Below are 260,908 nucleotides of genomic sequence, written 5' to 3' on the forward strand. Positions count from 1 at the left end.
TTGGCCCTTAAACTCTTAAACATTTCAATCTCATTCCCAAATTATAACTTATTTTAAATTGATCCTAAAAATTTTGAACATTCAAAATTCATACCCAAACTATGATTCCCATTATATATTAGTCCTCAAACTTTTGAATGTTTCAATTTCATCTCTAAATTTTTTAATGGTTTTTAAAATGTTATTGAAATGTTCAAAAGTTTTAGGACTAATATAGAATAAGAATCATAATTTAGGGGTGAAATTAGAGTGTTCAAAAGTTTAGGGTCTAATTTAAAATGGTATAATGTAACAATTTATCTCTAATGTTTGACAAAATAATTACTTTGGCTCTTATTCTCTTCTAATGTTTTATTTTGAGATAAAAAAAACCCATGTTTGAACAGAAACCGAAACCATTAGTTAACTAATGATCAATGTTTATCGTTGATATGACAAGTTCTATTAGTCCAAAACGACAACATGACATTACTTTAGACATGTGACAACACCACATCATCACTTTGAACATGTGGAATATGCTACGTCATCTCTTTAGACATGTGTTATTTATCACATTATCACTTTGGTCGCGTGCATATGTCATATTGACATTTTATATACGTGACATATGACGTGTCATCACTTTAGATATATAAGACAAGTGATGTTAACACTTTAGACATGTGACATATGTCACATCATTACTATGGATGTATGATATGTGTCACATCAATATTTTGGACATATATGACTTTGTGAGTCAACAATAAGCGTGGATCGTTCGTCAACTAACTATTTTTATCCAACCAATAAATATTTTATCTTAAAATGAAACGTTGAAGACTAAAGTGTTAAAAAAAAGAATAAATTTCAAAGTAACTATTTAACGAAAAGCTATGAATATTTTTTTGCATTAAAAATTAAAGTTATAATTTAAAGATATATGGTATAATTAACTCAAATTAATGTAAAAGTATATATAACCGAATCAAATTATCATTTACGGTAGATTAAAAAACATATCATTTACGGTTCAAAAAATTTACAGTATGTAAAACGAATATCAATTAAAATAAAATTAGATTAATTGACATTCATTATTCATATTTAAACTTGGAAGCTTCGTTTGCTTTTCCACATTTTTGTCGTGCTCTATAACTTGAAAGCCAAGGCATGTTCGATCAGCTTCATGCATGCATATTACAACCACCCTTTGAATTTGATGAGCAAGGAATAGTATTCCAATTATCTTCAATTTTCAACTTTCTCCGTCATGTCACTGTAATTCATTAAGAACACATGACGGAATATAATACTAGGAATAGAATTACTGGAATTTAAGATTATTTAATAGGATATTTTGTTTGATTTATTAGATTGAAATCATGTACGACTTAAAAATTTATATTAAAAGATAAATTTTTAAAATTTTAGGAGATGTAAACTTATAAAATTTTAGGGGTACGAAAATAAATTATCAATATAAAATATAAAGAAAATGTCTACGACATATGATAATTTAAAAATTTGATGGGACGATTACTCTTAATCACTCTAACTTGATTCATCCCTGATCAAAGTATAAATTATATTAGCAATATGAGGTTGTTTAACTAAATTATTTTTATGAAATATTTTTTAAACATGAATAATCTTTAATATTAAATTAATATATATTAGTGTGAAAGTTTATAATAATATATACAAAGATATATGTTTAGAAATAATTACAATAATATTCTTATGTTTATATTTATTTTTAATTAAGTTCTTATTTTATTAAATAAAAATGAGAATATATATATATATATATATATATATATATATATATATATATATGGGTCGGGTTCGAGCTTTTACCCAAAATATCATATAAGTTTTAAGTTGGACGAAATCTTTTTAAATTTGAGTCGTGTCAGACTGTCAGGTGACAAGTGAGGTTTATAATACTTGAATCATATGAATATTATTTTTTAATTAAAATAAAATAATAGAAAAAAAATTATATTGGTTTTTATAATTAAATTAAACTAAAATATTTTTTTATTTATTTAAATTTTATTCGGATTAGATCATAAAAATTACTTAATTCATTAATAGATTTAATTTGTAAAGATTGAATTTATAAAATAATAAATTTTAAAAATAAAATTATCTAAAATGTTATATTTACTGAAAGAAATAAATATAATGACATTATCACTATATTTTCAAAAATATTTATTATCAATAATCTTCATCAACTAAATAATATGGTGAAGTATTATTTTAAAAATTGATATTAAAAAAAGGTAACATAACATTATTCGAACCAAAAATCGAATGAGTAAATTAAAATTCCTACATGGAAGAAGGAAAAACAGTTGACAATTCCTAATATGCGTGCGTTGACCAATACAATTTGACTTTTCTTCCTTCTCAAGCATCAAACGGTTTGACTCGTACTTTCCGTCGAGACTGCATATATATAATTATTTGGTCAAACTCAGTTTTGGTCCCTCTATAATTATAAAACTTGTAATTTAGCCCCAATACTTTAATTTGACATAATTTGGTCATCCCACATTTATAATGTTACTAAGTTTACAATCCTATTATATTAGTAATGCGATTTTATATATATATAAAAACTTTGTTAAATTGGGAGAGCCAGCAGCACTTTGGCCGAACTTTGAGGAGACAAGGAATACTCTTAACTAAGTCGATAGGTACGAGGAAGGTGATACTTGAAATGGATGCCAAGTGAAAGTGAGTGGTTGATTTCTTAAATGGTGATCGAAATGATGAGCTCAACAACAACGTCCTTATGAATGACTGCATCCAACTTGTTCGAGATGGTTGGATCTGCGAGGTTAGGCATACGTTGAGAGAAAGTAACAAGTGTGTGGATTGCTTGGCGAACAAAGCGTTTGACCAAGAAGAAGATCTCATTACTTTGGCTGATCCCCCGAACTTCTTGTTGACTTTGTTAACGGCTGATGCCAAAGGGGGAGGGTGTCTTAAAGCTGCGATTTTAGCTTATATATATATAAACTTTTCATTGAATTAAGCTTTTCTAGTGAAATGCTTAAAAAACATCGCTAAACATCAGTGAATCCAGATTTTAAAAATAATTTAAGTTAAAATCAGTATGTTTATATGTAACATTCATAATTATCTTTTGAATACATGAATTTATTGGATGTATATTTAGTATGAACTTGAAATTCTTAAGGAAATTATGTTAAATTTAAATATAAGGACTAATATCAAATTTTATAATTATAAAGAGACTAAAACCAGAATTTAACCATATTATTTTCACACAATCAACTTGCTCCATCTCTCCAATAAGTGCTCAACCCCACACTCCCTTTCAAACCCTACACTTTCTGCATCTTTTCCCCTATATATAACCATTCTCGATCCCCTTTAGCCCACATTATAAATTGCCGTGTATTTTCAAGCAAATAATTTAGCTTATCTTATTAAGCCAATTCCTTCCTTTTTCTGTGCTTGTGCTCCTTTTCTTCATCAATGGCGGCCACTGCGACTATCTCTCGTAAAGACGTTAAAGTAGTGCTGATCGATACTCAGTACGTGGAAACCGATCCCAGTAGCTTCAAATCCGTGGTTCAAAGGCTTACAGGCAAGGACTGCTGCGTTTCGTGGATAGAGGAGAGCTCGTTTTCCAGTAGGAAAACGGGAACAAATAATGTCGCCGGAAAGGTTGCGGCTGAAGAGTCATACGGATCTGCCGATGTAGGCGGCGGCTTTGATCATGTTTCCATGTTAACGAAGGGTTTATCTTTCAAGGATTTGGATAGGCTGATCTTGGAGGCGCCTTTGTTGGACGAGTTGAACTGGTTGTGGACTGAGTAATTTTTGTATAACATTCTATTCTCGTAATTTTATATATTGTCATTTTTGCAGAGTTGGTTCTTTTATTTATTATTATTTAATCTTTATTCGATCATTTTAAAAGATTGTTATATTTATATAAACATTAGCTTAAAGATTTAGGTCTGAATTAAGTAGTTAAACTTATAAATGAACATTATATAGCTTGATTTTGGAGTTGAGTAGGTTAAATATGCTGGCGTTGGGTTTATGGAAATGACAAATGAGTGGTGCTTGGAGACTCCTCGACTTCACGGCATGCATAAGCAAACACTAGGTCTAGATGCTTGTTCATCGTTTGAAACAAAACTAGTTAGATTATAATTTACGATATTTGATTCGTTTACTCATCAATTTGATTATTAAATATATATATATATTAATATTAGATCAAATTTTGGATTTGTGATTTTTTACAAATTTACAAATCAAATACAAGTCACAAAATCTAACTTAAATTGGTACCCAAATACCCAGTTACCTATTTTTTTTTTAATATTATTACTTTAACAAAACTCACATATTCTATATTCTCAAATTATTTCATCTAAAACCCTAAAACTTTGAGTTTGAATTATGTTGTTTTTTCAAAATTCGAAACTGATTAGTTTATTAATATATATATATATTGTGTATCCTCTTACTCGAACTTATAGATATCAAGGTTTTACGAGTATCCAAGATTCATAGGCAAACACATATCGACTATTTTGGTAGCTTAAAAATCGGCTACCCAACACTTTGGATACCCGTACATACCCATGGATGGTCGTGAGTAAGGTCGGACTGGATTTTTAATTCATCAGAACAAGACCCAAATATAACACTCCCTCCATCTATCATTGACCCGATTTCTAAGGTAAAAACATGCATTTAACCCGATCTAGTACAATTATACACACATATATATTCTCATTTTTATTAAGTAGATTAGGGCCTAATTAAAAAATATAAATAGAGGGATATTATAGCAATAATTCATAAATATATAAAGTTCATTTATACTCTTATTCTTGAGTTACGTTGATTCATATATTTTTCATCATAAACCTGAATTTCATCCAATCTTATCATTCAATAAAGTTGATTCAAACTCAATTTTTTTAAATTTGGTCATATAAAATTGAGTTAGGTCGGTACCCCACGAGTCAAATAACCATTCGTATGCATACCCAATGATAAACACCTCTATCACAATTTATATAAATTCAACTTTAATTGGTGTTGTATGAATCAAGTTATCTTAGTAGTTTAGAGACTAATTGTTATCTCTGGATGTCTTTGAATAGATAATGTCTTGTATTTATCACATATTTATTATAGAGAGTTTACTTATAATTTTTGAAAATTTAAAAGTTTAAATTAAAATATTTAAAACTTTTGAGATTTTAAAAGAATACAAGTTTAAAAGATAATTTAATTAAACTAGACTTAAATTTTTTGAAGTGGTCAAACTATTGATTTTAAAATATTTAATGAGATAAATGTTTATTTAAATAGTTGTTTACAGTTCAATGATAATTCAATATAAAATAATATTGGATAGTTATTTATTAAGAATCCCATTCTTTATTTAATTTTTATTGATTTAATTATTGTTATTTGATTGTATTAAATCAATAATTCATAGCAACGAAAACTAAATAACTTTTTATGAAAACATTCAATTATTTAGTTAAATTATATGCATATTATAATACGAATAAAATAATAAAATGTTTGTTCTCTAATTATAGTTGGATTAGAATTTTTATTCGTCAAATTATATTTCATAGAAACCTATATATACATATAATTTAACTGCCTACTGGTACCACTCAACTTTCGATTGAATCGGTTGAATTTCAAATCTTCAAAACCCTAGTTTCTGCTAAAATTCTATTAATTTGACCATGGCAACTGCATCAGGTACGTTCTCTTTCCCTTCTCCTTCAATTTCTATGTTTCTTTTCTTTTGATTTCAATCAGAGGGATTATTTATCAATTTTATCTAATAATTATTTGTTTGGGTATTTTCAGGAGCGTTTAAATCAAGAAAGGGTCATCGTAAACAACTCGAACTAGAGGAAGCTCGAAAGGCTGGGTTTGCACCGGCGGAGGTTGACTAGGATGGAAAAGAAATTAACCCTCATATTCCACAGTATATGTCATCGGCGCCTTGGTATCTTAACGCTGAAAGACCTAGTTTGAAGCATCAAAAGAAGTGGAAATCAGATCCTAATTATACCAAATCTTGTTACGATAGAGGTGCGAAGAAATTCCAGGCCAAAAGTATCGGAAAGAAGCCTGCGAAAAGTTAGTTAACCTTCCGTTTCTTCTTCTATTATGTTAATCCATACTTGTTCTCGTTTCTTCAGATGCCTTGTTTTGTGTGTCAATGGGGTTCATTTAGATATTATATTGAAGTATCCATGAAATTTTTTTCTTTGTTGAACTTTTGATCAATTTTAGTCATTTGGGATAGGAAAATGAATTAGGATTTTGATTGATAGAGATGGGTTCTTGGCTAATTGAACATAAAGTTATATGTTCTGATTGATTTGGAAAGCTATGAAATCGATGTTATGTTGTCCTAGTAAATGTATTTTCTCTTGTATGAGTGATGGGTCTATTTATTAATGATCAAGTTTGTTGACATGTTGAGATAGAGTTCGCTTAAGACATTTTTTGTGCTAACCATATAGAGCAAGACTAGTGATAGTGCTTGTTAGTGCCACATCAGACAATAGTTGGGCTGTGTTAGCTATTGATATTCTTGTTTTCTTTTAAACAGAAAGGTGTGAAGTTTATCCATGTTTTATGCTTCAAAATCCATAATATTTCCGTAATTTACAATTTTTTGAATTCCTTTTACTTGTTTGTTGTAGCTGTGGAGCCGTGACACATGATGCAAAATCATGTATGGAGAAGCGCCGTAAAATGGGGGCAAAATGGACGAACATGCACATTGCACCGGATGAAAAGAATGGACGAACATGCACATTGCGCACGATGAAAATATAGATACATTTGAACTGGATTATGATGGCAAGAGGGATAGATGGAGTGGTTATGATGCATCTACATATGCTCGTGTCATTCAAAGGTATGAGGCTAGAAGGAAGTATTTGAAGGAACAACAGCTGAAGAAGAGCGATAGATGGAACGGTTATGATGCATCTACATATGCTCATGTCATTTAAAGGTACGGGGCTAGAAGGAAGTATTTGAAGGAACAACAGCTGAAGAAGTTGGAGGAGAAGAATAGTATAAACGATGGAGAGGGTGGAGAGGTTTGACAAAGAAGATCATGATGATTATGCTCTGAAGGTTGATGAAGCTAATGTTGACGAGAGCAAACAGATGGACTTCGCTAAGGTTCAGAAGCGTGTTCGTACCACCTGTGGAGGGAGCACGGGAACTGTAAGGTACGTCTATTACAACCCATTGTTGTATCTTCTTTTATACATTATTTACATATTTTGGTTTTAAAGATCAATGCTTCTTCCGTGCAGTAAAAAACAAGTATTCTCACTTCATATTTGCCTCTCTTTTAGGAATTTGCGTATTTGAGAAGACACGACAAAGTATCATTTGAATCTCGATGTCAACTCAGCTTATTATGATCCCAAGTCTAGATCGATGCGGGAAGATCCCCTTCCTGGTGCTGATCCTACTGAGAAGTTCTACGGAGTGAGTGCTTTGCAGAAATTTTTTTCCCCATAAATTGTTTTCTTATTTTTATGTAATAAAGTTGATTAATCATGCAATTCTGACTTGTTTACGTGTTACCTTGCAGGGTGATAATGCATACAGACAGAGTGGCCAAGCATTAGAGTTCAAGAAGCTTAATATTCTCGCATGGGAAGCATTTGATAAAGGCCAAGATATTCATATGCAGGCCGCTCCATCCCAAGCTGAACTTCTCTTCAGGAATTATAAGGTCATTAAAGAGAAGTTAAAATCAAAGACTAAGGATGAAATCATGGAGAAGTATGGGAATGCAGCAACTAAAGAAGAGATCCCAATGGAGCTTCTATTGGGACAAAGTGAGTGGTAAGTTGAGTATGATCGTGCTGGAAGGATTATAAAGGGAATGGTATGCATGACTATAAATTTCTGCTATTTCTAGTTAATTTGAGGTGTTATTTTGTTCTTCTTGCTAAAGGTGCCATGATTTCTTCATGCTTTTGGTAATGTTAGGATGCATGCCAGTATATGGAAACTGTACCGAGTGCTATTGACTTTTAAAAACAAGAGACTTCTGGAAAATATTGGAGTACATGTTATCTTGGTCTCTCTTTTTTCCTCTTTATTTTATTATTTAAGTTTTAGTTTTGTTTGCAACTTGTTTGAAATAATCTTCTTAGTTAGCTGCTTCTTGTCCCTGTACTTTGGAGAATTTGCTGCTTTTATACAGTTGTGTACTGAAACGACCTTGTGCTTATGTTTAATGCAATGTTTTATCTGATAGGAGGAGAAAGATGAAAGAAAACGGAAGTAGAACGTTAGATGGAACGATGAGGTTACTGCTGAGGAAATGGAGGCGTACATGATGAAGTGGGTACACCACGGAGACCCAATGAAGGATTTCTTAAATTGAAAGCCAACTTTGATACAAGGGCATATGAACATCTTACTGTAATTACAAATATTTTCACTAATAAAAGTTTAGTCTCCACTTATTTCTGAAAAGAAAAATATATATATATTGATAAACTCCATAGCCAATAACCATTCATGCTTTTCATTTCTTCCAATCAGCTTATCTTATCATGATAACCTTTTGTTTGCAAACCATCATTTAAATGAATTTGACTACACATTTGCATTGCTTTTTCAAAGTAAAAATCTCCTTGGGGAATTGGGGGGTCAGCTATCTCTTTGCGTAAAATATGATTCTCCGGGCAACATGTTCAGGTATATGTATAAGTTTCATGCATTGAACCTTCAATGATTAATCCCCCTTTTCCCTTCTTCCATTAATATTTGCATAATTTCTTTAACACCATAATGTCTTTAACAAAAGCATGTTTCTTTAGAAATCTTCTTTTTATGACATCTCTCTCAGCATTCTCATCGTCTTATGATATTCATACATGCCTGCAAACCATATATATGTATTGTTGATGTCCCAGTCGTATTGAGATTCATCGAAGGGTTCAGTTGAGAACATCGATATTGGTATTATCTCTCGTGGAGATGTAGTCTCCCTAACTCTAATATGGTAGGTTCATAGATTCATGAGCATCAATATCAATATCAATATCAATATCAATATATATATATATATATACATGGCATTGACCAGCTAAAAGGCTTAGAAATACATTTTTTTTAAAAAGGTTATAAATGTTGAAATTTGTAACTCTCTTAAATGGTGGAAACCCAACTTTTAAAAGCAGCCTCAACTTTTATTTCTCCTGTCTATAGACATTTATATATCCTATCAACATGTATATATATAGTGAGAATTGATAAAGCTGACAACTTCTTTTGCAAGATGAATCTTTTCCTTTTCCTTCGATGATCTCTTTGAACAGTCAGATCACATGCAGGGTCGAGGGTTATGCCACTTAGTTTCACAAAAAAGCATGCAGATATATTTAAAAGGGTCTGCCAATGACTCAAAGCTGAGTACGTTTTAAACAGTTCATGGGGCCAATAGTGTGGACTCCCCTTGCTACAATGGGGTACCCTATCACCCTTAACTATAGAAGTTCCCAACCATCTAAATGATCAAGCATTCATAAAAATGGAATTTACTTTTGTATTAATGTTATTTTTTTCATAATATATGATTAGGGTCAGAGTCATCTTTATTTCTTTGAAAATTATACTATTCCGAATCTAATAAATGCATACACTTCATGCCATCTTTAATAGAATAGGCATTGGTTTAACCAAAGTCTGTCATTAAATCAATCCTAAACCCATCTTTTTTATAGAAAAAAATTAATAGTAATGTTAAAAATAATATGCGGATATGTTGATTCATTTGTCGTTAATATGTAGATGTATGAAGTCAAAAGTCATTAATGATTTAATGATTCACTGATTGAAATGAAAGTTTTTCTTAATGACGATGACTCTATTGATTTTTTTTTTAATTTCAATAATCAAAGTGAAATCGTCCTAGAAGTTCTGTGGCCATTAGTAGATTTTACCCATTAAAAATAATCACCTATTATGTAGTAAAAATTTAGTCAACCAACAATCGGATGGTCTATTGTGATGAGACGTTAAATCCCTTAAATAAGATAAAAGGTTTAAATCATGACGTTTGCAAATAGAGTAAATTGAGTTGAAAATATCGTCTTCGCCTCTACAGTACCTGATCCAATTTAATTTATCAATAAATTAGATATCGATGATTAAAAAAAACTTACTAGAAGATGAGGAGAATTGACGGGGCAGTGAAGTAGAGTCTTCTCTTCCATCCTAGAACGGTAGCCAAAGATAGACACTAATTTAGACGAGCAGTAATAGAATTCAAAAGTCTCTTCTTTCGACTGTTAGTAATTTGCTTGCGTGTAAATGAAACAAAACCGAACCTGTTTATTGTTTATATATAGAATAAAGTACACTAGAGATCATCGAATCATACTTAAATAATCATTTTAATAATTTAACTTTTAAAATTATAAAATGATCATTAAATTTATTTAATAATTACAAAACATACTTATTATATTATAGTAAGTGTAAAAGTTTGATAAATTTAATGATAATTTTGAAACAGTTTAATAAAATTTATTGATCATTTTATAACTTTTGTAAGTTTAATGACTAAAAAGAATCGTTTGAGCAAAGCTTTGTGACCTCTGACGTACTTTACCCTTATATATGCGAGTATATGTTATGTTGCCTCTGCCCCTTGGAAAAATCTAACAAGTTTTTAGTTTTAAAATCATGTTTACTTTAAGAAAAAGGATTGAAAGGAACCCTAAGCTAAGATAAGCACACTCATCTTTGTAATAAAATTCAACGTACTACGTATACCATTCCTCATCCATTCACCAAACCTTACTTTTCACTTGAGTAATTGAGTTTCTCTCTAATTTACAAAAACTGACAAGTTAGTCCATGCACTTTAATTTATTAGAATCTGGTCCTTGTACTCTACAAAAACTAAGAAGTTAGTCTGATTGCTAGTATTAGTATACTGTAAACACATGAACTTGAATTGTTGGTATTGACTAATTTGGAACATTTAATACGTTCAACTATTTTTTTTGGCTAATTCTTTATAAACAAATTGTTGAATTTCCTAAGTTTAGTTGTTCAACTTAGGAAACTGTTAAAGCTGCGTGATAAGGCTAGACGTTTGTTATATCCTAATGCTAATTGGGCTCAGATTAACGTAAGGTGGATTTGGGAGAATATTCGTGATAGGAAGGAAAAGGTTAGTTGGCATCGCCTTATCTGGTTTTCGACTCATATTCTTAAGTTTTCCTTAGTTTCTTGGATTGTCATTCTTGATAGACTGCCTACCAACGACATACTTGTTCGGTTTGGTATTGTTGTTGATGATGTATGTGGTTTGTGGGGGCATTGGGATGGAATCTCGAAACCATCTCTTTTCGGATTGTTCCTATGCGAGGGAGGTTTGGGGTGCTGTTTTGCACTCTTGTGGTTTAAGGCAGGAGCTGGTTTGCTGGGAGGATTCTCTTCGTTGGATGATAACAAATCTAAAGGGTAAGTCTGTTTTGGTACATATTCTTAAGTTGGCTTGGACTGTGTAGACACTCATTTTCGTCCCATTTTTTTTATTTTTTTTCTACATATATATATATATACAGTATATAGTTTGAAAACATTTTTAATATATATATAATATATAATTTTGAAAAGCATGTTTGAAAACATTTATATATTATATAGTTCTTAAGTCATTTTTGAAAATTAATATAATATATGGTTTTCAAAACATTTTTGAAAATATATATATTATATAGTTTTTAAAAACATTTTTGAAAATTAATATAATATATAGTTTTTAAAACATTTTTGAAAATACTTGTTATATAGTTTTTAAAACATTTTAAAATATATATATAGTTTAAAAAAACATTTTGAAAACATAAATATATTATATAGTTTTTGAAATCATTTTGAAAACATATAATATATAGTTTTAAAAACATTTTTAAAAACTATATAATTTTGAAAACATTTTAAAATATTTTTAAAAGTATATATTATATAGGTTTTGGGAAAATATTTTTTATATTATTATTATTTTTCCCCTTTGCTCTGTTTTATTATTATTAATTTCATTTTTATTTTCGTTTTTAGGGTCCAAACGGGGTCCAATCTGTCCAGGTCCAGGGTCCAACATTGGGCCTGATCTAGCCCGGTTACGTTTAGGGTTTTCATAACCCTAACATCAGCCTTGTCACAGCGCCACATAGGAGGTTCCAGAAGCATGGAGCCAAGCAGTCAACGCCCAGCGCACATTCCGGCCGCACCAACGAGACTGAACCATCCCGAGGCGGTCGGTACCATGAACTGGAAGATCGAAACAAGCAACAACCCACATCCCGTTATTTTCGGGAGCCAAACAACCAACACTGGGGCTATAAAAAGCCCCCGGTGAGGCATCGAGAGAAAAAAGGACGGAAACCAACGGCAAAATCACGGCCACAAAGAACCAAACATCAACACAAAAACAGAGAACACAGATCTACACCAAACGTCAACCACATACATAACCACAGTACACCGAGAGCCATAACCAAACACAAGTCCAAACGAAACACAACCAGAACGCAAAATAAACCAAAACAACAGCAAAAAACAAAAACAAAAGCAGACAGCCCCGATCTAGGCCACGAAGGGCCATTGGAAGCGGAAAGGTCGCCGGAGACGGGTAGGTGTCGAACGGGTTTTTGTAGATCTACGGTTATTTGGGTGTGTTTTAAAGATTTGGGGCTCAGATTCGGGTGCACGACGTTGGGGGAGTTATTTTGGTAGGTTTGGGTTTCCTACGGCTGCCGGCAGCGGCGGCCGGCACGGCGTTGGCACGACGAGGAGACCACCGGAGCTGTGGCCTGATATCTCCCATTTGAGAGAGTTTGAGAGACGAGAGAGAGCGCAGAGAGAGAGGGAAAAATGACCAAATGAGAGAAATGAAGAAACAAAACCCTATTTTCGACTTTAAATACGAAATTCAAAACGGCGTCGTTTTACGAAGGATTGGTCTGCAAATAGAGGATTTTTAAATCCTCTCCGCAGTCCCTGGTATTTTGGATCGGTTTTCATTTTGGTCACTAATTGTAATTTTGACCCCGAATTTGCAATTCAATTAATTTGGTCTCTGTTTATATTTCTTTTATCTTTGTGAATTGGCTCCTAACTTTTTCAATTTTTTTTGCAGTCCATTTTAATGTCAATTTGGCCCGCTAATTTTATTTTTTTAATTTGGTCCCCCTACATCTTACTGTATTTTATCGCTATCATTATTATTATTATTCCGTCATATTTTTTTGTTACTATTAAACTTTACCTTTTTTTTCTTTTTCCTTTTTTAATTTTATTTTTATCTATCATATTTTTCTTTCCTCTTTGACTTATTTCTGTCTATTTATTTCTTTTTCACTTATTAATTTTTTTTCTTTTGACTTGTTATTATTATTACTATTTTTGTTTGCGATTCATTTAATATTTGTTTATTGTTTTTTATCTAACATTTTTGATTTTTCTTTTAGAAGAATTTCAACCGATCAAAGGTAAGTAATTCGAATCGGATTTCTAAATTTCAATTTAAATTTTCTAATTTTCGTAATTAAAGACAATCGGCAAATTAATTGGTACCGAAAGGGCGGTTCAAGGGTGCTAATCCTTCCTTGACCGTAACCGACTCCCGAACCCGATTCACTTCTGGTAAAACGCAGATCAGGTAAGATGGTGTCCGACCTACCTAAATTCGTTTTAAAATGGTCGGTGGCGACTCTAACCCAATTCATTCAAGTCGAAGCCCAATTTCGGGGCCCCACTCGAAAGACGGTTACGACAGTTTGGCAACTCCACTGGGGACAGGTAAGTGAGTCAGGCCAGAATTAATTTCTGGTTGTCTTTTTATGCGAAAATTGTAAGTTTAAATTTTAATTTATTTATTCGGTTCCGATTATTTACCTTTGATTATTTTTCAAATAAATAGTTGTACTAACATTTTTTCAATGATTTCAGATTTTTGAAAAGTTTCTATCTCAGGCTCTATACCCGAGCTCCGAACCCTTTTAAGTGGGGGTGAAAGCGACGTCTTCGTGTGAATTTATTCACCGTATGGGCCTAGCAAGTAACCTTCGGGATTCATATACCTTATGCCTTCGTGTGAATTTATTCTCCGTATGGGCATAAGGGAATGTTTCCTCTCGAGTTTAACTTAGTCTACATAAGCTTGTAATGGGCTTAGGACTAAGGGTCTGGCAAGCCCAAGGGGGCACCGGCAATGAGAACTCGAGTACCGTTTTTTAGAACCTAAACCGGGAGAGTGCAAGGAATTAAATCCCACCCCAAAACCTCATTCCAAACCTTAGGCTATTTTATTTCCTACTTTATTTTCTGCTCAAAAGCATGCGAACTAGACAAATATGCGGTTAGGATTTGTTTGAAATTAGCATGCGGGATAGAGATCATGTCCGGGTAGGAATTAAAGCATGTGGGGTAGATATCATGTGGGGTAGGATTTTTTCATTTTTATTATTGTTTTGATTTACCTCACTAACTCTTTTATTTTTTGTCTTCTTTTATTATGTTTTTATCATTCGCATCATTTAAAACGGGGTGTTGATCCACCAAAAATATGTTTGTTAAACATGAATAATCAGCATTAATAGACAAAAGGGTTGTAATACAAGAGATGAAAATGCAGAAGACAGTCTACAAGGAGACTATGTGTCACCTTCAATCCAGAGGATGTGGTGCCCGCAATTGAAGGGTATATCATCATACTGCATTATAAAGGACTCAATGAACCGGGTCTACATCAAGCACAATGAAAGTTCATCTTTGAAGAATTGACTGCCAAAGGTTGCAGACCAAAACGAGGAAAAGGTTACAGACCCGGACGCTCCTTTCAAAAAATACAAGAACAAGACGGCGAAACCCTAGCTGAGCTGAATGTCATTGCTGACGAATTCAAGAAGAAAATTTCGATATAGGGCTCCAATGGTGTTGTTGTTAGGGAACAGACTTGACAGAGAGTGGAAGCTGGAGGTGCAGTCCTTCGAGACTCTTTTTGGGGGCAAACAACTCATCATCTGCATAAGTCGGAGCGGTTCGACAGGTTATCCAACCGGTGACAGACGAAGGCAGAAGACTAGTCAACATGTCAGAAGTTGTCAGAATATTCTTGTCTCTTAAAAGATAAAACACTTTTGTCCCCAATAAGGATTATTTTTAATAACAAATACATTTTTTGGATTAATGCCTCGATCATTTCATGCATCATGCATTTAGACATTTTGCATTTTGTTATTTTCTTTGCATTTTGTTATTTTCTTTGCATTCACATTAACTAACATATACATGTCTCATCAAAAGGAGTAAATACTAGATACGCCGTTTCAAGCGTTGGACACACCCCATTCACATAACACTCGTTTGAAGAAGAAGATGATGGAAGCCAGAATTACACAAATCGAGGAGAATATGTTGAAACTACAGAAAGAGCTAGAAGACAAGATAAACCAGAACAGTTGAAATACTCTGGAAACAATCACAAAGAACCAAGAGTCCTTGGTGGATCAGATCGTTGCCAAGTTAGTTGGCCTGCAACAGACCAGTGCGCTCGGGGCAGGTTCATCGGAAGGGGTAACCATGCCACTTACCCCGCAAGTGGTTGTCTCACCCAGAATCTTACCAGGACTTCAAGATAATTCGGATAGTTATCGCATTCCGAAATTTGAAGAAGAGGTCAAAACAAAGAGGGTAGAAATTACCATTAACCCAGGAGGTAGAACGGGTGGAAAGCCTCCCCTGAAGAAGAAGGAAAGAGAGATCATCAACATTTCAAAGTCGTTTCCAGTCGTACCCTTTTGTAGGCAAAAACCGAAGAAGGAAAAAGAGCATTTTGATCCCATTCCCATGACATATAAGGAGCTCTACCAACAACTGTTTGACGCACATGTGGTGTCACCCTATCCCGAGACACCTCTAAAGCCCCCATACCCCAGGTGGTATGACAAAAATGCGCACTGTGAATATCATGGCAGTGTTCCGGGGCATGCTATCGAAAATTGCCTCCCCTTTAAGAGGGTTATCCAAAGGATGCGCAACAGGGGTTGGATTCATTTTAATAATTCAGAATCACTCTACGTTACACAGAACCCCCAACCAAATCATGAAGAGAATAAGGAAAGTGCAGTCACCGAGGAAAAAGGTAAAAAGGCCAAAACCAGAGTTTCCGAAGTGAAGTTACCTCTTGCTTGGGTATGGAGGCAAATGATAAATGAGGGGTTTCTTGCACCACATCTTGGCACATCATATTCCAAAAGTGACAGTTATTGTTGTTATCACAATGAAGATGGACATGATGTACAAGAATGTACAGAATTTAGAGCCTTGGTCCAACTAATGATGGACAAGAAAGAGCTGGAATTTTACGATGAAAGCAATGACACTCCTAAAGCAGAAAGAGTCATGGCAAGTGGGGCATCCTGATGAGGCCTTATTCAATTTTGAGACATGTTGTTTGAATTTGTTTTTATTTTATTTTTTTTCATGTTTGGGACTTGTTTTTGAACTTTCTTTGGATATTTGAATAAATTTATGCTACTTTAAAGATTGTAAGCAATGAATCACATTTGCAAACTCGCAATTCTTTGAATATCATCTGAATTAAGAAACTCTGTAAATGGTTCAAAGTTACAAGATCTTTGACGAAGTAACATGATTTAAAAACAAGGACTTTGACCTTACCCAGAATATACACTCAAACACCATACCCTACTCTTGCAATTAACCAATATAACCTTTTCCTTTCATAAGGCGCGGACAACATGGGGCATCGTTTGCATATGAAGATTACTATACTTTTTATTTAAGACGTTCAGTGATGATAATGATCTTCACAGATGGAATAGTCGAGCAGGTGAATCTAGTTTAGGTCAGTTGCTTGGAAATTGAACTCTAAAAATGAATTTTTTTTGACTTTCAACAAAACACCTAGACTATAACAGGTTCTTCTTTACAATCTTAAGAAATTAAATCCGTAAAACTGAGCTATTCCACTAAGGCAATTGGTTATAGAGGAAACTCGAAAGCCCTGGCTTTACGAATAAATTGCATTCAAACCATGACATTGCTCGGACACTTGGCAATTCGGTGTCTGCTCCACTGCTTTTGTCCGGTCGAAGACTTTGTGATGAGATGAACCCTTCAGTTAACTTGATAAAACTGATTATAATGTTAATTTGTCCCTCTAAAGCAATTGGTTAAACGCCCCGGCTTTATGGATTCAGCTAGCCAGATAACGGCGAATTAAATCAAATTTATCTAAGCAAGAAATTTTCGGTAATGATGGACTAAGGGAGATAAGGAACACCTGTTATAGTCAAATTTCACATGAGCACTCAAGAATTTTATTTTTAGACGATATTTCTGCACTACCTTTGTTAGAAGAGCTTGCAAAACTTGAACAAATGGAAGATTTCAGAGAACCGAAATAAAAGGTCTAGTAATTGATCATGCTAGTTGCGTCATTTTGTCCGCATCCAATTGAAATGCCAAGCCAAAGAAAAGCATGTTACAATAACCGAAAAATGACTCTTTTATGGCCGAAACCTTATGTCAACCTAAAGTCAACTCATCCTTTCGAACATTTGTCAAAGAGCTGTAACTCTGAAAGCATTAAAAGAGCTATTGATTCCTTTGATATTCTTTGAACTCATGTTTATAATTTGATTCAATTGTGGACAATATTTTACAGAATTTTTATCATTTTCCTTCCTAAAACAAGAAAAAGGAGAAACATTTTCAAATAGAACAGTCTCAGATTTGAAAGGTCTATAAAGCCAAAGCCCGATAAGCAAATGGGGCACGATCGATTCCATGAACCTAATTGGCAGGCAAAATACGGGACTCCAGTCCAAGAGATAAAACATAATTCATTCATGTTGCATGCATCTTAGACATACTTAGGTACATCACATTCATCATTTTAGCATACATTTTTTACAGCCCTTTTAGTCAGGTTTCAATTCTATTTCAAGATATACTCGATTTGCAAGTGCTTTTAAGGAACGATGGTGGTCGCTTAACTCGGCAGTGAGAAGCTACACCTCAACCGACTTGACATATCTACAGATCTCAGAACCAATTTTAGATAGGTTCGAGAACCAATTCAGATCAAATTCAGTTCAACTCAACTCAACTCAACAATGAGCAACATATTTCCAGTTTATGTCTTCAAGCCAGATTTCAATTCCACAACGGAAGACATTCGGCTGTCAGAATTCATCAGTGGGATTTCCCGTAAAAGGGGGAGTCATCAAATGATCGTCTTACTTGGTACAGACTCGCTCAGAGGAACCGCCTGAAGAATCATGACCGGCTTCGACCCGTTAAGGGAAGCCATTTTTTTAAACAAACTATTTGCAGCATAGCTTAAGTCGAGAAGGGCTATCTGCCAAAGACCCCCGAGTTCGATTACACTCAGCTTCGATGGCACATCATTTACAGCATAACTCAAGGCTAGAAGGGTTATCTGTGACCAAAAGACCTTTGAGTTCGACTACGCTCAGCTCCAAGGCACATCATTTGCAGTATAGCTTAAGTCGAGAAGAGCTATCTGCCAAAGACCCTTAAGTTCGATTACACTCAGCTTCAAGGACATAACATTTACAGTATAACTCAAGGCTAGAAGGGTTATCTGTCAGCAAAGACCTTTGAGTTCGACTACGCTCAGCTCCAAGGCACATCATTTGCAGTATAGCTTAAGTCGAGAAGGGCTATCTGCCAAAGACCCCCGAGTTCGATTACACTCAGCTACGAGGGCACATCATTTGCAGCATAACTTAAGTCGAGAAGGGTTATCTGCCAACCAAAGACCTTTGAGTTCGACTACGCTCAGCTCCAAGGCACATCATTTGCAGCATAGCTTAAGTCGAGAAGGGCTATCTGCTAAAGACCCCCAAGTTCGATTACACTCAACTTCGAGGGCACATCATTTACAGCATAACTCAAGGCTAGAAGGGTTATCTATGACCAAAAGACCTTCGAGTTCGACTACGCTCAGCTCCAAGGCACATCATTTGCAGTATAGCTTAAGTCGAGAAGAGCTATCTGCCAAAGACCCTTAAGTTCGATTACACTCAGCTTCAAGGGCATAACATTTACATCATAACTCAAAGCTAGAAGGGTTATCTGTCAGCAAAGACCTTTGAGTTCGACTACGCTCAGCTCCAAGGCATATCATTTGCAGTATAGCTTAAGTCGAGAAGGGCTATCTGCTAAAGACCTTCGAGTTCAATTATATTCAACTTAGAGGCAAATCAAGTTTACAGCATAGCTCAAGGCAAGAAGGGCTATATGTCAATAAAATTGTCGAGTTCGACTCTATTCAGCTCGTTGACACATCAATTAGACCACTTTCCGATGGCAGTCAAGGTTTTCAAGTCAATGAGAAGACCGGGGTTAATTGCGCCTTGGTGACAAAAAAACTGCTTTCCGGCAGCATAGCTTAAGTCGAGAGAAACTATCTATCAGCGAAGACCTTGTGAGTTTGGTTTCATTCAGCTCGAGGGCCTATCAACTACATGGTGGAGTAAAAGAATTATTTTCCCAGTCGAATTTTTGAACCAAGGTCTTTAAATCAAGAAGAAGATCGAAGTTGACTACAATTGGGCAACAAGAAGCCGCATCCCGATTCAAATCTCGAACTACGACTTCAATTCCGTATCATTTCAAGGTGGACTCGACTTCATGACGGAGGAGCCATCTGCAACTCAATTCGACAGGGAGTTATTCTTCAACTCCACCGAACGAAAATTTGTGTCTTTTTATCTTTATCCTATTTTTCGTTCTACGAAAAAGGACAAAGAGGGGCAGCTGTAGACACTCATTTTCGTCCCATTTTTTTATTTTTTTTTCTACATATATATATATACAGTATATAGTTTGAAAACATTTTTAATATATATATAATTTTGAAAAGCATGTTTGAAAACATTTATATATTATATAGTTCTTAAGTCATTTTTGAAAATTAATATAATATATGGTTTTCAAAACATTTTTGAAAATATATATATTATATAGTTTTTAAAAACATTTTTGAAAATTAATATAATATATAGTTTTTAAAACATTTTTGAAAATACTTGTTATATAGTTTTTAAAACATTTTAAAAATATATATAGTTTAAAAAAACATTTTGAAAACATAAATATATTATATAGTTTTTGAAATCATTTTGAAAACATATAATATATAGTTTTAAAAACATTTTTAAAAACTATATAATTTTGAAAACATTTTAAAATATTTTTAAAAGTATATATTATATAGGTTTTGGGAAATTATTTTTTATATTATTATTATTTTCCCCCTTTGCTCTGTTTTATTATTATTAATTTCATTTTTATTTTCGTTTTTAGGGTCCAATCTGTCCAGGTCCAGGGTCAGGGTCTAACATTGGGCCTGATCCAGCCCAGTTACGTTTAGGGTTTTCATAACCCTAACATCAGCCTTGTCACAGCGCCACATAGGAGGTTCCAGAAGCATGGAGCCAAGCAATCAACGCCCAGCGCACATTCCGGCCGCACCAACGGGATTGAACCATCCCGAGGCGGCCGGTACCATGAACTGGAAGATCGAAACAAGCAACAACCCACATCCCGTTATTTTCGAGAGCCAAACAACCAACACCGGGGCTATAAAAAGCCCCCGGTGAGGCATCGAGAGAAAAAATGACGGAAACCAACGGCAGAATCACGGCCACAAAGAACCAAACATCAACACAAAATAGAGAACACATATCTACACCAAACGTTAACCAAATACATAACCACAGTACACCGAGAGCCATAACCAAACACAAGTCCAAACGAAACACAACCAGAACGCAAAATAAACCAAAACAACAGCAAAAAACAAAAACAAAAGCAGACAGCCCCGATCTAGGCCACGAAGGGCCATTGGAAGCGGAAAGGTCGCCGGAGACGGGTAGGTGTCGAACGGTTTTTTGTAGATCTACGGTTATTTGGGTGTGTTTTAAAGATTTGGGGCTCAGATTCGGGTGCACGACGTTGGGGGAGTTATTTTGGTAGGTTTGGGTTTCCTACGGCGGCCGGCACGGCGTTGGCACGACGGGGAGACCACCGGAGCTGTGGCCTGATATCTCCCATTTGAGAGAGTTTGAGAGACGAGAGAGAGCGCAGAGAAAGAGGGGAAAATGACCAAATGAGAGAAATGAAGAAACAGAACCCTATTTTCAGCTTTAAATATGAAATTCAAAACGGCGTCGTTTTACGAAGGATTGGTCTGCAAATAGAGGATTTTTAAATCCTCTCCGCAGTCCCTGGTATTTTGGATCGGTTTTCATTTTGGTCACTATTTGTAATTTTGACCCCGAATTTGCAATTCAATTAATTTGGTCCCGGTTTATATTTCTTTTATCTTTGTGAATTGGCTCCTAACTTTTTCAAATTTTTTTTGCAGTCCATTTTAATGTCAATTTGGCCCGCTAATTTTATTTTTTTAATTTGGTCCCCCTACATCTTACTGTATTTTATCGCTATCATTATTATTATTATTCCGTCATATTTTTTTGTTACTATTAAACTTTACCTTTTTTTTCTTTTTTCTTTTTTAATTTTATTTTTATCTATCATATTTTTCTTTCCTCTTTGACTTATTTCTGTCTATTTATTTCTTTTTCACTTATTATTTTTTTTTCTTTTGACTTGTTATTATTATTACTATTTTTGTTTGCGATTCATTTAATATTTGTTTATTGTTTTTTATCTAACATTTTCGATTTTTCTTTTAGAAGAATTTCAACCGATCAAAGGTAAGTAATTCGAATCGGATTTCTAAATTTCAATTTAAATTTTCTAATTTTCGTAATTAAAGACAAACGGCAATTTAATTGGTACCGAAAGGGCGGTTCAAGGGTGCTAATCCTTCCTTGACCGTAACCGACTCCCGAACCCGATTCACTTCTGGTAAAACTCAGATCAGGTAAGATGGTGTCCGACCTACCTAAATTCGTTTTAAAATGGTCGGTGGCGACTCTAACCCAATTCATTCAAGTCGAAGCCCAATTCCGGGGCTCCACTCGAAAGACGGTTACGACAGACTGGTTTTGTGTATTTCATTTGGGAAGAGAGTAATCATAGGCAATTTAGAGAATTGATTCGTTCGGCTGATACGATTGTCAATAGGATAAAGGAGGCTGATAGAATTAAGTTGCATAGATGTTGCATTAACAGGTTGGATGGTGTAAATAGGCAATTGTGCGTTGAATGGGGGTTGATCTAGCTGTTTGTAATGTTTAGTGTAGGAGCTTATTTGCTCTCTTTTTTGGATGAATATAATTTTACTTATCCGGAAAAAAAATTGTTGAATTGCTTTTGTCAAAAAAAATGTTGAATTGCTAATTTCCAAATAATTCGCTTAACAATGTGTAGTAATTTCTTAATTTTCGTATAGTGTGGAAATTAAATTCTGACAAAGAAGGAGGACTGATTTCTTGATTTTGATAAGACCAAAAATAAGGCCAAACCATTGTTACCCACACCTTGCTCGACAACTTTCTCCAAAAGCAGTGTCCCAGTACTTTATTCAACTTGACCATACTGCCTCTTATATTTTTCCCACTTTTTTTTCCTTTCTTACAAATTTAATTTGACTAAAAAATGTTTTTTAAAAAATTATTTGAATCGAATTATTCAAGTGAATTTGAACTTTAAGGTGTTGTTTCTTTTTATCTTTGAAGAAGAAGCACAACTCAATTAACTTTGTCAGACTCAAGGTGCACTACTGAATTTTAACGCTCTAACAAATTATCCAATGTAAATATTATATACAATATAATAAGAATACAAATGCATTGGTCAACTAATGGAAAGATTAGGCTATGACTTTAATTTCAGAATGGATTATATCCAAAGTATAAAACTTTTTGATTGATAAACACAAAAAATAGTTCATTGGATAGACTAAAGTAGAATTTGTTTTTCTTCTGAGGATACTGGCTGGATTAAACTAGAATATGCTTGGCATCATAACGTTTAATTGATAATTATTAGTTTTCAAATCAACTTGAATTTTGGTCTTTGTACTTTTAAAATATATATAAAAAAACCCCTCATACATTAGAAAAATGAGTGAAATAATTGTTTTTTATAATAGTTGGAAGAAAAAATGTTAATTTTATGAGCTGAATTTAACATTAATATGTCGAGAGACGTTTAACTGAATCTTTACATTTAATCTTACCATATTTCATACCTATTCACATGTTAAATGCAAGAATCAAATTTCTATGATACAGTGGGTTGTATGAACATGCCACGTCATACTTAAGCTATTGTTACTTCATTTGATTAAGGCTACCTCATAAAACTAACACTTTTAAATTTGTTATAAAAGTAAGCATTTTACTCTCTTTTTTTAAATTTCGTGACATATATATATAGTCACATTATGCTTATTTTAAAAATTATAAGGACTAAATTTGACTTTGCAGTATAGTACATGGACCTAAACACCAATTTTACCATTAGCATTTAGGTAATCCAATTCCTCAACATATGCAACTATTTGAGTCTCATACTAAAAGAAAATTGTAGAAAAATAATGTATATTTAATTAACCATAAGTGGGATTTTAGCTTTCCTTTTGTGTGAAGCAAGTGGATGGGGGCAATTATGTAATAAGGATGAAACCCCCATGAGAAATTGTAAGAAGTTGGCGTGCGTTGGAAAGAGACAAGCTAGTCCAAAACCCAAATAAAAAGACATGGCAAAAGAACCCAGCATAACTCCATGATGTTCCATGTTTTCCTTCTTCGTTTTCCTCCTTCATTGACCCTTTAACTTTCTCTTTCTTTCGTTGCAACGTTTTCAACAACAATTCCCATGATGTTCCTTGTTTTCCTTCTCCTTGCTCTATGGTTTTCAGGTACCCTTTTTTGTTATTACACCAGTGATTAGTTGACAAATGTCATTAATGATGACTTTGTTATTTTACACATCTTGCATAAGTATTTGTTCAATTATAATACTTTTAAAGAGAATACTATTTTCTTTTACTATTGAGTCTACTCGATAATTTCGATGTCTTGGTTGTCTCTAATGTGCGGTTTAGTCTTTGTTTTTGCAGATTATGGTATGTTACGAGTTGCTTCATTAGGGATCAACTATGGTCAAGTTGGCAGCAATTTGCCACCACCCGATAAGGTTCTTGATCTGTTAAGTTCCCTTATGATCACAAAAGTGAAAATCTACGACACAAATCCTCAAATTCTGACAACATTCGCCAACTCCGGCGTTGAGCTCATTGTCACGGTTGAAAACCAGATGCTATCCGTGGTAATGGACCCTCAACAAGCACTTCAATGGGTTAGCACCCACGTCAAGCCTTATTTCCCGGCCACGAAGATCACCGAGATCGCGGTCGGGAATGAAGTGTTCACCGACGACGACACGTCTCTTATCGGATATCTCGTCCCGGCCATGGTCAGCATCCATGGTGCGTTAGTTCAATTAGGGCTAGACAAGTACATTCTGGTTTCGACACCCAATTCATTGGCTGTTCTTGAAGAATCGTTCCCTCCGTCGGCCGGGAGTTTCAAAGGCGAAGTGTCGGCGATCATGTCAGAGTACCTTCGGTTTCTCGCGAGCACCGGTTCCCCGTTTTGGATCAATGCGTACCCTTATTTCGCTTACAAAGGTGCCCCGGAAAACGTTTCATTGGACTATGTTCTTTTCAACAAAAATCCTGGCATGGTCGATCCTTACACCAAGCTGCACTATGACAACATGTTGTACGCACAGGTAGATGCTGTCGTTTACGCCATGTTCAGGTTGGGTTATAGTGGGATCGAGGTGAGGGTGTCGGAGACCGGTTGGCCGTCAAAAGGCGATCCGGATGAAGTTGGAGCGACACCAGCGAATGCGGCCGTTTACAACAGGAATTTGCTGAGGAGGCAAATGAGGAATGAGGGGACACCTTTGAGACCAAACACGAGGCTTGAAGTGTACTTGTTTGCTTTGTTCAATGAGGATATGAAGCCCGGACCGACCTCGGAGAGAAACTACGGACTTTTTGAACCTGATGGAACCATTGCTTACAATGTGGGACTCTCTGCCTTATCCACAACTTCATCGACATCGACATCGACATCAACATCGTCGTCGTCTTTTTCGTTTTTCCTTACATCATCTGCAGATAAGGTAAAACCATAGCTTCTGTCTTGCTGTTTTATGTTCTTACTTCTTACACCATTTACATTAAACAAAATTTATCAATTGAAAAAAAAGGGAAATTGAGAACTTGTATACAAGAGGATAGGATAGGAGGGGAAACAATACGATATGTACATAGAGTTAACGTCATAATTAATGTCAAAATTTAGTAATTTTGACACTATTGTATATCATTTTTAAAAATTAGAATTTTTTTATCTTCTATTACTTATTTAATTTTATTTGATCAAATGATAAATTATAATAGATAGATAAGGTGCATAAAAGATAATATTAATATGTATTCACAATACTGATGTAATGTAATCCAAAATATATATAAAATCTGTGATAACATGATATAAACAAATAATTTATTAAATAATATAGTTATTTCATCCATGTGTCATATTAGAATGGTCAACTATTTTTTATTGTAATAAGAGATGGACTCGTGATTTTATATAAGAAGAACGGATCTATAAAATTTTAAGTGTAAAAATAAACTATTAATAAAAAAATATAAAAAAAAATACTTAAATTATATGAAAATTTAAAATTTGTAGAGACAATCACCTTACCAGCCTACTTGGGGATGTAGCGTAAATTTCTTGGCTTAATTTTTTTTTTGCTCGACTTTAAATGCTATTTGTTGTGTGAAACAGGCAACAAATATGGGGTACGAAAGATGGGTGTATTGCATGTTTTTGTATTTGCTGGCTTGCCAAGTTTTTCCAAGACGACATTAACAAGTAAAAATGGTGAGTGCCTGTAAATATTACCTTTGGGAATTGGGTCATTTTATCAAGATGAAAGATACCGCCAAGTTAACCTACACCACACTGAGAACTGATGATTGTTTCATGATGAGCATCTTCTTCAACATAATTACCCAACTTCAACAATGGATCAAATTCACCATTATGATAAAAATGGGTATAATTTCAAAACATACCCTTTTCGTGAATTGCGTTGGTTTTATTGTTGAAGATGATGTATAGCTTATTATTATATCCTAGACCAAGCAAACAAATCCCATTGTATTTCTTTTCCATTTTAGCTATTGTAGAAGAATTATTTCAACAATTTCAATCAGAATTCATCATTTACAAATATTGAATCGAACGATTAACTCACTGATTCGAATACGGATAACACGGTTTACCAATTGGTTACAAGAGAAATAAAAGCTTTCTTTTGTTACACTTTTGGACGTGGAATCCATGGCTGTTAACTTTCTCTTTGCTTTATCTTTTCTCTCCCGAAACAACTATAAGAATCTATAGATATAATAAGAAAAGTTGAGACTTTATTTTTGAATCCTTGAGGCTGAGAGTCGCTTTACTCCCTTTGGCCAAATGACCGTCAGCATTATGCCATCCTTTTCTCACAAAGGACACTTTTTCCTTTGGGATCTCTTTCTTTTTCGTTGTCATTTATCTGTTAAGAGGTGTATGGGTGAGACAATGTAAGCTAAGACCTTGTTAATGTTGACGGGATCGATGTACTTCTTGTTCCTACATCACCCAACGTGCTGCACAATCACCCACTACTAAAACTTTAAATCTATATGAGTTGGTATTTAATGCACCCATTGTGTATAACTCTATATAATTTTAGTAAATAAGATCCTAATATATATATAAATAGAAGATAAATTCACTTACTCAATGTAAACCAGTCGAATTTCTTCGTAATTGAGTGAGAAAGCATGACGGATATTGAGTTTTGTGAGAGTAAAGTTCATGTAATTTTGACGTGAATGGAATCGAATGGAAAAGTTTGTTATTAAAGTTGTGTGATCCAAATCTTTTTGATGGCTCAAGATAGTTAAGAAGAAATTCATTCAAAATAAAGATTAAAATAGAGATTTATGGTGACAGGCAAGAGAAACTTACTCAATGGTTTCTGTGTAAATAAGTAATGTATCCCCTACAAATAGACATTAAATATTAGAGTTTATAAATAAGTTCATTAAACTCTAAAATACATTTAATGTTTTTGTTTATACTCTTTTTCGATGTAATAAACTTTTTCTCCTACTACTAATAATTTTTTGAAAATGATTTTTTGTGTTAAATTTTAGTATTCTTTTATTTTATGGTTACTTTATATTTGTTAATACCGTGTCCTCATTATTTCCATTGTTAAGGACTGCTATTGAGCTAAGTGCTCCAAGCCTCCAACCTCTTTGGTTGTTTATGCCTGCAAAAAAAGAAAATTTTTCCTTCTGCTTTATGCTAATTTCCTTAAGGGTACTACTAAACCTACCGAAAAAATAATAAAAATTTTAGTCATGTTGAAAACAACAATTAGTGGACTAACCCTTTTTCAGTTTTATTTTCCCAGGCCCTACTAGACTACACGTGGCGTTTTGTTGCTGACTTTGTTTATCATGTTACTATCATTTCACTATCATTTTACTAAAAAATATAATAATAAAAAACAAATATTCATTGATTTAATTTAATTACCAGATTAAAACTAGATTGATGTTTGATTCAAATCATATTTGGACAAATTTAATTCAAACTATCGGGTCGGGCTTTTTTAAAAAAAATTGGGTTTAGATCGTGTCAGATTTTTTTAAGGACAAAGTTTAGGTTTGGTTGGACCACCCTATCTGACCCATGTCCATCCCTACCGCTGATATCAACCACTCGACAAATCGTAGCCGACAAAGAAGTCTGCTTACGACCTACCAAGGGAGTTGTGGGCAATTACGTAAATAATTTGCAATATAAATATAAAACTATTCAAACATCGAAACTTTTAAAATAATTTGATATTTATCAATGAATGTTTTAATATTTATTTTTTTATACATGTATGTATAATTATATAATAGCGTAAATATTACACGTATAATTTATTATTTACTTAATAAGAACATTTTAGTTAATAATATATTTTAATATGTCGCTTTAATAATATATAGTGGTATACAACATACGTTGTAGACTTATCCTAATTTAAATTATCAATGTTATAAATAATATTGATTTCTTTAATTGGAATTAAAGATTGAAATCCGATATAATGAATAAAAAATAGAGCTAAAAATTATCTGTAATAATGTTTTATAATATTTAATTTATGAAAATATATATTGTGCAAGATCCGGTTGGAATGAATGGGAGGCGGTTGGGTACGTTGAGTTCAGCGCACGTGAAACATAGAAAAAGGTGAGTTGCTGTCCAAATGCTGACAAAGCATTTCTTTTTTATTATTTTATTAAAAGAATTGGTATGTTTAGTAAAACACTTGGTACATTTAGATTATCCCTTTCCTTAAATCCTATAATCCTTTGTTGATAATTCGTCCATCTCTGGTCCAATGCGAAATCAATGGGGGGAATATTCAAGCTGTGTTTGGTTCTTTCGAGCCTTTACAGAAAGGTTTTTGATCCCATTCTTTTCTTTTTTATTTCTCCTGGTTTGTTTATTTTAACTTTACATTAACATATCAATTTCTAAATGATTAAAAATCCCTTTAGTATATTTGTCTTTTAACACGTAAAGATTAAGCCTAATAATGTCCATTTTCGAAAGTATTAAATTAAAATATATATATATTATTTTTTTTTTCTCAATTTCTGATTAAACTTTAAGACGTTGACAGGTGAATAATTAGGGTACCATAAGTTTAATTACAAACACTAAGCCGACTTAAAAAAGGGAGCAAAATAAAAAAGAAAGAAAAACCCTTTGTTCTTTATTTTATATGCATGTTTATATGTAGGGATGAGTATCAGGGCCTGGGATCCATATATGATCGGTTTTAATCCGATTTTATAGTCATTTAAGAAAAAAATCAGATCGGATTTATTTTAAGTTTAACATAAAAAATGATAAACTCGGACATTATAGTATAGTTATCACTTATATGTTTAGGGATGATTATAATGATACTTGTCTATCTATATTTTTCAATTATGTCTCAATTTTAGTTAATAAAAATGAGAACTATATATTTGTAGAGTGAATGTGAATGATTTTATTTTAAAATCAGGACGAATTTAGGATTTAATATAACCTCCTTAAACCTGAATAGAGACGAATTATGGATGGAGGAATATAATACTTAGGTCATATTCGAGTCGGTAAAAAATACGACTCAATCTAACCCGATCTATACTTATCCATATTTATATGTCGTCACAATGAGGTAAGTTGGGCCAAAAAATTATAAAGAAAAGTAAATAAAGGAATCAATTAATAGCTACCTCCTTCCTTTTGTATTTTATCCTAAACTTTTGACGTGGGATTAATCATAGTTTTACACATTAATTAATTTTTATTTTGCTTATAGCAAAAGGGAAGAATTCGATCATGACCAAGATGAATTTTTCATCAATGTTAGGTTTGAATTTTTATTTTTTTTATAAGCAAATCAAAGGTTACACTATCATTGCGCCCATTTTTGTAAGATAGAGGTTAGTGGGAGAGAGAATGACTAATTCATTGCGCCCGTCTAACTCAGTTGGTAGAGCGTAAGGCTCTTAACCTTGTGGTCGTGGGATCGAGTCCCATGGTGGATAATTCATAATTGGAGGTCTCTCACGGAAGCTGCTCTCAACCTGGCGTTGGGGGCAGCCTACTATCTCACTTCCCCTTATCCCATTACATATGGAAATAGGGTCAGCTAAAAAAGAGATTAGTGGGAGAGAGAATGACTAATTCATTTTCCATCTCGAACACTTAATAGATAGATGGTAAGAATCTAAAATGTGTTTTTAGTTGATTGAACATTTAATTATTTTATTATTCAATAATGATTAATTTAAATTTAAATATGGTAAAAATTATTAATTTTAAATATGGTAAAAATTATTATACAGCGATTCTCTTAATTCAATTTATTTCATTTAAAATATCAATATTTAAATTTAGACATTAAAAAAACATAACGTCCTATCCTGTTAGATCAATTAATAATTGATATAATAAAATATTATTTACAAGACCGAATTTAATCATGATTATGATGATGAAGACGACAAATTCAATCAATTGAAACCATAAAGATCATATTTGAATTGGATTAGTAAATTAAATTGATTGAACCAGTTAGATAAAATTAACCATAATGTGAAACATTGTGAATGATTAAAAAATAGAAAATAAATTAATAATTGATCGGTCTAATGAGATGAGACATTAAGTTTATTAAGTAAGGTTAGGAGTTTGAATTCTGACGTTGTGAATGGAAAAAAAATAGATTATGAGGATCACGTCCATGATGGGTCTTCATAGTATTCAATTTAGATTAGTCAATCAATAGATTAGAAATCGATGATCATACAAAAAAATCAGATACTTAAGTAATAAATGACTATATCCTCATTTAGTTTTATTTAATTTCTCTAAAATTTTCAAATAATTATTACTAAATCAATAGTTTGAACCTATTGAGTGATCTTAATGGTAAAAAAAGTGTTATTTTCTTAGAGAATTCATGTTCGAACAGTTGTATCTGTAGAGTGTGTGTATATTTTTAATTATTAAAAAAATTCTAGACAAATACTATATTATAACCACCTTCTTAATATTATTAAAAAAATCCACAGTTAGACTCACCCAACAATAAACTGAAAATCTGACACCAACTTTACTTTTACGACATTGAAATCAACCCCAACCACATGCAAATCCATGTCCTCTTTTCCTTATTCACGAAGATCAATCTGACCAACAACCGCATCATAAAACCACAGCTGCAATTTCAAAGGACATCGTCAGTTGCATGAGGTGGAGTTCCACGTGATGTTTCTTTTATAGTACTAAATTCTAATAATGGAATTGATGTTAAAGTTGAAGATTTTTATAAAACAATGGCAAAAGCTTGAATTTCACCCACTCTTTCATGTCTAAAAATGAGTCATTGTTTTTTATGCTTTTCTTAAAGATGAACTTTATGGGTTTTAGCGCAATATGAGGAAGATGCTGTTATTGATAAAGTAAGATTCGATCCTTCCTACATGGATTGGTACCATGGAAATGGGAGTTCTTTCTACCTTTAGGGTAGTTTTTCTTCCTCGTGCTCGAGATCTAATGTTACACTAACTACTAGGTTCAATTTTTTGCCTCGGTGGTAAAACAAAATGTTATTCTTCTAGAGGTTTTGAATTCGAACAGTTGCGTCCTAGATTCGATTCTTTTGTTTATAATTATTTCAATGTTTCAAAGTTAAATCATTCTTTTATTTAAACTCAATATTAATTATCGTTTATGCAACTTTATATTATTATATAATACAGGTCTATATTTATATGAAAGTTAACAATTTTATAACGATTTTATTAATGAGTGACATAGTTAGCATATATTGATAATTTAGGATGTGATTAGAACATTTAAAAGTTTAAGAATCAATTTAAAATGATTTTAGTTTGACGATGAAATTGAAGGTATGCCTTGCAATTCTCTTTTAATTTCTTTTTTTTGTTGTTGCATACATTAGGTTGAATTGGAAATAATGACTTTATGTATTTCTGGCCATCTATAGCATTTATCAATTTTTAGTACCCAAATAAAAATATAATTTTAAGGCTTGAACATATAATTTTTGGCAGTTTGAACCTGGTTCAAATGTTAGCTGGAGCACGAAATGAATTCTAAAAATGAGGGCTGATGCAGTGCCATTTATTTCTAACTCTTTTCTGATTAAGGATATTTGGAAGGAAATTAGACCTAAAGGACAGAAAGCTCCATGGCATAAGCTCATTTGATTTCCCATGCATATACCGAAACATTCCTTAATTGTGTGGATGGCTTTACAAGACAGATTACCAACTAGAGACCGCCTGCAACGAATGGGTATTAGCACTTATTTAACTTGCATAATCTATAACAGTTTTCAAGAGACAAGAAATAACATTTTTTCTGAGTGTTCTCTAGCAGCCAGTTTATGGAATTCTATTTTGAACTTGAATGGAATGAATCCTACGAACTTGGATTGGGAGGAAACGGTTGCTACAACAATCAATTCATAGAAAGGGAAGTCTCTTCTCACCTTCATTTTGAAAATTGCTTGGTCTGCTTTCATTTACACAGTTTGGCATGAAAGGAATCACCGTATCTTCCGGGATCGGTCAAGACCTGTTGAAAATCTGCTTAATGAAATCATTGATGTTGTTCGGTGTAGTCTTAGGGGGAAAAACTTCAATAGACTTGATAGTACTAATCTTAACCTATGTAATGCTTGGGGCTTATAGTTCTACCAATCATTGATTTTGTTTAGTTGTACATAGTTTCTTTTTGTTTTGATTGGTTGATTGATTGTAGCAAAACTTTGCTATTTTGGATAATAAAAATTCTTACTTATCCAAAAAAACATATATTTTCTCTCTGATAATAATTATTCAAATTATATTTCGTTAATGTATATAATATTTGTTTTGAACAGTTTTTACTTAGGGGAAGGAAAAGATAAAGTTTACTCCTAATGGATATTGGAGTTACAATTCAAGGGAGAAGAGAGATATCAATTGAGAACTTTTAATTATCTATTTTAGAGATTGTTGACAATGTATCTAATATTTTTAATCTGAATATGTATTGATTTTTAGTTCAATCATGTGTTGTAGTATTAATTATAATAACAATTATTCGAAATGTTTTATAATCATACCACTTTAGAAACAATTAGTATATGATCATCGTTATAGTTCAAAAAATTATTTAAAATCAACAATCAGATGGTCTAATGGGATAAGACACTAAATTCTTTACAGTACCTGACCCAAATTAATCGATTAATAAATCAGATATGTCGATGGTTACACCAAAAAAATTATTTAAAAATTTTAAGGATAATAAACACAAATGAATCCCCAACTGTTTGAACGTTTATAATTTTCTTTATAAATATTCTTGTAATTGGATCATTTGAATTTTAGGGTAAAATAAATTTAATAATCGCGGTTAGACAAAGTTCTCAATTTCAATTACCACCATTAAATATAATTATAAAAATAATTTAGCAGTTTTTGGTTAAAAAAAATATCTTATCAATTTATGTATAATAAAATGGGCCGAATATGAAAATCTATGAAACTAGATTACCATCAGGCCGGACTCATAAAGTTCTGAAAGCGACACCAAATGTGTCCACTATATAAACTAACAAATTCAAAATCCACAGTTGAGAAGATAGAACACTACAACTTTCGTTGGAGGCGATGGCGCTTTCCTCTGCATTTCGAGAAAGACTTGAACAAATGGAACATTCTAGAAATGAACGTCTAATTCTCCTCCAGGTCAAATCTAAACTTCATTTTTTTCTGTTTGGTTCCCGGTAAAATAAAGGGTAGAGAGTCGTAATTGTTGTCTCCTTCTCATGTTCGTTCATAGGCAGAGAAAGAGCTTCAAGCAAACAAATACCAGGTTTTGGATTCGAAGCTGGCTCGTATTCGTTCCATGGAAAGAAGTTGCTTGTTGCTTGATCAAAAAATTGCATCGCAAAACTTTAGGATCTTTGCTCTCAGAGCTGAAATCGAAAATCTCGACGCCAAATATGATTCTAGTTCTCGACAATTGAAGTAGGATTTTCATTTGCTTTTAGTAATTTAGATTTAGAGTTTTAATTCTGAACTGAGATGCATTCCGTTGAATATTTAGGGATCTGAAAAGTGAGATTGAGGAGCTTGAAGAGGTGGAGAAGGAGAGAGATAAGTTTTACGAATTGAAAATTTCAGAAATCAATGAGTTTAGACAAAATGTGGAGAGGTATTCCATGGAAACTCGAAATCGAGTGCAAGAATTGAGGAATTGTGTAAAAGAGGTCAATCGAAAAGTTTGAATTTGAGAATTTCAAATTAAGAAGTTTGTCTAAGATATAATCTCATTTTTAATTGGTTACGTTGTGCAGTGCATCTATTAGATGAAAATGGTTTCATGGAATGTGTCAAATTTAACTGATGTTTCTTGCAGCTGATGTCAACTTTTATGGAACTTCAAGGGCACAATGGTTATATGAGTGATGCAGAGATAGCTGAGGCAGAGATGAAAAGAGCTGAACTGTTGGCTTTGAAAGAGAGCTTAACGAGAACTTTAGCTTCAAATCGGCAAAGAAAAACAGAGTTGCAAAAGCAGGTTGAGAATATGTTGGTTGCCCAAAGTCAAGAGAGATGCAAACCATTTCAGTTTGGCAAAAGCAATGGTGTTCGATGGTAAGATAGCAGGTCCATGAGGTGAAACAATGTTGCCGGATGTAATCGTTACCATGATTGATCAGTTTTGTTGCTTCTCATGCAATAGGATTGAGTTCATTGTTTTTTGTAGCAATGAACAGTAATTTGGAACTTAAACAATCTATCTTGTGGACGTTCATTTCTATGCAGAATTTTACACCTTGAATATGATACTTCTTTTTCAGAATTTGCCGACTTGGTTTACGTGTCTACTAGTATGATTGTTTGATTCAACATAATTTTTTAGGTTTCCTTTTTATGCCCATTCTGTTTACAAGCCTGAGGTACTGAGATTTTACAAGTTTATTCGAGAAACATATATACAACACCAATAGAGCTGAAAAGTTCACTAATTTATTAGGAAACAGTATCAATTTAAGAAACAGTCAGCACTACTGAGAATTACTAGATCCTCTGAGAACCTTAAACACTAATGAGCATGGATGAACCGGGCTGGTACTTGGGCGGTAACATACCCTATAAATTCCAAATTCCTATATAATTTAGGTATGTCCTTCGTATTTTCTTTTGATGATTTAATTTTACACCCTTAAAATTTTGTAATTCAGCATCCCTAACTTTTTAATATTATTTTTAATAGTCAACACCCATAACATAAAATCATATGTTTGTCCCTGCTTATGTAGGCGATAGCACATGCCTGCGATATTCTCCTAGAGCCCATAATGGGAATATATTTCTGTATGTAGCATAATGTATCATACAAGTCCTCAAGCAAACCCCAGAAAGTTCCTGTGAAAATCAATATTGTAGTTTAGAGAAAAACACCATTAACGAGAGTTCCATTTAGATATGGATCATTTAGGCCTATCTACGAAAAGTTGAACTATAAAAAGCTGTAAACTTATAAAAAAGGATGCATTACTTTGCTAGGAAGGATCTCCTTAAGTCTGACATACCTGTTGAGGAAATTCACCGCTTTTCATTTGTGAGTTGATCAATAGTCTTGCTGCTTTATGCAGAGGTTGTGGATCAACCTCAACCTAATTAGAAATAAACATAGAGAGCATGAATTGAGGTTTGTGTTAAATTTGTGATGTTATTAAAAAGGGTTGATGTCATATTTATAACCATAATATCAGCATAATTTGTTTTCTATGATATGACCCAACCTGTCCTGCATGAATCAGACCCATCATTGCCCATGAAGTTTGCACTAGATGTGAGCAGTTTTCATCAGCTAGATCTCTATATTCCTGTTCATATTGTGAGAAAATTTTTAGAAATACTGTATCGGTTTTGCTTTCAAAAGAACCACAGTAACAACGATTACAGCAATACATGTTTTTTCGCTTGACTTCACATAATTCATGCTCCCTAGATCAGAGATAGATTTAAGTATGCAACATAGGATAGGTGATAGTTACCAAATTGGGGCATGTTAAGTAGCTTTCTCCCCATCCACCAGAATCTTGCTGTTTTGAAAGCAAAAATTGACAAGCTTTACGGACAATTTGGCTGTTGCGACAAGTCTTACCGAAGGCCGCTAGCCCTGCTAAAGCAAAACATGTGCCATATGTATAGCAAATCCCCCAGTTGCCATACCTGCATACATAGTAGCTATAATCTTAGCTTGAACATCAATTTTAACTTTCTTTTCCTATTATCCATTCATGATCTGCAAGAAAGGAACTGAAAATCACCAAGAACCGTCTTCCATTTGAGAACCTTCAACATATTGTACTGCCTTAGCCACGGAAGTTTCGATTTCTTTCTTTCTGTATTGAGGATATAACTGAGAGAACAACACAAGAGCTTGGATGGCTGATGAAGTACATTCAACATACCTAAGATCACCATATGGTTAATATTATAGAAAATTTCTGATATGATACATAAATGATAACATAAAAATGCAATTATTGACGATACATACTCACGCTCAATTGCTGCTGCAGCAAAGAGTTCTGTTGGATTTATCCTCTGTAAAATGAAAAGAATCCCACAATTTATGAAAATAAAAAAGGGATGACTCCGCTTTAGTATTTGTTACTCGGATTTTAGGTATGAGTGTCAAATACAAGTATGTTCAATTCTTGTAAAGTGTTTCAATGTATTTGGAGGGTCTATGGAGAATATAATATGTGTTGAACACAGATGCCGGACAAGGATACTTGAAAAAAATGAAGAGTCGGAGCAACATAACTTAGGATAACAGAAATAAGCAGCAGAGTATGACTTGAGCAAGAACTGGAACAAGAATACATGTATTGGTAAGTTTTACCTGCAGCCATTGAGGTCCTCTTACCGGCTCCCAAGCAGTAAAACCACCATTTTCGCTCTGATGAAAAGAAAAGAAAATGGAAAATCAAAGCCAAGGGTACATAAATATGCAGAAAGAAAATCTTTATTGGAAGCAAATGAAGATAAAAGATGTTCTTAATACCTGTAATGACAAGAGGACATTTACTGCGTCATATAATCGCTCTACTTCAATCGTTTCACCTACAATTTCTGGTGGCATCCGAGACATTAAGAGTATTGTCTGCAAAGAAAAGAGCCATTTAGCACATGTGAAATTTATTTAATGGTGAAGAACCATTCTCGGATTCGGGTGTGTCAAACACAGGTATATGTCCTACATTGTTATGTTCAAGACTTTATTCAAGATTTCATGCATTTTGAATCTTTGGAGGATTATGTCTGTCAAGACCCGTTGATTGATAATGTACTCTCATTTCCCTGGGCCACAGTGCAGTGGCATCATGCCCATAAGCCAGTATTATCCTCTTTGGATCCCCGTTTAGACCAATTGGTTCTACAGTTGCAAAATGGACCCTAAATGGTACCACGGTAACATCAGCACAACACAGCCCAGGGAAGTGAGAGTACCTTGCCAGTTCAACAGGCCATAATAATACCCACATTTTCATACAAGGATATGTATCGGATATTATCGGACACAGCCACACGAGTTTATCAGATCATAATCGAGGAGCTAATTTACCTTGAGAGCTTCAGCAATGCCATCTGAGGTTTGCCACCCATCATCTGGAATGGAGAATGGCCAAGCTCCCTTACTCATATGTCGATGCATATTTTCGAAATCTCCTGATGGATTTTCTAGAATCTTTTTCATGCAAAAAAAAAAACACAAAGTGAGATGATTGGTACAAATAGATTCAACCCAGACTAGTTCATTAAGAAATAAAACAAATGCAGGATCAAATAGGATGAAACCTGTGACATTTTTATGAACTCATGTGCTTTTCTTAGAGTTGAACCATATTCATCTGTTAGATTACTTGAGATAATCGCTTGAGTAGCTAAAATAGCATCCCACAACTGGCTGCCACCGTTTAACTTCTCGAATGCAAGGATTTAGCAAATTTAATCAGGATGTGCAATGGTAAGAAGAAAAATATTATCAAATTTTATGACCAAACCTGCATTTTCATTCCATCTTCAGCTAACCATAAGAAATCTGGAACTCTTGCCAGGTGAAATTGTAGTAAATTTGTGGTTGGATTTGGATCCTCTGCCCAGCAGGCCATCATATGCAACACCTACATTTTGTAGCATTTTGGTATATCAATATTTGGAACAAGTGATCAACAAGCTGATCCCATGACCTGAACCGAAATGATCGATATATATATTATGGGGTACGGTACTTAATCCGATTAATCTTAATTTAAACTTGATTCAACTCAATTTGATCATAAGAAGTCAACAGCTTGAATCCAAAATAAACCAATCCTATATGACCCGAACCGAAATGATCAAGATGACCTACATCCATAATGACCTGAACAAGGAGCTTGAAATGACCTGAGCCAAGTGTCAAACCCAAATGACACAAAACCGAAATCATCAAACTCAAAATGATCTTACCTGAAAAACCCAATCCAAAATGGCCTAAACCTATAACCGATCCGAACATGAAACGACCCATACGTGAAATTATTTGAAATTTTCAAAATTTAAAATGACGTGATACAAAATAAAACCATACGAAAAAATCAAAATGACCGTAACAAATGTATAGGGATACCTTTTGTGTACTTCCTTGGGTTATATATCGAGTATTCTCATCCTCGTAGTGGACCACCTTCATTGCTATCTGTAGAGCTTTCTCTCTTAACTTGTTGAAGGGCCAACAATTTAGAATCGGCTCAGCAATGTAATAAAGAGTATCCCAGAGCAGAATTTGCACCGTGGGATATGGCAAATACATGTCTTCCTGCACATATAATTTTGAAAGAAAAACTGATAAGCCAGGTAGGCATTTTGGAAAGTTTCAAAACATTGAATATTACAAATAAATGACTAACCTTTGAACACAAGTGGCGAGCTTTATTCCAATCTATCTTACCATATGGTTGAGTGTAAATTTCATCCCTCAATGATACAATTAGCTTGTTGAGTGGACCCACGAATTTCTTGCCATACAAGTAAGATAAAGGTGCAAAAAAATTGCGCATGAAAGACCATAGCCTCGCTGAATGCATATCAATGGGAAGATATATAATCAATTGTCAGCTTATGAGAATATATATATATAGGGGTAGGATCCACTTACACTACATGAAACTCATTTGTTTTGGATAAAAATATAATCATTTAATGAATTTAAATGGATAGCTGAGGTTAAAATTTTATTATTCCATCGTTACATCTAAATTGAAAAAAGAGAAATATAATGTTAATGTACAAGATTTTTAAATCCCAGGCATCTATTTAGAGTTATATATATAATGCTAATGCACAAGATTTTAATCTCAACCATCTATTTAGAGTCATCCAATGATTACATTTTTGAGTAAAACTAATGAATTTTATAATGTTATATATATAAAGTGTAGCTTTGCGTTCTACTGTAAAAGAAATTCAAGATTTACCTGGTCCCAAAGGAAGATATGATGGGAGAAGCCATAGCTCTGGGGGCATTGGATTGCACCCTGACCATTCATATACTCCTAGCACCTTTATTTATTACATCAAAATTTTCATTAATCAATATATATAGTCCTCAAATTACGGTTAGATTGATATTTAAATTTCAAACGTTCTAAATGAGTCTTTAAAGTATCAATATCGTATGAATATAAAAAGAAAAAGTATCCATATTTTATCAATCAATCCTAACATTAGCCTAGTCATTAGCTTGAATGCTAAAAATCAAATATGACACGATGTATTGTTTAGGTCAAGAGCATGATTTGACTTTATAGACTTAACAGTTAAAAGTTTAGGTTAGGACCAAAATCTCAAAATTTGAAAAATACATGAACTAAAAGACCAGATTAGCATACAAGGATAAGTTCCATATATTATGCATAGTATAGAGACTAATTGAAAAGTTTGATCTAAAAAATTTCATACAGAAAGATAAGCTTTGCCCCAAGAAGGTATCATCGTTGCGCCTCCGTGTTCGAGGATCCAATTCCTCGCCTTCTCGACAGCTCCGTCTGGGCCACCTTCTGTTCCTTCTCCGAGCAAACGGAGGGCAATGTAATTCAGCGTCGTGTTCATCATGGTGCTATGTCCTTCTATATGGAGACCCCATCCTCCATCTATGTTCTGTCCAGGGGACAAAAGAAACACATAGTATACTAATAAACAAATGAGGATTTCCGTGCACTGAATGTTTCGAATTGTTGAGAGAATTCAATACTTGATGATTGTAAATATAACGAAGAATCTCCCTTTTGTGTTCTAAAGATAGAACGGTATCAGTTGTTCCAGTAATGTACAACACCATAACCTGAAAGTCGAAAAAGCCAGCATTCACGTATGAGAGGTTTAATTATGCTTTTAGTCTCTGTACTCTTCACACATTTAAAATTTATTCCTTTTACTTATAATTTCAGTAATTTAATCCCTCTATTTTCTGTTTAATTACTGAAATCCAATTGATAATCTATTAAATTGGATTATGTAACATTTTTCTTTTTAAAAAATTGTTTGAACGGTCAATTTAATGTTGCGTGGAAGGCATATAAATAATAATAATAATAATAATAATAATAATAATAATAATAATCAAATTTCTATATGTTTCTCTGAGACAATGCTGAAGTGGTCACTAAACTATGCTAAAATGAACTTTTTGATTATTGAAGTTTCGAAAGTTATCAAACTATTACAAAATAGACATTTTTTTGGATAATTACAAAATAGACATTTCATGGTATAAAAAAATGATAAACTTTGATAAGTTAAAGATCATTTTGTAACAGTTTGTAAGTCTGACGACTATATTGTAATATTTTGACAAATTTAATGATCATTTTGTAACTATTTGGGAAGTTTAATAACCATTTTGTAATTTCAGAAACTTCAGTGATCAAAAAATCATTTCAATATAGTTTAGTGACCATTTGTGTACTTTATCATTAAAAATAAAAGGACTAAATTATATACATGCAAAAGAGTACAGGGACTAAAAGTAAAATTAGACATAGATGGAAAGAACCCAGAATTGGCCATTTTTCGAAGGGAACAGAAAAATAAAAATCATACCAGAGGAGGTAAGCAAAACAAAGGGCCTGAATTTTCCGAGGGCCAATGTCCATCACAAGCTTGTGTAGCTGAAAGGAACCGAACAGCTTTCTTCAAAGCAATCTCGATTTTTTCATCGGTTACCTCTTCGTCTTCCTTCAATCTCACTGGTTCAATGCTTAGATCTACATTGTTTTCTTCAATCAGCTGTATTTCAATTCAACAGCGTAAAAGAAATCTATAAACTCGTCAACTAAACTAAACTGAAAGACTGGAAAAAAGAAGAACAAGAACAAGAAGAGAGAAACTTGCCTGAAAATTCTTGAGCGCGTCGCTGCTGGGTTTAACACGATGCCGATGTACGGAGAAATTTTGCCGGAGCTTTTCGATTCCGGCTTGTTTTTCATCTGATTTCGGCGAAGATTGGTTGTCGAATCTCCAAATCTGTCTGCCGTTGAAATTGTTGGTGCTAAACAGCCATGGACCATTGCCTTCTGCTATCTCCAGCTTCCACATATTGGCTTCCTGCTTTTTCCACTTCTATCAATCACGGAAGTGTTCATTGAATTTCCTTCGGTCACTATATTATTCCCTGTATCAACTTCTGGATAAAAAAATAAAGGGTAAATTATACAGATTGTCACTTATATTTTCAGTTGACTGATTCTGGTCACCGATTAAAAAAAGTGATTTTGATCCTTACATTATTGATTCATTCGGTTTTAACTGAATTGTTAACTTTATTAACGCTTAACTAAAATGTTACGTGACAATCAAATAATAATAATAATAATAACACGCATCTTCCTCTGCTTCATATCTTCTTCTTCTTCCATGACGAGAGAGAATAGTGCGCACAAAACGAACTAATAAGCCCAAAGTATTTTGAATTACAATTTTGGAATCAATTTACAAAATGCTTAATTATCTCTCTATTATGAACAAAAATTCCTTTGTAATGTGTCTTTCAGATAGTTTTGCAACGCATGAATAAATTACCAGACGTTAATTCAGCTAAACTCAGAAAATGAAAACTCAAGGCGCCATTCGATCCTCGAATGGTGGTTGGATGTTTGAATTTTCTAAAGTGATCGGAGTTTGTTCCATAGTTGAAGCGGGGTTATGGGGTATCCATGAAGGTCTCTCTCATGCTTAGAACCTAGGAGAAAGGCAAATCATAGTGGAAGCAGATAATTTGAAGGTTGTCCGAATACTAAAGGTAAACTCTAAGAGAGGCTCGATTTTTACACTTCTTAACCGCGTTTTGAGTTGATTAACCGAGATTGGAATATTATTTTGAGGCATATAAGCCGGACTACAAATAAGGTGACAGATCGACTAGCTAAGATTGCCATAACAAGCGGAGAGGTTCATAAAGTATTCTTCGTTCCACTGTGGGAAGTGATTGAATTAATTCAACAGGAAACTGTCGACTGTATTTTAACAACAGAAGCTTAATCTAATGCAATTTATTTCTTTTGTTCACAAAAAAAAAAAAATGAAAACTCAAAAGCTGACTTGAAACGGCTATAATTAGCAAATCAAATTCCACAACTCCTTACTTTTCCTATGTGGTTGTTTAATTTATTTCAACCACCGATTTTTTGGAACATAGTCGAAACGGACGAATAGTGTTTACAGGTGATTCGATGGGAAGAAACCAATGGGAATCCCTGCTTTGCGTATTATCTCAAGTAGTTTCAAACAAAACGGAAACCTCATAACTAAACTCGAAGGCTTTCTTTCAATCGAGTTCCAAAACTATAACCTCTCCGTCGAATCCTTTTTTTATTGTTATTATTAATTTAGGTTGCTTACAATTAGTAATACATGTTTTAAATATTCTCAAACATTTATTAATAAATGCTTAAATATATTGTACAGTCTCTAGTGCTCGAAATGTTACCTCTATGAATAATAATCATTCTTTCAACCACTGAAGTGATTTGATTTGTGCCCATCAAACACTATAGAACACCTTTTATAGCGTTCATCGCTCGCCATCCGATAACAAATGTTGAATGGCAGCTTTAATGGAAGAAGAAGAAGAAAGATTACACGCAAACACGTGGAATTTTTTTTTATCTTTTTATTTGTCACGTAGTATTTCCGTTAAGGGGTTAACGAGAATTAACAATTGAGAAACTAAAATCGAATAGATCAATAACATAAAGGACCAAAACCTTTATAATTTTGAACTAGAAACTATAATCAATCAGATCAAAAATATAAGGATTGTCCGTATAATTTATCCAAAAGAAAAGAAAAATCTAGTTCCAACAGTACATAGCTATGAATTTAGATCTTGAAGGACGCATTTACTGTATTTGATTTAAGTTGTCAAGATTCAACCATATATTTTTAATATGAGAGATGCGCTTTGCAATTTGCATCTCCAGATTCACGCGCCTCATTCATCTTTTGAATTGGAATTTATTAAAAAAAAAATCCTCAATAATCGAGCATGTACGTAGGCTTAATTTAGAGGCATTTTTACAATAATATCACCCTTTACAAAAATTAAATATTAAAATAACATTTGTAATAATTATTTATTTAAATCATATCTTTTGGTTAGACGTATTTTTATGTATGTATCGTTTACTCTCATGGAATAATTAAACATCCTTTAACGTATATGACACTATATTGAAAAAGACTATTAACGAAATGCATTTTTCATAAATTTACATAGTCAGTTATTAAAATGGAAAACAAAAAAGAAAGGAATTATGTAAAATAATATGTGTTAAAATAAAATGAATTAATGTGTATGATAATAACAACATGTATTAAAAATTTTGTTTTCAAACATTTAATAAAAGTATTTAAAAATCTATATGATGATGGTAATATAGGTATGCCACAAATTAATTAGAATTGAAGGATAACCTTTAATGAAAGCGAGGCTGCAGGTAATGGCAGACTAGTTTATTTGTAGGGTGTGTACGTGTTTATCTAAAAATTTATTTTTTATTAATTATTTATTTTATTAATTGTATATATCTTATATAATTTTTTATAATATTTTTAATTACTTTCCGATTTTTTAGGGTTTTTTTTGACTAAAATGAATCGACTCGTGTTGTACACATAGCTTTGGTGAGTGGGTCTCTCAAATATACACAAAGCTTTAGACTTGAGACCTGTTTAAACAATATCAAATTGCTTACCACCTAAATCAATCCCATTGATAAATTTTTAATATTATTAATATATTGTTCGTTCTAATTTTTTTTTTTTTGAAATTTCACTTTATATGGAAGGTGGTGGTTTAAATGGTTTCATTTATTATGGTTTTTATTTAAAAAATATAAATAAATTTATAATTCATAATATTTAAAGGGATTCGTGAATTCCAGTAAATATATAATTTAACTCTTTTAGTTCTTTCTCAAACTTCAATCAAAATTTTTATTTGTCAAATGAAACTTAAATTAAATAAATTAATGTATAAATACACCAAAAAAATCAAACCACTTCTTATAAAATAATAGTTTTATATATTATATGAGATTGATAGAAGAAGTATTGAGATAGTTATACATAGGGATGGGCATGGGCCCGAACTCGACAGGTTTCGACCCGATCGAGTCAGGTTTTTTTTAAATTTAGGTTCGGGTTTAGGGTGAAAAATATTTGACTTGACTCGACTGGGAAAAAATATAATTTTACCTTATATATTTAGAAATAATTGTAATAATACCCCTCTATATATTATTTTTTCAATTAAGTCATTGTTTTATTGAATAAAAATAATATTTTTATTTCGGGTCGGATTTTTAAGTTATATATCGGGTCGGGTGAAATCTTGTTTCATACGGGTCGGATCTCGGGTGGAAGACTTATTGTTCTTGAGTCGGATGGACCAAAAACTCGACTTATGCCCATCCCTAATTGTATCTCTAATTTTTTTTAAATTTCCATAGTTTTTAATCATTTTCTGTTAATGGTCAAATTCTATATTCCTAAAAATTTATAATTATATAATCTTAAAATTTTCATATCTATTTTTAGAATTTTTGTACTCTTAATATAAAGTACTTTGTTAGTCCCTAATTACACAATCGTGCACTTAATAAAAGACAAAAAAATATGAGAGTTGGTTGAATTTATTGAGTGGCATTCATTGTTAAAAAGAGTATTGTTATCCATTGTGATTCTGAATTCGAACAGTCGTGTATACATATATATATTATAATTAATAAAAATATTATGAAAAAATATTACATTATAATTACACTAGTTTATTTAAAAAATAACGAGAGCTGGTTCATTTTCAAATTGTTGGCATAAAAGTTGTTTTTGAAAACCCTAATTTCACAATCTTTTGGACCATAAATCACGGGACTGAGCCCAAATTATAAACCTCACCATGGCCTCCAGGGTTCGTTTGGTTCACGGAATGTAAGATTATCAGTGGGAATAAAAGATTACCAGAGAATAGGATTACTGTGAATGTTGTATTTTGTGTTTGGTTGGTTTAGCAGGAATGTAAGATTACCGTATTTAGTTAAAGGATTAAAAGATTATTGGAATGTATATTTGACCAAATTGTCCTTATTATATATTTGTATAATATTACAAATTGTAAAATATTTATATATTTTATTTAAAAAATTAAATTCATAATATTTATATAATTTTTTTACAAAATTTAAAAATAAAAAAGTTTTAATGAAAGGGTAAATTTTTTTAACCACTGAACTTCATATAAAATTTTAATCATAGACTTTTTTTGTAAATCTAAAATAAATTAAGGATAAATTTGTAATTTAACCTTCGTAAAATTTTTATTATTCAATGACAGAAGAAAGATATTTTTGAAAAAAATAAAAATTTAAGGGCATTTTAGTCCAAAACGCTTGTAATGTTACAGTACCTAAAGGAAGGGAGGTAATGACATTCCCGGTAATATACCCCAAAAAATCTACTATTGGTAATAAAACATTATCGGGAATGAGATTCCCGGCTAACCAAACATGGGAATGTGGGATTCCCATCCCATGGGAATCCCACAATCCTTGAACCAAACACCCGCTAGAACTTTCTTCATTTTCCCTAACCCTTGTTATAAACAACCCAATATACATTGGTTGATCTATAGTTTTAGTCCCTTATTCATTCTAATTTAAAATTTAATTCTCAACTATAATTTAATTGTTTTGATTTTATGACGTGACGAGTAAATTCTAATAGATAACATCATCAGTTATTATGGTTAAATATTAGTGTATATTATTTTATGAAAGATTGTAAAATAATTAATTAAGGGATATTTTGTATTGAAATATTGTGAAATAATTAATTACTGACATTGTAAAAATAGAAAAATAAAGTTTCATAATATTAAAGTTAAAAACTAAATCTTAAAGGACATAAACCAAAATTTGACCTATTTTAAAATAAAAAGAGTTAATTGCACCACGCATTCTTAAATTATGATTTTCATTCTAATTGGATCCATAAAATTTTTAATATTATAATTCCATTCCTAAACTATTATTGTTATTCTAAATTGATTCCAAACTTTTTAACATTCTAAATCCATCATCCTCAAACTATGGATCTCATTCTAAATTGGTGCCAATCTTTTGAAGATTCCAATAATTTCACACAAAAAATCATTAAAGTTTGGGGATAAAATTGAAATGTTCATAAGTTTAAAGACTGATATAGAATGACGATTATATTCTAGGGATGAATTTAAAATATTCGAAAATTTAAAGACTAAATTAAAATAAAAAAACAATTTAGAGACCTATAATATAATAACTAACTCTAATAATTGGTGAAAAAACATATTCCTGAAAATCCTAACTTGCAAAGTGGAAGGTTCTAGTATCTTGTAGTATTACATTTCACATAAACATCATCGCAGTCTTGTTTATCCTAAATCCATCCTATAATAAAACCTAAAACCCAAGAACAAGTGAATTTGAGAAAAGATGGCGGAGGAATTGGCGCTGGATTTGGAAGAGCTTAAGCAACTTCAAAGTATCTCAAAGAGGCAACGTATTTTATCTCTTATTACCTCTGAGATTCGCAACCTGGAAAAGGTTTTGCTTCCTGGATGATGAACTTTTGATTCTTTAAATGAAACGGGGGTGTCGTTGTTTGGATTCCATTCTTCATATCGGAGCTGATTTAGAAACTCTGATTAACATTTGTTTTACTATCGTTTCTGGGTTTGCTTTTGCAGTGTATAATATTTCATATTTTCTTACTGTTCCAGCTTTGAAATTCGACAGTGTTTGGTATTTTCCTTAGTTTTAAGCAGATTTTTTAAGGAGTTATTCGGTTGCAGACTTTGAAAGAGAATGAAAATGGAGCTTCTCCTGCTGCTGCTGCTGTTCCGCAAATTCCAACTCCCATTGCAACCTCAGCTAAGGTTCCAGTTAACTCAGCTCTGAGTTATATTACACTCGCCTCGTTCAGCTGGGATCAAGATAATGACAAAGTCAAGGTAAAAAAATTGATGTTCTTAGTGATTTAGGAGCTTTTTATTAGTCATTTCAAGTATGAAATTATCAGAATCCCCAACATTACAACCTGAAAAGAAGAAAAAATCCATTGACTCATTGAACCCAAAATCTTGGTCTAATCATGAATTTCATGTTCTATTTTACTAAAATTGAGAAGTTAATCTCTTTGATTTAATTTGTTGGAATTTGGTTATGAAAACTGAGAACTTAATCTAAAGATTAGTAGTTGAGTAATTTATATGCACGCATTAGTATAAATCAATAGTTGAGTTTATGTGTTTACCAAGAAATGGATGGATGAAAGTAGAGAGACTAACTTATTAATTTTTGGTAAAGTAGTGAGATGAAATTTATAACTCAACCTCAAAATCTGTAAATTCGGGTTATCGATATAATTTGGCATCATAAATTATGTTCTCTAGGTCAGGGTTAGCAATGAGGGATGTGATACATCCTAACCGACACCAATTATTATCTCAAATCGAATTTGAACTTTAAAACTGAAACTAGATAGAGCTGCAAGTCTTGAATTTTGACTCAAGCTTCGCCTGATAGCACCCCTAGTTTGTAACTTCCTAGATTTGTCTTCAAATATGTGAGCTGTACCTTTTGTTTTGCATTATCGAAACTCTTTTTGGTTGATGGTGTGTTTATCCGACAGATATATGTGTCTTTGGAAGGAGTCGAACAGGAGAAAATCCTGGCAGATTTCAAGCCGATGTCATTCAATGCTAAATTCCATGACATTCAAGGCAAAAACTATAGATGTGCTATTCCAAAACTGAACAAGGAAATCGAACCAGAGAAGTGCAAGGTGATAGTTAAGCCTACAAGAGTCATCATCACGTTGTTCAAAGCTTCTAAAGGCTACTGGTCCGATCTGCACCACAAGGAGGACAAGGTAATTGCCTAGATTACCATAAGTAAGCTTACCTTTCATGTTTTTCCCCCCATTAAACCACACTAATAATATCTTTTTCTTATCATGCAGCTGAAGCCGAATTTGGATAAAGAGCGAGATCCGATGGCCGGAATCATGGACTTAATGAAGGTAAAGTTTATTCCATGGATTGTTCGTGGCATGTTTTTTGCAACGGCTAAATTACTGCTGGTTTCTGTAATTTGCAGAATATGTATGAAGAAGGGGATGAAGAAATGAAAAGAACAATTGCCAAAGCATGGACTGATGCAAGATCTGGCAAAACAGCTGATTCTTTGAAAGGTTATCGTTGAATGAACAAAAACATAGAATTTTGTTTTTTCTAATTCAGAACTATATGCGTAATGCATTTCGGTAATGTAGTTCGATGTTCTCTATGTTTACTTCAAGCTACTTTTCCTTGACATATTTGTGAAGGAGTAATCATAATTATTACAAATATTCTAGTTTCCACAAATAAAACTCACTCTAACTAGGCATTAAAAAGAACCTATGAAACCTGATGATTAGAAAATCTGGAAATTTACAACTAAGAGCAATCTCTACGGTGGCTAGGGTGCAGTGTGCCACCATCATTCTAGTATTTGACTGCTGTAGTAGGCATTGAACTTCTCATAGCAATGAGTATGTAAATAAGCCAATGGCCTCGTGTTCTTCAAAGCAGTTTCTATATCGTTAGGTGTAATTGGCCCAACCTTTGGAGCTCTGCAAATTAAAAACTAGCTTTTAAGTCCGTTATTAATTAGATATATCAACTTTTACTAGAAGTTGCAGACAAAACGCAGGCACAAGACCTGTTTTGTTTCTTTGATTTATCTTGTTATATAAGGAATACATACCATGCACGGGCACTTCTTCCAGGCTATTCTCAAGGACTCTCATTAAACGTCTCAGAGGTAGCATGGCTGCATCTTTGCAGACTAATCGAACATCTGAATCGAATAACTGTATGATCTTTCCACCAATGTATCAAAAGGAAGTCTCATCTGGTTTTCCAGGCAGAAGTTGTTCTAACATTGCTCTTCCGCTTAAGTTTCTGGGAGGGATTTGCGTAGAAGATGGTATCAACTGCGAGAGTAACACTAACATGTACTTAGGCTAAACAGTTTAGGGATAGATTCATAACTATAAAATGATTTACACCACAATGTGATCATGTTGGTTCGTATGAGCATTTTTGTGTCAAAGGATACTGGCCTCTCGCCAAAGGCAAGTTTGTTGCTGCCAAGACAAACACGAGCTCATCTGACCTCGTCAAACCACCAATGTGTGTTTTAATACTACGGATCAATTTTTAGAGAAAGAATGGTTGAAATAGAACATGCTCGTAGCTTAGCTTATCTCGATGGTTTAGTAAAGTGACCAGTGACAATGTTCGTAAGGTCATTATTTTGTTCCGGTTATTATCCTCTTTCCCAAAAAAAAAAAGTTTGATTAGCTGTATAATGCTACTGCTTATAAATTTCAGGTTTTTCTCTTTTCAGTATAAAATTAATATCTCCATCTTTTTAAGGTGTACCATTCACTCTCATCCAATCTTGTGATGTCATACTCATGGTTGTCCATCCTACCTATCTCACCTGATATGAAATCGGATAATTAAAAGTTTACTTAGATTTTTTAAATTAGATGTTGAATGGTTTTTTGTAGCCAATGGCCAAGACATTGTTAATTACTTTGAACCATTTGCTTTCTTGGGGTTTCGGTTGAAATCGGATATCATTCAAGTTCACAATATTTAATGTGGGGATGGGTTTTTTGTTTATTTTTTATTTGGATAACTCAAATGATTAGTATAAGATGATTTTATTGTTCAATGCATGGGATTTTTTTGATGGATTGCGTTTTATATAATTGATGAGATTTTATATTTATAAACAATATATATTAAACACTTTAAAAAAGAACAAAATATCTGAAATGGAGCATCAAAACTTGTGATATCGAAATGTATTGGTACTAATGGAAAAATGATATATGCATTGGTATGATACCTGATTTTCTGATAATTATATTGATTCTTACTAGAGATGGGTATACGGGCCCCGTTTAGTCTGCGGGTTTTGACGGTACGGGTTTAAACGAAGCAGTTTAAAAAGCCCGCAATCATAAATGATCTTGAATTCTAAGGCCCGATGCCCGTCCATTTAATCCGTGGGCTAAATGGGGTTACCCGTTTACTGTTTATTGTTTATGTGAAAAAAGAGAAAAGTTAGGGAGATAGAGAAAAACGGCGGAGAAGGTAAATAAAAAAATGAGGCTACGGTTCCTACAATTTTATAACGGCGTATCTGTAATATAAGTCACCAAAATAATGTATTTTAGGGATTTAGGGCAACCATGACAAGTTTTAATGTGTTAATCGTGTAAGGGCTCCACCCACTTTTGAATTAATGCAATATAATCCTCAAATATAGTTTATTATTTTAATTTTGCACTCCAATTTCATGTATGTTTTTGTATCACTGCCTCATGTTTTATATATCATTTGCATAACATGTTACTTTATCTTTTTAATTTAATTATTATATTTATACATGGTTTAATACTTTGATTTATTTTTTTCTGTTTTTTTAACGTATATGTTTATAGTTTTTCTTATGATTAATTATTGGAGTATAATAAACGTTTTATGGATTATTTATATATATATTGATGGTATTAATTATAAATGGTAAATATGTATATTAAAAGATGGAAACCTTTTTACTTATGTTATCTATTACGTTATCATAGGTATAATTAATACGTTCGAACTTCAAAATTGGATATCATCAAGTTAAAACGTGAATTGGGCTTTATATTTCAGTGCACATAAAACGTGAATTGGGCTATGGCTAAAATGCACATAAAACGTGAATTGGGTTAAACATGAATTGTCTTCCGTAAAACATAAAATAAATTGAAAAAATAATAATTAAATTAAGCAGGTTACACGCGGGTATACCCATTAAACCCACGGGTTTAACGGTACGGGCTAAAAAGCCCGTAATTTAAACGAGTTTTATTTTTAAGGCCCAAAGCCTGCACGGGCCGCGGGTTATACGGGTAGCCCGCGAGCCTTAGCCCATATACCTAGCTCTAATTCTTACTTCTTTCTTTCGAGAATTGAAGAGTGTATTAGACATTTATTAGGTATCTTGAATTTAACGAATAATTTATAAGAATAATACTCAAAACAACATTTATTTATTCAAATAATATTATTTATAATAATGATAATTTTTTTAAATTAAAACATGTTCCATAGAATGTATCTTTGTTGACAGGATAGGTTCTTAGAACGGTACGTTAACGACATTCAAGACTAATATAAAAGAAATAAAAATAATAGATAGGATTATATGAATTTTATTTAAAAAGAAATAAAAATATAAGGTACATGTAAGATTTAAGAATTTTATGATAAAAATCAATTGATTTTGAGTTGCCAAATACAATTTTAAATTTGATTTCATTCATATTTGTGTGATAGCTAAAGATAATTTGGATATTGAGATAAATTGTCCTTCACTATCATATAAATACGAGTCTGATCAAATTTAAGAATTATATTTGACAGTTTAAATTAACAAGTTTTTGTTTTGATATTTTCAAAGCTCATATTATTTATATATGAGTTTTTAAATTGTTTAAAAATAGTTATATAAACATATTGAGTGATAGAAGATAAAGTTTATACACATGCATAATTGTTGTCGTTCAATCGGTTATCATGCATGTTATTTCTTTTTCGAATAAAATGTGTACACTTTTTGACTTACTATTCTTATTTCTTTCATTTTGGTCATGGATGGCGTTAGTGTAGGAAAGATAAGCTGAAAAATCTATCATGTTAACAAAGAATGTTATTTTGATCAATAATGTTATTTTAAGTATCATTCTTATGATATTGTTTAAATTTAATAAGACATATAAGTTACAATTACAATTTCCAAAGGCACCCTAAATAATCCATGGCTTAGCATATTTGTAAATTGTTATTAAAACTTTAGAAGCCTTCCATTGAGAAAAAAATAAAATTACTATGAAATCATTTGATTCACGAATTCAAAATTATTAGAGATAACCCTAGAAACGTGCCATAAGTCAAAATCAAAAACCGTCCCCGCCAAAAGCAAAAAAGAAAACTAGAGATAACCCTTGAAACGTGCCACAAGAACAGAAATCGAACTAATCTATTATAAATATAAAATATAAAATTTTCATAATAATATTATATTTTATGAATATTTCGACTTTTAATTTATTTTTTATTAATCTAGGATAAATATAAGACAATATTTGTTTAAAGATAACTTTTAATCATTTGTCATTAAACATTTATACCCTTAACATTCATGGTGTTCAAACTCGAAAATCATATCGAAATTATTTGATTCATAGTATAACTTTTAATTTTTTTTATGGGACAGACAAAGGATGTTTATATGAAGTGACAATTTGCAAGTATTGTTTCTTTTAAAAGTAACTCCCATGGTAGTTCTAACGTAAGATAATTTTAATATACGACTAAAGAAAAGCGCTACTTGAAATGTTATTATTTTTTAATATTTTTGGTAAAAAATTACCTAAAATATTATTATTATTTTTACCTAAAACATTAATTTTTTTAATATTTTTGGAAAAGTTCCTAATATTAACAATTTTGGTAGAAAAAAATAATACTTTAGGTACGTTTTACCGGATATGTTAAACATTTTTTTATAAAAGCCCAATAATAACATTTACTGTAAAAAAAATAATATTTTAGATAATTTTTTACCATAAATGTTAAAAAATGATAACATTTCTTGTAGCGTATTTCTTTAACAGTATATTAGACATATACTAAATTTAGTCGATAGTTATAGAAAGTAAGAATATTTTCTTCTTGGGTGTCACCTCATAATAAAGAAATGTATAATAATATTGGAAAACTTTTAATAATTGTGAAAATAAAATCATATAGCAGATTTTTCAATAATTGTGAATATAAAAGGGCATTGGTATTTAATAAGACTTGTATATAATTGAGGGAATGAAAAGGCATCGATAAGACTTGTATTTTCTTCATCAGAGAATATTTGAAATTTTATTAAAATTTATATATAAAAAGTACAAGACGAAACAGTCTAAAACACAACCAAAACCAATAAAAAAAACCCGAACAACATTTCCTTTTACAAAATATTTTTCTATAACGCATACACATTTATAAACTCGAGATCTTTAAAAAAAACATGAAAATTGTTTCATAAGTTTTTCATCCTAATAATATTTTTTAATAGATTTTAAATTTAATCATAATCCTATCTAGAAGAGAGTGGACTGGAAGACTCTATGGAGAGGAAAAAGAGTGCTCCTAGCAATGGCGGATCTACATGTATCTTAGGGCGAACATATGCCCACCCTCGAATCCGAACTTACTTTGGTTATTGTTTATTCTATTGATGATATCCATTTTGAAATTTTACTTGTACCTACTCTTTTAAAATTTTTTGTGTTATCGACTTATATGTGCTCACCCTCTAAAATATTTCTAGATCTGTCACTAGCTCTTGATATATTTAAAACTCATAATTTAAGAGATTTTGAATGAATAAAGATGAACATTTGGATCAACCTATAAAACATGCTTACTCTCTGCCCAATAATATTTAATATTTCATTTTAAGTACATTTACTATAAAATAAAGTATGTGCACGTGATGGCATAATGAAAAGCTTGCATGGATAGTAAAGAGTGGAATTATTGTACATTTAAAGTTCAAGTACAAAGGGAAAAAGTCAAGAAAAAAAGAGAGCAACTGATGTCACTTCCACCTATGACAAGTATAGTCAACACAAATAGGCACCTATTTTGACTTAAAATCTTTGGCAAAGACCCTAAATATTTGAGCTAAAGCAAGGAAGGAATTTTGATAGTAAATTGGCCACAACAAAGCTAGAATCATACGCCTGCAGCAGCACTTGCAGTTCTTTTCTCAAACAGGCCAAGCCTATAATCAGCCAACCTTGATCTGTATGTAGATGTCTTGTATTCCCACCATGTGAACTCCTTGTATAAGCTCTCTTCCCCTTTTGCCATTAGTGAGGGTAAAGGCACTATCTTTTCACTCAAAGGTGGCCCTCCAAAATAGATCATTGACAGCCTTGCGTTCATGGAGTCTGCCAATACCATGTGCCGCACACTTTTAAGCCTCCCATTTGTCATTACCTGCCCCATCCACACAAAATACAGCACACCCAAATTAGTATTGATTTTTTTAATAGTTTGATGTGATTAATTAAGATAGTGTCTATATGAAGAAGAAAAAAAAGTTGTTCACTCAAACTTTATTTTATTTTTGTGTGCATTTTCCTTCCCATGTTGTTTTTGCTTCCCCATGGATATAAGCATTCTCGCTTAGAGTTTCAAAGCTTGTTTAGGTGTCCAAACCAATCCAAAAATGTCTAAGGTCACGCAGATCAATTGGTCGAAACTCCAGCCTCGTAACAAGTGATATCAGAATTTGTTTAGAAGGGAAATGCACACAAGAACAAGTGAGAAGTTTGAGTGAACGATGTCATTTACTCACTTGTATTCACAAATATGAATGAATGAAATGAGGTAAGGACACCGAACTGTTCATTATCGAATTTTCTAAGAAAAATAATATTTATTTTTACTATTCACACCGCTTAATGATTACGAATTAATAAGTTTTAAATAAATAAATAAAAGGAAGAATGTTGACATTTTGTGGTAGTGTGTGTATATATACCTGCAAGGCATCACCAACATTGATGAAAAAGGAGGTCTGATCAGGTGGGACTGAAACCCAAGTCTTATCGTTCAGACAGATCTGCAGACCTGATGTGTTGTTGGATCTCAGGACAGATATTATCTGAGGGTCTGTATGCTCCCCGAAACCTATCAAATTCCTACCACTCAATGCTTGAAGCTCCGTACATGGCGGATAGTGGTTTAGCCTGAAACACGAGTCACTCTTATCATCTCTCAATGGCTTACTCAACGCATCCCTCGGCTCTATTTTCAGACCATCCGCCATCAGTTCCACCACTTCGAATGTCATTCTCTTCACCGCCTGGATATATTCATTCACGGCCGAGCTGCTTCATCAAATAAAATGCCAAAATTTTTAGTCTGAGTGCAAACTGGACAGTCTTAAAAGTGGTGAAATTGAGTTTTGGATTACCGGAAAATTTCGGGATTTTCTGGGAAAAAAGTGTGGGTTTTGTGGGAAGTGATTTGAGGGTTGGTGTTGAGGAGGAGATATTCGACCCATCCCACATCGCCATTGGAGCCGATCATTTTGCATCCATAGCCAAAAGGGTCTGGAGGGCCGGCTTTGTCTTTGTCGGACTGGGGGAGATTAAAGAACTTTAGAGCTTCGGTTTCCAATCTGATGATGAATTCCATTGGAACTCCATGGTTAACCAGCTTGAAGACACCGTATTCCTCGCAAGCTTTGACAATGAGGGTCTTTGCTTTGGGGTTTCTCAAATTTACCACTGGGATTCCATTGAAAACGCTGGCGGTTGGCTTGCATGTTTTGATCAGAGAGCAATGGTTTAATGCTGCGGATTGTGAGTGGACGACCATGGTGTTTGTTTGGTGTGAAAACAGAGGAAAATATGGAAAATAAAGGGGAGAGAATGAGAATGGAGGGATTGTAGGAGGAAATTGAAGGTTTTTAAATGCGAAAAATGGGAGAGGCATTACTGACTATAGAATAGAGAGACGTGGCTTTGTGTGCTATATTTGGTGATTTATGCTTTCGAGGAAAATAAATGAGAATGATTTTTTTATAATTTTTTATTAAGTTAAAAGTGATTATAGAATAATATTTATTTTTAAATAATTTTAATTATTTAACAATTAATATTTAAATATTTCTGTAGTTACTGGTGCTAAAACACGTAACCTTAAATAATAACAACGATTTCTTTAACCACTAAGATAAGTTGATTCGTGTTCCTTTTTATAATCTCTATATTTTTTCTAAAGAAATGGGAAATCAAACAACGGTTTTTCCTTTTAAAACTTGGATGTAATCAATATTATACAAATAATATATATTTTAAAATAAATTATAAATTAATATAAGAAATAAATAAAAAAGTAATTATTTTTTGGTCACGCAAGATAAATAATTATATTCAATGTCATTATGTGTTAATGAGACAGATTGATTCATTTATACGTATGAATTGTATGATAATAAAAAATAATTTATAAAATATAATAATTGCATAGACGTTCGATCAATAATTTTATCGTTAAATAAAATCAACGAAAATATGAGAAATAATATAGACGAATAAAATGTCGGACATTAAAATTATTAAAAGAAAAGAAAAGTCCCATTCAATATCAATAAATTTACTAATTCAAGCATTTTAATTAATTTGATTAAATCATTAAAATTAAAAATCAGATTGATCTGATTTTCGATTTAATTTTTGTTATATTATTAATCAACATCACATTAATAATTTGATTAATGTTAAAGTGAAACATATTAAGTATCTATTTTTATAACAAACCTGTTATTTTTTATAGAGTTTAAATTATTAAACACTAATCTTGTAAATACCCTAAAGTACAATGACTAATTTTAGCAATTTTTCCGTACAAAAAATCAACAAGAATGTGCTGCCACCGAATTCCACTAAATTCACGCACATTGGAGCTGCCAAATTTGAAAAACAAATTTGCAGCAAAGTATGACTTTTTTTTTCAACAATCTCCCACTTGAAGATTTGATTTGAACAATCATATCTTCACATCATTCTTTCTACCTTGTACCTTCATGTTGCTTATGTCTCTAACAGGCCACAAGAGGATCGACACCAAGTAAATTTATCAGCGTTGATCGCCTTTGTCATGAAATCTGCTATGTTGTCTTTGGTATGGATATTCTGCATATCTACCGTTCCTTCTTCCACCTTTTCACGAATGAAATGGTACTGAACTCATATGTGCTTAGTCCTTGAATGAAATGCTGGATTCCTTGCTAGATGCAATACGCTTTAACTGTCACAAAACAGAGAGACATACTTTTGATTGTGCCCAAGCTCCTCCAATAGCATCTTCAACCAAATTGCTTATTTACTGGCTTGTGTAGCTGCTACATATTCTGCCTCTGTTGTGGACGTAGCCACAACTGACTGCAATTTTGAAACCCAGCTTACAGCTTCACCAGCAACATTGAACACATATCTTGTAGTAGATTTTCTTTTATCCAAATCCCTTGCATAATCAGAATCTACATACCCATTGATTAGTAAGTTTGATCCTCCGTAACATAATGCAATATTTGAGGTCCATTTGATGTATCTTAGGATCCTCTTTACAATATTCCAATGCTCTTGGCCTGGATTCGCCATGTACTGACTAACCACTCCCACTGCTTGTGCAATGACTGGTCTTGTGCATATCATAGTGAACATTAAACTTCCCACTGATGATGCATACGGTACTTGAGACATCTCCATCCTCTCTTCTTCACTGCTAGGACTCATACTCGGTGAATTTGCATCCCTAGAATCTTGTTTGCTGATCCCAAGTCCTTCATTTCAAATTCTCTAGCCAGTTGTGCCTTCAATTCTTCAATATGATCTTTGTTGGGTCATGCAACCAATATGTCATCCACATACAACAACAATATAACAAAATCGTTATCACCAGACCTCTTGAAATAAGCACAAGGGTATGCATTAAGTCTGTTGTATCCAAGGCACATAATGAAATAATCAAATCTCTTGTACCAACACCTCGGCGCCTGCTTTAGACCGTAAAGAGATTTGTTCAACCTGCAAACCAAGTTCTTCTTTTCTTTTTCTTCAAAACCTTCAGGCTGGAGCATATAAATTTCTTCTTCAAGATTTTCATGAAGAAAAGCTGTTTTAACATCTAGCTACTCTAGATGTAAGTCCAATGTAGCACATATTGCCTAAACTACTCGAATTGTTGTTAGTCGAACCACATGAGAAAATATTTCATTGAAATCAATACATTCTTTTTGAGCATATCCTTTTACCACCAGTCATGCACGATACCTCTCAACTTGATCATCACCATTTCGCTTGATTTTGAAGACCCATTTGTTACCAATTGACTTCCTTCCTTGTGGTAGTGGCACAAGGTCCCATATATTATTTTTATGAAGGGCTTCAATTTCTTCTTGCATCGCCATCATCCACAGTGAAGCATCTGAGTTGTTTATTGCCTCCTAGTATGTTGATGACTCACCGTCCTCTGTTAAAAGGCAGTATGCAATATTACCTTCTATAACATAATCTGAGTGCCAATTGGGACGTCTTCTCACACGATCTGATTGACGAGTTGTTGGAGCTTCAAAACTCTCTGGTTCTTGTTCATCATGTGCTGGTTCTGCTTCAAAAGAATCTCATTCTTCAACCTCCTTTTCCACATGTATCTGTGTAGTCTCTGACTTTTTAGCACTATCATCGTCTTCTTTTCTTTGTAGTTTATCCTCTACAAAGATAACATCCCTGCTGATGATCACTTTATGGGCAGTGAGATCCCACAAGCGATACCCCTTTACACCATCAGCATACCCCTAAAATTTGTATTTCCTGGATTTTGGATCCAGCTTTGAAATTTCTTGGGCGTTGTACATCACGTACACAATACTTCCAAATACATGGAGGTTTGAATAATCAGCTGGTTTACCAGTCCACATCTCCATTGGTGTCTTCAGCTCTATTGCAGTTGATGGAGCTCGATTCACCAAATAACAGGCGATATTGACTGCTTCTGTCCAAAATGATTTTTCTAGGCCTGCATCCCTCAACATTGCTCTTGTTATTTCTAACAAGGTTTTGTTCATCCGCTCTGCTACTCCATTTTGTTGAGGAGTGTTCGCCACTGTGAACTGTCTTTTGATGCATTCTTTCCTGCAAAAGTCATCAAATTCTTCGCTTGTGTATTCTCCTCCATTATCTGTTCTGAAACACTTGATCTTATTTCCAGAATCAAGTTCCACCCGCGCTTTGAAGTTTTTGAAAGTTGAAAACACTTCTGACTTCTTCTTAATAGGGTGCACCCAACATCTCTTGGAGTAGTCATCAATAAATGAGACAAAGTATTTTGCTCCACCTAGGGACGTTACTGGTGCTTGCCATACGTCAGAGTGAACCAATTCTAGAACACTTTTGCCTATAGAATTTGATGTGTTGAATTTCAACCGGTGATGCTTACTTGTTATGCAATGCTCACACAAAGTAAGTGATACATTTGTTAAGCCTGGAAGTAGCTTTTGCTCCACAAGGACTTTCATTCCTTGTTCTGACATGTGTCCAAGTTTCTTATGCCATAGCATTGCAGAATCTGAACTACATGAGGCAACAGAGGCTTCTGCTTCTAACAATGTCTTTCCCTTCAGCATGTACAAGTTTGCAGCTATCTTTTCACCTTTCAGCACCACAAGCTCTCCACGGAACACCTTCATGATTCCTTTCCGTGTCTCAATCTTGCTTGCATTATTATCCAACAATCCGTAGGATAATAAATTTTTCTTCAGGCCTTTCACGTGCCGTACATCTCGAACAACTTTAATTGTTCCATCATACATCTTCAATTTGATGGTTTCCACGCCAATGATCTCTAAGGCATGATCATTGCAACTATACACAGATACTCCTGAGACAGGTTCATAATGATGGAACTATTATCTTCTTGAGGTCATGCGATATGTTGCTCCCGAATCAATGAGCCATATATTTGCAAATCATTTTCTTCCTTCCACGGTGGTTGACACTTCACAGCATAGAGCATCTCCATCATCTGAAGTGTTTGCGGTATTGCCTTGTGGATTGGAGTTTTTATTTAGACTCCAACAATCCTTCTTCAAATGAACTTTCTTTCCACAGTTGTAACACTTTAAATTCTTCTTGCTCCTCGACTTCGATCTACCATGTTTGTGACTGCTGCTTTGGCCACATTCTGTTGATCTCACTCTCATCGTTGTCATCGTTGTCAACGCTTCTGCTTGTTGCAGATTTACTTATCTGTCTTCCTTGTTCTTGCGCCGATTTTCTTCTTGTAGAACAGCAGCTGCAACATCATCAAAGACTAGACTAGTGACATTATTGTTTTTCAAGTTGATGATGAGTTGATCATACGAATCCGGTAGACTTTGAAGTAGAAGTTCAGCACGTTATTGTTCTCATATTTTACAGCTTAAGGATGTAAGCTGAGAAAATAAGGTGTTCAGTGTATTTAAGTGCTCCGTCACTGAAGTAGATTCTGGCATACAGAGAGTGTACAATTTCCTCTTAAGGAAAATTTTATTGTGCAGCGATGTGGCCTCGTACAATTTGGTCAGATGATCCCATATCTCCTTAGTTGTCTTCTTATCCTCGATGCTTGAAAATACTTCATCTGCTAATGCTAGATGAAAGTTTGCCATAACATTCCCGTCCATCTCGTTCCATTTGATGTCATATGCTAAATCCACCGGCCTTTCATTGATAGTCGCTAGACACCCGTCTTTCCTTATGATGGCCTTCATCTTCAATTTCCACAATGAGAAATTTCTCCCATTGAATTTTTCAATATCAAATTTCATTGTCATAGCTTCTTTTACGGATGGCTCCCACTATTTCACTATCGTGAATAGTTCTCTGGAACCTTCAAAGAATATGTAATAACTTCTTATTTTCTTATGTTGGAGGATCCACCTTTTGGTGGCAACCACAAAGACAATAAGCAGATATTACACACTCTAATCTAGCTCTGATACCAATTGTTGCAGAAGACGGCTATCGGATAGAGCGAAATCGCAACTGATAATTTGAGAAAATAAAAATGAAGATAAAATAGACACAAATTTTTACGTGGAAAACCCCTAAATAATATAGGGTAAAAACCACGGGCAACAGTAGAATAATTTCACTATGAGAAAATAGGAATTACAACATCTCTCGATCTACCAAGGAGAAAACAATGATAATTCTCTCTAGATAAAAAGGAGAAAACAACTCTCAAGAAACTCTCTAAAATCTCTCTAGTATTAGAAAAAAGCTAGAATGCTTTGGGAATGGTTTTGAAGCTAAATGAGCTAGGGTATTTATAGTAGAAACTTTAAGGACTAATCTTATAAATACCCTAAAGTACAATGACTAATTTTAGCAATTTTACCCTACAAAAAATCAACAAGAATGTGGTGCCACCGAATTCCACTGAATTCACGCACATTGAAGCTGCCAAATTTGAAAAACAAATTTGCAGCAAAGTATGACTCTTTTTTTTTCAACAGAATTTCCATTTCCTTTTCAGTTTTCTATATAATATTAAGGAAAACATGGAATATTAATGTCTCTCGATTGGGTGTTTTTATAGAAATATTATCCGTACCACCAATAATTATATGTGAGATATCCTCTCCCATAATATTACTAATCTAGAATTATTTATGATACGGTGGTAATAAAGCGTAAATCGTCATTCGCGTTTTTGAGGGGTTCTTTTCGAGCTAGCGTGGCGTAAGGAAAGACACGGATCGTCAGCCGCGCCTTCGCATGATTCTGTCAGAGCTAAAGCCACATAAGGAAATGCACGGATGGCGATCCATACATTCGTGGGGTTTCTAACACGTATGGAAAGCGTGGATCGTTTCCTTCAATATCCCAACCGTCCGACTCCCACATTTATGGGAGTTCGTCTCCCCCTCCACTCTTCCTATAAATATCACACCCAAATATAACCTCCAATTCACACTCAAATATCAAATTCTCTCATTATTCCGAGTATCAATCTTTCTATTAATAAGGTAAAATATTTTATTTTATTATAATTAATCAATAATTTATTATTTTATTAAATTGTATTATACTATTTTTTATTACTTTTTGCAATTATAAAATGAAAATTGATTTGCTACGTTTAGATAAAAATCATATATGGAGGCATTTTGCCGATATGGTAACAATTTTAAATTCTGTTGTAATCTTAATTATTGTGAATTTTTTAGTATTAGTTTATATTTTAATTTGTATAATATTAATTAAATTAGGAAAAATACCGTATATTAAATACATTCATTCGTAACCTTAAGTTAGAGATACCTACTTGTGTGTGGTCGTATTTAATCGAAGCTGAATTCGGTTACGTGGCGAAATATGAAGGGTACTGTAACCTTGAATCCAACCTTATTTCTGCATTGGTTGAGAGGTGGAGACTTGAGACACACACATTCCTTCTTCATTGCGGATAATGCATAATTACGCTGGAGGATGTTTCTATACATTTAGGGCTTCCGGTAGATGGAGATGTGATTTATGGGGGTGGCGGATGATGACTGCATTCCATGTGCGAGGAGTATCTTGGAGGTGTCCCTCCTAATTTCAATGACGGTCGAACACCATTAAATTGGTTGTATGCAACTTTTAAACATTTGAGTCGCGACGCCTCCGAGGAACAAGTTAAAATATATGCACGAACTTGCAAATTACAGCTCATAGGAGGGATCTTGATGCTCGACAAATCGCACAACCAATTTCATTGTATGTAGTTGCATCGCCTCGCAGATTTTCATCATGTTGGCACACTCAATTGGGGCTCCGCGATTTTGGCATTTCTACATAGAGAAATGTGTCGAGCTACTGACTATCGAAAAAATACTATCGGAAGATGTTTCCTACTTCTTCAGTCTTAGGTGTGGTATCACATGCCTTTTTTATGTACGTACCACGAACAACCCATGGTGGGAGCATAATGATATACCACGAACAACACTCAATTCAACAAATGTCGCATACATATGTGTATCGGCATCTGAATATTGATTCTAAGAATCAATCATCATAGCAACATTATCATCGTAAGAGAGTTCGAATGTTGTATAAGTTAACGGAAATACTGTGGTTGGAAATTTGTATTGAAGTGAAGACAATCATCTAGTACTACCAACATGAACCTTCCTTGAAATTTTAGTTATCAACTCCTCAAAAGTGATGTTTCTCTTGAAGGATATTCTGACATAATGATTTAATGCGAAGACGATGTCGATTTCATCTTCCCGAATTTCTCAATCATAGTAAACAATAGCTGAAATACGCGTCATTTTGAGAGTTTTAAAGACTGAGAGTCTTATACCTGAAAAAGCAATAGCTGAAATTCGCTTAATTAAATAAATAATATATGAATTAAAATATAATCTAATCCAAAAAAAAATTAAAAATTTTCACAATAATTTAAATAACATAATTTCATATTGTTACCGTATCGGCAAAATCTCTCGAGTTATTATCCCGCTTTCCAATTTTACAACCGTAAAAATTATACAAATTAATTATTACAATAAAATTTGTTGAAATAATTAAATATAAAATAAATATAATATAATAAAAATTACTTTATAAAAATAATAACAAAATCTACTTAGTCCGATGCAAAGAATTAATAGAAACGAGAATAAGCAAATAATTTTGGTTTGGTGATGTTTGCATTCAAAGAGGTTTTTGTTTATAGGGGAAAGTGAGGTTTAAAAGCCGAGCTTTCAGGCTCGGGTAACTATGGAGTATCAATAATTCAACGTGCATAATAGAAGGAGCGGATCATGATTTGTACCTTCCGTACGTGTCAGAAACCCCGCGAAAGTGCAGATGGCGATCTGCGCTTTATTACTACCGTATCAGAAAGGATATTAGATCGGTAATATTAGGGGTGAGGGTGCCTGACAAGTAATTATTGATGGAACGAGTGATATTTCGGTGAAAACGCCTTCAATTTGGCCAGCCTGCATGCATGCCAATGGCTTTGGTGCCTCTTTCTTAATATATTCCATTTCCAGGTCCCTATCTTTAAAGGGTCATCAAGTAGGCCGTTAAAAGTTTCTTCTTTCGAAAAAGCCCACGTGCCATTATATCGAGGCCGAAGTTCCCTAGTTGCTTGTACACTAGATATGTGGACGGACAGGAGAGACTCTATGTTATGAAATTAAATTTGTTTAAGAGCAGGATTATTTATTTAAATTTAAAACATGAAACAAATCTAGATTTTAACATTCAAGCCTCAAGTTTAACCACTCATTTTTAAACTTTCTAGGATTAAAATTTTAATAAAAAATTTATTATTAAATATTAAATTAAAAATAATGTAAATATTTAATTAATAATAAAAGAACAAAGATAATGAGTTTGAGATAATTATTTATAACTACAAATATATTTAAATAAAATTTAAAGTTTATACTTTGAATCAGGCAGGGTATCAACAAAATATGAATTTTACATTTAGTACATAAGTAATAATACAAGGAAAAAGGTTATCATGAATTTCAAAATAATTCAGCATAAGATAAAAGAAGAAATACTTTAAAGCTTATATTGTAATTAAACAGATGTGTACAGAATTAAGTAAAAATAACACTTATTTTTAAATAAATAATATAAAATTCATCAAATGATGTTAGTAATAAAAGGAAATGTTGTTTTTCCTAGAAGTTTAGGGTTTAGGGTAAATATAGTTCAATATATTAAGGAAAGAGAAAAAAAATAAAAAATTGCATACCCGTTTTGTTGAAATAAAAGAGTATTAAAATTTAAAGATCCCACTTTAAAATTTTTAGATCTACCATTGATTCGAATAGTTGTGTATGTAAGGTGTACGCGATAATTTAATCTTGGGTCATGCATATACGCACAGCTTTCTCCGTTGCTGGCTGGCCAAATCTGCCGGTTCACCTTTGCTAATGGCTTCCAGGTTGGCCAAGAATGTACTACTCCTAGAGTATTACTTGTCTTTTTTAACGACGATAAGATGTTTTCCCTTCCTGTCTTCGTCGCTAATAATTTTGATTCCGTGAACGAACGAAAGAACTAATAAATTGACTTGTTTCCTTCTTCTTCTTTTTCATGAAATCTCGTTGAGGTTGTTGTCAAGCTTCACAAAGTGGTGACATCGAGACACTCATGTATGGACCGACCCACACGTGATTTTCTTCTTACGAGGAGCCGACGCGTGGGTTAACAGGGAATGTTTGTGCACGGCGCTTTGAATAAAGGGGGATGGCAGCCAGGAGAAAGGTAAGGTATTGACTATTGAGAGAGGGAGCAAGGGAAAAGGCCTCACTCATGTGATTTACACTAGTATGAAACAAGAAAATGTCCCCATAATCGGAACATAAATCTTTGCCAAAGCACCCAAACATATCTTCATCTCCATCTATCATCTTATTAATAGTTTTTCGTACTAAACGAAAATTCTACCATTAGATTTATCAAAAAAATTATTAAATAAAACATATAAAAAATACGATATAATATGATTCAATTTTGTCTATCTATATAGACGATAAGAATAATAATCTACTGTAATTATATAAATCATAAAGGTATAAATGCGAAGTAGTTTTTAACCACTCGATTTAAATCAAAATATAACTTAATTATTGATTATAAGTTTAGTTAAAATATAACATTTTAGTTGATGTATAGATATTAATTAAATATTATGTATCTATAAGTTTGTTTATTACATTTTTCTTTACATTATTGTCGGTAAAAATAAATTAAACCAAAATAAAATAAAATTTTGAACTTAAAGTGTTTACTATACAATATATTTAAGGATATTTCACGAAATATAACCCTCTAAAAATTCAATAAGAACTAAGACGAGGAACAAAAGGAGGAATGAACTTAAAAACACTAAACTTCATGAACCCCAATCATTCACATGGCTAATAATTCACCCAAGAACCGGCAGAGAATGAATGTTGGTCCATCACAATAGTTTTGGGCTTGGCTCATTTACTATTTCAGTATTTTATTTTAACCCATAATTAGGGAAGTGTATTTCGAGATGGTAAGAGAGATTAAAAAAATATAAAACATATCAAATACTATTAAAATTTCTGAGTTTATATCAATTTTATATTATCAAATTTTGGTTTTGGCTTTAATTATAAAATTGAACATTAATTAATTAACAACTTGATAAATATGACAGTTGGATACTAACATAGTCCTAACTTGTATTGATGTGAAAGTTAAAAAATATATTTTAATTAAACTCGTCATCATTTTCATCAAAATTAAGATTATTTTCATTTATTTTTAGCTGTCATAACAAAACTATCATCCACTAATATATTTATTTTTATTTAAACTTTCTCAAAAACTCTTAAAAGTTCTAAAAAAACTCATCATTTTTAGGTGTTTGTGAGCTTTATCAGATATACAATATTTAAGGTGTATTTAAAAATTAAAATGGCAAGAAGTATTCTTTTGAGAAGATGAATAACATATATTGGAGCTAGTCTTATCAAATAAATGATTTGGGAGATCATAGCATTAGAATGATGAACTTTTGAATGATTTTCTTTTGTTGATTTTGAGTAAATTTCACGAAAAATCAATTTAAAGAGAATAAAGAGGAGTGAAATGTGAAAGTTGTTATATTGATATTTTTACGAATAACGATGAGTGACGACATTAATTGGCTACCAACAGTAACCGAAAGTTCATTGCATAATAGATGTGTTTTAAAAATTAGTAAAAGAAAACCGATACATATATTAAAGGGTTTATATCAAAACAACTTCATATTAAACATCAACAACCATATAAAACGAATTTATTTTGACCCGCTATCACATTAACGAAAAAATTCACCCGCATCATCACATTTTTTTTTTATCAATTTCATAAATTTTATAATAATTTTGAGATTTATCTCAATCCTAATTAACTATATACAATTTCTTGGATGTTGTAAACGGTTTTGCATTTTAAAAAAATGTAATCTTATCTTCTTATGATCTCTACATTAAAAAGGCACATTAACGATTGGATTGCATTTCGGAACTTTTAAATATTGATAACAAAATTTAGGTAATTTGTTATATTCTTTTATGAAAAGTGGGTTAATTTGTTAAAAATTGAAATTTGGATAGAATTTATAAAAACGATAAAATATAAATTTCTTGTGGTTAATTCATCGGACATATTCACATTATCATTTAGATTTTAAATTGATTATAAGTTTTAAAATATTATAATTGAACCCTAAAGTATTAATAATGTACAAATCAAAAGTTATACGATCAACTTAGATTTACTCAAGCATGATTAGCACATTTAAAATACGTGTACCTATCGCGTAAGAGGGCGTTGGTCAATTGGTTAAAAGGGCAAATTTTACTTTTATGAATTATTCAATTTAAATTGTTTAAGCCCTTAAACTAAATGGAAACTTTTCATTTTTGGTCCCTTCAAAAATTATTTATTTAATCTATGCCTTTTTAAAAATAAAATGTCTAGCTTTGACCACTCCAAGAAATTTATAATTTTATCTCAATCCCTACATAAAATTTCTACCTTTGGTTGGTTCGGATTTCATGTACTGAAAAAAACGAAGAAGAATCACTTTTCATCCTAACTTCTATTAATATCCTTTTTTTAAACACGTCAAATCAAATTATTCTTGCGAATATATACACAAATAGTTACAATTTGATCCAGAAGTTAATATAATATGTTGAATACCCAATTAGATTGTTTCAAAATTTAGAGAACAATATGGAAAATGAATGATGATTTGTGAGACATTTATTGGGATTAATCCATTCCCCCTTATTTTACAATGACAACATAATACAAGTTTCTTATGTGCTAACATTCACAAGTTCATTTACTAAAAAGGAAAAAATAATTTCATGTCATCGATGTCGGTAAGTTTTTATTGGCAGGGTACCAAATGAAACATAAACTAAGTCTTATGCATGATTTTGAGAAACAAATAAAACTTAGATACTAAAATGGAATAAGAGTGATAGTTTAGATACTAAATATATAATTTACCCAAAATAATATTTTAAAAAGCCAAAAGGAAAATGTGATAAATGAAGAATTGAAGATGATGAGAACATCAACATGGGAAAACGTTATACAAGGAAGGTCAGAGAACTAATGGAAAAATAGTAAAAACCGCTCTTTATGGGGAACGCAACGGGCACCACCAAAACTCCTCCATTCTGCCAATCAAAACTTCTCTGTCTCTCTCTTTTGTACCTCTTTACCACTCTCTTCCTTGCATTTTACAACAATGTCTCCCCCAACAATTGCCTCTTTAGATCCTCACCGTTCGATCCGATTCAATCCCCACTCTTCCGTTACCCTCCTTCCTATGGAGAACACAAATATGCCATCACCACCCACCGCAATTCTTGTTCCTCCCCCGTTTCGTTCTCTGGCACGGTGCCTTTTTTCAGCTCTTTTTTTAATGTATTTTTTTGGCTTCATTTTCGATTGATTGTAATTTTAGTGATTTTGGGAGTAAATGGTGTTTGGTTTTGTGATCAGGTTATGGAAAAGTGGCGGAGGAGATCCATAGTTTTTGTAAGAATTCTTCTGCATTTTTGCCGGATTTGAGGTATTTACAGGGGAAACGTGACACTTTTGGAGGAAATTTCAGTTTCAAGGAGAGGATTTCTTATTTTAATGATACCGATAATGATATCAACGTCCCTTGTGGATTTTTAAAGGAGTTTCCAGTTGGTGATTCTGGTTAGTTTCTTCATCTGAATTCTCTGAGAAATTGCAATTTAGTCTCGTCTTCTTCCATTTCTTCGTGGTCGATATCCATTGGGTGATATAACGGTTTGGTTCAGGTCGATTTCGGTGAAGATTTCCGGTTACCCCATTTTAAAACCGGAATCGAATTTTAATGTAAAATTGAATCGAACGAAAGTCCATCCTTTTGAACCGGTTTAGTTCATCCATTTTTTTAAATAACTTTTTTAACGTTATTTTCAATAATTATCGAAATCAATGTTATGGTTGCTTTATTCTATTAACTTATTTGATTTTGCTGTAATTCAGATCGAATTGCCATGGAGAGCTGCAGTGGAGTAGTTGTAGCATCCGCAATCTTCAATGATCATGACAAAATCCGGCAACCGATAGGTCTCGGGACGAAAACCCTAGAGATTACTTGTTTCTTCATGTTTATAGATGATATAACCCTTCAAGGACTTTATTATCACAAACTAATCCCACAAAACTCGCCTGATTATAAAGTCGGAGTTTGGAGAATCGTCAAAGTGTTTTCTGAGAAACTCTACGAAAACCCGGCAATGAACGGGGTGATACCGAAATATTTGGTCCATAGACTTTTCCCGAACTCGAAATTCAGCATTTGGATCGATGCGAAGCTTCAACTAACGGCTGATCCATTGTTATTGATACATTCCCTTGTTGTATCGAAGGAAGCGGATATGGCAATATCGAAGCATCCGTACTATGTCCATACAATGGAAGAGGCGATGACGACAGCAAGGTGGAGGAAATGGTCCGATATCGACGGCTTGACGAGGCAAATGGAGACTTACTGTCAAAATGGATTGCAGCCATGGACTCCTCATAAGCACCCTTATACCACAGGTAATTTTTAAAAAAAATTATGAATACTTTTTGCTTGCATTGCATGAAGACACAAAATTTTAGCCTACTTTGAGTACACAAGCTGTGCTGTATGAATATTATATAATATTGAGTTAGGTTTAGTTTTAGTTTTAGTACCCTACAAAAATTCATTATTTAAATTTGGACCAACATCATAAATTCCATGAATTAATATACAATTCCCATTGTTTGAATGTGTCAGGTCTAAGATCATAATTAGAAATGAAAATTAATTATACTATAAGTTTCATTTTGATTGGTTTGTACCCACTGTATCATGTGCTTCGAGAAGCATATCATGGCTACTTTGCGTGGCTGTGAAGTTCCTTGAAAGCAAATACATAATCTTATTGGGATTATTATTATTTTTTTTTCTACTTACATTATTTTTAACCTAACGTGACGGCTACAGCATCAAGTCCTTGTTGAAGGATGTATAGGGATTTGATAGAAAACCCAATGTGATCACCAAAAAAATGTGCAAAAGAGACGTCTTATTCAAATATTAATTAATGGGGTCCTAATAAATAGGATATATATATTAAGGGTGTGTGAATAGTAATTTTTGTCTTTATTAACCTAATTATTTATCGAATTAATTATTTTTTAAATAAAAGTAAACATTTATTATTTTTATAATTTGACGATTTAATCACTTTTGTCTTCTAATCCTTACTCATCTCTACTCATAAATATTGAACATGCTATGCTTTCCTATCAAATAACATTTTAGAATGGTAGCTTTTTTATTGAGTAGAGAGGTGTTTATATTTCAAAGTTAAATGTTAGAGTTTGAATCTACACAAGCTGAGACAACAAGAACATCTTTGATCACTCGACTAATTAATGGATCTATTTGTAAGTTAATTAATTGATATTTAGAAAAATAAATTATATACCTTAGATTAGGTTAATTTAGATTAGATATTATGTAATTATTTTATATTATAAATATATTTAAAATAAAATAAATTATTATTATTATTTTATAGGTGACGATAGGAAAAAAAACATAAGTATACATATTTTATTTGGGTATTATATAACACAAATAAAGACCCTAAATTTTAATTCTTAGCCCATAAATTCTAAATTATAAGTCTTATAACCCTAAACAAAACACATAACAATATTAGAACCTTGTTTGTAGAATTTTTTTCAAAGTAACATGAAACAATTTTCTTCAATTAAACAGATAAATTTAATTATAAATTTCATCAACAAAAAATTGATCGAATTTAACTATTTTAACCAAACCCTAAATTGATTTAGTCGAGTGTTGCTTTCTCCAACACGTGGCTTTTTACACAATTAAAATCCCATTTTTTTATGAATATCTGCATCATATTATATAATATTTAGAACTCAACCCTGATTCTCAAACATGATTGGTTTGGGTTGCAGATGTACCAGATAGTGCATTGATCTTGAGAAAACATGGAGTGACAAGCAACCTCTTCTCGTGCCTTTTGTTCAACGAGTTGGAAGCTTTTAACCCAAGGGACCAACTGGGTTTTGCATTCGTGAGGGACAAGATGAACCCTAAGCTGAAACTCAACATGTTTGAAGTGGAAGTGTTCGAGAAGATTGTTGTGGAATATAGGCACAACCTTAAAAAAATTGGAGGCATTATTGCTGGTTCGGGAGGCGTCGGACAAAAAAGGACCAAAAGGGCTAGCCATGGACACTTCTCTTTTAATGAAAGCAGGTGTCAGAACTATCTTTTGACAATGTGGGGTGAATCCCACAGTTGATTTTTATTTTTATTTTGTCTTTAGTTTAAGTGTCATACCAAATTGGAAGAGAATGCAGTTCAAAAGGGGTCTAATCAATAATTATTCAAGTGATATATAGAGAAAAATATATAAATAATTCATTTTGTTTTAAATCCAGATTGTTTGGGTTAATTGCATCAAGTTCTCTAACTATTGTTCAAATTTTAATTTTTTTTAAAATTTTTAAACATTCTAATTTAACTCTTAAAATTTTAGCATTATCTCAATTATTTTTATGTGAAGTTAAAAGATTTTCCAATATTTTAAAATAGAAATGAAAAAAAATCAATTTGACATTATAAAATTTCAATCGATTTAAGTTGAATTATAAAATAACCATTTCCCTCTATCCATCTATGTATGCAATTAGTGTGAACAAAATAAGATAAAAGGGAAAGAATCTAACCAACCTAACGACATGTCACAGGGAAAAGCTGACAGAAAGAACAGGTTGGCATGGTATCATTTATGAAATTTCGGCTGGGGCAGTTGCATTATTCTTTTTGAAGGTTTCCATTAATTCACCGAAGCCATTAAAATAAAGAGCAAATAATGCATGCTACTTTAGAAGTGGTTGTTTTTGGCGTTACAGATTGTATTATTGTTTTTTTAAAGGTTATAATATTAATATGCTCTTGAGTTTTATTTTTATTTTTATAAAATATTATTTTTATTCGAGAATATTATCCTCACTTGAAATTGATTTTTTCAATTTAGAACTGGGCCTGCAATGTTTTAAGTTGGACATCTGACTCAGTTAAAGCTAGTTACTTCCATTCCCATATGAGCTTTTGGACGAACCCAATAATAATAATAATAATAATAATAATAATAATAATAATATAATGTTTTAAGGAAGAATATAATATTTTTCTATTTTTTCGTGTGGTTGTCTTCTTTTTCTTTTTTAATTGACAGTGATATTAATTTTGGTGTTGATCATCGACCATTAATATTTTTTATTTTTATATTGTATCTTTACTTTTTATTTTTTATTTTTTTAGTTTTAACAACTCTGTATGTATGACACATTTTTTTTCTGTCTCTTAGCACATTTTCAGTCTTCTTTATCAGTCGCTTGACCTTTGTATTCGTCTATTTTTTTTATAGGGTTTTGTGTTGTCTTGACCAATAAAGATGATGTTTATTTGTTATTAATATAATATTTCATATATTAGATCATCATATTAAATTTAGATATGCGGTTTGAATTCAGAGATTTTTTTTCTATGCTCGACTATGGTTTACGATTGTCGGTAATATTTCAATAATTTGATCTCATATTGTGGTTTGTCTATCGATACCGTCAGATTTGTTTGTATATATATTTTATTTAAGTTTTTTTTTTCAAGTTTTTTATTTTTTATATGGTCCTTATATGATTCAGAGTGAATAGTTTATTGAGTCAATAGTAATAGAAAATATCCTAATTATGTGTTTAATTTATGTGTACGGTTGTAAACTTTAATTTTAATTTTAATTTTTTTAATAAAACTAGCAATTACTTAAAAATATAATTTTTAAGTTAATTCAGTTAAAACAATAATAATACAATGTTATTAAATTGTTTTATATTTTTTATAAATATAATAATATTCATGTTACATTTTTAAATTGTTTATTTGAAATATCACCAATTTTTTATAATTATTTTTCAAATTCATACAATTTTAATAGTAAAATAATTATATATCCAACCAAAATAATCATAAATACGAATATTGTGGTTTGTCTATCGATACCGTCAGATTTGTTTGTATATATATTTTATTTAAGTTTTTTTCAAGTTTTTTAATTTTTTATATTGTCCTTATATGATTCAGAGTGAATAGTTTATTGAGTCAATAGTAATAGAAAATGTCCTAATTATGTATTTAATTTACGTGTACTATTGTAAACTTTAATTGTAATTTTAAAATTTTAATAAAATTAGCAATTACTTAAAAATATAATTTTTAAGTTAATTCAGTTAAAACAATAATAATACAATGTTATTAAATTGTTTTATATTTTTTATAAATATAATAATATTCATGTTACATTTTTAAATTGTTTATTTGAAATATCACCAATTTTTTATAATTATTTTTCAAATTCATACAATTTAATAGTAAAAATTATATATCCAACCAAAATAATCATAAATATGAATATTTTAATATGATTCATTCAAAATTTTAATATTTTAAAATTCTCCAAGAATTTAAAATTATTCATCTAAACGTATTCCTAATTTTAATATAATACTATGGTTTTTAAAACTCAAACACATATCGAATTGAACTAAATTTTATCAATTTTGATCGGTTTAATTTATTAATTTATGATATTTTTAAAATATAATTTTGATAAAAAAATATTTTATGTTACTTTCACTAATTTAAAATTGATTTGTAATTATAAAAATTTAAAATTAATTTTAAACTAAATAAGAATATAATTCGTTTTAATTTGAATAAAAAGCCCACTGCCGCTTATCTCTGACTCTCTGGTAACGCGAACTGTTTCTCCCGCCCAAAAGTAAATTTCCCCTCGCTTTCTTGCATTTCCCCCCCCCTATCAAACTATGGGAAATCCCTGCCCGAACTGGTAAATTTTGAGAAGAGATAAATAGATCAGTGATGTCGAGCATGTCGAAATCGTTTCCGTATTCGATTAAAGATGTTCACTACGATATCGCTAAGTTCTCCCCACTGATTTTTCTTCTAGGTATTATACGTCTCCCTCCTTTTCCCCCTATATTTGTTTTGCCTGATTTGTCGTTCTTTTTGGAGATGTATTGGAATTTGTTTATTTCAAGTTAAAATTGCTCGGAATTTTTTCCTTTGGAGTTGAAACTGCATTAGAGGATTTGAGGATCTTTAGCTTGATGTAAATTTGACGTGAAGGCGAAAGCGATCAGTGTGAAAGTTAAGAAATAAAAAAGCACTGGTAAGGAGATTAGGGCACACAAAAAATCATAGAAATGCCAAATCGTTTGAAGAAATCCTTAAGAGTCTGGTTTAAGTCCTATTAAGCTTGATGCTAAATATTAACTTGGCGAGCTTTATGGTAAAGCCTTTTAGTTAGAGTAATAACTAATAATATGTTCTGAACTTCAGTGTATGGACCATGAAGCTGGCGGCACATGTTCTAAAATATTATTTTTTCACATCATAATTGATCTTAGCCAAAAGGCTGAGATCTGTTTGGAGCATCTCCCCCCCCCCCCACATCATTGGTTAATTGCTTGGTGTATGAAATCTTCTGAATTTTATTTGGTGCTTGGAGCATAACAAGTTACACTTTGTAGGTATTGACCACTGAGAATCTATCTACTCTATCACTTAGGTGTTTGTGGTGGTACTCTTTGTAGGCATTGACCACTGAGAATCTGTCTGCTGCATCACTTAGGTGTTTGTTGTGGAAAAATGGCTGAAATAATTAGTCTGCATGAATTAGAGTACCATGTTCCAGTCCAGGTGATCACACCTTAGTAGTACCATGAGGAGTGTATGTACAAGTTTATAGAGGGTCTTTGGCTTAGCACTTCTAATGTTGGCTCACACAAATAGACCTCAATATTAGGACTAATGAAGAATATAAGTTATTGGTGTTGCATTAGATATAAAAGATATTGAGAAATGCAGTTTCCTCCCTGATTATAGCCAGATGAAAAGTTGGGGTAATATGGAAAGTGAGAGAAGAATGAAGGTGGCTTTCACCCATGCCTACTTACTAGTACTCGATTTTACCGTATTTTATTTTGTTATGAAGGCAGTCCCTGCTACTTGCCTAGGACCCAGTTTAACCGGGCGATGGCTTAGCTTTACACGTGTTCAACTCATAGATGAGTTGGTCTACATTTGGTAAACCACAAAGAAAAGTTATGTTGGAATTTACCTGGGCAACCTTATCATGACAGGATTGAAACATGTATTTGTTCTGATAGACAATTTTTGAGGTTATGTGTGGATGGGGTTTTGCAAACCAAAATGAGTGAAATTGACCAGATGTAAATGACTTCCTGATTTTACAGCATGATTGCAATTGTGTCACAAACCAGCTGATCCTATTATGATTTTTTTTATTTCGGTATCATTGGCACTGCCACAAGGTTACAGACTGTGCATATATTAACTAGTGGCCATTTATTATCATCAGGTCACACTGAACCTACATTTTCGCCTTCATCTTGAAGGAGAAACATATGATCACCATCCTGAATTACATCTATATCATCTATTTCAGCATTATCAGCACTAACAACCTTCTTAAATGTGTAGCATCCAAACTTTTCACCTGCAGTTTCACAAGGTTATGGGATGAGAAATGTATAAAGCAAAAGAAGGCAAACCAAGGTGGTTTTGAGTTTCCTATTCATTGTTTAAAAAGTCCCCTTTAATTCTTTTTTTAACCTATTTGGATTCTAGTCACATATGAAGTTGATCTATAATTATTTTTCCCATTTCAGGTTATTTCAAGTGCTCTTTTCTGCTAGACTTACCCGCCACTCTGAGCAGTTCATGTATTGAATCAGGTAGGAGTATCAACTTTCCAAGTTGTCTACTTGACGTACTGCTGCTCTGGAACTGCATGTGAATAGTAACTCTTTTCTTGGTTGGTATTATTACCTCTCTATAATTGTGTGAGTTGAAGAAATTTGAGCCCCACTTCCATGTTTGTTTTGACTATTCTTGGGGTCATTTGCTGTTTCTGGACCTATTATCTCTATCATATGCCCATCTTTCTTTCTTTTGCTTTCATAACTCAGTAAGAGATCATATATGCTCTTGTTTCCCTGCTGCTCTGCCAACGCTTTTGGTGTCCTTCCTCTTGCATCTGGTTTATTTACATTTGCTCCTCCTTCAAGCAAAATCCTAACCATTTCAATGTGCCCTTCGCGTACAGCCTCATGGAGAGCTGTTTGGCCATCTTTGCTTCTGAAATTCCATTATCCGAGGATCTACTTATTTGAGTCTTCTCTAGAGCATTGATCCCAAGAAATTTATGTCTATTGCTTCTTTCTTTGATGTATATCTCAGTGGTTGATCTTCAAATCCAGTGTCCAAACAACTTCCTCTTACTGCTCCTATGTCGAACTGGTCAAAGCTGCTGCTCTCTAGACCATTCAATTTCTGCGAGAACAAATCATAACCTCCTACTGTTTAACAATAATAATGTTTCATTACTCCAGAAGTTATCCAAGTAATATTTACACGTAAAGATTATGCATAATAGCACGTCCATCTTCCATGTTTACTTGTATGCTGTTCATCAGTGAAGTTCTGTTCAGTCGTAGTATCTGACAAAGCTCTGTGGTCCTAACTGTGTATGGCTGTGGCCTATAACATAGAACTCCAACCTCTCCAAACATATCCCCTGCTGCTAACTTTCCGATAACCTGTAAATTACATTTGGACATGGTAAACTTTTCGTAGTGTTGTCGATTTACCATAAAGAAGTATTATACACGTTAAAGTAATATCTCACTTGATCTTGCCCATCAGCATGGGAGATTAAGTTCTGCAATCAGGAATCAACCAGTCACCAATTTAATGTAAGAAATTGGTATTGCTTAGTTTATGTTGCTGCACAGATCAGAATAAGGCTACTTACAACAGCTCCTGAGACAAGTATATAGAGATCTGTTGGGGCTTCATACTGCAGAATGACATCTTCTTTGGGTGGGAAATACTCGGCATCCATTTCTGTCACCTTTGATAGAGTTGTAAATTGCATTAGCATCTTGTGAAAATGAAATTCAAGGTCAAATTGATGTATACGTATCACTAACTCAAAATACACCAAAATCTACAGACCTTTCCATTGTTCCGCCTTTCTTTTAATATACTATTTTATCCTAAAAGGAGAATGATATGGAGAAATATAGTTAGCATGAGAACTATTACCAATTGAAACAGGAAGTCATGAGAAACTCCTTCGAAGAGGTAGACTTTCTGCACAATGTGGAAGAAGAGATGCTGTGCAATGCTAGAGCGAATGGCTTTTGGCAAACTATTCAAGGTCTCTTGTTGTTTCAATCCTTCTGTTTTGAATCTTAAGCATATGTGTGATAACATTTGATCTTGTATGTGGCGGGGCAACTGATTGCGTGTTGCAAATTCTGAAGCAGCTCTAATTGTATCCCTCTGCAACACCACAAAAGGTAAGTGTTTCTTGTCATTAGCACTCCCAGGCTAGAGATGACACCCTTTTCAAAAGGAAAACACTGTTGAACCTGAAGAAGGGAATGGAAGTTTGTAATGCTCAAATTAGCTAAAAGATACAGAGCATTCCTTCTTGATTTCTGATGTCATTCAACGTTAAGGAATCTTTGCATTAGCTTTAACCAAGTTTCTTACCTTGAATTTTTTTCATATAAAAATGTCAAATTGTGGGGTAGATGCAATGTCTTACAAAAACTAACTTTTTCCCCATACAACAATTAGTGTGGTTTGTGCGAGTACTGTTGATTGTGACTGTAAACTTAATATGTTCAGTTCTCATGGCAGGCCAGCAGGGTAATAATTATTTCAAATAGTTTGAAAGGTGTAACGGAACTTACAAAATTACGGGTCCGGCTTGTCCAGTGAACTACGAGGTTTGTCATGTTCCCGATGAGGTAAGCTGTTAATCCCAAATTAAACAGCATGTAAAAGATATCAAATAGCATCTCTCTTGGATTCTCAGCATGCAAATCCCCATAACCAGTTGTGGTAAGCGTTGTGATGGACCAATAAATTGAAGTTATGTATCTGTCCCAGAGGCTCTGTTCTTTGAAATTCGGGTATACTGCACCAATCCAGGTTCTCGAAGGATCAGGGTATCTTTCTGCAATCAAATAGTTAAAGCATCCGGCACAATGCACTGTAAACAGGGTCACCTGAAATAAACCCGAAAGGAAAATAACCCGTATTTCAGATGATTGAGGCAATATTTCTGATGGAGGTGAGTGAAGAGGAAGTTTTAGTGGCTTACAGAAATGAGCTTGGTGCACCGAGTCCAGAAGTAGTTGAAGCGGATGTCTTTCTCAAGTCTGTAGAAAAGCAAACCAGTAAGAAAATATAGTATTTTTCCCATTGTAACAGTTTAAGAATTTTGAAGAAAAGAATAGGCATGGACTGAATTTGGTTATAACCTTGCAAACAGCGAACTGACTCGTCGCAAACGCCAGAGTCTGAGCATGTTGAGTAGCCTGAGCCAGATTTCACTACCATGATTTGTGAACATAAGGCTGAGAGACTGAAATGGGGCGGTGGAACATACATCAAAGGCAAACCAGGTAGATATGTACCTAAATGTTGTATGGATTACATAAGCTCGTAATTTGCTCGAGGAGTATATAAACTATGATTGGCTATTGTGATCAATGCTGCAAAATCTCATTTACCTGATAGCAATCTTCTTGGGATCATCAACAAGGATGTAAGATTGTCCATCGAGGTATGCAACAAAGAAGGTAAGAACGATGTCAACAGCAAAGAAGCCATTGACAATGTTGTCAAAAATGAAAAGTGCATCTTTCTTATAAGTTAGGAATGCAAACTCGAATGGACAGATCCAGACAGAGTAGATCACTAGAACAACCAGCCACATCTCCCAGGCCCTGTAATAATGAATAAGACATAAGGAACAACTTTGATATATTGGAAGAAATATTCTTGTAAACCATGGCTATGATCATCACCTATAGTAAGGATTGAAAGGGGAAATGATGTATTGACGTAGCTTCGTTGTCTGGTTAATTCTGGCCCCAAGTGATGGAAGGAGATCACTTGAGAAGAAACTGCCACGAATATCATCGTCCGTTTGAAATTCATCATTACAGAACCGCTGGAAGAAATTTTTGGTACAGGTAAATGACATTTAGTTGTTTGAATCCTCAAGGCTACGCTTACAATAGGAGGCTATTAAACTTCTGGCAGGGTTAAGTCTCAAAGGAATGGTTTATATATGACAAACATGTGAAGAGGGACACGGGTTTAGTCTTCCTTTCTAACACCTTTAGATCAATTTGCTCCTGATATTTATAAAAGGCATGCAAGCTTGAATAGCTAAAACGTCACTAAAAGAAGAAGTGAAAGTTGGGCAAGGGTGAGGCAAGTTTTCCATCTTGTCTGTACAAAAACGATGAACAAGAAGCAAGAAAAACATGACAAGAGGAAGGAGAAACACCGCGTAAATGGAAAGAAATGAAAGTGGCAGACATGGGTGTGCAGCAATGAAATCTCTGAGAGAAAGAAAAGGATGGGAGGGAAAGAGACAAAAGGGTAGAGAGAAGGAGAAGAAATAGAGAGAGGTTTGAATATTGAATGAAGGTAATGGCAACGGTAATGGTGCTTAGGGTGGTGAAATGGTGCAGCTGGTGGTTGTGATGAGAGCTCCATCATCAAAACATGTGAAGGTGTGTATGATATATAGACAAGCCCTTCTTACCTGGACAGATTGTAGTGACAAATATTGTTTCGGTGTTTTCATTTCAGAATCCAGCGGTGGACCAGACAGTCGTAGTAGAATGGGGGGAGGATGTTTCTGATTGTATGGATGCCACGTGGTCCAATAAAGTCGTCGGTTACAGGTACATGACATCTTTCTTTTTGCTAAATATTCTTATTCAATACAATCTCCCTTTCCCTCTTCTCCCTCCCAGTAAGAGCTTAAGTTGATTGTTTTTGCCACGCAATTAGGAACCATAGGTGTGAAAATGCATTACCGCCATATGATCCATTTGCCCCACCCTCCCCCACCACCAGCACCACCACCAACTGCCATCTCCCACGCCCCTCCCCTTCTCTCTCCTATATGCTTTGACCCTTTTTTCTGCATGTTCAACCGACGCATTTATTTATCATTATCATCTTCGCTTTGCCGATCTATTGGTTTTGTTTCTGGTGGGTATGTATCTGATGAATTGATGATAGCTTGCATCTTGCTTATTCCATCTAAATTCTGATATGGATCGTCCTTAATGATTGCGTTAAACGGCGATTAATTGTCATAATTTAATTAGCTTTATAAAAAAACAAAGCCGAAAGATGGGAAAGAAAGACCAGTATAAGACATTCGTTAAGACCGTAACTGTAAGCAACCTCCCAAATATAAATAAATTAATAAAATATTAGTCAATGTATGTGGATAGTAGATAAATTTTATACTATAAAGCCTGAAAAAAGTTAAAATTTATTTTACATTGAGATGTTAAGGAAGTTTTGGACCCACAAAGGTCCCCCATTTGTGTATATCCCTGGAAGATTCTGTGTATTACTAGTGAATTCAAATTATAGCCCACTTGTAGAGAGGAACCGACCCGACCCGGCCTCAGTTGCACTTGCACCTTCCTCTTCTTTCGGTTTCCATGTAGAGGTTAGTGGTACTGACCTTCCTCTTGCATGTGTTACCATTAGTCAGATTCTATAGAAGTTCATATATTATGTGTTTTTGGTGAATTCAGCATTTCTACTATAATATTTTTTTAATAAAATCACATAAAACTATTTAAATAAGCGAACATAAAACATTTGAAAAATGAAAAATTTAAACTAATTAAATTATAATAAAAATTAGATTCATAATAGAAATTTTGATTTTTTAATATATCTAGGTTATTAATATATTAAATTTTTTTTCTCTAGGATCATTAAAATTGTTCTTTTAGGAACATCTTTTACTAAAATACTAAAGCACAACTCTTTTTAGGGTAGTACTGTTCAAAACAGCACTTTCACAGACGAACCATTCATAAAACGAGGTTCCTACTTTTTTTAGCTTTTTTTTTTTTAAGTTTTTCCGGAACAGATTCAAATTTAATTAACTCTAATAATTGTCAGCAAACATTTTAATGCAAAAAATATACCAATTCAATTAGCAGTAAAAGGATTCAACTAATTTAAAGGATTTAATCTAATTATACATTAAAAATATAAAATAATTCAATCTAATTATTTCATTAACAAATATTAAAAAGAAAAAATATATGACTCAATTTATTCAATAATTTTAATTTAGTTATTTTGATTTTAAGTTTCAGATCAGCTTAACTTAAAAACCAAAAGAACCGAAGACCTCAATCATCACTTCCATTTGCTCTGCCGTCTCTTAATAATATCTTATTCCACTCGTTTACGAAGCTTTCTTTTAACTGAGAAGCCCTAATAAAGATAATATTTGATTATAGTTTAACTTAAGCCATGGGTGACATGACACATGGCAGATAAGTTCTTATTTTAATAATAATAATCAGTAATATTAAAAGTAATGGGATAAAGTCGAATATAGACCAAGTAGATTTTGCTTTTGGCACGTGAGTTTGAGGTAGTTGGGTGTTTAATCAAAGCAATGGGATATTTGTTGTTAGTTGAACTGCTTCTTTCTCTTTTTTTGTTGTTTTTAGAGCTCAGCCTTTGCTTGTGGTTTTGGCCATTTGCTACTAAAAGTTTATTTGGTAGGTCAACCCCATGAGCCTCGTGAGAAAATCCCACATTCTAGGAGCCTTTGATAACTAGCATGATTAAACACCCAATTTTTTTAATTTGCACGAGATTTCAAGAGTTAAGGCTACTTTAGTATTATTTTCTAAAAGTATTTTTTAAAAGTTTAATTTAATATTTAAGTATTTAACATTCTATTATTATATATTTTAAGAAGTTAAATGATAATTTTAGATGTGATTTTATGAGTTAAAAATAAGCATATAAACGATATTTAAATTAGTACGAATCAAATGGTCTCAGTGGTTAAAAAATTGTTGTTATTTCTTGAGGTCTCGTGTTTAAGCATCATGTATGTAGGGATATGAACGTTCAATGTCTAATAATTGAGTATTTGAATATATACTATTTTATATTCATCTCAAATTAATAAAAAAATATTTGAAATTATAATATGTAGAACATATCAACTTAAATAATGATTTATAAAAATAAATTTATAATGTTTAAATGTGATTTTTAAACATATTTTTTCTAAAAATTATTTATTTAATGTTGTTTATGACTAGAGATTCTTTTGGTCCCAAAAGTACTTGTAAAACATACTATTAAATAGAGCCTTAATAGAGAGATTTACCGAAAAATTGTAGCTAAATTCATATTAATCTAGTTTTTACGAATAAAAGGAAAAGAAATGAAAAATTATAGGACAAAACATGACAAGAAATTCGAAAAAACAAAGATATCTTACTCGTATAACTCGATCATTAAAACACAAAGTAAAATTTCCCATCAACTATACATAACCAAGATTTGAGATTTGTGGTGGAGGTTAGGGTGTCAATCAAAGAATTATAAGCATCTAATATTACACGTTCGTACCATACAATTTGCAACTTTTAATGAAGACATGAAGACTTGATCTTTTATATGGGCACTTATGTGAAATATAATAATATGTGGACTACTTTGTTCCACTAACAATGACCAAAATAATTATCCTATATAATCATGGGTTAGAATTAAGAAAAGAAGAGAGTTATAGGCGTAGAAAGTAAATTATAAGGAACAAGAAAAAGATGATAGCATACAACGGCGTTTATATCCTTTTTCTAAAGTGGTTTACCATTAATGGGAAATTATACGTTCTAGGGTGAAAAATCTTATTGTAAGGTAAAAAAAATTAAAAATGTCATGAAAAGATACAAAATACCATAATATCATTTAATTTATATAAATTATAATTTATGCATATTTGGTAATATTATATATATATTTTTATTTTCAGTAAATTTACCATTTTTTTCATAAAATTTCTCAAACTAATTAATCTAATGTTTAATTTTCTTTCGAAAAATTCATGTAAAAGTGAGACAATAAAATGGGAAAAAAATAATGGGCAAAATTATTATTCTATCGGGACAGGTACCCTTAGCAAATATGGCTCAAGATGTAGACATGGGTGTACTCTATGTGAATGATTCTCCGTAGGGAATCACATCTTTACTACAAGCGGATGCTTGTGGGGTAGGTATTAATAGAAGATACTTCCACATGACTTTGCTTTTTTATCTTTGTATCAAAAAAAGTAAGAAAAAGATAATATAAATACAATACAAACTCAAGAACATGATTATATATAAAACAAATTATTAATGTATTAAAATTTATATAAATATAAACTATTTAAAAATTATTATAACATATAAAAATACACAAAAATCATGCTAGCATACAAATGATCAAATCTAATTAAAATATCAATTTCAGCCCTTTGTCATGATCTTTTATAGACATACATGGATCGACCTAGAGAGAGTGTGGGTGGGGCGATCATCCTCTTAAAAAATTTAAATTCTTATATATTTTAGATATTTTTTTATATTTATATTGATAATATATTTTTGTCTCCTCTAAATTTTATAAGTTCTTCCCTATGTAAAATTTATAAATTTACTTCTCCTAAAATAAAATCTTACGTCTGTCTTTGTAGACATAATTATATATCACACATGAGTGCGAGTATATATATATTATAGTGTTAAATGCTAATCAATCCAACTCTGAAAAACAATTTAAAAGTGAGAAAAAGAGAGCCAAAGAAAGGAAATTCTCGTGATCAAAGGAAGGCCACGGGAAAGAAGACTAAAAGCTCAAATATAAAGTTAAATGGTCCTATAAAATAAAATGAAATTAACAACTCTAGCTTAAAGAAATTCTAAATTTATTTATAATAAAGTCTTCATTCAATAGGTTCGAAGCTCCCTCAAACTCCTAATATCATCCACTAACATTGGAAGGAAGAACATAAGTTAGATTCTAGCCTTGAAATAAAGGTTAATTGGAATTGTGGAATATATGAAATTGACCCATCAAAGAATAAAAAAATTTCCTTTGGTAAATCAAATTCATTTGTGCTTCTATGAGAATATAATTCCACTAAAGCACAACTATAATCTAAAAATATGCTATTAAATAAAGATGGTGTTAATTAGGGATGGATGTAATATTTTATGCTGAAGGTGAATTTTTAAAAATTTATGAAGAGACAAACATATAAAATTCTAGAAGAGCGAAAAATTTTTTTTAATAAAAAATATATAAAAAATTTAAAATATATGATAATTTTAAATTTTGAAAGGTGATTCCTCTTTTCCCTTAATCCAACCATGATGCTCAAGATTTTGATGGAACAACATCCTGGACGGTGTTGATGTAAATTAGAAGCTTTTAATTAGATTTGTTTCAACCTCGGTTTAAGTTAGTCGATTTGAATTCCTTTTTTAGAGGTACCAACTAGTGCTACCAACCATTCAGAATCTAGATTAATTTAATTGGTCAATATAAATTTTCTTTAAATAAATAGCTTTAGCACAAGGACAGAATTAAGAATTTATTAAGGTGGAGGTAAAGTTTTTTTTTTCAAAAAAAATAAAAATAAAGTGGAGGTAAAGTAATTTCTATTTTTCGTAAATACATTTTTTTTAATTGAAGGGACTTGACAAAAAAATTATTTACTTTTCGAAAATATATATTTTCTCAATATTAATTAATACTTAAGAAAAAAATTGGTGAGGCAGAAAGCTTCCCTTGGCCCCATGATATTCTGCCCATGATCTAGCATTATTTTATTTGAATTTAAATCAATTGCAATCATTTTCTCACCTTTAAACTATGAGCTTCTTTGTACAGAAAAGGAATCAATCTTAAAATTATATATATTCAATTTGTTGTAATTGTATATATAAAATTTTTGAGTTAATTATACTGCATGTCCTTAAATTATGATTCTCTTTTGAATTAATCTTTAAACTTTTAAAAATTACAATTTCATCTCTAAATTATAAATCACAGCCCCATAACTTAAATGAATGAATAAATTTAACCTAACAAAATCAATCATATCTCTCACCACTATCATGAAGAAGAAGAAAAACAGAATGTGATACATATGTCACATTGCTATTGCCATTGTCATTGCCATTACAAAGAGACCATGGCTCTGCTGGCTTAGTTGCATGTCTGTATGTGCCATTTTAGTCTCTCTTTTTTCAGTCATCTCATGTGATGAGAAGCATTTTCCATGGTCCACTCTCATTAGTGGTAGGCATTTGCATGTATCTCGTCTATACTAAGTGACCAAACTTGCCCTTATTTATTGTGCCGACTTAACCGTCTAAACGACCATACATGTAACATGTCATTCCAAGTTGCCGCTTAAATTATTGGCTTTTATCTTCAACACCCCCTTCACATTAATGCAGCTATAATTAATTAATTGGTAGGAGAAATGGCATATTGGAATCAATCATGAAATGACAAATATATATAAATAGATGGGTAAACTATCCTATTAGTTACTGAAATTTAGTTTGTGTATCAATTTAATTATTAAACTTTAAAATACTTTAATTTTAATAATATACTTTCTACGTTAGCTCTTTTGGTGCACTAATTGTCGCAAGGATTTTGAGATTGCTTACCCTAAATATACTTTAATTTGATCACTAAATGTTAATTGTTTTAATGACAAAATCGATACACAAATTAAATCTTATTAGCTAATAAGATAACTTATCCTAAAATATATTTATATTTGATACACTCATAGTTGCAATGGTTTTGAGATTGCTAGACTTATTGACAAAATAAAATATAGGTTTAAAAATGGGAGTTATCATCAATCTTTTTTAGGTCTAATTGAACCATCGTATAAAAATATTCTCATTCAACAAAAATGAGAGTCTTGAATAAATAAGAATGTTATTTAATTTACGAGACTCAAAACTAAGTTTGAGGACACAATTATATGTAGGAAGGGTTTGCAAACCCTCTACGATAGTAAATTTACACTTAAGAATAATTTTCTCTTAATACAAATATGTAATTAGTATATTTTAGATTAATATGAATTTCTTATTTTTTTTAGAATAATATCAAATTCTCTAACTTCTAACATATTCAACCGAAAATTTGAGAATTCACATGTCAATTTATTAGAAATCGTGATTTTTTTGTGTGAAAAATAATTTAAACATTTTAAACATATAAAAAAATATTAAGAATTGATCTTCACTTGAGAGATATTTAACTTCTAAAATGTAAAAAGGTATAACCATATGATATGCTTTAAACAATAATATAAATACTATTTTATAATCATTTCAGATTATTTAGAAAAAAAAACAATAACATAAATGAAACAGACTAAAAGTATTTAACTATGTTACAAGAAAACTCTATTAATCACAAGAATAGGGAATCTTAACATCTAAATAATCACGATTCACAAACAAACAAAAGTAAATAATGCAATTAACCCATATTTTCTAATTTCCTTTCTATTATGATTTATCTTTCCTATTATTGACAAACAAAGTATATATGTGCCAAAATCCATTTTCCAATGAAAACGCCAAACTCATTGCTCCGACTTGTCCATTTACTCTGACTAATCATGCCTTATAATTTCATCCAAAACCAAACACACATTGTACACAATAATTTCAGGGCAGAAGCAATTTAATTATTGCTTTCTTCCATATATTCATATTAATCATGCTTTAGAATTGGATCCAAAAACATGAAAACACACATTGTATAAATATAGCGTATTACTATTATTGTACACAATAATTTCAGAGCTGAAACTGTTTAAATTATTGTTTTCTTCAGGTGCCAACTAGTGACTGCAGTAGTATATTGTTACAGGACTTCCCATTAATCTCCACTTTCAGTTCTTATTTCTCAAATTAATTAGTTATATCATCTTTTAAGATGATTCGGGTATAACTGTTTTTAGCCGGAGAATCATGGATCACAGACATGCACACACGAAGCTGTAGTGATTATATTGGTACCGACAGGAACGGATGCAAAATATTATGTTAGAGGGTAAACTTCTAAAATTCTAGAAAGGAGCAGACTTATAAAATTATAAGAGACAAAAACAAATTATAAATCATAAGTATAAAAAAAATCTGAAATAAATAATATAAATTTTCAAGAGCGATTTTCCCTAACTGCACCCTCCATACATCCCTGGGTATCTAACATTAGGTAATGAAAGCAATAATTATTAAAGGTAGGCTTTGTGAAATGTTGTTTTGGTAGGGAATATTTGAAAACAAGATCAACGTGGAAATTAGGTCTATGTAACTGAGGCTATAATAATTTGTTAATATCATGTGAAATGGGATATATATATGGATTAGGATCTATTTATACAATTTAATTATTTTAGTTTTACATAGATTTAGGAGGTTGAGTGAGTTAAAATAGATGGTTGAGATAACTCTTGTACTTTTTTTGTTCAGTGAATATCTTCTCATTTTCTACTTGAGATCTATTTTCACTCATCTAACGATCTTAAATAAATATGAGACGTGATTTATACTATAAAACAATAAATCTATTTTCTCTATGCGATTTACTTTTTACCAATTATCATTAATATTTATGTTTTACACGAGTACTATTTTCAATATCAATCACTTCCCCGTTCTTAGAAATGTCAAGAATACTATGCAAGTCTTATATTAATGGACATATCTCTTTTACATCGTCACAAATTTAAGATTCGTTATAATTATATGCCTTTAACACATACATCATACTATAAATTTCATGATAACTAAAAACTATCAATAATGACACTGATAACGTTAATATTTCAAGTTAACAACTACTTAATTGAAAAATGATTATTCTCAAACGATATATAGATTCAAATATAAATAAACATATATGTGATATGTTATTATTACATTCTGTCTCTATTTTTAATTAATAAAATTGGTTAGTTTTATTGGAAAAATAAAGGTAAAATACAATAAAATTGTTGTGGGAAAGGGGCCATTGCCGAAGTGTGTATGGAATTAAGGAGCTGCGTGTGTTTTTAAGAAATTGTTAACCAAACAATAGAACGTAAATGAAGTTTATTATTAAAAGAATGAACTTGGGTTATTTAAAAGTATTCAAGCCTATTACATTGATGGGTATATATAACCCATATCCTACCTAATTAAAAATGGCCTACAAATTGTGACCTAATCAATTGACAGCCTAATAACAAACTAATAGTTGATTAACTACTAGTTACATCTTATTTCTAAGGATCTTAATCTCAAACAAGGAAAAAATACAAAAATTTAATTAGACTAATCACATTAACTAGATATTTTTTTCTTAAAAAAACATAATCTGATAATTAAATAATAAAAATAAGATTATACATGAAAAATGTTAAAAAATTAACTAAATAACTTTAAAAAATACAAATATACTCCACTATCGACGATGATGGAGGAGCATTATCAACATTAACATAAAAATAGATATAATTATCACAACTTATCCAGAATGATTATGAGTACTAGATTTTTTTCTTCTTTATCTTGTTTTAGTAAAGGGAAATTGAGAAACGTAGGACAAAAACTCATCCCGGGCTTGATTCATGTAGTCCCAAATCTTGAAGAGATGAATCAAGCCGCTTCCTGTTAAAAATAAAAAAACAGCATATAAAACGCTTTGCCCAATCAAGTTAAAAATTGTAACAGAAGTGGCGCATTTGATTATAACTTTGTAAAGATGGGAGCAACTAACATCATTACAATATGGGAAGTTTACACATGACATGGGTTCGATTCGGCTTGCCTTTTTTTGGAGTTTGCTGAGATCGTTGTCTTTGTTCTCGAGGTCTCTCTGTAGTTCACGAAGATCTGTGGAATAGGAACTTGTAGTTTTTAATGATTTGTTGTTGCTGCTGCTTTGTTCTTCTAGCCTCTATGATCGAGAGATGCTGGTCAAAATTCCTGAAACACTTGTTTTCTTTTGGGCCGGACCATAGACTGAGCTGAAAGCATGAGGATATTTGGGCCTTTAAAACTTAAACATGGGCTCTATGTATTTATCCTATTATATATATGTAAAGTGTAGAGAATATACGTATTTCACAAAATTATGGATATATAGCTCAGCTGCTTTTCATTGTTAAATCTGCTATTGTTTACTTCTTAGCATCTGATTGGTATCTCAATAATCAGCTTTTTAATGAAAGCGATTGTCAGGTGGCTGTCCATTTGATTAAGGATCCTTCTAAGGCGACACTGTTGTATTCCCCTTTGGTAAATAGGTTGTATGAAAAGTTTCCAAAAGAGCGTTAGGTTATTCGACATATCTATTGAGTGAAAGGCAGACTCCTTGGCTAAAGAGGATACTGGAAGGGCTGAGTATTTCGTTTGCATTCATAAGTAACTCTGGTCCTTTGTCGTTTTAAAGTATTCCATAGGAACATGGAAATTTGATGTGTTGTTGCCCTCTAATGTTTGTGCACAGTGGCGGATGTAAATGAGTTTTAGGGCGGACACGTGTTTGTTATAAAATTTGAATTTTTTTATATTAGTTGACCATTTTATTGTTGGTGTTCATCCCATACGAATTTTTATTATTATTAATATATATGCACTCATTCTAAAAAATATTTCTGGGTCAGTCACATATTTCTTAGGTGGCTTGTTATTTAATTCTAAACTCGGGGGAATCTGGATATTATTTGGATGGTTTTTCTATGTATTTGGTCTATCTTAATAAAATTACTGTGCACTCTTTTCTTATTTCCATTGTTTGAAATTGTACCTTGGCGCATTATCGGATGTGAGAGAGGTTTTTAATGAAGCTTTATTAATATTTTTCAGAAAACTATATAAAAATAAATTATATGATACACTGAATTAAGCTAGGCTTTCTTTTTAGGTGTTGCTTAACCTATACCTATTTTGGTATATGATTTTTTAAGTTTGATTTTGAATACTGTTAATACAAGAATTAGGAGACAATGGTTCTAAGCGATTCATTTAGTGGGTTAATAGTCATATATAGGGAGATAAATTAGATTAGATTGAATCGGATCAAATTTTTTATTTATTTAAATTTGATTAGAGTATTATATGATATATATCATTAGCATGTCATCTGCCTGGCCTGACCAAATTTAAGAAGGTATCACCAACCTAATTTTTATGATGAAAACTCACATCCAACACGATATATTAATAAAATAGAGTCTTAATTAAAATTTTAAGAGATGTGTATTATTGCAACTATATTTAAATGTGTGAAAAATTATTGTATTATTATTTTAGTTTGAGTCAAATATTTTTTATCATAAATTTGATATAATCTGATCCGAACTAAAATTAATAAATAATTCTATAAAATCGAATCAGATTAAGATTTGTCAGATTCGAGTCATATGTTCCTTTGCAAAAGTGCTCCAACGGAGTTCTGAAAAAGAAAAATGACAGAAATGGTGCATTAGATAAATTGCTTTTTAAAATGGGGTGAAATGAACAGTGGAGGGGAAGTCAGCCGAAACACCTGGCGTCTTTAAGCTTTTGATCTCTATTTTGACCAAACACGGCATGAGCTTTTATGAAAGAATCAGTGTGGGTCTGATTTAATACACCATCGTAACTCTCATGTAAAGTCAGAAGAGGCGGAGAGAAAGATTTTGGCCAGCCATGAGCTGTGACAGTAGCTTCCCAGATTTAATGAATTATTGTAGTTTCCATGGAAATGGAAGCTTGAAGAGGAAGAGAGGGATGTTTTGGCTAGCTATGACATTAGTTTTCATGAAAAGTTTGAAGATATTATGGTGGTGTTTGTTTTCAGTGTACAATCTCTTCAAATCAATTATGTCTGCGTCGTGTAGACTACGAGCAGACATTAGGCTTTGGAGACTGTTTTTTTTAGAAGATAGAAACTCTTCAAATGTCTGCGCGAACTCTTCTTGGTGCAGACTTGATTTTATGTCTTCAAAGGTCTTCAAACCTCTTCAAGAACAATTATAAAATATAGTTATTTATTAAAATAATTTTAAATAATTTAATAAGGTTATTTATTTTAAAATAATTTATTTTAAAATAAATTATTATAAAATATGAATTGATTTATTTTAAATAATTTATTAGTATGGATTGATTTATTTTAAAATATTGATTGATTTATTTTAAATAATTTATTATTGTAGTTGTATGGATTATTTAAATTTCAGTATTGTAAAACTAAAATTATTTAAATCTCAGTATTGCAAAACTCTTTTAAGTTTAAAAAATCAGTTTATTTTATATTTCAGTTCATTTTAACAGTCTACAGACGTTAAAAAATAAATAGACTTCTTCTTGCAGACTGCAGACTTTTGGCCCACATCTTCTGCTGCAGATGCATGCAGATGTGGTCCACAGACTGCAGACCTTTTATCTTTGCAAAAACAAACATCACATAGGTGTTTCAATCGTCTTCTAAAAGACATCATGTATTCCGGCCGACTTTTGATGTTCACTATAGTATTAGTCCCACTTTAAAAAATAACTTATTCAATACATCATTGCAACCATTTTTTTTTCTTCAAAACTCCACCTTAGCACTTTTGCCGTTCATCCATAGTCACCAGTAGGCCGGGGATAGTTAAACTTGTGTGGGAAGTAAGAATGAGAAAGAAAAAGAAAAGAGTTGCGAGTTAAAGGTTGCATTTCGAAAGTTACTATATAATTGGATTTGAATATAATTGAGTGTGATTATATACTTGTGGTGTGTTTGAAAATCATAATAATTTGCTGGTCTCATTGTATAGGTGTAGCTAGAGACCCTTAATTACACTATTAAATTCTTAAGGGGATGGGTAAGAATTATTGTATGTACGTTTATACCTTCCATTTTGTAATTAATATTATTTAATTTTTTTAAAATAGTATGGATTGATTATAAAATAATATTTATTCAAATATTTTTTAAGTTCATTAATAACATACATGATCTACATACGTAATTACTTGAACCTAGAATTTATAGGATAAACAACACTCTCCATTACTACTAAGATCACTCAATATTATTTAAAATTTAAATGTAATTACAATTTGTACTACTAAACATTACACAAAGAATTACAATATAATTATACTGCATCGATAAAATATATATATAAAATCATTTTTATAATTATATTTATGTAATTACAAAGGTAACAGTTACATTTTTATACAACTATATTATAGTGTTTAAATGTGTCCTAAATATATTTTACATTCTTGTCTAGTGTTTAAATGTGTAAATAAACAACATTGATAATACAATGGAACCAAGTCCGAAAGTTTTGCTAGTTGAACCCTAAGGGAAAAGAGCGATTGGTTTGGACACTGTCAACAGCAGTGGACTGCCCCGCCGAAAGACCACGCTTATCAAAACTCCAATATTAATTATGGTGGCAAAGTGGGAATACAATTTTATTTTTTGAACAGAAAACACTAGATTTTTTTCACCTTTTCTTCCTCAAATAAAAAATATCTGTGAAAAAATGAAATAAAATATTAACAGTTTTCACCAAGTACTCAAGTTTTCGCATAAAAAGGAACCCACTGCCCTAGCTTCTCATCATCAAAATAGAGCAAACATTAAAGAGAGATAGAGAAAAGCAAGCAACGGCAGAATGGCTGAGAGCTGGTCCATAAGCGAATGGGTTTTCGTTTTTATGCTCATATTTGCTCATTTACTTCTTCATCACTTGCTGAAGATGGTATGTACTATCACTTTCCTCCATTTTTTTTAAGCTCTAATTTGCATTGTTTATGGATTATAATTTCTGGGTTTCTTGCTTTTGTTTGAGATCTGTTAATTTATTTAGCTACAGTAGCTTGATGAATCGGGATTTTTTTAGCTGATATAATAAGTTCTTCCATCGGGGAGGTCATTTATTCAAGGAGTAATTAATAAACTCACGGTTTTAAAACTTAGCGGCCCACGTTTTAATGTCCATTTATTTCGGTGACGATGCTTTTTTTATTGAGTTCCCTGCAAATGCCTTCTTCTTCCTTTGCTTTTTGTCTGTAAACTCGATGATTCCTTTTTTTGTCTGATAAATCCAGTAAATCGCCCCGTTTAACTGGAATTTGTTTAAGAGTGAGCTTTGTTCCTTGTCCAAGCTATAAACGTTTGTATTAAAATCAAGGGTAAAAATACATATTTAGTATCACAACTATCATTTGCGATCACTAAATTATTATTATTTTTTAAAATCATTCTTCTCCTCTAGTTTTGATTTCATTTTGATCAATCGGTTAAAAAATTATCAACTGTCACTATAATATAATATTATTTCATTTTTAATAATATAAAAAATTCATTTTGATCAATGGGTTAAAAAATTATCGACTGTGACTATAATATAATATTATTTCATTTTTAATAATATAAAAAAATATCACATTAATAATATTGTGAGTTTTTTTAATGACAAGTAATCAAAATTAAATTAAAACATAATATTAAATATAATTTAAAAAATAATTAAATGATCAAAATGAAATAAAAATTGATAAGGCATTAAAATATAATTAGTTCACTATGATTGTTTTTGAAAAGTACGGTGAGAAAAATGCTTTTAGATTATTTAGTTGGTTTGGTTATGATTTAAGAGTACAAGTGTTTGTCCCACCATAATTGAGTGTTTGTTGAAGATCAATTCTCACATTTAGTATGCAAATGAAAGCATGTTATTGCTCTAAATGCTTATTAATTAGTTAGCATTATTTTTGTTACCAGATTCAATTATTAATTTATTTTTCAAACCTAGAAAGCTTTGAATAGAAATTCTAACTGCTCCATCACAATATTTCCGTGCAAGTTTTCTTTTTTCATTTTTAAAGAATAATTCTGTGCGAGTTGAATTCGTTTCCATGTCACTGTTTGTGATCTGTCGGATTAGATATTTTGATTGGTAAAATAAATTCGAGTCCAGTTTATGATAATACTTTTCGATCCGTCCTAATTCAAAAAAAAATATAAGCATTCTTTATATATTTAGAGATAGTGTAATCATATATATATATATATATATATATATATTTTACGTAATAAAAATTATATATTCAGTCGGATTGATTGTAATTTTTAATCAAAAAAACTGATCAAATTGAATAAAAACTTTAAATTCAGTTTAAATGATAAAATATTTGAGTCAATTTTAAATCGATAAAAAAGTATGATCCATGTCCACCCATATGATTGTCGCGTACATTATTAATCACCCTCGTTGGATAAGAGAATTTTGCTTTATCAATTGGCCGAAAGCTATAACATTAACATTTGTGAATGATGTTTATTGGGTTGAGTGATTAAAAAATTAATATTTTTTTAAGTAAAATCTTTAACTTTAAAACCCAAGAGAATTTAATTTATCGTTTAATGATTTGATCTAACTCAACTTTGAGTTTAGTCAGGATCCCATGTAAGCATTAATTGTTGGAAGATATTAATTACTCAAAGGAATATATTTGAAAAGTTGAATATTTTTTCATTTCACAAAAATTGAATTTTATATGATAAAATATCAATACTATTATGAACTTATAAGAATTATTAGAGAAAAAGGTGCACACATTTCTTCTCCATTTTTTATCTTATTACCTTTAGTCAAAGTAGGGATAGCCCTGTAGTGTAGAAAAGCAAATATGGGCTGAAGCGGTGGGTAGGACCCACACGGTGAACAATGTTGCCTATTGCTAAACTTAGGTGGGACCGGTCTGACATCCTTTTATTGTGCTATCGAATCAAAATCTTGAAACTTTTTTGTCCTTATTTGGGTATTGGATTGATGTCCCTGTCTGTCACCGGCTTAATGTTTATGCAAGTGGCCGTTTTAGGGTTTATCTTCTTCCTTCATTCTTTTGGCTCTAAATAAGTAAATATAGATCGATCGAGGAGTGTTGAATCAGCCGTTGTATCCATAAATTTTTTATATAATTTAATTTCCATCAAACAATATTTTTAAATAATTTAATTTGATTTTTTATTTTGTAAATTTTATATTTTCACATTATTAAATTTCTTTAAAAATACATATCTTCTTTCATAAAATCTTAAATGCATAAATTCCTTGAATTGAAGTTTCCTTAATTAATTTGATTATGATATGAGACTCTTCTAGACATTAAGGCTAGTAAATTCGATATCGTTATCCAAAGCTATTGTTATCAATTCATTTATTGAATTTATTATCTGTCTGATAGTGGGATGGACCAGTGAATCAACCGATGACGATGAAAGATATCTGCGCATGTGCTTTACTTAATATCGTCAAATTATCTTGCCGTCATCCGTATGCGCACGTGTACGGATAAGCAAGCTTGTCTTTCTGATAATTCATGGAAGCCGAAAATAAATGGTAAATTATGTTGTAGGGCTGGTGGCCAACGGTGATTTCGAAACGCGACCATCGAACGGCTTCCCAAGCGATTCAATATCCGTCGGCCCTACCGAGATCCCCAGCTGGAGAACGAAGGGCACGGTTGAGCTTGTCTCGGCCGGCGAGAAAGTGAGCGGCGGGATGTTACTAATCGTGCCCCGCGGCACGCACGCAGTTCGATTGGGCAACGACGCTGAGATCAGCAAGGAAGTGCCGGTGGAGAAAGGATCGACGTACGCGATTACGTTCAGCGCGGCACGCACCTGCGCGCAGTTGGAGTCGCTGAACGTGTCCGTGCCGCCCGCATCGCAGACAGTGGACCTGCAGACGTTGTACAACGTGCAAGGGTGGGACCCGTACTCGATTTCTTTCGAGGCGGATGAGGACAAAGCGCGGTTGGTTTTTAGGAATCCGGGCATGGAAGATGACCCGGAATGCGGGCCCATCATCGATGATATCGCCATCAAGAAACTCGTCACCCCCGATACGCCCAAGGGTAAGAGAAACAACAAATCCCTTTCTTTTTTCTTCTTGCTTTTGCTTTTTTTCTCAGCCACTTTATCTCCTTTATGCATGCGTGATTTCGGTGTGTGGGGTTCCACATAAGGTGTTAAAGCTCGTTTAGTCGCACTACCAGTGCTGTACTACGGGGAAACACATAAGATCCTGCGATTACTGCAGGAAGAATTACATTTATGGGTTAGGTGGATTATTAACTTTTGGGAGGGCAATAGTGTAATTTCACCATTGCACCAAATTAGAATTTCATAATTTTTGAAAGGACTTAACAGAAATTATAAAATTATTCGGAGAACAAGTCCCCTGGATGAGTCACCACCTAGTCCTTTACACACCACCAAATCTTCAATTATTAGCTACCCATTTCGAGTTCATACAAACTCATATATAAAGGGCTGGTATCTATGTAAAAAGGAGGGTCAAATGACGGTTTGGATCCCTTAATTATTCTAAAAGTCTGTATTTTAACTTGACATAATTTGATCCTTTATTTTTATATTATTAGTTAGTCGAAATATATTGTTATCTATTTTGGTTAAAATACCCATGCAGACTTTTTGAAATGCTGTTTTCAACACAAAAATTATTTTAAGCATGACAAGTGAAAAGGGACATTTAAAGAAATTTATGTTAGTATTTTAATCTGAATAGTTAATTGTTTGAACTAATTAATGATATTGTAGAAGTAAAGATCAATTATAAAGACTAACTTCTGAATTTGATCATATTAGATGATCAAAACCGTAATTTGACAAAAGATGGTTAATCCCGTCAAAAATTTATTTTAGTGGGGTTTGTTTGCTATTTTTTTTTCGCTCACGATGTTGATCGAGTTTACTTTGCTGCTTTGTTTTCTTCAGACAATGCAGTTGTTAACGGGGACTTTGAGTTCGGTCCTTGGATGTTTCAAAATGTATCTCTTGGTGTCCTGCTCCCGACCAACCTCGACGAAGAGACATCCCCATTACCTGGATGGATGATCGAATCAAACAGAGCGGTTCGATACATCGACTCCAATCACTATGCAGTACCAGAGGGAAAACGTGCCATCGAGTTAGTCTCGGGCAAGGAAGGCATAATTTCTCAAATGGTCGAAACCACACCGAACAAGCTATACAGCTTGACCTTTTCTTTGGGTCATGCTAGGGACAAATGCAAGGAACCACTAGCAGTCATGGCCTTCGCAGGAGATCAGGCACAAAATTTTCACTACACCCCGGATTCCAACTCCACCTTCCAAGTTGCCAGTGTCAATTTCACGGCCAAGGCCGATAGGACCCGGATCGCATTCTACAGTGTGTATTACAATACCCGAACCGACGACATGAGCTCACTATGCGGTCCGGTGGTGGACGATGTTCATGTTTGGTTTTCGGGATCCGATGGAACTGAGGTTCGGATATTGTTAGGGCTTGGACTTGCCTTTTGGGCTTACCTTTTGGTTTTGGTTTGAAGTTTAGATAAGTTTCGGTAAAAGGGTAAAGTTATGCTTTTGCAATTTATAAGGTTTTAGCTTTTAAGGCATTGTAATTGCCGGCAAAGGCAAATATATCCAAGTTTCATTGTATGTTACCTTGTTTTGGAGCTTATCTTTGAGTAAATGAAAATAGCTTAAGTTGCATTTTCCATATTTTTCTTATTTTTTAATTATAATTTTCGATTCATGCGCAACATGAAAAGACATGTCGATACCCAACTCTACAAATGCCCGCTGAATAAATAAGCATCTTTGAACAATATGTTTCATGGATTCTGGTTCCTCTCTACACACAGGGTTAAGTGTTTTTAGATTTATTATTATATTATTATTTAAGTCTTTTTATAGACAAGGCTTGTCTAGAGTTATTCTAAGTTAGGTTTGAATAGATCGATTATTAACATGTCTATTAATACATTTTAATTATTGATTTTTGTTTTTTTTGTTACAAATTATTGATTTTAGTTATAATTACATGATTGCACTAATTATACGGGTAAATTAAATATGTGATCATTTAACTTAATTTAATAATATATCTTTCAATTTATCAATTTTATCACTTAAATATTTAAATGATACCAATCAAATCACCTGCTATTAACTTTGACTGTAGAGCTCACAATTAACAAAATTAATATAATTACATATTTGATCCTCATTACTTAGACACTCTAACAATATTGTTATAGTTAATGAATTTAACCATCTAATCATATAATAACACATGCAATTTAAAATTATTAAATTAAATTAAAATTAAGACCAAATTGATGTAATATGTAAGTAATGGTAACCAATTGTGTAATTATAATAGTTTTGTTAAATGTCATATAGGTTCCTTCATTAATGATAGGTGACTAAATTGACATTATTTAAATAGTCAAGTGATTTGCTTTATAAAATTAAAAAGAATCGAGGACTATATTAGAATCTCCCCATAATTAAATGATTATGGGTACATTATACCCTTATATCTATAATATCATTTGTATATTATATTGAATAATTTTTTTATTATAACCATTTATAATTTATTACTGTAATATATTCGTAACCTAAAAATTAACGTTCCATTTGAATTAAAAATATATTAAATTTATAAACCCAAATTTTATTTGAATACCAAATATAAAAATGAATTTTAAAAAATTCAAAATTAAATTTAAATTTTTAAAAATACCTAACCAACGATCTATTTTAATTTTTAATGGAAATATACAAATTTTAAAAAAAAATTAAAAATTCAAATATCAATATTGTCGCTCAATATGACAAAAACACCCTTGTTGGATCAAATTGAAAGTTTTACCGTTTCACTATAACAGGGTCCCGCAGAAAGCATTACGTTTTCCCAGAGAGAGCAGGCGAAGGAAAAATAAAGAGGAAGGGCGGGCGGTTTTTGATTTTTTTTGCCTCCTTTTAATAATTAACTTTTTCCTTGACTCCCTACTCTCTCTCCGAGATGGGCGGCAACGTAGAGCCAACGACCGTCACCGCCGGCCCTACGCCGCTCTCTCCGCCGCATGATTCTCATGATCTCGTTCCCGTCGGATCCGCTGAGACGGAGGAGGAAATCGAGATTCTATCTCCGCTGTCCGATGAGGATCACGACCACGCTCACGGTCAAGATCGGGATCAAAACCAGAAATCACGAGAACTCGTCGGCGAATGCTGTCCTCACCGATGATCTAAAAAACAAGATCATTAAGCAGGCAAGGGCTCAAAATCATCCTCCACTGCGTTCCTGAATTCTTGATCCTTCGAGTTTGTTCTGCCCTTTGTTAGATGAAGTTTATTGATCTTTGATTCTCAATTCATGTTTATTTGTATTTTGTAGGTGGAATATTATTTTAGCGATGAAAATTTGCCGACGGATAAGTATATGATGAGTCTGATTAAGAAGAACAAAGAAGGTTTTGGTGAGTAACTACAATTCTTTTCATAGAATTAAGAATTTAGCGTGCTTAATGCTTTTACCATCTGCACAATGTATTGAAGGATAATTTCACGTTTGAATATATTGTATTGCCTTTTGACTGGTAGCCTCGATTAGTTTTGCTTTGTGGAAATGACCAGACCTGTTCGATCACCACGAAGTTAATGTGCCAATATCATAAAAAGACTATCAAAGGAGATTCCGCAGTATCACTTGCATTTCAATTTTTGATTGCTTTCACTAAATGGAAGATTGAAGAATGTGGACTTGAATTTGGTTTTGAAGTAACTTGTGGATAGACATGGATGATGTATTAAAATTTGTATACGACGGATCGTTTTTCTCAGGCTTAACCTTATAAGTACGTATTGCAAATTCATGAATTACATTGAAGTTTCTAATTTTGTGGGTGGTTTTGACTGAAACTCTGAGAAAATCATCTTTTGAGTTTTCCTCGAACAAAGAAAAGTGTGTTTGATCATAGTACTTCCCTATAAGTGAGATGAGAAGGGCTCGGTAATGGTGTTTGTACTTCTTTTTCTCATGCAATGAATGGGCTACATACTGCTTTCTGATTCATTGTGTGTTCGTAATTCATATATACATGTCCTGAATTGATGTTGCCAAAATTGATCGCATAAACTTACTACTAGTGCTGCATATTGTTATTATTATAATTACTATTATTATTATTATAAGGTTAATGCTTCACATTTCAGATATTAATAGCTGTTCCTATTATCACAGTATCTTATTATCTTATTTTTTATTTTTCTTTTCCTTGCAGTTTCTATATCAATGATTGCTTCTTTTAGGAGAATGAAAAGACTCACCAGAAGCTATCCATCAATAGTTGCCTCGCTTAAAGAGTCGTCCATGCTTGTATGCTTCTTTTACGAATGCCTTTATGACCCTGACTTGCCTGATGTTATAGGGGTTCAAAGGCTACAATTTAAATTCAAAGAGATATAGATTTTTTTTTTATTCCTCTGCTATGTAATTTCCTATTCTCTTTTTGAAATGTCTCAGGTTCTTAGTTCTGATGGGAAGAAGGTGAAGTGCCGCAATCCTCTTCCACCCATTAAGGTCAGGGACCCTAAGGTACTTCTCTTATGGAACTTAATGACTTCCCTCGCATTTGTCTCTTTAATTGACATCTAATTTGTGGACCCTAGTTATTCACTGTTTTGGTAGAAAACCTTCCAGCAGATCATTCAGTGGAGAACATTAGGAGGATATTTGGTGAAGTAGGACAGTATGTTTTTCCCCTTACAAAGCGCAGCACACTCATTCCTTAATGATGTTATTTTTGGGGTTTGTGCTTCCTCGTTTGAATGATTGTAGATTTCTTTCTGAATTTTCAGCATAAAGAATATATTCCTCCGCGATCCACATGCTCTGGAAGAGGCAAAGAAAAATGCTAGGGCAGATATCTTGGTCAGCAGCAAGGTTTGGAACTGGTTTCTATCCAGTCAGAAACTTTTTGATTAACTAATTGATTTTTTCCTTCTCCCTTAATCCCCCTCCCCCGTGCCGGGTCCTTTTTCTAATAATATAACCAGTTCTTGGATATCATGCAAAGCATTGACTAGATAACTGCTCAAATGCATTTTTTGTGTTATTTGTGGTTGATTTTGTATAACAATGTTGGCAGATTAGCATGGTTTTTATGATGTTTAACTTCTGTGACCATCTTTGAGTTTGGCATAGATTGTAAGCATGGCTTTCTTTATAAGAGCTATCTGCAACAGATTTCTTCCTGTATTGTAATTTTCTGTTAAATCCCCTTGGTTTTGTAACATTCAGTGTTTTTAATGCTTATATGAAACTTTCTGAAATGGGTTAGAGAAGAAATAATTCTCGATTCTAATTACAAGTCATTCTGAAATGATTTAGAGTTTTTTTTTGCTGTTTTACACCTCTAAACTTTTAGGTTTGCTAATTTACTTGATTACTGCTTGTAACAATATTTTTGTTTATAGCATTGCTTATGATCTGCTTAATTTCCTTGTTTTTGGATCTAGTTACATGCTCTAGTTGAGTATGAGACTGTGGAGGCTGCTGAAAAAGCTGTAAGTGTCAGCGAAGTCGTTTATCAACTGCAATTTTCTTTCTATGATATTATAGTGTACTTAACTGAAATCAGACTCAGTTTCTTAATTGATTTTGAACTCTTCTTTGAATATGGGATCAGGTGACTACTTTTAATGATGAACGCGACTGGAGAAATGGCGTGCATGTTAAGCTTCTTAAGCGAACGGTAATATTCCTGTTTTTTTCACTTTTCAAACTTGGTAACGATCTGGTATTAATTCCCCCCCCCCCCTTGTCACAGAGCAAGTATGCTCCTCGAAGGCAACCTTGGAGGGGACCTGAACCTGAAAAGAACAGCAATGCTCGAGCATCTGATCAAATAGGAAATTATGAGAATCATACCCCGAGTCAGCATCATGAAGGTTTACCGGATGTTGAGGTGGGCTATATTTTCAGTTTATATGTTCCTGAAAGTTTCATGAATTTGGCATAACGGAATTTTACATTCTAGGACGGTGAGCATTTGTCCAAGGAGAAAAACGGGCAGCGACCTAGAAACAAAGGACGTGCAAGGAAACCGAAAACTCATGGTACCAATGGACTTGGTATCAGAACAACCTGCAACACTAATCATTTTTTGTACTTTCTTTTTTTCCCATATAATAAATAATTTGCTTCAATATGTTATGTTATACAGGCCACGGAACGACATCCTCATCTCATGCCATTGAACCAGCAAAACCACCTCTGGGACCTAGAATGCCGGACGGAACTAGGGGATTCACAATGGGACGTGGACGACCTCTCGTCTCTAAGTAGTCCTTATCGAGCACGTGCCCTGGTATAATCTCTCTGCATTATGTGTTGGTTGTTGTGATTGTGAAACTGTACAGACGTGGGAAGCTGGAAGAAGGGGGTTTTCTTATAAATGTGGTTTCAAAGCCTTTGAAACCCAGTCTATGGTTTATTTAGTGATGCTGTTAGCTTTATTTATCTTTTGCAAACTGCCATCGATGGTGAAAAATAGCGCCTACATGGCTCTTGTTTTCGAATTATGTTCATATAAATTAAATTTGTAGCGAAAATAATTTGGTTATGATTAATTGGATGTGATATAATTGATTGTTCGTTTTGATGTAATTAACTGATTATACACTCTTTCCAGTTTCCACTGCCTTAAAAAGCTGTTTAGATTAATGATTAGAATTAAATTGAATTTGGTTATTGTGTATTATAAATACTAAGAAGTTGGTTATTCGGGCAACATTGTGCATCTTAGTCCAATTAAACTTTGTTGAACTTTGCTTTTACATTTTGTAAATATGAATGACAATTTTTATAATTTATATAAGTTTTTATGTATTAATATTGTGCTTCTTAGTCCAATTAAACTAATTTCTTTTTATAGATTTAACATAATACTAATTAACATTTTTAAAATAAAAAATATCAATTTTGTAAAAATAATTTTATTTAATTCTTTTTATTAGTACAAAATGTAAAGTAATCATTAATAGTTAAACAATATTTCAGCCAAATACTAATATAGTGATAATTATTTATTATAATATTACAGCTGACTATTAATATAGAATTTATAACTTTTCAAAAAATAATTAACAAATACTATTTAAATAACACTCATATAAAATTTCATTATCCCACCAATAATCATTTATTAAAATATTTGTATTAATATATATTTTTACGTGGAGTAATTTTACCCACCGATATATAGTCTGTGATTATGTTTATTGTTATAATTAAAAAGTGACATATCAGGATTAATTATTATTGTATTTATACTTCATTTCTCTTTATATAAGAAAATGATAAAATTAAAGAAATTAGAGAGATTAATTAAGAAAATAGATCATTTTAAATAATAATTATCAAAGTCGTTTTGAACATTGATAATTTTAATAAAATATCCGTTGTTTGATAAATATTTTTTTGACATCTCAAAATTCTTAGCACTCAAATTGTTAATGATTTTGACGAAACTCATCAACAATTATCGAAGTCATTTGATTTCATTTTTCTTACCCAACATGAACAATTTTGTCAACGATTAGATATAACAATAACGATTACGGTTCAAAATACCTATTTTTCTTATCATTTTCCTATATAAGCCCATCATTTCGGCCTGAAATAATATAATTCAATATTCATATTGAGCTTTTAAACAAGATCTTAATTTATAACAATTTGGGCTGACATTTAGAAATTTACCAAACCCATTTAAAAACCATAAAACTAAGCTTAATACAGAATCCAACCCGATTTAACGATTCCAGTACACTATAAACCTTTCGATCTGACAAAACCCTAATTGAGAGAGAGGACCTTGACTTATTCAGATATTATCGTCCCTCAAAAAATGGTTACTTTCAGGGTAAGTGCTCATCGCCTCCTCTCTCATCAGCTCATCCTCGCTTCTCGCTTTTTTCTTAAGATTTGATGGCGGCTTTGTTATGTCATGCTTGGTTTCGATCCATTCGAGATTTGGTTTGGAAATTTTTAGTTGTCATTATTATTAGAAAAAGTAAGTATTTGATTTTGTTTTGTTTTGTGGTTGTAGTTTCACCAGTACCAAGTTGTTGGAAGGGCTCACCCAACGGAGAGCGATGAGCATCCCAAGATTTACAGGATGAAGCTTTGGGCCACCAATGAGGTCCGGGCCAAATCCAAGTTCTGGTTAGTGATTATTTTCATTGTCATCTTTGTTTTCCTGGTTAACTTTAATTTACATCTGATTGAAATTGTTAATTGGCTCTGTTTTTTTTTTGTGTTCTTGAATATATTCATTAGGTACTTCTTGAGGAAGCTGAAGAAGGTTAAGAAGAGCAATGGTCAAGTCCTTGCCATCAATGAGGTATATATGCTTAGTATTATCCATTTGATAATGTACCCTCTATCAAGTGATTTATTGTGGGATGATGTGTTGAAATTTCAATAGGAAAAGTACCCTTTTCATTGTATTCTTTTAAATTTTTTTAGTGTCATTTGATTACTGTTTGAAACTATTTTGATCAAATTTTCGGTATTTAGCTCATGTCTGTGCCGATTACACTGAATTAGAATAGCAGTTCTTGGAATCAAAATTGGTTTGAAACTTTTTATAATTTGATGCTTGCAACAAGTTATAAATTTACTTTGTTGTGATCCTGTTGTTTGTTTCTTTACTTGTTAACCTGCAGATTTTTGAAAAGAATCCTACCAAGATCAAGAACTATGGTATCTGGCTTCGCTATCAAAGCCGTACTGGTTATCACAACATGTATAAGGAATATCGTGATACTACTTTGAATGGAGCTGTTGAACAGATGTACACTGAGATGGCTTCTCGTCACAGAGTCAGGTTCCCTTGCATCCAGATTATCAAGACTGCAACTATCCCGGCTAAGTTATGCAAGAGGGACAACACCAAGCAGTTCCACAACTCGAAAATCAAGTTCCCATTGGTGGTCAAGAAGGTGAGGCCACCTACCAGGAAGCTGAAGACAACCTACAAGGCATCGAGGCCCAACTTGTTCATGTAATTTCTCTCATTTGATGAATGAGAGGGAGTTAAGGTAATTGTAGTTCTACAATTTTTGGTATCGAACGTATATCGGTTTGTTGATCGGATATTGTTTTTGTTTGAGAAGCCTAGGCCATCAGACAGGTTGAACATTTTGATCTCTTGGATTTTATTATCTCATTTTGTTTACTATGTGATCTTAGTTTGTCTTTCACATTAATGTATTGTTTAATGTTTGAACTCTTTCTCGATTTGATTTCTCGCATCTTCCTGCTAATTTCCAGACCTCAACTATAAAAAACAAGGGATGGATATTTGACCTGTATCTAACGGATTCTAATATGAGGGTTGATTTTTTTTTTGAAAATTCAGGTTTGGGTTGAGTTGGAATTTTTGAAGGACAAGATTGGGTCTAGGTTTAGGGTCGAAAGTACAAGATTGAATTGGGGATGGATATTTGACCTGGATCTAACGGATTTTAATCTGAATAATCATGACTTTATAGGATTGAACCTTTTTTTTTTTTGAAAATTCAGTGGGTTGAGTTGGAAGTTTTGAAGGAGAAGATAGGGTCTAGGTTTAGGGTGGAAAATACAAGATTGAATTGGGGAATAATGGTATAATTGGCCTTCATATAGTTAAAGGATATTTATATAGCAGGTTCGGGTTGAGTTGGAATTTTTGAAGGAGAAGATAGGGTCTAGGTTTAGGGTGGAAAATTCAAGATTGAATTGGGGAATAATGGTATAACTGACCTTCATATAGTTAAAGGATATTTATATAGTTAGAGATAATTGTTATAATACCCTTCTTTATATATATATTTATGTTGCCGGATATTTATATAGTTAGGGATCTAACGGATTTTATTTAATAAAGTGAGATATATATATTTGCCGGGTGTTGGCTTTCAGGTTGAGTTGAACTTTTCTAAACCCGTGTCGGTACTTAGATTGGGTTTAGACGAGTCAGGAATTCGGCTTGACTTACTAATGGCCATCGTGTACATGAGGTTGACCAATGATCATCCGATTCATGAGCTTAACAATGTTATCCAATTGGACTAATTTCTGACAAATCTTTTCTCAATCTATGTAAACTTGGATTCATAATTAGACCATCAAATTACTTCATTTCAACAACAATTAGATTAAATTTGAGAATTGAGATTGAACAATATTCTCTTGTAAATTAACAAGAACGATTTATCTGTAAACTTTCTCTGCGAGACATTATCATGAACCTGAAGAACTCGGTCGATAGCAGTGAATTGCCAATGGTGGGACAAGTATCACATAAGTTTTCCAATCACTAACTTTGATTTTAGCCAATACTAGCACATGCATGTATGTCGATTGTAAATCCCACCTGTTTTCCCACTCGTCTTCTTTTCTAAAAACCTTTATAATTCAATGGAAGTTGTTCATGCTAGTCTCAGCTTCTCTATTTTTCATTGAAGCTTTAATAATATAAGTTGGATTGAATTTGTAATGACCGTTTAGAAAAGTCCTTTTCTTAAACTCCAATGACCTAAATCGTAAATTACTCAAATTTAAAATGACTCGAACATAAAGTTAATTTTAAATTTTAAGAACTTGAATTAATCTAATTTAAAATCAATTTGACTCGAATTTTTTTCTAGGATTTTCCTTTAAAGAATTTCAGCAAAGCAATAATTTTGTTGTATTTAATGTTCAAAGATCAATTATTATTTTTCAAATTGAAAGCAAGTGTTTGTCTACAAAAAAGTGGCACTCGCAACCGTTAGCTATAATTCTGGACATACATATTTCAGTATTATTAAGAACATTACTTCTTAATCCATTAATTAGATGGCCACCGTATCTAACGAACAAACATATTATTGAGTAATGAATATAGAATTAAGATAATGTTTTGTTATTAACTCTCTGATCTACCCACACCGCCCAAATCTTCACCATCATGTGCTTTTGTCATCTTCTGCGGCCACAATGTGCAGGCAAAATCAACCCCACAAAGTAAAAGTTCTTTACGTGATCAAGTTTAAGATCATAAAAAAAATTATTTCATCAAATATTTAATGTTGATGTATTCTTAAGTTTTCGAATTTAAAACTTCTGTTAAATTAGAACAACCGATAGTGGTAGATTTATAGCTTCATGAGGATGAGTACGAGTTCACCTTAAAATTCAAAATTTCTTCGATTAATTATTTATTTTACTGATAGTGTTCATCTTAAAATTTTATTTGTGCTCACTTCAATCAAAATTTTGTGTTGTTAACATTCTTCAAAATCTTTTATGAATTTGTCGCTGACTAATCAATACTAAGCGGTATATCCAATTGTTTAATATATATAAAATAACTTTGTTCTTACAACCACCATGAATATTACCCCATGCTTCTACACATCCTTGAGCCCATACTGAATGAATGGTAGGTGGCACCACCTTTTTGTTTTGTAGTTCATCTCATGTAATCATAGCACATTAGGTTCTTTACACAAAAAGAAGTTATATCTTGTGCAGTTTCTTTGAAGAACCGACACATTCACACTTGTTTTTATCTTTCACTTCCTCTCTCAATTGTCCACTTAAATGCAAACCTTTTGAGACTCCAAAAAGAAAAAGAGGGTTGTCTTTTAATTAGGGTTTTTTGCACTGCAAGATTTGATATTGGTGATAAAGATGCAGCAAGTTTCTCATTCTCTAAGGCCATTCATCACCATTCTTTTCTTGTACTTTGTTCTTCTTTCACCACTTGTTTCTTGTTTATCTCATGGGGAGATCACTGCTTCCAGCACTCACAAGAACATCAAAGAAAATGCACATAAGGTATATGCCAAATTCCTATGTAGCAGCTGTAGCTATACCCATATATATTATGATTTGAGTTTTTCTTTAACCATATGCTTTTCTTTGATTAACAATGATATTTGCAGCTTAGTTCTGAAATGGTGTCTTATATTTCTGTTCATGGACTTCTGCTTTGGGCTTCCATGGGATTATTGATGCCCGTTGGGATACTTACTATTAGATTGGCTGATAAAGAGGAAGCTGGAAAAAGGGTTAAATTTTTATTCTATCTCCATGCTATATTCCAGGTATTATCTTCTTCTTTCCTTCTCTTTAGCTGACTATTTTTTTTTATCTTTGATGTCCATGTTTCCTGCTTGTAAAAAATCTTTTGAAGATAACTACTTATTAGTAATTAAGTTAAATTTTATTATAATTTTAATGGTCAAACATTGTTTGATAATAGAATTTAGTTAATACTTAAGTGCTTATTTTAGATAAAAAAAAGCCTTATGAAATTAAGTTTCTTGGCACTCAAGTATTTATCTTTATAAATATGAAGTAAACTTTAACTTTTAGAATTATAAAAAGATAATTATTTTAGAAAAATTTAATAATTTTTAATCTCTTGAGTTTATATTGTATAGATGAATTTTGTATAATATTATCAGAATGATTTAGAATATCCTAAGTTTTTGTATAGATATTGATTTTTAGGATACATGATATATCATATATTTACATCACTCGTAATCTGTATGTTTATAGTGATTATTATTCTTATTCGTAAAAAAAATAAGGTTGAACCAAATCAATTCTAGTTTCTTCTACATATTTTATTGTATGTTTAAATTATGGTTATTTTCTCGCTGTTAAATTTAACCTAAGGTGCAAAAATGAGATGAGAAAGAGGTGGTTTATATTTTTTTCATCAAATATTATAAACCCACTTTCACTTTAATGATGATGTCCACAGTTTTGAATCTCTTGAAACATCCCATTAATTAACTGATCTAAACCAACTTAATCATATTCATCATGAAGACTTAAATATGAAGAAAAGAGAGATGAGATGATTATTATCACCATGTTCTGCAGATACTGGCGGTTCTTCTTGCAACAGTTGGAGCTGTCATGTCCATAAGAAACTTTGAGAATTCATTCAGTAACCATCACCAAAGACTAGGTTTAGCTCTTTATGTTGCCATTTCGATTCAAGCCATCATTGGCTTTTTCAGACCTCGCAGGTACGTAAAACTTCCTTAATGGTCTATTTCTTAATTCCATCTCCTTACTTGGCAAAAATCGTGAGAAAATGCATTCAAAAAAATAAATTCGTCAGATAATGTTAGTCCCTACTTTGTAAATCGTGACATTATCTCACGATCTTTACTTTGTAAAAATCGAAATGTTAGTCCCTACTTAAGAGTGAAGCTACAAGTCTATCTTAGAAGGGCTAGAATTGAAATTTTAAATTTTGGGAGGTTATAGTACTATTTTACCATTATTTTGACGAGATCAAACAAAACATTTTCCATTTGGGGTGGGGAGCAAGGTTATTGCATGCTAGGAGTGTTCACGTACTGTTAATCGTAACCGTCCCATTTAACCGCTATTTTTATCGTATCATTTTAGCCGAATTTTCAGACACCGATTACCTACCGTTTAATCCGTTTTTTTATATATATATACGATATATCGGTTCGAATTTCTATGAACAACCCTATTGCATGCTCCCTTGGTGCTACCTCTATCTCCATCTTTACCATTACTTTTTTATTCTTTTTTTACAGAGGAAATAGAAGAATCGCATGGTATTTAACACATTGGATTGTTGGAACAATAATATCTGTGATGGGGATTTTTAACATCTACACTGGTTTAAAAGCATACCATAAGAAAACATCAAGAAGCACTGCTCTTTGGACCATGCTTTTCACTATTGAGATCTCTTTCATTGCTTGTTTTTACCTCTTCCAAGACAAATGGGAATATATACAGAAGCAAGGGCTGGTACTAGGCAATAATAACAATACTAGTCCCCAGAATCCTACTCCACCTTCAAATCAAGACCAAGAGAATACAATTACTCAAAAGGGATAAACCAAAGTTGGTGTTGCCTCAACCATGTGCCAAGCGTAATGCTCTTGGGAATTTGTTTGACTAACTTTGGATTCTTTTATTGTTTTATTTTTGAGTGAAAAAAAAAGATTCATACTCTATTTTTTGATGCCTTTCAATGCTTACAGAAAAAGCACAAACTACTTGAATTTTTACTATTGATGGAGTATTTGTCATGCATCAAAAAGTGGAGTACGATCTTTTGATAACTTATCCTCTTTTCTTTTTCATTTCTTTTTGTTGGATGAAAATTTGGGTTTTTAGGTGATTGATTGGAAGGATATTATGAGAAACAGATTGAGATATTGACATGTAAAGTGTGTGATTATGTTTGAGAAATGTAAGACTTATCATTCGTAAATTCGTTGTTTGAAGTACGATCAAGTTTAGTCAAATTGAGTGGAAAAGTTTTGAGTTAAATGATTTGATAAATATTATTTTATCATTCAAATTTTGTTTGAAAAATTTTTAAGTCGAATTTGTAAAATTCAAGTCGAGTCAAATTAAATATATATATTTTTTTAGCTTCTCTTCAAATTTAGTTATAATTTTCACGAATAAGATTAACTTATTCAAATATATCCAAATCTATGCTTATTTTCAACCCCGTAAAATATTTTATCACTTACTACGCCATTCGTATTAAAGTATCCACCGAAAACATTTCCTTATTTGAATCTTCCCCTTAATTTTATTTTAAGACTATTTTATTTTAAGGTGTTGTTGAATGGAAATGAAACGATGTTATTAATATTCATAAATGACAAATCATAGATCGAATTGTTGAATCAAAAAATTATGTATTGTCATATAGCTATGTTCCAGTTCAATTGAAGAGTTGAAGATAAACGGACTCAAATCATTAACATGTATCATAAATAAACTATTGTATCTCATGCCCTTAATGAATTCTATAGTAGAGACCGACGATAAATGATAATTCTTCTATAACAGAAACACATATAATCTGAGATGAACGTAAAATCTTATATTAAGGGGAATAAACTTTAAAATTTTCAAGAATAGACAAATTTTTAAAACATTGAAGAAACAAATATAGATCATTAATAAAAATTACAAAAAAATATCTAAAATACATGATAATTTTAATTTTTTTTTAAACAGACTGCCTTCACCTATTCTTTTGTATTTATCTTACATGTGACAATAATCATAATTATTTCTAAGTTAAACTAAAAGATGCTCCAAATCACATGTGACAAGTGTCACGGGCTAGAGTTACTCACTGTTCGTGACACAAGGGCATTATTGTGAATTAATCACCATCATAATCTCTCTCATCTAGTCACTCAATAGTGAATTCCCTCACTCCTCACTCCTCACTCCTCACTCAATTCCCTCTGAACGCACGCCCTCAAAAGCAAACCCCTTTTTCAGACAGTAGTCAACATGGCTTCCAGCGATCATCATGACCATGACCATCATCATGACCATGACCATACCCATGCCCATGATGAGTAAGTATATCTATATTTCCATACAAGTTTTGGCAGTTCTTTTAATGGAGTTTTAACTTTTTGAATGTCTGGGTTTTGACTATATATGTTTGGTTGTGCAACAGCAAATCGACAACATCATGGGTGGGAGCTGATGGGAAGGTTTACCATAGCCATGATGGACTGGCGCCGCACTCACATGAACCCATTTACTCGCCTGGATACTTCACCAGAAGAGCTCCGCCGCTTATCAACAGGGATTTCAATGAGAGAGCTTTCACTGTTGGTATTGGTGGCCCTGTTGGTACTGGGTATTTCCTATTTTCCCTTGAATTGGTTTCACTTATTCTGCAATTTTTTTATGATGCCATCTGTTATTTATTAGAATTTTCAACAAAGATGATGCTTTAGAGTACCTCAATTTGTAGAGATTTCGATTTGATTTCACTTGTTCTTTATCTTGTATCTGTTCTTTCTTTGGCTATTAAGCTGCTTTATGAGAATTTTCAGCAAAGATTATGCTTTATTGTACCTGAATTAGTGGAGACTTCGACTTGTTATTTGCTGGTTAAGAGTGTAGAATCCACTGACTAATTCACACAGATATATAGTAGTTTACTCCCTAAAAGAGGCAAAGTTTCCTTTCTAAATGCGATCCGCTAGTCCAACAGTTTGGTGGATGCCTTTACTGAAGCTGGCATTGTGGTAAACTGAATGCCTTTAGCAAAGTTGTTTTGTTTTTGACTCTGCTCTCATTGTTGTATTCTGTTTTGTATGGTGTTGTAATATGGACCTTTCCTCATCATTGTTTACCAGTGATTCTCTATTTCTTAATAAAATCTTACACAGGTTGAGCAAAAGGTAGTTTACTATCAAAACCCCCTATTTTCCCTTCCTTTACAAGGTTTTTTGGTCTTTGTTTATTGAGCTAGTTTTCCGAGCCCCTGAAATATCTTTGTTTATGTCGAGCTCTCTCTTTTGTTCTTTTCCTAGTCATGGTCTATCGTTGTTTTCCTCTACTTTATTCGTATGCTTATTATACAATTCTTGGTGATATCCTAAAGCATCCTAAGAAATGGAATCTGATGAAATATTTTAATGTGCCATGCAGGAAAACGGCTTTAATGCTGGCACTGTGCACATTCTTGCGAGACAAGTACAGTCTTGCTGCTGTAAGTACGGTGCATCTTGTACTTTGAGCTTCCAGTCTACCGTTTGATGATAAGTGTTTACTTTATGTTAAATTAGACTCATTATTAGCTCTTTGCTATCAATATATATTCGGAGGTCAAAGTTTTCTGAATGTTATCTAGACTGTGAGCATAGTTGATTCAAACAAGTTACGGTTTGAGCAGCTAACCCTAAGTTCCAAACTTGAAACGATGCATTGAGAAGCATTTCGTAAACTTCAGGTGACAAATGACATATTCACAAAAGAGGATGGTGAGTTCTTGGTGAAACATGGGGCACTTCCCGAGGAAAGGATACGTGCTGTAGAAACAGGAGGTTGCCCGCATGCTGCTATCCGTGAAGACATCAGCATCAATCTCGGTCCTCTTGAGGAGCTTTCTAACTTGTACAAAACAGATTTACTTCTTTGTGAATCCGGAGGAGGTAGGTACAATTTTTCTATTAAAGTGATTTAGCATGAAATTTCAAGGACATGCCACATTTTGAAAGTACCCAACAAGGTGTTTTTGTGCTAATTGGAAAATGAAAATTAACTTACTGATTTAGATATTCGAACTTCTACGGATGCAGATAATTTAGCTGCCAACTTCAGCAGAGAACTAGCTGACTATATTATCTATATAATAGATGTATCCGGTGGTGATAAGATCCCTCGGAAGGGTGGCCCTGGCATAACCCAAGCTGATCTCCTGGTATTTGATTTTATTTATTGTGCTGTTCCATTGCTTTGAATGCACTTATTGGGAGTTCGAACATGAATTTATAACATTTTCTTGATAGGTGATAAACAAGACTGACCTCGCACCTGCAGTCGGAGCAGATTTGGGAGTCATGGAACGCGATGCGCTTCGCATGCGAGATGGAGGACCCTTCGTATTTGCTCAGGTTTGTTGAGTAGTTGACTATATCCTTCACCATATACCGAAATAAAATCATTGGTATTATTCTCATTAGTTGCATCAATTACTCAATGGTTATGATATTAATATCATAAGAACCATTGATTTACACACAAATCAACAAAATTGTTATGATATTTATATTGTCAAACTTGTATCATCCTGGGAACTACATAAACAATACTTTTTATTTGTTAATGATTTGTGTAAATTATACATTCGCAGGTGAAGCACGGGCATGGTGTGGAGGAAATAGTAAACCACGTATTACAAGCTTGGGAAGCAGCGACCGGAAAGAATCGCAAATGAACTTCCGTTTGAAGAACCTGTCAAGTTCATACATTGTATTTCTAGTTATGTCATGAATTTACTATCAATAAGCTTTGCCTTTCATCAGTGAAAAGAGGTCAGTACACGTAAATGAAAACTTTGAAGGAGGATTAGTTTTAGTTTCTTGTTAAAAGATATGGTTGTTGAAGTTGCACCATCTTTATATTATGCCAGTCTGATGTAGTATGGCAAAGAATATGTTGAGGTAATATGAAGTCTCACAGCTTTTGCACGGGTTCAGAACATGTGTTCTGCAATGAAAAAAAGTGCAAAACAAAAAGGCCGGGCCTCGACTCCGCTGGGGATCGAACCCAGCGCCTTATCCATTGGGCCTCGGAGTCAATTTGCTGGTGATAGTTGTGCAATTTTCTAATGAAGTTGGATGGCCGCTTGGGTGCCCAGAAAACTTTAAAATCAACATATATCGTATGCTTACCCTTGACGATCAGCTCTGTGTTTTATCACTTTTCTTTGTTCTTGTTCACGCTTATCCATCTCTATCAATTCTTTGTGATAAATAGCAATATTTTAGGACTTTCGGAGTAGCTTCAACATCAATTGTGTACCTGCCATGATAAACCGCCATGCAATAGAGCTATGAAAACCCAAACGCATGTGAAAGGAAATATAATGATGCAGCTACAAGCAATTCAAATAAATATAAACATGAAATCACTGTAATAATTTGTCACGGGTAAATCCTGAAGAACAAGATAGAATTTAAACAGTGGAGCATTTTTTTAACAAAATGGAAAATAAGCAGTGTCAACAATCCCAGCTACTATCACATTATAGAGAATTGCTTCTTTCCTTTTAAGAATTGTTTACCTTTCTGCTTTAGCTTCAATTTTGTATAGCAGTTGACAGATGAATTATGGTGTCTAAGGTTCTAGCTGTGATCGGAAGGGTTCATAACTGTAGTACCTCCTCAGGTTTATTCTGGAAGCCAAACTCAAATGTCATTCCCTTTCTTATCAAGTGTCGAGGTCTTTAGAGCCTGTCGAAACCTTCTAAGGATTCTTCCCGGAGTTCCTCGAAGTCTCTGGAAAGCCATGTCTTTCGGACAATTAAAAATTCTTTGGTGTGACTCTGGCTGAACCACATAATCTACCAAAGCAGAATCTGTTATCTCACAACCATATCTATTTAGACTATCAACCTGTAAATAAATATCATTGTCCTAGTTCTGACACCAGTACTAAGGGATGGTATTTATGTCACCATGAGTGGCTCAAAAGGAATTTCTTACAACCTTGCTTGTGGGTGAACGTGCATCTTAGCAACCAATTACACTTGCAGTTCCGTATATGCGATTGGGAGCAGCCACTACACTGCATCATGCGTTCAATGATGCACGGATGCCAGCTTTGGCAATAGTTACAGTTTGCTGCTCCATGAATTGAAACACGATCTTGATCATTCATCTTGTCGAACTCATCGATGCAGACGACACCTCTATCACCAAGGACCATTGCACCTGCTTCCAGTCTTCTTTCTCCTTTAATTTCATAAATAAATAAAAACACCAAAAACATATCGTTGCTGAAATGACATAATCAGTTGAAGTGCTTTACCTCGACCAGTCGTTGAAATGGCCAACGGATCGATGTTCTTGATTGCACTTGAAACTGAGATTGCTACAGATGGATCTCCAACCATCATCATGTTGATGTCCCTAAAAGATATCAAGATTTTAGCTTATGTCAAGAGTAAAACTGTACGAAATATCAGGATGGCTGCATATAAAACAAATACAATAGTAAAACTAGAACTAACCCTAGGAAACGAGTGTCGTTATTCAAATCCTTTTCCATGCCACAAGCATCAGTAAAACCACAACTTTCTTTATGCATGAATGACCAATATATAGAAGGTGCAAGGGAGTCACCGAGCAGGTAAAATGTGCCATCTCTCTTGTTTTCCCTGAATACACCATTAACACTACCCTTGGTTTTCCCTGGAAGAGCCCCTACAATAGCCACTCCATCTCCAGGCTTGCATGAATCAACCAAGTCATCCTCCTCGACTATGACATCCACAGTTTGAGGAAGCTGACTATGTGTAGCATTCTTAGAAACTTGTTGAATTGATAATTTCCGGTGATCTTTGTACTGGCACAATCGATATTCAGTCACCAATAAGTTGCCATTTTCATCCAGAAACAAACATTCACTTTTGAGACAATGCTTGATCCAGTAGCCATAATGAAACTAGATCTAAACAATGGAAATTACCCTTGTAGGATACACTGACCCAGTTGGAAAGCCATTATTGGAAGTGATGAATCGATATTCCCAAAGGCCCAAGGTGAAGTTTCAGTGGCAGGACAAAAATGAACACTTTTAACAACCTTTGGTCTTAGCAGAAGAACCTAAATTGAGGATACGTTCATGTTATATGGGTAAAGAAAAGAGTAGAGCACTACACAGAAAAGCCAGTGATGAGGAAAATGCCAAACTATATTACTATAATTGCAAACATTTTCTACAGTATGTACAAGTGCCTAAAAGAAAAAGGGATTTGCAAAGATCAAAGCATGTGCCAACTATTTACAAAAAGGAAAAATAAAACAGAATCATCGAGGCGATACGACACACTGCTGGGGATCGAACCCAGAATCTCTGGTTCCGTACACCAGCGCCTTATCCATTGGGCTACAGAGTCATTTATTGAGAAAAATTGTGCGATTATTTTATTTATCACTGAAAGATTTACTAGAGTAAGCAATTCGACTGGACATGAAAAATCAAAATTTTTAACCAGGCTCGACTAAAGAGAAAAATACTGAAGATTTCCTCCTCTATTACAACACATAAGAAAATGCAACAGTGGAGATTCTATGTTCTACTACTGTACTGTACAAAGATAAAAATGTAACAACGGAAATTCTCTGCCTCCACTACAGTATAAAAGGACGAAAAAACATCAAAATCTTTAAATTATTGTTCAACTTTTATCATTTTAGATTATTATAAATTATTTAGCTTTTTTGCAATTTTAAATTTCGAATTATTGTAAATTATTTTATCATATCAATCAGCTGACAAATGCTGTAAAAAGAGAACAAAAATATCTATAAAAAGATTTAAATTTTATGTTTAAAAGCACGACCTGATTTTCTCATTCAAAAAAATTATGATGACTTGGTGATATGCTAGTACAATTTAATGGTCAAATATTTTTATTTGGTTATGGGAGCCAAGCAATTTTAGTAACTATGTTTAGTCTCGTGTTGGCTGGGCCGTTGTCATAGGTGACATTAGTTTGTCAATTTTTTTTTTTTTTTGACATTTTAAATTTAATTTAGTCTCATCTAAAGGGGAAGAAAAAGGGAGACTTTGAGGGGGGGGGGGGAAGAGTGCTCCTAATACGTCAAAGCATACTTATGTTCTCTTTAAATACGAGATGCACATTCATTATCTGGTTGCATATTTGCATAAGGATGACTATTTTACTTAATTTTGCTAACTGATTTTACTAAACTTTACTAAATATGCTTATGTTTAAAGCATACTTATGTTCTCTTTAAATACTTATGTTTGAGATCAAAATACTAAAAAAAAAAAGTTAAAATAACTATTTTACTAAACTTTGCGAGCTAATTTTAACGTTATGGATTAAGTTTTCTACTGAAAATCATCTCCCAAAGATTGGGTTTAATAGAGAACAGCAGCAAATAGATAAGACAGTTACTTTATCTAGCTAAAAGTTTTCGTTGTTGCAGGAAATTGGAGAAGATGAAGAAACCGAAGATGATTCCGAGAATGATGAATAAATTGAAGCCTTAGCGTTCTTGTACCGGGAAATGCATATATGTAGTGGTTTATGACTTATTAGTTGCACGTATTCAAGGACTTGCTTTCAAGTCTTTTGTTCAAAATTCAATATTGGTGTGTTAGGAACAGCAGGCCTGAGGGAGATGAGTGCTTTCTTAATCCTCTGAAAAGCAGCTTGTAAAGTGGTGAGTGATGCTGCATAGGATACCCGAATGCAGCCCCGGGGACTAGTGCAACCTGAGCCTTGTCCAGGATGTATCGACAAAGCGACTCCGAATTCTCGATTTTACCAAAACCATCAGCTTCTATTCCATAGAACTGAAATCGATGAATAGATAGAAAGCTCCCTGCGGTTCCGGTACCGTAATGTCTTCCAGTTCCCTGAAACTTTTAACCAATAAATCTCGCCGTTCCCGGAATGCTTTCACCATGACGGAAACCACTTCCCCACCGGCAAAGCCGAAGCCTAGTGCAGCAACCCCTGCTTCTTGTGCTATACTGCTAGCTCCTGAACTGATGTGAGTCTGGAGTTTATTAATTGCTCCAACGAAATGCTTAGGTCCGGCAATGTATCCGAGTCACCAACCGGTCATTGCAAAAGCCTTGGAAAAGCCGTTGACGGTTAGAGTCCGCTCCCACATGCCTGTAAATGATGCAAAGCTAGTAGATTTCATCGGATAGCACCAGCAGCATGGGATGCTTTGCTACGATTTCGGCAATTCTTTCGATCAGTGGTTTAGGATAAACGGCTCCTGTTGAGTTTGATGGATTGCATAGAATCAACAGCCTTTAGTTTTCAGTGATTTTAGAGTTGAGGAGCTTCGGATCCAACAGGAAATTTTCACAACTGAGTGTTGGAAGAATTATAGGCTTGCATCCGCCAGCTTCGCCATTTCTGGGTAACTCCCCCAATATGGAGCAGGAATTAACACCTAAAATAAATTTTGTGCTCAAAATCAGGTTATTAACAAAACTTATTTGAAAAATAAGTTTGTAAACTATACTTTATAAATAAATATTTAGATGTTTTAATTTTTATTTAGTGTAAATATTTAATATTTTATTTCGTTGTATTTTAAGGTTGAGTCATTATTTTTCATTAAAAATGTATTGAATGATAAATTTTAGGTCAGGGTGGCTCTCTCATTCCAGGGTCAAGGTATTGCGTAAGACTCAATTGGAATTTATATAGGAAATTATAGAATGTCCACTAAAAGTGGGTAGGATTCAAACTCGGCATTACAAGCTCAAATTTTTAAATTTTACTACTTGTACTAACACTTGTTGACTCTATCTGGCATTGTTGATTGTCTACGCAACAATGTTCAATCTATGACTCTCTTCTTGTCATAAGAGTTAATTGTTATAATCGAAATCAATATGTATAATTTGAATACTTATTTTTTTAAGTAAATATATTAATAATACAAATATAAGAAAATAATGAATACAATAATAAGAAACATTATTATCTTAAAATATGATATTATTAAAAAATCATAAATTCTCGAACATAAATCATAAAATGAATGTAAAATATATTAAAAATTTTGTCGGAAACAAAATGTCTTTACCTCTACCCCAGGAGAAGTAACTGCACGAAGTGCTTGAAGGACACACTTCTAAGCACCACTACTGACCACAATCTCATCAGGTGTACAACAGATCCCATTGTCCTCTTTCAGCTTATTACAAATCTTTGTACGAAGATCCAAAGTACCTGCATTAACAGTGTACCTCGTGTGACCTTCACCAATCGCATTTATCCCAGCCTTCGCTACAACGGCTGGTGAATCGAAATCGGGCTCTTCGTCAACCAATCGAATAACAGGGACACCAGCTAGTGCAAGAGCAATTGCATGAGCAGCTATAGACATCGTCGTTGAAGGCTTAATAGAGTTGACTCGGGGGCTCAATGAGATATCAACTGGTTTCACTTGGTTGGACATGCTGCCCTCTGCCTTGGAGATTGCAATTGTTCTAGATGATTTGTTGGTCTACAAGTCTCAGTTCGAGATGCGATGTGGGAAAAACCAACGTGAGAGATTTGGGAAGTTTTAAATGCAAGCATAATATATTTTATATTTATTTGCATTTGAAGGACGAATATTCTGTCGGATTTTTAGTTTGACCAAAAACCCCTAAAGTTCAAATCATTGTTTGGGGGCTGTAAAATATCACACTTGTTAAGTTTAAAATTTACAGGGACCCTAAAAAAGTTTATCTAGTTAAAACTGACCTCAATTTATTTTTACTTTTTATAATTTAGTCTAATATTATTCTGTAACAATATTTATTTGTTTTTAATATATTAATTTCATTCAATAAAAATATGATGTGTGTAATCATTTATTGGAGGATAAATATGAAAACAAAAATGCACATATTTCCTTTCAGCCATCTTGAAAGCAATTGGCCTTCCATCTATCTTCTCTTCTTGGCTGGAAACTTGTCTTACCACTCCTAGCTTCTTTATTTCCTTTAATGGAAGTCTGTCAAGCTATTTTAAGGGTGCTAAAGGTCTTAGACAAGGAGACCCTCTATCTCCTTTATTATTTGTACTCTCCATTAATGTACTTTCTAAACTCCTCAATTTTGCAGCTTCTAAAGGAATTTTTGGTTTTCACCCTAAGTGTAAAAGAATCGGTTTGACTCATCTATCTTTTGCTGACAATCTCCTCATCTTTTGCAAAGGAAGTGTGGAATTTGTGCTTGGTGTCACGAGTGTGTTAGAATATTTCTATGAGATGTCTGCACTCAAACTCAACGTTTCAAAAACTGAAGTTTTTACTGCTGGGTTATCCTCTGCTGCAAAAGATAACATAAAACATATTTATGGCTTTAACCTTGGTTCCCTTCCTGTTAGATATCTCAGCATCCCTCTGACTTCTAGAAAAATTTCCGACAAGGACTGTGTGAGCCTTATTGACAACATCAAATCTAGATTGAACCACTGGTCTACTAAACTCCTGAGCTATGCTGACAGACTAGAACTAATCAGAACAATGCTCTCATCTATTTCAAATTTCTGGTGCAAACAACTATTTCTGCCTAACTCTGTGTTGGCCAAGATCGAGCAACTTTGCTCCCGTTTCTTTTGGAAAGGGTCAGACAAAGCAGCCACAGGTGTTAGAGTAAGCTGGCCAAATATCTGTTGTTTGAAATCTGAATGGGGGCTTGGAATTCAAAATATGAAGACTTGGAATAAATCTTGCATGATCATTCTTATTAAGAAAATTCTTGTAGGACAGGGATCTCTTTGGGTTGCATGGCTTAACTCCTACGTTTTTAAGGACAGTAACTTCTGGTCAGTGGAGATTAATTCTAGTACAAGCTGGTGCATGAAGATGTTACTGAAAATGCGGCCAGAGGTTCATCAATTGCTGTCTTCAGGAGTTGCTACTGCCAGTACCATTTGGGATTCTATCAGGGAAAGGAAACCTACGGTTCCTTGGCATAAACTGTTATGGTTCCCCTTGCATATCCCAAAATATAGCCTCATTACCTGGATGGCTTTTCTGGACAAGCTTCCTACTAAGGTAAGATTAAAACGTATGGGAGTGACTAACGATACTATCTGTGTTTTATGTTCTACTGAACCTGAATCTAGAGATCATCTCTTCCTTTCTTGCCCTATTGTTGCTTCCCTTTGGGAGTCTATTTTTTCATTTTATGGTTTGAACTTTGATGCATGCTCCTGGGATGAGTTCTTGACACAGGCAAGCAACAACTGGAAAGGAAAATATTTGTTTTCTTTGGTTATGAAACTGGCCTTGAATACTCTAGTGTATTTCTTATGGGAAGAGAGGAACAAACGTTTGTTCCAAGGACGATCTAGGACAATTGAAGATTTACTTAATGCTATTAAAGATGTTGTTAGTCTTCACTTAAGTGGTAGAACTTTTAATAGATTTCTTGTTGTGAATATTAACCTCCGCAATCACTGGAATATTGCAGACCATTGATTCTTTTTGTATGTTTGATCTGTAATGACTCTAATTGTATTTTATAGCTTCTGCTATTTGGATAATAAAACTGACTTATCCAAAAAAATGCACATATAGGGATTTGAATTTAGATCCCTTTGAAGTATTACTTAACACCTAACAAGATCAAACCTTAAACTTATTATAATATAGAAAAAGTATTACTAAAATTAATTAATATTAATATTCTTAAATTAAAAGGAATGTTATCTAAATTATTTTTCTAAAACAAAATTTAAATTAGCTCAAATTTTTTGAAAAAGACAAATGGCAAATGGATATTAGATAACAAAAAGGGTATTTGGAAGCTTGCCAGCATGGCAACAAAAACATGGGATGTACAATATCCAACTCTTAGCTGGGCTGTTGTTACTCTTGGCCCGTCGGTTTATCACTGGCTACAAACAAGTAACTTCGGTGTTAGATATTAGATAGAATAGTAACATGGTTTGATAGAATAACAATTTTAACCCTTAAAACTTATACAATTTATCAATTTAGTCTGAATCCAAAATAATTTAATAATTTAAACTATTAATGTTTAAAATTTTCATCATTTTAGTATTTTTTTTCTCCTAAATTGATCTGATGGGTTCACTTGATTTGATAGTATCGTAAAAAAAGACCAAATCGATGTATTTTTAAATATGAAGGATTAAATTTATTGAATTATTTCAAATTAGAATAAATTTGATAGAATGTATAAGTTTTGAGAACTAAAAAACATTATTATATAAGACCACATTAGACGTTTATTTCAGTTTTGGATAAAATTAAATGCTTATAATAATATTTTGATTGAATAACTTATTTGTAACTTTTAAATAAAAAATAACTTGTTTATTATCTAACTTATAATTAAGTGACATCGATGTAGTTTATACATATGTATTTTATGTCTAATTTAAATTAAGTTATATTATACTGCAACTTGAAATTTAATTATTTTATTTTGATTTGATAATACTTTTTTATAATGTCATTAGTTTAATTGATGACATTAACATGAATATTCATTTAGCCTTAAATTATAGTGTTTGCATTTTATTTTTATGTAAATCCATATTACACCATCAATTTTTTGGGCCGGTAAGTTAGACAAAGGACTTATCTTTCAAATGGAAGCGTCTTTGTTTACGTGACATTCTTAGGATGATGTTAGCGTTTAGAGAAACAATCCATGTGATTTGCTTCGAGCCTTTCAAAAGGCGATGTAATGTAGGTGTACTTTCGTCCAATAAAATATAAATTAATGTTATTTTCGTAAATAATTTTTTAAGGCGTTACTTCGATAAAAGAAAAATATTAAATTGTATTATTTTAATAATTTAGCCCTACATTTGATTATGGCACACCAACTCAAAGAAGAAAAATCCAAAACAGTTGCACTTTCTTCAACTTCAACACGTTTCCTTTGTTTTCACTGACGATTTTCATCAAACACGTAAACTTCACCTGCCCACATCCCTCGAGGGGAAACTAGCTGTTCGCCTATGATCACCTCAAAACAGGGGAAAAACAAAAAGCAAAGCCAATCACACTGCTAATTGCTAATGGTTCTAATAACATACTTGAAAAGGGTCGAAGCAGCCCAGTATTGGTTGGTGTCTGTCACATTGTAATCAAACCTTGGGTGGTGACAAAGGCCTAAGTAGGGAGGGCAAGGTACAATTTCGTTGATTTCGTACTGCGTCGATCTATTAAATTTTGAACTATTATGAATTTAGGTGTAATTTTAGAGAATAATTTATAAATCCTAATATTATATAAGATATAACTTGTAATTAAACCAAATATTAGGGATAAGTTTATGCATAATTTTTTTTCTTTCAAACCTCTCGTTACTGCGTCGATCTTTCAAACCTCTGGTCTACACTCTCCAGCTTATTCAGGTATGTTTCTTCCTTTTTTACTTGAAATTTAATTTTTGTAAGAGTCATTTCCGTAGTTATTTCGTTTTAAGCTCATGTGCATTTCGTTTGAAGAGTTTAATTTTTATTTGCTCGTACTGATTTTTAATTATTTTTTAGAATCATCTCAATGTTTGTTTTAAGCTTAATTTCTTAATGTTCTGCAAATCAATATCTTGTCACTGAGCACCCACGTTTTAGGCCAACAGAGTCAGATCGTTGTTTCTCAAACCTCCATTTTTAACGCCACTGAATAGAATTAAGTGTTTCACTCGTGCTTTCTATAGTACTCTGTTTGACTATGGGGAAAAAGTTGCAGAGGTTAAATATGCTAACTTTGAAACTGACTTTTAGGAGGTCTTAAATCATCTTAGTTTGCTTCGACAAAACTCAACTGTTCTCAGCTTTTGTTTTGGTTAAATTCGATGATTCTCAGATGATAGGGAAATATAAATATATAATGTCCTTGAATCATATGCGTGTAATTCAATTGTCCTTTCCTATTTTACTAAAAAACATAGTTTTTTTTCTTTTATTTTCTAATCCAATATAAATTTTCTTGTTGGATAACATAGTTATAATTTCTAAAGCAAACCGAAGATACAAGAAGTTTATTGCCTAACATATTTATTCAAGCGAAATTTGGTTTGCAAGCCCCATACTGAGATGTCACAAGTATTATCTTAAATTTTAAAATATTGTGTTAAAGAACAAAAACATTTTTGTTTGTCATTTATGTTTCTAGACTTCAATTATGTCTCTTATTATGGTGTTTTATGTATTTTAAGATCTATATTAATACTTAAATCTTCGGTTTATTTTATTATGTTTCTTAATGGACATGTTTGTTTTATGTTTGCTGCTTTTGCATAACTTAAGTTTGCTGTCAGGCGAGTCTAACCGGGTACATTTCCAGTGAATAGTAGATGTGGGGATGGATTTGAGAATATACCCGCGTGGACGAGTGTAGATTTAAAAATTGCTACCCATCATGTTGGTGGCAGGTGGTAGATTAAAAAATAGAGAAAATCGCCTCAGTGACCAAAAATACCTTATAATATACGATTTTAACCAATTTTTTTTGGATTTGCCAAAATGACCAATAAAATCGCAACGCGATATCAAAATCGCAACGCGATTTAGAAAATCGCAACGTTAAAAAGAAAATCGCAACGGTCAAAAGAAAATCGCAACGCGAGCTTCCAAGTTCGCAACGCGATTTAGAAGAAAATCGCAATGCGATTGATTGAATCGCAATGCGATTGAGAGAGTCGCAACGCGATTTAGAAGAGAATCGCAATGCGACTGAGAGATTCGCAATGCGACTGAGAGAATCGAAATGCGACTGAGAGAATCGCAATGCGATTGAGAGAATCGCAACGCGATTTAGAAAATCGCAACGTTAAAAAGAAAATCGCAACGGTCAAAAGAATAGTTAAAAAAATTTTGTTTCTTAAGAATTTTCTCTAAAAAGATAGTATCCGCGCGGACGTGTCGAAGACACGTATTACCACGACCACGACCACGACACGTATTACCACGACCACGACCACGACCACGACCACGACCACGACCCCGACCCGACCCGAGACGAGACGGCGGCGGCGGCGGCGCGCGAGAGTCCCCCTTGTCCTCTTTCACTCAACAAGGAAGTGCAAAATACAAGCCTTAAATACCATTCCCAATAGTATTTCCAATACTATGTGGGATTGAGCATTACCAACACTTGTTCCAAATATCATTATTCTTCATAAGTTATCATCCATTACAATATGAATTAGTCGTGTTAATGAACCAATATACCTCATTAATATATGGTATTGTTGAACAAAAGAATGATGATGATGATCTTATTAAAGACCATCTAATACGAAAGAATCCAATGCATAACTGATACCTTATTGTGAAACTAATTCACATAGAGGTTGTACGTGAAAAAAAAATCTTTTACTTTTATAGTAAATATCTATCTAAATAATTTTAATATAAAAAATATATTTTTTATTTAATAATAGAATTATTTCATGTATTTATCAAGTTATAATTTTAAATACTTATTAAAATGAATTAATTTATTATCGATAATTCATATTGTAATGGATGATAACTTATGAAGAATAATGATATTGGGAACAAGTGTTGGTAATGCTCAATCCCACATAGTATTGGAAACACTATTGGGAATTATATTTAAGGCTTGTATTTTGCACTTCCTTGTTGAGTGAAAGAGGACAAGGGGGACTCTCGCGCGCCGCCGCCGCCGCCGTCTCGTCTCGGATCGGGTCGGGTCGGGTCGGGTCGGGTCGGGTCGGGTCGTGGTCGTGGTCGTGGTCGTGGTCGTGGTCGTGGTCGTGGTCGTGGTCGTGGTCGTGGTCGTGGTCGTGGTCGTGGTAATACGTGTCTTCGACACGTCCGCGCGGATACTATCTTTTTAGAGAAAATTCTTAAGAAACAAAATTTTTTTAACTATTCTTTTGACCGTTGCGATTTTCTTTTTAACGTTGCGATTTTCTAAATCGCGTTGCGATTCTCTCAATCGCGTTGCGATTCTCTCAATCGCATTGCGATTCTATAAATCGCATTGCGATTCAATCAATCGCATTGCGATTTTCTTCTAAATCGCGTTGCGAACTTGGAAGCTCGCGTTGCGATTTTCTTTTGACCGTTGCGATTTTCTTTTTAACGTTGCGATTTTTTAAATCACGTTGCGATTTTGATATCGCGTTGCGATTTTATTGGTCATTTTGACAAATCCAAAAAAAGTTGATTAAAATCGTATATTATAAGATATTTTTGGTCACTGAGTCGATTTTCTCTACAAAAAATATCATTATGATTTTTTTCTTTCTTGTATTTATATTCTGCAAAGGCACTGCAAATTCGGAAAGTACCCTATGTAGCTATACCAATTCTGCTCCTAGCCTTGCCTTTGCCTTTGTCTTGTTTCTTTTTGATTTTTTATAAGAGGAATTTATTATCAATTAAAACTTTATTTTAACAGTCTTCTATAACTAAATCATCGATTCAGTTGACACATTTCAAATTGGTAATGTCATTGAAATGGTTGTGTTTTTAAAGAGTTATGGATGATCAGTTTTTGATATAAAAATAAAAAGATATTTAGTTTTGATTTTAACACAGTTTAATCTAATTTAATTTTTTTAACTTGATATAATGAAAATATAACTCTATTATGAGTGAAATTACAGTTCCTATAAAAAATTAACGGTGCACTCAAAATTTTATGTTATAAAATAAATTTATAATATTTTAAATGATAAAAATATATTATTAATAAAATATTAAAAAATATTTGAACTATATAAAAATATAAATTTTTAAAAAGTACTCATCGATCCATCCTATACCCAACGAGCCAAACCACGCATTATTATATTGATGGCGACCGAACACTGTTTACTTGTCCGGTTATAATAGTTTCTATTGAAATCTAATTTAATTTTTAAATGTAATAATCAATTTTAATTATTAAGACTGTAATAAATTAATAAGATTATCATAAAATCTAAATAAAAAGTTATAAAATTAAAAGAGAATATGTTGACAGTGATGTAGATTTGATTAAAACTCGGCCTAAAAATTTATAGAAAGCGTGTTCCGTTCCGGCTTTGAACTTATTTTTAAAGGGGAGAAACATATTTATATTAGGTCAAAAACTGGGTAGATTCCAATTATTTAACTAGTGATATTCAGATTTGGAATCTGTTTGGCTGAGATGAATCTTGTATGGATTCCAAATACGAAAATCAAATGCATATAACAAAAATGAAAAGTAACCTTAGTTAATTGAATTAACTTACTAACTTTATACATGGAAGAAACTATTGCATTAAACTTCATATATTTTCCCCAACAAAAGGCTGAAAGTTATAACCCAGTTACCTTTCCCAGTTTCTTCTCTGCATTTTCCAGCAAACCCAACTCGGAAGAAGAAAAGAAGATAAATACATAATCACGGAAACGCAACAGTCAGAAATTACAGCCACAACAGAGATAGAAGAAACAGAGAGTGGATACCAAGAAGATCGCCTCTAAAACGGAGGCGATCTTGAAAATGAAGTCGTCGATGAAAGAGAAGCCGACGTTTAGGCTCAGCCTCTTCCACTTGAAAGCAGAGCCCAGAAACTTCCATTTCCATGACTCTTTCTTCAACAACCTCTTGAATGACACCGATCTCTTCGTTCCCATCACTTGCGCCTTCTGATGTTATGTTCTTAGTGATGTTTTCTTTTTGCTATCTTCTTTGTTTTTTGGGGGTTGGAGGAGAAGAGTTGAGAGAGACAGTTATAAATATTGGAGAGGTTTTTCTTAAACGGATAATGGGAAACGAGGGGAGAGAAGGGATTCTGTTTGTTGGAGGCAATCTCCGCCGTTTATCATCAACTTCCCCGCCTTTCCTATATAAACAAATATGAAAACAACAATACTCAAGTAGGTATGGTTATAGGATTTTTACAGGGAACTAAATTTAAAATTTAAATTAAATATTGAATATGATTTTGAAAAAAAAAATTAAGTATTAAAATATAATAAAAATAATAATTTAAGTATTAAATATATAATTTACCTAAGGTATTATATGATTTTGTCGTAATTCGATTGAAACTTTTAACAATAAACGTTTATACACTTCTGTAAACGTCGTGTTCAAACTTGAGACCTTAAGAGATAATAATCATCTCTTTAACCACAAAAGCCACTTGATTCATGTTAAAAAAATTAATATAATATTAGATTAGGCATGATTTCGTTTTATGGTAAAAATATTTTGATTCGAAATAATAATATAATCTTTTATTATATATTTAGATATAATTACAAATTTATAGTTTTTTAATTAAATTCTTATTTTATCTGATAAAAATGAGAATTATTTATATTTGTATTGGATTGAATATTACTTTTTATCATAAAAATCAAATCAATAGAATCTCTTTAAATCCAAATAGAATGACACATGAAAAGGTAGAATACACGAGCCAATTTGGAAAGGCGAAAACCCAACCTAACATATGCTTAAGTAAATCAAAAAATTAATATTTTTATTATTGTCATACTATTTTAAATTTTAGTTTTAATATTTAAATTTTTTGAAGTTAATTTTTATATTATTTTTCATTTGAATTTTGTAGTCGTCGATATTGTTATATTTTTTTAACAAAATGAGTTAATTATAAAATAATATTTATTTATAATATTTTATATTCATTGGCAATGCACACACATCTTATAAATATAATTGCTCGAACTTAAATTTTTTAAAAAAGAATTGTATTTAATTTAATCACTAAAATTATTTGATGATAGCTAACTGCTAATATGAAGTTATAAAAAAGGCTAAATAAATAATTTAATTTATAATAATACTAATCAAATTCAAATGTTTTTTTATTAAATCAAATTAAAATGTTCAATAGATAAAACAAGAATAACTTGGCGTGCGATGCCACCAAGAAAAGACAAGAGTGCAAGGGGGAATTTAAAGAAATCTAATTCTTTTCTTTTTTTTTCTTTGTGTGTGATGTTGGTTTCCATCACTTCCTACACAATAAAATTTAAAATATCTATAACATTACACTAAATTAGTCATATAATGTCAATTATTGAGACTATAATATATATTTAAAATATTATATTACCTAATAATCAAAAAATGATTAAACTATACATTTAGTATCCCAACTATCATTTTTGTTCTATTTTGATCACCTAACTATTATTTTTTTTAAATCATACTTAATGTTATGTTTTAGTTTCTTTTTAGTCACCCACTATTAAAAATTTAATAGAACCACTAATGTGGCATTTAAAAAAAATCAATGATGATGTTGAAATAAAAATGAAACAAAAAAGTAATGTTATACATGATTTTGAAATAAAAAAATGATTGGGATATCAAAACGGAATAAAAGTGATAGTTGAGATACTAAATGTGTAGTTTACCCTACAAAATTATGTTTCTTAAGTAAGATTTTAGGTTTGATGTTTTTGAATTGAAAAACTAAAATTGAGAAACTTTGTCTTACGATTTGAGATACAACCACCTTGAATTCGAATTCAATCGAGCCCTAATACTATCGAACATCGAGAAGTTCAAAAGAAGAAAGAATGGTGCAAAACTCTGCAATAAGTTGATATGAAACGAACCATTGAACTCGGCGGGACGAAAAATAGAGAGGAAAATTAGCAGAAGATGGAGGGTTGAAAGAAAGAAAGTGGGGGCAACAGGTAAAGACTAAGTGTTCCATTGAGTTAAGTTGAAAATTTTCGGATTATTTAAATTAACTTGTTTTATTTATAACTCAACTTTTATTTGATTTTTTTCAGTCGAATCGAATTATTCGAGTATATGTTTAAATTTAATTATATAACCATATATACATATATATTTCTTCATATATTTTCATATGTAATATATAAATATCGTGCAGAGCTGAAGCACTCGACTCAAAATTAAAAATCAATCTATTAATTACTAAAATTTTTGAGTTATCCGAATACTATTTTATTAACCAATTTTAATTTAAAACTTTTTAGAGTCGAGTCAAACTTTTTTAACATTAAGTCAAATAAAAGAAAATCAACTTTTCGAATCGATCTTACTCATTCCCAACTAACAAGACTTGAAGAGTCACAGATGCTGGAAAGACGAGAATCCCATATCGTTAGGAGATAAGCAAGTGTGCCCCATATGACTTTATAAATAAACGCCCAAAGCTTGTTTTGGCATACGCCTATTTTTGGGGGGTTGTTCCTTCGGGTATCGGCATTGAAGTGCGCAGTTTGAAGTTTTCGGCATGGCCTGTGTATTCTAAGTCAAGGTAGATAATTTGTAAAATGGGAGAATTTTAGTTGACGTCTTGTTCTATGGATTGTTTAGACCTTGGATTTCATCCTAACCAAGTTGATAGTAGAAACTTGGTACCTTGAAGGTATTAGGGGGAGGCTAATGTTGCATTTAAGAGTTAATTAACTTACATATTTACAATTGAGAATAATATTGGGAAGTAATTCAAGGTGTTGGACGTAATTGTTGCCACCAAAGTAGTCAGTGATTGAACATAGTCTTTTTTTTAACCACAGTAATTGATGAGATCACTTATCCCATCGATTATTCTGAAATCGAATTTTGTGGGATTTAAGGGTAATTTTTTTAATTTAATTCGTTCCATCCATAAATCTATTCATAAACGTAAGATTCAGAGTCCTTTATTTAAGAGCAATCACAAACATTAAGATTCGGATCTTTGATCTTAAGAGATCTTAAGAGATATAATGTCTTATTTCACTATATATAAATTAAAGGATCTTAAGAGATATAGTGTCTTATTTAACTATATATAAATTAAAACAAAATATTCTCATTGCGTAATTTGTTTCTAATTGGTAATATGGGTTTGCTTTTCCCTTGAAAGCAACACAAAACTATAAAATGCAACACTTTTCTTGTTATTTATGCTAAGTTTGAATCTGAAAATTGCCCGTTGACATCGTGCTTTGCTGATTTTTATCTTTCTTTATTTTTACGGGGCGGTCGGAATACCAGCCGGATGATTAGTCATTGTCATGTTTTGACATTAAAGGTGCGTTTGGTTCACGAAATATAAGATTATTAGTGGGAATAATAGATTATCAAGTAATAGGATTACTGAGAATGTTATATTTTGCGTTTGATTAGTTTAACATGAATGTAAAATTACCGTGTTTGGTTAAAAGAATAAAATATTATTGGAATGTATATTTAACCTAATTGTCCTTATTATATATTTATATAATATTACAAATTGTAAAAAATTTATATATTTTATTTAAAAAATTAAATTCATAATATTTATATAATTTTTTTTACAAAATTAAAAATATAAAAAAAGTTTAATGAAATGGTAAATTTTTTTAACCCCTGAACTCTATATAAAATTTTAATTATAGACTTTTTTTTGTAAATCTAAAATAATTTAAGAATAAATTTGTAATTTAACCTTCGTAGAATTTTTATTATTCAATGACAGAAGAAAGATATTTTTGAAAAAAAATAAATTTAAAAGTATTTTAGTCCAAAACGACGGTAATGTTACAATACATAAGGGAAGGGAGGTAATAACATTCCTAGTAATATACCAAAAAAATCTACTATTAGTAATAAAATATTACCGGGAATGAGATTCCCGGCCAACCAAATATGAGAATGTGGGATTCCCATCAATCCTTGAACCAAATACCCCTAAGAGAATGTAAATAGCAACGGAAGCTAGATGATTTGTTCCCATGGTTGTCCAATTGTTAAAAAAATAAAAACATTTGATATGCCACTTTAGTCTTCACTCACACTTCTTTTGATATGCTAATAACATGCACCATTTATTCAACTGGAAATAAGCATAAAGTATGTGAAAATGAAATACAGAAGTCAGGCAGAGTAGAAAGTAGATACTACATAACATTCAAAGCAGCCGTAAACTCGGCACTCATGCTACACACTACACTTCATTCAAAAGAACGATAAATGAACTTTGGAGGTTTCAGTAACAATTCATGCATACGACACATATTAATTCTGATACATGTCTTCCTTATTAAGACTGCATATCATCATAAGATAGAGACCAGCCATGGAGATGGATGCAACGCAAGAGGAAACCTAACTCCTAGAAGGTGAGAAAATTGTTACCTTGATCAAGGATTCAATCTTCATTTTTGAAATTCCCAACTCCAAGCTGCTGTACTTCAACCTTAAGAGACTTGAGGTACCTAACAGCTTCATCGAGAAGAGCTACAGTACCCATCTGATCAGCACCTGGAACGATTCCCCTTAATACCTTCACCATTTTCTTCATTTTCATTCGCTTAATTTCAGGGCCACACCTGCCAGGATTACTAGATAAGCTATTCTTTCTTGATTTTGAACCACGAGCAGAGTGAGAATCAGCAGAGTCGATCTCATAATTTCCAAAGGTGCATGCCGTGCTAACCTCTTCATCATCATATTCTACTTGGTCTTCCTCTTCTGAGCTGAGTAGGGCATTGATATCATCAAAATCCTCTTTCAGAGAAAAGGATGTTTCTTTTCCCACATCATTAACATCTTTCCTCTCATACTTGCCATCAGTGTAAGTGGCAAAAACATTTAATCCATTACCATTGAACTTGTTTGTAATAGCGGGATTGAACAAGATCTGATTTCTATTCTCAGTCTGATTGAAAATAACAAAGTTTTTGGGACAAACATCAGAGGGTTGAAACTCAATGCCATGGAGGGGCGGCAATGGTTTGGCACACGGAGGAAAAACCGTACCAAAAGGAGCTGCAACTGGGATATGCATGTAATTATCGCCCACTTGATCAGTAAGCGTAGGCACTGCCTTTTGGGAGTAAAATTGTTGGTCTCTCTGCATCTGTTTTCTACTTAAAAAAAGTTTGCAGTTGTCTTTGAACTTGCAATTATTCAACTTTTAAGTTGGAAGGAGGTTTCAAGCTATAATTATGGTAAGACTAAAGACTAAACTAAAGACAGAGCTGCCTATCCCAAATTTCCCGTCAACAATATCATATATTTCATTTTGTCACGGTCAAGTGTAAAAAGAAACCAAATGGCAGACTCCCCCAGATCCCAATCTCCAAGAGTTCCCAAATAACCAATCTACGTAACAGGTTTTAGCAGCTGACGAAAATACTCGGCCTGTGATTGCAAATAAGAAGTTATTAGAACCATAAAATATGCACGCAGAGAATCTCTATCCAACAATAAAAATACATTTTGTCCACAGATCTGTAAGATATTACATGACTATATAAACAGATTCACAAGAAGCCAATAAAATGGTTAAAAGTTAATAAGTTTACTCTATCACCAGATTAGTAAGTTTACTCAATCCCCAGATTAGCTGTGCTCACAATTAACAAAAACCCACAACAGTCAGCAGCAAAGACAAGTAAAAAACGGCCAATGAAAAATGTCTCTCATTGCTCGAAGTATATAACTTCTTTTTCTTTACTATAATAACTGTATATATACTATGATAAAAAAAACCACATATATACGCATATGTAGTCACAAATGCGCTCGGTCTATGCACATGTTATAGTGCATCAGATAATGTTAACAAGACAGACTTTTCTTATCAGTACATTGACAAACTAAAAATCCAGAGGAATATTCAAACTAAAAACAAATCATGCTACTGCAAAATTAGAAATAAAACCGTAGTTGACAATCTGACATGGTACTCATGGATATATTTAAGACTTTTTGTATGCATTAGCAGCATTGCCAAGGACAACCATCCACTCATATATATATATATATATATATATGTATGTATAAAACAGTAACACACTGCAGCAAAGGAAAACAAATTTACCTGACAAACTTGAACTAATTGATAGTAAGAAACAACACCAACGCTCATTTTAATCTTCCCAACTTCCTTAACTGCACGATATCTCTTTATGGTAACTGCAATGTACATTCTCAAACCTCTCCAACCGAAATTTTATTAAACCCCTCAATGGCACTAACTCGAATGAACTGAATTTCTTTCCAAATTCAATTGAAAATTTCACCTACAAAAACAGAAAAAGATTCCTTAATGAATGTAACCTACAAACACAATGCGCACCGTAACAGAAACAATCGGCATCCCCAATATGAATTATAGCAATGGAACTAAGTTCACAAAACTTACCAAAATTAGAGTATTACGCGAAAGAAAACCCCCAAGCGAACACGATCAACGAAGGACCACTGCATTTTGTTTATATTCACTTCAATCCCCAACGTAATTATTAATTCTAGGCTGCAACCAAAAGGGGAAAAAGAGTTGACACTAACTTAAACAAACGGAAATAGCAGTTAAACCAAGGGATCTGCAATAATAATTAATTAAAGTAAAAGATAACTAACAAAATCGAGCTCAGCGGATCTAAGAATCAGCAGAAAGAAAATATTAAATAAATGTTCTATTCGGTAGCTGATACAAATCATGGAGAAATCAAAAAAGAAAAAACCGCTTTCCGTCAAATGAAAATGACTTTATTTTAGAATTTAACAGGTTTCTCGGTAAAACTATAAACTAAATTGCATAGAAACTTAGATAAAATAACAGAGTAAAGCAAACATGCTACCAAAATACAAATCTGTAAACTAACCCAACATATTATTATAAAAAAACACTAAATAATCTGGCACGTTAAAAACCTGGAATGATAATACTTACAAAATTAAAGGTCAGAGAAAAAGATCTGAATAACTCGAAGGATTAGAGTGGAAGCAGCCAAAAGAACGAAGAAACAATATGAAAAAAGTGATTTTATAAGGAAAGAAATTCCTAGATTTGCGCTGAATGAAGTTAAGTGAACTTTTGGTCAAAATCTTATATCAGTCCCTCTTCTATAAGTGAGTCATTGATTTAATCATTTTATTATAATTTGGTTGTTTTTAATCCTATACTTTTCAATTTTTAAAATTTTAGTCCTAAATCAAATAGTGTTTGTTAGAATTGTTAGTTAATTTTTTATTAGTAAATATATTTTGTATAAATTTTTAGATTTAATTTTTGTTATCCAATTAAAATATAAAAGGGTTAATTACCCCATTTATACACGAAGTATACTAAATTCTCAGTTTCACACATAATATTTAAAAATTCTCGATTTCATAAATTATGTTTTCTACCATTAGCAGATTCATCTATTTCCGTCATGAAAGGTGACGTAGAACCCTATGATCGCTAACAAAATGTCACGTGACACTTTTTTTTAAATAACCTTTCATTGTTGCTACGCCATTCAACCTTCTCCAGCTTATCGTGGTGTGCACCATCACTATCGTCGGTCCGTGATCAAACCCTAACTGTCGCTTACCTCTGTTCGTTCGTCGTTTGTCAGAAATCTATGAGAGAATGTTTGAGTTCATTGTTATCGATCTATGTCGTAATTGGTCGGTGATCGTCACTGCCAGCATCATCAGGAGCGCCTTGTCTCCGCGACGAAAAACAGTCGACAATTTTTTGTAAATCACCGTTGATTTCCGTGGAAGACGCTTCGAAGGTTCGTCAAAAATAAGTTATTCACCGTTGTTTTTTCGTCGTTCCGACCGACCTTGATGTTTGTGAGCCTCACAACCACCACCACTGGAATCCCCAAGTTGTTCCGATCAAAACCCAATTCGTCCCCTCGTCGTCGCTACATTGTTGGGATCTTACACAAATTAGAGGGAAAACTGAAAAATATGATGAAAGTTTTATAAAGTTTTATTTTTAATTTTTAATTAAAAATAGTTTTTAAAATTGCCACGTCACCTTCTGTGATGAAAATGGATAAACCTGTTAACGGAAAAAAATACTATGTATGAAATTAAAATTTTTAAACATTATATATGAAATTGAGAATTTGGTATACTTCATGTGTGAATAGGATAATTAATCCAATATAAAAAGGTAAACCTATATTTTATACACAATACAGGGATAAATGACATAATTTCACCAAACCCTCTTAGTGCGAGCAATTAATCTTTGGGGGTAAACTATGGTCACCACCTATTAAGTATCTATGTTTTGATGACTCAAATCCTTTTTTTAAATCATATCTAACGTTATATTTTATTTTTGTTTTGATCGCTCGTGGTTTGGTTTTACTATTAACTTAATAAAAATGGTTATGCAATATTATATAATATAAGTTATAGTCTAAAAAAATATATTGTGTCAATTTGACTCCAATTTAAAATAATTCAATGAAACCTCAATATTTTAATTTTTATCAATTGACCCCTCATTTTAGTTTGGAATAATTTTATAATTCAACGACAACAATAAGGGTTGTGATGGATGACATTTAGAGAGTTGAATGAGTGACGAAGGGGATAAGTAATTGTGGTGTTGAAAAATGTAATTTTATAATCGTCGTTAGGTTGCATAATCCTCAATCGATAAAAGGGGTTTGTGATGGACGAAGTTTGTGGATTTGAAAACTGATGAGGAGGGGCAAGGCGATCAACTAGGATTTTGGTATAAAGGATAGGATTTCGAAAGATGTTCGGGATTTATAGTTGCATAACCTTCAATCGACAATGGGATTTGTGATGGATGACAGTTGGGTTGTTGGATGACTGACAAGGAGGGACAATCAATTATTAGATTCAAAAAGAAGGGAGTGAGTGAAGAGTAACTAGGATTTTAGAACAAGATACAAGGTTTTAAAAGAAGGTAAAAATAGATTTTTTTCGTTTGAATTGAAATAATTTAACTTTTGACATGTGTCATCATCTTGTTAAAGGTTTAAATTTATTGAATTATTAAATTACTTTAAATAAAATGAGGACTAAATTGAGAAAATTTTTAAATTTTAGATATTTTTTAAAATTGTTTATAGTTATGACCAATTTGATAGATGTGTAAATTTTAAAGATTATAATTATTATTATATCATGTCACATCATTATTTATGTTAAAGTCAACAATAAAACCTAAAGATGAGTAACCAAAATAAAACATAAGATAAGATTAAGTATGATTTTAAAAAAAATAGTTGAGTAATTTAAATAAAAGTTAAAGAATAGGTGAGTGATCAAACATGTAGTTTACCCTCTATATATATATATATATTTGTAGATATGTGAAGCTTGGGGTGAGAAACGGTGAGATACGAACCGTTCGATTAAGGGCGTTTCCGTGTCATGCGGAAGGGAAAGTGACGGTTGGATGCACCATGCACGCGTGATATATAAGAAGCTGTGGGGCTCACCCAGCTTTGACCATTTTTTCGTGGAATCGGCGCTTCTTTTCTTCTTCTTTCTTCTCTCTGCGTGATTTGCTTTTCTGTTTAGCTTTTATTTTATCGTGTTTTTTTTGGCATTAATCAAATCAAAATTATTGTCATTATCAAAATTATTATCCCCTTTATAATAAGAATATTTGTATTTAGATTAGAGCTTAACTCTATCGTACTATAATCATTACAATGATTTAAAAGATATAAATGTAAATATGTTCAAATATTTTTTAAAATTTTATATTTAAGAAGATTATATCAAATTTAAACATTATATAAAAAATATTATTATGTTAAAGATATTATAATTAATTTAGTAGCTTCTAAAAGGATAATGTAGATTCTAGATCATTAAATTTAATTTTAATTTTCACCTACAATGATCCATGCACCCTAAGTGAATCCTTCGTGTAATTTTCTTACCAGTTCAGGAGATTGAAGAAACCACATCGAAGGAACAAACTATGGTTTCAACGAATCAACCAATGACGGCTAAATCCAAAAACTATACTCGGTGGCTTTGGATAGGTTAGTTTAATCTATGCTTTGTGGCCAGTCAGGGGCTACATTGTGGGGAAGACTACTTTGGATAGGTTAGTCTAAGAGTGAACACAACATAAATGTTCATAGCGAAGCTTAAAAGCTTCCTCTGGTAAAAGCATTGTGTTTCAAGGTGTATCAGAAAAAAAATAATGATGCTAGAGCTTAAGTACTGTCACGCAAGATGTACCAAAGAAAACAAATGGTCAATCAATTCACTAATTGCATGAAGCATATGTTTTTATCCGTAAATAAAGAGATTAAGCAACCAGTTTAGAACCTAAAAGAATTTGTAGTTTCTAAAATTAAATTAACCTTCACAGTTAACAACTTTTTATACCTCCCAAAATCTAACTCATCTGCACTGATGGAAGCAAAAACTCAATTTGCCCATCAGTAATGATTCTTAACAATTCAATAAATTAAGAAAACTCACCTCAGTGGCTGAATAGCAAGAAACTGAGGAGCACTTAATCCGGAAACCATAAGTGGTGGATCTCATCTTCATGTAATCATGTTTCATAATATTTGACCAGTCAGCATTCATTCATGGGACAACTATACCACGAAAAAGGTGGGAATAGCATATGGGTAACAACAATTGTGCAAATTGCAGAATTCTCAATTCTCATTCCTTTTAACTACCTCTCACCACCTAAAAGTTGGACTGCAAAGGTGGGAATGGCTTTGATTTATTCTATTGGGCTCTTACACCTTCCACTATCAACAATTCCCTTCATTCACAAAAGTTTCCTCTTTTTATAATCAATTCTCTAGTTCTACTAACTATGTCCTGATATATGATAACTGGTCCAGCACACCAAAGTCTTCAAAAGGAAATATGCATTCATGTACATGTACCATGCACTGCCAGTGTCGGCTTGATGTGCCTTGATGCTTTCACTCACAGAACTCTCATCCAAAAGGCTTCTAAACAAAGAAACACATGCAAATGTTTCTGAAATATTGAACTAGAAACTCACTCCTGAGAAGTTATTTGCCAAAAGAATTTAAGGACTTAATATGCAGGTTGTGAAACGACCTGCTAGTAATTTATTATCTAACATGACTTTGTCAATGTGCAACAGCAATTAATAGTATCAACAATTCAAGACAATCATATCACATTCTATCACTTTTTCCTTTTGGCCAAATATTATGGTCCATGTTAGATCATGTTGCAGTAAACAATCCAACCCAACCAGGAAATACTAAATCCTAATCAAGAGGAAGTGAAGAGAAACTTTAGAATGCAGAATACAATATTTGTCTGAAAAGGAAAAAGAAAAGAGAACCTATACGGTTAAGTACGAGTAATCATCAGCAGCAGACTCAATTCACTACATCAAGCAACCAACATAATGAGCTCGAGGGTATTTTCTATGAAGTTGTGGCCATTGCACAAAGAACTGATCTGCAATCCGTAGCTTATAAAGCAACAGACCACTTAAAGAGAGTCTTTTTACTCTTGCAATGCTCTCAACATAAAATATGGATGACCATCTAATCCCAATCACCTGAAAGAAAAAATTACAAGAAAAATGGCTAACTCCAATTTTTTATATGTAGAAGCATTTGACTTTATCATCTTTTTTTTTCTATGGTAGGAAAATTTTCATTAGTTCTATCAAAAGAGAGAAATGTAATACAAAATAAAATGGCTTCAAAGGCAAACAAACAAACCTTGAAAATGAAGGCAATCACACATAGAGGAAAACAAGTACCAGGGCCATTGCAAAGAACCTGCAATTAAGGTTTATAACAAGAAGTTTCATTTTTAGCATCATTTTTTAGTAAATATAACAAAATTGGAAGGAAAAAATGTTAAACACAAAATAAACAGAAAAATACCACTTGAGGTCTGATTTTAATCATCAGCCACAATGCATGAACCATGGCAACTAAAGTTGTCCAAACAGAGGTTATATATGACTGACCAACTTCCCTGCTTCTATAGATTTGCATAAACTCTGCAGAGATTCCCTTGACTCCACTCTGCTGTTAAAATAAATTTAAGAAGGAAACCTCTTATTTGACTAGAAAAACAGGAAAATGGTTATGAAACATAGTTCTACTTAATAATAAGCACAACTATGCAAGCAGTTCATTGTCCATTGTCGAACTCATTTTTCAACTTTACATTTTAAAAACTAATAATAGTAGAAAAGATTAAAAAAAAAAGTAGCCAACAACATCTGAAATCAGCCAATGAAATTTAAAAAACAAGACAGACAAAAGATTTTGAATAGTACATTAAAAAGATACTTATGCCGGTAAGATATTGTTGGATCTAATTGTTTAGACAGCAGTTAGCCTAGATTGTCCAATATATCATACTTCAGGGTCTGCAATCAGGATCTCATTTAGAACATTGGTTAACTATGCAAATCATTTGTGATGCTAACAGCAATTCCAAAAAAAGAGCTAATTTTTCTGTAAAATATACAAAGAAAATTAACAGCATTTACATATAAGGGGAGAAGTACCAAAAAAGAATATCAAAATCGTTAACTAATAATAATTCAACAGACTTTCACTAAATAAATATATACAAAATGTACTCTCAAGAACAAAAAATCACAGTAAACAAAATGAAATCAAATAAAGAAAAAAGGAATAAACAAAATCTTAATAGCAATCAAGAACATAATGAAAATTTTAAGCATCCAATTTTACCGAATCAGCCCAGGAACTCTCCAACACGCGAGCTTTCTGAATACTCATATTATCAGTAGCAGCCGCGATAAAAAACCTCGGCGTAAATCGATCCTTTTGCAAAACTAACAAGAGATTAATCATCTCCGCCGTGTGCCCTCCTATGCCGAGAAATCATAATCAAACATCGTAAATTTGACAGTCAAATAAGGAAACAAATTTGAAGCTCACCTGAACCTAAAACAATGAGAGTGCTGAGAGCCTGCGGAGATCTTTTACTTAGCGGCTTGCCGGTTCGATAAATTACATAAATAACTCGGACTAAGATGATTGTGATGAAGGCGATGAAGCAAGAGATTCCGAGATTTGAAGACAAATCGGAGAAAGAACAGCTAATGTTTTTCTCCATTTTTTGATCTATGTGGTAAATAAAACAAATCAGAGTGAGAAGATTTGATTTGAAGATTTTGATTATTGAAACAAATAATTAACAAGGAATATTTAGAGAGGAAATTTAAATTGAATATTCCAAAATCCAGGGATCAAAGGAATTTGGAATTAATTTTCTTTAAAATGAAACTGAAAATATTAGCGCGAGTAAGAATAAAATTTGGAGGGAAATTCAACGGCAATAGTTTAAGGTGGCGTTTGTTGGATGAAATCCTTTCAATTGAGGGAATTGAAATTCAGTTTCATTATTATTTTTTTGTTTGTTTTAAGATTTTAAATAGAATTGGAATATCTCGTGACTTCAATTTTTTATGAAATGAGAAAAAATGAATTTAATTTAAGAATAATGAAATTCAATTTATTTGTTGGAGGGAATTGAAATTTGATTATACTATCATCATTAATCTTTTGATAATTTATTCATATATTAAATAAAAATATTTTATTATTATTTCGGGTCGGGTCGGGTCGGTTTTTTTAAGTGTGATATTCGGGTCGGGTCGAGTTCGGGTTTAGAGTGAAAATACCCGACCCGAAAATATATATAATTTTACCTTATATATTTAGGAATAATTATAATAATACCCCTCTATATATATTTTTTCAATTAAGTCATTGTTTTTATTGAATAAAAATAATTTTTTTATTATTTCGGGTCGGGTCGGATTTCTAATTCATATATTTGGCTCGGGTCGGGTGAAACTTTATTTTGTTCGGGTCGGGTCGGGTTTTTAAGTGTGATATTCGGGTCGAGTCGGTCGGTTTTTTTAAGTGTGATATTCGGGTCGGATCTTTTTAAGTTTGATATTTGGGTCGGGTTCGGTTTTATGGTGAAAAAAACTGGACCGACCCGAAAAAATATAATTTTACCTTATATATTTAGGAATAATTACAATAATAACCCTCTATATATAATTTTTTTTCCAATTAAGTCAATGTTTTTATTAAATAAAAATAAATTTTTTATTATTTTGTGTCGGGTCGGGTTTCTAATTCATATACTGAATAAAAATTGTTTTTGGTATATTTTTTGGTAACTAATTAACATACTCCGATTGGAATGTATCGAAATATTGATATATCTTTTGGTAACTTATTAACATATTTTGATTGCGATGATTTTAACTTATGATGTTTATTAGCATGATTTTTATAATTTATTAAAATAAATAATCAATTAATAAAATGAAAATTTAATATTTTTTAATTTTTTATAATATATTACACATGTAAGTTGTAAAACAAACTAAAATAAAGCAAAAAAAATAAGAAGTACAATTCTATCATTTTACATTACTGAAATCAAATTCATCTAACATGTCTGCGAACCAAACAGAATATGAAATTGGATTCCAATTCCTGACAGATTCCAATTCCTTCACATATTCCAATTCCCTCATAAACATTCCAACGAACCAAACGCCGGGTCGGGTGGGTTTTTTTCTGACAATAATTTAATTTGGAAATTAAACTCATTTACTTGTATTTATTCTGATTTGAATTTTAAAAAAATAATCTAAACTGAACTTTTATCTAATTTTTAAGATACAAATTTGTAAATGACCCAACTCATAGATATATATATAATAATAAAATAAAGACATAATTAAAAATATAATATAAGAGTGACATATTTATTCATTCTATATATGATCCAACTCATATATAAGAGTCATATATTATCAATGAAGGAACTCAACATTATTTCTTAGAAGGTCATTTCAGAAAATGTATATATTAGTTAAAATATTTTATGACTTTCAACTCAAATGAAGTTAAAAATTAAATATTTAATAATTTGATTGAAGTCCTCAACTTAAAGAAGATGAACAACAAAAAGATAAAAAAATGTATCTTAAAATCAAAATAAAAGAAAATATATTTTCATTATTTAAAAATAAAATAAGAATACAAGAAAATAAAAGTTAACTATTTTTAATAAATGTTAACTAATTTTGAAGCAGTAGTTTCCAAATTTTAAAGTAGTATACACATTTTATTGGATAACTAAATTTAATAACATACTATATACACTTTTAAAGGGATCAACTCAAGAATTTAATATATATAACTATGTACCAATAATAAGTTGGTCTAATGAGATGAGAGATTAGATCCCTTAGCAAGATCAGAGATTCAAATTATGACGTTTGCGAATAAAGCAAATTGAGTTGGGAGGGTTGCTTTCACTTATACAGTACCCGATCTAGATTAATCGATTAATAAATTAGATATTGGTGATTATACCAAAAATATATTTTAATAAGTTAGAGTGATTAAATTAGGAGTAATTTGAAAGTTAAGTCATTAAATTAAAAAAATTAAACATAGTGACCAAAATAAGAGTGAGAATATAATTGAGTCATGAATGATGAAATTTACCCCATTCACTTGTTAAGTTTTTTGAGGTACTAAACAAAAATTGAATGTTAGGTATATTTTTTAAAAAATTAAAAGGTTAGATACTAAACACATAATTTATCCTAAAATATTAGGGGCTGATGGCCTCCTCTAGTCCTTCAATAGTTATGCCTCTATATTATTGTAATAATATAAAATTCGGGTCTGGTTTAATTTAAAAGTTAAACTCATTTACTTGTATTTGTTTTGATCCAGATTTAAGAGAGTTTCATTTAAATTGATTTTTGATCCAATTTTTGAGATAAAAATTTACACATGGCACGACCCATATATATATAATATAAAGACATAATTAAAAATAATAATATAAAGAGTGATATTATTGTAATTATATATAAATATATTAAGGATAAATATAATATTATCGTGGGTTGAGTCGAGTATTTTCACCTTGAAAATAAATATGATTCGATTTTATCTCAATCTGACCCAAATTTAATTTAAAAAACTATTAGGTTAAGTTAAGTCATATCAAAATCTAACAAGTTTGGATCAAATATACATCCTGATAATAATGTACGAATAATTTTGTTATCATTTAATCAAATGGTATCCTCTTTTTTTTCAGGAACGTGTTACATATAAATAACTCAATTGATATATTAGTGTTCATATTATACCTATTATTTACTTTAGGTGTCTAACATTTATTTCTTTATCATTTAATGTAATTAACTGTTAATGTTCGTTAAAAAATTTGTTATCCCGTCAGTACACGCATGTATGTAAATGGTAATGATTTGAGGATACAAAATATCCCAAGCTCACACGTAGGACTCCTTCGGTGCCCAAACAACCACGACCACCTTTGCAATTCTTCAGTTCTGCAACTACATTCCCACATACATGCTGATTAATATTATTGACATTACTATCATAGAGCTATACCCTAAAAAAACTGATGGCAAATACAGAAGCAAGTGGTGTAGTCCACGTAACATTTTGACAAACAATGAAGTTGCAAACAAGCAACTTCCTTTCCATTTCAGGGAAGGCATTGCGGCCATAATCTCGAACAGTCCAAGCCAGCAAATTCTAAACCAGAAAGATCAAAGAATAGATATATTTAGCCGTCTAAGAATTGAAGCCATTCCTGAACTGGCTAAACCACGAGTCACTCTTAAACACTCATTGCCTCTCATTGCGGTTGTTACTTCCTAAACCACTCTCCGTTTCACTTTCACTTTCCACTCTTATCACATTATAACTTCTGTATGTTTTCAGGAATGTTGTACCAGACTTTGTATTCACGTGGCAGTGTTTCTGTACATGGACCGTCTCCTCCAATGCTTGCGTCGCCCGTTCGAAGAGAGTAATCCGGTCCAATGATACAATGGACTCAAATATTTCCTCACCACTATAGCTGTTTGTTTGAGAACAACTTACCACGTTAACACGAGAATTGGATGGAGAGTGATAGTTGGGATTGTATCGGCCATTGCAGCAATTTTTTGTATGTATTAAGACTTCGTTTATGACTGGGGATCCAGAACCGACACTTCAAAAACCCTTGGTTGAGAAACAAACTCCTTGCTCCTCACAATAATTAATATATATTTTGCAACTGTGGTTAGTTTATAAGAGTATATATTTTTTTCTAGTTTGAGTTCATTCATAATCCTTCTCTGCTAGAATGATAAAAGAGCAGATCATAGTATAGAATTTAACTTCTGAAATCTGAACATCAACATTCGCTGAGCCATTCCCATGGTTGGGAGGAAAAGTCTCAGTCAAGCTTAAAGAATTAAAGAACTGTTGACAGTATAACCGACGAGCAAGTTTTAATGGCTGGTCACACTTTTAATGGCGGAGGAAGAGTAGGAGAGGAGGAGAAGACATGAACACATGATTTTTTTTAATTGTTACGTAACACTTCCATTAAGGGATTAACTGAAGTTAGCTATCGAAGGATTAAAACTGAACAAAACGATAATGTAAGGACCAAAACCACTCTTTTTTTAACTAGCGATCAAAATCAATCAAACGGAAAACATAAGGGACTAGCAATATAATTTATCCTAAAATTTATGACACCTTAAATGATAACATAAATGTTAAACATGTCTTTAACAAAAAATTAAGAAATATAATTTGGAAATTTATTTTTTAATTACACTTATAAAAAACATCTTTCGAAAGATACATTTTATAGAATACATCTTTACTAATTTGATACATCTTTCAAATGAAATATGCAATATTTATATTAAAATCAATTAAAAATGATACAAAATTTAATTTTTAAAATAAAAATAAAATTTAAAAATATTTTCTAAAACTAAACATTTTAATTTTTTGGGTAACTTACAGAATTGATCACTTTCGTTTAAGTTTTGTACATTTTTCTTCATTGAACCAAAAAACATAAGATTTGGTTACATTTTTTTATTTAATTAAGATGTAGTTACTGGGAGTTAACTGTCATTATACCTTTAACGGATGGCCGGCGTGGAACAATGGATTTATAAAATAAAAAGGGTAAACTATATAAATGGCTACTAATGTTTGAGTAAGTTTTTATTTTTTAATTGAAGTTTTAAAAGTAACAAACTGGTCACAATAACATCAAATAGGTCATTAACAATGATTTTATATTTAATTTATTCCAAAAACTTTATAATTTTTCCAATTTTTTGCAATCGAATACTTCGAATGATAAAAAAAATTAGAAAGCTTTTGGGGTAAATTATATATTAAATCATTGTTCAAGGATATATTTGATGTTTTAGTGATCAATTTTTTACTTTTAAAACTTAGTGGAGTAAACAAAAACTTACTCAAATATTAGTGATCATTTGCGTAGTTTATCCCTTTTAATTAAATAAATTTTGTGTACATGTCAGCAATATGTTAAAGTCTAAGATAAGTTAACTCTCAATAATCACATCCTAATTAAATAAAGAAGAAAGTGACCAAATCTTAATTAAATAAAATTAAAAGTGACTAAATATTATATTTTTTGATTTAATAAGAAAAAAATATACAAAATTTAAACAAAAGTGATCAATCTTGTAGTTTACCTAAATATTTTTCAAAGGTTAAGATTTCACACCTTTATAAAAGGAAATGCCCCCAACACGTTTCTATTATAGTTCACTCATGTAAAAGTTGTCCAGTTAAAACATAATGACCAAAGAACAACTTATAATTATACTATAAATATTAGAAAAATAAAAATTAATTGTATTAAAATAAAGGATTAATCATCGTATTATATTAAACAAATGTGATTTTTTTAAAATAATTATATTATCCTACTAAACAATCGAACACTAACACCTGATCAGTAGAATTCTCCTCCCTTGGATTAAGATAAGGTTTCAAACCACAAACAGCACACCGTGACAAAATATTCAATCACTACAGAGAGACCAATTATTATTCTCAACAAAATTAATAAAAATATATTAAAAAATAGATTTATTTTTTGCTCAATAAAATTAATTATCTAATAAGATAGATATTAAATATTTTATTCTCGCAAAATATTAATTATTTGAATTATAAAATTATAAATAAAATAAACTGAACTAAAAAATCCCTCCACATTTAAAGCACCCTATTTCAGAATTTAATAGATTGAATAAGGATAATTATAAAAAAATAAAAATTATATCCCGTAGGATATTTTCAGAATTTAAGATATTTATCTTACTATCAGCATTTTAAATATATTTTTGTATCTATTTTTCATTTTTGTTAAAGCTGAACTTTGGTTTCCGGCAGCAAGCTAGCCCTGCGCCAAAGAAAACGGTTTATTCTTACTCTCCTTTAAACGACTCTTCCACGCATTTCAAATTAAAGAGAGCAATGTCTGCGAAGTTATCGACCTGCTTTTTCAGCCACGGCTTTTGCAATTTGAATAACAATAACATTGATAATAATAATTATAAGAAGAATCTCAATATGAGATTGTTGTTTTTGCCTTCTACTCGCTTTCTCCCAGCTTCTTGCAGAATGCGGCAACGTAATCTCAGGTATTTTCCTAAAAAAGAACGACTGTACTCTCTTTTTTGTTTTAATCTGTTGTTGAGGCCCTGTTTCGATTTGATGTTGAGATTTTTTTTTATTGAAGATGACTTTGTTTGGCTTAAATTTAGCGGAGGCTATTTGTTATTTTGCTAGAAATTTGATTTTTCAGTGAAGATTAATGGCTTGAATTAGTAAATCGATTGGTTGCTGGTTAGTAAATGAGATTGACTAATAATGACTGTGATAATTGGTGTTTTTGAACAGTTCGTTGTGTAACTGTTGATTTACATCATGTTAACATATTAATCAACAACGGGAGTATGCTTTTCTGTTGATGTATGACCCACTTTTTATATTTTATGTTTTATTGATTTTTATGCAGTGCTAACAATAAAAGACAACGAGGGAAGAAACATCCCTCTGAGCAGATTCCGGTAAGTGCAGAGTTGCAGCCGATTGGTGATGAGGAATCTGAACCTGAAAACTCTGTCATAAATGGTGCTGAAATGGAGTATTTTGTAAATCGTGAAACTAATTGTAAAGATGATGTTGACACTGTGATAGATGTAGAGCATATCGATGGACATAATCTGGGAACTCCATCTGTCTCTCCCATTGAGACTAATGGAAGTGTGGAGCATATCAATGAACAGATTGCAAACGGCCTTGTGCTGCCTGCTGTGACAAAAGCTTTGGTACTCTCGTTTACCAATAAGTCTGTTGTGAATCTGGACTCAGATTGTGTTGCTTGGTGCTACTCCTTTTTGTGTGTGTCTATTTTGATGTTTTAATATAATTTGTCAATCTTTTCTTTTTTACTTGGTGAAATGGAAGAATATTTGAACACATTTACCTTTGCTTATTTTTTATGTCCTGCAATTATAGTAGTTATGGGTTCTCATTAATAATTAAGATACATATTTTTTTAATCCCATTCTTCAAGCAGTGATCCGAGTTCTTTGTTGATGCATTATCCGGTAGACTGGTAGAGTTATGGACATATCAAGTCTTGGGAGAAACAATAATTATGGAACTATTAAATACATTTAGTCATATGCCTCTTTATTCTGTTTTCTTCATAGGAACTATGTGAATTGAAGTTTTAAACTCAAAATATTAGTCATTTTCTCTTTCGCAGGCCATAAACATAGATGACGGACAACATCTCTCAGGTGTTCAACGAGAGGATTTGATAGTCATGATAAAAAATGCAGAGAGAAGTAGGATATCTTGCTGTTAAGAAACTGTTGAATTCTATCCATGTATTACACATTTTGGTATGTACCTTTATATAACTTCATTTGTTTCTAAATATTTAGATATACTTCTTCTTGATCAAGCTCGGGTTCATGCACTAGAAGATATTCGTAAAATTCTTGGTGAGAAGGAGACATTGCAAGGAGAAATTAACACTTTGGAAATGAGATTGGCAGAGGCTGATGCACGGATTAAAGTCGCTTCCCACAAAAAGATGCAGGTTGAGCTCCTAGAAGGTCAGTTAGAGAAGTTGCGGAATGAGTTGATCGCCAGGGGTGAACTTGAACTATATGAGAATCAAAACGAATTTTTGAATGAGGAAGCTCATTCAGCACGTGATAGTCATGATCATCATCTTAGCAAGGAGGTTGATATACTGAGGACAGAGAATCTAGCCCTAAAAGATGATATCCAAGCACTTAAGTCTATGATTAGCAATGTCAAGAACACTGATGATCGCATGGCAACACTGGAAAATGAATGCTCTTTACTAGAGTCCTATGTGAAGGATTTGGAGTCTAAATTGTTGGTTTCTCAGCAAGACTCTTCAAAAATTTCTACTCTAAAGGTTGAATACCATGGGCTATGGGAAAAGGTAGAAAATTTGCAACACTCACTGGATAAGGCAACTAAACAGGCCGATCAAGCCATTTTAGTGTTAGAGCAAACCCAGGATCTTCGAAAGAAGGTAGATAAATTGGAGGAATCTCTTGAAGAGGCTAATGTCCATAAGGTGTCATCTGAGAAAATGCAACAATATAATGAAATAATGCAGCAAAAGATAAAACTATTAGAAGAGCGTCTTCAAAAGTCTGATCAAGATATATTCTTATGTCCAATTATATCAAGAATCTCTAGAGGAATTTCAGGACACTCTTAATAGTTTGAAAGAAGAGACCAAGAAAAGGGCAGCAAGTGGACCTGTTGATATGCCTTGGGAATTTTGGAGCTGCTTATTGCTTACTATTGACGGTTGGGTGCTGGAGAAGAAAATATCAAACAGTGATGCAAAGCTTTGAGAGAACTGGTGTGGAAGAAGGATCGACGCATTTGTGATGCATATACAGCATGCAAAGAAAAGAACGAGCATGAAGTTATATCTACATTTCTCCGGTTGACATCATCACAAGCTAGGTACTTACCATTAACTAGTCAATTTTGCTTCATTATTGCTGTTTCTTAACTTATCCATTTTGTTGATGTTTAGTTCAGGGTTGCATGTCGTTCATATCGCTGCTGAGATGGCACCAGTTGCTAAGGTAAAACTTAGCCCCTCTTATTTTTTTGCTTTATTGGGTAATCTTTAATAAACACGCCTTAATTTTTTTATCCTTTTTAGTATATTTCCACCTTCAAAAATCAAAACCTTAACCCATCTACATATCTGATGTTGTACTCTCATTGATTAGCTGACTGCTTAATTGATTAAGTATTGACTATGCTCAAAAGGAAAATAAATGTATTTATAAGATTGGTTAGTTGTTTCTATTTGTTGCTGATATCTTCCTGGTTCCTATGCCTTTCATGTTTTTGCAATTTTTTTTTTGAATAAGATGCTATGAGTTGGAGGAGCATCTTTACATTTTGCAACAGTTCTTTTCCCTTTCTTGTTTGTTTTTTCCATGTTCACTGATGCATTTTCCTATGATTATACTTTTGCTGTAATGATTTTTTATGCATTCCCAGTTTCAATTTTAGTTGTTTCTCATTTAATCATATTGGAAGATACTGCATTGTTTCCTCTAAAGTTCCATGTTTATAAGTTAATGCTAACAGAGTACAGAGTCTACTGTTCTTTCCTATTGGGGCTCAAGTACCAAGTAGTAGAGCAACATCTAGATGAATCTAATACTTTACAACATAGATGCTTGTGGGAAAGGTTAAGAACACGTGAGACCTTCTAAAATGATGTTGACACCTTCATTTTACTTGTTAATCTACATGCTTTTAATGTGAAGCAGAAGTTTATAACTTACTTACAAATGGACAGTCCTTTTAGCAGTTCTCTAAGATCTCATTTCCCTAATATTTACCTTGATTAAACAAGCTTAAAGTTTTCCATTTTACTTTCCATGGTTGGCTGAGAAATTCATCCTCAGCTATTTCAAACATCCCTGCTGTGGCTTTCACTTTTTGCGCTTTGTTACCAAGAAAAAGAAGCTCTTTGCAAAGTCTTCTCTGGAACTGTGCATAAATGTTATACGTGGTTTCGATCTGCTCAAATGTAGTTTATAGTGAAAAATCACCAATTTCTTTGTACCTTTGCACTGCTGAAAGATTGCTACTTCAGTGCTTGTGAGTGCATAATTGTGGTGTTGTGTTTGGACGTGCATGGCTGGATAGCTGGCTGTTTTATGTGATCAATTTTATTTCTGCATTCTCTTTTCTATTTATGTTAGCAGTCCACCCTTTGGATCTTTGAACACTTACTAAAAGCTATCTTTAAATCTCAAGCTCTTTGTTGGATTCTGTATTTTATCTGCATACTGAAATGATCCCTAGATTTCTAATACTGAGAAATGAATTTTCGTTAATTGGTTTCTGATTTTTGTTTCTAGCTTTTACAAATTACAATATTATTCTACTTGCATAGTCTTACATGTTAGATTGTTATTTTTCTTTTCGCTATGTCCTCTTAATTCAATAATTTTCAATCAGGTTGGCGGTTTGGGGGATGTTGTGACGGGTCTTGGTAAAACATTGCAGAAGAAAGGTCACCTTGTAGAGATTGTTCTCCCAAAATATGACTGTATTCAATATGATGGAATTCGTGACTTAAGGGTATGTAGAGAAACGCTTACTAATGTATGTTTGTGATGATTTTATTTTATTAATTTATTTTTGGTACAGGCCTTAGATGTAACAGTAGAGTCATATTTTGATGGCAAACTATTTCAAAATAAAATTTGGGTTGGTACTGTTGAAGGTGAGATTTTTTTTCCTTTCCCTTTCAGTTCCATGTTATCTATTAGCTACGCAATCTAATGCAATTAAATTCATAGGTCTTCCGGTTTATTTTATTGAGCCTCATCATCCCAACAAGTTCTTTTGGAGAGGACAATATTATGGAGAGCATGATGATTTCAAGCGTTTTTCATATTTCAGTCGTGCAGCACTCGAGTTGCTTCTTCAAGCTGGCAAGAAACCAGATATAATTCACTGCCATGATTGGCAGACAGCTTTTGTCGTACGACATTTTGGCCTCCTGTTTCTTTTGGCCCCTGATTTAATATTGTTCTGTTTACTGAAGTGTTTCTTCATTTTCAGGCTCCACTTTACTGGGACTTGTATGCTCCAAAAGGTTTAAATTCAGCTCGAATATGTTTTACTTGCCACAATTTCGAGTACCAAGGGGCTGCATCTGCTTCGGAATTGGCATCATGTGGTCTGGATGCCGAGCAGTTAAATAGACCTGATAGAATGCAGGATAACACATCACATGATAGGGTCAATCCTGTTAAGGTGCTGAAATCACTGGTTTGGCTATAAGCCGATTACAAATATCACTAATTGAAATTACTGCTTATTTGGTATTCTTTTTCTAACTTCCCTTCTTTTTCAGGGTGCAATTGTGTTCTCAAACATAGTGACAACAGTATCACCTACTTATGCACAAGAGGTCCAAACTGCAGAGGTATGAATATTTTGTAGTTTTTCTTTCAACATGGCCGGTCTTCTTTTATGATTTTAAGGTTAAACTGCAGAATAACCCCCCCCCCCTTAACTTTTACAGGGAGGAAAAGGCCTCCATTCAACACTTAATTTTCACTCGAGAAAGTTCGTGGGAATCTTAAATGGGATTGATACTGATGCATGGAATCCTGCCGCCGATAATTTTATCAAAGTGCAGTTTAGTGCTAATGATATGCAAGGGAAAGCAGAAAATAAAGCTGCCATCCAAAGGCAGCTAGGGCTTTCTTCTGCTGATGACCAACGGCCATTGGTAATTTTATTTCTAAATTCTTTATTTGTTATAAAACGATGCAAAATCATCTCTAACACCCTTTGTTTTAACCCTACTTTTCATGGAAATGAAGGCGTCTAGTCTATTTCGTAGCAACGTTATTGCGTATAAATTCATAATACAGGATGTTCTTTGTCTGCTATGCCCTTTTTTTCCTACTGTTTTGCATTTTTGTCGAGTTGATTTGCATCTTTTGCAGCAACTTAAATAAAGTTATAAATCAGACTGTCCGGCTTTTCCTTTAGCAAGCTCAAAATTTAATCAATTTTGAGAATCTGACTTGTTGGAGATGGCCTTCAAATCCTCATCTGATAAGAAGCTATATGATTTAACCAAAACTGAATGTCAAAAATAACTAATCTACCTCATATAGGAGGTTGTTATTATCCCTTAACCGAATGCTGCCTAAATTCTTACTAGAAGTCTTTTACTATCAATAGGTGGGCTGCATAACGAGATTGGTTCCACAAAAAGGTGTGCATCTAATTAAACATGCCATATATCAATCGTTAGAGATGGGCGGTCAGTTTGTACTTCTCGGTTCAAGTCCAGTTCCTCACATTCAGGTGAATCTCTATTGCTTTTCTGTGTAATAGCTGATAGCAAATGGTGGCAAAGAATATCTCACTAGCAAAACAGCTTTTTAAAAGATATGAACCAGTAAGGATAACAAATTTATTTCTGCATACATGAAATAGAGAAATAAGAACTATAAAAACTCCATTCGAGATTCGTTTCATGCATTAAATGATAACTGTCTATGTGCGGAATTACTTGTTTTATGTTAGGTTAATCCTTTTCCCGTTCCATCCTTTCATTGCTTGACACCGTTAGTAGATTGAGATCCTTTCCTAATGTTTTCGTTTTTCTTGTTTGCAGAGGGAATTTGAGGGTATAGCGAACCAATTTCAACATCATGAACATGTCCGACTAATACTAAAATACGACGATTCTCTTTCTCATTCCATTTTTGCAGCATCTGACATGTTCATCATTCCATCTATTTTTGAGCCTTGTGGCCTTACACAGGTATGCTCCAAACTTCAGCATTAACAATCTTGTTGAACATAGAACAACTAGATCGAAACACGTGTTACCCTTGGTCAACCATTTGAATATCTGATCTGTTTAAGGTTCCCTTTTTCTTATTTATGATTGACATGTTCATCCAGATGATAGCAATGAGATATGGTTCGGTACCCATTGCAAGAAAAACCGGCGGCCTAAATGACAGGTGAACAACTTTATCTGATTTAAGCATGTCAATCCACTAACATGAAGTTAATAGACTGAAAAATCATAAGCTTGTTCTTTTGTAATTTTCTTCCGTAGCGTTTTTGATGTCCACGACGAGACTATCCCTCGCAAAATCCGAAATGGTTTTACATTCATAACTCCTGATGAACAGGTAACTCTCCTGGAATATAATTAACCAGCATTCAAACTTCATTTCAGTTAATTTTTATTCTATCACTCTATCCCGATCACCGATTTACTTTCCGATACCATTGGTTTTGCTCTCAAAACTATCAGGGAATAAACAGTGCATTGGAACGTGCATTTGATCTCTACAAGAACAACAAAGAGAGCTGGAAACAACTCGTTCAGAAGGACATGAACATGGATTTCAGCTGGGATTCTTCGGCATCACAGTACGAGGAACTTTACACCAAGTCCCTTTCTCGAGCAAGAGCAGCAGCGAGCAGCGCTTAAGATCATGCTTGGTTGAGCAGAAAAGTAAGAGGAACAATTCAACGATTCACAGGCTTATAAGTGAAGATCGGTAACGTTAAAGCTGCATCGAATTCGGTGGTACTGTCTGCACCTTTCCGCTCCAATTGTTGATAGTTACATTTTAATCACTCTGTTCATATTTATGGTAAAGCTTTATGTACATTGAAGGTTTTTTTTTCCTTGTCCACTCTGAGTAATTTTTTATCTTACATGGTTGCATATAACATTGTCTAGTTCTCAAAACACTTACTATAGATGGCTGGGAAGTGAGAAGTATACTCTGGAATTTATTTGTATCAAATTTTGCAGTTATATTCTTCGCCTCATTGTTTTACAAGCGCTTTCTTTCTGATAAATATAATCGTAAAATAAGTACAGTATCCTTTGAAGTAACACAATACTCTCATATTTGTATACCCAAATAAAAAAAAGTGAAACCCGATTATTATTACTCTCCTTGGGAAAGAAAGAAATCTAGCTGAGAAATTAGGGAAATAAACCGAGCAAGAAGGAAGAAAAGAGGAGAAATAGATTCTATTATGAATCATAAAGTCACGGCTTTAACTTATTTAGAGAGTTTTGAAGGGGGCAAAAAATAATAGGATGTTCGAAATTGTATGTTAACACGAACACAAATCGAACAGAATTATATATGTCAATGGGATTATTACTTACTAGTCTTTAATTGATCATTAATGTGGTTGATGAAATGATATGGTGAAGGGAACAAGTAAAAGCTCGAAAGGTAGGGGGATATGACACATGATGCTCTAATCGATTTGCAACAAATTTACATCACACAGAAAGAAAAACAAGGAAAATACAGATCCATTTCACTCTCTTTCCTCACTTTCCGAGGACAAAGTTGGTGGCATAGGCCCAAACATTGTTGTTAACCGGGTCAGCAAAGTGGTCAGCCAAGTTCTCCAACGGACCCTTGCCGTACGCGATTTTGCCTGTACGAAGAACCCGAACATCGAGAACATAGCCAACCGCCCGTTCTCAATCCCACATAATATTAAAAACATTATTGAAAATGGATATTTAAGTTCTGGATTTTTCACTTTCTTGTTGAGTAAAAGAGAATAAGGGGGACTCTCGTGCACCGCTACCGTCGTCCGTTCGACACGGCACGGCTCGTGGTCGAATGTGTCTTCGACACATCCGCACGGATACTATTTTTAAAAAAAAATTCTTAAGGAATTTCTCTTTTCGAATGATAACAGCTGATTTATCAGTTATCAGAAATTAAACAATTTTTTCTTAAATTAAATAAAAAACGATTGATTTCCAGTTTTATACAGAGGAGACAAGCTGTAATATCAGGAGTCAGGTTCATCAGCTTCTTAATTCACTATCAACATTCAGAATTGACTGTTTTCTAAAGTTCTTTCTGTGTGATTTTCGATCAGAAGTGCAATACCACAAACTGTCCACTCCGGTTTACGGAATTCGAAGCGACCGTGTTAACTTCGGGAGACGATCTGCCTACTACAACGATTACACACATCGAGACGAATTCGTTTCGACAATAATTTTATCATGACACGATTTACGAATATATTCTTTTTAAATTATTGTTTATCTTTTCGGTCGTTATTAAGAACGTGGTTTTGCAGTACATATTTCTAATTACCTTGAGTTCGGAGAATGCTTCCGGGTCATCAGCAAGACTTAAAGGGTCAAAGCTACCACCAGGGTACAACGGGTCGGTCACCTGACCGATAGGTCCACCGGCGATACGGTAACCCTCGACGGCACCCAGTAGAATAACTTGCTAAGCCCAGATGGCCAAAATGCTTTGAGCGTGGATCAAGCTCGGGTTACCCAAGTAATCGAGTCCACCCTCGCTGAAGATTTGTGAACCGGCCTTGAACCAGACCGCTTCGCCGAACTTGACGCCGTTACGCTGGGGGAAAACGCATCCGAGAGCACCCAACATGGTCCATCGGCAGTGGAAAACCTCATTGGTTTAACAAACAACGCTTAAAATTGCTGGGGTTTTTTTTATACGTTCAGGTCCACCTCAAATATCCAACGCTGACACGTGGTGTTGAAAGTGCCACGTAGACATTGGGAATCAAATTTCCATACAAACCAATAGAAATTCATATGTAGATAGCCTTAGATAACACCCTTTCACGATATGCATTAGAAAGTTTTGGGAAATTGATGAAATCAACTGAATAATCTTAATGTTGTGGGTTTAATTCATTGAATATTTCAACAAAAACCAATGTTTAAATTTTATCAATATTCTTATTTAACTCTATTCAATAATAAAATCAATTTCAACTTCAACGAGTTATAATAAAACTCACACAATAATAATTAGTTGACCCTTATTCCGATATGTAATGGAGTAAGGGGAAGGTAGGATAGTAGGTTGCCTCCAACGCCAGGTTGAGAGTAACTTCCGTAGGAGACTTCCGAATTATGAAATACCCTCTATGGGACTCGATCCCACAACCCCAATAATAAGAGCCTTGTGCTCTACCAACTGAGCTTGATAGTCATTTTAAAACTCACACAATAATGATAAACCTTAACAATATAATAACAATATGATAATAATGAGATTATATGTATTCAAACAGATTATATGTATTCAAACTAAGAACATTACACATTTTTTTGGATAAACTATAAGTTTAGTATGTCAACTATCACTCTTGTTCCGTTTTGATCACCTAATTTTTTTTCATAATCATACCTAACGTTATGTTTCGATTTCATTTTGGTCACGCATTGTTAAAAAAATTAATGATGATGTTGATGTGTCTACATAAGGTAGTGCCACATCATCATTGGAAAAAAGTCACACCAATAATTTTGTTAATTTTTTAATGGTAGGTAATCAAAATGAAATCAAAACGTAACTTTAGATATGATTTTGAAAAACAAAATAGTTGAGTGATCAAAATAGAACAAAAGTGATAGTTGGGGTACTAAATGTGTAGTTTACCCTTCTTTCTTGGTGGTCGGTGGTGTCATGCCAACAATAGTTTGTGTCGAACAGCTTGCTTTCTCATGTTCCAATCCAGAAATAGAGATTAAAAAAACAAGTGATTTGGTAGTGTGAATTGCGAAAGCTATGTGGGGTTTTTGCTCTTCTTCTTCTTTATGTTTTCTAGTAATGGTAATGGCGTATCTCACCGTCAATGTCTCAAAATGATTAAACTCCCTTTAATACATTGCTTCTTTTATTCAGTATAGTTCATAAATACATCGATTATATGATCGTAAGTATCGAAATCTGATTATATATTTATATAAAAAAAATATTATTTAATTTTTACCTTCGTGAATATCAATTGAACTAAAAATGATAACGTATTAAAATTTGGATCCTTCATTATAAATCATTACGATGTATTAGGGATTTTGTCATTGCATAATCATCAATCAAGCACTTAATGGAGATGTGACGAAGTGTGTTTGTTTTCAGTACCATTCATTTGTGTAGAGAATTTTGGTTAAACCAAACACCTTTTCCTTAGACCATTAATAGATAAAAAATCAAAAGTCCTGCCTGGCAGATCAAATGTAATGAAACAATAACAGCTTTTTCCCAGAAGGCAAAACTTGAAATCAACCATTACTAAATTGTTGATTTAAGACATCCTAGTACGAGACCACTTGTTAGATGACTGGTAAGAAAATTTAATGTTTTAAATAAAGTTTCAAATTAAAGTTTTATAAATAAGAAAAACATTGTTATTTTTATTTAAAAGTTTAATTTTGATCGATTTAAGATATTATCGGATTTAGAGATGATCAAAATATTTAACCCTAACAAATTTTAACTAGATTTGATAAGGTTTTTTTTTTTTTTGAAATTCATATTTGGTGAAAAAATCTTCAACTCGACCCGACATGATAATTATTATAATACTCATTTTTATATATTTGAGGATAATTATTATAATGTTTCTTTATATTTTTAAATTATCTTTTTATCTTGTCAAATAAAATAGATAAAAAGATAGACTAAGATTGAATAAAACCTACAATTTTGATAAATACGTAAAAAATAAATAAAACCCTGATACATATCATCCCGTGTCTATCTCTAGTTAAATTTAATGTGACTATGAATTATTAAGGCTGTAAAAAAAACTTGTTGACGAAAACCTAATCTATTCTGAATTTCTGCAATAATTTCGACAATTAAACTCATGTTGAGTTTATTCTTTATTTATAAGGTTTGGAGTACGACAGAGAAAATGTTTGAGTCAAACGTCTTTGCTTCGTGTTCCTTTGACCATGTCTTTAACCTGTTCAGCTCTTCAAAGAGGATCATAAATTTAAAATTAATTATGGGTTAAAAGCTAAAACATATTTTCAACAATCATTACTTAAAAAAAAGAGAGCCTTTATGGCAAATTTACAAGAAAAACACCCAATGCTTTTCATGTTTGCCCTTACAAATCCTCGGTTAAAACTGTCCATTTGCGGCATTTTCATCCTATATATATATATATATATATATATATATTTATATATGAACTTTCCTTCATTTCTTATTACCCAAGTATCTTCCTTTTACTTTCAACACAGAACAATGGCTAAATCAACAGTCTCTCTTCCAGTTTTCTGTCTTCTCCTCTTCCTGTTTGTTAGGTCCCTTCAGAATTTGTAAAACTATTGCATAAATGGTAAAACTGTTGTTAGGTCCCTTCAGAATTTGTAAAATCATACGTTGATAGAATGGTAAAATTGCATTTCCATTACTTATCAAAATTTCATTCCCATTTATGCAGGGATCTTTCTGAAGCTGGCCAAAGGGCAGGTTTAAACTTAATGTTTAACTGAGATATTACTATGATTTTCCATTAAGAAAACCCTTTTTTCTCTTTCAAAATCCTCATTTTTTTATTATTAATTAAATAGGGAAAAACATGGTTTGTTGCAAAGCCTTCGACCGATGATGCAGCACTGGCTTCCAACATAAACTCGGCCTGTAATGATCTTGGATCCTTGGGATGGAACTGCAGCCAGATACAGCCGACCGGAGGCTGCTTCGAGCCCGACACTCTCTTCAACCATGCATCCTTTGCCATGAATTCTTACTACCAAGCCTATGGTCGTCAGGAACATACATGTTACTTCACGGGCTCTGCTCTCATCACCATCTCCGACCCAAGTAAGACCTTAATCCTATAAAGAAAAACATGTTTTTTTTTGTTTACCTTGGTTCTGCTGATCATGATTGTTTGTTCTTGCAGGCTATGGAAACTGTCAGTATGCGTGAGGAGTACTGATATGGAAGATATGTTCTGTTTGAAGGTTTCTGGGGGTTGTTTGTAATAAATTTATTTACAATATTCTAGGAGATTGGATTCTATAGCATGTTTTCATGGATGAAACGATTGTTATATTTGGTCTATATGATATTTAAATGATGATTATAAAAGTATCATTTCTATTATATTTTTTATTTTGTAGTGTTTGTGAATTTATTCTTCTTACAACCTGCGTATCATATAATAACCTTTAAACATAATCGAGCTAAGGATAGTACTATACAATGATACAAGGAATTCGAAATTCTTACGTTTTAAATTGAAATATTGAGAATTGAGAAAAATAGCATTATGAAAGTTTTATCCTTATGGTTATCGATAGTTATTAGATTGAATGGTTAGAGTCCAATAAAATTATCGAACATTAGGAGCTTTGCTCCTAACAAAACAATTAATCTGGTCTTTGTATTGACACTAATTCAGCATTTACTCTGAACTTTTAGAAAATTAATTGGAGTTAATTATACAATACATCTTCAAATTATAATTTCATTTTAAATTAATTATTAATGTTACATTTTGATTTCATCCCTAAATTTTGACTCACATTTTGAGTTAATCCTTGTTGTGAGGACAAATTGAATTCGTCGAACATTAACGGTTCACCCCTTTGATTTGAGGAGAGAGTTGTGACCGACGAGAAAATAACTGTCGATCGATGATAACTTTCTATGAGAAGGATGGTGGGAAGATCCTCCTTGTCCTAGAAGAAGGGTAAAAAGGTCATATTTTCTCTATGATTGAGAGGGATTTATAAGTGTGACTATGTAATGATATATGATATAGAGACCATCACGGCTACTTGAAGGTAAGGATGAACATGGGTCAAGTTTTCGATCAATTCGATCCGAGATTAGAATGACTTCATACGACTTGAACTCGACCCGACTTTTTGAGATAAATCTGAATCTGACACGAAACGTACACTCCCTCTGTCCCATAAAAAATGTCCCTTATTGACTTTTCAAAAGTCAAAATTTTTAAATTATGACCATATTTTTTAAATATTTTAAATAATTAAATTTTATAAAATATATATTTAAAAACTACTTTATTGAATTTTTTAAAATATATTTTTATCAATAATTAATTTTAAATAATAATTAGTTAAAGTTTAAAAAAATTGACCCAAAAAGTTAATAATTGACATTTTTTATAGGACAGGAGGAGTTAATTTAAAAAAATACTCTTAATCAATAAAAATATAGATTTGATTGAAAAATAATATATAGAAGTGTATTATTGCAATTGTTCATAAATATATAAGATATAATTATATTATTTTCGAGTAAGGTCGGGTCTGATATTTTTCACCCTAAACTCGAACCCGGACATATTCTTTAAAAAACTCAACCTAATCTAACCCGATTTAAAAAAAAACGGATCCTATAAGCTCGGGTCGAGTCAGAACCTATCACGTTTATGTTTCGATCCCATCCCTACTTATAGGTTGACCGTTGACATGTTAAATATATAGGATTGCCAAATCTTGGATTTTTCCATAGTGGATTGGTTTGATCTGTAAGATATCTTAATATCTTATCTAGAGGTCTCATTCATCTACTGTAGTTGATTTCAAAGTTTATGTTGCAAGGGTATGAGACTGTAGGAAACTCCGATAAGTAAAGATGTCTATTCATGAGTTCTAAAAGGTTGAGAATAAGTAATCTTTGGAGATGACTTCCGGAGGTAAAATAATTCCATACTTTTTAATGTTTCAAAATTATTCTTAAACTATGATACTCGTTTTAAATAAACATTTGAATATTTTAATAGTATCTCTCAAGATCATTCAAAAATTTAGGGATAAAATTAAAATGTTTAAAATTTGAAAGACCAATTTAGAATGATAGTCATGATTTAGGAACTTAGAGTACAATTAGCTCAATTAACTGTTATTTACAACTTATTGTATAAAACCCAAAGCTATAAACGAGGAGGAATCTTTTTTAGTCAATTTCTACACCAATCTCTGCAATTTTGCATCTTTTCTCACCAAGCTCAGGGTGAATTGATTCATTTGGGACATTTTTAAGGTTTGGAATATGGCAGACATGTTTGACTAATGTCTGATTCAGACCTTTCACCATGTCTTAAACTTTTTCAACTCCTTTGGCTTTATGTTTCTGGGTTAAAGAAGATAATTAACCCAAAATTAATTATGTGGATTAAAACGTATTTTCAATAATCATTACTTAAAAGAGACACATTTATGGAAAATTTACAAGTCATTTACAGAAAACACCCAATGTTGTTTCTGTTTTGCCCTTACAACTTCACAGTTAAATTGTCCATTTAAGGCATTTTCAGACGTTGAAACCATTACCAAACTCCACTACAAGATGGTTGCTAGTGCCAGGACTGTTTTGATAGCTCGTTACAAGAAAAATATCGTGGAAGCGGCAATTTATGGTCTGGAATTAGAAGGTTTCTTCAACCCAAAATAGCAGTGGCTAAATCAGTTGTCTCTCTCCCAGTTTTCTTTCATCTTCTCCTCATTGTGTCATTTGACTCTGGTATGTGCCTTTTCCATTGTCTTTCGTTTCTGTGTTTGATATCAAAGCATAAATGGTAAAATTGCAGTCAGATCCAGAAACACTGAACAGAGCCATGTTCTAGGTGGGAGGAGGGGCCATCGTCTCAGCTTTAATGGTTTAACTGCATTTTAGGCCACTGATAGTTTTGAAAATATTGTAATTAAGCCCTGCCCTGCCCTGCCCCTCCCCAAAAGTTCTGATTTAAATTTTTTTAGCATCATTTCAGTTTTAAAATCAAAGAAATTAAGTCTTGACCCACAATTTTATGGTTTAATTATTTTCTAAGACCTTTCAATTTTAAAATATAATTAATCTCAAGATCTCTTAATTTTTATGGGTTAATTTATTTTTATAATGATATTTGTTTCAGAATTAAACAACTTAATCCTCATAATTCAATCCTGACTACGTACCTGGTTAGATACCTTCAGAATTTGTCAGATTATACCTTAATATAATGGTAAAATTGTATTTCCACTCCTAAAAGTTGAAAACTATGAACTACTCATCGAAATTTTATTCCCATTTATGCAGGGATCTTATTGAAGCTGGCCAATGGACAGGTAAAAGAAATCAGCGTTTAACTGAGATAATACCATATTTTTCCATTGAAACTTTTTCCCTTTCAAATTCTCATGTTTTTAATGATAAAGGGGGCAAATGGTATGTTGCAAAGCCATCCACCGATGATGCGGCACTGGCGTCCAACATCAACTATGCCTGTGATTATATTGGATCCAAGGGATTGAACTGCAGCCAGATACAGCAGGAGGGAGCGTGCTTCGTCCCCGACACTCTCATCAACCATGCGTCCTACGCCATGAATGCTTACTACCAAGCCTATGGTCGTCAACCACACCAGTCTTACTTCACCAACTCTGCTCTCATCACAATATCCAATCCCAGTAAACAGTCTCCGTTAAACCCTAATCCTGTTTGAAAATATGTTTTTTGTTTGCTGTTTATGTTCCATTGCTGACATTGTTGTTCATAATGTTCTTTTTTTTCTTACAGGCTTGGAAACTGTCAGTATGCATGAGGGTTGGTTGATCTGGTATGGAAGACGATGGCACTGTTTGAAAGTTTTCTGGGTTTATTGTGGAATAATTGTAGCCAGAATCTTTATATTTATAGTTATTTTTATATCATGATTTATTTACATATATGATGAATGTGTATCCATGGATGCTCTTTCGTAATACTAGTTTGTTCGGAATAATAAATGATGTGAATCTTCGGTTCTTCATTTTTCTATCATCTTTCCTTCGTCATCTTTACATTTTCATTCGTTTTCTCATTCCCCAAACACCATAAATATGGCATGATTAAAGTTTCTAACAAAATATATTGTTGCACCAATGAATGGTTACAAAAAAAAAACATTGCTATTGTTTATCTTAGTACATTTATGATTATTAATGATGACCCGCCTTCTTCATTGATAATTCCGTTAAGGACGATAATGAAACAAAAACATAAAATGCAACTAAACATGATTATTACGAGTCCTCAATCCTCTTAAAACTAGGTTTTTGCTTCAAAAAAGAAAACTACATATACATCCTCAAGTACAAAGAAAAAACCATTCCCACTGATCCCATCTATTCATGTTATAGCCCTTTAATACCAGTAACTGATTAATAATCCTTGGGCTGTTGAGAAGTTAGATGAAACTACAGTAGTCAAATACATACATATATATATATATATTGAAAGAAAGAGATTCATGGTTCATGCTTTAGGAACATGGAAGGAACCATGTCTTGAAGAAGGCCGTTGTCAGACTCGGAAACCTGATGCTGGTAGTGGTGCTGCTGAAAATGGATTTCTGCAAACTTAGAAGATGCTGCGGCTTTGGTCATTCATGTGATGAGGCGCCATCCGCATGAACAATTCGTGCGGGAAGCTCGTCGTCCCCGCCAGCTGCGGCGGAGGAAACATCGAAGGCTGGAGCAGTGCCGCCGCATTCCCTCTCAGTGATGTGGGAAGCTGGTGGTTGTGTTGGCCTTCATACGTCGTGATCACCGTCGACGGATCCTGGTACGACCTCTCCACCCTTTTCTTGACCGTACACTTCTGTGTAGTGCACCGATAGTAGCTTCTACAAAACGAAAAAGCTCTCCAAATCATTCACCATATGAATGAAATAAACAAGCTTGTTCTTGTTTGTTTCCGGGAAAAAGTCTAGTCATAAACAGGGAATTCAACTATACAAAATCCATCAAGCTAGTCAAAGAAAGGGCGAAGAAGATAATGCAACCAGCCAAGCACAGACCAAAGACATGTAATCAGGTTTCAGACAAGGAACCAAACCTTGGGTACGGGCTGTTCTTCACAGCTTTCTGTCCATATTTTCTCCACCGATACCCATCTTCCAGATGATCAACTTCACTTTTCGTCATGAAAGCAAACCGTGGTTCTTTTTGCTTCCTCTCTTCTTTCTTTTTAGCTGCTTTGCTCCTATTACAGACACAATAATCAATTAAAACATTCAAAGGTTTCATCAAATCAAAGAAATGGAGATGAAGGTTAAGCCGATTACCCTTTCTTAGAGCTTTCTTTGCCGCCGTCATCGTCCGACTCTTTCGGCTGCTTGTTCTTATTCTCTGAATCTTCTTCACAATTACCGGCGGCCTCGCTTGAGGAAGAAGAAATGGAGGATTAGGAGCAATGGCCATAACTTCGCCACTATTAACACCAACACGCTCCTTTCTCGTTGGGGAAAACACTTCCGATGACAACCCGAAGGCTTTCTCAAGTGAACCATACTGGTCCATCGAACCGTGTAAACAATCCGTCAAACTCATGTACGAGGAAGGGTATTGTTCAGCCGATGAAACCATAAACATGTCGGCTGCTTCCACATGACAATCGTTGTTCAAGATTGTGCTTGCATGGTAATAAAAGTCTCTAAATTCATGATCCGACATGGAGAGAGATCAAACAAAAGGGTTCAACTTTTTGTAGTTTCAGGGTTTCATGGTATCCCTTACCATGTTGTTTGAGCTATATATATATATATATATATGATGAAGACATGGAAATAGAGTGTTTAGCTTTGAATGGGGCGGGGCGGGGCTTTGGGTTTCGGTTGCCACTTTATAAAGAAGGGTTGACAAAAACAACCTTCAATGGGACGAGCATCAAGTGGCTTCTACCATGGAAACATTTACTATCGAATTTTATATATAATATTTCCATTTTGGCTCTATATAAATTTCTAATATGATTTAGTCACGGTACTGTGATGTACGAATAGAATTTGACACATTATATATAGAATCTATAGGGGTGGTGCAGGGTTAGTGGTTCTTTTATAGTCTAGATTTTGATTTGAAAATTAATTTTTATTTGATTTTTATTTTTTAAAATTTAATATATTTTATTTTTTGAATTTGTTTTAATAGATAAAAACATATCTTTAACCTAATATAAACAAAAAAAAATATTAGTTATTCAATAAAATACGAAGATATTTAAAATATATATAAAGAAATATTATTTCCAGATATATATAGAAAATTGTTATAATAATCATTTGAGTTTGATAGATGATATTTACCTTAAATCTGACTTTGTTTTCATAAAATTCATTTTGAATTTATATTCAAAAAGATCAAATCTACGAAATCAAATCGAAATCTACTAAAATTTAATATTTTAACTATCCTTATATATAGCGGGTAAAGAAAATAACAATAACAATTAAATAAAATTCTACAATAATTATAGAACTAGTTGTAGATATTTGTTTTCTAAATCAAATGTTTGAATATTCTCAAACATAAAATTAATTATAATCAATAATTTAACATCAACAACAAGTATTTTGGATATTTATTTTTAATTATAAGATTGTCTTTCATTCTTAAGGAGGACTCAATAAATATGTTTTATGAAAGATTACATAATCGTGGTAAGAGTGATTCGTATTGTTGTATTAAGAGTTGATGAATATTTAAAATAAATTATTACCTATGAAATATAAAAAAAATAAGAGTTAAAGCTTCCTGTGTCCCGAACTATAACCCTCATTTCAAATTAGTCTTTAAACTTTTGATTACTTTAATTTCATCCCTAAATCATGACTCTCATTCTAAATTAGTCTTTAAACTTTTGAACATTTTAATTTCATCCCTAAACTACGACACTCTTTCTAGATTAGTCCCCAAAATTTTGAATATTTTAATTTCATCCCAAAATTCATCCTAATATGTAATTAGTTTCAACCACAATTTAACCTAATTTTTTTTCAAACATATAATAATATAACTTGGTCTAATGATTTTATTAACAAGGGATGTGCTTATTATATACGTATAGTTTGGGATGATATTGGAATGTTAAAAAAAATTGAGGACTAATTTAGAATAATAGCCATAATTTAGGGATGAGATTAGAACATTTAAAATTATATGGATCAATATAAAATAAAGATCATGTTTTAAGGACATGTGATGCAATAACTCAAAATAAATGAGAAAGGTGACACTTAAGATAAACCATCAATATAAATATTTTAAATTTTATCTTATTATATTTATTAATTTAATTAAAAATTATCTTTAATAAATTTATCTTACATTTATAAATTTTTTTGGTTATATGTACTTATTATGATATTTATGTAAAATATCAATTGGAGAGGCCGGGAAGATGAGACCAAACAAAAAAGGCAGTCAAAACATTCAAACTTGAGGAAGTATTATAATGATCGAATATTAGGCGTACACGTGCCGTTATTTGGTACCGGCTTTGACCGTCGCCGACAACACCACCCGGCACGTGGGAGATCCTTTCGGCTTTCGCTGCTTCTGCTGATGGCTGTCCTACGTCACCCATTCCTTCCCCTTTTTGCCCCCTTTCTTCGAATTTTCTAGGAAAAAAGCATCACCTCTTCGGTGATTCTTTGGTATAATTTTTTATTTTGGTCCCTACATTATACTGAAATTCGAATCTAATCCTAGGGATCAAAGCTCGAACCTTGGAAAAAATGTTAATGTCAATTAATCACTGAGATTTGAATAAAAGATGTTGTAACATTATAGCATGTAAAATTGTACATGACTTGCTGTAATTTGTGGCTATTTTGTCTTCTAATTTACTAATAAGTTGTTTGGTTTTAATTAAACCTCAATTTGAGTCTAATGTTTTTACTTCTTATTTTATCAGTATGATTTTGTCGATCAATATTCGATATTTGATTTATCATTTTTTTAATTTAATATAAATTTTATGAAGATTTATTATAAGACGAGAATTCATTTTGATTACTCAAAAATAATATTATTTCGTTATATAAAAAATAAAGGTAGGAAAATGTCAAACTTGTACCGATGACAATTCTCCATCTACACCACTAGGAAGTTTCAAAGGGATAAAGTTTTTTTTTTTTTTACATTTTAAAACACTACTTTAATTATTAATTATGATTTCAAATTCTAATGTGAAAGCTCTTACCCATTGCTTGATTCTTTCAAGCAGTCATTCCAACTACTTGGGCTAAGTATGAATTTATTTAAAGAATGCACTCTCTTTTTTAATTTTTTTTAATAAAAGGTAACATATATTATTATAATATTGTATTGATATTGTTTGAAAGGGTCATCAATAATATTTAATTTCTTAAGTTGACTTTGGCTATTCTGTGATCCGTACTTCATATATATATGTATAATTATTTTAATTTAAAATTAATCAAATTCATGGTCTCGGTACAGTCAAGATTACTGCTGAACATGATTCCACTCTACTTCACTTACTACAACTAAAAGGTTCATAGCTTGTGATGCATACTTCATCTACGATATAAGATTATATATATATATATATATATACTACTTTCACATGCAAGAAGAAAGTTGGCTTTATAGAAGACATGGAATATATATGTGTGTGTGTCATTTGTTCTACTGAGAGTTTTCTAGAGAAATTTTAAAAAATCAAAAAGTCGACATTAATATATTGTCTTTGAATTAGAATTTATTTTTTCTAATTTTATCAAGAATTCTGATAATTTATAAATAAAGTAACTAAGGGTTTTTTTTATGGAAAATCATAGAATAAAGTATCTTAAAATGTCATGAAAATTAGAAAGTTTATATATGATTAATTTTTTTAATAGTTTGCGGTGATTATAAAAAAATATTTGTTCAAAATTTTCTTAATCATTGACAACGTATACTCCTTATACAACTACTTGAACTTAATACATCTAGAGAGAACAACAATTTTTAACTTTTATTATTGGACGGTTTGTACATATTAAGCTTAAATATATGGCTTCTGACATTCAAGGTCAAATAATATGATACCATTTGAATCTGGAGGTATTTCGTCTAGAAATATAATGATGTGCGCACCTTGGGGAGAAAATAGTGACTTGACTTCAAGAAAAGTTTCTGAACTTTGCCCTGGTAATAGCAATGGTGGGCTACTTTCTGAATTTTTACCAGAGCAAAAAGGCTTAGTTTGTCAATGGTCTTAATCTTATTATGAGCACAAAAGGAAGCTTAACTTTATCCATTTATGACTGTCATATAGCTGCTTGCATTGCTGCCAAAACTCAAAGATACTTGAGAATAGTTACAGCAATTAAAGTCTTTAATCCAATGATAATAGAATGGGCTCACCACTTTTTATAATTAGTATATATTATCAATCATTACGATATGAATAACTCAATTATCAATGCCTCGAACATTTCATGCATTTTTGCATTTTGCATATACATTTCATTTTTTAAGTATTTTCATAAACATGAAATCTCTTCATGGAGAATTCGATGAAGTGGTTTTAACCACATAACACCACATGGAAGCAAGATTGTAACATCATAAAAAAAACTATCACAACGAATGAGCCCAATCAGCTGGTTGTACGACTAAACTGCCAAGATGATCTGAGAAAAAAGTCCACATATCCTAAGGGCTACAATGTTGAAGCTATTTGTAGTTGCCACATAGGATGCTCCAAACATTCCTCTGAGAACTATAAGGCGCTGAAGCACAAGATCCAAAACCTGATGGATTCATGGGCATTGACAGCCGAAGAAGGGGGCATGGCATATACCATTTGCACTTAGAGGATTGTTTTGTTTGAACACGTCACTGATATTTCATGTTTGCTTAATCTTTTAAACGATTGAATTTATGCTACTTTCTAAGGTGGAACAATTGAACAAATTTTAATATTTAGTTCTTCGAATATTAAATGAATTAAGGATTTTTAACTCTTCAAGAATTATAGATTTTTGACATATGACAAGATTAGACCTTTCTTATCATGTCTCAAACCCCAAAATGAAATACCTTGATCATTACCAAAAAGACCAAATTTTGACATAACTTCCCTTTGAAATTCTTGAACATTGTCTTTATCTTTTTGATACACCCATACCTTTCTTTGAGTCAAATAAAGTCACACCATTAGACTCAAAATTGACATTTTAATACCCAAGGCATTGAGTTGTTCATTTGAACATGAGCATTCTTCTAAGACACAATTTGGGGCATCTCGCCGGGAGCCTGAACATTGAGATATGTTGGGAGCAAGGAGCAAAAAAACAATTCATTCGAAATAATTCTATCACGCATTAACTACACTGTTTTCATGTGAATGAAATTAATCCTGAAAATCTATCCCCTGGGGATACCTCTTCTGTGAGGAATTCCATGTATGAAATGATGAACGACTTTCTTTCTTTATCCCTTTACAACAGGAGAAAATATATCCCTTGTGTCCCCTTTTGAGCCTGTAGTATTTTTCTTCTAATTCAACCCTAACCAAGGATCACCCTCCACATTGGGGGGCAAGGTGGAAGAAATCTGCTCACACGAGTGAAGACATCAATCAAAAGGAGACACCAAAAGGTGGACCAAATGGCAAGTGCGAAGATCCAATCAAGAACAAAAGAAAAGAAGCAAAAAAAGCAAAAAAAAAAAAAACAAAGAAGCAAGAGAAACAAGAACAAAAGAAAAAAAGAGAAAAAGAGAAAAAAATCAAAAGAAAAAGGGACAAAAAGCACATGCAAAGATTCCCTAAAGACAAATGGCACATCAAGCTTCAAACTATGAGATTGATCAAGCACAATCATTACCGAATCTCTGAATCACTTCACTCGAAGATCATGGAACATCCAGAGAAAATCCAGAGAAACATATGAGTAGATCCAAATTGAGCAAGACATGATTGAAGGCATCAGAATGAATTGACCCTTGGTTCAACACCTGAAACACTTGTTTGGGCCTATTTATCCTTTTCTTTCATAACCATGAGCCTTGGCCTACATTACGTGCCTTAAAAGTCCCTTCTAATCATACATGGATTTCTAAACAGAAGAGACTATCTTCAGATTTCATCCCGCCCATCAGGATTAATCTTTGTTTGCAAAAAAACAATGTAATTAATGCATGGTAGAAAAAATAACAAAGGGGGGTTCAAGACGTAAATCCTGAATAACGTCTTGAAACCAAAGGAGGGTTCGAGTTGAAAACCTGAAAAGGTGGCTCGAATATAAAAATTGTGCAACTGAGGCGATCACGTAAATTCCTTGATAAGGCATCGCACAATCCGAGTGTGACAACGAAGGTTGGGAGTCAGAGAACACTTCCAGTAGAGAAGCATGCAAGCTACCCCATCAATCCTTTGAGCATCAAATACCAAACCTTTGAGCATCAAATGCTAAACCTTTGACCAAACACATGACCTGAGACTTTTTATCCTTTCCTTACTCGACCATCTCTCAAAGATAGTTTTGATCTTGACACTTGTCAAATAGCATAATTTATTGAAGGATTAACATTGTAATTAATTCTTTGATATCCGTTGAACTCTAGTTTTATGATTCGTCTCAATTGTAAAACCGTGAAAGTGACAATATTTTCAAAACTCTTTTAATTGATATTTTCATAACTTTGAAATAAAAGAGAAAGAAAAACATTTTTTTCAAACAAGACAGTCTCTCTAGAGTGGATCTTGGTAAATGACATGTGACTCTTAGACATAAAGCTCGTGCTCAGAATCAATGATGAAGCAAGAAATGAGGAACATTTGGGCATCTTTGAAGATTCAACATCAATATTGGGGTATTTTTGATATTGGGCATCTTTGGGGATTCAACATCCTAATGCAAATTATCAGACCTTTTTCAGGAGATAAAATATAACTAATTCATGTTACATGCATCTTATGCATACATTTTAGAGCATCATATCTATCATTTCTTTCTACGTACATAATTTTTACATCTTTAGAGTCAAGTTCGACTTCAAGACGAAGGATACTCGATTCAAAAGCACCTTTACAGATTGATGTCGGTGTTTAGCTCAGCAGCAAGAAGCTACACTTCAACCAACTCGACAGATAGAAAGATCGACATTCATTTTCAGATTCGACATTTCCAATATAAATTCTGTCTCGCTTGAGACAGTGTCATTTAATGCAGATGATTATCTCATTTGAGATTGCTTTTTTAAAACAGACTTTGTCTCACTTGGGACTGTTTTACTCGAAAGAAGATTTATTTCACTCATGATTGTTTTTCTTAAAACAAGATTTGTCTCTCTTGAGACAGTTTCTCTTGAAACATAAACATTGAAACATTTCCCTTGAAATAAATTTCGTCTCTCTTGAGATAGTTTCCCTTGGAACTAAGTTTTGTCTCTCTTAAGACAGTTTCTCTTGAAACAATTTTCGTCTATCTTGAGACAGTTTCCCTTGAAACAAAACCTTTGAATTATTTCCCCTAAAACAATTTTTTTCTCCCTTGAGACAGTTACTCTTGAAACACAAAATCTTCAAATTTATTTCCCTTAAAACATAATTTTGTTTCCTTGAGACCGTTTCTCATAAAACAACATATATCTTGAGATCGTTCCCTTGAAACGAATTCTATCTCTTTCAAGACAACTTCTTTTGAATCATCATGAACCGTACACTCAGCTCAGGCACATACTTGAGATGGTCGAAAAGCATTTCTCAAATAAAAAATAGAATGTGCACATCAGATTTGAACATTTGAAGAATCAAGATCATGGATCAAAATTTGAAGATTCAAGAATCAAGATTCCAGACAGGCAACTGGAGATCGAGATTTCTCTCCAGAGCCCCAAGATAACATATGTTGCATATGCATTTTAGGCACACCTAAGAGCATTGCATCCATAGCATCACATATATGCATAACTTTTCAGGTTTAGCTAGAGTCAATTTCAACTTCGCGGCGAAGGATATTGAACTCAAAGCGACACGATTTGCTCGAGAGTGGATTTTAACTTCACGACGAAGGATATCTAGCTCGCCAAACTTCACAATAAAGGGGTCTCCACGGTTTCAACTTCACGGTGAAGGGAATTGTGTCCACCCGCAACATACAATACTTGGATTTCAACTTCACGACGAAGGATATTCAAGTCAAGGCTCAACTTCACAACGAAGGGGCCATCTGCGATTTCAACTCCACGAAGGAGGATATCGTGGCACTCGAGGCAACACAAGTTCAACTTCACAACGAAGGGACAACTGGTTGTCACAACAAAACTTCTCAATTTCAGAGCCAATTTCAACTTCACAACGAAGGATATTGGACTCCAGCAACGCAAGTTCAACTTCACGACGAAGGGACCGCTGCCTGTCAACAACAACTTCTCATTTCAGAGCCAATTTCAACTTCACAATGAAGGATATTGGACTTCAGACAACGCAAGTTCAACTTCACGACGAAGGGACCGCTGCCTGTCAACAACTTCTCAATTTCAGAACCAATTTCAACTTCACAATGAAGGATTGGACTTCAGACAATGCAAGTTCAAATTCACGACGAAGGGACCGCTGCTTGTCAACAAACAACTTCTCAATTTCAGAGCCAATTTCAACTTCACAACGAAGGATATTGGACTTCAGACAACGCAAGTTCAACTTCACGACGAAGGGACCGCTGCTTGTCAACAACAACTTCCCAATCGCAGAGCCAATTTCAACTTCACAACGAGGATATTGGACTCCAGACAATGCAAGTTCAACTTCACGACGAAGGGACCGCTGCTTGTCAACAACAACTTCCCAATCTCAGAGCCAATTTCAACTTCACAACGAAGGATATTGGACTCAGACAACGCAAGTTCAACTTCACGACGAAGGGACCGCTGCTTGTCACAAATTTCATTCAGATTCAATTTCAACTTCACGACGGAGGATATTGGACTCTGAACAATGCTACTTACTTGGATTTCAACTTCGAACGCGAATCGCACAAGCATCATCACTTAGATTGGATTTCAACTTCACGGCGAATATCCAACTCAAAAAGGGAGTATATGTCAACAAAGACCTTCGAGTTCGACTACGCTCAGCTCCAAGGCACATCATTTACAGCATAACTCAATGCTAGAAGGGTTATCTGCCATCAAAATTGTCGAGTTCGATTCCATTCAGCTCGATGACACATCAATCGCACTACTTTCCGGTTGCAGTCGATGTTTTCAAGTCGAGAAGAGGACCTGGGTTAACCGTGCCTTAGTGACAAGCAACCATTTTCAAACAAAAGCTATATGTCAATGAAGATTTCTGAGTTCGATTCCGATCCAAGGTCTTTAAACCGAGAAGAAGACCGAAGGGCAACGAGAAGCCACGTTCTGATTCAAATTCCGAACTACGGCTTCAATTTCATATCATTCCAAGATGAACTCGGCTTCACGACGGAGGAGTCATCCGTAACTCAATTCGACAGGGAGTTATTGAAACATCAGAGTCAATTTTCAACTCCACAGAACGAAAGTGTGTCTTTTAATCTTTGCCCTATCCCCGTTACACGACTATGGGCAAAGAGGGGCAGCTGTCAACACACCTTTTCGTCCTACTAGAATTCAAACTCCTAAAGATAGGTCTAGATATTGATCCACAAGATAATAGCCATTGTAACTCACTATTGTAGACACGATTTACACACAAAACACAGAGGAAAGCACGGAAAATACAAAGGCAAAGTTGTTGTAAACGATTCGAAAAGAAAATAAAAGGTAGCATCTTTTTTACATTGGTTCGTTCATTTCTCGCATGTGCATGTTATTTTTTCTTGAGATTTGTTCGAATAACCCAAAACGTGGGTTGCGCCGATGACTAAAAAAGGGTGGGATTTCGAAATTTCGAACCTAGATCCACCCCCGAGGCGTGTTCATTTTTTTAAAATATTTAATTCTCCCCCTAAATCATTTTTTTTTCCTACTTTATTATTCTTGTTATATACACATATTACTTCTCTTAATTGTATTATTATATATATATGTTTTATTATATATATATATATATATATATATATATATCTATAATATATTATATTTATTTTTTTTTTGATTATTTTACTTATTATATATATGTTTTTACTTTTTTATATATTTTACTCATTTATTATATTTTATATTTATCCTATATTTTATGTTTTTATATTCTTTTACTTGTTTTATTTATTTTTACATTATCATTTTATTTTTTTAGTGTTTGCTGTGCATATATTAGTGTTATTGTTTTTATTTTATATATTCTATTCATTTTTATTTACTTTATTTCTTACTTAATCTCCTTATTTTATTTGTTTTACTTTATTTCATTTATTCATCTCTTCTAACCCTATTTTGACTTTTAAAGGGTATATTTGTAAATCCGTCAAAGGTAAGTAATTTTGGATCATTTTTATCTTTTAATTTAACTTGTTATTTTTCTTAATTAACAACTGGAAACGTGTAAGGGCCTTCCTTGACCGGAGGCCCGACCTAATTTCTGGTAAGACGCATATCAGGTAAGAAATAGGGTATCTGATCAACCCATTTATCTTTAAATAAATGATCGGGTGGCGACTCCAATCCACATTTTCAAGTCGAAGCCCAATTCCGGGGCCCAACCGAAAGACGGTTGCGACACACAAAGAACAGTCACTAATAATGGATTAATACCATGTTTTTTCTTTCTATTTTTGTTGGTCTGTGTTAGCAAAGACAAGGCTTTCTGATTGTAAAATGTTTTGAGAAGCAGAGACAGAGTCCTAGGATGTTTGAACATTGAAATGAAGATGCAGCAAATGTCAAAAAGAGGGTCCTGATTCCTGAAGCAACAAAATTTTCAAGTGGGTGACAACTTTGTTGAAATGCCCCATAACTGGATACGGCTTAAAGACTCTGTATCTGTATTTATCACGTACTATTATGAAGCTAGGAACCAATGGACCAATCCATCAGGGGTCCCAACATGGATTTTGGATAGAACTTGATAGGCACAGCCACAGGGTGTGGTCAAGGCTACCAAAAAGGAAACATCCAACGTAAAGATGATGTTCTGGCTCGTTATAACGTGGATTGAATTATAAACTCGTGTTTACTGATATGGGCAATTTGAATATGAAATATTAAATAATTCGACAATATGGTATTTCAACTCTATATAATAGATTTATATTTGTCACGTTGAGAGTTAAACTGTCTTAAAAAATAAAATAAAATTAATTATTTAATCAAATGATAAGAATGTTTTTTTAACATTGTGTATGTAGAATATATTTAGTGGTTTTAGTGATTAAAGAAGTGATTTTTTTTTCATGTGATCTCGAGTTCAAACAATTACGTCTGCATCGTATGTGTAATTCATGACTAAATAAGATTATGAATACATATTACCTTATATTTACCTCGACATATTGCATGGCTAAATATCATTCTAATGAAAATGATTAAATAGCTATTTTTGACATCCCGAACGAAAATTTTTCAAATTATTCATAGAGATATCCATGGTCCGCTTTTTTACGGATAAAAGGATGATGTACTACTTTATCCCATCTCCTTCAATTTAAAAAAGTTACTATTCAATCAATATACTTTATATGTAGTTGTTCGGGTTAGATACGAGATTATATTTTAAAATTAAATTTCTGATCAATAAAATTTTCTTAAAAATCACCTTAAATCAAATAACGAATGAAAATGTGTTAATACTCAAATCGGGTTCGGTTGGATTAAAAATCTAAGCCGACGGACCTAATGTGACTACATGATATTAGGTGGTTCGAAATAAAAAGAAAATAATCTTGAGTATGAATAATTGCCTGGGGACAAAAATAGAATTGCAGGAACGAAAGAGGCGCTTAAACAAATAATCTCAAAATAGCGGTAAGAATAACAAATTTCATTTCACTAGTTTCTATAATTTACGCCGTAGTCCCGTTGTTTCTCTTCGCTTAGAACTATCAGCTATAGTCAAGAAGTTCCGCCAAACAAGAATCCGATATTTTTTCTGAGAAAATATTGCCAAACGAGAAAAAAATGGTCGGCTTTCTCTTTTAACTTGTCAATCTTTCAAATTTATATTAAACGTACCTTGCGACTTTTTCCCTTTCATTATTTGCGTTTTGGAGATCTGCTTTGTCTATGTTGTTTGGCTATCTCTAACGCAAATCTAAAACTATTCACCTGGCATTTGCATTTAATTTTCTGTTTATTTTCTGTTTTTCTAAGAACTAGACTCAGATCTAATTCGTTTCTTTATAGAGTTGAAAAGATTTGAAGATTTCATGCTTTAATTTAAATTGGAGAGCTAGATCGGAACTAAATTGGCATTATCTTAGTTTTTTAGTTAGCTTGATTAGTTGAATCTGTATGAACTTTGTTTCTGAATTGAAAATTTTATGATCTCTGTTTGTAGGAGTTATGCCCTTCAATAAAAAACATCCTTCTTTTGGATTCCGAAGGAAACCGTGTAGCTGTGAAGTATTACTCAGATGACTGGCCGACGAATTCTGCTAAGGAAGCTTTTGAGAAAACTGTGTATACCAAAACCCAAAAGACTAGTGCCCGTAACGAAGGTCAATTTGATCTGCTAAGGAAGTTTTTACTTGCTTCTCTGCACCTTGTCTTTTCTGTTAATGCTTCCATACATTTCGATTGATCTGAGTGTATAATGCAAATCAAATAGATTTGTTTGGAAGGTATGTTCAATTCTAAGTTAAGCAATTCACTGGATTTGAGGTGGATCGAGGGTTTAATCTAAGGGTACAGTAGTGAGCCTTGCGTTTATGCTGGTGGATGAGGAAAAAATCCTAGCTTGGCATTGGTTTAAGTGTTGGTTCATCATACTATTCTAACATGATGCTGTTATTTTTTTAATTTTATTTTACAGCTGAGATAACGATGTTTGACAACTATGTGGTCGTCTACAAGTTTGTTCAAGACCTTCACTTTTTTGTTACTGGAGGCGAAAATGAAAATGAGATAATCTTGGCCTCAGTACTCCAAGGTTTTTTTGATGCAGTTGGACTTATCCTTAGGTTTTTTCATAAATTTTATACTTTTACGGTTTTTTGATATATCATCATGCCTATTTTTGACTTTTTCCTCCTTCCAGAGGCACCGTGGACAGAGGGAGATGCTGGAGACTTAGATCTCATTTTCTTGTGCCTTGATGAGATTGTTGATGCGGGTATGAATTATCATTCATTGTATTGTTATGTTTGAAGTTCAATACTTTTCCTGATTCTCTGAGTAGACCATCTTCTTTCCTTGTAATTGTATTAGAAGTGTTTCTAGTATAATTGGGCTTGAAATTTACCAAGATTCCTCCCTTCCCGGCTTTTTATATATATATGCTGGTTAAACATTTGGTTGACTCTGTACTAATCATGCATTTTATCTCCTGACGATGCCAGTGAGAAGGTCGGCAGAAGAAAAGAGAAAAAAAGACTAGCATATAGATTTTTTTATTACTTATTACCTTTGGATGCATTGAATTGGAAAGAAAAAGAAAGAAATTATATTGAATTTGGTCAAACAAGAGAAATTATTGAATTTGGTCAAACAAGAGTTAAACGTTTTCTTTTTGCAAAAGTGTCAGAGTTTCAGCTAGATTGAAACTGAAAGAGTGTTAGTAAGCCTTTGATCTTTTTGCTTCTCCTTCTCTGCATAGGACCAACAAGTTTGTTTTCCTTTTATCTTTCAGCTGGTTTTCTGAGTACATTTCCATGGCTCCTTACCATAGGTAATTCTTATCCAAGAAACTAGAAAGAGGGGTTACTTAAATAAGCATAAAATAAGACTAAGGGGCCCCTGAGGGGCCATGGTTTTGCCATATACGTGGGATTAGGATACTTGTATTGACAAATCTTGTTCCTTTCCTGGAACACTTTATAGGTTGAATAATTTGCCAAGAGGGGGTGAATTGGCCTTTTGAGTTTAGTGAGTAAGGAGTATAAAGATGAGACAATTTGCACAAGGATTTATAGGGGTTTGGCTTTATCAACCAAATCTACATCCACTACATTAGCCCTCACTAAGGATTTTCTAACAAATTCACTAATTTGTTCTTTCTTTTTCTAAGATAAAGAGATAACCTTTACAACTCCCTAGCTTTTCAAAGGCTAAGCTAGAATCAATCCCATTTACAAAAGGAATAAGATGTAAACAAAAAAAACCTCTCAAAAGGAAGGTGTTTACAAAGATTAAAACTCACAAAAACAAAACCTAAGGATATACAATTAAGCTCAAAACACAAATATTTACAAGAGAGAAAAATAAATATTGAAAAACTTTTCTCTTGTGTTTTATTGCTTGGATAGGTGTTTGTCTAACCTTCTTCAAGTGTCTTCAACTTGTTTTTATATGTTGGAATGAGTTTGTGGCCGTTTCTAGCCGTTGAGGAGTAATTTTCTACAAAATAAAACTGTCCATGACAGATAGTATCGGTACTCCTTTAATGAGTATCAGTACTATTTTTGTAATATTTAAATAAACTAGCCGTTAAAGACAATTGGGCTTGACCAGTATCGATACTATGCTTCATGGTATCAATACTACTGTGTAAAGTAGTATCAGTACCTCTTGGGTATCGGTACCTATTTTACATTCTGGAATTTAAGCAATTTGGAAAACAACTGGTAATATCGATACTACTTAGAGAGTATCGATACTTCTCTTAATTTGTGCAATTTGGAAAACAACTGGTAATATCGATACTACCTAGAGAATATCGATACTGCTCTTACCTTTGGTATATGAACAGTATCAGTACTGTTCATGTAGTACTGATACTACGTACCCAAAAAAACTGTTTTGTGCTCAAATTCTAGTTTAATGGACTTTGAATTTTTTTTGAAAACTTTGAACAAATTCAATCAAGTCCAAAAACATTTTGTCTTAATTTGTTATATCAAAATATTAAAAAACATCGTTCAACAGTAAGAGTTGCTCTAGAAGCAATCATTTCCTTTGAATGCTTGTCTTATAATCATTTTGACTGTTTTCTATCTATTTGGCAGTATCGTTCTTGAAACCGATGCGAATGTTATCGCCGGGAAGGTTGCTAGTCATAGTATGGATGATGGAGCGCCGTTGTCGGAGCAGGTCCTATGACTTGTCCCTGAAATATGCAACACTTGTTCCTATTTTTCATTCTCCTTTAGATTATATCATCCACCAGAATGCATAATTGAATTCTTTGACAGGTGAAACATATCAATAACTATTGTCACCATATTAACACATTCAATGTTGTACAGACGATAACTCAAGCATTGGCTACTGCACGCGAACGTCTTACAAGATCTCTCCTCATATAAAACGTGTACACCAAGGGGGGAAGCCGGAGGATATAATCTTTTATATTGATGCTATACCTTATGTGCTTAGGATATTCTTTGTGTGCCCTTTTGGCTGCAATAGAAAAGCGGACGATTAGGATGAACATTGATGTTATTGCGACATTGCTTTCTTGATAATAGTGAGTGAGAGTGTTGAGACTCGTTTCGTATGCTATTCGGAGCCTATGCCAATAACAGAATAAACCGCTTGAAGGCGCCCACAGGCATGTTTTCTAGATTTACAGGCTGCCCCCTAGCATGACAGATATCTAGTAAGTTGGTTTTAAGTTGGATGCCTGATTTTGTTTTGGAGATCAGGTTTTGTATTGCTCTTGCATGCAATTCTTGCCTGTTATTCCTTTTCAGTGTGTTATGAGATAGATTTTCAATTCCGTCTACACATGATGGGGTTTGTTAATGTGATGTTTTGTGATATCAATTAAATCTATTAAACATGAATTATCAAGTATTATAGAATATTTTAAAAATTGATATAATACAAAAATAATAGCAATTGCTAAATCTACAGTGCAACATCATTAATTGATTCATGTTGCTTAATTGTCTGCCCAACCCAAATTAAATTGATTCAGAACAATGATTTAATGATAAAGTTGGCCCTAAACAGATACGCTAGTTTACTATTTGTTGGTGTATTAAATTATATAATATTAAACAGATAAACTGGCGTCTTCCTATAATTTTTCTCAAAAGATCTTTTTTTATATATAAAAAAAGTCTATATTTTTTATTATTTTATAATCAATCACTCATTATTTTACGCGTCACTTGTCATATATATATATATATATATATAAATATATTCCAATCAATAGCCAGTCCTATTATATATCATAACGATAGATTTTAATTGCGAAAACCACATTTTAACGACTTAATAAATATCAAATAATGGAAGAATGTGGGGTCTGAGTCGGCGGGCCATGGACTGTTGCCCATTTTTGCACATAATTTCATCTATAGCCGCCTTAAATGGACTGGGGATATTATGATTATGCATGCATGCTTCTTGGAACAAACAATTACAAGAAGAAGACGAAAAAAGGTTTATTGAGCTCAACAGCTACAATTCCACTTCTTAGGTAAGTCTTCAAAGATTACCTTATGACCATGAATCACAGCAAAAAAAGAGGTTTTTTTGAGCTCTTTCTTCTGTCAAGAATCATAAGGTTAATAAACCCTTTGATGGAATTTGCAGGATCAGATCTAAGTAGTGAACCTGTCAGTCAAAGAACTGTCACTCAACCGGCTGAAAACTAAATGATGAAGTGGTTGAGAATAGCACTTGGAATTGTGGCTTCCTTCCTCACAAGGATTTTCTTTGAGCCACCATTTTCAAGCTGTGGGTTTCCCTATTCTTCTTCCTTATTACTTCATTTCGCAATACAAATCCATTACAACTCCCAATACTACAGCATCACTTCATTGTTGGTTTTGGCCTATATGTATCTCGGACTACTTATTGCAAGCAATGCTTATTTGTACTCGGTTGGCTTCGCGTACCTCCCAGTTTCCACTGTGTCACTGATATCGGCTTCTCAGTTGGCTTTCAATGCTTTCTTTTTGTTTTTCTTAAAATCCCAGAAATCCATTCCTTTCCTCATTGATTCACCGGTTTTCCTCACCATCTCCTAATTTTTACTGGTAGCAAACAATGACAACGAGAGGCCTAGTGGAATCTCTGAAGGGAAAAACATACTCGATTTCATACGCACCATTGTCGGTACTGCGACATACGGCTTAGCCATTGCTTCACAACAGCTGGTTTCCCGTAAGGTTCTAAATAGTGACTTGTTGAAAGCTGTGATGGGTCTAGTTTACTACAGGTCGCCCTTCGCATCGGTCACCAGGGTTCCCATCCGGTGATTGGAAACTCTTGAAGAACGCACCGGGTAGTGTTCCCTATGTTCTGATTTTGGGCAGGGTGACATTAGTGTTCCCTATGGTAGCTTTACATGTTAAAACGAATGGCGTGAAAGGTATATCAATAAATTTTTCGTATTAAGAAACTTTATATGGGAGAGGAAATGAAGATGGAAACTTTTGACTATAAGAGAGGAAAACAAGGAAACAATCGAGGAAGAAAAAGTAAGTTCATCATCACAAATTAGCACACTGTTCCTAAGTTAACATACCAAACCATAACTGAACAATAAATTAAAATATGTAGAATACAACATCGTGGCACAGGGCAGTAGCCGGTCAAGGTATCTCCAGACCCATCATCGATGACGTATTCATTACTCGTAAGTATAGTTATTCTCAATTGCGAGAAGGGCCTTTCATTAGTAACGTCTAAACTCATTACAAGACCCTGAAAAACCAGGAGGGGACATGATTAGTAATTATTTGGCCATAGCTGTTGGGTCTGCTTTGATGGTGGCTGGCCTTGAGATCCACTCAGGGACCCATCCCTAGGGTTTTGCTGCTGCTGGTCCAACGATACCCCTGTTTGAGAATGGTAGAAATTAGGGTATCCAAGAGACCCAAAATGCTGTGAAGGTGGTTGTTGCCCTTGTCGAAACCCACCAGCCTGCTGGTTCTGCCCCTGAAAGCCATAATACGTGCTTGCAGGAACAGCAGACATCGTTCGTGAGCCGGGGCCATGAATCCACATGGCTGAATTCTCATTCTAAACACAAACATAAAAACCCCGTTCAGATTCAAAGAAGCGGAAAAAATAGAATCAACTAAATTCATAAATAAAGTAGAATAACAGGAAACCATGGACCTTGGGAGTAAAGGGGGGAAGAGGAAGGACAGACTATTCATCTGACACCAATTGGCATGGTTTATAAATAAAAATTATTCAATTCTAATGAGATCTCTCAATGCTTTGTAGAGAAATTACCTGCTGCTGAAGTGACATCAGATGATTGCTGTCCTTGTACTGAGAACTAAGAACATCATCGTAGCCAATGGTAGTGCCCGCAGGTGCAGCAGGTGGATTGAGAGAGAGTCCTCCAGGGATGTTGGTAGAACTCCCAAACCCATATCCAGGTGGGACTGCAGCAGATTGAGGCAAACTGCTAACAGAAACACTATTCTTGTATTGGGGAAGCATTGCTGCCAGGGACTGAGGGTAGTTGCTATTACCAGGAAATGATTGCTGGAAAGCTGATGGCATATATGTGTAACTCTGAGGCAAGAAGGGATAACCAATCATGTTGGCATAGTGTCCCAATGGAAGTGTTGGTTGGGAAAAAGGGTGCATGGCTAGATGTTGTGGAAGTGCAGGTCCCGTGGCAACATTGGCACCAGGCAAGGACTGTGGAGAGGGCTGCGGTGCAGAAATACTAGCTGCTCTTAGAGCCTGCACATGTACAAGTAGTTAATCGGGAAATAAAAATTGAATCCAACCAATTACAGATTTTTTTAGTTAGGCGTTCAACCGTTCAAATTGGACTCTTTTTCCCTTTTTACCACCCCCCCCCCTCCTTTTTTTCTTTTATTTCTGAAGATCACTCCGAACTCTCGTTTTTCTTTTTTGGGTGTTTTAGCTCCCTTTTCTGACAAGGACACAAGCACATAAGAAAAACAGTGAACTAATCTCTCCATAGATTGTGAAAAGTGAATTCTGCCAATAATAAAAATACAAATCAGGTAGAGACAGATGCATGATTGAGGACAAGGGAAGGCCAAAAGTAGTCAAAGGTCACTGCTATCTATGAAGAAAGAGGTTAGAAAAAAAATGAGAAAGAAAGTTTGAGGACGTTTACATCTCATCCCATAGAACATATGTTTCACAACCAGAAGCTATCTGGTCTAATATAAAAGCATGACTCTACCTACACAATGACACTACTACAAGGTAAAGCTCGAGTAAAAATGACGCTAAATACAGCTCTATTACAAGAAGAGTGTGAAGTTTCCATCTTGCTTCAGAAAATCTTGATTCTTGAAATAAGACTACCATTGAAAAATAACGAAAACTTTAAATTGCAAGCATGTATGACATTTTTTTTATAATTTTATCTTTGTCCTTTCTTGCTCGTCTCTTATTTCTCCTTTTACACAATCCAAAACTAAATGTGCACAATAACTTCTCCCAACTTTTGTCTTCCATTTTCTCTCAATTTAAATGATCATTACACACACACACACACGTGGTAGCAGAGAAATAAGAAAAAGGGAATAATATTTTTTCCTTCTTGGCACTTGAACCCTTAAATACATTCAACAATCAATTAGAACTGGAAAACATGTAAAAGAATCGGGAAATTAATAAAATAAAGAAAATCATACGGTCATACCTCCGGCATAGAAATGGTTGGACCACTAATGGAAGAGGCAGCATTGCTGTATTTTGATGGCATTGACTGAGTCAGGGGGAAGGGTAAATATGGAAGATCCTCCCTTGCAGTCTGAACAGTTGATGTCAACAAAGTGCTTGGCAATGAATTTGTATACCCTTGCTGTAATGAATATTATGTAGAGGAGACATTCAAGATGCTGCTATCTAGCAGAAATTTATATATAAAAGAATTTCTAGTCCAACTGTAAGGCATATGGAATCATCAGTTTGGTATAATAAATAAAATCTTATTTGTAAAGATACTTTACCATTACACTTGAGAAAGGATTGAGATTTTGCATTTGAGCACTTGTCTGCATATGAGTGAAAGCAGGATTCAACTGTTCCGGGTTTTCATAGTTATAACCAGGCGCAGATGGAAGAAATGCATATTGGCTCCCTTGGGCAGTTTCAGAAGCATCCTGATTCAAAACCTCTGGTCGAGAATCTTCAGAAACCTCATAATTACCAGTGCTGATGTTACTTCGATTATTAATTTCCCTCTGAGTACTTCTGAGTTGTTCGTCACCATAATACTCGGGATCTCTGGAAGCAATTTTTTTTACATAATTGTAAGGAACAAGTAAAACAAGGCACTAAAAATTTAAGAAGGGCATACCTATTATCTGACTGCCCAATAGACGAGGCATCTACTGCTTCAGGTACCTCTTCCAAACTATTCTTTGATGCCCTTGATGCAAATGGTACAGAAAATGCAGGTCCAAAACTTCCAAAACTCAAATGCGAACAGTCGGGAGTGTGGACTTGCAGATGATTTGGAATTATTACGGAAGGATTATCTTCTTCAGTTGGAGGCTCCCGATCATCATTATGTAAATTAAGTTGCTGCAAATTCATTGCAACAGACGATGAACCATCTTCAGCTGAGCAGGAAAAAGATGAAGGGAGTTAAGTCCAAAAAAAAATCTTAGCAGATAACATTGAGCAAAGGATACATTAAATGATCGAAAAAGTAACTCCACATTAAGGAATGAACAAAATTCATACAGATTCAAGATGCATCCATACTTTGGAGGGGGAATCAAAAAGGAGGGAGCCAAGAAAGGTGCAACTATTTCATAAACCAACCCTAGCCCCCCAACTATCTCAATTGTTTCCAACCAATCACCCAATTGCTTTTTGAGTTCAGGCTCACAAATCCACAGTATATGAAGGGTGAAAATGATAAAAATCAGAAGCTAGGAACATATGATACTGTCATTGGGAAGGTAGAGGCCACAGAGATAATTCAGCAACCACAAAAGCATGCATATACATACAGCAAGACAATCAGAAATGGGTTGTCAAAAAATTGCGCTCAGTGCATGCCTTTGTCAGTATACAGCAGTATACTACACCATGAAATGCACAAATTGAGTGATTTGAAGCACTAACTAACTTCATCATTCTCAAAGCCATGCCCTTGAGGCTGATAGGAATTCATATCCTTATACAAGTCGTTATCATAAAGTGATGAACCTCTAGAATTATCCTCTTGTACATCTCTACTTGAAATAGAAGGGGTCCTAACATGGTCACTATTGACGATTTCAAGAGGACCATCATCCACTGCCTGAGCTTCCTCCAACTGGGACGTTAGGTGTTGATTACTTCTACCCAAAGGCAAGTTATGTGCATTAACATAGACTCCAGACTCTGCAAGTGCATCTAAGACAGAGGTCACAGTAGCAGCAGATGGTTCTCAATGGGGGGCCATTCACCCTTGGAGAATCGTGCTGGTTTTTTATGACATCAGGCTCATAAGTAACATCCGACTCCTCGGAAACAGATCCTGTAAGTTGGAATGTAATGCTGCCGAAGGAGTACCTCATGATGCCAATTATTAGTGCTTTGTTGAGAAGGGTTTGGCATGGCAGAAGCCTTGTTTTGTGGTCTGCCCATTTCACAATATCAGCCATTGATACTTGACCTGGAACCCCTGCCCAAGCAGATTGGTGTCCAGTAGGCTGTGATGACGAAGAAATCCATCACCTAGACCTACTGTGGTCATTTTATGTTCTGAAACCACAATTTCACTGCAAAACCAGCAAAACTCCAGTTAAGATAGGAAAAGAAATACTAAATTCAGCAAACCAAAATTCTGAAAAGATGTTATTGACAAATGTTTGGGTGCCTTGTTTCCAAACTCCAGTTAAAATGATTTGAGAATCATTTGGAACTATTAGGGTCCGATCTGTCCTTGCTAAACTAGCCATCTCTGATAATGATTCATTGCAAACGCTACCCAGGGAGGATTAGTGGTGGAAGTAAACTAATTTCATTAATAATGGTTTGGTATACAACCATTTTAGGTCATTACTCATTAAACTCAAAACTTATAGCTGCTTTCCAGCTCCTTAGTGGACTAGACATGGAGGAACTATAACTTGAGACTGTAACAAATATTACCTGTTGGATGGAGGTCGACAATTCATGCTATTTCCTTGCATACCGGATGCAGAAGACGAAGAGGCTGCAACTGCATGGGTTCCATTTTCTCTCTTTTGTGCAGGTTTAACATGTGATGGGCCAGACTCTAACCAGAAAAAAACAGTACTAAAATGGTAAAAATTCATGTAAAAGTGTTCCAAATAAGTTCTTTGATGAACTAAAAGTGACAGTTCTCCAAAGTGGCATTAGAGAAAGTTCATAGTTATACCACTTGAACTGTAATGAGACGAGCCACCACGCCCAATATATCGGTCTGAACCACTCCTAGCACCACGACTCCCAGGGTTATTGGCACCACGAGACCTCGAATCGACTGTGTCCTTGCTCTTGAACAAAAGGGGATAAAAAAGTCAACATAAATAACAAGAACCGGTAAATCTGACAGCAATGGTTAGGAAATATTAAAAGCTTCCAAAGGAAAAGCTGGTCCAGTGAAAAGTCAATTAGATTATCACTCAATTTGAAATGCTGAAACCAACTGACAATCTGACATATGCATTATGTATATGATTGACATAATGCCCTATATTGCTCAAATGGTGCAACAGTCGGAATAAGAGGAAACAAATATTGTATGGTTAATTGGTTAATTAGTCAAGCTCAACATTCTTACAGAAACAACTTTGTAGCATAATTTGGACCGGCACAAACCTCTTTTTTCTTGTCTCGTTTGCTCTTCACCTCGTGAAAAGGATCTGCACATTTTGCAAGTATCTTATTAGCAATGAAATATAGTACCAGTACAGAAGTCAAAACTTCAGCGGCCCCATTTTTATGAAACAAAGAAATCTATATTTTTGCATTCAATCGAGAATTACATAAGTGATAGTATCTCCTCGAAATATGCCTTTCTGATTCTACTTTCGAGTTCCAAAGTAGATAACATAATAATCAGTTCATGGAAATGGAACACACAAATAAATTATCAGCAAATGTTTATATATTATAATAATGTTACTGCTTGAAATATACTCTAGCTAAATATACTCCGAGCAAACCAAGAACCCTAGCAATTAAGTATATTTTGTCTTTACACCTAAGTTAAACACCGAACCCAGAAATTCCAGCAGTTACCCTTTTTCACATAACAAATAACTAAATAAAGTTTTCATTAGCCCAAAACCTAGAATATAAGCCCATTGAAGTCGACAAAAAATAGTAACTTTTTCTTTAAAAATAAAAAAAGGTGGAGGGAACCTTGAGAGAGGAGACGGTTGACGGCCTCGTTAGGGTCCATGTTACACTCTTTAAGCATAGCATAGATCTCAGGTTCGGGGCAGTTAACAATCTCTTTCAAGCTCTGGACCATCTTCCGTGACCCAGGCGAAATACCTGAAAATCCAGTATTATTACCCTTCCCCAACCCATCATTTCCTTCTCCGCCACCGCCTCTGCCTCCTTTCCCGCTCATCCTCTCTCCGGGATACACCCTCTACAAATAAACAGAATCGGTTCGCTCTTTCCCGTCAGATCTGAGAAGGGAAACGTTGTCGTTTAACGGTTTTAGGTTTTTTGTGCGCGTGATTCTTCTCTTTTGAGAAACTCAGGGCAGCAGCTAAAGAGGCAGATAACAAAAGAGGAATTATAATTTTTGAAAAATCGCTTTAAAAAGAAACAACGAAAGACTTTCTTTTCTTTCCAGCAAAAAACTAAAACTTCTGCTGATAGTGGCCGCGTGTGTGTCTTCACGTATCACGTTATTATTCATTGTAGATAAGTGTGAAATATTTTATTTTTAACGGGAAATTACACTATTAGTCCCTACACAGTATATTATCTCATTTTGATCACAAAACTTTAAAAACAATAATATTAAACAATTAACTAAATGATGATATTATCGTTATCCAGTTCCTCTCATTAACATTATAATACCTCACGTGTCATTTAACTAGACCAAAGTTTAAAAAATTCAATCTGAATCTAAATACAATTCAAATTTTAATATGAAAATAATTACTGGACTCAACTAACACACACATATATATAGTTTTCTTTTCTATTACATAAAATAGAGATTTAATAAAAAAATATTAAAAAATTATAACAATCATATTTTAAAATATAATAATGAATTATACAATTTTACCCAAGTCAATTGGGACCAAATTTTTTCATCCTAAATTACAGACCAGCTTTATCCTTAAAAAAATCTACTCAAATTCGATTTTTTTAAATAATCTTATTAGATCAAATAAAATTTAAATCAAATAAAATTTAAATCAAATACCCATCTCTAACTGCCATTTATAATACTATCCATACGATATTAAATCATTTTATCCTCTTATTGTTAATTAAAATTATCGTTAAAAATAAATTATGAAAATAAAAAGTACATATACTCAAAAGGGTTATAAACTTTAGATATAAACAATAAAATAGATGCAAATGATATAAATAATAAATAAACCAGAGACAGTGGAGAGAACGCGCTAAGAAAGCGAGTCCAGAAATATTCCGTTGGTAAATAGAAAATGATTAAACCGTCTGTGCTTATCCAACAATATGATATATTAAATACTAAATTCACTGACCCACTACTGGACACGCGTCGTTGCGTGGGCTGCGCCTCTGTTGTATGACCTAACCAACCGACCTCTCTTTCCTTCATACAAACGTCATGGGCTGAACCAATCATTTGTACGGCCCAAGTCTATTTACTTTATCTTTGTTTCTTGGCCCGTCCGACGGGGGACCCAAGAGATTTATTATTTAAATGTTAAATAATACAAATATTTTTAATTTAGTTTAATTATGAAATATATATAAAATATAAATATTAAAATTAAAATTAAACTATTAACACATTCTGTTTTTGATCCTCATCCGTTAAATTATTAATGAAAATAGTGAGTCTTTTTAAATTGGTAAAATAAAATATTTAGTCATCAACACTATTACTGTATTACATTACGGCACTTTGCTCCTAATCTTCAATAATTCAAAAGAATTTACCTTTCATACTTACAAATGCTATCAGTTTGATCTTTAAACACATTTTCAAAATTATATCTTAATTAAAATTCAATAAACAATAAAACTACACTAATAGTTGAGTGACTAACAACCCAAAATTAATACGATTGCAAAGGATACAATGATAAATAACAAAAGTGGCATTGCAGAGTTCATGAAGTTACAGCAGTATAAAATCACTTATAATATAAAATGTACCGTTTCCCTATAAAATTAGCAGTTTTGTGAAAGAAGAAGAAGATGTGTGGATCATTTATTGTCAGGAGCTGTGTTAAGAAAATTCAGAAGAAAAGTTAAAAATAGCAATGGAATTCTGCATACCTATTATTTTGCCTTTTGCATAAAATCTAAGATTAATTCATCATATGACCTGCAGGCCAGACATGCAAAATTATAACGCTTCAAAGGTGATCAAAGGATTAAACAGATGTGATGCATGACAAGCAGTGTAGCTTAACTAACTCTAATAAGCTTGCACCCACCGTCTTTTTCTCTCTTGAATTCTCCATTCTGTACCAAGCAAGACCATCTTCATTCCAAAATCCGAACCACTACAAGGAGGCAGCTCTGATTGAGAAAATCTTGCACCATAAAAACCTGAGATTGTCTCTTTGTTGCCAACTCAGGATCCATTCCTATCTTACACCATTGTATCTAGATTCTTGAACAAAACTTGTTTGGACCTCTCATCTATGGCACAACTTCAAGTGTTGCAAATGAGTAAATCACCTAATTGGATACCATATATCCACTAATCCTACCGAATCTCAAGTATCACAAAATCGAAAATCTTCCCAGGAACAATATAATTTACTCCAAGGATCTAAAGGGCTATATGTCCCATTTTACCTGAAATCGCTCAATCACTTCTTAAATATATGCATACAATGTCACTGGCATAAGCATGAAATCAATGTATTAGAATGATGTATTAAACATCATTATCAGCAATGCATATATATATGAATCAATTGCAACACACCTGTGCAGAAAATGCTTCTATATTTACTATAATGATCCATCTCTTCTGCAATAAAATTATGCTGGTCGGTCAAAACTCAAGTGAGTTTATTATGACTACTAAACTCTTAGGTCCCTTCCCGAAGTGGTTATTAATTATGATTCATTTTCCGCTTCCCTACCATTATGTGAGCAAAAGCCAATCTAAGCACCCATTTGAATCACTTGTGAGGCTTGGAAGACGATACTTAGAAATAGCCAAGGTTAGGAATACTTGATCTAAGCCTGCCTATGAGTTGGCAAAGAGATTCTGATACGGAAAATTGAAATCCTATTTGAAATTCACCAGCTCTCTCACCTGCTTATAGAAGATGCTTTATCCCTCATGTCTCAACTCCAAGAGGAAGGAGTCACTACAAATATCGTCTTTCCACTACTTTATTTCAAGCATAGCAGTCTAGCAGTTTCTAGTTCATAATGTCTTCTTATAGTTCTCTGAGTATATAAAGGTGCCCAAGCAATTGACAAGTGTGATTGATAGAACTTGAGGAAAGGTGATATACCATACACGTTTACTCATCTGAAAAGACGGCCCTTGTGTCCACCACTAGAACAGGAATCACTTCTGTCCATGCACTAGTGTAAACTAAATGACTATTCAAAGCAGATTATTCACCTTTCTGTTCAGAATTCAAGATGTAGGCCTCAAATATTTTTTCCCTTCTTAAAAATACTTGATTTCCTCGGGGTCTTGTGTTAATAAGCTAAACCAGAAGTTTTTCTTTTATTTAGCACAATCAAAGCCACAATCATATGAAATTAAAATACTGTACTCTTCTTCACCTCTTAACCTTTGGCCCTATTGTTTGGTATTCTGTTTGCATGGAATTTCTCTATTCGACTTCACCACTTAGAATAACACCAACTAAAACTAACTAATTTCAACTTGCTATCATCCTTTAAAGCTTCCTCAGTGATGAGTATTAATGCATATAGATAGTAATAATAGGACCTTATTTTTGTTGGTAGAACCTTCTATAGCAAATGAACTCGTTCATGATTGCCTCAAATTCCTATAGGCTTACAGTGTCTCTCACCATAACCATTCACAAGAGGATTGCCTTAAATACCTATATGCTCACAGGGATTATTGACATATTTAGCGTTTTTCATTCAACTGTTCTTCCACAATATAGTCTGCATATGGAAATTAATAAATAACTAGGAAAACATGAGCCTACAGCAATTGGCGAAATAATTATCCAAAGTTCAAGCTATGATCTTACAGGTTTCAGCATCAGCTAATATAGAGAAAACCGAAGAGGCTACTAAGAAGGAAGGATTAAGGTTTCTAGAAGATTTCATTCTACAAATTTATATGAAATGATGGAAAAGAGAGAATATAAACACAAGATAATTAACAAAGCAGCAGAAGAAAGACACCAATCAGGAATCTGCAAGATTATATTTCACAAATAATTCATATACAATGCTTATATGATTGGAAATTTAACTGTACAATAAAACAGAGACATTTTTTAGCATTACCTTTGATAAACAAAAATTAGATAGCAGACTCCACGGGGTCGTCAAATAAGGAGAGAAGGAAAAGGAAACAAGCAACAAAAGGCAGACACAAGAAGAAGACAAATGATAGCTTATTTTGCGGTTAATTCTGAAGAGAAGAAGAGAATTGGGTACTAAATTAGAGGCCAAATTTTAAAAGCAAATAGAAAGTCAAGGAACTATATTGGAAGCTAGTTAGAGAAAGAGAGGTGCTCTTATTCCTTGTTACCAAATTTCTTGGCAATGATAGGGCGGACATCATCAACGTCAGCCAGAGACTCTAAGAAGGGAAGTAATGAAATTAGAGCACAATCGGATTGATCATCAAACCAACTCTTAATAGGAATCCCATTATTCACTTGCAACCTGAAAACCTGAAACGAGCGAAGAAGAAGAATTCTTAAGAGATGATGCATTTTGATCCCTTCCCAAGGTGATATTAAGACACATCCACATAACTTATGAATGTTATATATTTTAGTGGAAAAGATTCTCAAATACTTTATACATCATTTCTAACCGTTAGAAGAAATGTCTCAAAATCTGAATTAGTTTAGTGACAGAACGTGCACTCACCAGTTCAAACCCATGTAACCTTTGCCTCCGTAAAATTAAATCTCGCAAACACATTAAGTTTAAGCTAAAAGAAATAAATGCTTAAAAAACTTTGACTGCCAGGTGACACAAGAAAGATGAAGTTTGTGGAAGTAAACATTTAGGTTAAGTGTTGCATGTAATATACCTGTGGAGAATTATCAATTATAGCAACTTTTGCAAGATCAACACCTAAAACTGTCAAATCTTTAGTGTAGCTTCCATCTGAAAAAATGCAAGATTGACGATAAACTCGCCGAGATATGAGTTTTTGATCTGGGTCCAATATGTTCAGTAGTTGTTCTGCATAAATGCTTTGGCTGGCAGTAAAGATGATAACTTCAAACATCTCTGCAACTTTCTCAAAAAATGTATGGAGGTGAGGCCTCTGCTTTACATACACGGTGTGCTCTTTCATGTTGAAAAAAACTGTAAAGGTGAAGTCGGCATCATCACAAGGTTCAAGTGTAGAGTGGACAAGAGTTTCTGCATGAATCAAAGCAATGGTGATAACATTAGTTTTACATTATTTAAGGCACCAAGTGATAAAGTAGCAAATCTCGAAATCCTATACAGATCCTGAAAAGAGAAAAAAGCTTCTAGATCACCAAATGAACGTATAGCAGAAAACATACAAGTCTTACCATCCAAATCAAGCACAAGAGTTATGTGTTTCCTTCTCCGAGCTTCTATTGCAACTTTAGTAGGCCGGAAGCTTGATACAACATCAGATAGTTCTGGTAAACTTTTTATAAATGATTGTGTGTCAAAGTCATCTGCTTGATCAGAGTCGGAGTTAACATCAGATTCCTCTATGCAAGTTCTCATCTGATCAATTGCTAGATGCAAACCGGTATTTTCTTTAGCCATCGCAGCTTCCTCGTGCAAATTAACATCATTTATATCATTGACTTTGACAGTGTCCTCGAGGAAAGGCAACATCATGTATTGCTCAGACACGTCAAACAACATGCTTGGCTCAGAACACGTGAAATCAGGAAATGAATTGGTTCCAGAGATGTTATCATCAGCAGCATTTCCATCAAAAGGTATGCTCGCAATTATCATGTCCGATATAAAGAAATCTGAAACATTACATGTTTGACTACCAAATGAACTTTTGTTATCATCAATATCATCGGTGCCTAGTTCCGTCACTTCAGGGCCATCACTATGACCTACCACAATTGAGAAAGTGGTAACCATATCAAATAACTACCTTAATAGAACATTGCAACTTTCACAACATGAAAACATAACAGCAACTTGACTATTTGAATTCCACAGAAGTTCTTCATCCAACTAGTGAAAGATTTAAGTAGAGGTAAACTGACAATCATAATAAGCAAACATAAGCAGAACAGTAAGGTGCCAGGCTTTGTTAAGAAGGCAGGTTACTGTTTTATACTTTTTGCAAAGAATTTTATTTTATGCAAAGAACAAAAATATGATTTTTTATCACTTGACATGAAATATCAAATGCATAAAACTCCTAAATACCGGAAGTTCATATAAGCATATAGCCCCATAAACGGGAGAATCGGCAACAAATTCATGCAGTGTAGAGCATTTTATCAGCTGAAACAAAAAATAACCTGTATTATTGTCGATATTTGGTTGATTGTGTATTAAGATCGACTCCAGGAAAGGAGAGAATATAGTCTCTAAGTTTGAGGCACAGCTGTAGGCAGTTTCCTGCAAATGAATAAGCTAACGCAAACTAAGTAAGAAAGCAGTCTACTCCATCATATCTTCAAAACGGAGGCCAAATTAACAACTAAAATCATAAAGTAAGGTCATAAACAAAATAAAAACCGACCTTTCTCCCTACTGTAGCAGAATCAACAATAACTGAAAGCTGTTTTTGAAGCTCTGAATTGTGTTCATTTAAAATTAGTTGTTCAGCACAGGCTCCATCAGTTTCAAAGACTTGAGAGGTCACCTCTACATTTGATGAATCTATAAACAGTCAGCAAGCAAATTAAAAAGCCAAGATAGCAACATAGTATCTTCCCTTTAAAACATTTCAAGAAAAGAACAAGTTAAATCCCTAAAACAAGAAGATTATCATGCACACATGTAAGTAAACAAATGAATATGAGCGAATAACCAGTAGACTCTTTTGCTTGGATGTACCACATAGAGGATGAACCAACAGGTTTCAAGGCAGAGAATACATGCAAAGCCATATGTACAAGAAATGAGATCCTAATTTCCTATAATCTCCAATGATTGATGTGTGCGCTTACTAAACAACATAATATATAGGACACTAAATGATATCGGTAATAGTAGCAATTAACATTAGAGTATTAAACAAGTATCAGTCTTGGTCGATTACTATCATGGGAGTTTTGAATGCGTGAAATGAATTCAGCTTCTTGTTGAGAAACTCTGACATGACAGCAGGGTCTTTTACAAATCATGCTAGACTTCTGCCACACGCGGAGACCATTTTTTTCTCTTAAAGAACCCGTGCTTGATTTGGTCCTCATTCTTAGTGATGGCATCTGATCTGCAAATGTTATGTATTCCACAATCTCGACTATGGAACATCAGTGGGGACACCTCTAAACAATCAAATAAAAACCAAAAGTGTTACATGAATCATCAAGATAAGAAGCAAAGATATTAAAACAAATTGGTATGAGAACTAACACAACAAATAGACTGACATATAAAAGAAAGGATTTTCAAGCAAAATAATGGTGAATTAAGCAGTGAGATATGTTGAGATAATTAAAGTCCATGACATTTTTTTTCCTTCTAGAACTACTAAAAAATGTTAAGATAATCAACTTAAAATAACACTGAATACCACAATTCTGAAACCTAGATCTTGATCTCGGACAAATATGAGGTTCTTCATGTTATGGCTTAAGAGAGGAGTTCTCATACAAGCAAACTTAAAATAGAAAGAGCAAGGTAAGAAAATTACTAGATGAAGAGATAAGAAGGTAAGTGGTCATATCAAACAAAAACAAAATCTTCAAGTAAAACCCACCAAAATTAAAGTCAACCCCAGTCCTCAAGTTCTCATAAAACACAGTAACATCCCATCAAAATACCTTAATTACAACAGGAAAACATCAAAAGATAAAGGTCAAAAACCCTTTTGCACATTAAACCCTAAAAATGACAGTTATACGGTTCCAACTATCATTTGAACAGTCATAAAATTAGAAACCCACAAAAACCCAGAGCTAAAGATCAAAGAAACAGTACAAGAAAACAACAAAAAATCCAGTTGAGAGTAAATTAATTTATAGAACATGAGGTTTTCAAGAGCTGAAAGAAGTACCTGTTTGAAACTAAAAAAGAAGAAAAAATGCTTCCCTTTCCTTTCTCTCTCTCTATCTTTGAAAGACTTATGATTTTGGCACGCAGGATTTGAGCCAGCTCATTCTGACGCGTTGACACGTTCAGTTTCATGGAAAGAGAGGGAAACTTTTGACGGGAAAATTGGTGGATGGAAGGGAGTTTGATGTTTTCCCTATCGCATGTTGTAGCGCGTGCTGTGCACTTCACTTTCAACGCTGTTAATTTTACATCAGTTAGTTAAAAATCGTTACGTTTAAAAATAGGGTAAAGTATAACAATGGTCACTGAACTTTTTTAAATATTTCATTTATTTCTCCTAACTTTTAAAACTTGTAACACAGTCTTTAATTTCATTCTAAACCTCAAATTCTTTTTCGATCTCAAATTTCCTTTTTCGCTTCTATCATCTCATTTTCTAGCGTAACTTTTCAGTCAGGGATGCATGGGAAATTCTAATCTAAATTTGAATTATGTGGAGGTGTTGACTTGAATAAGGGTCCATTGAGAGAAGACTCGACCAATGGATTATCGGGACCATCACGATTCAAGTTGTAATGTTAGATACAGGTCATCTCATGTGAAGCATAGATGTTCGATGAAATGTCTGTGAGAAAAAAATGGGGTTAGAAATGCAGAGTTGACAAATACTACTAAGATGAACTAAGTATCATTGTTGAAAGTCACCAACAAAGCTGAAATTATTTTGTATAAATGGCATATAATAATTTATTCGTTTAATCCTTGTGGTTAAAGATTTTTCAACAAATGATCAAATATAATGAAATCCCAAACAGCGCATTCACCTCTCAATCTCTTTCGCTCACATGCACTCTTGTTTGGTTTTTGTTCTTCAATTTTCCGCCATGTAAAATTGTAAACCCAAGCACTGCTCTGTCTTTCAGTTTTTTATTTACAAAGAAAAAATGGAGAAAGAATTGATGGAATGCAACACCGATTGCGTTTATTTCTTAGCCTCTCCCCTCACTTGCAAGAAGATATTTGTAACCCCCCTAGACCCGGCCTATGCGTTTCGACTAAGTCTAGTGGATCACATTATAATTATTAAAGACATTTTTCGCAACCGTTATTCCATCAATATAAAATCACATTATAAAAACATGAAATTATAAACAATTTATACTATCAAAATCCAACTTGTAAATATAGTACAAATAAATAATAATTTAATTTAAAACATGTCTTCAAATTCAAAATCACAATAAACCGAGCAGTAGTAGCAAAAGTGTTATCATTATAAAATCCGATATTTTTAAAATAAGGTCCATGTCACCAAAATAAAGTAAACTTGCCAGATAAAAACATTACAATCTGATTTACTTCAAGAGATATGTTGATCCTCCAAGTGCTCGAACCAAGGTATCTACCCAACAGTATCTGAAAGGGGAAAACATTTTCAAAAGGTGAGCTAGGCTCAGTGTGTCCCAACATTTCCATAAAATCACAATAGGTACAAATCATATTCCAATAATCTCACAAATTCGTAAAAGAGTTTAACTTTTTGAAAATCATAGTTTAAACCCTTTTCTGGTACACCATCAGTAGTTCCCAAATTATTTCCATATAGCTTAATTTATGCACATAGCAAAAAGAAACCGACTTAAGGATAGGCTCTGAAGCTTGTATCCTTAAGCCCAAGTCAATAAGTCCATATAGCTTACCCTAAGCACACAGCAAAGGAAAGCCGACCTAATGAAACATCTTGGGGCCCTCAAGAGTCACATTAGGCCCAGTTAGCTTGATCAGAGCTATTCCATCGTATTTCAATTCCAAAATTCAATTGCACCGTGACATAAACTCCATAAATCCAAAAACATGGTAATCATATACCATTTCAAAACAAAAATTAGATAGCAGCCATATTCCATAAATTGTCACATTAAATTGGTGCATCCATAAAACAATAGCCAATGAATTCGGTGTACCACGTATTAAAACCAATAAAACAGTTCAATAACAAGTAGGGAACACACCTCGACAATAGATTCAAATAACAAATCTACTGATTGCTGGTTCACCACGCTCTGCTACAGTTTTCGAACGGGTAAATACTGGCACACGTGGTTTAACTGATCTAGAAGAGCTGGGTCGAGCTGTCGAACGATCCGGAGAGTCTCTTGTACCTTCAAACAATAATATTTATCAGTCTCAAATCCTATTTAATTGTTCAAAGCTAAACTTCTTAAGTATATACGCATTTTTCAGGTTTGACTATCAATTTGAGGTATTTCGAGTCTGAATTTGGCCAAACGGATTACGGAATCGGAATCAGGGCGTCGAAAAACATAAAGTATGACTTTTCGAAAATTCAAATTCTTGGTCAAAGTCAAAGTCAACCACTTTGACCGTAGATTTGGAGACCTTCGGATTCGAATTTGACAAAACGGACCACGGAAACGGATTTGGCACGTCGAAAACTATCAGGATAGGTATACTCGGAAAAGATTAACGGTCGTTTAATGCTCGGTCAAAGCCATTTTAAGTTTGGTCAAAGAAAGTCAATGGTCAACGGTCAACGGTCAACGGTCAACGGTCGGGTCGGGTCGGGTCAACGGTCGGGTCGGGTCGGGTCAACGTTCGGGTCGGGTCGGGTCAACGGTCGGGTCGGGTCAGACCGGTCAAACCGATTCAGACCGGTCAAACCGGTTCGAACCGGTTGAAACCGGTCAAACCGGTCAGAACCGGTTGAAAACCGGTTAAACCGGTTTCCAGCAGCCACTCGCCCTGCGGCGGCGCGTGTGGCGCGTGAGGCATCCTCCGGGGCCCTAAAAATCCCGGAAAAATTTCTAAAAATTATTTTGAGCGATTTCAAGATACTTACAACGATCGGTTCAAATTTTTGAACGGCGGAGAGCTCGATTTCAAATCGGCCGAATCTTTGACTGCACCACCTCCTCACGCGCCGCCGTCTACGGCGGACAAGGTTGACACGGTGAACTCGGAACGGCACAAGGAACACGATGGTGCGGGAGGTGTCGTAAACGGAGCAACGATCAGCGGTGAATTTAAGATTTCCTCGGCGATAGAGCTAACAAAACCGTCGCTACTTTGACTGGAAATTCCCGACGTTTGGCCGCGTTTCGCTTCAATTAATTGAAGGGTTTGTTCCTCGCTCGATGATGAACACAACGGTGGTTTCAAACAACGATCGGAATTCGGACGGCGTCGGAATCGGCTTTGAAGTAGAGTGCGGGAGGAGGAATTTCACAATTGTTTTCTGTTTTGAAAACAGAAAACCATTCATACGCTTAAATGAAATTTTATGCCGACACTAAAAGGAGTAATGCAGGGCTTGGTCCTGAATTTCCTTTAACTTCTAAAATGGCCTACAATTTTGAAAACTTTCGATTTAATCCTCAAATTTTGCCAAATTACTTAATTAATTTTTTTTTTCTCTAAATTTTATTTCGGGTTGTTACAATTCTCCCCCTCTACAAGAAATTTCGTCCTCGAAATTTACCTTATGAGAATAGTTGAGGAAACTGAGCCTCCATTGACTCCAATGTCTCCCAAGTAGCTTCTGAGAGGCCTCGATTACTCCACTGAACTTTGACCATTGGAATTCGCCTATTCCGAAGAACTCTTTCATCTCTTTCTAAAATCTGAATGGGCTCCTCCTCATATGACAAATCAGGTCTTAGCTCTACTTCTTCAACCTGAATAATGTGACCTGGATCTGGACGGTATCTCCTCAACATTGATACATGAAAAACATCATGAATACGACTTAACTCAGAAGGCAACTCAAGCTGATATGCAACAGGTCCTACTCTCTTCAAGATACGAAATGGTCCAATAAATCTTGGACTTAATTTACCCTTACGCCCGAATCTCAATACTTTCTTCCAGGGTGAAACTTTCAAAAAGACCCGATCTCCCACTTCAAACTGTATATCCTTCCTTCTTTGATCTGCATAAGATTTCTGCCTATCAAATGCCTCTTTCAGACGGTCACGGATTAATCTGACTGTGTCCTCCATCTCTCGCACTAACTCAGATCCCAACGTTTTCCTATCACGCAACTCAGTCCAACAGATCGGAGTGCGACATTTACGCCCATAGAGTGCTTCATAGGGTGCCATACGAATACTGGTCTGATAACTGTTATTGTAAGCAAATTCAGCCAACGGCAAAAAGTTCTCCAACTACCATGAAAATCGATTACGCAACCCCGCAACATATCCTCCAGAATCTGAATTACTCTCTCAGATTGACCATCAGTTTGTGGATGAAAGGATGTACTATAATCCAATCTTGTTCCCAAAGCCGTATGTAACGCCTTCCAAAATCTCGAAGTAAATCTCGGATCTCGATCAGAAATAATAGACAATGGAATACCATGCAATCTGACAATCTCTGAAATATACAATCTTGCCAGCTTATCCAAAGTATAATTTACTCGCACAGGAATGAAGTGAGCTGACTTTGTAAGTCTGTCAACAATCACCCAAACTGAATTTTTTTTCAAAGGAGTCATAGGCAAGCCAGTAACAAAATCCATAGTAATACGCTCCCATTTCCATTCAGGAATCTTGATAGGCTGTAACAAACCTGATGGATGTTGATGTTCTGCCTTAACTTGCTGACAAGTCAAACACCTAGCCACAAAGTCAGATATGTCTTTCTTCATACCAGTCCAATAATACCTCTCTCTCAAATTCCGGTACATCTTATCTCCTCCGGGGTGCATAGCATATGGACTACTGTGAGCCTCAGTAAGGATAGTCTGCCTCAATTCAGCGTCATCAGGCACACAATATCTACCTTTAAAGCATAAAACTTCATCCTGATCAATTGCGTAATCTGTGTTTGTCCCCTGCTCTACTTGCTCAAAGATGGAAAGCAAGGAGCTATCAAGGGGCTGCTTAGCTTTGATCTCATCAACCAAGGTCGGCTTAACTTGCAATTCTGCTAACAAAGTGCCATCGTCATATAAATTCATCTTGGCCATTAAAGACCTCAACTCCGATACCGTCTTTCGACTCAAAGCATCTGCTACAATGTTAGCTTTACCAGGGTGGTAATCAATCACGCAATCATAATCCTTTAGAAGCTCTAACCAGCGACGCTGTCTCAAATTAAGTTCCTTCTGGGTCAGAAGATACTTTAAGCTCTTATGATCTGTGAAAATGTAACACTTTTCTCCATAAAGATAGTGTCTCCATATCTTCAAGGCAAAAATTACTGCTGCCAACTCTAAATCGTGAGTAGGATAATTACACTCATGCGGTCGCAGCTGACGGGATGCATAAGCCACCACCTTACTTTCCTGCATTAAAACACAACCAAGTCCTGAATGTGAAGCATCACTATACACTGTAAAATCCTTCCCGGACTGTGGTTGAATCAACACCGGTGCTTGAGTCAAAACCGCCTTTAATTTCTCAAAGCTCTCCTGTTGTGCCTCGCCCCAGTCAAACGACACATTCTTCCTTAACAACTTTGTCAAAGGAGAAGCAATGATCGAAAAGCCCTCAACAAAACGTCGATAATAACCAGCCAAGCCCAAGAAACTGCGGATTTCAGATACGTTCTTAGGTCGTTTCCAATTCATAATAGCCTCTATCTTGCTGGGATCAACCTGAACACCTCGCGCAGAAATAATATGCCCCAGAAATGACACTTCTTGAAGCCAAAACTCACACTTGCTTAGTTTGGCATATAGACGATGCTCTCTCAAGTCCGCAGAACGATCTTCAAATGCTCGTCATGCTCTGCCTCCGTACGAGAATAGATCAGAATATCGTCAATGAAGACCACCACAAATTGATCCAAATATGGTCGGAACACCCGATTCATCAAATCCATAAAAGCTGCAGGAGCGTTCGTCAAACCAAAAGGCATCACTAAAAATTCATAATGACCATATCTAGTGCGAATGGCCGTTTTTGCAACATCAGATCCTTTAACTTTCAATTGATAATACCCCGAACGAAGATCAATCTTAGAGAATACAGTAGCTCCTCGCAATTGATCAAATAAGTCATCAATCCTGGGTAATGGGTATTTATTCTTGACCGTCATCTTGTTCAATTTCCGATAGTCAATACATAATCTTAGCGACCCATCCTTCTTTTTCACGAATAGAACTGGAGCTCCCCATGGTGAAGTACTATGTCGGATAAATCCTCGATCGAATAATTCTTGCAATTGGACTTTCAACTCCTTAAGTTCCTTTGGAGCCATACGATAAGGTGCCATAGAAATAGGTGAAGATCCTGGATAAGTCTCAACCTCGAACTCTACCTCTCTATCAGGAGGTAACCCAGGCAACTCCTCCGGAAAAACATCAGGAAACTCGCTAACTGTACGAATCTCCTCGATCGTGGACAATGCACCTTTAGTGTTCAAAATACAAGCAATGAAGGTCTCATATCCCTTTCGGATCATACGATCAATTTCCATCGCTGAAACTATATTGGAGAGATAGCCACGCCGTTCCCCAATTAACACAACAGTCCGACCATCTGAAGTCTTCAGAGTAGCCCGCTTGTATTCGCAATCCAGTTTTACCTTGTGTTTATTCAACCAATCCATTCCAAGAATTAGATCAAACTCCTCTAGAGGAAGCTCCATAAGATCAGCGAGAAAAATTTCTCCCTGAACCTCGAGAGGGCAACGCCGAAATACTTTATTCACTAATACTGCTTGTCCTACTGGACTCGTAACTGTAACAGTATTTTCAGTGTTCTCTATCAGAATCTGAAGGTTTCGAGATACTGAGCTCGATACATAGGAGTGAGTGGAGCCATTGTCCAGTAATGCAAAGTATGGGATAGAATAAATAGTAAATGTACCTGCAATAACCTCAGGCTCATCTCTATCATCACGACGTCTAGTTGCATAAACCAAAGCTGGCTGTCTAGCCTCAGAAGCTGTTGGCCCTCTATTTTGCTGAGGTCGGGCTCTACTGTCTGTCCTGGACGCTGATCCTCGAGTCTTTCCTTGACTACGATCTCTAATTGGGGTCTGTACTGTAGTCTGCGAACGCACAGGAGTTTGGGTAGTGGTCTGCTCAAACGAAACTAACTGAGGACAATCCCTCCGATAATGACCACTAGATCCACACTGATAGCAAAGACCCATCTTCTTACGACACTCTCCTGAGTGTTGTTTACCACAATACTCACAAAGGGGCCCATTATAATACAACGAGGAACCGCCTCGACTGACAGCTAAAGGTGAGGATGCTGCAGGCCTGAAACGTGTATTGCTTCTCTGAGGAGCTGAAGTACGAGTCCTCTTTCCGGACTGTGCTGATGACTCCATCGGGCCTGAAAATTTCTTAGATCGATCTTGATCAACACGCTCTCTACCAGAAGCTAAAAACTCCACCTCTTCCGCATCTTTGGTTCTGCCCACCAGCACATCAAATATCTCATCCTGATGGGTTACAACTTGCCTACGCAGCTCGTATCTGAGTCCAAGGGCAAATTTACGACATCGATCTCTCTCCGTAGGTACCATACTGAATCCATACTTCAGCAATTTCAGGAACTCGATCTCATATTCAGAAACAGTCATGTCTCCCTGAACCAGGTCTTGAAACTGTTGTCGTCTCTGAGCTAAGTAGCGCTCTCCCAGAAAATGGCTCCGAAAGCGATCCTTAAAGAAATTCCAGGTCAAACAATCGGTAGGAACACTACTGGTCACTGACTCCCACCAAGTGTAGGCATTGCCATCTAACATCGCCACAGCACCCTGATATCTCTTAATTGAGTCCAAACCCAACTGATCCATACGTCTGTATCCTGGAGCCAATCCTCAGCTTCAGTAGGAGCTCCACCTATCTGTCCCCCAAAAGTTCTAACTCCATTGGCAATCAAAGTATGCGAAATAGGAACCTCAGATACAACACCAGTAGCTCTGACTGCTCCCTGTATTAACTGCAGAAATTGTCTACCAAAATTCTCATCCAAAACAACTCCGGTAGACTCTAACTCAATATCGGTCGCTCCTATTATCGGTGTAGTCATGCCAATACCAGCGGCAGGAGGCAGATCCGTTGGGGTCGTAGGAGCATGATCACCTATCGGAGGTGGGGGATCTACCCGTATCTCATCGATCGGATCTGCGAATCTAGCCACTCGACCTCGTCCACGGCTAGTTCGACGACTATGTCTAGCACTCATTTTGATGGATCTCAAGTTTACTACAGAAGATAAAACTTAGGGTTAGATAAGCACTTGGAGTCTCAAACATAGTTAAAATCTTAATAACTTTGTGACATGGCCTTAGTAACTCGTTTTGTAAAATATTTCAAAACCGTATTTTCAATGTGGACTCATACACAGTCCGAGGGTTAAAAACCAAAAGCTCTGATACCAATAAATGTAACCCCCTAGACCCGGCCTATGCGTTTCGACTAAGTCTAGTGGATCACATTATAATTATTAAAGACATTTTTCGCAACTGTTATTCCATCAATATAAAATCACATTATAAAAACATGAAATTATAAACAATTTATACTATCAAAATCCAACTTGTAAATATAGTACAAATAAATAATAATTTAATTTAAAACATGTCTTCAAATTCAAAATCACAATAAACCGAGCAGTAGTAGCAAAAGTGTTATCATTATAAAATCCGATATTTTTAAAATAAGGTCCATGTCACCAAAATAAAGTAAACTTGCCAGATAAAAACATTACAATCTGATTTACTTCAAGAGATATGTTGATCCTCCAAGTGCTCGAACCAAGGTATCTACCCACAGTATCTGAAAGGGGAAAACATTTTCAAAAGGTGAGCTAGGCTCAGTGTGTCCCAACATTTCCATAAAATCACAATAGGTACAAATCATATTCCAGTAATCTCACAAATTCGTAAAAGAGTTTAACTTTTTGAAAATCATAGTTTAAACCCTTTTCTGGTACACCATCAGTAGTTCCCAAAATTATTTTCCATATAGCTTAATTTATGCACATAGCAAAAAGAAAGCCGACTTAAGGATAGGCTCTGAAGCTTGTATCCTTAAGCCCAAGTCAATAAGTCCATATAGCTTACCCTAAGCACACAGCAAAGGAAAGCCGACCTAATGAAACATCTTGGGGCCCTCAAGAGTCACATTAGGCCCAGTTAGCTTGATCAGAGCTATTCCATCGTATTTCAATTCCAAAATTCAATTGCACCGTGACATAAACTCCATAAATCCAAAAACATGGTAATCATATACCATTTCAAAACAAAAATTAGATAGCAGCCATATTCCATAAATTGTCACATTAAATTGGTGCATCCATAAAATAATAGCCAATGAATTCGGTGTACCACGTATTAAAACCAATAAAACAGTTCAATAACAAGTAGGGAACACACCTCGACAATAGATTCAAATAACAAATCTACTGATTGCTGGTTTCACCACGCTCTCCTACAGTTTTCGAACGGGTAAATACTGGCACACGTGGTTTAACTGATCTAGAAGAGCTGGGTCGAGCTGTCGAACGATCCGGAGAGTCTCTTGTACCTTCAAACAATAATATTTATCAGTCTCAAATCCTATTTAATTGTTCAAAGCTAAACTTCTTAAGTATATATGCATTTTTCGGGTTTGACTATCAATTTGAGGTATTTCGAGTCTGAATTTGGCCAAACGGATTACGGAATCGGAATCAAGGCGTCGAAAAACATAAAGTATGACTTTTCGAAAATTCAAATTCTTGGTCAAAGTCAAAGTCAACCACTTTGACCGTAGATTTGGAGACCTTCGGATTCGAATTTGACAAAACAGACCACGGAAACGGATTTGGCACGTCGAAAACTATCAGGATAGGTATACTCGGAAAAGATTAACGGTCGTTTAATGCTCGGTCAAAGCCATTTTAAGTTTTGGTCAAAGAAAGTCAATGGTCAACGGTCAACGGTCGGGTCGGGTCGGGTCGGGTCAACGGTCGGGTCGGGTCAGACCGGTCAAACCGATTCAGACCGGTCAAACCGGTTCGAACCGGTTGAAACCGGTCAGAACCGGTTGAAAACCGGTTAAACCGGTTTCCAGCAGCCACTCTCCCTGCGGCGGCGCGTGTGGCGCGTGAGGCGTCCTCCGGGGCCCTAAAAATCCCGGAAAAATTTCTAAAAATTATTTTGAGCGATTTCAAGATACTTACAACGATCGGTTCAAATTTTTGAACGGCGGAGAGCTCGATTTCAAATCGGCCGAATCTTTGACTGCACCACCTCCTCACGCGCCGCCGTCTACGGCGGACAAGGTTGACACCGGTGAACTCGGAACGGCACAAGGAACACGATGGTGCGGGAGGTGTCGTAAACGGAGCAACGATCAGCGGTGAATTTAAGATTTCCTCGGCGATAGAGCTAACAAAACCGTCGCTACTTTGACTGGAAATTCCCGACGTTTGGCCGCGTTTCGCTTCAATTAATTTGAAGGGTTTGTTCCTCGCTCGATGATGAACACAACGGTGGTTTCAAAACAACGATCGGAATTCGGACGGCGTCGGAATCGGCTTTGAAGTAGAGTGCGGGAGGAGGAATTTCACAATTGTTTTATGTTTTGAAAACAGAAAACCATTCATACGCTTAAATGAAATTTTCTGCCGACACTAAAAGGAGTAATGCAGGGCTTGGTCCCTGAATTTCCTTTAACTTCTAAAATGGCCTACAATTTTGAAAACTTTCGATTTAATCCTCAAATTTTGCCAAATTACTTAATTAAATTTTTTTTTCTCTAAATTTTATTCCGGGTTGTTACAATATTTATTTTCTCTTTTGGGCTATCCAGAAGTAAGTTTTTCCTCTTTCGCACTTTCCCATTTTCAGCTCACATCGTGTGTTTTTTGTTGAAATTTTTATGTTTTTTGAACTGCATGTCAATGATCTAGATATTCAGTGTTAGTTTTGAACCAAAACCATCTAATTTTCTTTCTTTCTTCTTTATCAAAGCTTTTAGTACTCCTTATGAAAGACATTCAGTCCATCAGAATAGAAGTGAAATAGGGTCTTATGCTAATTTTTTTTATCTTCTTATTTGGTTTTTCTTTAAATCAAGGAATTGGTTGTGAGTATCGACATAGTGAAATCGTCAGGCTCAATCCGTGAGACTGTTGGTATGTAACACCCCAACCCGTACCCGACCTGGATACGAGTCAGAGATGTCACATTGACTTTTTAAAACAATATTCTTACAAAATAATAGAACATCTGAACTTATATAAAAAAATACGATAATATACTATTGAATTATGTTCGTTATAATAAATTTAAGGAAAGAAACGTTTTTATGAATTATATTATACTATATGAATAATACTGATTCTGTACAAATTTAATGAATAGTACTATGAACATTAATGAATAGTACTGTGAACAGTAATGAACAATACCGTTGCTAAAAATTTTCCAAAATGCTACAGGAGTATTGATACCCTGCTACAGTATACCGATACCCTGCTACAGTATACTGATACCCTGTTACAGTAATTTCGGTTAAACATGTATAAAACACCTACAAAATTAAACTTTCATCATTTAAGAAAATGAGTACTTTACATTAATAAATGCAATCAAATTGCTTTCAAAACCGATCAAAACGTATTCAATTCAAATCTTGTAATTACATGTCAACTAAATTATATATAATAAAATACATATATTCAATATGTTTCTGATCTGATCTTCGTAAGGGAGATGATGACCTGTTTTGCTCCTCTTAGCGTATCTTCTCGCTTTCCGGAACCTACGTGTGAAACACTCACACTCTAAGTCGATGACTTAGTGAGGAATATAAAACATATAATATTACTCTACTCATATCGATGCATAAACAATTAATATTATCATATTATATAAAAAAACATATATCCTTTCATATAACCAATACACATATACATGTATCACTAACATGTTTATCAATACATATATTATTATCAGTGTTTCTATTATTATCACTAATTCTTTTTTATCATATAAGCATATACTGAACATTTCTACACACATCATGGAACACATATATCATTTCACGACAGAGCACACATAGTATAATATCAATTGATTTATTTACTCTCTTTAAAGCCCATGTACACTTCTGAAAACTTAAGGTATGTGAGTACATTGAGGTTGTGTACCACTATGTTGTCACCACAGCTCGTATAAATGTCCCGAAGGACCAGTCCATAGATCCCAAAGAATCTCGGTAATTAATCCATATGTCCCGAAGAACATAGGTAAACCCTCGACTCTTGGCATGCCAACTATACCCCTAGCTCTCATATCACACAACATGGGCACTATAATTATGCTTTATTTAATCATGCATTCATATCATTGCTCTTATAATCACATATTTATTTTCTTCTGTCACATACAATATGTATGTGTAAACATTTGTTTCATATCATATAACATGTATCACATGTGCATATAATCACATAATATATAAATTTATACATGTATTCATGTACACACTTCTATATATTTCATGTATCAATGCCAGATAACTTATGTCATATTTTCATATAGTTATGTAGTTCAGTATCACATATCACATATAATACCATATGACACATATACTAATTTCCATGTACTTATGTATTCATGCTCACCTAAGCATCAAATCAATCACAATTCAAATAACATTTCAGGAGTCGCTTCTTACCATAGTAACTCCGTCATCGGCTCATCGTAAGCCAATGCTTGATTAATAACATAAATACAAATTATATTGCACTCACCTCAGCCTTACTTGATTCGAATTGATTATAATTCTTCGATTGTTCCGGAACTTGTTTAGGCTCAATATCTACATAAACATAATTTTCAAGACAATTAGCAGAAGCCTAAACCTTATAACTTGATGTTAATAACTTAAGCTAATTTAATGAACCAAATTTCACTTTTTCCTATAGGGGGTATCGATACACTCCTAAAGGTATCAGTACCCTTATTGCATTCTGTGATTTTTTGTTCAAGAGGGTATCGGTACACATACATAGAGTATCGATACACTCTGCCCAAAACAGGCTTTTTCACCCAAAAATTCATCAACTCTTCACTGAATTTCCTCATACAAAACTCTTCTCATACCACCAAACTCAACTACAACCATTTTAACTAACTTCTATCATTCCAACACTTTATCATCTCCCATACTTCATTCAAATTCTTAAAACTAAAAATCTTACTAAATTTTCCATGTAATCCAAACTTATTTATAACACTTATAACTTCTTATTCACACCTATGACAAGTCAAATTCTATCTCAAAATTTCTTTATCAACTCTTTTTCATAATTTCATTTAGAAACTTCTTATCTTTAATCTCTCGTAACTTCTTCATCTTTTGATTATAAGACAACTTAAGCTTTCCTTAAGCTTAGTTATCATCTAATGATCAAAACTCAACCTTAAAATTAACAAATAATTAGCTAACAATAAACTCATATTTGCCTTAGAGGTTCACGGTTGCACGAAGAAGAAGAAGGAGAGAGAGCTTTCTAGAGAGATATCTCCTTAATCTTATCCTTATATCCTTATCATATATAATTTTTAATTAATTTCTAAGTCAAATGACCATTTTGCCCTTTACTTTATTTAATAATTACTAAACATTCTTCATAAAATATCTCCAAATAGTCATTGAACTATTTAGTTATTATACTTTAATCACCAAATTCTGAAGTTTTACAATTTAGTCACTAACCTGTAGTTTCGGATGTTACATGGTACTAGTTTACTGGAAATTGTATTGATCCAACCTGGGTTTTTAACGTCCTGTGAGTTCATATTCTTTTTAATAAGTTCATATTTATCGAAACGATTTTTCTTAAAGGTAAAAAAAGTGAAATTTTAAAAACCACATTAATTCTTCTTTTTAATTTAAAAACAAAATACGATTTAAAAGACCTCTCGTTTCGAAAAATTTTGGATTTCCTTTACGGTCGAAAAAAACGGTTCAAAGAGTCGCCACCAATCTTTGATTAGGGTGTGATTGGGCACCCAAAAATGTTTGTTATTTTAAATAAAAATTAATTTTAATTAAAACAACAAATTAAGGTCCGCGTTACCAAAATCGGAGTTTGGGAGTTAGTTGCGTGCAGGGAAGGATTAGCACCCCCACAACGCCCTAAAACGGTACCTAGTCGATTAATTAGCGTCTTTGCAATGAACTTTACAAATTCGAATTCAATTTGATTTTTGATCCCATAAAACAAAGATGTAAATTTAAAAACATTCAAAAGCACTCAAATAAATTAAATTAAAATTACCGAGTCGTTTTAGAAAGATAAAGAATGTTCAATTATTTACAAATATCGAGACCAGATCTTAAAAGTTATAACAACCTTTTCTCGATAAATTTAAATAAACGAACATTTCCTTTTCTTTCGTTCCCAAATTTTAGGTGACGAATCAATTTTTTGGTTTCACTTTCGGGACACACTTTTAATTTAAAATAGTCAAAACGGCCCTCTAATCAGTTAAGACAAGCCACTCAAGATAATTTTAAATTAAAAGGGTATTACCCTTAGTCTGATTATGTAATATGTCGAGTTATACAAATGAGGTTTTCATACATATTATACAAAACGAGTATCATGTAATTAACAATATTAATATACACAGAAATAGGGCAACCATCGCATAGAATGAAATATTCGCACAACTTGCATATGTTTTTAGTAAAATAATATGATTTCACCCTTAATTATAACATACAATACATGCCCAATTAATATTTATAAAATAATAAATCATGTTTACAAAATAATAAGTATAACTTAAATGGCCTATATGCATAGCATCGAAACATGGTATAATGAAACTACATGTATCATATATATTTATACATAATGCAATAAAATATACAACGTAATATGATACAAGTTGAATATATGTATACGTAAATATTCATATATACAAAGGGGTTAACTTACATGCTTAAACAGGAAAAAAATAGTGATTAAAACACAATAATAACAAATTTAATGGAAGTAACTAGCATACTAAACAAATGCAAGCTACTTTAATATGAAGGATGGGTAACTCGGATCCTAAATTGCTAATAAACCATAAGCATGCATAGGACTGATATATAAAAAAAACTTAAAACAACAGACCAAATACGTGAGTAGTATGAAGTACAAACAAATAAACTAAATAGACTAAAACCTAATTTACCTCTAAGATTCGGTGACCAATAAATGATTAATCTAAAATTCCTAATATATATTAAACTAAACCTAATATTAGAATAAACCTAACTACAAACAAAACTAATAGCCGTTCCTCACTTCTTTCTTCATCTTGTTTTTCAACACTCATTGTACGCAGCCGTGGACTTCAACAGCTACCTCCCAAAGCCACCGCTCCGATTATCCGATGATGGCTATCGAAAGGACTAAGTAAAAACCTAAACTCTCTCATATTTCTCTTCCTCCTCAAATCCCATCCATATTTATTTTCTTTCTTAGCCGAGAGTCCTAATGGCCCCCGATTCTCACCGGTTAAGAAAACCTCTCCGATGACCACCCTCAATAGTGACTCTCTACTTCTCCGGTGACCTAATGAGACCAAAGTTCCTACTCCGGTGAAGACCCAAACACATCAAGGTAAGTTAGACCAAAACTTTCTTTTAACCTCACTCTTCAATTTTAAAATCCCGACCTAGAAACTAACTATTAACCCACATGTAAGGTTTCCCGAACAACTATCCATGCTTCAGTGTTAATCCCAGTGACTCAAATCGGTAAGCTTCTAACCCTTGTTTTCTTTTTAATACAAATACCACACACGCATATGAATAGTTACTAGAAAGTAAATAAAATAAGATAAAAATACCTCATTGTTAATGCTTTCTGTTTTTGGTTGTTTTTGCTTGAGAAAATGCTATTGCCCTTTTTAACGATTGATGTTTTCCTTTGAATGGGACCATTAAATCAAAAAAGGAAAAAATTGTTTCCTTTTTATTGCTTCAAAAATGGTTAACCATAAATTTTTACAAATTGTTCTTTCTCCTTTTCGTCCTGTCTGTGTTCTCCTCTCTCCCTCAAATGCTCTCCCCCTGATAGTTGATAATCCCCCCGTATATAAAAAAAACTGCTAAAAACCAACGTTAACCTCTCTCTTTTCCTCTGCAATCAACTGTCGTCCATTGGGCTTGAGTTGGGCCTGCAACTGGTTCAAGGTCAGGTTAGGTTATGATTGCTTCGAGTCTACTCCGACTCGGCCCTAGATAAAAATGAGCATCTACAGCTACCCCTCTTTGTTCATTGTCGTGCAACGAGAATAGAGCAAAGATCAAAAGATGATGTGTTTTTATCCAGTTCCATCTTCGTGCTTTGAAACTTGATGAGGGATATGCTCCCTCTTCTTTGAACAATCTTCAACCAGTGGGTTCGCTCCCTCTTACTTCAAGGAGTATAACTCGAACAATCTTCTGCTTACGGGTTCGCTCCCTCTTGCTTCAAGGAGTAGAACTCAAAATATCTTCTTCCTAAGGGTTCGCTCCCTCTTGCTTCAAGGAGTAGAACTCGAACAATCTTCTGTCTACGGGTTCGCTCCTCCTTACTTCAGGGAGTATAACTCGAACAATCTTCTGGTGTGATTCTGCTTCGCTATTCTTCCATGAAGGCTCATATTCGAAGGTTAAACCTGAAAATCAAATGTTCCCACTTATTAATGTATGCTTGAAGATTTGAAAATTATTATACTAGAAAAAATTTATAATTTAAAAGAATCTTTGAGAATCCATTTCTCTTGAGGGAGCTTGTCTCGCAACAACTATATATGAGAATATTCTTGGACTCGACTGCCATCTGAACCTCTCTCTTCCTGGGACTTTGAATTGGTTAATGACTCCCCGTGCATATTTCCTTTTAATCAATTGATCCGCTTCTTTGTACTCGAGAACCTTCAATTTCCTCCCACATCTGATGATCTGATGGCTTGCTCCAACACTATTCCGGGAAGGCTTAAAATGTCCCGGAGGACTTATCATCTTGCTCGAAAGACTTACAGATGACCCGAAGGATTTCATCATCATGCTTGAAAGACTTACTGATGGCACTTACTGATGGGTTTGCTTCACTACTCTTCCGTGAAGGCTTACAAATTACCTTAAGGATTTAATCATCATGCTCGAAAGACTTACTGATGACCCAAAGGATTTCATCATCATGCTCGAAAGACTTATTGATGGCCCGAAGGACTTGTAAATTGTGAAATTTTGAAAATCGCATTCTTTGTTTTCAAAAATTTCATCTTCTCAAAGCATGATTTTTTCATTTTCAAATTCATGTGAAAACATCTTACCCGAAGGTTTTACGGATGGCCCGAAGGATTTATCATCTTGCTCTAAAGACTTACAAATGGATTTGCTTCACTACTCTTCCGTGAAGGCTTACAAATTACCCGAATGACTTAATTATCATGCTCAAAAGACTTACTGATGGCCCGAAGGACTTCATCATCATGCTCGAAAGACTTACTGATGACACTAAGGACTTAAATTGCTTACTGGGTAAGAAACATTTCTTATTTGATGTTTGACTTCTACCTTTCAATCGTCGAAATTTTAACATCCTGCATCTTCTCTTTTCATTGAAAGATCTGTTAAAATCATGTGTTTATGCATGAAACACGAATGCAATTAAATGAATCAATGTAATCCATTTTCTTTTATGCAAATGATGTTCTCATAAATGCATAAATGTCGATTCCATCTTCATTTGACCTCAAAGTGACAAACTTAGTCTTCTTCTGCTTGATCATTCCTCTTCGGGGTTTACTTTGATATCAGTGTAGCAACTCATAATTTCAAGCTTGCATTCTTCCGAAGAGCCATCTGATATTCTTCTATCTTCTTGTTGTCTTCATTTTCTATCTTCATTTTTGAGAAATTACTTTCTCTCTCAACTTCTTGCTATGATCAAAAATACCACTGTGTTGCCCCATTTCTATCCTTGGCTCAATTACGATTTCTGAGTTGTTCTTTAAGGACTCTGCCATTGATTGATGTTTGGTTGGCTTCCTCTATAACTTAAGCTCTGCTCAAATTCACAGTTTGCCCCTGACACTTCAAGTTGTGAGACCCATTCTCAATATCTTATTGGTTTAAATCTTGTCATCCCAACATGATCTGGATTTCTGGTTATGCCCCAAAGTGGGTACTCATGGATTTCTTTGTGCCTAATATATCATAACTTGAATAGTCTAAATCTGGTGTCACTAAACAACAGTATTATCAAATAGCTCGAGGGCTTCTCTTCATGTCTCCATAAACACTTAAGAAGTGGTCAACTCTTTTAACAAAATGTCTTGCATTTTTATACAAGCTGGGATAATGCCCCTTCCGAATAATGAGACCATCTTCTTATTGGCGGGTTACTAACAACGTCACAAGGAAATGTTACAAGTTATATTCTTTAGTCTTTCTAATCTCTCAGACCACTTGTTTTCAATACTGTGAAATGCTTCACTATTCTGGCATTATTTTTTTCTACGACAGAGGCAGAATGAATCTTTCCAGCTTCAAGAACCTTTGACATTTGAGACTGTCCTGTTTGAAAATATTTTTCTCTTTCTCTTATTTTAGGGATCAAAGAATGAAAGAATTTTACAAAACATTGCCCCTTAATTTAGGCTCACAATCGAATCAAATTATAACCATGAGTTCACAGAATATCAAAAGAATCAATAACTATTTAATTTTTCAGAGTTATAACTCTTTGACAAGTGTCAAAATTGATGGGTTAGCTTCTTATTTTTTAAGGTTTCGGCCAACAAACTTACATTTCTTTCTCGGTCCTTGCAAACATCACAACACGCCCCTCCTTCTGGCTTGGTATTTTAATCGGATACGGACAAAATGATGCAACTAGCATAATCAATTACTAGACTTTCTAGAACACTTCTATTTCAGTTCTCTGAAATCTTCCATTTGTTCAAGCTTCGTAGACTCCTCTAACAAAGGCAGTGCAGAAATATCGATCTAAAAATGAAATTTCTGAGTGCTCGTGTGAAATTGACTATAACAGGTGTTACTTGACTCCCTTAATCCATCTTTACCGAAACTCCTTATTTATAAAATTGATTTAATTTGCCATTGTCTGGCTAGCTGAAATCAGCTTTATTATAATTTGCCTCTATCGGGCTAGCTGAAGGGTTCATCTCATCACAAAGTCTTTGACTTGACAATCACAGTGGAGCAAACACCAAATTGCCAGGTACCCGATCAAGGTCATGGTTTGAATATAATCTATTCATAAAGCCAGGGCTTTCGAGTTTCCTCTATAACCAATTGCTTTAGCGGAATAGCTCAGCTTTATTGTATACATATAATATATAATCATTTTTATCAGGCTAGCTAAATTTTGTCCATAAAGTCGGGGCGTTTAACCAATTGCTCTAGAGGGACAGCTCAAGCTTTATTGTATACATATAATATTATAATCTGGGTATACGGATCCAATTTCTTAAGCTTGTCAAGAAGAAGCTGTCATAGTCTAGGTGTTGTTGAAAGTGAGAAAATCTCATCGTTAGAGTTCAATTTCCAAGCAACTGACCTAAACTAGATTCACCTACTCGACTATTCCATCTATAAAGATCATAATCATCCTTGAAAATCATCAACAAAAGTGAAATCTAGTTGGTTTTGTAACATCATACACAAAAGATGCCTCATGTTGTTTGTTCCTATGCATACCTGAATACCAAGCCTCTTGTTCATTCCCTTATAAGAGGAGAAGGTTATATCCTACAAGAAATGATATGGTGTTCGATTGTATATTCTGGGGGTAAGGTACAGGGTCATTGTTTTATCAGGTTTCAATCATGTCACTTTGTCAAAGAATAATAACTCTGACCATTTACAGAGTTTTTTAATTCAGTTGATATTCAAAGAATATCAAGTTGCAAATTTGATTCAATGCTCACCATCCTTAAAGTAACATGAATTTATTTAAACATCATTACAAAAAAAAAACTGAGAAATGATGAAAAACAAGTTCAAACATGATGTTGCAAATAGAATAAAGCTTCATGATAGAATGAAATGATCTCTTCCTACCTAGGATGCCCCATTACCCATCTAATGTCGTGGCACTTAACTCAAATGGATGTTACATATTGTTATTTGATGCCCCACTCAAGCTCGTCATCCACTGTTCCACCAATTCCTCTGTTAAAATCCCATTTGCCACAAGCATCTCTATCTCCTTTAATAGCGGCCTACAGTTTCCCGTAGAATGTCCCAATGCCCCCAAGTGGAAATTACAGACACTATCTTGATCATAGCTATGAGCAGAAGGGTCTAGTTTCACTTTCACTGGCCTCAGTGTAAGGAATTGACCTTCAATCAAATAGGGATACAGATCTGAGATAGGAGTTTGGAACACTTTCAAAGCATTTTTTGATCTTGGGACTTTCTTTGGACGTCTCGAGTAACCCACTGCCCCTTTTCTTTTACGGCTTTGAGAGCTCTGGACGTGACATTCATTCACCTCATCAGCTTGTTCCTTTTGATCGGTTAGGTTTTTAAAAGTGTCTTTCAAGTTTCCTTTGCTGATTGCATCCTCAATTAACTCCACAGTTGTCATAAGATCCTTGAAGTTATTCATCGACTTTCCCAGCATTAACTCAAAGAAAGGAGCTGGAAGAAAATCGTGAAATATATATGATATTTCTTCTTCTAACAAAGGAGGTTGAACTTGTGCTGCCACTCCTCTCCATCTTAGGGCATATTCTTTAAAGCTCTCAGTAGCTTTCATTCTTATCCTTTGAAGGTCATGACGTTTTAGGGCTAAGCCTTTAACATATTGATATTGTCCCAAAAAAGCATCAACTAAGTTAACCCATGTCTTGATCTGCTTTTTGTTCAAACGGTTATACCATACTACAGCTGGCCCAACAAGACTATCATGGAAGTAATGAATCAACATATTGTCATTATTTAGGTACCCTTCCATCTTTCTACAAAACATCTTCAGATGAATTAAGGGACAACTAGTACCATCATATTTTTCAAAATTAGGCACCTTAAATTCATGTGGGATGACCAAATCAGGGACCAAACTGAGTTCTCTAGCTTCAACTCCTTGTGAGGGGCATTAACAATCTTCATATCTTCAATGGCTTCATTCAACCACCTGAATTTGTCTTCAAATTGTTCATAATTGATGAGGTTCATCCCTAGGTCTGAGTTAGATACTCCAGGGCAAATTATCACTCTTGATGTACCAGTCTGATGAGATTGATTTCCTTTATCCTTTATTTTCTCTTTACCAGCAGCCTGTGGTACCAGTACCTGGATCATTTGATTCGATACGCCTTGCAAAGAACCCGATGCTTGATTCCTTGTATCTTGTTGTGACCCGACTAACTGCTCTTGCAACTGATCTTGTGATCCATTATGAGATTGCTCCATTGCTTCTATTTGCTTATTCACGATGATGAGGAAGTAGTATGAATGGAGGATCTTGTGATTACTGTCACATATCCTTCCATAAATTATTTTTGTGTTTTTATAATTAATGCATGTAAAATGCTTAAATAAATACATACAATGTAAATGCAAATGCCAAATGCAAATACAAAAGGTGTCATTCCAGAGTGACCATCTTAAAACAACTTTCATTGAACACAAAGGTCTCGGTACATCAAACAAACTTTACATATAATGGACAGCTTTCACTCCGAACTTTTTTATCTCCTTCAAAAGCCAATTTAATTTCCACTCATACTCGAGGGTCGAGTTGTTAATCTGCTTCAGTTCTCTTGCAAAGCCAACTAAATTAACCCATTTCTGAGCCACATTACTTACTTGGGTCATAGCTTCTTTCATGACGTTGTCTCTTTTCTTTATCCTGAGTGCCGATTCTCGGAGCTGTAGACATTGTTGTTGAATCTTCCTTGTAAGAAAGTCATTTTGGTTATGAAGCTCTTCTATAAGATCACTACAATCATCCACAATCTTCATCAACTTCTCATTCTTGGCTCTAACGACTTCTAGCTCAGCGTCATTCTCTCGCTTGTGGCGTTGATATGAGATTTCCATATTGGCAATGGATCTGTTCAACGTTTGAATTTCGGCCTGATATCTTCCCAAATTATCAACAGCTATATTGCGTCTTTTTTCTTTAATGTGTAAATCATGAGAAAACTTCTCGGCTTGACCTTCTTGCACCTTACAATTCCTTCTCCACTATTCAACGTCATTCTTCAGTTTAGCGACTCATGTTATCCACTCATCTGGGACATTTCCTATACCAACAAATTTAAAAGCTTGGCTGATCCTTTGAAAATCATCTCGTATGGTTTCCATCTCTCTGCTCAATTTATCATTTTCATTTCTTAAATGACGAATCTGAGCTCCGTACTTTGGCAAACAATCTTCTTCTTGGATGTCCTCACTAATACTCTTACCTTTGGTCACTTTTGGTTCGAACCCAACAGGATAATCTGTTACCAAACTAGGTTGTCCTTTCAATTCAAACTCCAATACTCCATGATCTAGTAGAAGTTGGACTCGACGTTTGAAGGTAGAACAATTCTCAATAGAATGTCCTTGAATCCCAGCATGATATTCACAACGAACGTTGACGTCATACCAACTTGGATATGGAGGCTGCAAAGGTTTCACATAATGCGGGGCCACTTCTCGGGCTTCTATCAATTCATCATACAATTCCTTATATGATGTTGGGATGGAATCACAACGAGAGTCATCTCTCAACTTGGGTTGAACTGGAGTTTCCAGTTTTATTTTCCCTGATGTTGGGAGTAGTCTATCAAACACCAACGAGTTTTGACTGCATGTCTTCTTTTCATCCTTCTGAACTTCTATAGTTGCCACTATTTCCTTGGCATTTCCAAACAACTTATTGATACGAACAATGATTGTGCGTGATTTCTCATTTTGGCCAGAATCAGCAGGTTCTAAAGTAGTCCCTTGCGTATTTGACACCTCAAGATTATTTTCATCGAGCTCTTTCTTTTCTTTGGTAGAAGTCTCATTTCCTTTGGACAAAGCATCTATTCTATCCATCATCTTGGACATCTTCTCTTTTATCTCTCTTATCTCCTTGTGCTCTTCGTCAGACATATGATCTTTATGTGCGTAACTCTCCACTATTTTCGAAGCTTTCTCAGGATGCCATTTTTTTGACTGTGTTATAGTCTGTTTGATCACGAAACCCCTTGTCCGTCATGAAAACCTTTTACTATGATGACCACTCACAAATCAACACCTTTTGAATATGTCATGATCATGCAATGCAAACAAAGAGAAAAACAATATAAAAAACATGCTAGTACAAATAAAATAACAAAAGGACAAAAAGCAACAATAGCAAAAAAATAAAAAATAAATAAATAAATTGAAGCTAATAAGAATGCAAATGCAAATGCACAATGTGTTAATCCTAAAAGTCACCACCATAGAACAACATTCATTTAGACAACAAGAATTCAGAACACCATGTAGTCAAAATATAAATGTGATTCTTCATTTCCTTGAGCCATATTCTTCATGGAATCTAACATTGAACCCAAATTTGTCGGCGTATTTTATCACCTTTGATGACGCCAGATGTCTTTAAATCGAATCGTGAGGTCTCCATGTTTACTTTCAATACGAAGTGGTCTTCATGTCTTTGTGAAGGGTCTTATTGTCCTTAGTATGATTGTATCTATCTCTTGAGTCAACTTCTTGGCCTTTTCCCCATTAAAGGAAGTCTTCAATCAGCTTGGTTTCTTCATTCAACGGATATCATTCTTCATGATCAGTCGAACATCTTTGGATCTCCCAGTTTTGACTACATGGTTGAGAATTTCTTGTCTCAATATGTATAGCCTTCTCATTAGTCAATCACTTGTGAATTAACACCTTGTGATGACATGAAGATGTAAATGCAATAAAATCCAAATAAAATAGACATAGAACAAAAATGGGTTAGTGCACATAATATAAACAACAAAATAAGTACCATAAACATCAAATAAAACCTACCCTCACATGCTGGCTAACCAATCATACTTTAGTTGATCCTACCCAATATGATATCTACCCCATACTTTTTCATTCACAAAAAATCCTAACCGCATGATATCTAATTCGCATGCTTGTTCAAGAAAAATAAACGTAACTACATGATTTCTAGTTCGCATACATTTATTCAAAAAGAAAAATTAAATGACTCAAAAAGCTTTTCCTTGTGCACCCTCCTCACGGGACTCTTAAGGTTTAGGTTAGGCTCGACCTAAATTCAGGCTCTATGTTTACTATATGATGGGTTCGGTTCTAAAGTAATAGGTTCTCGAATTGTCCTTGTCGGTGCCCCCTTGGGCTACCGAACCCTCAATCCTGGCCCATCACAGGCTTTAGTGGATCGAGTTCAATTTTGAGGGAACACACCTCCTTATTTCCATGCGGAGGTGATTACCATCACGAGGACCATAAGGCGTGAGCTCCAGGAGCAATCCACTATCCCATGCGGAGGTGAAAACCACACGAGGGCATAGTTTCTCACAACTACTTAATTTGGACGGAGCGGGGTTTTAGCTCATGTCATGAAAATGCAGCTGTGTAGTGTGTGAGGGAAAGCGAAAAACAAACAATAAAAACACTCAAAATCAAATCCCAAAACACATAATTATTCTGGAACCATTAGAAAACAGATCAGTACAACTATTTAATTGTTAATCGAATTAAATTAAAAAACCAAAATACAAACAAAACTTATTAAAAACCAAACAAGGGATCAAAAACCAAATTAAAACGAATTTATAACTTTCAATTGCAAAGACAATTAATTAATCGACTATCGGCCTGACTCTCTAAAAAAAGATCCCCAGCAGAGTCGCCAAAACTGTCGAAACGATTTTTCTTAAAGGTGAAAAAGTGAAATTTTAAAAACCACATTAATTCTTCTTTTTAATTAAAAAACAAAATACGATTTAAAAGACCTCTCGTTTCGAAAAATTTTGGATTTCTTTTACGATCGAAAAAAAACGGTTCAAAGAGTCGCCACCAATCTTTGATTAGGATGGGATTGGGCACCCAAAAATGTTTGTTATTTTAAATAAAAAATAATTTTAATTAAAACAACAAATTAAGGTCCGCGTTACCAAAATCTGAGTTCGGGAGTCGGTTATATGTAGGGGAAGGATTAGCACCCCCACAACGCCCTAAAACGGTACCTAGTCGATTAATTAGCGTCTTTGCAATGAACTTCACAAATTCAAATTCAATTTGATTTTTGATCCCATAAAACAAAGATGTAAATTTAAAAACATTCAAAAGCACTCAAATAAATTAAATTAAAATTACCGAGTCATTTTAGAAAGATAAAGAATGTTCAATTATTTACAAATATCGAGACCAGATCTTAAAAGTTATAACAACCTTTTCTCGATAAATTTAAATAAACGAACATTTTCTTTTCTTTCATTCCCAAATTTTAGGTGACGAATCAATTTTTTTGGTTTCACTTTCGGAACACACTTTTAATTTAAAATAGTCAAAACGGCTCTCTAATCAGTTAAGACAAGCCACTCAAGACAATTTTAAATTAAAAGGGTATTACCCTTAGTCCGATTATGTAATATGTCGAGTTATACAAATGAGGTTTTCATACATATTATACAAAACGGGTATCATGTAATTAACAATATTAATATACACAGAAATAGGGCAACTATCGCATAAAATAAAATATTCGCACAACTTGCATATGTTTTTAGTAAAATAATATGATTTCACCCTTAATTATAACATACAATACATGCCCAATTAATATTTATAAAATAATAAATCATGTTTACAAAATAATAACTTAAATGGCCTATATGCATAGCATCGTAACATGGTATAATGAAACTACATGTATCCTATATATTTATACATAATGCAATAAAATATACAACGTAATATGATACAAGTTGAATATATGTATACGTAAATATTCATATATACAAAGGGGTTAACTTACATGCTTAAACAGGAAAAAAAACAGTGATTAAAACACAATAATAACAAATTTAAGGGAAGTAACCAGCATACTAAACAAATACAAGCTACTTTAACATGAAGGATGGGTAACTCGGATCCTAAATTGCTAATAAACCATAAGCATGCATAAGACTGATATATAAAAAAAAACTTAAAACAACATACCAAATACGTGAATAGTATGAAGTACAAACAAATAAACTAAATGGACTAAAACCTAATTTACCTCTAAGATTCGGTGACCAAGAAATGATTAATCCAAAATTCCTAATATATATATTAAACTAAACCTAATATTAAAATAAACCTAACTATAAACAAAACTAATAGCTGTTCCTCACTTCTTTCTTCCTCTGGTTTTTCAACACTCTTTGCACGCAGCCGTGGACTTCAACAGCTACCTCCCAACGCCACCGCTCCGATTGTCCGATGATGGCTATCGAAAGGACTAAGTAAAAACCTAAACTCTCTCATATTTCTCTTCCTCCTCAAATCCCATCCATATTTATTTTCTTTCTTAGCCGAGAGTCCTAATGGCCCCCGATTCTCACCAGTTAAGAAAACCTCTCCGATGACCACCCTCAACAGTGACTCTCTACTTCTCCGGTGACCTAATGAGACCAAAGTTCTTACTCCGGTGAAGACCCAAACACATCAAGGTAAGTTAGACCAAAACTTTCTTTTAACCTCACTCTTCAATTTTAAAATCCCGACCTAGAAACTAACTATTAACCCACATGCAAGGTTTCTCGAACAACTATCCATGCTTCAGTGTTAATCCCAGTTACTCAAATCGGTAAGCTTCTAACCCTTGTTTTCTTTTTAATACAAATACCACACACGTATACGAATAGTTACTAGAAAGTAAATAAAATAAGATAAAAATACCTCCTTGTTAATGCTTTCTGTTTTTGGTTGTTTTTGCTTGAGAAAATTCTATTGCCCTTTTGAATGATTGATGTTTTCCTTTGAATGGGACCATGAAATTAGAAAAGAAAAAAATTGTTTCCTTTTTATTGCTTCAAAAATGGTTAACCAGAAATTTTTACAAATTGTTCTTTCTCCTTTTCGTCCTGTCTGTGTTCTCCTCTCCCCCTCAAATGCTCCCCCCCCTGATAATTGATAATCCCCCGTATATAAAAAAAACTGCTAAAAACCACCGTTAACCTCTCTCTTTTCCTCTGCAATCAACTGTCGTCCATTGGGCTTGAGTTGGGCCTGCAACTGGTTCAAGGTCGGGTTAGGTTACGATTGCTTCGAGTCTGCTCCGACTCGGCCCTGGATAAAAACGAGCATCTACAATATTGATTATGGGAGTGATATATCGTGAACGAATTGAATTTTTTACATGTTTTGGAAATTTTACAGTTGAATTGTATTAAATTATAGCTTTAGAAGACAAGTCTGCACACACGCAACTCGAAAGGCATCATGACATGGTAGTATATTTGGAGCAACTACTTGACCCTGTCATGATGCCTTTCGAGTTGCGAAAGAGACTTAGAGGTGAATGCGTTGTTTGGGATTTCATTATATTTAATCATCTGTTCGAAAATCTTTAACTACAAGGATTAAACAAAATAAATTATTATATGCTATTTATATAAAATAATTCCAACTTTGTTTGTGACTTTTAACAATGATACTTAGTTCATCTTAGTAGTATTTGTCAACTCTGCATTTCTGACCCCATTTTTTTCTCACAAGCATTTCATTGAACATCTATGTTTCACTTGAGATGACTTGTATCTAACATTACACCTTGAATCGTTGATGGTCCCGATAATCCCTTGGTCGGGTCTTCTCTCAATGGACCCTTATTCAAGTCAAAACCTACACATATTTTAAAGTTATATTAGAATTTTCCATGCATCCCCGACTGAAAAGTTACGTTGGAAATGAGAAGAGAGAAGCGAAAAGTTAAATTCGTGATCGAAAATAAATTTGGGGTTTAGAATGAAATTAAAGACTGTGTTGCAAGTTTTAAAAGTTAGGGGACCTAAATGCAAGCGCTTGAAAAGTTCAGTGACCATATTGCAAACGTACTAACGACAGTGTAACGGCGTCAAACAGCCGGTTACGTCGGGGACCATATTGCAAACGGACTAAATGTTGGGGGACTGTATTGCAATCATACTAAATGTTGGGGGACTGTATTGCAAATTTTAAAAGTTAGAGGACCTAAATGAAAGATTTAAAAAAATTCAATGACCATTACTATACTTTATCCTTAAAAATTAAATATAAGTTTTATTCTGAATTTCATTCTTTTAATTCAAAAATCGAGATACTACTCTCTATAATTTAGTTTATCGTACACTTCTTTTATAACTGAACCGTTAATCTAGTTTTTTAAACACAAACTTGAACTGTTAATTTTTTGTTCATTTCTCACACAGAAACTATTGAACTATTGTTTTTGTTAATTCCTTACTTACAAGAATCAAACGAATTAAAAATCGATAGTATGATGATCAATTGAATTGATCAAATAAAATTTAAAAATATATACTAAATCACTAGTATTTAATTCATGGAATCGATTAATCTGTATTAAATAATATATAAACTTATTACGAGAATAATTATTTTAATTTAGTTTATTCTATTCACATTATCAAAGTATGAAGCCTTAATTTTTCTATAAAATCTAATAAAATAAATTAATTAATTCGTATCAAATTTTATAAAATTTCATTATAAAATTTCATTCTTAAAAGTAAAAATTTTTGAATTTATGATGTTTGATTAAAAACGACAACTTTGTATTTTGCACCATAAGAAAAACGCATGGCTCATATTTAATCTACATTATTCAATATTCTTTATTTATGAGGTTGTCCATTGATATTTTGATGTCTTGTCTTCTCTTATCATTATTCATTTTCATACTCCGTATCCTCTACTATGACAATTCTCTCATATCTACTAAAGTGGTTCTTACATAATCCCATATCAATTTCCTAAAGCTCTACCTTTCACATGTATTTGTTTGGATAAATTTTGCGATTAATTCGGAATAAATCTATTTTTGAAACTTTAAATTCGAAATTTTATGTAAAAAATATATATTTTTATGGTGCTGTAATTCATTTTAATGAAAAAAAGAGATGAGAGAATGTGAACGAAGGAACCTTTACAGGACAGAGAGAAACATAATGGGTCTTAATTGACAGAAGTTGACGTGAGATGAGAGTGATGGTGTACTTGTACGATAATAGTAGCCCAAGATGTATTTTAAGACATGTTTAAACAAGAACAAATCTTGGTTAAGGAAACTGATAACAGATAATTAATTATATTAATTATGTTTTTAAGAGATAAAATGAACCCGGGAATGGAGAAGATCGTGTGGTGAGTTTTATTAAAGCACTGTAGTGGTGATAAAGTTGCTTCTTACAAAATTACCATGCTTTTGCTTGTACTAAATTTTCTTACAACTTTTCACAGAAAAAAATGGAGGCCTGGAGTGGAGAAAGAACAAGACCGGCCAAGCAACAAAAACCCAACACTGCTTTGTCTTCATCAGCTGCGAGTAACTTGAAACCCATGGATAAAGGCAAGGTCATTGCTCAGTACAATGCGGATGCTGGTCTCATGGCCGAGTTTGAGCAATCTGTTGTTTCTGGTAAGTCCTTTAACTATTCAAAATCAGTTCTTTGTGCTCCGCAAAGTGTGCCCGATGAACAAGTGACGGCTTATCTGTCGAGAATCCAAAGGGGTGGTCTGGTTCAGCCCTTTGGTTGTATGATTGCTATTGAAGAACCCAGTTTTGGGATCATTGGCTATAGTGAGAATTGCTTTGAGTTGTTGGGTTTGCGTTTGGATAGCGAGGATGAGTCTAAAGGGTTGAAGGGTTTGATTGGGATCGATGCGAAAAGCCTCTTCACGCCTGCATCAGGTGCTTCCTTGGCTAAAGCGGCGGCATCGAGGGAGATTTCGTTGTTGAATCCGATTTCGGTTTATTCTAGGAGCAACCAGAAGCCTTTTTATGCTATATTGCATAGGATTGATGTGGGGATTGTGATCGATTTAGAGCCTGCGCGGTTAGGTGATCATGCACTGTCGCTTTCCGGTGCCGTGCACTCGCAGAAACTCGCCGTTCAGGCAATTGCCAGGTTGCAGTCGCTTCCTGGTGGTGATATCGGTGTGTTGTGTGATACGGTTGTGGAGGATGTTCAGAAACTTACCGGCTATGACAGGGTTATGGTGTACAAGTTCCATGATGATGGTCACGGTGAAGTCGTGTCGGAAATCAGGAGGTCGAATTTGGAGCCGTACTTGGGTTTGCATTATCCTGCAACGGATATACCTCAAGCCACTCGCTTCTTGTTCAAGCAGAATCGTGTGAGGATGATCTGCGATTGCCATGCGAGTCCAGTTAAGGTCATTCAAAGTGATGAGTTGAAGCAGCATCTCTGCTTGGTGAATTCAACCCTTAGGTCTCCCATGGATGTCACACAGTACATGGCAAATATGGGCTCGACCGCCTCGTTAGTAATGGCAGTCGTTATAAATGGCAACGATTCGACGAAGCTTTGGGGACTGGTTGTCTGTCACCATAGTTCTCCACGCTATGTGCCTTTCCCGCTTCGTTATGCCTGTGAATTTCTTATGCAGGCATTTGGAATGCAGCTATACATGGAACTCCAATTAGCATCACAACTAACCGAGAAGAAGATTCTAAGGACTCAAACCTTACTCTGTGATATGCTGCTCCGTGATGCCCCGTTTGGTATCGTGACACAATCGCCTAATATCATGGACCTTGTGAAGTGTGATGGGCTGCACTGTACTACGGAGGAAAATGTTGGTTGCTAGGTGTGACTCCAACCAAGTCACAGGTAAAAGATATAGCTGAATGGCTGCTCACCACTCATGAGGATTCTACTGGATTGAGTACCGATAGTTTGGCCGACGCTGGCTACCCCAGTGCTGCTTTACTGGGTGATGCAGTTTGTGGCATGGCTACTGCCCGAATCATTTCCAAGGATTTCTTGTTCTGGTTCAGGTCTCATACTGCAAAGGAAGTGAAATGGGGAGGAGCCAAGCATCACCCGGAAGACAAGGATGATGGTGGAAGAATGCATCCGAGATCCTCGTTTAATGCTTTTCTTGAAGTGGTGAAAAGTAGAAGTTTGCCTTGGGAGATTCCAGAAATTAATGCTATTCACTCTTTACAGCTTATAATGAGACATTCATTTCAAAACATGGAAGAGAGTGTCTCCAAGGTGTTAGTTTATGGCCAGCAGAATGAAACCGAGATGCAGGGAATCAATGAACTCAGCTCAGTGACACACGAAATGGTTAGATTGATTGAGACTGGAACAGCTCCAGTATTTGGAGTTGATGCAGCTGGTCTCATAAATGGTTGGAATGCAAAAATCACGGAGTTGACAGGTTTACAAGCCGATGATGCACTCGGGAAATCCCTGGTCGATGAAGTTGTTCATGAAGATTCACATGACCTGTTTAAGAATCTCCTAGGAAGAGCTTTGCAAGGTAATCTCAAACATAGTTCTGCACTTGTTTTTTCTTTCATATTTGATATGATGTACAGTGTGCATTTGCTGTCCTTGCTTTTTCAAAATATCTTCAAACTTATTTACATGTTTCAAATGATATGGTATCTCATTTTTGCCTAATAAAATCCAGGTGAGGAGGACAAGAATGTCGAGTTAAAGCTCAGAAATTTCGGGCTTCATCCAAAGAACTCAGTTGTTTATATCGTGGTGAACGCCTGCACAAGCAGGGATTACACAAATGATGTCGTTGGTGTGTGTTTTGTGGGTCAAGATGTTACTTCTGAGAGAGTTGTGATGGATAAATTCATCCGTTTGCAAGGAGATTACAGAGCTATCGTACAAAGTCTTAGCCCTTTGATACCTCCAACATTTGCTTCAGATGAGAACGCCTGCTGTTCCGAATGGAATGCGGCCATGGAAAAACTGACTGGTTGCAACAGAAGTGAGGTCATAGGTAAAATGCTGGCAGGAGAAATCTTTGGTGGTTTATGTCAGCTCAAAAGTCAGGACTCAATGACTAGATTCATGATCCTGCTGTATCAAGGAATAAGCGGCTTGGATGCCAAAAAGCTCCCATTCGGATTTTTTGATAGAAAAGGAAATTTTGTGGAGGTTTACTTAACAGCAAACAAGCGGACTGATGCCAATGGGAACATAATTGGTTGTTTCTACTTCTTACAGGTCACTGAGCCTGGCATGCAGCAGGCTAGTGAACACAAGCAAGAGAACAAGGAGTTGTTTAAGAAACTCAAGCACTTGGTTTACATGCGACAAGAGATGAGAAATCCTCTGAACGGTATTAGATTTACACATAAACTTCTTGAAACTACACCTATTTCCGAAAACCAGAAGCAATTCCTCGAGACCAGCGATGCTTGCGAAAGACAGATCTTGACAATAATTGAGGATATGGACTCGGGAAGCATTGATGAAGGGTAAGTCTCAATTTAGTTCCATGATCTGCAGGATTCGACCCTTGAAGTCTCAAGTCTCAACATTACTTCAGTTTGTTTGTTTTGCTAGTATCTACGAGAAACTATCAACGAGAGATTATGTTTTCCCCCTGATTTGAAGAGTACCGTAATACATACTGATGTCTAAATTGTTTGCAGGAGCACAGAGCTAAGCATGGAAGAATTCGTTTTAGGGAATGTTCTTGACACCGTCGTCAGTCAAATCATGATTTTGCTAAAAGAAAGGAACTTACAACTTCTCCATGAAACTCCGAAGGAAATCAAAACACTATCCCTATACGGTGATCGAATTAGGCTCCAGCTAGTCCTATCGGATTTCCTGTTTAATGTGGTGCATCATGCTTCTTCTCTGGGTGGATGGGTAGAACTCAAGATTTCACCCGGTATAAAGCTAGTACGAGATGGCAACGAGTTTGTTCGATTACAATTCAGGTAAACATACAGTTTATCTCGGTTTTTGCTATTGCTTTGTTCCTTAGTCTATCAGAAGGTACTCTGTGAGTAATGGTGTCATTTTCCATGTTCCTATAGGATGATTCACCCAGGTAAAGGCCTTCCTTTCACTCTTATTCAAGAAATGAACGAGGGCGGAAATAGTTGGACGACACAGGAAGGACTAGGGCTGAACATGTCGCGGAAGCTTCTGAACAAGATGAATGGACGAGTTCAGTATGTCCAGGAACATAACAGAAGTTACTTCCTCATTGATCTCGAAATCCGAACGAGGAAAGGAAGACTAAAAGCACCACAAGCAAAATAATGATCTCTTATGCATATATATACTTCTTTGTTAGTATAAAGGGAAATGGAGAGAAGCTGCTGGGATTTGCTAAACCCCGAGTGATTTATGAAATAATGACTGCAATGTAAAATAATTAACCTGTGTTCATATCTGTAAAATCTACTTAAATTTTTTGCCAGCACCATAAATCCTGGATATGATATATAAAATACATGTAATGATAAATAATTGGCACATTCAATCTACAAGGACATTCTATGACTCGAATTTTGTTTCATCTGAATCGAAAAGTTCGAATTTATGTGATAAACAAACATTGTCAATTACATTCATGGCATAAGAGAACCAAATTATGTGATAAACAAAAACGAAGTCTGTATTCCGAACTATACAATTTTTCTGTTAATGGCACTAATGTTACACCCTAGCCATCAAAACCTCAACTCCCACTACGCATGTTCCATTTTGAAACATCGAAAATGGAACCCCAAAATAGAGAGGAGAAAGGCAGAACAATGATGCAGAACCCTACATCTTCTCAAATGCGTTTCGAAGTTCAAAATGCTCAGCTAGCTTCCAAGAGTCTTTTAAGACTACACAAAATCTGCCTCCCGTAAATAGCGGATTCACCTCTTCCTATACTTTTATCGTCAACTATGTACAAATAAGTTAGCCTTCAATGCCCCACTATGAATTTGGTACAAGGGCAATCTCCTGATTCTAGGCTGTTAAAACATTTCATGCTCCTCGCCAGCATCTTTCTTTTTGGGGCTACCAGAAGTATCACCCGAGGGCAGCCCGTTTGGCTGGCTTATGATATTCAAACTAGAGTGCAAGTGCTCTAGAATTCCCTACAAGAAAAGGAAAAAGAATGGTCATTGTTACTATGAAAATCAACTCTTTAATAAAAAGATGGCATCTGATACTTGGATTAAAAAAGGTCAAATTAAATCAGCCATTGTAAGTACTTGGGAACTAATAGTAATGCTACCTGATCACCACCATCTGGCCCCTCAGAGTGAAAGAGAATGGGGCGGCAGCGCTTATCTTCATTCATCAAGCTTGAATTCTGGAAGTGGGCAACAAGAGCCGCTTTTCCCTGGATTCGAGCATATGCCAAAGAAGCAACTTTCTCACTATTAAACTTCTCCCACTTCTTTCCATTAAATGCCTGCATAGGGTAGGTTAACATAAATCCAAAGAGAACATTCCAAGGCATCAGTAACAAGCTTGCCCTTCCCTTTGATGATAAGCACAAGTTTTCTTAAAAAGTTAAATTAAACTGCTAAGTTAAAAAAATGTAACCTCATAAAATGGTATAATGTGTGAAGGAGACAGCATATTGATAAAGGCATAGCCCACATTGCACTTATTCTGCATCATAAAAGAGAATATCATCAGTGGCAATTGAACTTAAAAAATAAATGGTCTAAACTGCAAATTAGAACCCCAAAGAAATTACCTTAAAATCTATGGGCAAATAGAGGAAATCATAAGTACCCTGGTGACTTTCATCAATGGCAGCCAACAACATCTTTGAGGTATATCTGAGGATCATAATGAAATAGAAGTTGTCAGGTAAAGGCATCAATACTTCAAACATATCGGCATGTATTAAATATTCATAAACCAGAAGATTATAGAGGATGGACCGACTTATTTGGAATATTTTTTATCATCAGGGTTGTTCGAGTATCTTCTCCACTGATAATTTTATCCAGGTCCAGCTGAAATTGCATTTTATTATCCAACTGGTTCCGGTTATTTTCAACACGTCTTCTCCGGCCAAACTCAGCCAACCCATCCATACTGTTGGGAAGTAGTCCTGGGTATAGGTCATTGCCTAAGAATACAGGACTCAACCTAGGTGAAGACATCATTCTCATACTTGACGAACCATTCTCAGATGCATTCCGTGGAATGCCAATACCTGAACTCATTGCAGCATGAGAACCCATATTAACCATAAAACCTCCATCATTGTGGCCTACACCCAAGCCCCCAAATGTAGCAGGACTCATGAATGAAGTATCTGATGATTCTGGGAAGAAACCAAAGTGCCTTTCCAGCGGAACACCAGAGGTAGCAGAACCGATGTGATGATGTTGGAGGTGTTGGGATGTGCCTGAGAAAGATCCTTGCCGACCCGAGTATGGAAAGCCATGGCCGTTTCCGTTAGATGAAAATGGGCGTTCCAAAGATGAGGTTGGCCAGACTGAAGAATTTGTGCGATCTGTAAATGAATTTGTATTTCCCCAAAGAAACTGTGGCCCAGACAATTTTTCCATCCTAGAACCATTTGACGGACTGAAAGTAGGTATGGTTCCATGGTATTGGCTCAACTTTGACTCTGGCAAAGAGTGAGAAAATTGAAACCCAGTTCCATGGGTTGAATTTGTACCGGCTAATGCATGCTCTACAAGACTACCCCTTGCTTGGTCCTTTCCAATTGGTGCAACTTTCATTGAGTTTGACACTTGAGGATGCAGGATAGAAGCCAGGCCAGATAAATGGTTGCTGGTTGTTGGGCTCATGGTCCCCAAAACAGGGGACTTACTAAGAGAATGCATTGGACTACGCTCTATAGAACTGTTAAACTGTGCCCAGCTACCTGTTAGGAAAATTGCAATATACTCAATTTACAAAATATATACTAGACAATCAAACCTTATGCACACAAATAATAGAATGTAGCTCAAACAGCCCTACCTGGAGGAGAATTGGCCATCGGGGAACCAACTGGATGTCTGAAACTCCAAGATTCATCTTGTTCAAGCTCTTGATTCAGATGCAACATCAAGCTACAAGTTGAAAAAGATGACCAGTGAAAATTTTCCATTATTGTTATACTTCCGAAAACAACAAAGCATGAAATCATACAAACAAATTCTGACAGAAACACATAATGAAGAATTTTTTTTAAAAATTAAAAAGAAAAAAAATAGAAAAAGTTTGACAAAGTCTAGCATGCAGCAGCCAAGAGAAAGGATCCATCTATCTATATTCCCACAAGGACACAATTGCAGTAGTTCTCAACATTTGTGTACACATTCTACACTATTTTACCATTTCCAGTTAATATCAATGCATATGCATACGCATTATAAGTGTGAGCTACTGAAAAACTGCATGCACAGGCAGAAATTGATTAGCTTTCATGCCCGAAGAGAAAATAGCAAAACATTATCAGGTCACATTCAAAACAAGGCACATCCCAATGCTATCATAGTGGCAAAACCCACTGGAAAAAACTTCTTTTCTGAGGAAAAACAAGATTCATCAAATAAATACAATTTTATACATTAATACTAAAAGAAGAATCAGGTTTAAGATATACACACTTGCGACGAGTTCCTCCAGGGCGACTAGGCTCAAGCTTAATACGTTTACCAGCTATATCACTTCTATTGAGCGACTTCAGAGCTTGTTCCGCAGCTCTAACATCATAGAATTCAATGAACTTATGGTGTCGCTTGTACGGCGTTTCCCGTATCTGCTTTTACGTAATGAAAAGTCTACTTCAGAAATGCTGAACACACAGTCTCAAGTAAAAAAGCAAGGAAACATTTTGAAAAAAGAAAAGGACAAAAAAATCACCTCTTTAACCTCGCCATAAACCCCAAATATTTGACAAAGATCTTCATTTGAAACTGAGGGATCCAAATTAAAAACTACTAAGGTTCCTTGATTAACATCCTTCTCTGATGGATTATCCTAATGTAGTATAGTTTGGGGAAAATATAAGGGAAACATGTTAATAGAAACAACACAGTGGCAAAACAAATTATTTGGGGAATAAAAATGCTCTAAACCTTGGGAATTGAGAAGTGAATGTCAATTTTTCTCCGTCTTAGTGGCTTGTTCTGTAATGCACGCATAGCTGTTCGAGCAGCACGAATGTCATAATAGGATATCATCACAAAGCCACGATGTTTGCATGCTGTATACAGAGTTCTAATATCACCATATTGCTGCAAAAAGGGGAAAATGAAGCAGCTGGGTCAGAAAAGATAGGAAGTGACCAGTAGTTCTTGAAACGCATCAGAAAGCTAAGTAATACAGGTTTGCATCAATAACCATTGCCCAACATTTCAAAGTTCCATTCTAAAATTGAGGACAATATAGTTACAACTTTAAATTGCTCCATGCAATACTTTTAACTTGAAAAAAAGGAAAGTTACCAAAATCGGATTGATCAGTCGAATCCAGCATCTAAAACCTGCATTTCTGCTTCTATGAGCAATGTATTACAATTTCAAACAATGCCTATATGTAAGAGATAAAATAATGAAAGTATTTCCAAAAGCAGAATGCCCTTAACACAGCAGCCCTAAGAAGGTGACAAGGAACGCCATCAAAAAGAATTTTAAGAATTAACTACCTCAAAAAGGGCTCTTAGTTCTGAGTCCTCAACATTGCTATTTATATTCCGAACAAATAATGTCCTTGAAGGATGTTCTCCGTATGGATGTTCCCCAGCTATAGTTCCAACACCATTTGGAAGGCCGTGATGGGGCATGCCGTTTCCAACAACAGCATCAGAAAAACACACTTTTGACATACCAATGGTCAGGCTCTCTTGTGGATCAGTTTCCAGTTCCATACCTCCACCACTACCAAAAAGATCATATTCCTCTAGATCCTCCACAGAATTAGGCAACCCACTTAAGTCAAAATCATCCATTATGCCTGCTAAAAGCTCATTCTCATCATCAGGCAAGTTTCCATGTGCATGAGCTTCAATGTTCCCAAGTGGATCATCGCCTTCCCCATCTTGATGTAGGTTATTTAGATCAGAAGTGACGTCATCAACAGATTGATAATTATTATCTGTATCATTTAAGTTCACTGTATGCGGTAAAAATCAGGTCAGCCTTTCCTTAACACAGAATATAGACTTTAAACACCTGCTGAAACTTACATTTTTCATGTGGAAGAACAGGCAACGAGCTAGAGAAAAGGGTAGCATCACTTGAGGCATGGTAAACATCAGAACCAGGTAAAATCCCCCAAGCCCTTTCCACTTTCTTAGGTTCCTTTGTCGTTGGAATCTTAGTAGGATCTAGACCAAACATGATTAATGAGACCAATTAAATGAGAAAACACAATTCGTATATTGGCAGCGTAAAGTGAACTACCTGAAGCCGAAGGTTCAATGGACTGCATCATTGCATCACCTTCTCTGCCAATAACAAGGGACAAAAACATACATCAACCTTACAAGACGTTCAGCATTGCATTCTTGACAACTAATATTACTACTAAGAACAGCAAGAAACAATCTCAAAATTGTTCTGAAGGAAGCCAGGAAAAGTTAAATATAAAGTCAAAATCAACAGCCTGCATAATTAACTCTTAAAGAACCTCAAACCATGACACGTGGTAAAATAATATCACAAAATATCCTGATCCTTAAAGCATAAACATAATTAACTCTTAAAGAACCTCAAACCATGACACGTGATATAATAATATCACAAAATATCCTGATCCTTCAAAAGCCTAAAAGGGTTAAATACCTCCAATTGAAATTCAAGTAAAAGTAAAATTCAAAGGTCTCATCTATTTTTTTATCTATTTAAAAGAACCAATAACCTAAATTCTAATTCCAAAGTGAGACCAATTCCAAAACCCAGAGTCCGAGAAAAAAAGAAGCAAAATAAAGATAATAAAAAGGGTCCAACCGGCAATCAATAAAAAATTCCAAGTATAACAGCTAAAAATTCCGTGTTTTGAGAAATAGTACTACAATAGCAATCAAACTACTCTTTAACATCCAATACACAAAAGACAACTATCATCCAAGGACAAACTCAAAAGACAAACAAAACCCAGAAAACTTCTTAAAGAAAGAGGCTTACTTTAATACCAATACTCAAACTTACTTGCTCAAAAACAAAAACCTAATTCACATTAAACCCAAAAAATAAACTTGCTTCAAAATTATTCAAATAAAGTCACAAAAAATCACCAAAACAGCAAATTAAATATAAAACAAAAAATAGAAAAATAGATTACCTTAATGATGTTCAAAGTGTGTGAAAAATTAAAAAGAAGAAATAATTAACTGATTTTTCCTCAATACAAAGCTCCCTGCCACGATCACATGCAAACAAACAAACAAACAAACAAGAGAGAGAGAGAGAGAGAGAGAGAGAGAGAGAGAATTTGAAGTAAAAAGTATTTTTGCTTTCTCTTTCCCTCTTCATAAGACTTTAATGGGTTTTTATAAATAATTTTTAATTTATTTTATTGAAATAAAAATAAGTCCTTTTTGTAAAATAGAGTTGATTGGACGGGTGGAGCTAAAAGAGCAGAGAGAACGATTGAAAGAGAGAAGAGGAAGAAGCATAAATTGAGGGAATTGTGTTGTGAATGTGGGGAATTTAACTGTATTTAAATATGCTTTTGGGGTCCGGAAAGACGTTCGATAAAAAAATTATAAAAAAAATAAATTATTTTTTAACTCTGTGGTTAGAGTTGAATCCAATCTTTGACCTCGATGTTTACTCGGAATTGCATTATTGCCATTTAACTTGAGGTTGGTGGGAATGATTAACTGTGATAGTGGATAATATAGATTATTATATTTATAGATATTTTATTTTTTATGAATTAAAATTGTTGTTTAAATAAAAAGTGAATGTTAATATTAATTTGATATAATAAACATGTTGGTTTAAGTGATAAATAATTTGATATCGTTTAAGTATGTTTTGCGTTTGAGTTCTTGTGCATGCAGAAAATCTTCGTTGGGAGACTCACGTACCAAAACCAAATGTACGACTCAGATCAATTTAGATTAATCAAAACAAAACCTTAAGAACGAATAACGACTAAAAAAATATTAATTTGACATAATATCAAAATTATCCTCAACATTTATTAAAATAGTTATTTTAATTTTTATATTTTTTGAGTATTCTGATTCTACTATTTTATTTTGAAACAAAAAGTCTCATCGACAAAAATGTTGAGATGAAGATTCGAAAAGAAATGGTTTATATAGTCATTGGAAAAATTATTTCTCTGATAGAGTGTAATGAAGCATTTGGTATCTTTTGAAAATCGATCGAAACCCGCGACTTCAACCTCTTTATCTTTGTTTTGGCCAACCACGACAATAACTTCTATGAAAGTACAAGGATGAAGGTATGGTTTAATGTCGGCATGTTTTTCTCGTATAGATAACTCAGCCAAGAGTTATTGGTGGAGACTGAGGTTTAATGTTGGTCTATTTTAATGGCAATAGTTTAATCGACAAGGATAATTGCAGTAGAGTGGAAGATTGTTGACGAAGATGAAAAACTTGAGAAGACTAGATATTTTTTATCTTTCGAGAAAAACGTCATGTCTTTCGATCGTCTTCTTCGAATATTATAGATTTCTCCCTTATTGAGGGGAAAAAACAATCAATGGCAACACATGATTTTTTTTTCACTGCCTTGTATTGGCACTTTTGTCAATTTATATATAGAATGAAATTATTAGTTAACACACGATTAACGTTTTAAAATATATATTTTAATCATAAAATAGAATATTAAAGGTTAAAATGTTCCTAAAAAATAATAATGTAAAAAGTGGCTATTTAACCAATGTTAAGAGTCTTTTTACCTTAAAATAAAACATTGGGAGTCAAAATACTCCAAAAAAAAATATAAGCCAAATTGATCGTTTTGGTGAACGTTGTGGGTTAATTTTAACATTATGTCTATTAATTCTTACATCTATAATTTAAATTAACTTTAATTTTGTAGTTAATTATTTGAATTTGAAATCTATAATTTAAGTATCAAAAATCATATTTTTGAACTTTTATTTATTTTTAAGTTTTTAGAGATTATTAAATGTAAAGTTAATATCTAAAGATATTTTAATAGTCATATTTTAAATATTATAATGATACTTAATTTAATGCATATAATAAATGAATTCGGATTTAAAATAACTTATTTATGAATTTAAATTTAATTTTTTTAGAAAATAATAAATATCTAAATCATTATCATCTCTAACTATGATGATGACGTGGATATGACAATACTTGCACTTTAGGAGGGGAAAATAACAAAGTTTTAAAGTAATTTTAAAAGCTTATATTATTTGATAAAAAATTGAAAAGTAAATTATAATTATTAGTATAAAAAATAAATAATTCAGACTTTTATTTACTTTGACACGTAAATTAAAAAGTGGATAACGTGTTCATTAAAAAGGATGACGTGGCAGGACCAAATCCGTAGATAACCACGTGTGTGTTCACACTTTGGGCAAGTTTACAAGTCAATAATGTTTATCTTTCTTGATCGGATCAATTCATATTATTTAAAATATTGATATATATTATATTGTATAATATTTCTATCTACAAGTAATAATGCATTAATAAAATATTTTATAAATATTTCTGAACGATATTAGAAGTTAAATACACTCTTCAAAAATAAAAATAAAAGATAATTTGTAAAATTCATCACTCAACTTTAATCTTACTTCTATTTTAATCACTAAACTTTTAATAAAAGAATTTAATAACTCATTTTTCACATTACTCGTGGTTTACCCATTTTACCGTTAAATCATAAATGGTGTGATGATATAACATAATATTTGATGACGTAGATTATTTTCGCTAATGTGAAAGCCATGTGTTATCTACTTCATTTTCCATCCTTTTTTTTCATTATCTCCGCCAACTACTCATTATCCACTATTTGGGTTTGAAATTTATAAGCGAAAAATTAACAAAACAAGATCAACATAGATAAGATCACATATAAGAAGTGAGATTTAACGTGATTTGGTGTTTTCTATCTCTACGGATAAGAAAAATAACAATCTACTATAAACATAGATATCACGAAGAGTACAAATATATGATTTCTTATGTATTCTAAAACCTAGTGTATCTCAAATCACTATCGCGATATCCTTACAAAATTTATCTCTGTAACGTAAACTCTAAAAATTGTAAATATTATAAAAAGATTACATGTCTCTAAATCATCTATCTCTCATAATTCTAAAGGTAATACATACTATATAGAGTTAAATATTTGGTCACAAAGAATCCCTATTCAATAATAATTTTTACTAAATAAAATTAATCGCCAAATAATCAATAGTAGAATTATAACAAAACCCAAATAAATTTATAATTGGAATTTGAGTCAGTATCAACCAATCTCTCCCTTGACACAAATTTCATTAGAAAATTGGAATTTCAATTCTTACATAAAGTCAAATGTTGGTTGAAATCTTTGCTGTAAAGTCTTGAACAATTTTAATTCTTTTGTAATATTCATCAAGTATTGTTGGAACGATTGGGAGTTACTCACCTGCAACTAAAAATTCAATGCAGTAAAACTCCTCTTATTTTGATTGAATCAATTGTTAGATATGACTCAAATTCTTAAACTTAACTCAATTCATATTAGTACGATAATCAAATATGATTTTACCTTATAAAATACTTAGAATTCAGTATCCACAACTATCTTGAATGATGTACTAATACGAGCTTGATAAAGTTTGACTATGTTTGACATCTCAAAATCAACAAACTTTTATTATTATATTCTCAAATCACACATTATTGTATACGAGTTTTTAAAGTGTCTAAATACAATCTTCTAAATATACACTCTATGAGTAATTAAAATAAAATCTACAATTTTTTAAAGTTCTAATCAATTATTTTATTACCTTAATTTTGATCTTGAATAATGTCCCTGGAAAACTTGTCACATTATCAAAAGGCACATTCTATATAAAAATTAATTCTCACGTGGCACGTCTTTTTTAAAAGGTATCATTAATTAGTAATATTGTTTTAATGTAATTTTAATAAATAAAATAATAAGAGTATTATTCTTATAAATTGAGATATATATATATTAAGAGAACATCATTTTATAGTATATTTTACTTGTACAAAATATCCGGCGAAACAAATATTAGATGAATGGTGCGGCTGCCGCACTTTCTTCCTCGTTAGTCCACAACAAAATGAATAAAGCTTCACTTCTGTGTTCTTCAATTCCAATATCTTCCCCGCCAGCCTATTTTCACACTTGTCGTCCACTAACACCTCCCATTAGAAGCCGTCTCTCTCGTTCTCTCTTTGCTTTCTCTTGTCTCCGCTTGTCTTTGAATCGTCTCCGCGGTCAGCGCCATGACCTCCCTCCTCTGCAAAGCACTGGTAAACCTTGATTTTTTACTTTAATTTTCAGCAGTTTTGGTTCAATTAGAGGGTTGTTTACAATGGGTTTTGCTTGTTTTTGTTTCTTACTTGGATTATTTGTATTTTATTTCTTTTCAACCGTTGTGCATATTCACATTAACTTAGCTACTTCAGCTACTGAAGAAATTATTGAAGCTAGCAACAACGTGTCTGGTTTTGTTGAAATTAGGTACATATCCAGTGTTCATGGGATACAGGGAGAGCTTTGTATAAAACCCAACACTGATTTTCCTGAACTGCGGTTTTGCAAGGTAGGACATGTTCTTAAGGTTATTATTTGCCTTTGCCTCAACTTAATGTCTGTAATTTCCTTTTTTCTTTTATCATGAAATAGATTCACTTTCAGGCTGGGAGAAGATGGTTAAGGCAACCAGTTCAGGTAAAGAAGCAATTAAAGAAGTAGAGCTTGTTGAAGGAAGGGAACATCCTGGAAAGAAGAGTTGGATACTTAGCTTCAGTGGGATTGAAACAGTGGATCAGGTGAGATGATTAGACAAGTTTGTTCTTTGTACTTCTTTACATCTTAATGAAAGCTTGCCTCTTTACTTTGGATATCTTTGATTTTTCTTTGCCTGCTTCCATCTTGATAAGTTTTGTTGTTCAGGCTAGGCAACTTGTAGGTTCAACTTTATTGGCTGAGGAAGAAGACAGGCCACATCTGGAAGAAGGTGAATTTTATACTCTTGATCTTGTTGGAATGAGAGTCATTCTCAAGGTGATGTACTTACTGGCTCAGTAGCCCTTGATATTCCATATACAAATCTGGAAACTTCCATAAAAGCATCAATTTTCTTTTCACATTTCAACACACCTTAACTGTTGAATTTGCCTTCTAAAGCCTCTTATTATAGTAATCACGGTAATAACCGATAAGTATATTGATTTATCTGTTCTTTTCAATTCTTTCTCATACTTTTAGATTGTTTATTTTGCTTACGATTGGTGAGGCTTAATTTTAGAATTTGTATATATCGCCTTCTTTCAGGAAACTGGTCAAGAGGTGGGGACAGTTGTTAATGTTTTCAATAGTGGAGCTAATGATCTGTTACATGTCATGCTCAAATCAGCTGTACCTATGCCTAATGGAAGTGAGGAGTCATCTAATTTGGCTGAAGTTAGTGATTCTGGTCCCCTTGTTTGGGTACCGTTTGTCGAAGAAATTGTTCCTAATGTTGATTTGAATAGAAGAGAAATGCTGATTACTCCTCCAATGGGACTCCTCGAGCTAAATGTACGAACTGATGAGAGGTCCTGGAAAGAAAGGCGCCAACTTGTAAGCTAATATTATTTTGCAATCTACTTTATTCATTGTTTCGTTTCTTGCACGATTCTCCAAAATAGTATTCTGCTTACTTATTTTCTTGTCAGCTGGACTTTCCTTTATTACATTTTCCTTCTGCTCTTGTTCTTCAGTATATTATTAAGCATATATATATATATATTTGTATAGAGTACATTGAAATTTTGAGATTTATTTCATATGCTCAGCTTCTCAAGCTCTTCCATCTATTCATGATGCCGCCATACTTTTTCACAGTTCATGTATTTACATGTTTGTATCAATCAGGTTCATGTCTTGGTTCTTCTGTCGACTTCTTTTAGGAATGGAAAGAAAGAAAAAAACTTTCAAAAGCGGTTAATAGCTGCAAAAAGGAAATTGATTGAAATGGAGCAACAACGTGTATTTCATGGGTTCGGATTTGGAGAGAAGTCACAAGTGAGCCTAATTGCAGATCAGATTGTCAATGTCAATTCCAAATTGCTTCAGCAGGCATTGGAGAATGTTGAGATAGCTTCAAAGAGGTGAAGCTTTTATATATGTATATGTAGACTGTAGTGTATAAACACATTTTTTCTCACTTTGCACTTATCAAACTTTCATTTAGTTGTTGAATAAATTCATCACCTGTTTCAAATATGGTGTCAAAAACCCTGTTTGTTTTCATCTTAGACTCCGTTCTGTTAGAAGGCATTCTCTGTACTGTATAAGCGGTGATGATGATCTACAATGGTGCTTAAATTATTAAATTTTTATCTCTATGTTGCTTCTTGAATCAGATGGAGTATAATTGAATCCCTCGCTGGAACTAAGCTAGTGAGAAATAGATTGGAGATATCAGAAAAAATGCTTTACTCCATCTACAAGTGAAGAGAAGCTGGGAATAAATTTCACTTTGCACGAAAAGGCACTTCATATTGTTTCTAAAGGAAAAGTTGTGGTTGTTTTAGATATGAGTGGCCATAGGAATTGGGGAAAAGACTATGACCCTGATCTCGGTTTCTCAATGAGCACAGAGAATTCTTAAACATCCTCCCTTCATACAGTGCTTTCTGATGATGAGAGGCTTGTGAAGGTGGTACAAAGATAAGAACTTACGTTTGGGAAAAATTTTAGTTTTTCAGTTACTGATTCATGCGACTGAAATTTTCATTTATAAGCTACTGCAACTGAAGCTCCAATTTATGAATATTAAAACTTATTGCTCGATGCTTGCAGGTAGAACATCGTTCATCTACGCCCGCTGATTTTGATTAGTCCAGCTGATGAAATCAATTCTACTAATAAGCTGTTATCAAGTAACAATTATTTTGGATTTGACCCTGAAAAGGTCAGTGTCATTGCCATCGATATCTTGTGATTTTCTTTTCCGCTTTGGGTTGTAGCCTTTGAATGACTCACTAGGCAAAACACAAGGTGCTGAGTAAAGTTATTTGTAATGCTCATTATAGGTTGTAGGTTTTGCTATCATATGTCAGTGTGGATAGCTATAGTTTTCAGAATGTTCCTTTTCGTTGTTGTCCGCATCCGGAGTGTAAATTAGAATTAAATGAGAAAGTTTTGCTAGCTATGCGTCTACTTCAGGAATCGGGATCTGATTTTCAACCAATGAAATCTCCAATGGCACTTACTCTTTCAACATTAATAATACTGGTTGATTCCAACTTCTGGTTTTGGTTGAATCCCAATGTTCCCAAACGATTTTCTCAATTCTATTTTCAACTCTACTAAGGTGCATGGTTTTCCATGGCTATCGTCTTCTTGATCCGCTAACAGTTTGCCATTGAATTCTTGAGGATTCGGAGATCCCTCTTTGATAAAATCCATAATGTTGGGATTTCACCGGCTAGGCCCTAGCAGTCATGCTTGTAAATTTGACGTAAATAGGAATTGACTATGATAGATGTGAACTGCTTTTATCCAAGTGTTTGATGAATATATGTATACTAACACCTTTATTTACCCAACCAAATTACAGGTTTGGTTCTTGGAAGAAGAGAGGCTGCCGGCTGTTAGCAGTTTGCTGGAACAAAATAGGCATAAGATTTTGATGAAATCACCTTGGGAGATGCTGCAGTCACCAGTTGGCTCTGGAGGAGTCATTAACTTGCTTTCATCAGACAACATTGTGGAGAATCTTTCCCAGAATGGCATCGAGTATATTCAGGTTAGAAGCTTTGTTATAGTTTAAACCAGTTCAGTCCGTTTTCCATGTTTTCAATGACAGACTAAGGCTTTTAAACTGTTTTATTGATGCTTACTCTAAACATTTTAGTCATTTGTATTTGCTACCAAAATATCATAAGAGATTCTTGAATCAAGTCCAAAAGCAGGTTTTGTTTCCACGAGTTCAAAGTTGCACATTGCTGATTTTTTTCGACTGTAATCTAATACCGTTTACTGCCTGGGATGGTGCGGTCTATAATATTAATTTTTTTCCTTACTGCCATGGAAGCTCAAGCAGGTGCTCTTGATGTCGTAGCTAAGTTTGGCGCAAAGACTGACTTGAATACAGGTTATAGTAAGGTAAGTGAAATTATAGCTCCCTTTAATACTACAACTGTGAAAACATGTGTAAATTATTTATTAATCTATTTTGTTTTAGCCATTGTTGGATGCTTGGAAAGAAGCTTGTGGGTCAACGACTCCATCAACAATTGTGATTCCTAAAGGGACATATTTGTTAAGTCAAGCAACGTTGGAAGGTCCTTGCAAGGCTCCTATTGAGCTTCAAGTTCAGGGCAATGTAAAAGCACCAGCCGATCCTAAAGCTTTCATGGAGCCTAAATGGGTAGCTTCCTTCATGTTGAAAACTTCAAATTGTTTGGTGGAGGAGCTTTCGATGGACAATGAACCACTGCTTATAAGAGAGAAGGTTGCGAAAAACACGACTTCTGTAGTAACCTCCCCATCGTAACGTAAGGTTTCTTACCTTTCACAAGAATTTGATATTCTTTATAATAGTTATTACTTTTTTTTTCTCGTGTCTCTTTTAACTCTGAAATTAAACAGAATGTAAGGTTTGATTATTTAACAAATGCAATGATACAAGATATAACTATAAGAGATAGTAAACAATTCCACGTTAATGTTTTGGGATGCAAAAAATTACTTTCGAACGTCACTGTATCCGCACCTAAAGATAGCCCAAACGTAGATGGGATTCATATCAAGAGATCAGATCGGGTTAAAATTATAAACACAAATATCAAAACTGGTGATGAATGTGTTTTAATTGGGGATCGTCCCTAAAATCTGAACATCACGGAGTAACTTGTGGATCTGAACATGGTATCAGTATCGGTAGCCTTGGAAAGTTTGCAAATGAAGAACCAGTTGAAGGAATTAAAGTGTTGAAGTGCACTATGACTGATACTTCGAATGGTGTTAGAATCAAGACTTGGACAAGTCAAATTTTTTAGCACTGCATTGGATATGCATTTTGAAGATATCACTGTGAAGAATGTTAGTTGCCCCGTCATGACTGACCAAAAATATTGCCCATGGAATAAATGCAAAATGAATGTATGTACATACTTATTGAAAACCCAATACAATGAAAAGAGTTAATCAATCATCTAACTAGTCTTGCAGCCAGAATCAAATGTTAAACTAAGCAACATCAGCTTCAAGAACATTTCTGGTACGCTTCCAAAAGGTGTCAAACTCGTTTGCAGTGCTACTTTTCTATGTAAAAATGTAGAACTCTTCCACATTAATAATATAATTAGTGGACTAGATGGATCTACAAAATCTGAATGTAAAAATATTAAATCAAAAGTTACTGGCAAACAAAATCCAGCTGCATGTTCTACTCCAGTACCAGTAAACACTACTCTTACGGTTTAAATGTTAGTTTACAATAAATAAACAAAGTGAATGTAACTCATATACCTTTTCATTTTATATAAATACATCTATTTCATTTTAATCCTATGTTATTAAGAAACTTTTATAATAGAATCATTGTTTTAAAAAAATATACTTGAATTGGAAAAGAAAAACTATATGATAATATTTTAAGCATTTTGACTTATTTATATTGGCATTATATGCATCGCATGTGTATGTACACGCTATTTATTTTTATTTCAAGTAAAAAAGTTAAGCAATCATTATTAAAGCTATATACAAATATACAAGGCATCGCATTTTAATTTTTGATGGTATTCTTGTGGTGAATGAGATTATACAATGGCGAACGAGGGAAGTGACGCTGGAGGCGTGATCCTAAAGTTGGACTTCTCCAAAGCTTATGATTTTGTAAGGTGAGAGTTCTTGTCATGGTCCTCGAGAAAATGAGGTTTGGCTTAAACTGGAGAAACTGGATGTTAGGATGTATATCTTCGGAGGATGTTTCGGTGCTGGAGAATGGCTCGCCGACAAAGGAGTTTCGCATGGGTAGAGGTTTACGGATTGGGGATCCAATTTCACCAATTTTATTCATTATAGTCGCGGAAGCGGTGCATCAACTCCATATTAAAGCAGAACGATGTGGAGTAATTTCTGGAATTTGAGATGTTTTACCAAATCATTCGTTTTACCACCTCCAGTTTGCCGATGACACGATATTGTTTATTAAACTTGAAGATGATGTTTTAACCAATGTGAAGAGGACACTGAGATGTTTCGAAATCACCTCTGGGTTGAGCATTAACTTTAAAAAAACTCGTCTTCTGGGAGTGGGTGTGAAGGATAATGCGGTTAAATTCTTAGCCAAGTGTTGTGGATGCAAGGTGGGCAACCTTCCTTTCGTGTATCTGGGGATCCCTCTAGGAGAGGATCCGCGCAGGGTGTTGACTTGGGCTCTGGTAATAGAGAGATTCCGTTTCTTAGAGTTAACGAAGACCTCGCACTTATAACATATTTGATCCAAATTGGGTTGATGTAGACCTCGTAGAACACAAGATACAAATTCAAAAGAGTGGATTGTTCATGGAAAACAGAAAAGTGATAACATAGATGATATTCGTGGTAAAGAAAGCGATTATGGTAGAGAAACTTAGGTTAACGAAGCAGGTTTTGAGATGGTACCTTGCTCCACAAGTTTCCCCAAGTGCACCGTTGCTATCATGTTCGCTGAGTCGTCAACCAATGTGCCACCACCACGGTTGTACTATTGGCCATCACTTTTACCAGTGTTTCTTGAACAATTCTTTTCGGTTCGTCGTTCAAGTCACTCATAAGTCATAACTCATAATCTCATCGAGGAGGATTTTCGGGCTCTTCAAGATGGCTCTTGCGATTGATTTTCTTCATTTTGCCCTCTTGAAAGTTGAATTTCATACTCTCCCACCATGAATAAGAGAAAATCAGACATGTTGGGAGAGCATGGAACTCAACTTTTTTTTTTATGAGAGCAAAAGCAAAGAACGACGATAGGAAGAGTCACAGATTTTGGCGCTTGTCTTTCTCCGATCACCTTCTGACATGTTACCTCTGTAAAATACCAACAAATATGTATGTAGTTCAATTAAACATGTAAAAATTATTAGTATTACTAATCAAATATAACTACACGGTACGTATATGTATATGATCAACTCGAAGCAATATTTTCCATCATAATTATACCTTAGGTCCATTATCTGTTGGTCATAATTAAATGAAAATTCAAATACAATCTATTAAAAGACTAACCATGACTGAATCTTTAAAATAAAGAAACAATAAATCAAGCAATTTCATATGAAAGAACGTTTCGATCAAATAGTAAAGATTTCAATACATTTTATTTTTTTAATATTTCAGTTTCAAAATTTTGTTTAGCAGTTTTCAGTTGGTATTTCAATGATACCATTGCTCCCACATGAAACTACGAAAGGAAAAAATCCAAAGTGAAAATTGTTTTTATATAACATTTGAGACTGTTTTAATGGCATGGTGGCGATGGTTCTCGCCGTTTTCAAGAACACATCCAACGTATTGATGAATTAGTATAGAAACTTCGGTTAACAAAGCTGATTTTTAAGATAGTACCTTGCTCCACAGGTCTCCCCAAGTGAACCACTTTTATCATGTCCGCATTAGTGATAGTCATCGATCGATATGCCACCACCACAGTTTTTCTAGTTGCCATCACTTTCACCATATTGATTCTTAAACAGTTCATTCCCATTCAACATCCAGGGAAATCATAGCCTCATCGAGGAGGAGGATTACCACGTTCTTCATGACGACTCTTGTTATTGCTTTTCTTTGCTTTCTCCCTCCTGAAAGTTGAGTTCCATGTTCTCCCACCGTGGATAAGTGAAAAATCAGACATGTTGGAAGAGCATGAAACTCAACTTTCATGAGAGCAAAAGCAAAGAACATTGATAGCAACAGCCACAGATTTGGACAGCTGTCTTTCTATGGTCATCTTTCGAAATGTTACCTCTGTCTCTATAATATACCAACAAGTATGTAGATCAATTAAACATGTAAAATTGATTAGTATTACTAATCAAGTGCAACTACACAATAGGGAATATGTATATAAACTTGAAGCAATATTTCCCACGTTAATTAAATGGAAAATCAAATACAATCTATTGAAAATACTCTTAATGCATTCTTTAAAAAAAAAAAGATCCGGTAATTTCAGATGAAGAACGTTTTGATCAAATATTAAAGATTTTGATACATTTTATTTTTTAAGATTTCGGTTTCAAAATCGTTTAAATAAAATTTTGGTTTCAAAATCTTGTTAAACGGGTTTCACTTGGTATTTCAATGATACCATTACTTCCACATGAAACTATGAAAGTAAACATCCAAAGAAAACCGGGAAAGTTCTTTTGTATAACCTTTGAGATTATTTTAATGACATGGCGGCTATGGTTCTCGTCGTTATCAAGAACACATCCATCCTATTGGTGAATTAATATATAAACTTTGATTAATAAAGCTGGTACCTTGCTCCACAAGTTTCCCTAAGTGCACTACTGCTATCATGTCCGCATTCGTCATAGTCATCAACCGGTGTGCCACCAATGCGGTTGTACCATTGGCCATCACTTTCACCATTGCTTCTTGAACGATACATTTCAATTCGGCATCCAAGGAACTACAGCCTCATCGAGGAGGAGGATTCTCGGGTTCTACACGACGACCCTTGCTATTGCTTTTCTTTGCTTTCTCCCTCATGAAAGTTGAGTTTCCATGCCCTCCCACCATGTGTAAGCGAAAGATTAGACATCTTGGGACAGCATGGAACTCAACTTTCAAGAGGGAAAATGCAAAGAATAGCAATAGCAAGAACAATAGAACAACAATACATCCAACCAATCTGCCATTGTTGTTGCTGTTATCTTTTGCCGCCATTGCCTTGGAAGGTTAAAAGAAGAACCATAAAAGAAGGCGAAAGAGAGAGGAGGTAGAGACGCAGTTAAATAGGGAAACAAATTCACAAAATACGACGTTAATAATTTTTAATCACTAACATTATCCTTATATGTTATAAAACTGAAATATTAGTCATTAAATTTTAATTTATTACAATTTGGTTCTTATACTTTATAAAAAGTTGAGACATTAGTATAGATTTTAATCAACAGTTGAACTTAAACCTTTAATTTATTACATATAATTTTTTAATTATTGATTAAACAGTAATTATCAGTATAAATAATGAATAATAGCTCGAATACGATATTAAAATATTTAAAGCGTGTGTATCAATTTTTAAAAACACAGCACATCTATTACATTAACATCTTAAACATGTCATGTTAGAAACAATAATCTTTCTAATTATTAAAATCATCCGCGGTGGCCGTTACACTGATTTTTGGTATGATCATTGGTTGGATGGCAAAAATCGGTTAATTTTCTCTTACACAGGATCAGACTCTCCCTCTCCAACCCCTGTCTGTGCGATGATTCTCTCATCGGGTATGTGGGACTGGGAAAGGCTTTCGAACGTTCTTCCTGAAGCCATCGTCCAACCGCCTCTTGAGCGGTTGGGTCCAGATTCCCCCGGATGGCGATGGGAATCCGATAGACGTTCTACCACTAACACGGCGTACATGTCTCTCATGCAGCAGGAAAGGGTAGGTACTGCCATAAACCGGAAATATTTATGGAGTTTGGAGATTCCTCAACGAATAAAATTTTTACTTTGGTTAGCATTACAAGATCGTTTGCTTACGAATGTTGAAAGGTCACGACGATTATTCGCCACGTTCGACGAGAGCAAAATGCAGCTGCAGATTTCTTGGCTGGTTTGAGTCGAGGAGCATCGATTGGTACCACTGAGTTTTTGGAGCCGCCGGAGGAGATGAATGATATTCTGCTAAAAGATCTGAATGGGACAAGCTAGCTTCTAGTTTTCCTGTTGTTCTGTTTTAACAAAAAAAAAAAACAAAAAACATGGTTTTTTTTTCAACATGTTTGGCACAAATTGTTGATGCAGAAGATACATACCTATTTATAATAAGATGAAGTATACGAATGATTTATTGATTATAAAGTGTTTTTCTTAAGCTCATCAACTATTAAAAGTTAAAAAATTAATGATCTTTGGACTATAAGATATTGCTTTGTTAAATTCTTTGACTATTAAAGTTACAAAATGGTCACTCGACTATTATATGTTTCAAACTCGTCATTTTCTGTTAAAAAAATGACGGCAGTCTAAGCTGGGCGTTAATATGATAATTGGAATATGATAAAATCTGATCTCAAAATCTCAAACGACTATCATATCCTTGTCAATATGTTAATGTTTAACTCATATTGTCGTCAACTTTTTAACGGAAAATGACAAGTTTGAAACATATGAATAGTCATGTGACCATTTTATATCTTTTAATAGTCAAGGGATTCAACAAAACAACACACTATAGTCGGATTACCATTTGTCTGCTTTACCCTTAAAATAAATCAAATGCTTTAAAATTTGGATTGAAATGTGAGAGGGACAAGTATAAGTTTGAAACAAACATGATCTTAAAATGTAATTAAACTGTAAAAATTAGGGGATCTAGGGTTTAGAGACGATGCGATCGGTGCCTGCCGGAGTGATTCTGCTCTATTCCGACATTAGTCGCAAACGTATCGCCGGAAATCCGTGATTGACATACTTAAAGTTTGGAGATAGGGAATGAAGGTATTGGTCATTGTAGCATAGGTAAAAATTTACTGTAAATTTAAGTTGATTCCGTATGAAAGTACAGTCATTTCAATCCAATATCCAATGACCCAAGGAATACACTATTCAAATGAAACAGAGTTTTTCAATTTTCATGTTCATCATTGTTTTTGATTCTCATGAAATCAAGGTAACCCTTGCCGTTTAGTTTCTGAGCAAAAAATTCCTTGAAGTACTTCTCCAACGGGACTCGTCGAAAAATCGCAGGGTTATTCGGAACGATAAGGCTATGTGCAGGGCCTAATTCCCTGTCTAACTTGGAGCTATAAAACGTTGCAATAGATAGCCTCTGTTTGGTTGAATTCACAACTGCTCTATGCTCAATGCTGCGGTATATTCCATTGCTCAAAATCTGCAGAGAAAAAGGGCATTCGAAGTGAGCAATACTATCTGCACGATGCCACCATCGCTTGGCCTAGAGAAATAACAGAATGGATACCTCCATGATGTCTCCGATGTTAACTACGAAGGCATTTGGAAGTGGCTTAATGGGAATCCATTTCCCATCTTTCCGGACTTGCAGGCCTTCGGTTTCGTCGAGCTGAAACAGAATCGTTAAAGCATCGGCATCGGAATGAGGACTGAAACCGATGGTCATATCAGGTTGAGGGCACGGTGGATAGTAATTCATTCTCATTGCTTGAACCCCATCATCGAACATCGCTCTCATTTCTTCACCATCCATCTTTAAAGCCTTAGCCATGTAATCCAAAGTCCTCATAGCTAGATTCTTCACTTCAGTACAATATACTTCCATGATCTCTCTGCATCAAGATCATGAAACTGTAGGATCAAAAACACACTTACAAACAATACTTTTTATCGAAATATCGGTTTCGAATTTCAATACCTTAGCTTAAGGGGAGTTTTTCGAATAGGTCAACCTTACGAAGATCGAGTGGTAACGTGGTATATAGAACATATCAGACCAATCTAGCTTCTGATCTTCTGAAACCACAAACAATTGACCAAACCCTTCATGATCATCTGGTGTTTGCCAAAGAAGCTTCTTATCTTCATGGGGTAGTTTGAAGAAATTTTCAATCTCCAACTTGAACTCATCCAATAATTTCAAACTAACACCATGATTCACTACCTATATATTAAACAAAACACTAGCTGTAACAATTTCAAGCAATACCATTTACCAACAAGTAACTGAAGAGTAGTAAGTACTATGGCTTACCTGGAAGAATCCCCAGTCCTTGCAAGCTGAGTGTAATCTTTCGAGTTCGGAGCCGATGAAATCGTCGGCAGCCAGTTTCTGAAAATCGATGATGGGGACAGATGGAAGGTGATAATCGGAAGGGATGGAGGGAGATTCTTGATGAGGACGATGGTATCTATGTGGGATTTTGGAGAGGGGTTCTTTGGCAAGTTCTTGAACACTTGGAACTATGAGAGATCTCCCAAAGATGACAGGCTCTTTTGGCGACTCCATTGATGCAGAAGGCTTAGGTTTGTTGCTTTCAACACCAAGGTTTCAATAATGGAGAATTAATCCAGAATAGCCTACTTGAATTAAATGATTTTAGAATAACAGGGGCTAAATAAAAATTAACTAGGAGCCTGTGGAGAATTAACCCAAAGTGAGTTAGCGGCTTACTTTGTCCCGTGCAAGTGCACGCCAGCTTTTTTTAGCGATTTCCTTTTTCTCTTCATTTTATCCTCTAAGCCATAACCTACCACCGCCTCTAATTCACCGGAGTTTCACCGCCGTTGAGGTCCGTGAATAACGACTCTTCGTCCATGTCAGAAGAAATAAATTTATACGCAAACCTCCATCTCCAAGGACATCAACAATATTATAGTCAAATTATCATTCTTGTCTTATAATTTTGTGCATCGTTTAAAATCCTAAATTATAATGATAACATCATAATTGACCATAAATTATAATTATAAATTATAAATTTGAATCATTGTTGTTAACATGTCAAGTCATTAATCTAATGAAAAATAATGTCCTGGTCATTTTATTTATCAATAATTTTAATGATCAAAACATAATTTTTACAATTTTAATGACAATTTTTTTAATCTTTTAGTGACCATTAATATAATTTATCCTAGAACTTATTAGAGCTAATAAAATTTAGAGAAAATAACCTCAGTGACCAAAAATCCCATATAATATACGATTTTAACCAACTTTTTCCGGATTTGCCAAATGACCAACAAAATCGCAATGCGATCGCTAATTCGCAACGCGATCTCCATTATCGCAAATTCGCGTTGCATTTTCGCAATGCGATAGTTGAAAATCGCGTTGCGATGGTCTACAGTATCGTTGCGATTTTCCAATTCGCAATGCGAATAAGTAAATCGCAACGCGAATTGGGAAATTCGCAATGCGAATAAGTAAATCGTAACGCGAATTGGGAAAATCGCAATGCGATACTGACTATCGCAATGCGATAATAAAAAATCGCAACGAGATACTTACTTCGCAACGCGATACTGACTTTCGCAACGCGATTTACTTAGCACCATTCGTATTAACGCGTATTTTTTTTTCAAATTCCAAACACGTATTTTTCTTAATAAATCGGAAAATGAACCGTCCACAGTAATCGCACGCAACTCATAACCTCAAACCCAAAAAACACAACACTCAGTCCCATCTCCATCTCTCACTCTCTACGGCGAAATCCGTCCCATCTCCGAAGATTTCCGTCCCCATCGCCGGCGAATCCCTCACAACCATTCACAGTCAAAAATCCCTCACAATCATTCAGAAATGGAAAATCAACCTCCGAGGGTTAGTTTTTTTTTATTTTTATTTTGAAATTTTTGCATTATTTTAGGTTTTTCATATTGAGATTGATGATAAGTTTACTGGTAATTTCAATAATAGATTAACCATTTCACTTAGATTTCTTATTAAATTCATTCGATTGCTGCCAATACTGCTAAACTGTTTAGCCTGTGAAGTTAGTATTTGTCTTTGCTTTGTCTTTTGGTTGAAGTAATGCAGAAGAAGAATAGTTTCGAGAATGAGAATCGCAACGCAGAAATGACTATCGCAACGAGATAATCGCAACGCGAAATAAAAATCGCAACGCGAAACCAAAATCGCATTGCGATTTTCATTTCGCATTGCGATTTCATTTCGCGTTGCGATTTTAATTTCGCGGTTGCGATTTTCATTTCGCGTTGCGATTCTCTCGTTGCGATAGTCATTTTCGCGTTGCGATTCTCATTATCTCGTTGCGATTTCATTTCAACCAAAAGACAGAAACAGTGTTGCAAATTTTAGTTTCAAGAATAAACTACTATTTATGTTTATTGTTTTGTTTTTGGTATATCTTGACAGTGTAATTTTTGGTATATCTAACTTGGTATGTTATTGTTTTTTTGTAGAAATTTTTTTCGGCTTCATTGACATTAAGGAATAAAGTTAGCCTAGCCACTACAATTGCTTCGAAGCTTTCACCTGCACAAAGAAAATTGTTTGAAGAAACCTGCTTCGGGCCATGGCTGAGAGTACAACATCCGGGTGGAGATGCTAGTTTGACCCATTTGTGGCTTCAAACCATGACTAGCGATCTACCTGACAGTATACAACGTGGTGAGGAAGAGATATGGTTTCATTTTCCACCGGCGTATACTTGTTTTGGGCGGAAGGAGTTCTGCTTAATCATGGTCTACGATTCGGACACGATGATGTAGGCCGGTACACTCGTCATATCACCGCCCATCATGGTTATCCAGGGTTTTTCCTGATGAGTCAATAGAGAAGCCGAACTTACACGTCGACGACATGAAGAAATTGTTTAATAAGAAAGATGGTTTTACTCGGATGAATGACGTCGATGTTGTCCGAGTATGCCTTCTACTACTTTTGTATGCCGGCTTTCTAGGCAGAGAGGCCAGACAACCTATTCCTCAGGAGCTAATATTATTGGTAGAGGACCTAAATGCATGGAATCTGTTTCCGTGGGGTTCGTATATGGAAAGCTACCTGGACTAAGTTGTCATCTGCCTTTGATGACCGCAAAAGTTTGCGGGGCGATGGGTCGAAATACACTTTGTCAGGCTTTGTTTGGGCCTTTAAGGTAAGAATTTCTATATAATGTTTTCAAAATTATAATTAATTATTTAACAATTACTAATGTTTGTTATTATATTGTTTGTAGATTTGGATATTCGAGGCTTTCCCCAGCATGCAGACATATGCATTAAAATCCTCAGATGATATTCCTAGGGCTATTTCCTGGAAGAGGAAACGTATGTTGGATTGGGAAGACTTAATACCATATGCGACAATAAATAATGTAAGTTAACACAAATACTATATATAAACAAGTTATTAATAGTAGACGTTTAACTTGTTTTAGTTTTTATATTATTAGGAGGCCAACACTCCATTAATGAGACTGACACCCACGGAGGCTGAGCTTGCCACTGATTGGTGGCAAGCTAGTCAGCGTTTTTTTGATGGCACGAATGATGAGCAGCCTCCACTTCCTCCACTTCGAGAGCCATCACCTCACCCAGAGCCATCACCTGATCGACCCGACTATACACCTCTACAACGAGAGCCATCACCTATCCCGTCACATCATCGAGTCTCTTCTCCACCATCACCTCATGATAGGCGACCGACAAAGATGCCACGACTTCTATCTCTCTGTTCTCCACCTCCACGGGATGAGTCAAGGGAGTTACGTGATGAGGTCAATGCCTTGCGTGAGGAGATCGGTACTCTACGCGATAACGATGGTGCATGGCGTGTGGAGGTGTCTACTTTACGTGGTGAGGTTGCCGCTCTACGTGAGATGGTAGTATCGTTGCAGAATGAGGTTCATACTCTACGCAACGAGGTAAGTTTAAGATTTCCATATTTAACTTGATGATAAATTTACTCGTAATTTCACTTAAATTAACCATTTCACTTAGATTGCTTGGCAAATTTATTCGGTTGCTGCCAAAACTGCTAAACTTTTTACTTTAACACTGTGAAGTTAGTATTTGTCTTTGTTTTGTCTTTTGGTTGAAAGTTTGAAATATATTATCTTTGTTTTCACTGTTTAAATATCATGTCTGTTTATTTACTGATATTTGTATTTTATTTAGCGGACCGATAAGGTGGATGCTTTACGTCGGGTTTTTCTTGCACGACAGAGTTCACGCATCAGACGGCGTGCACGTGCTATTAAGTCTCCGTATACCCCAATAGTGCGAAGACACCGCAAAAGAAGCCCGACTCGCCTATCATCCCTCAAGAGTCCATCCTATCGTTGAAGAGGCCCCTATCATTCCTCGAGAGTCCCCTCCCACCGTTCAAGAGGCCACTGTCATCGTTGAAGAGGTCCCTCCCACCATTCAAGAGCCCGATTCACATGGCGTCATGTAGGATTCTTGAGAAACCCTCTGACGTGCCGGACATGATGGATTCAAGTTGGCTCTCGTATGAGTTACCGGCCAGTACCATACCGGTATCTGAAGAGGAGAGGAAACAACTACGGACACAATTCTGGATAACACCCTTTGGGCTAAGACCGCAGTTGATTTTTATCTACACGAGCGAAGCCAGGGGTGTTTCACTGACATATGCAAGCTCAATGATGATATCTATTTGTTGCTTGATCGGTCTTGGTGGGCGTATTATTAGGGGTCGAAGACAATGGCTATTTCGATGGAGGGGTAAGTCTTATATTTTCTTATATTTTCATTTGATTAATTTGTTTAAAAATTAATGTAATTCACTAATATGTATTTTTTTGTAAAACAGCATATCGATGCGTGGGTGTCACGTCTACTAATAATTAGGAAACTTAAGGAAAATAAAAGAAATACACGGTATACAATAATGCCGACGGTTTTTAACGCAGTTCACTTGAAGAATCAACGAGATGAATCATTTGCGTTGGGCAATGGACAAGCTAAACTTTATCCTGCATGGTGGGAGGTCGATAAGGTTAGTGTTTATTTTAGATTGAGTTTAAAGGTATTCATAAATAAGTGCGCAAATGAATGAATTATTACTTATGATTGCAGGTGTTTATCCCTGTTTTGGAACGTAACCATTGGCTTCTCGTCGAGCTTCAGATCACATCCCTTAAGGCAATAGTATATGACAGCATGATAAATTACATATCATTGGCTGATTTAAGATATTATTAAGGGATGGAGCTCTAATTTGGCTAAATACTTGGATGCGATAATTATTGGACTCGTTCTGGAAACAAGAAGCCAAAGAAGCTCAATATTACAGTTAGCAGAGCGAGACCGCACCACAACACAACGAAAGGACCCAGAGGGGATTGTGGTCCTCTCGTATGCTTGGCGTTGGACCGTTTGATCACAGGAAGTATAAAGTATCTACCTCCCACGATAGATAGAGCTGCAGTAGGCTTGTGGTTTCGACATTATATGGCTAGATCGATATATACGAGACGCTGCCTACCTGCATCCGCGTTATAAAAATGTCCATAAACAATTGGTATGTTTATAGGCTTGTGGTTTGAAAATGTTTGGTTAAGTACCTAGAATTCAATAATTTGCTGTTTGTAGGTTTAGATGTGTAGAAAGTGTTGTTTGAGCAAATGTTTGGTTTATGCAGGTTAATCTCAGAAGTGAGCTGCGTGAAAATGATGTATGGCTGCAAAGTTGATTCAATAGTAGAAGTGTTATTTTTCTCTAATAATTATTGCTATTTTTGATTGTTTAATTGATTTGTAAAAGGTGATTTGTAAAAGTTGATTTGTTTAATTGATGTTAACATAATTCTTATTTGTGCTTGTTTACTTGATTGAAAGTAATGGTTGATTTTGTTGATTTCAATATGCATTATGTTGAAGGCAAAAAGTACTATCGCAATGCGAAATGAAAATCGCAACGCGAAATTAAATTCGCGTTGCGATTTTCATTTCGCATTGCGATTCCCTCGTTGCGATTTTCATTTCGCATTGCGATTCTCTCGTTGCGATTTTCATTTCGCATTGCGATAGTAATTTCCGCGTTGCGATGGATTAAGAGATTGCCTATTAAGTGATAACAACTGGAACAGATCATAGCAATTTTCAAACTCAAGTTACTAATACTGCCTAACTGAAAATGTTAACAGTTCACACAAAATCTACATAATACACGTTTGCATTTAAAAATCACCTAAGTTAACAGACCCAAAAGGTGAAGCCAGTTGTGATTGGGATTTTAAAGATGATTGCGATTTTGATTGCCTTTTCTTGACACCATATGAGCTTTGGATTTTGATGATGATCCATATTTTGGTAGAGGAAAGATGATTGTGATGGCACTGGTGATCCACATGTCAACCTTGTATGACCATTTCCTTGCACCGACTACATGTCGATCTCTTCTTCTCTTCACCCTTAGACGTATACGATCGGACTTTTTGGTCGGCCAGGTAGCCTTCTGTCCATGGTTGGTGGCAAAACTGTTTGTAAGTCATCTGGTATGTCCCACTCAGAAGGATGGAAATAGGGTAGACAATCTCGGCATAAGTCTGTCGATATACTTCTGTAGTGTAGCAATCCATAGCGTATATGCTTGAATCATCTTGGTTAGATGAAGAGCAACTTTTATAACATGGCCACATGGATAACCAGATGTTTGCCATTTCATACAACTACACGTCCTTGCATTTAGATCGACAAGCCCATTTAAGTTATTATCCAGTACTTCAAACAAAGTGTTTGAACATGGTTCAACTCTCCATGACGTTGACTTCACAACACGTTTCGTTATCTTTTTTCAGTCCATGGTGTAACACGATGTTCCAATGTTCCTGTAAATTTAAATAAATAATACTTAGTAAATATATCCCAATGTTCCTGTAAATTCAAGAAATAATACCTGCATGGTTTCTTTTCTTGTAGTACCACTGTTGATAGAGGCTCGAAAAACTCCATTAACATAGTAATGGGTAATTTCCGGGAATGAACTCAGAGCGTTAATTGATTCTGCACTATTAGACGTCATGAAACCATATCTTGCTCCAAGTTGATGTACTCTTGACCATCTTTCAAACCGACATCTTCTAGTGTTTGAGCACACTGAGGCAAAACACGTCTTAAACAGTTTATATGCGTATTGAAATCACTTCCCGATAAGCCTTTACAGCCTTCCAGTATGTCTATTGTGCTTTTTTATACCAGCAGACCTTGATTTTAGATTTCTATACAAATGAACACCACAAAGTCCATGAAAAGCATCTGGGAACACCTTCTAACAGCGTTGTCATTGAGTTGCCCTATCGGATATGATTCGATTGCTAATAGGACCATGCAATCCCTAAGATGCCCCATAAACCATGTCCATGAATCAGAGGTTTCAGATTTGCCAACCCCGTAAGCTATTGGCAATATCCCATTGTTAGCATCATGCTACTGCTAATAAGTTTACTCCAAGGTATCGACCTTTCAAATGCTTCGTCAACTATAATAACTGGGGCATGCAAGTAATAAACGAACGAATCTACAAAATAATATACACAAGAAATATAATCATTTAAATGTTAAATGCATGTAACTACAGAAATGAGTCAACAGAATTATGATTTACTAACCGCAGCACCAATGGCGATAAACAGCAACTCAAAGCGTCCATCTCTATCTGTTTTGATATGAGTTACCGACCCAGGATTTTTCAGCTTTAAATTATGACAATAAGCCGACAGTTGGGCAAACGATGCTTCTGGCGACCCCCTCAACAATTCCAAGGCATAACATTTGGCTCTCCAAGCTTGAGAATATATATACTAATCTTGAACCGAGCATTCATGTCAGTCATAATTTCATGTCCCCGATATACCCTGCCATTCAAAAATTAACTCAGCTAGAAAACCACCCAACACTTTTTTGTTTGCCTGTCTATGGTGAGGAAAAACTTGGGTTCTTGAACATGTATGTTTATCAATAAAGGTCCTAACTTGAAACATTGCGCAATCTTTATCCTCTTTGCAATCATATGCCACGTACAGTTTTGTCATCGTACACCTTGTTTCGAAATGATCTTTGCTTGATTTGTTAACTTTTAGTTGATAGCCATCTTCCACACATTTCGTATACAAGCTATCTTAAAGTCTTCCTTTGTATCAAAACAATCATCTTTCTTGATACGAATAACTTTTGTAACAATCAACTGCTTTCTTTGCCAACTTCTTCCGGTAACTGAAGTAATTCTGGCATATTCCAGTTATACTCCCGTGGCATTTTCTTTTCTTCGGGGACTTTTTCTTCTTCTTTTCTTCTTCAGGATTATGAATTACAAAATGGATGTTCAACATGTTCATTCACAGTCGTACTTCCTCCTCATTATCATCAACAACATCTTCCTCGACAACGGGTGTTTCATCATCAAAATTCGGTATTGACCAATATCAAAATCATTACACGCAGGGTCTGTTTCTTCTTCTGAAACATCATCAAAATTCGTGTTGACCAATATCAAAGTCCGGGTATTGACCAAGATCAAATTTCGAATACTGACTAGTACTCACAATTTTTCTCTTGGCTCATCATCGTCTAATTGGTCAATACGAAAACCGGAATTTGGTGCTGAAAGTTGATTTGGATTTGGATTAGAGAAAGGCTGTGGGTTTTGAGACCCACTTAGTTGATTACTACCCGCTACTGACCCAACAATACTACTTCTAGGTTCAACAACATACAATGTAACATCATCACTTGAAACATTAATGTAAGCAATGAATCGTTCACATCTTCATTGTCGGTTAACAAAATAAACTTTACCATTTCTCTGATAAGATAGCCTAAATCCACTTAGGGGCTCTAAATTCAATTTTTTTGAAACACGAACATTAGGGTTTCATAAGTTAACTTCTTTAATGACAGTTTTAGTTGAAGATTCATGGGTAAAGGCATATATTGTAAACACCATGAACATTCTCCCATGACCCTCCAAAACACAAATCTATCCAAACATGATCAACATTAGATGATTTCATGGTTGTAACTAAACAAACGAGATGTGAAACTAAGACCTGTTGCCGGATGGGGAAGGATGTCATTGATATTGGAACGGATGTCGCCGAGGAGAGAGGATGATGGAGATGGAATGAGTTGCGATTTAGGGATTAGGTTATGAGTTGTTGCTGCTGCGTATATATACATACACAAAAAATTTGGCTTGCGAAACTAAAACCTGTTGCGAACTTTGAAACTCGCATTGCGATTCTGTATTATCTCGTTGCGAAAGTCAGAATCGCGTTGCGAAAGGCAATCATTTGACCATCGCAATGCGAACTGCAAATCGCAACGATAGAATCGCAATGCGAAATGAAAAGGCAACGAGGATTAACATGCATAACTTTTAACAATTATTATTGAATTCTAGGTACTTAACCAAACATTTTCAAACCAAAAGGAGTATATATGTTACAAAACTTGCATTATGTATTTTATGTGTGCACTTTTAACATTTTCAGTTAGGCATGTATTAGTAACTTGAGTTTGAACATTGCTATGATCTGTTCAGTTGTCATCACTTATTAGACATTCATTTGACTATCGCAATGCATAGCCATTTCGCGTTGCGATAGTCTGTTTTGCCTTCAACATAAAGCAGATTGAAAATCAACAAATCAACTATTACATTTCAACACAAATTATGTACACGTCAATTAAACAAATCAACATTTACAAATCATCTTTTACAAATCAATTAAACAATCAAAAAATAATAATAATTCTTATTTCTCATCATTATTGAATCAAGAATCAACAACTTTGTGACCCCGTACATCCATTTCACGCAGCTCACTTAAGGATTAACCTGCAGAAACCAAAACATTTGCTCAAACAAGACTTCCTACACATCTAAAACCTACAAACAGCAAATTATTGAATTCTAGGTACTTACCAAACATTTTCAAACAAAAGGAGTATATATGTTAACAAAAACTTGCATTATGTGTATTTTATGTGTGCACTTTTAACATTTTCAGTTAGGCATGTATTAGTAACTTGAGTTTGAACATTGCTA

General features: G+C 33.8%; 16 protein-coding genes, 3 long non-coding RNA genes and 12 pseudogenes across 24 annotated transcripts; 19 read left to right on the top strand and 12 right to left on the bottom strand.

The window, feature by feature from the left end:
* The first annotated feature begins 3,418 nt into the window (after positions 1-3,418).
* Positions 3,419-3,843, top strand: LOC120210390 (VQ motif-containing protein 10-like). Its single transcript, XM_039209136.1, has one exon. The coding sequence runs from the start codon at positions 3,499-3,501 to the stop codon at positions 3,841-3,843; it is 345 nt and encodes a 114-aa protein (XP_039065067.1). The 5' UTR covers positions 3,419-3,498.
* Positions 3,844-5,689: 1,846 nt separating this feature from the next.
* Positions 5,690-11,542, top strand: LOC120210391 (annotated as a pseudogene).
* Positions 11,543-23,863: 12,321 nt separating this feature from the next.
* Positions 23,864-26,052, top strand: LOC120210356 (glucan endo-1,3-beta-glucosidase 11-like). Its single transcript, XM_039209114.1, has 3 exons — positions 23,864-23,971; positions 24,173-25,245; positions 25,923-26,052. The coding sequence occupies exons 1-3, from the start codon at positions 23,929-23,931 to the stop codon at positions 26,004-26,006; spliced, it is 1,200 nt and encodes a 399-aa protein (XP_039065045.1). The 5' UTR covers positions 23,864-23,928; the 3' UTR covers positions 26,007-26,052.
* A 7,283-nt stretch (positions 26,053-33,335) lies between these two features.
* On the top strand, positions 33,336-34,499 carry LOC120210357 (centromere protein F). The gene is made up of 4 exons (XM_039209115.1): positions 33,336-33,517; positions 33,612-33,799; positions 33,879-34,041; positions 34,191-34,499. Exons 1-4 carry the CDS (start codon positions 33,440-33,442, stop codon positions 34,431-34,433), a joined length of 672 nt encoding a protein of 223 aa, XP_039065046.1. The 5' UTR covers positions 33,336-33,439; the 3' UTR covers positions 34,434-34,499.
* Positions 34,500-34,768: 269 nt separating this feature from the next.
* LOC120210355 (beta-amyrin synthase-like) lies at positions 34,769-41,492 on the bottom strand. The gene is made up of 19 exons (XM_039209113.1): positions 41,228-41,492; positions 40,937-41,122; positions 40,089-40,178; positions 39,797-39,994; positions 39,313-39,397; positions 38,746-38,912; positions 38,466-38,654; positions 37,858-37,977; positions 37,652-37,774; positions 37,419-37,541; positions 36,858-36,956; positions 36,696-36,752; positions 36,348-36,394; positions 36,115-36,258; positions 35,839-36,016; positions 35,584-35,667; positions 35,371-35,454; positions 35,088-35,203; positions 34,769-34,879 (listed from the first exon to the last, which is right to left on the bottom strand). The coding sequence occupies exons 1-18, from the start codon at positions 41,429-41,431 to the stop codon at positions 35,090-35,092; spliced, it is 2,292 nt and encodes a 763-aa protein (XP_039065044.1). The 5' UTR covers positions 41,432-41,492; the 3' UTR covers positions 34,769-34,879; positions 35,088-35,089.
* Positions 41,493-46,795: 5,303 nt separating this feature from the next.
* Positions 46,796-48,655, top strand: LOC120210284 (calcyclin-binding protein-like). Its single transcript, XM_039209048.1, has 5 exons — positions 46,796-46,974; positions 47,223-47,381; positions 48,062-48,301; positions 48,392-48,451; positions 48,529-48,655. The coding sequence occupies exons 1-5, from the start codon at positions 46,864-46,866 to the stop codon at positions 48,631-48,633; spliced, it is 675 nt and encodes a 224-aa protein (XP_039064979.1). The 5' UTR covers positions 46,796-46,863; the 3' UTR covers positions 48,634-48,655.
* Positions 48,656-54,220: 5,565 nt separating this feature from the next.
* Positions 54,221-55,966, bottom strand: LOC120210285 (gibberellin 2-beta-dioxygenase). Of its 2 annotated transcripts, none has more exons than XM_039209050.1 (3): positions 55,522-55,966; positions 55,087-55,435; positions 54,221-54,539 (listed from the first exon to the last, which is right to left on the bottom strand). In XM_039209050.1, exons 1-3 carry the CDS (start codon positions 55,926-55,928, stop codon positions 54,273-54,275), a joined length of 1,023 nt encoding a protein of 340 aa, XP_039064981.1. In that variant the 5' UTR covers positions 55,929-55,966; the 3' UTR covers positions 54,221-54,272. The 2 variants fall into 2 exon arrangements, with proteins under 2 accessions (XP_039064981.1, XP_039064980.1); XM_039209049.1 differs by having other exon boundaries at positions 55,087-55,438.
* Positions 55,967-68,238: 12,272 nt separating this feature from the next.
* On the top strand, positions 68,239-71,539 carry LOC120210359. Its single transcript, XM_039209116.1, has 4 exons — positions 68,239-68,549; positions 68,660-68,863; positions 69,179-69,739; positions 71,165-71,539. The coding sequence occupies exons 1-4, from the start codon at positions 68,294-68,296 to the stop codon at positions 71,512-71,514; spliced, it is 1,371 nt and encodes a 456-aa protein (XP_039065047.1). The 5' UTR covers positions 68,239-68,293; the 3' UTR covers positions 71,515-71,539.
* A 4,073-nt stretch (positions 71,540-75,612) lies between these two features.
* Positions 75,613-79,730, bottom strand: LOC120210358 (annotated as a pseudogene).
* Positions 79,731-92,916: 13,186 nt separating this feature from the next.
* On the top strand, positions 92,917-97,832 carry LOC120210360 (annotated as a pseudogene).
* Positions 97,833-99,047: 1,215 nt separating this feature from the next.
* On the top strand, positions 99,048-102,473 carry LOC120210361 (annotated as a pseudogene).
* A 1,479-nt stretch (positions 102,474-103,952) lies between these two features.
* LOC120210362 (60S ribosomal protein L18a-like) lies at positions 103,953-105,339 on the top strand. Its single transcript, XM_039209117.1, has 4 exons — positions 103,953-104,052; positions 104,239-104,354; positions 104,469-104,532; positions 104,858-105,339. The coding sequence occupies exons 1-4, from the start codon at positions 104,038-104,040 to the stop codon at positions 105,197-105,199; spliced, it is 537 nt and encodes a 178-aa protein (XP_039065048.1). The 5' UTR covers positions 103,953-104,037; the 3' UTR covers positions 105,200-105,339.
* A 2,510-nt stretch (positions 105,340-107,849) lies between these two features.
* On the top strand, positions 107,850-110,220 carry LOC120210392 (annotated as a pseudogene).
* Positions 110,221-111,410: 1,190 nt separating this feature from the next.
* On the top strand, positions 111,411-114,118 carry LOC120210363 (urease accessory protein G). The gene is made up of 7 exons (XM_039209118.1): positions 111,411-111,556; positions 111,661-111,846; positions 112,647-112,707; positions 112,948-113,149; positions 113,297-113,418; positions 113,507-113,611; positions 113,851-114,118. Exons 1-7 carry the CDS (start codon positions 111,489-111,491, stop codon positions 113,932-113,934), a joined length of 828 nt encoding a protein of 275 aa, XP_039065049.1. The 5' UTR covers positions 111,411-111,488; the 3' UTR covers positions 113,935-114,118.
* Positions 114,119-117,816: 3,698 nt separating this feature from the next.
* LOC120210394 lies at positions 117,817-120,132 on the bottom strand (annotated as a pseudogene).
* An 11,951-nt stretch (positions 120,133-132,083) lies between these two features.
* Positions 132,084-134,986, bottom strand: LOC120210364 (transcription factor bHLH144-like). Its single transcript, XM_039209119.1, has 4 exons — positions 134,862-134,986; positions 134,331-134,441; positions 134,007-134,208; positions 132,084-133,324 (listed from the first exon to the last, which is right to left on the bottom strand). Exon 4 carries the CDS (start codon positions 133,038-133,040, stop codon positions 132,330-132,332), a length of 711 nt encoding a protein of 236 aa, XP_039065050.1. The 5' UTR covers positions 133,041-133,324; positions 134,007-134,208; positions 134,331-134,441; positions 134,862-134,986; the 3' UTR covers positions 132,084-132,329.
* Positions 134,987-139,065: 4,079 nt separating this feature from the next.
* LOC120210366 (UDP-N-acetylglucosamine transferase subunit ALG14 homolog) lies at positions 139,066-141,211 on the bottom strand. Of its 2 annotated transcripts, none has more exons than XM_039209121.1 (5): positions 140,845-141,211; positions 140,635-140,774; positions 139,810-139,953; positions 139,642-139,701; positions 139,066-139,475 (listed from the first exon to the last, which is right to left on the bottom strand). In XM_039209121.1, exons 1-5 carry the CDS (start codon positions 141,020-141,022, stop codon positions 139,299-139,301), a joined length of 699 nt encoding a protein of 232 aa, XP_039065052.1. In that variant the 5' UTR covers positions 141,023-141,211; the 3' UTR covers positions 139,066-139,298. The 2 variants fall into 2 exon arrangements, with proteins under 2 accessions (XP_039065052.1, XP_039065051.1); XM_039209120.1 differs by having other exon boundaries at positions 139,810-139,956.
* Positions 141,212-147,279: 6,068 nt separating this feature from the next.
* Positions 147,280-154,703, top strand: LOC120210367 (annotated as a pseudogene).
* A 1,004-nt stretch (positions 154,704-155,707) lies between these two features.
* On the bottom strand, positions 155,708-156,379 carry LOC120210395 (chlorophyll a-b binding protein 48, chloroplastic-like). The gene is made up of 3 exons (XM_039209137.1): positions 156,239-156,379; positions 156,048-156,188; positions 155,708-155,725 (listed from the first exon to the last, which is right to left on the bottom strand). The coding sequence occupies exons 1-3, from the start codon at positions 156,377-156,379 to the stop codon at positions 155,708-155,710; spliced, it is 300 nt and encodes a 99-aa protein (XP_039065068.1).
* Positions 156,380-159,118: 2,739 nt separating this feature from the next.
* On the top strand, positions 159,119-159,673 carry LOC120210293. Its single transcript, XR_005524496.1, has 3 exons — positions 159,119-159,203; positions 159,305-159,557; positions 159,640-159,673. It is a non-coding gene; the product is annotated as an uncharacterized LOC120210293 (long non-coding RNA).
* A 702-nt stretch (positions 159,674-160,375) lies between these two features.
* Positions 160,376-163,293, top strand: LOC120210396 (major pollen allergen Ole e 10-like). Its single transcript, XM_039209138.1, has 3 exons — positions 160,376-160,431; positions 162,789-163,166; positions 163,269-163,293. Exons 1-3 carry the CDS (start codon positions 160,376-160,378, stop codon positions 163,291-163,293), a joined length of 459 nt encoding a protein of 152 aa, XP_039065069.1.
* A 670-nt stretch (positions 163,294-163,963) lies between these two features.
* Positions 163,964-165,365, bottom strand: LOC120210368 (annotated as a pseudogene).
* Positions 165,366-176,450: 11,085 nt separating this feature from the next.
* Positions 176,451-180,223, top strand: LOC120210369 (annotated as a pseudogene).
* Positions 180,224-182,187: 1,964 nt separating this feature from the next.
* On the bottom strand, positions 182,188-188,237 carry LOC120210370 (annotated as a pseudogene).
* A 3,779-nt stretch (positions 188,238-192,016) lies between these two features.
* Positions 192,017-196,134, bottom strand: LOC120210371 (CTD small phosphatase-like protein 2). Of its 4 annotated transcripts, none has more exons than XM_039209124.1 (7): positions 196,035-196,134; positions 195,075-195,303; positions 194,553-194,692; positions 194,329-194,428; positions 193,378-193,911; positions 192,882-193,219; positions 192,017-192,513 (listed from the first exon to the last, which is right to left on the bottom strand). In XM_039209124.1, exons 2-7 carry the CDS (start codon positions 195,241-195,243, stop codon positions 192,355-192,357), a joined length of 1,440 nt encoding a protein of 479 aa, XP_039065055.1. In that variant the 5' UTR covers positions 195,244-195,303; positions 196,035-196,134; the 3' UTR covers positions 192,017-192,354. The 4 variants fall into 4 exon arrangements, with proteins under 4 accessions (XP_039065055.1, XP_039065056.1, XP_039065057.1 ...); XM_039209125.1 differs by lacking the exon at positions 196,035-196,134 and adding an exon at positions 195,894-195,966; XM_039209126.1 differs by lacking the exon at positions 196,035-196,134 and having other exon boundaries at positions 194,553-194,677; positions 195,075-195,450.
* Positions 196,135-225,443: 29,309 nt separating this feature from the next.
* On the top strand, positions 225,444-229,433 carry LOC120210372 (phytochrome E-like). Its single transcript, XM_039209127.1, is given in 5 exon segments — positions 225,444-226,818; positions 226,821-227,537; positions 227,691-228,495; positions 228,673-228,966; positions 229,066-229,433. Coding segments are annotated over 5 exon segments (3,372 nt in total). The 5' UTR covers positions 225,444-225,491; the 3' UTR covers positions 229,295-229,433.
* A 145-nt stretch (positions 229,434-229,578) lies between these two features.
* On the bottom strand, positions 229,579-235,479 carry LOC120210374 (protein MEI2-like 5). Its single transcript, XM_039209128.1, has 13 exons — positions 235,295-235,479; positions 234,415-234,458; positions 234,198-234,338; positions 233,658-234,124; positions 233,089-233,247; positions 232,874-232,990; positions 232,618-232,769; positions 231,986-232,077; positions 230,933-231,887; positions 230,739-230,823; positions 230,582-230,650; positions 230,268-230,447; positions 229,579-230,127 (listed from the first exon to the last, which is right to left on the bottom strand). The coding sequence occupies exons 2-13, from the start codon at positions 234,443-234,445 to the stop codon at positions 230,005-230,007; spliced, it is 2,571 nt and encodes an 856-aa protein (XP_039065059.1). The 5' UTR covers positions 234,446-234,458; positions 235,295-235,479; the 3' UTR covers positions 229,579-230,004.
* Positions 235,480-239,287: 3,808 nt separating this feature from the next.
* Positions 239,288-243,015, top strand: LOC120210397 (annotated as a pseudogene).
* A 402-nt stretch (positions 243,016-243,417) lies between these two features.
* Positions 243,418-243,916, top strand: LOC120210375. The gene is made up of 2 exons (XR_005524499.1): positions 243,418-243,714; positions 243,814-243,916. It is a non-coding gene; the product is annotated as an uncharacterized LOC120210375 (long non-coding RNA).
* A 290-nt stretch (positions 243,917-244,206) lies between these two features.
* LOC120210377 lies at positions 244,207-253,391 on the top strand. Its single transcript, XR_005524500.1, has 4 exons — positions 244,207-244,326; positions 244,396-244,459; positions 252,912-252,921; positions 253,381-253,391. It is a non-coding gene; the product is annotated as an uncharacterized LOC120210377 (long non-coding RNA).
* Positions 249,957-251,426, bottom strand: LOC120210376 (annotated as a pseudogene).
* Positions 253,392-260,908: the final 7,517 nt, after the last annotated feature.

The sequence above is a fragment of the Hibiscus syriacus genome, unplaced genomic scaffold (assembly GCF_006381635.1).
Source record: "Hibiscus syriacus cultivar Baekdansim isolate YM2019G1 unplaced genomic scaffold, ASM638163v2 tig00109923_pilon, whole genome shotgun sequence".
NCBI classification, from domain to species: domain Eukaryota; kingdom Viridiplantae; phylum Streptophyta; class Magnoliopsida; order Malvales; family Malvaceae; genus Hibiscus; species Hibiscus syriacus.

Bases quoted from the DNA above. Each gene is read 5' to 3' on its own strand.
- LOC120210390 (XM_039209136.1), top strand. From the start codon at position 3,499: ATGGCGGCCACTGCGACTATCTCTCGTAAAGACGTTAAAGTAGTGCTG.
- LOC120210356 (XM_039209114.1), top strand. From the start codon at position 23,929: ATGATGTTCCTTGTTTTCCTTCTCCTTGCTCTATGGTTTTCAG. The intron at 23,972-24,172 runs GTACCCTTTTTT...TTGTTTTTGCAG, and splicing joins CCTTGCTCTATGGTTTTCAG to ATTATGGTATGTTACGAGTT. The intron at 25,246-25,922 runs GTAAAACCATAG...TGTGTGAAACAG, and splicing joins TTACATCATCTGCAGATAAG to GCAACAAATATGGGGTACGA.
- LOC120210357 (XM_039209115.1), top strand. From the start codon at position 33,440: ATGGCGCTTTCCTCTGCATTTCGAGAAAGACTTGAACAAATGGAACAT. The intron at 33,518-33,611 runs GTCAAATCTAAA...GTTCGTTCATAG, and splicing joins AACGTCTAATTCTCCTCCAG to GCAGAGAAAGAGCTTCAAGC. The intron at 33,800-33,878 runs GTAGGATTTTCA...TTGAATATTTAG, and splicing joins TCTAGTTCTCGACAATTGAA to GGATCTGAAAAGTGAGATTG.
- LOC120210355 (XM_039209113.1), bottom strand. From the start codon at position 41,431: ATGTGGAAGCTGGAGATAGCAGAAGGCAATGGTCCATGGCTGTTTAGC. The intron at 37,978-38,465 runs GTATCCCTATAC...TACAAAATGTAG, and splicing joins CCCAAGGAAGTACACAAAAG to GTGTTGCATATGATGGCCTG. The intron at 36,017-36,114 runs GTGATTTTCAGT...CTATGTATGCAG, and splicing joins CAAATGGAAGACGGTTCTTG to GTATGGCAACTGGGGGATTT.
- LOC120210284 (XM_039209048.1), top strand. From the start codon at position 46,864: ATGGCGGAGGAATTGGCGCTGGATTTGGAAGAGCTTAAGCAACTTCAA. The intron at 46,975-47,222 runs GTTTTGCTTCCT...ATTCGGTTGCAG, and splicing joins AGATTCGCAACCTGGAAAAG to ACTTTGAAAGAGAATGAAAA. The intron at 47,382-48,061 runs GTAAAAAAATTG...TTTATCCGACAG, and splicing joins AAGATAATGACAAAGTCAAG to ATATATGTGTCTTTGGAAGG.
- LOC120210285 (XM_039209049.1), bottom strand. From the start codon at position 55,928: ATGGTCGTCCACTCACAATCCGCAGCATTAAACCATTGCTCTCTGATC. The intron at 55,439-55,521 runs GTAATCCAAAAC...TATTTGATGAAG, and splicing joins GAAAATCCCGAAATTTTCCG to CAGCTCGGCCGTGAATGAAT. The intron at 54,540-55,086 runs GTATATATACAC...TGGATGGGGCAG, and splicing joins ATGTTGGTGATGCCTTGCAG to GTAATGACAAATGGGAGGCT.
- LOC120210359 (XM_039209116.1), top strand. From the start codon at position 68,294: ATGGGGAACGCAACGGGCACCACCAAAACTCCTCCATTCTGCCAATCA. The intron at 68,864-69,178 runs GTTAGTTTCTTC...GCTGTAATTCAG, and splicing joins GTTTCCAGTTGGTGATTCTG to ATCGAATTGCCATGGAGAGC. The intron at 69,740-71,164 runs GTAATTTTTAAA...TTTGGGTTGCAG, and splicing joins TAAGCACCCTTATACCACAG to ATGTACCAGATAGTGCATTG.
- LOC120210362 (XM_039209117.1), top strand. The intron at 104,355-104,468 runs GTTAGTGATTAT...TATATTCATTAG, and splicing joins CGGGCCAAATCCAAGTTCTG to GTACTTCTTGAGGAAGCTGA. The intron at 104,533-104,857 runs GTATATATGCTT...GTTAACCTGCAG, and splicing joins AAGTCCTTGCCATCAATGAG to ATTTTTGAAAAGAATCCTAC.
- LOC120210363 (XM_039209118.1), top strand. From the start codon at position 111,489: ATGGCTTCCAGCGATCATCATGACCATGACCATCATCATGACCATGAC. The intron at 111,847-112,646 runs GTATTTCCTATT...TGTGCCATGCAG, and splicing joins GGTGGCCCTGTTGGTACTGG to GAAAACGGCTTTAATGCTGG. The intron at 113,419-113,506 runs GTATTTGATTTT...TTTTCTTGATAG, and splicing joins TAACCCAAGCTGATCTCCTG to GTGATAAACAAGACTGACCT.
- LOC120210364 (XM_039209119.1), bottom strand. From the start codon at position 133,040: ATGCAGAGAGACCAACAATTTTACTCCCAAAAGGCAGTGCCTACGCTT.
- LOC120210366 (XM_039209120.1), bottom strand. From the start codon at position 141,022: ATGGAGAAAAACATTAGCTGTTCTTTCTCCGATTTGTCTTCAAATCTC. The intron at 140,775-140,844 runs GTGAGCTTCAAA...TTCTCGGCATAG, and splicing joins TCTCATTGTTTTAGGTTCAG to GAGGGCACACGGCGGAGATG. The intron at 139,957-140,634 runs GTAAAATTGGAT...TTATTTTAACAG, and splicing joins AGAGTTCCTGGGCTGATTCG to CAGAGTGGAGTCAAGGGAAT.
- LOC120210395 (XM_039209137.1), bottom strand. From the start codon at position 156,379: ATGAGGTTTTCCACTGCCGATGGACCATGTTGGGTGCTCTCGGATGCG. The intron at 156,189-156,238 runs GTAACCCGAGCT...ATCTGGGCTTAG, and splicing joins GGGTGGACTCGATTACTTGG to CAAGTTATTCTACTGGGTGC.
- LOC120210396 (XM_039209138.1), top strand. From the start codon at position 160,376: ATGATAACTTTCTATGAGAAGGATGGTGGGAAGATCCTCCTTGTCCTA. The intron at 160,432-162,788 runs GTAAAAAGGTCA...CCATTTATGCAG, and splicing joins CTCCTTGTCCTAGAAGAAGG to GGATCTTATTGAAGCTGGCC. The intron at 163,167-163,268 runs GTCTCCGTTAAA...TTTTTCTTACAG, and splicing joins ATATCCAATCCCAGTAAACA to GCTTGGAAACTGTCAGTATG.
- LOC120210371 (XM_039209124.1), bottom strand. From the start codon at position 195,243: ATGCCATCACTAAGAATGAGGACCAAATCAAGCACGGGTTCTTTAAGA. The intron at 194,429-194,552 runs GTCGGTTTTTAT...ATTCATTTGCAG, and splicing joins CTGCTACAGTAGGGAGAAAG to GAAACTGCCTACAGCTGTGC. The intron at 193,220-193,377 runs GTAAGACTTGTA...TGATTCATGCAG, and splicing joins TCTTGTGCTTGATTTGGATG to AAACTCTTGTCCACTCTACA.
- LOC120210374 (XM_039209128.1), bottom strand. From the start codon at position 234,445: ATGATGCAGTCCATTGAACCTTCGGCTTCAG. The intron at 231,888-231,985 runs GTAGGGCTGTTT...TTTTCCTAACAG, and splicing joins GATGGCCAATTCTCCTCCAG to GTAGCTGGGCACAGTTTAAC. The intron at 230,651-230,738 runs GTAATTTCTTTG...TTTATGATGCAG, and splicing joins ATTTGCCCATAGATTTTAAG to AATAAGTGCAATGTGGGCTA.